We start from the raw sequence: 288,358 nt of genomic DNA on the forward strand, positions 1-288,358 counted from the left end.
TCACCCTGTCCACAGCACGCCCTCTTTTCTTTATTGACAGTGGCTCTGGACAAGAATATTTTTGGCACCTGGTGCGGAGAAAGACTAAGGCTAGGGCAGGGGGCTAACAATTATTCAGCAATTCATTTAGTGGCCAGTGCGCAGCAACTAACTCCGGCCAGGACTTACCTACCGAAAGACTCGGGTCAGACTGGAAAAGGCAAGTCGTGTGTGCACCGATAAGGCGGTAGCATTTCAATACTGCCTGTGCCACGCCACTTGCACGCCAACAACCAATGAAACCTGCTTCCTAATTCTGGCCTCTACGCCAGCCATGTCCTATCAACCTAATCAGACAGCAAAAACAAAGGCCAGATGTCAATAAGTACTGTTTTTTTTAAAACGTTTTATTGGAAAAAGGTCACATTTATAACAAGCTCAAAAGAGGCAGAAAAAATGTACAAAACATGAATGCTTTTTACCAGGGTAAAGACTACCGGCAGCTGCCAAATGAGTTTGAGGGCTGGACAGTGACGATGGATGGGTCAGCAAGCAAAACGGCTGGATCTCAGATCCAAAATGACTGAAGTGTTTTTAAAACATTTAATGTCTGTTCTTTTTAAAAGAAGTCCACATCTTCTGGGGCATCAAGGTCTCTGTATTCTACAATATGTCGGGGGTCACCTCTCAGCATCCTGTTAAGAAAACACAAGAGTAGGCATTAAAACAACTAGACTGTAAAATAAGCAGCCAGAATATGGATCACATTGGACTATCATCGTACCGCCTCAAATGTCTACTGTAACCCTGGCCCAACTCTCCGGAACAGGTGTCTGCAAGTGTGTAATGGTGTTCTCCAATAATTCAAATCAGTTTGTAGAAGATTAGGAATTTGTGTTGGGGGATTAAAGGGACTGCTGGGGCACTCATGGGCCTCAGTGAAATACAAAGCACTTCGGTCAAGTATACATAGGCGTAGACATGTACGCATGCATGGATGTATTCAGAAAAGGTCATATAGAAATGTAACAAAATGTAAAACAGAAACCTTAATGGAAGACAAGGCTCAACAGATCCCTTCAAACTCTGGTTAATACAGCAGACTTCACTTGGGCTCTGTACTGAATGAGTTATAGACCAAAAACTCTGGAAGAGATTATTTTGTGGGGGTCCCATCACGTGTAGCCACTTGGATCAACAGCTTTCAATCCATTGAGCAGCTCTTTAAGCAGAATGAAGCAGACCACCACTGTTAAAACACTAGGACATATTCTTGTGAGAAACTGGGTGAGCAATGTCTACACATGCTGCAATTGTAGTCAACAGCTCCCCAGAGTTAAAAGTGAGCACAAAAGAAAAAAAAAAAGGAAATACAAACCTGCTGCGGGGTTTGCCTGGGTAACCCTGACCCCGAAAATCATAGCTGCCTCTTCCAGCGTAAGGAGCAGGAGGAAAAGGGCCACCACCTGTTGAAAGAAAGCATTCGGCAACACATTAGAAGGAGTCTCCCACTTCTCTGGGTTCTGAAACACCCCACACCCCGAAAACTGAATAACTTGGCTGTTAACTTGTGATGGATGCCAATGTCCATAACCTTAAGCTTCTGGTTTTATAAATTTCAACGGGAAGGAGAGTGCTGCGCTTGTGACTGGATAAAACTATACCAAGGCAACCTGAGCAGGCTTTACTAGATGACAATCAAGGCAAAAGACGGGGCAGGTATTCAATCAGAGAAGAGTAGTGAGGGCCTGCTGGACACCAGCCGCCATCCCTGCCGCTTGCACGATATGGGTGGTTTCTGTGATTGACGAATACTAGAAGGATGCTACACCCTGCGACAGACTAAACTGGAGACAGGATCACCTCAAACCAGACATGACAAATTGTTTTAGGTCCAAATAGTGTTTATTTGAAGGAGATCAAGCAGCTGCCTCAACAATGTCAAGATGAGAGTTTATCCCCCAGAGAAAAGCAGATGCTGGTTACTGTGTTATGCAACAGAGGGCTACTATTACAAAGGAATATAAACCGATAATACTGTTGCACATCTCAATGGAAATAGCTGAAACCATGGAGTGACTCCTAATTAGAGCCACGATGAAACCCCAATGGAAACACTATCTGTCCAGAGAGAATGGGCACCTCAAGAGATTGTCCAAAAGCATTCCAGCTGGAAGACCCAGAAAAGATTTACAAAGTAAGAATATGATAAATAACCACAAAATGATCTTTACTTATAGGCTGTGACAGATGCTTACAAAACATACATCACCCTGGGGTTAAACACATGCATGAGAACTCTTGTTTAAAGTCTGTGAATCGCAGGGCACCCTGTGCTACATTGGCTTCCTCCCCACATGTCGTGGAATTAAGTACACGGAGATCAGCTGAGAATGCTTGAATATCACCAGCACTCCTGGTAGAATAGATAGCTACAAGGGAAATGGTTTGTTTTAAATGCAGGCGATTACTTAAACTATTTAAGAGTTTAAACTGGCTTTCATCAACACAAACATTGCGTTAAGCCTTTTCTAAGCAAATGATGCAAACATAGGGGGAAATAGAACTTTAGCCTTTCATATCTTGCTTAACATGCTTCTAAGCATACATTCATTTTTTTCTGTAAACAAATACCGCTCAGAACGGAACATCTAAGCTGTTCATTTTTAGGCCTACTATTGCCAGATGAAGACATTCACAGAGAATAATATGGTGCTAAATTACGAGAAACTGTGGAGTTTAGACAAACACTTTGGAAACAAATTCCATCTTCACCCACGCGTCGAATTAAAGGAACGCATTCTGGTAGCCAAAAATGAAATCCTCTCCAACTCTAGTCCTTAAGACACTAGCATTCAGTTAGGACCAGGATTTCAGAGAAAAAATGACCTCTACCTCCAAAAGTGCAACACTTACAATGTCGACATTTACTGGAAGTAAAACCCCTTTGAGACCGGTCAGAAGATCATGGGATTGTAGTAGCTGCATGCCAGTGACTGAGGTGCTGGAGTTAACCAGCAACCATAAAACCAACCCATAAAGCCATGGAATGTTGCCAGGATCACAGGTACGGGCGTGAAAAGCAATGACGGGTATATATTCCTGTTGTACTCAGAATAATGACAGAACTACTCTGAGCAGAATTCTGAATTACAAGGATCCGCTGTCTCTCAAGTAGTTAATCTCTAAAGAGGCGATATTTCATGTTTACCAGCCTTGTGGCTTAAACATATAAATGCTGTAAACCAGATACTGCATAGTAGGCTTTGAACAGAGAAAAAATAATATGGGAGTGTTCCCACAAGCACATCATTTTTGTACTACTAAAATGCTAGGTTGTTTATTCAGTGGTGAAGGTTTCTTACCTTTCCCTTGAAAAAAATCTGTCTGTCAAATAAGGTGTTATCGAAGATAAGTTACTTGTTCATCTAATAGACACTTCTAGCTGTAGATCCCTTACCTCAGAATAGATACTCAAGCAATACCTCTCCAGAGTTGGGTCTGCGGACCAATTCTAACAAAGAATTATTGCAGGACCGAACGGGCAAAGTGCCCATCCCTGCAGACCGGACTGTCCAGACAGTAACGTTTGGGGAACGTGAGTAGAGATACCCACATTGTTGCCTGGCAGATGTCCAGGATCATAACTCTGCGTGCTAACGCAGTGGTTGCAGCTTTAGTTCTGCTGGCATGAGCTCGCAAGCATGACCCATATAGAGATGGGTCGTTTCTGCACCACACAAACTTTTTTTGCACCGTTTTCGCACAAGACCATCCACAAGAGCAGAGCCGTGGGTATTTTGTACTGCACAGGAACAGCAATGCAAGTTTAAATGCCGGTAATCCAATACCAAATGGTACGAGCAGTCAGGCTTGGTCACAGTAAAAAGAGGGTTATTCATCGGTGACACACAAGTTTCAATCACACCTTGATATTCCAATTCTTCAAGTATTTCCGCGACAGAAGCCTTAGCTTCACATCGGATGGGATATTGAGGTTGAGGCTGTGGCATAGACCGCAAAGGAATCTCGTGGTGTGGAGAAAATTTATCCCAACCACACTGTGTACGGTACAGAGCCGGCGCAAGAGCCTTTGCCCACTCTTCTGCAAAATTCAGCGCATGCTCTTTCGAGACTGTGTGCGCGAAACTAGGGAGGATTACCCCCTCCCCTCCCGGAGCTGCCCGCATATAAGGTGGGGGCCAGTCAGCCTCCGTTAACAAAATGTCATAGGTAGTCGTAAGATTTTCCCAAAATACCCCTTTGATGGTGACGTACGCTGTATGTCACCTTCAATTAAAAGGACTATGTTATGAAGTCTATCAGGGTGAGCTACTCTAGTGTCAGCTGTCTCCACAACATATTGGTCAGTCACTGTCCCCTTCAGTAGCGGACGCAGGGCCTCTCGCACTATGGTAATCTCCGCCACGCTGTCCAGCAAGGTCAGAGCCCATGTCTAATTCCGAAGCTGCGTTCACTAGCTGTGGCATATCTCGCTGTTAAAGCGTCAACTTTCTTTTTCTGAAACTGAGATCTTTTCGGTGTCGAATCATCCTGCTTGCCTTTACTGTCTTTCGGGCGGGGCTGGTTGCGTCCCTGCTGGCCACCCCAACCTCTGCCGCCTCGTCCACCACAGGTCGATGAGGCCGATGAGTCCTGAAAAGATCGAGGAGAGCGTTGTTCAGAAACCTGAAAACAATCAGGTGATTTTATTGTCGCGCAAGTCATAAATACGTTCTGTAGGCGCAGGCACTGGAGATGCAGGACGAGACTCCTGTTTCTGCTGTTTACTCTGTTTTTTAGCCTTGGGCTGTTCGTCAGTGTCCGACTTCGCCCCTTGGGATTGCTTTTTCTCTTTAGTGGATAATGGCTTGACTCCCAAACTATTGCGGCCCACGGTCTTATAAGCCGCCACAATAATTCTCGGTAACTGTCTACGTTTATCGGCATCGGGTACAGCCTGCAAAGCATTAGACACCTGAAAGCTCACTGCATCTCCCTTGACCTTTTGCAAGTACGAGATCGGAAACTTCGTCACAACTGGCATACCTCTGGTCTTAGCAGAAATGGATCACATCATCTACTGCACCAACTCTCTGCATGTGAATATTCATCAAGTGTGTAGTTCATGCTCTGTGCAGTGCATTATTAATCGCGCCTAAAACCCAAAGTTGGCCACAGCTGCATATGTATTATGTCTAGACCGTGCGCTGATCAAACCGAACAACAAGCACTGTGTTGAAATAACCTTGAAGGCCTCGGCACTCACTGTACAGACAGCTTACCAAGCAAGGCTGATTTTATAAGCAAACATTATTCTCGTGTGAAGCAAAATATTCTACTAGGCGAAAAGCTTTAATAACAAAATGTGTTGTGTGCAGAGGCTGCAGAAAAGGACAATGGTGTTTAAACTTCTAATAAGCTCATGCTAACATAATAGTGCGAAGGCAAAACCAATCCACATGGCACCAGCATACCCCATGAAGAGTTGATCCTCCTCCTGGAACTCATGTGTGATCAAGGAAGAACGACCACGCTCTTTTTGGGTCCAAGCGGTGGAGTAGCTCCTCTTCTTTAGAGGGATGCGGAAGAGCATAGAGTGTAGGCATGGTGATTGGCCTACATTAAATGGGGTGACCCTTTTTGGCAGAAAGGAGGCCCATCTACGAAGCATCAGTTTGTCAGGACTGACAGAAAGGTAAGGCAGCGCAGACCGCCTGCAACTCACTCACTCAGCGGGCAGATGTAATTCAGACAAGGAAGGCTGTTTTCAATGTGAGAAGCCTGACACAGCAATTGTGGAGCGGCTCAAAAGGAGCACATATTAAAAATGTCAGAACCAAGTTAATGTCCCACCGAGGCATAATGAATGGAGACAGAGGGACGAGATGAACAAGACCTTTTACGAACCTATGAACAATAAGGGACTTGAACAAAGCGGTTTTGTCAGTCAGCCACAATAAGGAAGAATGACCACAGATGGCCCCGGAGAGTGCCCTGAGCAGAGCCCTGCTGGGCAAGGGAAAGAATGAAGAGCAAAACTTCAGAAAGTGGGGCAGAAAGGGGATCGACGTGTTTTTCTGTACACCACGCCACAAATTTCTTCCAATGGCAGACATATACCCGTTTGGTCAAGGGACACCTGGCTGGCAAGATAGCATGGCAGACTTTGGGAGGAAGGGTGAAAGTGGTCATCAGTCACCGCTCAAGCTCTGTGCAAAAAAGTGGACAGGTTTGGGTGGAGAACCCTACCCTGCTGCTGTGACAGTAGATCCCCCCGAAGGGTCACCCTGATCGGAGGATCGATTGGAATGCTCAAAAGCTCAGGATACCAGAATTTCTGTGCCCAATCCAGAGCCACAACGAGGATATGGACCCGGTCGTTTTTGATCTTCTTGAGAACTCTGGGCAGCAAAAGCGTACAGGAGGCCAGAGCTCCACACAAGACTAAATGCATCAACAAGCGAGCACACAAAACTGCTGACATTACAAGTTTGACAGAGGCAAACAGATCTAACCACGGCTCTCCTCATCGCTGAAAAAGACCTTGCGCCACCTCCAGCTGGAGACGCCTTTCGTGATCTGCTAGATATTGACAGCTGAGCTCGTCTGCTCTGCCGTTCAGAGAGCCCAGGGCGTTTAACCACTAGGGATAGGCCCTGCTGTTCCATCTATACCCAGAGGCACAGAGCTTCTTGACAAATAGTCCACTACCTCACTCCACCCTGTCAGTTACAGTACCACATATTGGTGGTATTGTCAGTGGACACCTGTACTAGCCATCCCTTGATGAAGGTTAGAAAGGCTTTCAATGCCAGTTGATCACTCGGAGCTCCAGCATGTTGTAGTAGAGTCATGATCCCACTAGAGACCTCTGAACTTCACCTTTCCCAGATGGTTGCCCCATCCCAGAAGTGACACATCTGCCACTAGTCAGAGCTGGTTGGGGAAGGGAGAGGAGTCAGCAGCTGACCAAATCAAAGTCTGTTAGCCACCAAGGCAGATCTTTGGCCTTTCCCTCTGAGATCGGGATCATGTCTGAGAGATTTCCCTGATGCTGCGCCCACTAGAGCTTAAGATTCCACTGCAGAGCCTGCATAGGTTAGTGGGCATGTGTCACTAGTGGGAGGCTATGAGGCCCAGCAGCCTCAGTCAGTCTCTCCGAAACACAGGATGCAGGCTGAAATATCGGTATCATAGCCTGAATATCCTGGACTCGCAGCTCGGTAGGATAAGTCCGAAACTACACTGCGTCCAGAACAGTTCTGGTGAAGGGGAGTGTGAGAGGGAGTCAGGTGTGACTTCATCATGTTGATAGTAAACCACAGCAAAGTGCAGGAGGTTTGCCGCTGTAGGAAGCAGGCTTTGTATAAACAATACCAAAGTAAGGTATAGTGTGCAGACCCCAGAGGCCTTACAGAGGCTAAAGTAGACCAATGGTGTATACCTTTTACTTTGTTACTTTAATTACTAGAAACAAAGACGCTTAGTACCAGGTAAGTATAGTTTTCAAACTGGCAATAATCTTCAATGCAGTAGATGAATACTTGGTGCAGGACTTCAGTTCAGCAAAATATATACAGTTTAGAAAAAACAAGACTTAGCAGGTAAAAGAAAACGTCACTTACTGCAATATCTCAATTGAGTAAATTGATCAATGTTATCCTATGGGAGGATAACAAGAATGCGATTTCACAGTAAGTACTTTACTCACAAACCCAGTCTTTGGGGTTTTGGGTCAACACAGGGCAAGGTTTAAGTGAGCACTAAGACTGCACCACCAGTGGCTCTGAGGTGGCCGGGTGCAGAGGTTAAATTCGAAGTCTGGTGCCCAATGTTAACCAATGGGGCAGGGGGGAGGGAGGAGGGGGGCATTCGAAGTTGTGCCATTCACAGGTAAGTAAAGCCGAGTTGGAGGCCAACCTATGGGTGTTAAGAGAAACACGGGGGCATGAGGCAGCACCAAACACACACACAGCGGCAGCAGGCTGCAGAATGCCAACACAGCATCAGGCACCCAATACAAATTAATGGAGGACAACAGTCTCAAACAAAGCCAGCAGGCTCGGTCCAGGAAACAGGACAAAGAAAACCAGTGCCTGGGGGTCACTTGGGCACCATCAGTCTGGCTACCCAAGGTCCGTGGGCTGTGTGTGCAGGGGGTGCGCCTTTTGAGGTCGGAAAACCCTTACCGGAGCTGCTCATGGATTTGGGGCTCCTTCGTGTTAAGGCTGCAGATGCCGTCATGGTGTCCAGGAGGGTCAGCCCAGGCTGGGCTCTGAATTGCTGGGACCGGTGGGCCACTTGGACTCTGGTTGGAGGCGTTGGATGCAGTGGTGGGTCTGGAAGCGAGGTTTTGCAGTTCTGCAGGTCACAGAGGCCTTTCTTGGAGAACAGGGCCACTGTTTTCAGGAATTCCTGTCTTATTTGAAGGCAGCCGTCCCTCCAGTAGCTTTTGGGAGCTCATGGTCTGTGGGAGGATCTCAGGCTACAGACAGGCAGGTATGGCTGGGGCCAAGTCAGTGATTGTCTTTAGTCTTCCTCTGCTGAACGGCTCCTGTTCGTCCTCTTCATTTGTAGGTTGTCAGGACTACGGATTAAGGTTAAGGGGTGCCCCTTAATACTCAATTTATGGGAGAAACAGGGGCCGGAAGGTAGTAGCCAATGAGCTACTTACCGTTAGGGTGACTACACCCATTGTAAGTCTGCTCCCTTTGGGGAGTCTGCGTACCCCTAATCCGATTGAAAATACTCTATATTGTTGGTGAGGATTTTAGCCAAAGAAGGGGGTCACTTCAGCTCAGGACACTGTAGGGGTGGTCCTGGGTGAGAGGGGGACCCACCTCTCCTGTTTTCTAATTTTCCTGCCGACCTTGCTGACAAAAGTGGGGCTTGATCAGGGGTCAGGCGTCTCCACTCGCTGGAGAGGCCCTGGCTAGCACAACAAAGGGCAATCAGAGCAGGCTTTGTTACTGACCCACAAGAGCACAAGGCTCCACTTAGGGGGCCAGAAACAGGTCTAGAAGTGGCAGACTGGTGCAGACCAGTCGGGCACACACTTTGGTAGGTTTTCAGGAGGCACCTGAGGGGCCCTCTGAGTAAATGTATTAATGAATCCAATGCAGGCTTCAATATGGTGTATTAACCCAAGAAGTTTGGTACCAAATATCTTTGGATTCAGTAAAGCCATCATGGAGCTGTGGAACTCTTATTGACAAGCTCCAAGCCCATGTACTCAATATGGCTTCACTATGCACTCATGTCTAAAAATGGACTTGCACACTAATGTGGCATATCTGCTCATGCAGTTATACCCTCTCAAGAGGTTAGTGCACCCTGTCTTAGGGCTGCCAGCCTCTTGGCTGGCAGGTCTCGCACACAGGGATGTGTGCCAGGTTGATATCACTTTTAGCTGCACCAAAATATGCAGGTTGCAGTGGCAGTGTGCATGTGTTTGGCGAAGGGTCTCTTAGGGTGGCATAATACATGCTGCAGCACTTAGAAACCCTCTCTGGTTTACCACTTTTACAAGGGACTTGTATGTGGGCCATAGGTGTTCAAATTGTGTAAAGAACACCGGCACTAGGCACCTGGTTAGCAGGAACATAGTGCACATTCAGTCAAAGTGCAAAAAGTGGGGGCTAACCATACAGAAAAGGGGCACTTTCCTACAACCGTAGTCTGGAGGTGAGAAATGACAGCCTGTAGAGAGCCGGCCTTCAGCAGCCAGTCGTCGAGATAGGTGAAGACTGGCAATCAAGATCTTCGCACGTGAGCTGCAACCACAGCCATCACCTTGGTGAACTCCCAAGAGGCGCTCGTAAGGCAAAAAGGGAGAATGGTGAACTGAAAAGGTTTGTGGCCTATTGTAATCTGCATATAGTGCCGATGGGAAGGTAGGACGGGAATGTGAAAATAGGCATCCTGCAAGTCCAACACTACCATCACGCCTCCTGGGTTCGGCGCAGCCAAGACCGGAGCCAACGTGAGCATTTTGAATTTATCCTTTTTGAGGAAGATGAGGGCTCGGAGGTACCAGAAAATTGCAGGAATAGCAACCACAAACAACTTCTAGCACAGGAACTCTCTAAGGTCAAAAGGCTCTCACCCTAGGTGGTCAGAACAGTGTCTCGGGTGCAGGTTGGCCGAGACCAGTCAGCAAGAACACCAGAGACTGGTAGGGTTTCAGAGGGCACCTCCAAGTTGCCTTCTGGGTGCATGTACTGGTAAATCCAACACTGGCATCAGTGTAGGTTTACCTATATGAGGTGTTTGATACCAAACAGGGCTATTTTCAGTGAAGTCATTATGTAGGTGGGGGAACTCATTTTCACCAGTGTCCAGCACATATCTTAAGATGGCTTCCCTGGTCACTTGTACTGGCAGTAATAGGACTGACCAGCACAGGGGAATATCTGCTCATGCAGATATGCCCTCACTTGTAATATTAAGTGACCTGCCTTAAGTATGTCAAGCCTGCTGCAGGGGTGACTTACAAATATTGCATGCAGTGGTAGGGGACACGGCACACATGGATATTCGACACATGCTTTCACTTTTGTCTGCTCCAAGACACGCAGCCTGCAATGGCAGTCATGTATGTGCTTGCTGACTGGTACTTTAATTCCTGCTACAGCCTTTAGGGACCCTCTTAAGTATATCAGGCCCTATGTACCTGGGGTACAATTTACTAGGGATTAACAGAGGGTGCTAAAGGTATTGCCAATTGGGGAGACAATTGTACATTTTTAGGGGAAGAACACTGTCACTGGGGACCTGGTTAGCAGGAACCCAGTACACTTCAGTCAAAGCTGCATCAACTACCAGGCAAAAAGTGGGGTGGCGGGACGGTGTTGCAACAACATCCCCGTTTCCTACACCATCGAAGGGCATGTACATAAGGGAAGCTTGGACATCCCCAGAAAAACCAGACGGCCTCAACCAGGAGTGGTGCTTCAGGGCCACCATCAAGGAAACTACTCTTCCCAGTGAGTAGGACTTGTCGAGTCAACATCGTAATGTGAACTTTGCTGCATCCCTCTCATCAGCCTGAGAGAGTACGGCCGGAACTCCTTCGGGACTCGTGGCAGCACTTGCGCTACTGAGTTCCACAGTGTGGTAATAACGGCCCAAAAGGCATACTGTGTTCAAAGACCGCAATACAATGCTGTCGAAAAAAATATATCTTCCTTAAATAGTCCAGCCTCTTGGATTCCCTATGAGGGGAGCGATAGGGAATGCACCATGGGATGCCAAGGCTTTGACCACCAAGCTCTCCGGTGTTGGGAGAGTATGTATGGTCCCCTGGAGAAGGGGCATTGGCAGTGGGCGATAGTCCTATTCACAGGAGCCCCTGTGTTGTGTTTGGATTAAGTCCCCAAAAGGATATCAGTGAGAGAGTCATTGAATGAGAGTATAAGTACGGATGAGGAAACTACCTGTCACAAAGACCTCAACCGCCATCTGCACCACCATTACATTGGAGGCTCACTTCTCCGTAGCCACTGACTGATGGCGCAGCAATAGGAGCACCACTTTGGGTCGTGGTCACGCCTCCGGACACCTCAGTCAGACAAGGAGCCGGCTCGTCACAGACATCGATTGATGACAGGCTTAGCAGGTCTTGAATCCTCTCTACCTAAATGACAACTTGATCACACCAGGAGGAAAAACCTCAAAAACACTTGACTAAGCCTTGAAAAAATCCAGTCAAAAAATGCTCTTCTCTGGATCAGCACTGGCTGGTGCTGACAGAAAGAACTGACGTCAGCGCACCGTGACGGTGCCTATAAAGGCCCCACATCGTCACATCTAGCGCGGACGGTGCAGGCGGAGCTGATCGATGCCACCTACTGGCACGCGGTGCTACTGCTCATGAAAAAGCTTCGGATACAGTCTGACACCTGGGGAAATACAGAGGTAAGGAATCTGTAGCTAAAAATTTCTATCAGAATAAAGTAGACAATTTGTTTGCTTCACACTACACTAAGTGTCTTAATTCTACCAAAATTAGCTCCTAAAGGACAGTATGTTTTGCCCTTTCGTTATAGCATTTATTAGCTTTTCCCTAAACCTAAAGTTATTTGCTATCCGGGCATACTCCGGGTTAATGCCTGCTAGAACTAAGTCTGTGGGGTCTCTTTTCTGTGGTCAAAGTTTTATTCTGCAAAAATAGGTTTACTGTGGTAATACTTTTTGAGGGGAATCACATGCCAAGCAATTGCTGGGATTCCTTCAAAATTAATTTGCTGGTCATGAAGATGGTTGGTACTCTAAAAGGGGTGTGGTGCATGGGGGTTGGTTTCTGCCATTAACTCAGTATTGGCTATCCCAGTCTCAACACCCCTTTATGGCCACCAGGGGATATAGCAGTTTCACAGTTACCATTCAGTAGTTTAGACACTTGAAAATGAATATTTTCCCACATTAAACCTATTGACATTGTAACCCTCTGAACACAAATTGTGTGTAGGTAAGTCTCTATTACTTGATTAATTAAAATCTTAGAAAGTCCATACAACTGTAAAAACACGTGTAACACAATTTCATATTTCCTTAAAAGCAGGGTTACTTTGTTCCAAAAACAAGAATTTAACTGGTTAAAAGTACATATAATAAATTTATAGTGAACTTCTTGATTCAGGCGAAATCCGTATATGAGCCCCGGGCTTGGGTCATCACCTGTGTCCATATATCTAAATGGTCAATTGTTAAGTTGTGGCCCGCTCGTTTCAGTGTCTATGCGTGGTGGGAATCATATGCAATCACCTGGCGGGGGACCATGGACATGGGTGGTTGTGCTCAGGTTTTTGCGCCTAGTTTTGCTTGTACTTCTTTCATAAAACGGACAAAACTGCAAACTAATCTAACATTGGCCCCCATCAAAGCACGCCTTCACTGCCTGTCTACAAGACCGGATCTGCATTTCATTTATATGTGGCTTTAGCAGCTCTCTCCTCTCCCGGTCTAGATTCTTGCAAATACACAGAAAATGCAACAAGTCTTCTTTAGTTTCTCCACATAATCTGCAGAGGGTGGTTGGAGATGAGCGTTTCCAGGGGGCCATGTGGGTTTTTACAGGTAAAATCCCCATCCTCATTGCCAAGAAGCTTTCCTTCAGCTTTCTGGAGGAGCTAAAGCCTAGGTACAGTTGTGGTGAGCATTTTGAATAACTTTGAATCACAAACCAGTTGTGGGTCCTCTTATTTAAGTCTGCTTGGTCTTTTTCAGTAGAGACGAGGTTTATCGACTTGTTAACCAGGTCTTTGACGTCGTTAAAAGGAAGTCCAGATTCCCAGATGTTCTGTAGGGCTAACATGCTAATCCCTGATTGAAGATAGGCCATGGCGGGGGGAGTTGTTTTTCCTTGATATTTCTTTCCATAGGAATGAGTTTAGAGATCAGGCTGCGGCGCTTTATTTTATACCAGCTTTTAACATAAGCGCCCTTACGGTGTACTGCCTGGTTTGGTAATCCAAATTCGAGCCCCAATTGCGCTGGGGAGGTATATTTTGGAAGCTTAAATAATATTCTAAGTGCTTTAGAGACAGTTTTGTCCAGGGTTGTTTCATCCTTCCCTCGCATGGCCTCACTGCCATAGGTTATTGTTGGTAAGAGCTTCGCTCGGAATACTTCGAGCAGCGGGAGCAGGTTTGGATCGGCTATTTTATTTTTAAGATTTTTTAACGTGATTGCTAGTAGAGTCCCTCGCCTTTGAATTGCCTCTTTTTGTTGGTCGTACGACCCCTTATTGTCAAAGATTATTCCTAGGTATTTATACTCTTTGATCACTTCGCGTTCACTCTCGCCCAGCTGCCATTTCGATCGTTTGTGCGCTACGCTGGTTTAGCACCATGATTTTCGACTTTTCTGAGTTTATTTCCAACCCATTGTTTGTGGTATTAAGTAAATGCTGTAAGCCTACTAGGGATTGGCTGATTAATAACAGGTCGTCGGCATACAATAAATTTGAAAGGGGGAGGCAACCCAGATTTGGAGCATGAGAATTACAGTTGTCTAGTTCAATTGAGAGGTCGGCCACATAAAGGTTAAATAGAGTTGGAGCAAGGACATAGCCCTGCTTTAGGCCTCTGGTCGTTGGAATCCTCCTGGACACTGTTGTGCCGCTCCCCAATTTTATTTGAACCCAGGTCTCAGTGTGTAATAGAATGAGTTGATTCAAAAGAGCCGAGGGGATTTCCCATCGAGCTAGTTTTTGACCATAATTTTCCTCTGTCGATGCTGTCAAAAGCAGCTTTGTAATCAATAAAGCAAACAAATAATGATTGTTTTCGTTGCTTTTGTGGAGTCTCAAGGAGCGAGAGGGCCAGAATATTTGTAGTAGTTCCCATGTTTTCCTGGAACCCTGTTTGGTTGATTGGGATTAATGTTTTTTCCCTGGCCCATTCCTGTAGGTCGGCAAATATAAGGCCTGCGTAATATTTGGCCTCAATGTCAAAGCTATAAGGCTATCATTTTTTGGGTCACTCTTACAGCCTTTTTTATAAATGGGGGAAATAGAGCCTTTCCACGATTCTGGGATTGTTCCTGTGTCGTTGATGTTGTCAAAGAGGGGGAGTGCACTGGACCAATATTTTGGGTCTTGTTTGTATAATATTGGTGGCAAGCCATTGGGCCCTGGGGGTCCCTCTTGATGGCTTTGCTTAATTCTACTCTCAATCCTTTTAGGAGAGAAGCTGAGTGGTAATTCATTCTCTTGTGGGGGGGATGAGGGGGGGGGGGGGGGGGCGCCTGATACTCAACTGATTTTTGTACATTGCTGTGTGGTTTTAAATTGAAATAGGTTTTTAAACGTTTTGCCCGAACATCCTCCGTTATATGTGAGTTAATCCCAGGTGCCAGTGGGTTCTCAATGCTCTTAACCGTTTGCCAGAATCTTGCGCGGTTATTCATTTTTGCATCATACAATAATTTTGCCTGGAGTGATTCCTCGTTGTCCTTTTTAGCGCACCAAATGATTGTTTTTCCTAGTCCGAAGCTTTTAGTTCCTAGTCCGAAGCTTTCTTAGTTCATCTGCGGTTCCGTCGATCGGGTTGCTTTGGCGGAGAACGCGGATTGCTCTGTTTATATTTTCCCTTCTTGGTCTTAGTTCGGCAGGCTGACTTGAGAGATTGATACGCTGGCTTTTTTCCACCCTATCGTTTTGTTTTTGCTGGTGCTCTCTTTTTGCTTGTTGTGAGGCTGCTGAAGAGGCGGATTGACCTAGAGCTTTAGTGAAGGTTTCCCAGGCGGGGACGATGTTTCCTTGGGAGGGGTTAATTTCCTCCTACAGGGTTTTTGCAGCGGCTGATCGCTTTCTGGGTCTCGTATTTTGCATCCGATTCTAATGTGTTATGGGGGTCCGGGTTTGCATGTGCCAAGGCGGTTCCCTGGATGCCAAGAGTGAGCTCTTGCGGTTGGTGGTCGCTGTGGTCTGACACCCCGATCCTCAAGTCCTTTGTTAAGCCAAAAAGTGGTAAAGCGAGGAAGGTGTAGTCAATTGCAGTGTTAACTAGTTTTCTATGGAAGGTTGGGGCTTGAGGTCTGTCCCCTGGCGTGCAGCCATTTAGCACTACCAGCGATAGGCTTTCCTGCTCCAAATCCTTCCAGGTCTTAGTTGGTTTGCCCACTTGCATTTATCCTGGGAGAAGATCCACCATGCTCGGTGTTTGTCGTCTTCTGGTCTGCCTTGGTCTGTACCCTCGGTGAGAAACATATTAAAGTCACCTGTTATTAGGTAGCTCGAATCTTCCTCCTCCGTTATTAACTTTGTCAGTTCGACTATTAACTGCTTCGGGCCGTTCCTCTTACTCTGAGTGTGAATATAAATATTTATCAAAATTAAATGCTATGGATTGCTTTGGCCCTGCATTTCGAGCACAAATTGTGTGTATTGCATCTTCACTTCTGCCAGTAAGTGGTTGCCCAAATTTGAGGGCTTCTCTGCAGCTTTCCAAAGGAGGTTGATTAAAAATCCATCTTTCATAGCCTGACATTTACAGTCACCGTCTCCTAAAGCTTAAGTCTACACTCTTAATCAACTGTTATTTGGTGATCTAGGCTTTCCTGTGACCACTTGCTGCATGTTCTAGATGAACTTTTTTATTTGGATGGAGGTAATGAACTACGTAGCTCTCAAACGGTCAGACTCATAATGCAAAGAAATAAAACAGAACAAAATTGCTCACTCTTGATTGACAAGCCACTAATTGTTCTTTATAATTAGCAACACTGTTGGCGAACAAGGTAAGCCCTCTGGAAGTGAAGTAACTAGTGAGGCTAGCCCCAGACATTAGTAGCATATATAAAGAGCAAGGGATGCCCTAAAGAACTGTTGAGTTTTAGTATGAAAATCAAATGTCTCTGGGCCTGGTTTCATGGGCTTTCCTACATGCAGAATTTACAGCAGGAGAAAGTGAGATTTTGTTAATAGGAACCCATGATTATCTTCAATCTTGCCTCCGAAACTGGTTCCAAGCTAGTCCAAAATTATTCTATAAAAGAGTTCTAGGTATCTACACTGGCGGTTTTCATTTTCTTGTCCTCTGCGATAAAGAGAAGTTTACTAACCTAGTCTAACATTCATATATATCAATGACGATCCCACAATGAAGAAGAAAGTGATTTACACGGGACACTGGTTTCCCATAACAGGTCTCACTACATAAAGAATCAACCCACCATTGTCCCACAGTGTCATCGGTAAAAATAAACATTGCTTTGAGGTCTCCTTTCTTTGGAATGTCAAAGTCCAACGAAGGATCAACCTCGTGTAATGTATGCTGGGACTATGGTGGCTCTTGGCGGTCTTAAAGAGAGCTTGCTCATTTTTCCTATAAGCAATATGCCCATGGGAACAGTTAATTCATTTTCCATTTTTTAAAAGGGGCGAAAAAGCAGACACTTGGGTAGCAATGAAGTAGCACATAAACCAAATGTTGCTTTTTAGTAACTTTCTAATAGGACAGTTTAATTTTGTTAAAAGATTAAAGAAATGGGACCTCTAAATAAGCCAATCTCTATGTTGAGGTGTTCAGGGATACCGTACTGGTAAAGGTTTTATTCTGTTGTCATAATATTAACGGAGATGACATTGCTGAAATACAAAATACCTACCACATGAAAAAATTAAACAATTTCACTTGCCGAGCCCAACAAATGGCGTGTAGAGCAACAGACTAGTACTTTTTGGGGACCTTAGAAGCAAAACAGCAGAGGGCCAATTATTGCTTGATACAGCACCTGCTTTACTTTCAAGTTTTCCCTTTGTATAATGCTCTCTACCTGCCCTCAATCAAACATGCCAGAAGAATTCACAACTCACCATATCCCAGAAGAGGCGGCCGTGGCTGGCCAAAAGCCATCATCGTCTGCTGCGGCGTCTGATGAGGGAACGGCATACCGGGAGCCAGACCAGTGACTAGAAAAGAAAGGAAACAAGCATTTACAATGCAATAGGTCTCTCAGCATTAAAGCTTGAGTTATTGGCATTGTATATGACAATGCCAATAGTTATAACTTTTGCAAATGTGACACCTATAGCATTTGTAATGCAATATGTGTTGTATTTACGTGACTTAGATGTATTGATATTACCAATAACAATGGCTTTTAATTTTTTTAATAATTAATACTTAAATAAAAGTTATTTTAATTGAGTCGGTGGAAGGGTGAAGTGGGTCGTGGCCCCAGAGTGACGTGGCGGTGCCCGCCCCAGAGTGACGTGCCGGTGCCCGCCCCAGAGTGACGTGCTGGTGCCCGCCCCAGAGTGACGTGGCGGTGCCCCAGAGTGAGGTGGTGGTGGTGCCCCAGAGTGAGGTGGTGGTGGTGCCCCAGAGTGAGGTGGTGGTGGTGCCCCAGAGTGAGGTGGTGCCCCAGAGTGAGGTGGTGGTGGTGCCCCAGAGTGAGGTGGTGGTGGTGCCCCAGAGTGAGGTGGTGGTGTGATGTTAGGTCGCTTATTGCAGAATACAACCAATACAAGCAGAGTCACTGTCAGGCTACCGTGAGGGTTTCTGTGGAAGGGTGGCTGGATCTTGAATCGCACAGTACAGGCAGCATTCTTTCAGGACAAATGTCATATGGGAGGATTGTTGCTGAGGATAGGAGCTGTGCACACAGCACGGCGAAGGTCGGATTGGCCTTGAGGACAGCCTGGCAGTGCCCGGAGGGCTTTTTTGGTAGTTCAGTGTGTGTGTCTGTGATTGGGTGTAGGCCTGTTTTTTCTTGGTGCGAGTGCGGATTTTACTGTTGGTTTCCTTGATATTACCACAAACCGTGCCTGCAGCAAGCACACAGAAGTGTTTTCAATACACAGGAACCTATTTGTTTTGTCGAGATATTCCTATTACATTAATGAGCTTTTCAGGCTGTCATTTAGCGGTTAGCTGGAGCTGTTCAGTCAGCACGCAGGAGAGCATGCAGGGGCGTAGCTATCACGGTTACCAATTTGAGCTAGACAAGCGCAAAAAACTTTTTATTTCGTAATGGGCAGTCTGTGTGTGCGTGGTGGGGGTAATATCGCAATATTGTTCAGAGGAAGTGCAGGGAATACCTCAGATCCTCACCGTGCCGGAGCCGTTGTGACAAAGCGGCACATGATTTGAAAACCGGCCCTGGCTAGGCGGTGGATATAGGCACGGAAGAGTACATCTAGAAAGTGCCACAGCATGTCTCGAGCCTGCAGGAAATTAGAGCAAACTGGGTAGGCCTTACGAGTTTCTCTTGCATGCCCATGAATGATTGTTACTATGCATAGAAGAGTTGTCAAAAGTGTAATAATGTGCCGCCCACCTCATGCCCTCAATTTTTGGCCCATAACTTCTCTCCTGTCAAAACTTCTTGAAATCTGCCCAGTTTAGTGGTTTTCTTAATTTTCGGATGCAGGGCCAGCCCTCGGCAGCGCACTGGCTCAATAACTAGAAACATCTCTACTAGTTCCTTGATAATAAAATATTCTTGCTTTGCCTGGACTCTGATTAAACAACCAGATACCGCTGCGTTTCGCGCTTAAATAAATCACTCTGTGGCTCTGTCGCCGGCAGCAGGCACGCCCTCCATGTGCAGCATTCACGCTGCGTCTACAGTATATTTTTAGCTGGATCACAAAGCTGAATGTCCCCGTGTTTAGTTTATTCCAAAGAAAGGATGAAATGAGGAGCTATCAATGGGAACTAACTGAGAGGTGAGATGGGATGTCAGAGGAAAACAAATCATTAGTTACAAGTCGAGGCATTATATACATTGAACCATTATATATAGTCAAGACTTTGATGCAAATTCAATATGTCATTTGCATGCACTTCATTTAATCAATCTCAGAGGATAATATGCTGCGTCCTGCCTGTCAGGCAGAGAAGTGTAACCTAAACATTACACAAAAATGTCAGTAAACGTACAGTCGTACCTTACAGCATGCATTCAGTAAATAAAAACAAAGGACAACATTCACCCTCTCACCTGCCTAAACACGAACCACTTTATAACAATAATAAGCGTTAAGTCTGAAATCTTTCACTCCGGTCTGTCAGTTTCAAGAAACACAGTTCTCTTCAAACCCACTGACAATATGTGGGTGAGGTAGCGGTCAATAATCTGCGGTAGTGGAAAACACTCTTACAACCTGGATGTATCCGTCGAAACTATTTTCAAGTGCATTAAACAGCAAACAGGACAGAGAACTTATGTCAGTAGAGAAATCGCAATGTGTAACATGCAGGCCGGTAAACAGGGCTTTAAGTGCTGGGTCCTGCCGATGCTCAGCACTGGCATTTCTAAAACCAGGATGCCAAACTTCCGAGGCGTGGAACGCAGGCGAGAGAGGCGGGCTCTACTTCGATAGGCAGGAGCCAGCGAAGTTCCGGCAGATTCCCTGCCTCTGTAGCAGGGTAGCGGTTACGTAGCTCGGCCGGAGCGCGGCACCTTGGAGGCAGAGGGAGCCCACAAGCAAGCAGGGATTCCGGGAGAAGAAAGCAGGGATTCCAGGAGTGATGCGGTTCTCGGTAGAGAGCAGAAAATGCATAACGGTGCGAGGAAGCAAGAAGAGCCCGGTGAGTGTGTGTGTGTGTGTGTGTGGGGGCGTGTGTGGGTGTAACTGTGTGTGCGTGTGTGTATATGTGTGTCTGTGTGCCCCGATGCATTGTGCCTGTGTAGGTGTATGTGTGTGTGCGCATGCATGAGTGTGGCTGTGTGTGATTGAGAGAGGCTGTGAATGTGAGACAGGAGATGTGCACGGCGCCGGGCTGGGCGTTCGCGCCCACGAGGAGAAATCTGAGAAATCTTCGCATGTGCCCATCTCCTGAATCAGATTCCCAGGAGATTAGCAACAACAGTACTCTAGCTCGACATAAAAAAAAAGGACATTAAATTTCTATTTTGGGATAAAAAAGGGGAACAGCCTCCTTATCCCTTAAATACCCATGCCAAGGGCCAGGTGCCCAACAGTTCATGACATTTGTAATTTCCCTGGAAGTTCACAATAAGCACACAAGATTTTTCTTCCCGCTGTGAAACTTGGAAGACTTTAAGATAATAAAAATATTAGGAGTATTAATAAGGTACTTTTGATGGGCTCGACAAAAGCTATCATAACACATGCTTCAATTTATCTGCAGTTTTCCACAGCTTTAAGACACAGCGGACGCAAGCAGTTTGGAAATCAGTGAAGGAAATGTGTGCTTCTCCCTTGTAGCCCTGGCCTCAGAGTAAATATTATAAAGGGCTGTAATAGAATATTGCCTCTGCCATCTTCAATAGTTGCAGGAAAAAAATAATCTGTGTGAGAAAGTGCCTCTTTTTGACATGCGTGAGCCCCACTTTTTGCCTGGACATCGATGTGGTTTTGATTGTAATGCACTGGGTCCCTGCCAATCAGGTCCCCTACGCCAGTGCTTCTTCCCTAAAAGGGACTCCTCATTTGGCCCTTCAGGCCCCTGTATCTCCCTAGCAATAGGTACCTGGGTACTAAGGGTATTTTTAGGACTAATGAGAGTCCCCCAGGGATCCCTCTCCTAGTCCATGTAGGCTGCCACTGCAGCATGCATGGCCTGGTGCAGACAAAACGACAAAGTCAACATGGCACTACAGGTAAGTCACCCTTCTAGCAGGCCTTACGAGCCCCAAGGTAGGGTACACTATATACCAGGTGTGAGCATATCTGCATGAGCAGACATGCCCCCACGCTATTGGGGTATATTCCTTAATGTTGTAAGTGCCAGGGAAGCCAGAGTATATGGGCTGGAAACTCGACAACTCTAGTTCCACAGCACTATGATGGCTACACTGAACACAGGAGTGTTTGGAACCAAACTATTCATGACAATAAACCTACACTGATACCAGTGTGAGATTAACTGTAATGTACTCAGAGGTGCCCACAGTAAACCTACAGACCCTGGTGTGGGCACTGACTGGCTTTAGGAAGCCTGCCACACACAAAGATGTTCCTGGACCACTGGGTGGAGAGCCACTGCTCTCTGGGACCAGAAACAATGCTTATTCAGGGCAGAGGTGTCAAACCTCCTCCCCAGGATGTGCCCAGTGCTCAAAGGGGAAGCTTGCATGCCACCTTTGTACTGAGAAGCCCAGCCTCTGCTGCTAGCACCAGATTGCAGCCCCAATTTTACATCCCCACTTTGTGTCATGGAAAATTAAAAAAGGCTAGGAGGTGTGCCCATATTTGTCAACTCCACCCCTCTGGTGGAGGAGGTAAAGCTAAGTCCCCTCCATCTTTAAGATTAGGTGACTCTTCCAATGAGGGTATAGGTCTGTGCCCTCTCCCACATAAGGGTGGCATATTAGCAGGTGTAGTCACCCTGGTAAGGCGCCCATTGGCCCCATCAGCGACTCCCCTAAAACGCCCCGTAAATTTAGCATTTAGGTGGCTCTCCGGACCTGGAAACTAGTCACCTGCAACCTAAGAAGGACGGAGAAGACGTCATGCAGCGAAGCCTGAAGGCGACATGGCCCTAGCATTACTGGCCTGTCTCCAGCTTCCAAGACCCTGCAAGTAGACAATGCCGGGTCCTGCAGCCAGCGACTTCCAGAAACCAGAGGAAGACTGCATGAACTTTGAAAAAGACCAGAACAGTTCCGTTTCCAAGAAGCCAACAAAAAGGACTCCATTGCTATCAGGATCCACAAGTCCTGCCCACTCTGCACAGGATGCCTTCGGGCCCGTGTCCAGGTGGACATCCAACCCAGTACAGGCTACCCAGCAATCCGGACCTCCTAGACTCCACGATGATGCCTGCAGCCTAAATCCAGAGGCTCCCTTGACTGGCAAGAAGACTACGATTTCAAAGGACACCCCTGCACCCGAAGCCCCTGGCCCTTGGTGAGATGAATTGAAGGTGGCCCTACAATCACCCTAACTCTGTTGCCGTTGGTCTTCTTCCTGCAACCTCCGGTTCAAGCAACCTGTTTATTGACAGAAAAGCCTCCAATGAAAAGCATTGGGCGCCAGACGCTGAATTTGCACCCAGCACCCAGACGCCCCAGTGCCGATGGTGGTTTATCTTTGATGCTGCTTTGTGGCCCTCCCCATGCTTGAAAAACCAGTACTAGAATCTGGTATTTACATGATCAGCTCTCAGGGAGAGCTATACATAAACGCTTTAGCAACACAAAAGGCTACAACAGAGACTATTAATGCACAAAAGGATGACATACTATGGAAACTGGTATCAAACAAGGGGAATAAAAGTGGACGATTTTTAGTGGGGTCCAATGTACTCGTCCTAAGAAGTAGTAAACAAAGATTGTACAGAGTTCCCCAGTGGGAGCCAATGGATTAGCTCAGGTTAGCTTTTCTCTCACTGATTATGAAAAGGTAAGTGCATGGTGTAGACCCTTTTTGGAATTTATTAAAAGAAAGTAAAGGGGTATTAAGGAGTGATGGACAATGGGACCAATCCTTATTCAACCCTTAGTGTGAATTCGGTCGACATGTTTCTTGCCATAAGGGCAAGCGTAGAGCTGGGGTCTGTACCAGCGTCCAGGAGGACAGAATGGATAGAAGGATTATTGCTGAAATTTTACTTGATAGACCCCTAACTCTGTACCACCAATGGCCCAAATTTGGACGATCCGGAATTGTTTAAATACCTAAATGTAGAATTAGCTACCTGGCAGTTTCCCTCATTTGTTTGTGGGGATATGAATATCAATTTATCTGCCAGTTTCAACTTAGCGGGTGATAAGTACATTGGTAGGAAGCTCAGAGTGTTTAAGGCACTTCAGGCCTTCAGTTCAAGGCCTTAGTTCAAGAACATGCGGTGACCGACCTCTGGTATCGACATAATAGTACGGACGATGGGTACACATTATGCCGCCCCCCACAATAAAATGGTCAGATTAGATTTTTTTTGTCTGACCAATTGGCAGAAGTAGCCTCTATTTTTATTCCTCCCAGAATCTTAATCGGACCATAATCCGTTGCTTGTGGAATGTCCTTGGTCTAGTCTGCGTAGAGCTTCCGGGTCTGGACATTCGAAAGAAAACATTTGATGGATGAGGCCTTTCAGGCACATATGAGAAAATGGTTAGCTGAATTCCTTGACATTAATAGGGGAACTGCATCAGAGTCTGGTTTGGGATGCATTAAAGGCTGCAGTCCGCGGCAAGACCAAGAGTTTTTTGTCTTTCCGGTGGAGGGCAGGACAAGAGCTGGTTAAGAGTCGTATTGAGGAGCTTAGGCTCGCGGAGTTAAGAGTTAATATCTAAAATTAAGAATGCTCTCCCCATAGAAGAATGCCAGCAGGAGGTTGCCATATTAAAATTTAAACATTTGGAGTCTTTTGGGCAGGACCTTGCTACTAAGTATCTCCAATATCGCACAATGATGTTAGAGTTTGGGGAGAATTATGGAGGGTACTTGCCAAGAGGCCCCAACAGAAAGGTCTGCAGAGTCATATTAACAAAATTCAGGACGAAAATGGGGTGGTACAGGACACTCAGGAGGGAGTGGCGGATGTTTTTCAAAAATATTATGAGGAGCTTTATACAGAGGGTACTGGGAGTATCCGGTGTGAAGTCTGAGACTGAGGACTTTCTCTCTGGGTTGGGAACTTCTAAGATTTTCTTAGAACAGAACGAACGGTTGTCGGCTCCTATTTCATTGGAGGAGGTTGAGCTCACAATAAAAACTTTAGCTACTGGGAAAGCCTCCGGTCCGGACACTTTGCCCCTGGAGTTTTAGAAGACCTTTATCAAGGAGATTCAACAGGATTTGTTGATGATTTTTAGATCAGCACAGAGAGGTATTGTTCCTGAATCATGGCACCAGACTAATAGTTTTGTTTAGAAAAAAAAAAGGGAAAGCCTGAGCAGAATTCTTCATCCTTTGACCCATTTCCCTCATAAATAGCGATAGTAAAATCTACTCTAAAATTTTAGCGTCTAGATTGGCAGAGGTAATAGCCCCATTGGTCTCCCTGCGTCAACACAGGTTTATCCCGGGCAGGGACACCGCAGAACATGTCCAGCCCCTTCGGACTGGGTCCAGGTCAAGGCCTCTCCCCTCAGGGTGATCGTGTTGGACGCCGAGAAGGCGTTCGACAGGGTCTCCAGGCGGTTCTTGTGGGCCGTGCTTCGGTGGAAGGGCTTTGGTAGTGAATTTATCCAGTCAATACGTACGGTTTATACCTCTCCTAAAGCTGCATTACGTATCTCTGGTCAGGAGTTAGGGTATTTTAATATTAGTAGAGGTACAAGGCAAGGGTCTCCTTGCTCACCCTTGCTCTTTGCCTTACATATCGATCCATTCCTTGGCAAGATTGAAAGTCATTTAGATATATCACCCATAAGGATCGAAGGCACAGAGTATTGTGCCTTGGCTTACACGGACGATATTGAGGTATTAACCTCAGATGTCTCTGCATTTGCGGCCCTTAAAGCATCTTCTAAACAGTTTGGTTCCGTTTCAGGATATAAATTAAACGTGGCAAAGACCCAGGTCGTTCAAACATCTAATATGCCTTCTTCCGATGCCCCTGTGGTTAGAGTAGCAACTTATTTAGGAGTTAAGATTTTGGCTGCAGTTGAAACCATTCCGGATCTGAATATTCTCCCGGTAGTGGATGCTATAAATACTAAGCTGGAACGATTGGATCATTTACACCTTTCTTTATATGGTTGTTACAGTGTTCTTAAAATGCTGGTACTTCTAAAGTTCTTACATCTTTTTAGGACAATTCCTTAACAAATTTCTCAGTGAAGTTTGTTGAAGGCTGATAGGTTTAGTTATGGGTTCCTTTGTGGGTACCACCGCTCTCATAGAGCTGCTAAATGGCTGTCTCCCCCAGGATTGTGGTGGTTGGGCTGTACCCAATTTATTAATATATTACTGGGCGGCTTTTGTTCAATCTTGGGGAGCACCACTTTTGGGTTCAAGTGCTGAGGTCCACCTATGTAATAGACCTACTATATTTAAGATTGGTCTTGGCACAGCAGCCAAGGGTGCACTGACACAAGTCTTGGAGACCAGCTATTTCCAGAAGACCAGGGTTATGGTCATTATTGCTATGTTCTATATTTGGCAGAAAATACGGCGGAAATTGGGCATCCCCAACGTTAATATTTACACTCCATTTAAAGCTGCTCGTCTCCTCCCTCCTATGTTCCAGGATTATACTATCTTTAGATGGCAGGCCTTAGGTATTCAGACCATTGGGGATTTAGTGTGATCTGGGCCAATGCTTTCTTCTTCGTTTAAGGATAAGTTTAAGCTGAATACTCATTATTTTTTAAAATACTTGCAGATCAGAAGTTTTATCCATAAACGTCTTAATGAAACCTCTTCAATGTTAGATAAGTTTGACATATTTCAATTAATACAAGTAAAAGCCAGAATAGGGATGTTGTACCAACATTTATTGGTTAGCTTCCCGGATGATCTAGAGGTGCAACATTTGAAGTGGGGGGTTAAATTTGGTACAACTGGGAGGCCTGCTCTGGAGCTAGCTATCGAGGTCTTGGTTTCTGGCAGTTTACGGACTCAAAGCTACATGGCTGCTTTTGATCTATATTATACGCCTGCAAAAATAGCGAAATGGGGTGGTAGGAAGGGGGATCATAGCGCTAGGTTGGGTTATATGCAGCGGATTCTATGCATATGTTCTATCAATGCCCGATCCTTCGTGACTTTATGCTTGATGTAGAGCGGTTTATTAATGGCACGCTTAATATCCCTTGCACTTTGTCTGCAGAGATGGTTATAATGGGCTCTGAAGGTTCATCACGGGCAAGCAATTCTCGGTATGCCACCGCTTTTTTGTTCATAGCCATGTCTGTGATCCGTTTGTGTATTACTTCATAATGGTTATCTCCTGATCCACCTATATTTAGAAATTGGAGAGCTAGGTTGCTTGCTTATAACTTTTCCGTGTTCACACTAAAGATTAGGAGGAAGCGGAAGCAGGCTTGTAAGATCTGGGCCTCCGTGGAGGAATGGTTAAAATAAGAACTGTGGGTCCATTATACATATATACGTTTTATTGTTAAGCCGCTGTTTTCCACGAATCATTTTTTTGTTGTTTTAAATTCCCTCGGCTCTATATCATTCTTTATTAATATTTTGATAGCTGCAGCTGTTTACCAAACTTGATTTATGTATGTTTTTGTTTGCCACAACTGCAATGTTTGATTTCAATAAAAAAACGTAAAAAAAAAAAAATGCAATGTACTAGGCACCCAGCTTACACGTACGCTCCCAATGACTGAATCTAGCCAGCAATTGTCAATTTAAAACACAATTTAAAAAAACAGTTAAAATAGGTGTGAGGGTACTAGAAAGAAAGCATATGACAGTATTCTAGGATACCATAAAAGGTAAACATGTTTTGACAGAGTCAGTGAATCGACCTGAAGGAGTTGGAAAGATTACACAGCCTCACATTAAAGAATAATGCCACCAAATCAATGATGGGGCAAAAACAACGCACAATTGATGATAATTTTACCTTTCGCTGTTTTCCCCGCCCCACTCTAAGATGAATGGATTATCCAGGGTGGACTACTCATTGTTCATTTGTGTTTGCCTCAACAATTAACGTATCAACTACAGCGTCTATAAATGTGTAAGCAAGAGTACTATCAGGTCTCATATGTTGGGATCAAGTATACTCTGCGCATGTGCTTTCTACACTCGCTACCCATCCAGAAAAGGGTCACCCATCCAGAAAAGGGTCAATCTGCCTCTTTCGCAACACGGTGACTCAGAGCATCTAATCTTTTCAGAATAAAGGTCAAACCTACCAGCCCAGCAGGACTCTTTGCAGAGAGAATGGATTAAAATATTAGCTCTCAAGATTGCAATAATTGAATACCTAAATCAGGAACAAATCGATGACAGGATATGTGGACATTGACCGGTTCAGTCATCTCTCAGTGTGGCAGGTTGTAATTACTGGGTAAAAAAAGTCTTTCTAGTTGGGGGGGGCTTTACTGTAGCCTATTCTGGGGTGATATGAAGCGCGAGAGCCATCATACAACCAATCCTCTTCATTCTTTTGCTCTACTAGGTGCTCTGTTGGGGTAAAGGCGCATCTCATGCATTATAGGTTCTCTTTTGCTTCCATTGTCTTATTGCCAAAACTGGAAGAGGCAACATAATCACAGATATTAGCCCCACCAAGCAAATTAAAACACTGAACGAGGAGCTGCGATCTTCTGTTTTGACATTATTATTAAAGATGATTGTTATCAAAAGGGGTTGTAAGGAACAGAAAATGGAAAATATTTACTAAAATTTAGGTAAAAAAGCAAAAACAAATTGTGAAGCACTACAATAATTGGGGGTTGCTGCTAAGGCGGTACCAATATTACTGCCTTAATCTTTTTTTCACTGACAGATCTAAATCCGCTTAAGGATGAAAACCATAACATAGTAAAGTAGAAACTGTTTCACTAGAAAAAGAAAAAGGCATCTTCCACTTCGACCTACGACCATACCTAAAGAATTTTCGCCTCGGATTTGAGGGAGTGGTTCTGCTGAGTTCCTTAAAACCTGTACAAACCATTCTGTGAAATTGGTATCAACAACCTGACAGATTTCCAAGCAGCAGTTCTGACTCCTAACAATTGCACGGGGAAGGAGAAATGTTACAGCCTCTGACTCACAACTGAACAGGACAGAGATAGCAATAATACTGGCTGTGTAAAATGTTGATGAGTTTAGGGCAGACTGCTTGCATACCCACACTAAAAGAAACAGGTCTATCCAAAGCACACCAAAACAATTTCCAGGGCAGCTGCAGGAACCGCAGTAGGATTGTGTGGATTATTTCAATAACTGTGCAAATTCAAGGTAAACATATTGTACATGGTTGACCAGATAAAGACTTCTCTATATGGAAGGGGTAAAGAATTTGATAAAATATTTCCTTGGCGAAAGGACGGAATACTTCATAAATCTACATTCCTTTTATTTAAAAAATCCACTCGTCCCATTTGATGCCAAGCACCTGCAACTTATGCACACTTTCTCATATTGGAGCTCTGATCGCGTTGTCTCATTATGCCAGGGTTCATGTTGGGTAAGGATTTCAGTTCTAGCATTTATGATTACAGCAAAAGGTGAACATACCCGTGCTCTGTCAAATATGTGACTATTAATAGACTGTTTATGAACTACTCTGTTAAGGGCGACTTTTTGTTCACATTAAGGCTCTGAATAGGACCGTGCTTTTGTTAAGTAAGAATTCTAATCATGAAAATGTTTGGGTTACAATATTGTTTTGACAGTACCATTTTTCTCCTTTTGTTCCAGAGGAAGCCTCTGTATAATACTCAGGCAAACCTTTAGGCAGTAACTTTAATTAACAAAACGTTACAGTAAATAAACAGATGATATCAATCAAATCATATCATTTGTAAAGCGCACTACTCACCCGTGAGGGTCTCAAGGCCCTGGGGTGGGGAATGCTGCTACTGCTCGAAAAGCCAGGTCTTTAAGGGGTTTTCTGAAGGTCAGCAGGTCTTGGGTCTGCTGTAGGTGGATGGGGAGGGTGTTCCAGGTCTTTGCGGCGAGGTGGGAGAACGATCTGCCGCCTGAGGTCGCTCTTCGGAAGCGGGTGACTATAGCGAGGACTAGGTCGGCAGAGCGGAGCTGGCGGGTGGGGGTGTAGAAGCTGAGAAGTCTGTTGAGGTACGTTGGTCCGGTGTTGTGGAGTGCCTTGTGTGCGTGGGTGAGGAGCTTGAAGGTTATCCTTTTGTTGACCGGGAGCCAGTGCAGGTCTCAGGTGGGGTGTGATGTGGCTGCGGCGAGGGATTTCGAGGATCAGGTGGGCAGAGGCGATCTGGATGCATTGGAGCCGTCTCATGAGTATGGCAGAGGCTCCTGCGTAGAGGTAGTTTCCATAGTCCAACCTACTGCTGACTAGGGCCTGGGTGACTGTTCTTCTCGTTTCAGTGGGGATCCACTTGTAGATCCTACGGAGCATGCGGAGGGTGTTGAAGCAGGACGAGGAGACTGCGTTGACCTGTTTAGTCATGGAGAGGGTGGGGTCGAGGATGACCCCTAGGTTGCGTGCGTGGTCGGTGGGTGTTGGAGCGGTTCCCAGTGCGGTTGGCCACCAGGAGACGTCCCAGGCCGAAGGGTTGGATCAGAGGATGAGGACCTCCGTCTTGTCCGAGTTCAGCTTCAGTCGGCTGTTCCTCATCCATTCAGCAACGACCTTCATGAAGGTTGGTTTTGGCGGTGTGGGGGTCCTTAGTGAGGGAGAGTATCAGCTGGGTGTCATCGGCGAGGGGGGGGGGCGGGTTTGAGGTCATGCCGATGGGCGACATGGGCGAGCGGTGCCATGTAGATGTTAAACAGAGTTGGGCTGAGGGAGGAGCCCTAGGGTACGCCGCAGATCTCGGTGGCTTCGGAGCGGAAGGGGGGAAGGCGGACGCTCTGTGTTCTGCCGGAGAGGAAGGAGGTGGTCCAGTCCAGGGCCTTCTCTTGGATCCCAGCATTGTGGAGGCGTGTTTGTAGTGTGTGGTGACAGACAGTGGTGAAGGCAGCTGAAAGGTCCAGGAGGATGAGGGCCGCCGTTTCTCCGTTGTTCAGCAGGGACTTGATGTCATCGGTAGCGGCGATGAGGGCAGTCTCGGTGCTGTGGTTGCTGTGGAACCCGGACTGGGAAGGGTCCAGGATGTTCTCCTAGAGGTAGCGGGTCAGTTGTTCGTTGACTGTCTTCTCGATGACCTTTGCCGGGAACGGGAGCCGGGAGATGGGTCGGACGTTCTTGAGGTCCTTGGGGTCTGCCTTGGGTTTCTTGAGTAAGGCGTTGATCTCTGTGTGCTCCCAGCTCTCCGGGAAGGTTGCTGTCTCAAAGGAGGTGTTGATGACTTTCTGGAGATGGGGTGCAATGGATGTGCTAGCTTTGTTGAAGATGTGGTGTGGGCATGGATATGACGGAGATCCGGAGTGGATGGTGTTCATGATTTTGATGGCGTCATCGTTGATGTTGGTCCAGTAGAGCAGGCGGTTGGTGCGGATGGTGGTCGTGGGGGCAGAGGTCTCAGTGGTTGTCGGGGCGGTCGTGGCGTTGAAACTGTCGGGGAGGTCTGTGATCTTGCGGTGGAAGAAGGTGGCCAGCGAATCGCACAGGTCTTGCGAGGATGGGGCGTCGGTGTTGGAGAGTTCCTTCACGATGTTGAAGAGCGCTTTGCTGTTGTGCGCGTTGTTGTCTAGGCGGTCTTTGAAGGAGGCCCTTTTGGCGGATCTGATGAGGTGATGGTGATCGGGGCAAGGGTGTTGGCGCAGTCGTTGATCCACTGTCTAAGGTTGCGGGCCGCGGTGTCTGGGTCAGTATGGTCGGTGGGTGGGCTCTGGGCGAGGGTGGTGGTTAGCTGGTCTTCTGTGACTTTGCTCCAGCAGCTGTGATTCATCTGTTGGGTGCGGTGGTGCGTGGTAGGTTTCTTGAAGGTGAAGTGGATGCAGCGGTGGTCGGTACAGTGGAGTTCGATGGTATGGTTGAAGGAGACGTGGGGGGCTTGCGGAGAAGAAGGGGTCAAGCGTGTGACCGGCGGAGTGGGTGGGTGTTGTGACGAGTTGTCTGAGTCAGAGGTTGGCTAGGTTGTCGATCAGGGTGGTGGAGTTGGTGTCGTCATTGTTCTCGAGGTGGGAGTTCAGGTCCCCGAGGAGGATATAGTCCTTGGAGGCGAGGGCGTGTGTGCTGACTAAGTCGGCGATGGAGTCGCTGAACTGTGGTCGGGGTCCGGGCGGTCTGTAGATGAGGGTTCCTCTGAGGGTGGTGTTGGGGTCAGTGTGGATCTGGAAGTGCAGGTGTTCGGCGGTGCTGAGGGTGTTGTCGGTGTTGGTCGAGACTCAGAGTGTTCCTGTGGACGATGGCGATTTCTCCTCCCGCTCTGTTGGTGCGGTCCTTGCGGGTGATCTTGTAGCCTTCCGGGGCGCCCCGGCTATGGCTATGTCGGGTGCTGAGGCGGGGTTCAGCCAGGTCTCCGTCAGGAAGGCAACGTCTGCGGAGATTGAGTCGAGTAGGTCCCAGAGTTCAACAGCATGTTTTCGGGCGGAGCGGGTGTTGGGAAGGATGCATCTGAGGTGGTTGGGTTCTTTTCTGGTCGGCAGCATGGTGGGGCGGATGCTTGTGAAGCTGCAGTTCCGGCAGGTGAAAGCTCTGTGGGTGCGCTTCGGGGCGGCCAGGAAGCAGGTATGTGATCGTCCGGTGTTGAGTGCGTGGAGGGTTCTGGCATCGTAGCGGTGTTGGGCGTCGTGGCGTTCGTGGTGTCCATGGGTCCTGGGCGCGGTCCAGGCATGGACGGGCACAGACTGGCTTGCCTTAGGTGCGCCAGCGGCGCTCCCGCTGAGCGCGGCCGCGTAGCGGCTTCCAAATGAGGGATGTGGGAGGGAGGAGCAGCTGGGAGTGGGGCGGCGAATGGGATTGCAGGTGGGCGTGGACGCAGCGGTGGGAAAAATGGGAGGGCCGCAGGAGAATTGGGCACAGGAAGGAAAAACAAGTTTAGGCAAGAAAACAAGTACAGGCACAGAGGAATAAAAACAAGTCTGGGCAAGAAAGCAAGTACCGGCACAGAGGAATAAAAACAAGTCTGGGCAAGAAAGCAAGTACAGGCACAGAGGAATAAAAACAAGTCTTGGCAAGAAAGCAAGTACAGGCACAGGGGAATAAAAACAAGTCTTGGCAAGAAAGCAAGTACAGGCACAGGGGTTCCAGTGCCTAGGTTGCCAACTGAGCACAACCATATAGCACACTGTAAACTGGCTGTCAAGGGTTTGCGTTTACCTGTCCATTAGAGGAAATAGTGAGGAAAACAGGCTTTCTGCTTCGCCCAATAGTATGACCAAGGTGTTGGGCGATAGGAATTCCACAGATCTGATAATGTGTCCCCAAGCCAAACAAAATATTTTACAAACAAGAAGCCGTCCATCTTTTAGCAACCACTAATTTTCAGGGGTTATGAGAAGAGAAGTCACTTATACATCTCAGGTTTCCCAAACATAGTTTTACTGAACATTGCACCCAGCTAATGCTGCTCTTGCCTGTTGGCACCCCAGTCACATAATAGCTACCTCATCTGTAAAGATAATCATCAGATAGCAACAAAAGAAAATTCTAAAACATTCAGCTACACAGAACAATGTCAATGTCCGTGCTGCAAGGCTTCAAAGGGAGCCAAATCCCACCGACTAGAGCCCTACTGACACGGTCCTTGAACTTGTATAATCACAAGCAATCGCCTGCAAGTACATTAAAAAACAGATGCCTTCAACAAGGGGAAATCTCCCTTACTCTCACTCTTGTCTCTTTTCATCCCACTCAATTAAAAAGAAAAGTCCAATCTCACCTCTGCTAAATCACAAATATCATGTATTTCTAAAATTATGTGGAAAGCGGCCAATGCTCCACTCCAATCCTAGCTCAAACCTGACAGCATACTGACTCCAGCCAATCTGGTTTCTGCCCTACTCACGAGACAAAAAAAGCCCTTATAAATGTCTGGGACAACATCTTGTAAATTACTGGCCAGAGAATCACTCTATATGTTGGACCTGCAGGCTGCTTTTGATACACTGGACCACGGCATTCTTCTGCATAAACATCAGGCCAATGTCCCAAACCAATCACCTGAATGGATCAAATCATTCCTCAAAGATAGATCACAACCTCCCTCTCCCTGCTCACTCCCCACTGCCAACAGTCATATAAAGGAAGTCTTTCATTCCCCCAACCAATTCAGTTTCCAGTGTCCTAAATGCAGTTGCATGCTGGGGGAATCAACACAGCCTTAAACACTGTCTGGAAATCCTGGTACTAGGTCTTTCCTATCTCCTGAAGTTAACTGACACAATCCATCTACCCCGATCCAGTATTCTTTGGAAAAAGTGTGGCCATCAAAAGTAAGGCTAAAAAAAACTAGGTACCTTCTAGGATGTGGACATAAGACTCAACTCACAAATCGGGTTAGTCAAAACCTCATGCAACCAACTAAAACTCCCCATCAAGAACATTACCATTCACACACACACACATAGAACACAATTCCTCTCGGTTGTCTGAGATCTAGTAAACTCTTCCTGCTGCAAACTCCCTATTTATTGGCCCATCTGCCTGTCAAATTAGCACACTTCATAACACTGTGCATAGGACTAAAGCCTGTGCAAAGCAAAGCCATCACCAGCATCGCAGAAACTTCCACTTGCTGAGGGTAAATAACAGGGTCACCTTGAAAACATTCCCTCGCGTTCAGAAAGCTCAGCACAACAATCCCTACAGAACAAATTTAAACCAATACACCTATTCCTGGCCATTCTCTTCTAACAAGGCCAACCTCCCAGTGGGTCCCCAATACAAACTGCAAAAAAAGGTATAGAGGAGACAGAAAGCTCAGTGGCTAACCCTCACAAATGAAACAGCCTACCTCAACACAACTCCAACTACTACCAGGCAATCAGAAAAGAACTGAAAACCATTTTATTATAACAACCTCTGCCCCACATGGCCCGATTTATCTAGTTATTGCGTACAAGCAATTTAGCCATACGATGTACACTCTGCATTATTTATAAATCAATGTAGGGAGGAGAACTATTCCAAGAGTGCAAGCATGTTTAACAATATTTATGACAGACTAATACAGTAGAAATCATACAAATGTTTAAAACTCTGTCTCCCCCCCACTGGGCAACAACTCATGAAGCTAATAGGATTTCTCTAAGGCATCACTGTTTTGTACTCCAATCGACTAGACTGAGGTAAAGGCATTTGCTGGAAGCATGACCGACTGTTGCGAGACTGGGCAGAGCTGACCGATACATGAGTGACTGAGGTTAATCAGAAGCTTGATCAATCTTCCCCTGAAGCTCTAAGGCACATCTCTAGCATGGGCAAGCTCAAAGGGTCACCGAAACAGATGAGACGAGCCGGTGAATGGCATCCTACCTAGTAGGGTGGTGACTAGAAAAAAGGCATATTAAAGAACACAACTTGGCTGGCCCATTATCAATTGTTCAGCCAACTTTTGCAGATCACAGCAGAGGACTCTCACTAGCCATAACTCCACTATTTCACCCGAATGAACAAGTTACAGGGCTCTTTCTGGTAGCCCTGCCCTACAGGGCTTCTTAGTTTGAGCCAATCCGCAGACCCACATCCTAATAGATACTGATGTGGTATTTATTCAAAAGGTGACTCGGACGTTAGAAGTGCCTACCAGAAGAAAAAGTTAACAGCAGATTCCCAGTTAACCACCCCATCCTCCCAGTTCTGTTATTTGGGCTGCACCCATTAATAAGATCCCAAGCTCAGGAATCTGCAAACTGGTCAAAGCCAAATTGCTGGGGCATGGACAGCCTGAAAAGCAATGACGGCGCGCAGGACTGGCTGGCGCCTTCATAGGCCCGGACGTACCAGCATGTAGAGGTATTGCTCAAACATTTCCGGGTACAGCCTGACACCTGGGGAATATTCAAATGGTGAGCAATTTGCAGTTGGAGGTCTCTATCAGAAAATAATAGTAAACGGGCAAGTAGAACATGAAAGCTGCCCCTAATCTGCATTGTGGGAGTGTTAAGCTAGCCATGCATGACATACGATAGGAGCCTGCATGCCACTTCTCTTAATAGTGAAGGTGATCATGCATAGGACATTATCAGGAAATGCCGCTCAAACGCTGCACCCATACGAGGTTATAAAAGACAGGGTAACTATTTTTTATAGAAATCACATAACTCATCTGAAAGGTTACATTCATCACACAAGAATTATCTTCAATAAAATTATCCCCGGTCTTATGATCATTAGTTACCAACATTGTGAAGCTTCTTAACAGTGGCTTTTGTTGCTTTTAATTTACCTCTAAAGGTAGAATTGCTTTGAACTCCTTCCCACTGGGCTATAACTGGACCACATATTTAATGCTGTACAGCATACTAGTTATGAACCCTTTTTGACCTGATGACCTTTGAACTTCATTGCCGCAATAGGTCGAAACATTAGAAAAGTAGACCCAAGAGCAGTCAATACTACTGAAGGGACTAAAACAAATAAAAACTACCAACAGAGACATCCCTTCATATTTTTTATTTTGTATAAACATAATCAGCCCAGGAGAGGGACATCTTCGCAATAACAGTGCATCAGTAAAATGGGTAGTAGAAAAAAAAGACAGTTCTCTGCAGTGCTTGGACAATGGCAGAAGTGCTACTAAAAAAAAAAAAACCAGATGTTGACTGAGTGCTAACAGATGCATTATTTGTTAACTTCTTTTCAAGGAATTAGATTTTGGAAACCGGGTGCAGGCCAAACTTATTCTTTAATAATGAAGTTAATACATTTAAGCTCACAATTGTGCATCACATTTAAAAGGGTGTCTTTGAGTGAGCATGTTCCTTGAATGCTAAGAGAGCTGGCAAGTTGCTATACTCGTTTCAGACTCCGTGAACGATTGCAAGAATGAGACTTTGCTACTCAATGCAATAAACAGTCCTTTATGACATAGAATCGTACAAGTTTCCAGGCACTCCAAGAAAACGTGGGCCTTGGGAGTGGCTCAATATTAAGGCTCATGTGAAGGATTAGATCGTAAGCTCTGTCTTTAAGGCTGCCTTTAAGCATAGTTTACCATTCAAAACACCACTAGCATGAACTCGCACACCAATTATAGGCTCCATTTGCTTCCACTACCCACAAAACAACTCATCTCCATTTGTAATTCTTACTCTGTGCCTGCATCAGGGGCTGGGCAGGCTTCAGTTCTGGCAGTGCTGGCCTCTTTGCATCCAGGAGGAAGTTGTTAAAAAATGCCACCTCTTTCTTCACCTCTTCTATCTTGTCGCTGTGCTTGTTGTAGATGTGCTTCCGCACAAACTCTGGTCCCTGGAAGAGAAGGCAGCACAGATGTAAATTGATGGGCAACTGGGAAACTCAAACCCATCAAAGGCAATGTTTGACAAACACCTACCACCTACATGGTATGATTGCTCATTATTACCGGATACTGGCGTGTTTCACCATTCAAAACCTCGTTAAGCGTTCAGACACTCATACGGCACAACTTCTAAACCTGTACAGCTATATTTAAGATGCTTTACAGGCAGAGGACAAAACGCCAGTAGGACAAACAAAAATTTTACACACCAGATGAAACTGAGGCGGTCTGCCAACAGTTTTCTGAAGAATATTATGTTTACACCAAACGCAAGACTTCATGCTAAACTTTCAAGCAGGGCTTTCATTAATGGCTTTTAGATTGGTAGCAATATTTACATTTCAGCAAATAAAAGTGAGTGATTCCAGATGTACAAACCATGCGCCAGCTCTCCTATTTACAGAACAAATCACTTTAGACCAATTTAGCTCAAAGCAAAGCAGATGCTTTGCAGCCTATGTAAAGGCAAGGTGCATAATTATTATTTTGGACAGTGCATGGAACCTGTACTTTGTGGGATTTTCAGGTTATCTAGCAGTGTGGCCCTTACTGTGAGCACTATAGCATCTATAAAAGTGTTCTCTTGAGAAAACCCAATACTATGTGGCACAGTGCAAGTCATTCTGGGATTTACACATTCTGTGGTGCAATGTGGATCAGAGTCATCCTAAAAACTAGAGATGATTTAGCACAGCATAGGTGATCTCAGGATCTACAGATTACCTGCCAAAGTGAATCCCATACTTCAATCCCCATTTAACCTGGAACGACGAGCTAGATGGTATCCGGTGATATTTGGATTAGACAAAAACACCCAATGTCTAGCCCTCGGTGCAATTTCCTATGTGCTTTAAGAGCAATGTAAAAAAAAACTCTGCCGCCAAACCATACTGGAAGAGATCAGCTCTTACCTTGAACTTCTTCCCACTGAGTGGGCACAGCCACTTGTCCTTGCCCAGCTCCTGTGTGTTTGCAGTGACAAACTTCTCCACCTCCTGGTCAGGGTCCTTCTTTCCCATCTTCTGGGCCTCCTCCTCTGAAAGGGTCTCCCTGACAGTGAAGAGTGGCACCAGCTTATCCTCAAAGGTCTTCTGCCATTCCATGACTGCAACAATTAAAGAGTGCATGTGTTTAGGGTTCACATTTTTCAACAAGAGATAAACTGGAGCACAAGCTTGCTCTAAATGTATGTAGTCTTACTACTTGTACTCTGTATACAGGCCAAGACTTGGTATTTATTATCTAAGTTAGTCAAAAGAAAACTATATATGGAACATTAAGACATGTGCAAGACTCAAGAGCAGAATTCTAAGAGGACAGTTACCGAGGGTTCGAGTTTATGCAGTCAGTTAGCATGAGATGGGACAGGGGAAGAAAAGGAAAATAAGTATGACCACATACCGTCCCGCACAGCAACTCTGCTGAGAGCCATCGTCGCACGCACATGTATCATTCCACACCGATTTGGCATTTCATCTTCGTTTGGGTACTCGCAGGTGTTGTAGTAGTCTAAGGAATGCACAATGCGCAAATACAGCAATAATTTGTCTAAAACCTATAATGGAGAAAAAAACAAGTTAAAATCAAGCAGAAAAAAACGCCTTGGATACAGAGAAGAAAAAGAGCACCTCAAAAACATGCAAACCAAAGTAATTTAGTTTCTCGAAAACAAATTTCCAAGAGACATATCTATGTGCTTCCTGCTCAGTACTTATTTGCAGTGACACATACAGAATTTGTAGTGCACAGATAAAGGTGAGTGGTGGTACAATGCACTTAGCTCATCAGCAATGGTGTATCACCTGAAAGGACAGGAAAACAGCTTCTAAAGGATTATGAAAGTTTGATCAAAGACCCCACAATTACCAAATACCAGTCTGAGCACCTGGAGAAATGTTTAATTTCTGTTTGATTCCAGTATCTAAACAAGCTAAAGATCTATCTGTAGCACCTTTCAAGAACATTAAGTGACAAAGCAAAGTAACTCGAGAAATGATTGCATATTATAAAGCTGCAACTAAAAGACCAATCAAAAATAAACTGCATGGCCCATATGTTGAAAAAAAAACTGTTCTATTGGAAGTTGTGGAACAGACAAACAGATTTTATGAAGAATTTGAAGAGTGCAAGAGGTGGAAGTTATGTACACAATTACATTTTTCCTTTGAATGTGTTACATGGTTAAAAAACACCAACATATCATTTATTTTCTTTAATATATAATTTCTTCATTCTACATTTAATATAACAGCTTCAATAAATTGTTTACAAGAAATTACAATGTAAACTCTAGCCATCCAACACAATTACAAGCCAACAGAAGGCATTAGAAGCCTTAGTATTCTATCAAATCATGAAACATCAACAAGTACCTAGTTCACTAGCCTGTGTCAATTTAGAATATCTCTAGCATGTGACAAAAAGACTTCAGGGTGAGGCCTAACTCTGGAGAACTGCTGTGAGAAAGTGCCATCTTTCTTGCATTGGTATGCCCCCACTTTTTTCGGAACTGCTGATGTGCTTTGACTGAGTGTGCCCTGGGTTCCTGCCAACCAGGTGCCCAGGGCCTGTGTTCCTTCCCTAAAACTGCGTTGAAACTAAAACCCAATTGGCACCGCTGGCCACCCGTCAGCCCCTAGCAAATGGTACCCAGGGCATGGTGACCAGAGAAGACCCCTGAGGGCTGCAGCACTGATTGTGCCACCATCAGGGAGCCCTGTACCTTGGCACCCACACACTGCCTTTGGAGGCTGAGTGCCTAAGTACAGAACTAAAAAAAAAAAAAAAAGAGTTGACATGGCACACATGCCTGTGTGCCATGCCCACAGAACCCACTGCCCTGGCATACTTCAGTCACCCCTCTAGCTGGGTGCCCTATGCCAGAGGTGAGGGCACATGTGCATAAGCCCTGTGCCCCTACAGTACCCAGGGCCATTCCTGGGCACTTTTCAAGTTCAGTAATTTGTATAGCGCACTACTCACCCAGAGGGTCTCATAGAACTTGGGGGAGGGGGTGCATTATTTATCGAATAGCCAGGTTTTAAGTTCCTTTCTGAAGGAAATGTGGTTCTGTGTAAGGCGGAGGTGAGAGGGGAGAGAATTCCAGGTCTTGGCCGCCAAGTAGGAGAAGGATCTTCCTCCCATGGTAGATCTGTGGATGCGTGGAACTGCGGCGAGGGCTTGATTGGAGGATCTTAGTTGGCGGGTGGGTGTGTAGAAGGACGGTCGTGTGTTGAGGCATTCGGGTCCTAGTTTGTAGAGGGCCTTGTGTGCGTGGGTGAGGAGACGGAACGTTATTCTCTTGTTGGCGGGAAGCCAGTGGAGGTCTTTCAGGTGACCGGTAATGTGATCTTGGCGAGGGATGTCCAATATGAGTCTGGCTGATGCGTTGGAGTTTTTTCTGTAATTTGGCTGTGATTCCGGCGTAGAGGGTGTTTCCATAGTCCAGTCGGCTAGTGACCAGTGCGTGGGTGACAGTCTTTCTTGTTTCAGAGGATCCAACAGAATTTTTTTTTTGAGCATACGGAGTACGTTGAAGCGAGAGGATGAGACGGCGTGGACTTGTCTGGTCATCGAGAGGGAGGAGTCTAGGATGAAGCCTAGGTAACGTGCGTCGTCTGTGGGTATGGGTGCTGTGCCCAGGGCCGATGGCCACCATGAGTCGTCCCAGGCAGAGGGGGATGATCCTAGGATGAGGACTTCAGTTTTGTCTGAGTTAAGTTTTAGGCGGCTGTTATTCATCCATTCTGCTACTTCTTTCATGCCTTCGTGAAGATTGGTTTTGGCGGTATTAGGGTCTTTGGTGAGGGAAAGGATCAGCTGGGTGTCGTCAGCGTAAGAGATGTTAAGGTTGTGTTGTCTCGCGATGGATGCGAGTGGACTCATGTAAATGTTGAAGAGGGTGGGACTGAGTGATGATCCTTGTGGTACTCCGCAGATGACTTCGGTGGCCTCTGATTTGAATGGGGGAAGTCGGACTCTCTGGGTTCTTCCGGCGAGGAACGAGATGATCCAGTCAAAGGCTTTTCCTTGTATGCCGATGTTGCCGAGTCGTTGTCTGAGGGTGCTATGACAGACTGTGTCGAAGGCGGCGGAGAGGTCGAGTAGGATGAGGGCAACTGTTTCTCCGTTGTCCAGTAGTGTTCGGATGTAGTCTGTCGCTGCAATGAGGGCCGTTTCGGTGCTGCGTTTGGCTCGAAAGCCGGACAGTGAGGTGTCGAGGGAGCTGTTGGATTCAAGGAAGGCGGCAAGCTGGCTATTGACGGCTTTCTCAATGACTTTGGCGGGGAATGGGAGGAGGGAGATGGGGTGGTAGTTCTTAAGTTCAGAGGGGTCTGCTGTGGGTTTCTTCAGGAGGGCGCCGAGTTCGGCGTGTTTCCAGCTTTCTGGGAAGGTTGCGGAGTTGAAGGAGCAGTTGATGACATCACGGAGATGGGGTGCGATGATGGAGTCTGCTTTGTTGAAGATGTGGTGGGGACAGGGGTCGGTTGGCGAACCTGAATGGATGGAGTTCATTAGGCGGATGGTGTCTTCAGTGGTGATTAGGTTCCAGGCACAAAGGTTGTTAGATGGTGGTTTAGGTTCGGAGGTGGGTGGAGTGGACTGTTCTTTGGAAATGTTCTCAAAGCTGTTATGTATGTCGGCGATTTTGTTGTAGAAGAAGGAGGATAACGAATCGCAGAGGTCTTGGGAGGGAGTAATGTCGTTTGAGGCTGCGGTGGGGTTGGTAAATTCTTTGACGATGTTGAATAGTTCCTTGCTGTTATGGGCATTGTCGAGTCGATCCTTGAATGCTGATTCCTTGGTGGATCGGATCAATTGGTGGTGTTTGCCGGTGGCTGTCTTGAAGGTAGTCAGGTTGTCAGTGGTTGGGTTTTTTCTCCATGTTTTCTCGAGAGTATGGCATAGTTTCTTGGATTTCTTAAGGTCATCGTTGAACCAGGGGACCTTTTTGCTACCCAGTTTGGTTTGGTGGTTTTTCAAGGGTGCTAATTCTTCAACGCTGTGGGTGATCCATTGTTTGAGTTTGGTAAGTGCAGTGATGCCATTTAAGAGTTTATGGTGCTGGGAGGTGTCATTACGAACTCTACAGCACCACAATGGCTAAACTGAAGACTGACAAGTTTGGTATCAAACTTCTCAGCACATTAAACCCGCACTGATGCCAGTGTGGAATTTAATGTAACATGCACAAGAGGGCACCTTAAGAGATGCACCCCAAAACCCGAACCTACAATCCACGTCTGGGCTGAGTGGCTGCAGAGGCTGCCACACCGCAGACATGTTGCTGGACCACTGGGTGGAGAGCCCCCAGCTCTCCTGGTTCTGCAACAAAGCACATCCTGGGCGAGGAGCTATGTCTCCTCCCCGAGGATGGACATGGGGAAGCTTCCAAGGCATACCGCCTCTGAGAGCTTCTCCAGACCATTTGCTGCACCCAGCAACTAGCCCCCTACCCGTTGTACCCCCACTCTGGCGGGAAAAACTACGTCAGGAAGGAGGGTGTGCCAACCTATGCCAACTCCACCCCTCAGGTGGATGAGGCGAGGTGAAGCATGACCCCGGGCTCCGGCCATCTTGTGGATGGAGAGCCCTGCCCAATCCCAGCTAGGCTCCTGCCCCACTCCCACAGGAGAGGAGTAGGCTAGGGGGTGTCCTCACCCCAGGACAGGGACCGATTGGTCCCTGTCCTTGCCCTACCTGTAACTCACCTAAATTTTGTATTTAGGGGCTCCCTGAACCTTCCTTCCTAAGATCCCGATACGAAAACAAGAAGAAAGATCAAGAAGACCCGCCGCGCAGCTGCTAACAGGACGACAACAACAACTGACTTGGCCCCAGCCCTACCGGCCTGTTGATCCTGGAACCTGCTCCTGCCTAATCCCGGCGACCTCCACGGACAGCAACCTTGGAACGCCCAGAGGACCTGCCTGCCTTGACCCTCTCGAAGATTGGGACTCCCTACGGCAGAGGCTCTGCTGCAACAACCCACCTGGTGCCAGCCAGGAATCTCCGGACCAGCCCACTCTGCACCAGCCGAGCCCGGGCGGGGCCAACCCGAACCAAGACCACGAGGACGTCCCCCCCGGCGACTGGGACACGAAGTCCAGTGCCCAAAGACCCCCCTCTAAGAACCAGCAGACACCTGCAGACTCAGAACCAGGGGCCACCCCAACCGCGACCAGCTGAGGGTACGTTTTTCCAACACCCAAAAGACACCCCTGCACCCCCCTGTGCCTCCCTTTGGGGTACCTACCTGTGCTCCAGCATCCCCAACTTACCTCTCGAAGTGCTGGTCACCCCTGGAGAGTCTCCGTCCCCGAACCTGCAGCCTTTGTTCCCTTTTCAAGATCCTCATTGGATAACACTGAGCGCCCGGCGGCTCAAAAGTACCCTGCACCCAGCCACCCGAGTGCCGCTGGCTGTGACCTCTTTGTCCTATCCTACTTCCCCCCCCCCTTGCCCTGAGCAAGTGACCAGGAGCCCAGCTCCCAGAGCTGCGTGGCCTGCTACCCAGCAGCCACCAACCGAAGGTCCCCTTTTCCTCATTGGCTATCATTGGGCCTACCTCTGCACCCTGCCGCCCCTGTGCCGCTGGGGTTGAACTGACTGTACTTACCTGACGCTGGGGGACCCCATAGTCTATGCCCAGAACCTCAACTTCACCAACCAAGTACTCACCTGGAAACCGGTAATTCACTTACCTGCCATTGGATAACATTGACCAATTTTGACTCGAAAATTTTGTGTGTGAAGTTTTGAAAACTGAAAATATTCCTATAAAATCAGCCAACGTCCGAATTCCGAAATACTCACCTGTGATCAGGGGAGAAGCCAGTACTGTACCTTTCAGCCCAGTACTGAACCGCACAAGTAATCCCTAGCGGGTTTACTAGTAATCTGTATTTTCTCCATAGGAACCCTTTGTCTGCTTTTCTATGAAATTTCTTTTGTCTACTTTCGAAAACTGCAAATATTCTTTAAAAATTGTTCGAAATACTGAAACGCAATTACCTACCTGTTTTAAGTTAAGCCCCCAGTGCTGGCCCTAGGAGACTAGTGCTGGGTTACAAAAGTAACGCAATCGTACTTTACCTGCAACCTGAATTTCCTCCCATTGAATAACATTGTCAGATTTACCTTGAAAAGTTTCTAAGTGTGAACTTTTAAAACTGCTTTATATTCCTGAAAATCCCTCAGAGTAACGAAAACGTTTTTCCTAAATTGGTTTCAGCTTAGATCCCAGGACTGATTCTTAGATCTAGTCCTGGAACGACCAAAGTAATCCAGAGTAATCAATTGTCCTTATCGATGAACAACCCATTGAACTCAATGCTAGACCGTGTTTCAGAACTGTGTTGCTTACTGTTTATACTGTAACTATTGTGTGCCCAACCTTTATTGCTTCCTTGCAAAGTAACTACATGAGAATACTTAAATCGAGAAAAAGCTATTTTTATAACTGTTGGTTCTAAAAATAAAACTATATCTTTGGATATACAAACAAATGGCCTGGGGTTCAGTCCTTGAGTTTGTGAAACCTTTTGCGGACTGAGTGTGTACAACAAATGCTTTACAGTGTCCTCTGGTACGGCCTTACTGCTCGACCAAGCTACCACTTTGGAGAGTAAGGTCAGTTCTGACTTTAACCTCGGTTATACCGCTGGGGTTGGTGGACTCCATACACACTGTACTTGCTTCTAGTCCAGTATATATAGAGCCACTTTCTCAACTGCAAACAGACAAAGCAAGCCTAACAAAAACAGGGTCAGGTTTCCTTTATGGAAATCTCCAGAATCCCAGTCATACAGATTGCACAGCAGAGTCATTAAGCTGCAAGCTGCTCTCCATAGACAAATAGGTCTGCAGGTCCATCCACTTCAATCAAACATGTCCCATAGCCAAGAGTATCCGTGCTGGGCAGTCAAGGCCTCATTCTTTTTGGTCTTAAGAACCCCAGATGATCCTTAATAGACAGGGAAATTGCACCACACTTCACATGTCCAAAGCAAAGAAAAACTGAAGATAAGCAGAAAAACAGCCTAGCACTCAAAGAAATATTAGGAACAGGAGAGGTAGAAACTGCTTTAAAAACTTAAAAGGATTTGATGAAATTTAGCAAAATCGATGTGACTACAAGAAGTTTGGGAGAAGCTGGAATCGGGACTTATCAGAAGTAATGGTTGGATTTTCTGCTTTAAATTATTGTATTAAATGTGAATTCAATATTGCTGTGCACAATATTATACCAGGGACACTTATGCCGAAGATTAGGAATAATTCATAATAAAAATCATCACCTCAACGAGGAGGCTCACCTAGGTCAAAACTGGTCTAGGGTTGCTGGAGTGTCCATGTAGAGAGGACTTCACCTGGCAGTCCTGAATAGAACTAGACAGATTTGCGCATGGTTGGTCTATGTGCGGTGGTGCATTAGGTAAAAACGAATGGAAAGCAGCCACAAGCATTACTAGTTGATGAGACTGATTCAAGCATTCCATCCATCACTGTTTTTTGGAGGTAAATAGTTCAAAGGAAGTAACTACGAACAATCTAATGGAAAAGAAGAAAAAGTCCAAGCTTAAACTGCTGGTGACCAGCACTGGCATCTTTCATAGATTCACATGCAAAGTTGGTCAAGTCAACACCAGCTCATGCCATTTCATATCTAGTATTCTACTCAGTTCCTCAGTACAAGCTTTTAGATTGGACTTCACGAGTGAGACTTACTGCAGCGTTATGGAGGAAAGGAACATGCAACTGCCAGTAGGCAAGCTTGTTCTGGCTCAACAATGAGGGTCGAATTATTTTCAAACCATAAACCATGGTGTCTAAATGCACTGGCAGCCACTGTTACCCAACCGAAAAAGTTACATCCCACCATTAAGAAATGTATTGTCACTCAAAAAGGGATTCCTTCACCCATATGGCTATTCTTAGATACATATACCTCCCTTAGTAAACTCACTCATTTCAAAACAGTTCTCTGAACACGTTTTCTTAAGTCCTCCCAAGCTGGTCCAATTACATGAAGCCACAGCACCATAAAAGGGTGCTATGTAAGAGTCATTATCATCACCAACCAACAGACTGCAAAGCTGCACAATACAATAGTGTTTTAGCCGGACTAGGAGGCAGAATTCAAAACATATGAAATTATGAAAGATATCATTCTGGAAAAAAGGGTCAACTATAGCCCTACTGCAGAAGCTGGAACTATCAGAGAAACATAAATCAACTACTCACAGCAATACTCTAAATTTTACTTAACAAGCTTTAGGCTTACGTATGTGATCTGGGGCTGTATTAGTTATAAGTTGCAATATCCTGTTCTATGCCACACCTTTACATGGGCATTTCAGGTGCAGCCCTGGTCATTGAACCACACTGCAGATAACGTGCTGCCACAAGGGCAGCTGCAAATTTGTTCCTTCCTTTTGGGCAGTAGATTGGTGAATGGTGGACTAGCTGTTTGAAGCAGCTGGTCTTTCCATCTTTTGGAGGTGGGAAAGCAAACTGCTGTACAAGGAGGGGTCAAGATCCCACTTGGAGGTAGATGCAATGAGTGACTGCAGCCACCTGCAGGGGAATGCCTGGGAGGGGTGGGTAAAGGGTCCATTGGAAGCCCTTCCAAGGGTCACCCTCGGAACCACACTGGCTGTGAACCACCTCTTTGAGGCATACAGTGAGTAGGCCCCCTTAGAGACCAAGTACAACCCCATCCAAATGAGGTAATGTATGCTTGAGAACACACAAGTGCACATGTAGTACCAAAGCAATCTGCATTACAGAAGGCCCTACACGTGTCAGCAGCTTATCTTTAATACTAAAGTGCCCCAGAGAGTGGGGCAATGCCTGTTGCACCCTCTGGACCCTTTTTGGAGGTGGCCCCTGGTTTCACAGACCACTCAAATGACACCAGGGGCACAATGGCACTAATTAAGACATGAACTGAAAGCCCAAGATGTCTAAATGGGAAATGTCCTGCGCCAAATGTAACACTCTGGATTGTTTTCACTCTGAGGTGCATATCAGAGGAAGAACAGAGAGAAAATATTAAAATACCACTCCAAGTGCTGCCTAAAACCCGCATGCAATCACCGGGAAGTGTTCTCCGCTCAATGGGAAATCAGTAGAGATTGGTGACATGTGCAGTATACAGTACGTGACAGGACACTGGAGAGTAGACATTTTTCATAGATTTACAAATGCTTTTTAGAATTATTTCCCAGAATGAAGTCAGAATTCCTGGCGTGATGGGTAGAAGAAAAAATGCAGCACTCAAACAAGGCATGATGACCTGATTGGAGCCCTGCCCTTCCATTGTGGTTACCTTGATGAGCTTGTCATCTCTCTCGATGGGGATTTCTCCTGGCGCACCGTCCTTAGGGAGATCATCAGCCACATCAGTCCTCTTGCCCAGTAGCTCATCCTCTTCTGCGCTTACCTCCTCGATGAGATAATCAGTGATGTTCTTCAGGATCGGGTTCTGGGACGGTAGCTTCTGTGTAAAAAGGAAGGAGGGGCAGAAAGAAAAGGAGTAATTAAGGCCACAAAAACTTTAGAAAAATCAAAACATTTTCTGTGGTCAACAATAAAATCCTTTTGTTAATAGCTCAAGCAGCACAATGTTGGAAGAGCGAGGCCATCCATGGTGCACCTCCTGCTAGCTCACAAATCTGCTTGCTCACCGGCCACAGTTGCTTAGACATTTCTTTAGACCCTTGAAGACAAGTATAATGTCTCTTAAACAACCTTCTTAATCCCTTTGCTGCATCGAACGTTCAGCACCCAGTGCTGAACGTTCGAATAACGAGCGCTGGCCCGTCGGCCAACAGTCGTGCGCAGCACTGGCAAGGTTGTGCTCGCGACGACCGTTGGCAGACGGCAGCGTTAAGGGGTTAAACACTCCCCCTCCACAAAGGATATTCTCCCTAACCCTCTTGATTTAGAATGTCAATGACTTAAATTCTCCAAGCTTGTGGAGGGGTATTTAATATTCTTAAAGACAAGGAGCCTACACTCTTCAAGAGCCAGATTACTAAAATGGAGAAGAGGGCAAAGAAAGGGGAAAAGAACAAAGAAAAAGAATACTGCTCTACTATAGAAAAATGGAATAGATTGAGGAGCATGGGATACTAATTGTGTGTGTGGGATACTGTTGTAGGAGCAAGACTTAGGTTATCAGTATAAAGAGAAGCTTGAAAGAGTGGACTATAAACAAAAAGTTGGGCAAGATGACTTTCAGAAATACATTTCTATCTACAGAATTTCTATATTTTGTGAAAGGGACCTTAAAAATGGAGAAGACTAAAAATTATATGATGTGACATGATACCTAAAATTCATGAGAGAGGGCCTACTGGACAGGACCTACAGAAAAGCTTGGAAACCCTGAGCTCCCTCTCAGTGACAGGAATATAATTAATAACTAGCAAGTTAGGCACCAAGCTTTCAAGACATTGACTTTATTCAACACCTCAAGCCATTTTCACATGCATCTAGAATATAAAATGCAAGGTGGATTAAAGGGTGACAGGCTTAATGAGGACTTCTAGGTAACAAGTTCAAAACCTGACAACATCTACAGAGCCCTTCATCCCTTGCAGGTCAATAAACTGAATACAGTGGGCAACATCAACACTTGTTATTTGCAGCATTTAGAAAGGTGAAAGCAATTTTAAGTACAATCCAAAGAATACGTTCTATTCATGAAAGGCATTTTGGAAAATTCATTGTTGAAAGCAGAGCAGGTGCAATACAGTTTTCATACTGCACAAGTGTGTCGAGTATGTGACTGCCAACAGATGCTGCGAGACCCAGTGGTAATAGAGGAATATAAAAAGTCAGTCACTTTTGTATGCTAAAATATCACAGAACTAAAAGGCAATTATCATTTGGGTAACAAAGCAAAACTGGAAGAGGAACTGAAATGAGCATAAAGGTCATATGGGTGCTCAGACCAGTTACATAGCCAGAAATATCACACAGAGACCGATTGGCAACAGGCACCCCACAAAGTTGCACTTCTCATAGGCTTCCAGCCACATTATCGGAGGAGGACTACATTCATGAAAGCATACTTCTTGATGTTCGGGTAGCACACATCTGTCAGAAGTATAGCTTGGTAGCAATGTGGAGCTTTGTGTATAGATTTCAACACTTGTTTTGAGGTTTGGGCCTGAGCTTCAATAGTCATTGGATTGTGTTTTAGGTACTGTGATCTGGTCCATCCCCAACACTCAGTTTGTCCATTCTTCAATGTAAGGTAGAGCTATGGATTCAGTTGTGGGAGGACAGTAATGGTCATCTTTTGACTGCTGTTTTATTGTAGCTGTGAGTGCAGGATTTGAATGTGGCTGGAAGTCTAATTTCTCAGACTTGGCCACCAAAATGGTACCTGTACTGGAGCATTAGGCAGTACTTGTTTTCCCATTATCTGGAGACTGACGGGCGGCCCAGAGCTGCATTGTCACCGGTCTTGGCCATGACAAACCTCTCCAAACTACCATGCACACAAAAGGTGCCTCTGTCCCCATCCCAGCTCCCACGCCCTGGGAAGTAGCTGCCTTCATAAACCTGGTGTGGGTTTGTGCCAACTAGCTGAAGGGGATGGGGGAAGTGTGTGCCAATTCCTGACAGTCCAAGCCACCGTTTTGAGACTAGAAAGGGGTGAGAAGGGAATTGCAGTGGGTGAGGCTATTTAGGGGCAAATAACCTTCAAATTCTCCCCGTATTTCAGTTAAGGATCACAAAACACACAAGATGGACGGAATGTTGCACAATGGCAAAACATTCACCCCCAGTCACAGATCTGAGTTTAATCCATTGTTATTTTGCTCACCAAGCCACCCCAGTTCAGACATGGCAATATGCAAATCAGTCTTGACCCTGTGCCTCATGGGAACAGTCCAGCCCGAACTGCCAAGCCAGGTCTTCCCTGGAACGGAATCAAGCATCCTAGGACCGGTTTCTGGCTGAAGACGGCTGATAGCCAGAAACAGGTCCTAGGATGCTTGATTCCGGTCCCCAGGGAAGACATGGCTTGGCAGTTCGGGCTGGACTGTTCCCATGAGGCACAGGGTCAAGACTGATTTGCATATGGCCATGTCTGAACTGGGGTGGCTTGGTGAGCAAAAGAACGATGGATTAAACCCAGATCGGTGAATGTTTTGCCATTGTGCAACATTCCGTCCATCACCTTGTTTGTTTTGCAGTTAAGGATCACACACGAAATACTGTGCTGACAATACCAGGTTTACAATAAAATGTGAGATGGTACTTTTTAAAGGGATAATTGAACAGAACTTATTTTGGAATAGTTAACTATATTCAGGGCTGCCACATGGCACAGTGTTTTGTGAAACACATTCTGCCAGAACATTGGGAATTAAGCAACAGTGCACTAAGAGTTTTGGAATTGTAGTTTCATGTAAAACACCAACGACGGGATCAAGAATTCGAGCATGCAAAGTGCTTTTGGCTACAAAGTCAGACATTGGCTGGAGCGGGCACACATTACATGGAGCCGGGAGAATGTGAAAGTGTGGCATAATAAAAGGCAAGACTGTACATCAACTCTGTCAAAATGGATGGGGTACGGCATTGAGAAGTTTAAAGACCAGTGATCTGTGATCACACTGCCCCCCAGTGGTACGTCTCATAGCTTTCAAAGTAACTGCAGAAAATGAGACAGAATTCATTCTAGCAAGACTGGAGTGACCTTCCACCTGTATTACATAGATGTCCCATCGCCTCTCTCGTTTCTTAATGATCCTATAAAGTTAGCAGTCACAACTTAGGCAGAGATGGCGGGGCTAATTATACAATTCCTGGCAAGTCAACTTCCCCTCCAGCACTGCCCAACTCTCTAAGCTCGCAATGTTAGAATCCACATAGCAAACTGAAGGGACTGTGTTGTGGCCAAGGTGCAGGCGTGTTCAGAGGAGTATCACGAAGGGCCACTTTATGAATCAGAAAGTCATACATTGAAAGGAAAATGCTACTTAAAGTACGCATCTCTTATTGGCATTTAGAGCTGCAGAGATTCGTACTTGTGCATAGATCACCATCTGGTGTAGGGCTCGGATGCTTGCACCTTGTTGTTGTCTTGGAAGAAATCTTTTGTAGTCACAAGATAGGCAACTCCTCCCTTGGACGATAGTGTGCATGGGCATCGACTCCATCCTTAGATTGTTTTTCGCCATGGTTGGAAATGGAGTTTGTAAAAAACAGAAAAGATGTCCATGTGAATGCATCTAAGTAAGATGACACTGGAACAGATACAGGTTCCGGGGAGGCGGATGAATCTCTTCAGCTCTACATGCCAAGAACAGCTGCATATGGCTAGTAGCATTTTCTGTTCGAGGCATATGAGCTGCAGAATTCATACTTGTGCATAAACTATGCAGCAGTTTCTCCCCTAGCGGTGGTCACCTGTATGTCTAGCAGTGGTTTTGAAAAAGTGTCTAAGAACAGCCTGGCCTACAGAAGCTTGTTGCTTTGCCTGCACATCTACACAATAGTGTTTGGTGAAGGTGTGTGTAGTAGACCATGTGGCTGCCTTACATATATCTTCTAGGGGAATGTTCCCTAAGAATGCCATGGAAGCCCCTAGTTTGCGTGTTGAATGCACACTAGGGGGAATTGTTAATGTGCGTTTGGCTTTGTGGTAGCATATTTGAATGCATTTGACTATCCACCTGGCAATTCCAGTTTTTGAGATGGGGTTGCCTTTATGAGGTGGAGAGAAAGCCACAAAGAGTGGTTTTGTTTTTCTAAAGCTTTAGTCCTGTCTATGTAATAAAGTAAAGCGCTTTTGACGTCAAGCGTGTGAAGAGCTCTCTCCGCTACCAAATCAGGGTTTTGGGAGAAAACTGGTAATTCTACTGATTAAGATGGAAAGTAGAAATTACTTTGGGAAGGAATTTTAGATTTTTTCTGAGAACCACTTTGTTAGGATGTATTTGTAAGAATGGTTCTTGTATGGTTAAAGCCTGGATCTCACTCTCCTGAGAGAGGTGATTGCGATAAGGAAAGCTACCTTCCATGTAAGGAACTGTAATTCGCATTTGTGTAAAGGCTCAAATGGGGGACCCATGAGTCTAGTAAGAACAATGTTTACATTCCAACCCGGAGAGGGTGGTAGTGTGGGTGGAATTATCCTTTTAAGGCCTTCCATAAAGGCTTTGATAGCCGGTACTCTAAATAATGACAAATGCTGTTTGTTTTGTAGGTAGGCAGCAAGGGCAGCCAGATGTAGTCTTATAGATGAGTATGCCAGATTGCATCTTTGTAGATGCAGCAAATAGCAAATTATGTTCTGAATTTAATCTAGCGGGTCATTTTTGTTGTTATTGCAGTAAATGACAAATCTTTTCCATTTAGCTGCATAGCAAGCTCTAGTAGTGGGGCGTCTGGCTTCTTTAATCATGTTCATACAGTCGGATGAGAGGTTGAGGCAACAAAACTCTAGGATTTCAGGAGCCAGATCGCTAGATTTAGTTGTGATGGATCTGGATGCCCTATGTCTCCGTGGTTCTGCGTCATCAGTTTTGGGGAGAGTTGTAGTTTTTGGTGTAGAACTACTGAGAGTTCGAGGAGTGTTGTGAACCATGGTTGCTATGCCCATGTGGGAGCAACCAGGATAATCTTGAGAGACTGCTGTTTGAGCTTGTGTACTACTAGCGGGATGAGTGGGAGTGGTGGAAAAGCGTACGCAAATCTGCCTGACCAGTTCATCCATATCGCATTGCCTTTGGACAACGGGTGTAGGAACCTGGCGGCGAAGGTTGGGCATTTTGCGTTTGCGTGTGTGGCGAACAGATCTATGTCTGGGTGGCCCCACATGTGGAAAAAGGGTGGAAGAACTTGCGGATGAAGTTCCCATTCATGTATCTGCAGAGTCTGACGACTAAACAGATCCGCAATCTGCTTGTTCACTCATGGAAGATGTTCTGCCAGAAGATATATGTTTTGTGGAATGGCCCATCTCCATAGGCTGTGCCCCAGTTGAGACAGCTGCAAAAAATGTGTTCCTCCTTGTTTCTGTATGTAATACATTGCTGTCATATTTTCGGTGCGGACTAGGACCGTTTTGTGTAGGAGATGTGCTCAGAATGACTTGAACGCTGGAAATATTGCTAGTAATTCTAGGTGAATGATGTGGAGCATTTTTTGTTGAGTGGTCCACCTGCCCTGAATTGTGTGGTTTAGGACACGGGCTCCCTCAGCCGATGAGTGATGCGTCCGCTGTTAGCACTATTTGCGGAACCGGCTCTAGGAACGGCCGCCCTCTGGAAGGGTTTTGTGTGTTCCACCACTGCAGAGAGCGATGTGTGCGGCTGTCCACCAACATCAGATCTTTAAGTGGACCTTGAGCCTGGTTCCACTGACATGCTAAGCATTCCTGTAAAAGGCGCATCTGAAGTCTTGCGTAAGTTACAATGAACCTGCAAGAGGCCATCATTCCCATGAACCGAATTAACACTCTGGCTGGAAGAGAGTGTTGCGGTTGAAATTTGGTGACGAGGGTTTGCATACTGGCTATCCTGGCTGGACTGTGGTATGCTGGAGCTTTGGAAATGTCTATTGTGGCTCCTAGATCCAGATGTAGGTAGGAGGGCTGAAGGTGTGACTTGGTGTAGTTCACTGTGAACCCAAAGTTGTGTAGCAGCTGGATCGTTTGTGGTGAACACACTGGTGGTATGACTTGGCTTTTATGAGCCAGTCGTCCAGGTATGGAAATACATGGATATGCTGCCTTCCCAAGTGTGCTGCTACTACCGTAAGACACTTTGTGAACACAGCACCCAAGGTATTCACCCCGAATTGTAGGACTTTGAACTGATCGTGTTGGCCATACACTATGAACCATAGCTGTTTCCCGTGCGCAGAGTGTATAGGAATATGGAAGTAGGTGTCCTTGAGATCTAGTGTGGCAAGTAAGTCACCTTGTTGAAGCAGTGTAAAGACTTGTTGAAGAGTGGTCATGTGAAAATCCGTTTGTATGTAGAAATTGAAAGGTCCGAGGTCTAGTATTGGTCTTAGAGTACCGTCCTTTTTGGGAATTAGGAAATACTGGGAGTAAACTCCTGTTCCTTTATGCTCTATGGGGACAAGTTCAATTGCATGTTTTTAAAGCAGTGCGAGAACTTCCTGTTTGAAAAGCGTCAGATGTTCCGTGGACATTGGACGTTGTTTTGGTGGTATGTTGGGGGGGGGGGGGGGGGGGGGGGGGGGTTGTAATAAGTTCCAGGCAGTAACCATACTGGATAATTTGTCTTACCCACTTGTCTGTTCTGATGGAATCCCAGACAGGCAGGAACCGTGAAAGGCGTCCCCCGACAGGAGTGGGATGATCAGGGGAAGCGCAGGGAAGTCACTGTTTGGTATTAGGAGAGTTGCAGGTGTTATTACCCCTGCTTCTGCCGTTGTTGTTTTCCCAATAACCTCCTCTATTGTATCCTCTGGAAAAGAAGCCCTGATTGAGACTTTTGTAGGATGAGGAAGGATGTTCTGATGTATTTTTGTTTTGGAGCCGGAAGGCCGAAAGGAGCCTCTGCTAGAAGGTAACTGTAAAGCTCCCATAGAATTGGCAGTCTGTGTCCTTTTTTATTTTTTCTAAAGATGTGCCCACTGCAGGGCCAAAGAGGTGCTCCTGGTCAAAAGGTTGATTAAGGATGGTATTTTGTACCTCTTGTTTAAAACCAGATACCCTGAGGCAGGCATGTCTGCGTAGCAAGACACTGGTATTTATTGCGCGGGACGCGGTGTCTGCTGCGTCGAGCGCGCATTTTTTATGGATGTGTTAGTAATTAGTTTGCCTTCTTGTTAAAGGTCATTGGCTTTGTCCACATATTGTTGAGGTAGATGTTGGATGAGGTTTTCTAGCCCATCATAGTGAGCCCTGTCGTATCTTGCCAGAAGGGCTTGTGTGTCTGCTAGTTTCTAGGAGTTTGTGGCTTGAGATGCTGTAAGTTTGCCTGTTGCGTCTAATAATTTAGATTCTTTATCAGGAGGTGGTGTGTCACCTGACCCCCAAGAGTTTGCTCTTTTGTGTGCATTGGCTACAACCAAAGAATCTAAAGGAAGTTGACCCTTGATATATATGGGGTTAGTGGGAGCCGCCTTGCATTTTTCCTATTCTGGGGATAAGGACCCTAGCTCTAACAGGGTCTTTGAACACCCCCTGGGCCTGTCTAAGAAGCCCTTTGGAGCAATGGCAAGACAGGAGGGATGTGTCGTTACAACGCATGCTTTTTCTACGCATGCCTTTACAACGGAGGTTTTTGTTAAGACACATCGGAGCCCCGTAGAGGAGACAAACGATCAAGGAACCGCAAGACCCAGAAGCACACCCGCCCAGAACTACACTTCCCAGAAGGCATAGCGCGGTGAACACACGCGGAGGGTGTCACCATAAAAACTACCAGGAAGCCAGCAGTCGGCGTCGGATATTCAGAATCATAGAGGCGAGTCCGCTTTGCTGAAGCTTCAAGGAAGCTGAGCTCTGTATTGCGTGTGCGAGTTGTGGTAGCGCAAGATGCTAGTGCTGGAAGGCGTCAAGACAAACAGGACCCTGCATTTCACGGGGGTTTGTGACCCGCCCACTAACTTTGCCTGTCCCCGCTCGAGGGTTATCGAGCGCTTGGGAAAAAGTCCACTAGCGGAACGTTGCCAGTCCCCGCTCTAGGGTAATCGAGCGTGTGTGACTCAGTCCCCTCCTAGTACCTTGCCAGTCCCCGCTCGAGGGTTATCGAGCGAGTGGTACTCAGTCCCTTCACAGACCTTTGCCTGTCCCCGCTCAAGGGTTATCAAGCGCTTGGGAAAAAGTCCACTAGCGGAACGTTGCCAGTCCCCGCTCGAGGGTAATCGAGCGTGTGTGACTCAGTCCCCTCCTAGTACCTTGCCAGTCCCCGCTCGAGGGTTATCGAGTGCGAGGAACTATACTGGAATTCAGTTCGTTTTTGTATTTGTTTGCCCTCCGTTGGAGCGAGTCAGGACTGACACGAGTGCGGAGGACGACTTTATAGCACTAACCAGCTTACTATTTAATAGAGTGGCATTGTCGGCCATTACTTTGCACGGTGTCCTCTGTTGGTGGATGCTAGGAATGGCATTCGTAAAGAGGATGGTTGGAACATCTACCGTAGCCCTACAATATATAAAGTATAGTATAGGGTTTCATCGGGTAGGAGCAAGCAGTAATAAAGAGCTTGTTTTATCATCAAGACACGTCTGTTCTCTCTTTTTGATGTACAAACAGGGGTGTTCTAGGGTGGTGTTAGAGTTACCCGATCCCGAGGAATCCAGGATTACAGTTTTACAACGCAAGTCGTTACAACGACTTGCGTTGGGGGGCGCTGGATAGTGAATAGTTTAATTTATTATTCTAACTCCAGTCCCCGTGGATAGTAGGGAAGGTTTTGGATAGTAAATTAAACTACTCCCTAGCCTACTGCGCAAGTCGTAACGACTTGCGTTGTAAAGGTACTGCGTGGAAAAAGTTTCGTTGTAAAGGATGTTTCCCAGAAAGGAGTAGTGTAGTTTGACTTTATGGTATGTTGCAGCCCTATTAATTAATTGGGCAAAACCTACACTGTCATATGGTGGAGATGGTTTTGAGGGATAGAAGTCCGGATCATTATTTAGATCAGGATCCGTACTATAGTCATGCCATGTGTCTGGTTCCTGTGGTGGATCATCGGGATCAGGGTCTAATGGCACTATATCTTCATCTTCATCTTCTTGCCCATCCTCATGTGTATCATCACTATCCTGTGGTTGTGGAGAATGTGGTGGAGAAATTAGCTAATTAGGGTTATTTGGTGAAGGTGGTGGTGAAGTGTTAGTAGCCATATGTATTTTCTTTAGAGGAACTGGTGCCTGTGGTAAATGTTCTGGTTTCCTCTTTGTAGGTGGCTTGATAAGTATCTGACCAGTCTTTGGATGGATTAAGATGGTGGTTTGCATTGGATAAGGGAGAAAAAGTTATTTGGCATCAACAGTTTTCTTTAGTGTGGAAGATTTGTCCTTAATACAGGTCTTGGCTGTTTAGTGACAGTGTCTGGTATGGAAGCTTTTCCTGGGGCGCCAAGACCTTCGGAGCGGGTTGTTTCAGCTCCAGAGGTATTTGTTTAGGAGGCTTAGTTACGGTAAGCTTGTCTTTTAATGTTTTCGGCTCAGAGGTCTTTGGTGCCGAGGTTTTATCCGGCTACTTCGGTGCGGAGGACTTATCCGGCTGCTTTGGTGCCGAGAGCTTTCCTGTCTGCTTCGGTGCCGAGAGCTTTCCTGTCTGCTTCGGTGCCGAGAGCTTTCCTGTCTGCTTCGGTGCCGAGAGCTTTCCCGGCTGCTTTGGTGCGGAGGTCTTCTCCGGCTGCTTTGGTGCGGAGGTCTTCTCCGGCTGCTTTGGTGCGGAGGTCTTCTCCGGCTGCTTTGGTGCGGAGGTCTTCTCCGGCTGCTTTGGTGCGGAGGTCTTCTCCGGCTGCTTCGGTGCCGAAGATGGCTATTCGGGACCGGGTGGCTGGCTAGAGCCGGAAGGCTTTTGTTTGTCCTTCGGCACTGGGCCGGATGGCGGGGCACTCAAAGTTTTTGCATGGTGTAGACCTGAGCCCGAAGGAGTCACCGGAGCCATTGTTATGGGCATTGGTAGGGCAGAGGTCTCAGTACTCACGTCCCTTTGAGCCGGGGTAATATAATCTTCGGCGTCTAAATCTGGGACCTATTCTGGTTCCGGAAGGCTTTCGGGGCATGTATGGAAGATGTCCGGAATGGAGCCTGTGCCTCGCGACATCTCGTGGCATTGAGCCAGACAATCCCGGATGGTTTTCTTGAACTTGAAGGATAAACAAGCCTCACAGTTGCCCTCTTAGTGTTCTGGAGAGAGGCACAAGTTACAAAACGGATGGAGGTCCAAGTGTGGGAATTTAGCACCTCACTGAGGACATTTCTTAAAGGGAGTCCTTTCCATCGACGTCCTTCTTTACTGGCGTGGGTAGGCCCAACGGTCTGCATCGAAGTTCGCAGGCACCAATGTTTTTCCACAGCTGTGGTTGGCGAAAGACAAGCGATCGAGACAATACCGTCGGTTAACGGGGATTGCGCGCCGAAAGTGGGTTCGATAACCACACTCATCGGGAGTGCAGCAAGTCACATCCGAACCGGATGGCGGAAAAAAACAATCTAAGGGTGGAATCGATGCCCATGTGCACTATCGTCCCAAGGAGGAGTCACCTATCTCGTGACTACAAAAGACTTCGTCCCAGACAACAACAAGGTGCAAGCATCCGAGCCCAACACCAGATGGCGATCTATTCTGCAGCTCATATGCCTCGAACATTCAAAACCAGAAATCTAAAATGCAAATGGCTTGGGAAGGATGCCCTGCCTCTGCTCATATGGAATATGAAAGGCGCAAAACACCAGAAACCGAAACAGACAAGTGAACAAAAGAACCTCTTGAGACTTGCTAAGTGCCAACATCCATCAGAGACAAAATCTGGTCTATTTTAGATCAAGAGAAACATAAGTGAAATAACAAGCTTCATGTAAAAATTAGAGATCATTTAGCAAGAAATGTTTTTGGAACACCAAGGACTCCAAAAAAACAGGCCTAGAGCAAACAGAACAAAAAATAGCAGTCTATAGATCAAAAGGGAGTGAGTAATGGACGATCTTTTGAGGGTCAACGGAAAGGATTAAATAAACTGCAGTATGAATATTTGAAACTAAGAATAAAGTCCATGCATCCAACCATGAAACGTATCATGCTTTAAAACCCTGTGACTCACTACAATCAGACATGCTTTAGCAATGAAAGGGCAGGGGCAGTGAGTGCCTCTGTTACACACATTTCTTACTTGTCTGAATCTTACACTAGTGCTATACAAGCCTGACACTAGTGCTATACAAGCCACAAAATTCATAAAAAGATCAAATATGGCTAGGTGGGGTAATGCAGATTGAACATGTGCTTTTTGGAGGAAACTTTTGATTCTTGAGGAATAGAAGAACCTGCAAACAGTCAACATCCTTGTGCTAATGTGCATAGCTCTCCTGAATCAGGTGATTCAGAGCAGCATCTTTTTTATCGGTCTTGCTGTGCCAGACACCTACCGTGGTGCTGATGCCCATCGAAGCATCAAGAAGCATGGGGGTATCGACACCCACAGAAGTGCTGTTTCCAGTCGCGGAGTCGTTGGCTTCCGGCTTCTCCTCCCGGTTCCACAGCGAGGTGCGGTCATCCAACATGTGGATGAGTTTGGCTGCCAACTTGATATCATTGCGCACGATTGGCTTGTGCTGCGTGATGCCATTGACTGTGCGTACTCGATTGGTCAGGTCACGATTAACCAGGGGACTCAGCTCACATTCACGAAGCTGGATTGGAGAAAAATAGAGAATTGAAATAATGCTTCAGTCTTACAGGAAGGTTAGTATGTGGTGTCATTAATGAAACAATATAAATAAACAAGACATACATAGCAGAGGGTTACTGGTCAGAAGGCTGCTCATTTGTGGTGAATGGCAAAACATGAGAAGAGTCATGCCCACTCATGCAGATCACATCTGTGAGACAAGGCTAAAGGTAACCACACGAGTATCTCCCCATGGCCAAAACGTACCCGAATATTTTGAAGGTTCCAACAAATTTCTTTGATGTTGACGCTGCGATCAAATTTAACCCAGCCTCTGCGATAGAACCTAGGAAATAAGGTGAGGGAGAAGTGGGAAACAGATGGTAGAGAGAAGAGAAGAAAACCATGTTTAAACAAACTCAAAAAGGCTAAAAACAGCAGGCTTCAGAAGTCATACAATACATTTTTAGTTTTATTCAAGTAGTGGGACATGACAGCCTAGCTGCCTTTATCCCAGGGATGGTAAAAGTTGGCACGCAAAGGTGTAAGCAAACAATGGAATTACCTAGAACTGAACCACCATATCTGGTCATAACTACAACAGAAATACAAACTGCGAAGCCGTAACACCCATACAATGGAATTATGAACAGCTGCGATACCACAGCAGGCCATACAATAGAATTACATGATTATAACTCCACTGTAAGCTAAAATTACCATGGGAAATAGACCCAGCCTAACTACCATGGCTGAGGAACCATGGAAAAGACACTGATGAAACCCCACTGCAGTCACAATCAAAATGGATACAGCTGAACCACCCCAATTGACAGGAGACTGGAGGTGTACTGCTTTGACTAGCCACATCGTAGGATTATATAGAACTAAACCAGAAAACCTACCAAGGACCTATACAGAAGAACCATCACATCTCGCCATTCCACATAATGGAAATACGCATTACCACCACACCTATTTCCACATATTGGAATTACACAGACCCCCCCCCCCCCAAATCCACCACCACACCTGGCTATTCCATAATGCAATTACAATGATTAAGCACCACACCCAATTCCACATAATGGAATTACACAGATTAACCACAACATCTGGCCATTCCACATTATGGAATTACACAGGTGACCATCATAGCTGTTCATACCATGCATTAGATCAATAATCCAACTGCTTGCAGCAGCGGCAGGAAGTACACAAAGAGCTGTAGCCTGCGGTAAAATGCAGGAAAGGGGTTATTGTTCTCCACGTTAAACATTACCGATATAGGTAAAGAATAGGCTGCATCGTCAAGCTGGATATGCTTAAATGGAACAGTTTTACCGATATAGGTAAAGAATAGGCTGCATCGTCTAGCTGGATATGCTTAAATGGAACAGTTCAACAGTAATCAGTAGGCAGTCATAAAAAGGTTGGTTCCAATAGTTAATTCCAGACCAGAGACAGATAAAAGAATCAGATGCTGGTGTTCAACCAAGGTATGACAGATCCAAAATGTAATGTTATCTGAGGACCAAACAGAACTTCGGGCATCATCCAGCGTTTAAAATAGCCTTATATACAGATGGTTATACTGTTTTCAATCTTTTTTCATTGCAAATGGAAAAAACAATGCACACTGGACTGGTGAGAACAGTCACTGTTTGAGAAAGGCAGGCTGAGAAACGAAGAAGTACCTTCGCTCGGGGTGAGGCTCAGACAACGCCACTCTAATGAAGCCAGGAAACCGCTTGCAAAGCTAAGAAAGTGGGGAAGAAATGGAAAATAAGCAAGTTATTTTCAAACTCTAGATAGGGCAAATTCAGCACTTAATATTAGAATCAGACACAAGGGCTAATATTTAATTAAGTATAACCAAAAAACAGAAGCATTATCACCACATGTGCAGAAATAACATCTATCAATTTTACTTCTGCTCCAATCCATTAATTTCAATATTCTCAAAGAACCAATAGCAAATACTTTAGTGCCCCAGATTAAGGTGTGTAATATGTACTTAATGAGATATTCACAAGTGCAAGATGTGAGGCTCTGCTATAAGACGAATAAGCAGAGCTAGTCACGCAAAATCAGTTAGAAAAGGATATTTTTTTTAAATCACGTTTAACAAGCCAGAGCCAGTAACAGCACCACCCGCACATAAAGATTGTCATATAAACTCATAGTTGCAGACAATTCTGCCTAGAAAAAACCCTAGCAGCCAAAGGTTTGACATGAACTATGCAATAGAATAAAATTGTTAGTTTGGCCGGATATGAATTAGACACTGGATTTAAAAAGCATTTAACTCTATAGAAATCCTCCTAACACGTTAGAAACCAAGTCCCTTTCCCTGAACTAACACCATATGCTAAGTTTCTTTGCAAGTTACATTACTTTGTGCGATATTGGACAGTTTGCTTCTTACTATGGCCTAAAGGTAGTTTGGGCTTGCTGATTGGTGCAGCCATACCTCTCCTGCGCATGCACACTAAAAGTGTTGCACTCTTCATATGGATATGTGGCCAAAAAGCAAACTACGAACTTAGGAGTCTTCCAGCATTCAGAGGTACCACCCTCTCAAGGTGTAGATATTTGTTGCTAGAAAATGAGCGACATCTGTGCCTAGACTCTGAATTCACAAACCGTAGCTCCTGAATAAAGGACAATCCAAGGACCCATTCCTTTAGCTACTAAAACGTCAAAGGTTGTCGTAAAAGATTCCGCAGCCTTGACTATTCTGACTATCATCAAGCACCTAATCGGACTGGTCTGCACATAAGGACTAACTTTGAAGGGTGGAAAGGCAACCAATCAGATTGGCACCAGGATGCAGCCGTTCTAAGTGGCAGAATGGGAGATTACACACATTCCTGGACTCTGTTACCATACAGTAAAATATGGGTTTGTCCCGTGCTGAGTGGGCATAGCATGGCCAACCAGAAGCATTCCTTGTCCCACTATGGGTCTCTGCTAGCTACCGCCCACAATTTTCCCATCAGCAGACATCTGAGGGAATGACATCTGTCCAGAGATTGAGCACACACAAAGTTGGCTTCGCCTGTCCTAAATGACCATGCAATGCCTTTAGACAAGAAGGAAACATATGCAAGAGTCAGGGCAGCTCCCTTCTACAAGCAGAGGGCATTTAAAAATTCAGGAAAATGACAAGAAAACTAGAAAAATAATTACGCCTGAATTTTCTTCGGTCAAGTTAAGCGGGAACACAGGTGAAGCCCTTGAGTGCTGTTGTGTGAAAGCGTGACAAGACAGTTTTCAAATCTACACAAAAACGAGGAATGGCACATCCATTCGCCCATCATTTAAGGGCATGTTTCAACCTACGTTTAAAACCATAAAAAAGCCCAGAGACCAGCCAGGACGCTGAATACAGGGAAATACCTTGCTTCTGCTCATGTGAACAAAACCAGAATGAGAGAAATAATTCTAAATCTTTTACATTGAGTTAACTAAAATAAAACAATGTAAAAAATGCTGCAAACTGCCAGAGGAGGAGAGAACAGAAAACTGTAGGACAGTGTCGTATTACTGCACAAAGAAACAGAGCGTTGGATACCATAACACAAAGGCATTGTTCCTTAACTGTGCAATGCAATCCAGCTGCACGGCTAGACCCTGCACCTCCCAAGCCCAAAAGCCAAACAAATGCTCCATTTAGATTCAACTTGAGTAAGTAAGTAAGTAACTTTAGCTTTATTCGATTTAAATATAAAATCATAAAAGCACATTGCAAAATATATACACAATTACAAATCAGATTAATTCAGTTCATTTCAAATCATGTCACATAAAATAAAAAACTTTTTTTGTTTTTTAAAAAGTCAGGTAGCGAATCAATGGAGTGACCAGAGAGGGTCTGTATATTAAAAGCCCTTCACCTCGGAGGTGTATTGGCCCAACCAAAAGTTAATCTCGGCGATGATCTTGTATGAGGGTGTAGTGCTTCTCTAGGATAAAAATCGGATAAACCCCAGGTGTGTATAGGTCCGTCTCCTATCTGTGGTTTCCAAGATTGGAGGTAAGGGACAACATTGTTATTAATGAACTTTATTAGCACCAGATCACCAGATCTCTCTTTTCGGAGCGGGCCTAACCATCCCACCCTTCTAACACATTTTATTCTACCATCAATGTATGGGGGTAGGGGTCTATTTTTTGTTAGCCAAAATAGTGTCTTATTTCTCAGCTCCTGTTCGCTTTCAGATTTACCCTTTGGGAGTTCCGGCACCCCAGACAGGACACCCACGAACGGAGCAGCCTCCGGTGGTAGATGGATGTGGTTAGTTTTCCTTTGCATGTTCCGTATCATGGGGGGTGGCGTTTTCGGTGGAATTTTAGCATTATTCAGCCTCGTTGTAGAGGAACAGCTAGGTATTGTTTTTGTTTTGATGGGGGCTTTCCTGCTAGATTTAGTTGGCGTACCTGCGCTTGTCCGTTGGGGTTGGGATACTCTATTTTTTGAAGTTGTTGAAGGCTTAACAGTATTACGTGGAGACTGATAGATTGGGGTCTGCCACGTTATTTTGGGGGAGAGAGTTTGTCTGGATCTTTTCCTCCATTGCCGTGATCCGGACCCCGAGGTCCTTTATTTTTTCGATTAGCGGGTGTATTGCGGCATTGATCATAGTCTGTATCTGGGCCAAGAGTGTTGGTGTGATTGAGTGGGCAAACGATATCTCCTTAGCATGAGTGCCTATATGTTTGTCCGCAGCATGATTCCTTTCACCGGAGGGGTCCTGGAAAGACATTATTGGGTTCATGTTACTTAATTCTGGTGGGCCGAGAGGAGTATCCAAGCGGTTTCCATAGGGTGAGCATAAAGGACTGAGGTGGGGGCTTGAAATGGCTGTAGGACAAAAGGAGGCGTTGGTGTGCTCTGATGTCGACTTAACGGCCGCATATTTGGTATGGCATAAGCTGTTAAGTTCCCCCAAGAAGGATAAGTTTGGAGAGGCGACGATAGACTGAGGCTGAGGGGGAGTAATGTCATTATTGGGACGGTCGATAAACAATTGATCTTGTGCTAATCTTACTGGTTGTTGAACAGTGGACGGTGCAGTATGTATTAGGTATTGTACCATTGACCCCTTGGCCCGATCACTAAACCCAGTATGCAGTTTCTTGGCCCCTTTACAAGACATGTTGACAGTAGCAGCAGGCACCTAAAGGGATTTGAAAGACTTAGCACAAGAAGTCTTACCTATTTCAAAGGAACGGCCAGGGGGGATGGCCCGTCCCGGCCTCCTCTGGCCTATGATGGCCTTAGATGGTCCCGCCTTAACCCGGCCGCTCCCGCGCGCGACTCGCGGTGCGAGAGGTTCTCCTGCTTTTCTCCCGCGCCTCCGGGCGCTCCGCTGACGTCACCCGACTTCCGGGGCACCTGGGGGATGTAGTCCCTTGCCCTCGCGGCGGTCGGGTTGCTGGCACAAAGTTCGTTCTTTCCTGCCGTTCCCCTCACGGCACCTGGGTCTCAATGCAGACCTCCCCAGAGCGTTTTGCCTCCCTGGGCGTCTGGCTTCCCGGTGGCTGCTTCCCCCGCTGCGATTCAACTTGAGTTGCAAAGGATCCCAAATGGGTCAGCAATACCTCCTTCCAAGAGGACATGCTGGCCGCAGAGGGCAAATACTCAATGAAATGTATCGGCCCTTATAGAGGCCCAGCAGACGCGTCAAAATGTTTAGGTTCTGGTTATTTCAATTGTACTTATCAGGCAATTCCAAAAAAGTAATACACCAGCACTGATCAGGACCACTGGAATTGGGTGATTGCGCAGCTGCAGCGATTTTCACATGATTATAGATTTGCGACATAATCCATGATCCACTGGATAATCTGCAGATTTTACCTCCGCAAACTAATTGAGTTTCTAGTTCAAACTGTCCAAAAGTTATTAAATACTCTGCAACATGTTTTGCTGCGCAGTCAAAGTCCCTTTGCAAAGGTTGACTGGTCCCCTTTCTGTTGCTTATGGCTATATTTGGGTGTTAAACTGGTACTAGGGAGGTGCACCCAATTCCCAGGCAGTGTTAAGTGTAAAAAGTACAAAATAATGAAGCAATCTCATCAGAAAATGTGCTGAATTACGTTGCTATTTTACCTTTTCTTGACGCCTTATTTACACAACCATGCCGCATAATTGGCCCTCTCCTGCTGCCCAATTCCAGTGGCTCTGCACTGGATTACAGTTAAAAGAACGGGACAGGGCAGTGTTAAGAGACCATTTCCTGATGGAAGACAGTAAACTAATTTCAAAACGGGGTGGATTCGCTACTAAAGCGAATCACCTATTCAATATTTAAGAAATCGTGAATAGAGGTTTTCAAGGTGGATGGCTGAATATATTTAAACCACAAATCTATAAACTTCATCCCATTCAAGAGAGAAAATAATTACCTGCTGTGTGGCTTTCATGCAGAGGACTTTTTTTCTCCCTTAGCTAGGTTTGCTAAATTCACATAACGTTCGAGCAAGCCCATGAAATTTAACATTCCGTCAATCCTGGCTTTACGTACAAAATTTTAAAATCGTAAGCAAAATTAAATAATGTTTTAAATAGATTACTGGCTAAAAAGCCAGAGTCAGAATATGTCAAGCATGGCACAGGAACCTCATCAATGGTGGACAGGAAACCTGGTTAGCAGGCAAGACCACTGATCAACACTATTTCTCAGACAGTGGGAAAGTGTTTGAGGCCACAAAGGAGGGAGGGGAGGGGCTTTCAATGGCGCTTTAAGGGCAGGACCACCCACAAAGAGAAAAAGCTTACTTGCCTACTCTCTTAAGCAGACCGTGAGTGACTCAGTCCTGACTGAACTCAGTGGACATGACCTCATGGTTTCAGAGGTGTGGAACAATTGTGGGAGGCTGGGAAAGTCTTGGGAAGAGATGTGAAAGAGGGGATTGAAGTGAAAAAAATCTTCACTTATATCCTTTTTTTCCTAATGGAGCAGAATAATGGCAGACATAATTAAGCATTGCAAACAAAAACCAGATTGAAAACAGGTGCTCTAGATATGGAGTATGGGGAAGCCAAGCATGTTTCTGTGAATCAACATTTAGAAAATTGGACTTGTGGGGACACACTAAACTGCTTTTGTAACCATAGCGGGAGTCATTTGGAATACAAAACTCAGAAGGTTGAAAAGGTGGCTAGCCTGATGATGGTAAAAGAGGCATCACCAAAAAATGGAATGGTGACCAGACTGTTTATGTCCGCAGGAGGACTGATATAAAAAAAAAGAAGCATTACGCATGCGTACACGGGCCAGGGAGGGTTGTCACAGATCTGCATAGGTTTACAGTAAATGGAGGTTTACCGGAGACAAGTCAGTGCTTGACCTATGGAATAGGACTGATAAGGACAACTGAGGACAGAAGTTTGTCACTGAATACTGTCCAGCAGACACAAGACTGCCTTTTCGGAGTGTAAATGATAGACTGCGGAAAGACAAGAGCACTGTTTGAACCATTGGGCCACCAAAGACAAAAAGGACACAGAATGACTAAAATAACTAAAGGGAGATAATCCGCATTTAGACATGCCAAAGTATCAGGTGAGGAAGAAGACTCTAAAAAGGCAGCAGCTCTGGGAAAAACAAGCAGCTGCATGTCCTACCCCTCCATCCCAGAAGCTTTCATTCTGCCCTAACAAGAGAAGCTGGCTTACCGCAACAATCTCTGCCCTAGATATGTTCGGAGCAATGTTCCTCATGAAGAGCGAGCAGGTTCGGTGCAAGGGCCGGGGCTTGACCTCATCCTCCTTCTCCTTCTCCTTCTCTTTCTCTTTCTCGACCGGCTTCTCATCCGTTTCTTTCTTTTCTTTCTCTTTGTCAGAGTCCTCTTTGCCATTCTCTTTTTTCTCAGCCTCCTTCTCTTTTTCTGGTTCTTCTTTGGGCTTCGGTTTCTCTTCCTCCTTGATCTCTTTCACCTCTTCTAAATTACGAAATAGAAGCAAAGTAATTGGGTAAAATGCCTAAGAGGAAACAGAGGCGCTGCGCTGCCTAGCAGAGCCATCCAGCGCAGGAATACTTTACATGGAAGAGTGACCAATCACTATAAAGCAAACAGTATATAAACCAACAGCAAAGTCAAACCGTAATCTAAAGCAAGTGCAGCAAATGAGCCTGAAATGAGTCGCTCTTTAGCACAATGTGTGACCTTATGTAAATAAGCTTTTCCTGCTTGCATTATGTCTGAGCTTTTGTTCCTCGACATTCTTAGACACCAACAAGTTAGTTTCCAGGAAAATAACTACAGGTGTATCGAATAGCACTTGCCAGTATTCCAGAGGAATGTTTATTTAGATCAGGGGTCTCCAAACCGGTCCTGGAGGGCCGGATCCATGCCAGATTTTTAAAATTACTACATGTATCTCAATGGGGATATCCAAAAAATCTGGCATGGATCCGGCCCTCCAGGACCGGTTTGGAGACCCCTGATTTAGATGCTTAAATAGAATTGAAGGCACTCAAATTCAGGATCACCATGCAAGGTGCTCAATGGTCAGACATGGTGTAAAGCTGGAACATCTACCAGCACGGTGGCACGCAACAGGTCACGCGGGACAACCATTTTTTACTAGAGGGCTCTTTTACAAACCCCTGGCATCTTACTCCATAGATCAACTGTTCTTAAGTGAACGTCCTGGATTAGAAATCCTGGGAACCAGGTGGAGTGTGGACATCGATTAACCAAAACAGGTGGAGTGTGAAGATTCAATAACCTAACCAGGACCCTCAGTCACATGTCTCCAACATGCATGTGAATTTTGTGAGCAAGACTCCGTGAAGCCCACCAAATAACAGACCCACTCTCACCTTTCACCACCACCTTCTCCTCCACTCGCCCTCCCTCCGATTCGGAATCAGACTCTGAAGCGCTGCAGTCATCTTCATCGCTGTCATCTCCACTGCGTTTCCTCTTCCTTTTCTTTGATTTCTTGACCTTCTTTGGCGTGGTCTTTGTGTGGAAAAAGGCGAGAGGGATTAGTAAAGGAAACATGCAGACAACTCTCAGACCAGCATCTCTGAAAGAGATTTTAGACCTAAATCCACACAAACCCATGAGAGTATCAAGATTTTCAACAGAAGAAATAAAGTCATCTGAACTTTGTGATGAAGGTCCCAAGTTTGAATCCCCAACCTTAGATACACGTGCAACACTTTCCCTCACTGTATCTCAAATGGGATTTGCAAATGGTAGACTATGTGGATTGACTTTGGGGAAATGTGAGGAGGCACTGGTGATTGGTCTGATATGAAGGGGTACCTTATAGTCACAGGCTCCTGAAGGATCACCGCCAAGCAGATTAGCTGTCACAAGGTCAAGAACACCATCTGTGGTGTAATTAGGGCCTAATCCTGTATCACCCTAACTAGATAAAGTTAGAGTATAGAATGGATCACATAATAGTCTGCACACAACAAAATCTGGTGGATCATTTAGGCACAATCTTATTAAACCGGTGGGAACAAAGTTTACAAATTAACAAGAGGAAATTTGAACTGAATTTTGTACTGCTAACATTAGTCCAGCCCAATTGTGCCATGTGCAATGCTATGATGCCAGTTAATCATGCATCAAAATATTAAAATTTTGTACTACATAAGACTAAAATTGTGATACAGCTTTATTTATTCTATCATGAGAATTCGGACTCTGTATCGTTTTTGCCCTGGAACTAAATATATAATTTGATGGTTTATACTGATACGACATGCTCCAAGAAGTCTTCTCAGCTCCAAACTGTTCCTTTACGAATCAGGGGCCTTTGACATATTAAAAGCTAATTAATTAGACTATCATCGTGCTCCCATGAACATCACTACTAATAATAATATCACTGGCAGAGGTCGACATCAAGAGCCATCCCTGGCATACTTTATGTCCAACGCCTTGGCCTTCTTTGAACAGAAGATGTCAAATGCAGCACAGGGAGAGACAATATTGGGGATTCTGGAGCTTAACCTTCCTATGCCACTATTGCAAAAGAGAATCAAAAACCAGTGTCATCGTAACTATTTTGGGGCCTACTGCGCAGAACAATTTTGAATTTTATTACACATTTCAAGCCCAACTGATTCCACGCAATGCTAAATGATATTACATTTTAACACAATTATACAAAAACTGTTTAAATAGGTCTTGCCTGGTTCACCAAAAATCATTAAGATGACACTGATTTTGGGAGACACAGTTGAAGGTAATAGTAGGCAGAGGGAGAGAGTTTGTGATAGAGAAATGGAATAGATAGAAATCAAGTAGACAGAAGGTTGTTACCCAGGGAACCTCTTGGAATGTGGGCCCTTGGGCAATTTCCTACGACTTAAAATATCAGTCAAAAACATTGAGTTTTGAAAACTGCACTTCCAAATATGGGGACAGCATTTCTGGCTGCTTTCAGAATTAGGCACCAGTCTTCCAGCTGAGGGTCACTGAAACCATTCACTTAGAGAACAGATGACCAGCTGCTGCAAAGAGAAAAATATTCAATGCTCGGCCCCATACACAATTCCCTGAAATGGTCTATTGCTTACTAAAATAGAGAGGCAAGGCGCCAGACAGAAACTAGCCTACAGCAGAGAACTAATGTGGGAGATCAAATATGCAGTAAAAAATAAAAAGGGGTGGCAGACCACTACAAAGAGAAAGTGCCTCGAATTTACTTAGAGGCGTGGCATGGAGCTCTTTCACAGCAAGATGTTAAGTGGTGCCAAGTCAATGGCTGAGCATTAATTATACGCCTACTGAGTCAGCTCTCACACGGCCGACCCTTGAATTTCCAAAGTAACCTCCCTTTCATGCCCAAAAAACATCACACCAAACAAACTCACTCCTCACTTATTTCCATCAATTGAGTCACCATCAAGCTTTCTAACTTCTCAACCTCCATCATCCAACTTTCTCAGAACTATTTCATAAGTCCTTTACCCACAGACAAACAAATTACCTTCTTCGGCTCCTTATCCACCTCTTCCTTTATCACTGGTTTCTCTTCCTCCGCATCAGACGATTTTTTGACTTTCTCCTCAGTTGCAGGCGTCTCGCTGTTTTCTCCCTTCAGATTGGAGAGAATATTCAAGGATGAAGTAAAGACTGCTTGCAAAAGCTAGAAGCAGATTCACGCTTAAAGGTTTTTTTTGTCTCGCAAAGAACCATTTTTTAAGAGTTTGCTCTAAATGTTTCTTTCCCACTAAAGTGTTAATTATGTGGGATGGAGCAAGTTCTGAGCTTTCCTTCACCCCTGGAAGGTATAAGTGTTCCCCAGGCAAGGCCAGCAAGGCTAACATGCATCGAAACGTGGGTGTCCTGTAAAGCCTTAAAAATCATTCTGTGTTGCCAGTACTACAGGTTTGTCCTTTGCGATTAGCATTTTAGGCCTGTAGAGAATCTCCACAATGAAAGCGCCTGGGAGAATTTGGGCCTCCTTGAACCCCTCAACTGCAATGTTCTGGTATATTCATTACTGAACAGGTGCCTGTGTGTAGCATTGCACTGTACATAAAAAAAACTAACAGCTGTAATGATTACATAGACACAAATAGGCAACATGATTATTTCTGTTGAAGTGTAGATATAAAGACAGCCTAGTTAAGTTAGCATCACATTCACAGGGTAAACACAGATTGCTACATACATTATAGAAAAATAAAAAAATATTTGGAGAAGCAGTGAAACAGGTGGTATCTGGAGTGCAGGGTCATGCTATTTCCAAGATGAGCAGCTGGACTGAGACTGTGCTGAAACTTTTTGAGAGTGACTCAGTAATCATAGTAGCGCCATTCTAGAAGGACTAAGTAGTTCAAAAGGTCAAAAACTTTAAGGAGAGGAACGTTAAACTACAGGCATCATGGTTGGACACAGTGTGTAGTGAGTGGGAGACATATGGTGGGATAGAGCAGTTCCATCTGAGGACTACATTTTTAGGTCTCGCCTGTCGATGCGCATCGAGCAAGCGAGACTATGGTGGCTTATCCACTCTTTATCCAACTTGCAAGGAATCGTGGCGATTCCTTGCAGTGCCCGTGACTTTTAAGCTCAATGCGCATGCGCATTGAGCTTAAAAGCGCGTGCACATGCCCCTAGCCGCCTGCCTTGCCTACTCTCCCGCCCCCTCACTTCTTGATTGCACGGCCGCTAGGCCGTGCCTCCCCTACTCGCCTCCTCCTACTCTCCTCCCCTCACCGTCTGTTCCCGCACTCCTCCCACACCCCCGCTCCGCCCCCTCCCCTGCCTGCCATGTCGCGTCGCATTTCTCCTCCCCCCTGCCCACAGCTCCCCTACTCTCCTCCTATTCTCTGGCTTCAGATCCCTGCAATCCAAAAAGGCAGCGGTGAGTGTCAATGCACTGTCAATTACACGCATTAAATAAGGTCTGGACCAAGACTGCCAGAGTGAGACCTGCTCAAACATGCATCTTTGACCCTGTGGTGGCACAGCTACTCACCTGCTCTGGCTCGCCCACCACCACCACCCGCAGCTTACACCTGAATAGAGTCTCAACCGAGAAGCAACAGAGTCCAAAGTGAAGCTCCCTTGCAAACCCCCAAATCAGTGGCTCCATTCAACTTCAGTAAATTCTCATTATCAACCTCGCAAGCCACAGACACGGCCAATGAACGAGCACAAATGAATAACAGATAGTTACATGATCAGTGCACATATCACAATTGTCCAAAGCAATAGCGTCACAATATGACGTAGTTAATCATTAACTGCTGTCACAACTGTTAACGTTTTACAGCTAAAATTTCAATACATTGAGAAAATCATTTTGAGGCACTATAATACACGTGTGTCGCACGTGTCGCGTGAGGCACATGTGAACTTCGAACAGATTCAATGCAGCAAAAGGAGTCTTTTATGCGAGATTCAACCTAACAAACTTTAAGGTGAATGAAGTTACAATAAACTTTGGACATATAAACAATCCACAATTAATCAGTATTGTAATAGTATTATTATAATGATGTCAAACTACATTTGTGCTCAATCAGCCACTACATCAAACGTTTTGTGTTTACTTTCAGATTTCTGAAAACACATTTTTATTCCCGCTCTTATGACAAAACCATGATTTGAAACCACTCGCTTGCGGTTTGGTACATGCCCTCTGTGAACGCAGCTTCACTGAACCTGCACTGCCTTAAAGATGCATTTGCTGGGGCGAAGTTGTGAAAAGACTTTGAAACAGCTCTAACGTTCCTTTATTTTCGTCTTTCTTTATTTTTCTTTCAATTTCGTTAGACTGAAGTCCGAACTCCATTTGAAAGAGACGCAGCTTTTCCTTCTGGGTGTGATAAGGGAGACAGTTACTGGGTGAGGATGGAGTTCATAATAGATATTAATGTTTTTAAAGTTTGTGAAGTGGTTTTGGGTAAGATTGCGTTTTTATCTATTTATCTGTATTTCGTAATGTACTGCATTTATATTGCGTTTGGAAAGTTTCTTATTGTTATTAGTAAATGCCCATCCAGGCTTACCACAGTTTGCTTTGCTGTGCTTTAAAATAATATAATAACCTAAACTACCATATGGGGCTAACTTCAGAATCAAGGTTGAGTGAGGGCCACCCTCACTCACCCTCAACCCCTCAGCCACACTCACCCTCAACCCCTCAGCCACACTCACCCTCACTCACCCTCAACCCCTCACCCTCACCCACCCTCAAACCCTCACCCTCCCTCACCCTCAACCCCTCCCCCTCAACCCCTCCCCCTCACTCAGCCTCACTCACCCTCAACACCTCACCCTCACTCACACTCAACACCTCACCCTCAACTATTGGCATTGTAAATAACAAAGCTATTAATTCGCTATTTTCAAAACAAGCACATAAATAAAAAATGTGTCCTTTACAATACCAATAGCTCAAACTTTCCTAATGCAAGACCTATTGCATTGCTGTGCTTCCCTCCCCTGCTGCACTCTCCTGCTCTCTAGAGATGTGGCCTAACGACAAGAGCTGCCATCTAAGTCACGTAAATACAAAACATGTTGCATTCCAAATGCTATAGGTGTCACATTCGCAAAAGTTATAACTATTGGCATTGTAAATGACAAAGCCATCAATTTAGCAATTTTAAAAACCAACAAATAAATAACATATGTCATTTACAATACCAATAACTCCAACTTTTCTAATGCGAGACCTATTGCATTTCCAATGCTGGTTTAAGGTAGCTTTTAGGTCTGCAGTTTATTTTGGTTCAGACTGTTGTCCACATGATTTTCCTCTTGCAAAATCCTTACATTTAGAAGCACAGTTTAATCTAGGTACGTTTGGATGACCAGTTTCATTTGCATTTCCTGTTTTTCAACTCTGTGGTGAAGAGGACGCCTAGAAATGTAATGCCTAGTCTGGGGTTAATTAAGGAAAAATCAGAGGTTCATGATCGTAAATTAAGTTAATGATGATGTTAAAATTGGCTAATGACCATGTGAGGATTTGGATTTCCTCACTAATGAAAAGCAGCCTGTTTGTGTCCAACCATTGCCTGAAAGGTGGCAGATGTTTATTTCAGATAAAAAATTATTTTGAAGTGGGGAAAAAAAACACAAATATATTCAAGTAGGTGTATAAGCAGCTGTTGAGTTCGCGAGTAGCCTATGAATTGGGTTCAGTGAACTGTTGTAGTTTGCTCAAAATGGTATGTCCCAACCACCCCCGTCTCACCCTCCCCTTTGATATCACCTGTGAGAGCTCACCTTAGAACGTTGAGAGTGAAGCAGTTGTTGGAGACGAGGATGGTTAATAAAGTCGCATCAAAAGACTCCTGCCTCGTCATCCTTGAATTTTAACACTGGCGACGTATACTGCATAGGGGGGCAGTTGTGACGATCTCCCCTTTGAATATTTCTCCAAACCAGTTGATGCAGGATTCATCAGGTGGTTATGATCCTGAGACTTTGTGGGACCCTCATCTATCGTTGAATGAGTGATGCTTTGGCGGCAGTGGAAGAATAAATAACGGAGCACCGTGAGGGAAGGTACGCCGCACTCCTGTCCCCGAGCGCGACTGACCTGGATCCCCTCGCCAGATCCTGGCAGCTTGGAGGTTTGTCAGAGGTATTACCAGCAAATCTGTGCTAATCTGGTGACCGGTGGTTCGTTCTTAGACTCCAAGTGTCACAGTGTTCTGAGGTGTACGCTGTCCACAATTCCTGTCCGCTATACAGGAATCTCCTGTCAGTAAAGAAGGTTCATCAGTTTCTCCTTCCAGTGCAAAGACTGGGTGCAGTACCAATGTTCACCAGATAGTGGGGGTGTCGCCCTTCGTTGGTTTCTGTTCCCACACGGACTGCTTACTTGGAAGACCTCGGCAATTTCCTCTCATCACACAGTCATCAGAGCGGATACAAGGGCGAATAGAACTTATTTTTACTGTTCGTTCTGCAGTAGCTTTTAAATATAGTGTATAGCCTTGTTTCAGCGTATTAAGACCAACCAGAGAGTCCAACGGCAACTGTCCCTTGATATACGTAGGGTCCACAGGTGCTGGTTTGTATTTTTTTTTCAATTCTGGGGTTTACTACCCGTGCCCTTGTGGTCTCCTTAAAGATGTCTCCAGCATGTTTCAGGACACCTTTTAGCATGGGTAGAGTCTTGACAGTTCTGAGGTTGAGAAGGTGTCAAACAAAAAGTCCTCTTCAATAGGGTCAGCATGGAGCTGGACATCATGATTTTTTGCTGCCCTCTCAATAAGTGCATTAAACGCAGCCGTGTCTTCTGTAGGAGAGGTTTTAATAGCATAGACAGGACTGTCCGGGGCAGTTTGAGGATCCCCTGGGTCGACAGCGTCTGTCCAGGATTCAGTGGGATCTTCTGGATCAGTGTCTACAGGATAACTGTAATCCTCATGGTCACCATCCCCGACATCCACATCTGAATGTGTGGGTGAAATAGGAGCAGAGTCTTGTCCATGTGGTTGTATAGGTTCAAAAAGAAGAGGTGACGTAGCAGAATCCCTCTTCAATGGAATTTTATATGACTCCATAGGCTGTTCTGGGGCGATCTTTCGCTTGAAAATGGAAAGTCTACCAGTCTCAGTGTCGATGAATTGCCTCGACTGATCTTCCTGCAGAGTCTGTTGATGCTTGGTGTCCCCTTCCATAGTTGTAGGCTTTGGCCCCATGGACACCTTTTTGGCCGCTCAGACGCCCGTCTTAGGGGCGAACGCCTTGGGTACCACTGTCGGCGAAAGTGTGAACATAATCTGTGCCGACGACTTTGGAGGTTTACTGACTGGCTTCGGGGGTGGAGTGGCCTTCGGTTCGACAGCAATAGCCTTCTCTTTAATGCGTTGCAGCGAGTCTGACACCTGCTTCGAAAAAGAGGCGGATGGCTGTGTTGACTCGCCGGGGTCTTTAGAGCCACTGCTAGTCGTGGACTCGAGGTCTTTACTGCCCTTAGCCTTGTCGAGTCGACATTTAGGATCGAGAACGTTCTGGGTTTCGAGCTCCTTGTTTGTGTCTATGGCCTTCGGCGCCGACTTCTTCGGGTCGATGTCCTTGACCATTTTCTTCGGTACCCCGGCCTTCGGCTCGACACCTTTTAACGACCTCCCCGGGTCAATAACACTCTTCTGTTTCGTCGGTGCCGATGGTTCAGAAGTTTTCGATCCGACCAAAGTAATGCGTACTTTCGGCTTCGATTTAGTTTCCGGTGCTTTCGGTTTTATAGACGCTGATGGTTTTGGTTTCGATTTCGATCGTTCAACCGATGGCTCGTTGGAAATGTCCGTAGCCAGGCCGTGAGGCGAGGCTGTAGAACTATGCGTTTGATCTCGGGTAAGGCCAAGTGGCGATCCCTCGGCCTCATTCTTATAGAGTGTTTTAGCCTCGGCCCCGTCCCAACGGTTGGGCCTAGCTCCTCGCTCGAGCTATCTTCCACGGCCCCCAAGGCCTCATCGTCGTCTCCTACCTAGTCGACGACATCTTCATTATCGACCATTTCCACATCTGTGTCGTAACTGGAGTCTCTCCGATGCAGGATCAGACAGGTTCTCTTGAACTTCCTGCTAAACTCCCTCATCTTCCTCGGCATCGAAGATGTTCACCGGGTCAGGTGCCGTCTGCTGGGCCTCCTTTCGCGCTGCGCGTCGAAGGCGAATCGTCTTCTTGGAGTTGAACCGAGAACAAGCCATACAGCTGGCTTCATCGTGATCCGGAGACAGGCACTTGTTGCACACCGCGTGGACATCGATGTGAGGATACTTGGAGTTGCAAACGGGACATCTCTTGAACGGGCTCCGTTCCATAATGGATCTTCGATAAGGCCTCTGGCGTCGACCGGGCCTTTAGTGCTGAAAAGCCATGCGGCTCTTCTTGACGTCCGGCTCGAGGATAGAGCTGGAACAAGTACTGGGCACCGATCGCAAAGACAATACCGACGATAACTAAAAGGCCTTTTGGCCAAATATAAAGTTTATCGATTCCGAACTGGAGTTAAATATACATCCGAACCCAATAGCGGAAAAAAACAATCTGAGGATGGAGAGGATGCCCATGCGCACTGTAGTCCAGGGGAGGAGCCACCTATCTTGTGATACTTCGAAGACTCTTCCAAGACAACAATGTGCAATCATCCGGACCCAACACTAGGCGGCGATCTATGCACAGATATGAATTCAGCAGCCCACATGCCTCGAACGGAATGGTTAGAGTTATTTCAATCGTACATTATAGCAGGTATTGATTACAGGGGTGTTCTGGAACCAAACATGGGAGTCTAAATTCAACATGGGAAGCCTAAATTCAATTTGCCACTCACAAGGAAAATAATGATGTATATGTTGGGACAAAAATATCAACGATAAATCCTTCTACTTTGAGCATATGGAAGCTTTAGCCAAACTAACGAGCATTTGCAATGCAACAGGTCTTGCATTAGTTAGAGTTAGAGATTTTGGCATTGTTTATATTTTGCTGGATGTTTGCTGTTTTGTGTACTGAATGTGTTAGCTAAAGATAGTTTTGTATGCATCTGTGGAGCAAGTCTGTGTATCATACCATAGTCTTTAGTGTTAGTGGCAATAAGTTTATGTAGCAGTAGTATGCAGGGTGAGTTTCGAATTGAATATTAGCCTGTGCAATATTATATGTAGCATCAGCTAGGGTAGGAAAAATGTATTTGTTGTTGTGTTGTAGTATCATTTGTAGCTAGTGTGTAGTAAAATTGGTATGAGTTTGTGTAAATTAGGTATAGTGTAGTATATGTTTTAGTGTTGTAAGCATGAGGCTTGCATAAATATGTCCAGCACAAATGTGGCAGACGGCAAACAAAGTGATGGGTGGGATGTCTGTATCCTGTGGAAGTATGTACGTTGGAATACGTAAACGAGCTGTGCGTAAGGTGTCTACTTTGTTGCATAGAAAGGTACAAAAGGTACAGTACCACCCGAGGGACATTAAAATAATAAAATTCCTTGTATATACAAACGAGTACTGTTCTGTATGTTCTCTGTAGCGCTACGATGCCTCAGGGTAGAAGTGCGCTTTACAAAACCCAATTTCATTTCATTTCTGTGTGGCAGCTCGCAAAGGCCCTGTTGTCATGTACGTTTAAATGCAGGTTACCTTAAAAACACACAAATGTGCATTCAAATCATCACAGATGGTCAACATTCACCAATGGTTTCTACTCCGACTGTTCATAAGAGGCGGGGACCAAACTATACGGACAAATACAGGCAGTGTCAAATTGTGCGCACATAGTTAGTTCTGTGCACTGAAAGGGGGCTCTTTTTAATAAATGTAGGTGTGTTAACGGAGCAGGATCTTTACTGCCCTATGGAGAACACGTGGTGAGCACACAGTGTACATACATGCACACACGCGTGCACACCTTTTAAAAAAAATCAATAGATTAAAAACACGCAAATGTGCATTAAATCTCAGACTGTCAAGATTCACCTATGGTTACTGCTCCGACTGTTTAGAAGGGGCGTTACGCATGTCCCGACAAAGCAAGGGTTTCTGCAGGATAACATAAGGCAGGCAAACCATGTAATATAGAGTGCAAGTACAGCAAAGTGATGGTTATCACTAAAAAGAAGCATTTAGCCACAGAACGCCGAGATACGGTACCAAAAATGCATATAACGAACGCTAAGAATGCTTCCTGAAAGGCGCGAGCAATGTGGGCGGGGCCTAATAAAGAGGGCGGACACCAACAAACGCCTAGAATGCTTCATGAAAAGCCCGAGCAAGGCAAGCAAAATATGCAGTCAGGGTGGGCGGGGCCTAATGGCGACAGGGCACTAACCCCGCTTCCAGATTAGCCGGACACAAAAGCAACAACAATAGTTCTCGCCAAGGCGAAGCAGCGCATGCGCTGGAACGCAGGCGAGACCTATAAAGGTGGTACCAATACTGCACAAATTAAAACAGCAATCAATGAAAAAGTGTTAAGGTACAAAATTGTGAGTAATCAGGAACGAGATAAAGAAAATAACTGTTTCACTGCCAACTCTGTTTCCTAGAAATGTCTGGTACTTTTAGAAACCTTAACATCATTAATAATCACAGCAAAAGGCACAATGTTAAATTAGGGCAGCAAACACAGGCTTCATCAATACCAAGTAGAGATAATTATTTATTTTTATGAAGCTTCAACGATGAACGCCCAAAGGAGTCAGAGTGCCATATCCCTCAGCTGGGGTGATTAGAGGGATATTGCTGGTTCAATGCGACATTCGAATGATGGAACACAGACATCAAGCTACAGAGAATAGAGAGGCCATGGCCATCTTCATGAAGTAGCCACAGTCGGTTCAGACAGACCGCTGACTGCGCTTACCTTTTTAGTCTCCTTCTCCTCTTCTTTGTCAGACGCCTTCTTGTCATTCTCCACAGGCTTTGCCTCCTCCAAGGCCCGTTTGGCTTTCTGCTTTTCCTCCTCTTCCTCGATCTCCAGGATTTTGAGATCATGATCTGTTCCTCCTTCCATTTTGATCACAGCTGGGAAAAAGAAAATATCAAATTATACCAGCATGAATATTTTAACAGCAGCAGCTCATGAGGCAGAGAAAATGCAGGCCTGGAGAGCAGAAACTCTTCCGCACAGCTTTTAATCCCAAAGGCAGCAAAGAGCTTTTTGGTCTCCACTCTCCTTTCTTGTGGGGGTGCCACAATATTTTAAGCTGCCTGTAACTGTTTGGGTATTCTTAAAACCAAGCAGGTTTATCTGGTCCAGAACAGTAAATAGGGTGCGCATTTGGTTAGTCCCCCCCCAGACCTGGTCCAGTTGCCTTTTAGAAGGAGAATGTGGCTTATGCTATAACTATTGGTTGATAAGCTTGTGGTGATTTACAAGCTCTGCGTACTCCTGCCATCTAGTAGGAGCATGAATGTTTGCAAGTTTTTTCTTCCTATGAAGGTTTTGGTCTTGAATTAACTTGTGAATCCTCTGTGCACCAAGACAGACTGCATATCAAATTGTGTTTTTCACAGTAAATGCGTATAGATGCATTATGAATGGATGCATTAATTAAGAAAACATCCAACACATACGTTTGCATTGGGGAGGCAAGATGGTGTCTGTAAATCTACTGCACTAAAATCTGAAAACCGATAATGACACAGTAGATACATTTTCCATTTGTCGCACGTTCTGCTGTAGATCACATACTATGCAACAACTGTATAAAGCAGTGCACTCCCCATTAAGAAGTGGCTAGCGAGCAGATTAAGCAGATGTTTGAAAAAAAGAGCCAAGTACTGTTTGCCCCCTCCTCACCTTCTTGGCAGGCTTGGATATCAAACCCAGTCTTAAAGTGCGTGGAGTTGACCATGTAGCAGGCATATCTGCTTTAGGTATGTTACTTTGGAAAGTTACTATGGGCTTCATTTTGCATAGCTGAATTTGCAAAAGCAAGACCAACATGGATGCATTTGACTAGCCAGTACTCAAGACCCGACTTTGAAACAGGATTTCCCAAGCGGGGTCTTGCGAAAGTAAAAAGGTTTGCTTTGTCTTGCAAATCCATTTTGTTCCATCTAAATAAATTGGTGCTCACAACTTCCAATGTGTGCAATGGTCTCTTGCCACGGTTTCAAGGTGCATTAAAAAAGTGGTACCTCAATGGTTTGGTAAGAAGTGGGGATTTGTAATTAGTACAACTCTATCCTAATGTACCTGTATGAAAGGCACCTCTCCTGTTAAGGCCTTCAACTCACCTTACCCTTGGTAAGGAAGTGATTGCCACAAAGAAATGTATTGTATCTGACAAGAGTGCAGTGGCTCAAAAAGGTGTTCCATCAATTTAGGGTGGAATGCATTAGGGTTGCACGTAGGAACCACTGCTTTTCTTGGAGGAATTACTCTTCAGACCCTCCATAAAGTCTAAATGACTGGGATTACAAATGATGATTCATGTGGTCTGTTCCGCATATAAGCAGCTACTTATTGGTAAATGTGACCATATGCATGCATATGCCAAGCATGCCTTTAAAAAGTGTAGTAAATAAAAAATATCTTGCATCAATGCCTTCAAAGGTTCTGTCTATTTACACAGTAAGGCACAAAGTGGTTGCACTTTGCCTCGTAACAGGCTCTTGTGGTTGGTTTGTGGGTTTATTGCAGGATATATGGAGCATTCTGGTAGTTTAAGGTCTCTAAATTCAAGGACCTCAAGACGTCAAATGTTTAGGTTAATTTCTCTGAGGTATGGATGTCTCAGGTGACCATGCTGGGCTAGCAGATCCTCTCTGATAAAGTTTCTCAAATGGTGAAAAAGATATTTTTAGAAGTACTAAGTATCATGGTTGTGGGGAAATGGGGAATATCATATAGTGTAGTTGAGCGACCCACAGTGTAATCCACTTACCAATCCCTTAAGAAGCCCTGGGTTTAGTAATCAAACCCTCAGCTCAACCCTGGGTTACTGAGGCTCTGAGCAGCAAGGCTTACACAAAAGAACACGTGTTAAGCATTTAAATAGCACCAAAACAATTTAAGAAATGTACTGGACACTCACAAAATAGGACAGCAATGAATACAAAGAATTTGGACACTAAACAAAAAAGATCCACCGGAGTGTTCAGGAGATATAGATTCTACAAGTGTAGGAAGCTGGCTCTGTATATGGTACACCACTAAGTTGTTATATTGTGCACAGAAGTTCAGAGATTCCCCCAGAAGTGTAAACCCAATTTGTTCTATTTTTGGGGGGGTGGGCCAGCAGCCTTAGGCTTAACACAGAGTGCAAGCCATTTGTTATGCAGACATTGATTAATAAATGACAACTAAAAAAGGAGATCCACACCAATTTTTGAAAAATAAGCTTCTTTCAAGATTTATTTTAAAGACCAAAATTTTCACAAAAAGGTAAGTACGTTTTTAAGGAAAAATACTTTATACTTTCAAAAGTGAACAGTGCAATTTACAAGCTTTGCTATGTTAACCTATCGGAGGAAAACAAGAATGCAGTTTCACAGCTAAGTACACAATTTACAAATTCAGTTAGCAGGTTTAAGGTCAGCACCGGGCGAGGATCAAGTTGAGACCAGAGGTTCACCATCAGTGGCACAGGGGCAGCAGGATGCAGAGGTCACAGTCGAGGTTGAACACAAAAGTTAACCAATGGAGACTGGGGGCAGGGATTTAAGATGCGCTACTCACAGGTGCAGTTCCTAGGGTTTATCTCCTGGATTTAAGGTAAGCAGGGGAAGAGCAAGGGGAGGGTGGTGGATATCCACTATGCAGCACCAAACTTACACCCACACCAGCACAAGGGTGGCCGGGTGCGGAGTGCCAACACAGCGCTGTGCGAATAATGCTCTTAAATGGAGGAGATTGGTTTCAAACAAAGGCTGTAGGTTCAGGGCAGGAGGCTGGACGAAGTAAACCCACTGCTGCCCAGGTAAGTAAGGACGCTAGGGGACGTAGAGATACCAATGGTTGAGGGCCCAGAGGCTTTGGGTGCAGGGGTGCCCTTAGGCATCAGAAATCTCTTATCGAGCAGGTCGTGGTTAGGGAAAAGACTTCAAGTTGAGGCTGCAGGAGTCGAGGTGGAGTCCAGCAGGAGTCAGCCCATGGTGAACTCTGGCTCAGAAGCGCTGGGGAACCTTCGCAGGATGGGTGGGCCGCTTGGACACGGGCAGTGGATGTCGAGTGCAGAGGTGGATCCGGAGGGGAGGTTGCAGTGCATCAGAGCAGAGTTCTTTTTCTTTGCAGACGGTTTCTTCTGGACAGGTTCCCTGTCCACAGGAGATTTAGAGTCTTAATTGAAGGCAGGCAGTCCTCCCAGGGTTTTGGAGGTCGCTGGGACTGCAGGACGAGTCATCTTTTTGTAGCAGAGACGAAAGGTAGCAGACAGGCCTAGTCCTTTTCTCGTGCTGGTGTGGTTTTGATGTCCCGGCACTGGGTCCCTGCCAAACAGGACCCTTGTGCCAGGGTTTTTCCCTAAAAAAAAAAGATTCCACAATTGGCCATTCAGGCCCCTTGTAAGTCCCTAGTAAATAGTACCAGGGTGGCTAGGGCACTGGGACTGACAAGAGTCCCCTCCCGACCCCTCACCTAGGCCATGCAGACTGCCACAGCAGCATACATGGCCTGGTGCATACAAAAACAATGTCAACATAGCACACTGCCTGTGTCCATGCCATCTAGCACTGTCTAAAGTATAGGTAAGTCACCACTCTAGCAGGTCTTCCAGCCCTACGACAGGGAGCACTATACCACAGGTGTCAACATATCTGATATGCCCCTTAAATATTTAAGGCCATTCAGAGAGATTTTAAATGCCAAGGAAGCCATAGAAAGTACATAGGCTGGAAACGCGACAAATCGAGTTCCACAGCACCACAATGACTTCCCTGAACCCAGGATTGTTTGGTTCCAAACTACTCCTTCCAATAAACCCACACTGATACCAGTGTGGGATTTATTGTAACATTTATTCATAGGGCACCTTAGCAGTGCCCCCGGATAACCATCTCACCTTTGTGTGGTCACAGACTGGCTGTAAGCAGCCTGCCACCACCAGACATGTTTCTGGACCCCTGGGTCGAGAGCCTCTGCTCTTTGGGACCAGAAACTATGAAAATCCTGGGCAGAGGTGTCTCCCCTCCTCCCCCAGGATGGGCACAATGCTCGAGAGAGAAGCTTCAAACGCCTGCTGCCTTTGTAATGCAACCCCCCAGCCTTTGCTGCTCCCAGCAGGAGGCAGCCCACAGTTTACACCCCACTTTGGGCAGGAAAACTGGAAATACTTGAGAATAGGAGGTGTACCTACCTCTGACAACTCCACCCCTTAGGTGGGGGAGGCGAGGTGAAGTACCTCTTTCAGTCCATGCCTTAAACATGGGGAGACGTCTACAATCAGGTCTAGGTCTATGCCCCCTTCCCCAGGAGGGTGGCATACTTGAGGGTGCACTCAACCCAGATAAGGTGCCCACTTTCATTGCCTGCTAATATACCAAAACGCCCCTAAATTTAGTATTTAGGCAGCTACCCCATACCTGGAAACTAGTTCCTCTTGTGCAAAAGACTGAAGACGCGTACTGACTTTCCCCCAAAACCCACCGACCTGTCTGCAGCACTTGAAAATCCTGCAAATAAACACATGTCTAGCTGACTCCACAAACCCTGGGAGGGTTGTCTGACTCTGGACTCCACTACGACGCATGCAGCCTGAATCTAGACGCACTCCCTGGCCACGACAGGCTACGGTAAGAAGAATCTGATGTCTAAAGCCACCCCCACACCCAAATCTCCTGGGCCTTGGTGTGCTGGCTCGACAGTGCCCCTACATCTCATCTTACCACTGCTGTTGCTGGTCTCCTTCCTGTAACCTCCAGTGCGACGCCTGCAGCCTGTTTGTCAGAAGCAAGTTTTCCACTGAAAAGCATTGAGAGCCAGGCGCTGTATTTTCACCCTGCCGCCCCTGTGCCGCTGATGGTTTATGTTTGGAGCTGCTTTGTAGCCCCCTTGTGCTTGCTCTAACCCCTCAATGCTTGACGCTTTAACCAATTTACCTACTTGCAAGCAGTGTGGCTTCGAGCATCCATAGTCTCCATTCAAACGCATCAGGCCAAACTCCAATTTTGACCTCTGCACCCTGCCGCCCCTGTGCCACTGGTGGTGCAGTTTTTGTACTCACCTAACCAATGCCCCTTGCTGACCTTTGCTCCAGAAGACTGAACTGTAAGTTGTGTACTTACCTGTATAACTGCATTATTGTTGTTCCTGCATAGGAAAACCTTAAACTCTTTGAAAATTGCACTGTCGATTTTTGAAAGTCTTAAGTTTCCTGCAAATCGTACTTACCTTATTGCGAAGATCTTGGTCTTAAAATAAAACTTGAACAAAGATTATTTTTTATAAAACTGGTGTGGATCTCCTTTTTGGGTTGAGAGTCCCTTATAGGTCAATGTTGTGCAATAAATGTCTTACACACCTCTTTGTTAGGCCTAAGGCTGCTCGCCCACACTACCACTAATAGAGCGCTATGGGTTTACATTGAGCCCTACACTTCTGAGGGAATCGCTGACTTATGTGCATGGTATAACCACCTAGTGGCATACCATATACAGAGCCAGCTTTCAACACTCATGCAACAACGTACTTATGTAAAGACGTTTGCTTTTCGGTAGTCTACATGTAAACAAAGGATGCATATTCGGTTTAAATCCAATCACTGGAACTTCAAATTGCACTTATAGCAGAACTGGAAGGGAGTACCCCTCGCTACCTACAACTTTTTTAGCTATTTAATTATAAACAATGTGCGTGCAGAACTGGGAACTCGATACTTGAAATAAGAAGTGCACACACCACGTTCAAGAAAATGAACAACCTCCGCACATAATATCTGGAGCGGCCTATAATCACGAACACACATTTCGCAGAGCAATTAAAATCTGACAATCGGACATGACAAAGCAAACATTGTGAAGGCTGCCTTCAAACAAAAAAGGTTTATTGAAAAACTCTGCTAACTTAAACAAATATGTCATGTCTGTTTGAATGGAAGGAACAGACAATAAAAAGAGTTATTGTGGGCCTTGCAGCAAAGCACTCACAAATATCATAAAAAATAAATTCATATAACCCTGGAGATTACAAGGTTAAAGTAAAGCCTGCTTCAATAATAGTCATTGCAACTCACATTTAAGGCAGAACGATTTAAAAAAAATTACAGGGAGAGTCAAGGCTTTATGATGTAGCAGATGATTCAACAAGTAGGTCTGTAACAAAAGGGTTGTCAAAAAAAAAAAAAAAAAAAATAGATGTCATGGTTGCCCCTAAGTGTTTGCCCATGGGTAGTATTTTCTAAGCAGATAACTTAGAAAGGCTTAAAGAAAGTAAAGGAGATAATCGAGAAATACATTGAGCCCATGGAAATAAGATTAAGTAGGGTGGATTGACTCTTCCATTGTGAACAATGTGGAGGGAGTCACAAAGGGATCGGTCAACTCGGGCAGACGAATCAGCTAAGAATAATAGTAAGATTATGAGCAAAAGGCACATTTTTCTTCAATAAAGAGAGAGGACCACAGTTTAACACTACACGAGTAAGAGTGAGCAGTGTATCCCAGAATTGATACAAAGCACCTTTGTGGCAAAGGGTGAGGAAGAACTAAATAGGTCAGGTAGGTATTGCTGGAGGGATGCTGGTCTTTGGTGAGACAGCCACCGGTGTAATGAAAATCGAACCCTCAAAAATTAATATGTAATCTCTGAATCAAGAGGAGCCAAAACACTTCCAGGAAACCGCCCCATCTAACCACCTACGATGGTGGTGCAATAATCTTAAAATAATGCTGTACTTGCTCCTACTGCAATGACCCAGGCTTTTACTGTGAGGAACAAGTGATTGATACCTACCAGCATCCAGCACCTTTATGATGGCAGTGGCCTTATCATGGTCAAGCATGATGTTATCAAACCAGTTGTTCTCTATCAGGTACATGAAGACATTGAGGCGATTGCGGAGGCCACTGGCAGCCTCCTGCTTTCTTTTGCCAACCTCATCTGGGTGATACTTGGAACGAAACCTTTGCACCAGAAACGGAAAGGAGGGACACGTCAAAACACAGGAATAGGTAGCAAAAAGACAAGACAGTCTTGTCAAGACAGAAGAGACAAGAAACACAGCAATAACCAAACTTTATTTTTATGCGATTAGGTGATTTTTTGTAGAGCCAAGCTAAGACCATTTGCTACCACTCTCAGGCTGCTGGGCTCACATCACACGGTTTGTATAAAAGCAGCAAGCTACAGAAACCAGATACCTTAGACAAAAGTTTGCCTTTAATAATGGTCACATCAAGGGCCACCCACTCACATCCATGATCTTAAAAAGGCACATTAGTTTATGTTAGCCCTCAAAACTGCATATCTTGCAACACCCCCGCCCCAAACTGGACCACTTTCCCCATCCAGGATAAAATAGTATTTTCATGAGGTCCCAACACAAGTTAGACTCTGCTCTTGCCATGATACCCAGATGCTAAAGATCTAAGATGTGGCTTTATTTAATGCGGAGTGCATCCTTTCCACTGAGCAAAAGATGGCGGAGGATCATTCAACACTTTGGTGAAAGTATCCAATTAAATAGGAAGAGATGACCAAAGGCTAGATATGCATTTAAAATAATCAATCCCAGACTGGATGCAGACCTGCATAAAGCTAGATAAGATGCATTGTTTCTGTCACCTAAGCTAAGTATAACAGTCTGGAGTATAGAACACTATTTCCTGTTGGTGACCTCTACTGAAGGAGACTTAATGCCAACTATAACCAGCTCAGGGAGGAGAAAACAAAGGGTTCAGAAGCTACAAGAGACTCTGGGCAGGATAACACAGAGAAATCTGTCAGGGAAAATGTAGGGATCTACACAGTGATTCTAGAAAGGCGCTGTGAGAGTGAATATGAAAAGAGACAGCAATTGAAATGGGGAAATGTAGACAAGAAAGGCAAGAATAAGTATGTTTGTCTAAGGTAGAGAAATGAAAAGAACAGCTGTACTCATGGCCGTTCATCACACCTTTTAATTGTGGGTTGTAGGGAGGACAGGGGGTCAGAAACAAATCATGACATTTTAAAAACAGAGGTATAGGGGAGAAACCAAACAAGGAGATGCTGAAATAAGGCTGTGTGCTCGGTTATCTCTCACACTGTTACTTCTATGGGGATCTACAAAATCCTGCCTCAAACAATGTCCCTTTAATGCAGAATTAGCATGCTGTTCCCCAGGATGGCCAGCTTTCATTGTGGAACAGATGCATTTAAACAAACTCTGCTATGCTTTGTGTTTGGTGATCTGGGAGAGCTACAACAGACAAACCAACATTCCCTGGGTCAGAGGCACATCTGGCTCAGTGTTACAAGAGTCGAGATACAGTGTTGGGACCTCATGCAGACACAACGAACCTAGTTAAGTTTTCCCTGTAGTCAAATCGGATGTGAAACATCTGTCCTGAGCCCACCCAGTAATCCCATTGGTCCATCAAAACAGCCCACACCAATCACACCAATGTATGCCAGATAATAAAAGCATTAAACACAACTTTAAAGTCATTGCAAGTAAACAAACAGTAAAATGAAAAAAACCTCTTACTCCATCTTTACCTTCGGTATTGTGCGGATTTAGAGGCGAGGTCAGACAAATAATAAGTTACATGTTTTTCATACTTAAGGACCTCCGACTGGCTGGTTTCAAGCGCAACACGGTCTCTCTTCAGATATTTGGGGGTTAAAAAATGTTTTGCCGTCTCCGAGCTTCCTATCTAATTCCTCAACACTTATTTTGTCTAAACACTGCATTGTGCGCAGTGCATACCCTATCTAGCTAAAAAAAAAATTGGAAATCAAAAAAAATTGGACAGCAAAGATGGCACAACTGCTTCAGGATGCGGGCGGCAAAATCTGCTCCTGTTTTCTGGCTTTTGAGGGGAAAAAAGTGGTCATTAAACATCAACATCATCAAAGACAACATAAAAGTAGGAGAGAAATCTGTAGGTGAAGAGGGGTTGAATTGGGAAAACATTGATTAGGGGGGGGGGGTCAAAAAACAGGGGTGGGTGGATCACAAATGTTATAAAGGTCAGGTGGATTGCACAAATCTAGGGGCTTTGGATTGGTGTGCATATGCAAAATAATACGACCCCTACAATAATTTTGGTACAACATTTCAACCCCCTCCCAGGAGGTAATTAACATCTCAAGTTTCAACATGTTTTCTGTGCCTTTCATCGAAGAAGTTCCACCTTTGAACTGATCTCCTAGGTATGAAACTACAAAAACTTTGCACACCCATCAGGATGTCGCAATGTTATACATGTGCAAACTGTACACACCAGCTCAAACACTGGTAAGCCATTAGTTCTTTACATCTGCTTCCTAACTCCATTTTTACGGAGGTCACTTTTCCAAATGACATGCTAAAGTTAGTAACGGAGAGTTGCTTTCAGAGGAATATCTGGATAATACAGTCCTACTTGTCTTGAACATTTCTTCTTGCTGGAAACCACAACACAGTAGTGCTACAAAGTAGTTCACAGTAGATTAATCATGGTTCAAGACCACGTTCAAAGCAGAAATCCACGAAGTTTGAGCAATTTGTTGCAGCTCCCTAAAGTAATGTTTCCCTATTGCCCCCTAATATTTTATCCCTTCCAGCAACATTAGAGTCCCACTTCAGTTGGGAAAATTCTCATCCTTTTGAGGTGTAGATCGAACACATTACTTTCCCGCTGTTCTCTCGTACTTCCATTCAGTGTTTCGCTCAACTCCACCCATGCTTTTCCTTCTCCAACTGATCCATTTTGTCCTTGGTCCTAATCTGCCTACTTCAATCATCCTGATAACTACCCACGGTCCTTTTTACATTATATGCACCAATCGGGCACCTCTACAGCCTCCAACTTTAACCCCTTCGATGCTGATGACGGCCCCCAGCCGTCATGCATTACGGTGAGCGTGTGCTGATGACGGCTGGGGGCCGTCATGAACCCGCCCACTACGGAAAACGCCGCACAGGCGTAGAATCGCAGCCGCGCCCAAGGGGTTAACTTCTCCCCTAGTCACACTCACTCCTTTCCCTATTTTAAATCCCTTCTCCCTATCTCACCCAGTTTTTTGTCCCAATCATTCAACTTTCCCCTCCTTAGCTGTTTTTTTTCCTGGTTACATGCCACTACTCCCTCCATCACAACTAGTTTACCTTTACCACTCAAATATTCCATGCCCTATCAATCCACTTTACGCTCAATCTTCTTTGCTCTCCGAGCCATACTCCTCCTCTCAAATGACATCATTATCTCAACCCTGAAATGTCACTTATCCCACCTGCTTCCAACTTGGGTCACATCATGAAACCCCTGGAAAGAGTAAGACTCCTTGAGCTCTACAGATTAGCACCACTGCACATTTTGCAGTTAAAGAAAACTGTCAGTCCCTACCCAGGCATCATTATAGTGAACATATTGTACAATTTACAGCCATGAGGTTACAAAAACTAAAAAGAAACACTGAGCAAGCACCTGCCATGACACCCAATGTGAAGCTGTGTAGCCCAAGACCTCACCAGGGTCAAGGGTCAGTGTAAGAGGAAGCTGCATGCCCAGATCTGAAGCCTTAGTGTTTTTCAAACCTTACCAGTGCTACGGAGACTTCAACAAAGTGGGCCGGATAAGAAGGGAGAATGCTTGGTGTCTAAACATAAATTAATAGCAAATTTGGGGTTTGCTTTTTTGAATTCATACTCACGCTGGCAGTGTACTAGTTTAATATGAAATATTCCTGCAGTCCCTCTTTGGAGAGACAAGTGAGGAGCAACAATATCCATACACCAGCAACTAGGTGACTCAAAACCAAAAAAGCAGTAATGCAAACAAATGTTAAGTTTAGACATCTTTTCACAACAACATTAACATGGCAATTATTGTAGTTCTTTTAAAGCACTGGCGTGGAACTACATTCCCTCTGGCACATTTAGGGCTGTTGGCACTGGATGTCTATACAGAACGAGTCCCGTTCCCATGAGACAATGTTGCTTGGAGAGATCCCTTATTTTTCAACTCACAGACACTAATATGGAGGTTTTAGCTACTTTTCTTTTCCAGTTGTTCATTGATACATATACGCTAGAGGTGGGTTTTTATGTCTGGAAAGGGCATGCAGCCAGCACACTGTAGGAATAGGGATCGAATATTAGCCCATACACACTGTAGAAAGCAGATGAAGGCTTGAGAGGAAGATTGCTGGACACAAAGGGCAGCAGATTTGGATAAAGCTTTCTGCCAGATTTGCCAGAACACACTATGCCACACCAGTGTTCCTCCTTTCCACTAACATTTGCTGAGGGCACCAGGCGCAAAGAGCCTGTTTTACTATCCCACTTCCACTGCGACACATCCCTAAGAGAACTAAACCCGAAGCCATTAAGCAGTATTTTTTCACAACCATCTGCTAAATAAGGTAGACAACACTTTAATCCTAATTCAAGCGGATCAAAAGTTATTCAGCACAGCAGCGGAATGTTGCATCAAACACTAAGTGGCCACCTTTGGTTACCGATTACTACTGTCAGTCATTTTAAGAGGAGCTATTGATGCTACTATAGTGTTAACATCCCCAGTTGGACTAGGTTTGTGTAACTACAACAGGTAACTAAAACCTTAAATACTTATATGCATGACAAAGGAGGCCTTTCGGTGCGGCATAATTTAACCAAGCCTGTCTCAATTTGTTCCTACACCACAGAATACTTCTAGTGACCCTTCTGAACTCCATCACACGACGGCTGAGTTGAAGTTTTATTCAGTACAGACATCCTTGCGAGAACTCCAACATAACTTTACTTCCTGCACCCCCCTTCCTGTTGTGGATTTTGAACCATTCTAATTACAAAGACTGCTAGGATGCAGGGGTGTCTTAGAAACAGCACATGGAGAAAAAAAATACAATTCTGATTACAGGCATGCAAACATTTTGTGTGACTGGGAGGATGTATAAGGGAAAGTAAGGATAGAAGGAGATGTGGACAACAGCACAGAGATTCAGGTGGGTCTTACCATTCTTCATCCTTGTGTGCAAGGAAAAAATCCTGCATCTGTTGGCGGCGAAAGTCCAGCTTGTAGTCATTGTAGCGTTTGACGGCCTCAGTCTCATCCACAGAGTCATCCAAGGACAGAAGAAACTCCTTGAAGCTTTTCATGACCGGCGCAGGAGGCCCGATGTCCATTTCTGCAAGATTTCCCAATCTGGCATAACAAAGGGAAGAGGGATTAGTTTGACAGAATAATGTGTTGCCTTTTGTCATGTTAGAAGTATTAGACAGAGCTTGGTTTCTTGGTTTCAATAAGACATTCCATCAGCTGTTATTTTGTTTTTTGAGAAGTCCAAACTCCTTTGACAAGCTCTGCAGACTACGCTAGAACCAAACACCTGAAAGTATGGGTGAAAACAGTTCCAAAGATGAAAACTGGGTGTTGATGCTGAAAACATGGGGACAGAAAATACAGTAGAACACGTGAATAATTATGAAATCAATTTACAACAACCAACCTTTACTCAAAGCTAAATGTTTGAGTGGCAGAAGAGTCTACTACACTAGCAGACCATGGTTAACCTATAACCAAATGAATAGTTTGAATAAGCTGTGTGAAATCACTCAGGTCTGATAAGTGGCAAACAGAACATAAGTTCAATCCATGTCCCAGTTTTTATAATTATTACCTAGTTCAGTAAGTCCACCTAACTCTGGTTACACATTTTACTGGATACTATTCTCACATTGGCAAGTTTGCTCTATAGCACTCCATAAAGAAAAACAGAAGAGAAATAAAAAAATTCCACCCAGAAGTTGAGAAGTGAGAAGCACACAAACAGGAGTAGCACAAGCCTAATTATTCTGGTTTTGAACATGGTGTGTCAATTTATGCCCAAGTCTGCGTAATGCCAGAGTAAGAATGGGACTTTGATAACGTCAAAGATCATTCACAGCTACATTAGACTTCTATGACTGTGGAAGTACACTACATCCCCTCCACTGAGTGTCATGAGGCTGCAATCTGAATACAAAGTACATTCATTATCTGTCCACAAAGAACAGACCGATTCAACATTACAGGTTACAAAAATCCTGGAGTATTTAAAAAGATCGACTTTAAGGATTAAAGAACTAGAAGGAAGGATAAAAAAAAAAACAGAAAAAAGGGGGCAGATTTAAACCATTATCAGCGGAAAGTGTTTTTTGTTTTTGCCAGTTTGTCTGCATCTTCTAGAATTCAATAGAAAGCAAGTTACTAGGCCTTGTTTTGTGCTCGTCAACTGAGTCGGGGGTCATGACCACAGCCTGACTTGGAGGAGTTCTCATTTCTCCCATTCGATGGGAAGCAAGTTCAACTGCCAAACAGCAACTGCAGTAATTCTACAGAATCTCTCTGATGATGTAATGCTATGTGGGTGCCTCAGACCCAAATGTTACCAAATAACTAAAAAAAGTAAATGCAAGCCAAGGCAGTATCTCAGCTGCAAGACCTATGATTCTCAGATGGTGGCCATAAAAGATTTGCTGGTAGGAAGATATCCCCGCACAAGGATACACACTTGCTACAAGCAGTTTGTAGATAAATGTTACAGAGTAGTGAGACAGCTGATGAATCCTTGGGAGAAGGAATGGTTAGCTAAACTTAAAGTCTGCAGGTGAGATCAGTCATATTGAAGTTGACACTTGCCCAGTCATTCGCCAATTTTTTTTTTCTCCCACAAGTGTGGCTCTTCCTGCTGGTGGTTCGAGAATTATGTTATAACAGGGCATTTAAAGGTAAATTATTTTATGCATCAAGACGGGGACCCCTCAATATTGAGTATGGAGAAAGTTCAAATTAATTATTGATTAAGTAACATTCGTTTTCATAGTATCTCATAAATACATATTGTAGGTCCCAACCCCTGCAGCTTTACCCAAACCCTTTATGCGGGGTCCGCTCACCGACCGAAAGTTTACGATTAGGTTTGCAACTAGAGGTGAACTGGGATTAGACGGGTATCCTGGGATCAATGTTGCCATGAGGCCCCAAAATAACAAATGATTGCCCAGTCAAGTGTGAAGGCAACTGCAGACCATTGAATATTTCACATTCCATACTGAATAATGAACCCTAAACAGAAAATAAATATATGGGCAACTCAGACTTTGTGCACCGACATTACAGCTCTGCGAGTGGAAGTTCCCTTTGAACACAAGTGATCAAGATAACATTTCAGCCCGTTTCACATTTTCAACAGCAATTATTTTTCTCAAAAATTCTTTTCATGCAAAGTCATCTGTGCACTACACTGCCCACCCTCCTTCCCAGTCATTGCACCAGAGAGGAGAGGTGAAATGTGGAGAAATTAAGGATAATAAACTACAACTTTTTTGAAGGATCAGCTACAGACAGCATGGTTAATGCTTTGGTTTCTCAAACAAAAATCTGAAATCTCTAATCTTTTTATAAGTCACCCCCCTTTTGGGCTGGAATTGAATGCAACTTCGAGAAAATGCATTGGGTTCCTGCTAACCAGGTCCTCCCGGGCCAAAGTTTTCCCCATAACAAGTTCACTGATCAATTGATCCCCAATTGAACAGCCCTATACCACCTCTGCAAGTCCCTTGTTATGTTATGTGTTTTTATTAGGCGCACAGATGCTCCAGCCAAGGAGCGTCCTGGCGCCTGACAAGGCAGCTGCACAACACAACGAAACAATAAATCAGACAAATTTAACTAAGGGAATAAAAAAAGTTTTCACCGCACGGCGAAAGGAGAGCAGATCCCTAAGAGCACGGATAGCCGGGGGAAGGGAGTTCCAGAGAACCGCCGCACAAACTTGAAAAGAGCGCCCACCGGCCCTGCTCCGCTTAAAGCGTGGGACAATAGCCAGTTCTAAATCTGCAGATCTTAAAGCTCGGGCTGGAATGTAATGGGCCAGAAGTGTAGCAAGAATCATGGCTGGGGACCCCTTCAGAATCTTGTAAGCGACACAGAGGACCTTAAACTGGATCCGCTGCGCCACCGGGAGCCAGTGCAATGAACGCAAAGTACTAGAAGTGGGGCACGATCTAGGTAATCCTACCACCGATCTTGCTGCGGCATTCTGGATCCGTTGTAAACGCCCAATCTCTGCCTGGTTCAGACCTACCAATAGGGAACTCGCATAATCCAGCCTAGAGATTTAAGTGGAACGTCTGGTAACTAGGGCATAGGTACTAAAGAGGGTCCCCAAAGAGCTGCAGCCTATATTGTGCCACTCTAAAGGACCCGGCACCAACTCCTTCAGACTGCCACTGCAGGCTGTGTTGACAAGGTGCTCTTAAAAATTGAAAGATGACAAGGCACACACCCTGTTTGCCATCTCCCCTAACACTGCATGTAATAGTTGTAAGCAGGATCAAGAGTCCTAAGGCAGGGTGCCTTATATTACATGTGAGGACCTATCTGCATGTGGTAAGAGGGCGCTGTATGTTGGAATGGTATAATTAATTATTCCAACTTCAGTATGTGCAATAGTAGGGCAGGTGTTGGATTTTAAATCCAACACCTTCTGCCCCTCTGCAAGTAGTTGTTACAACTTGGAGAGTAATGGTATTGTTGTTACAACGCGGTCATTGTAACAACAGAGTTGAAATTCCATGTGGGGAAAAGTATTCGTGGTAAACAAGGTTTACCACTGGGCACTGGTCAGAACGAGTTTCCTAGCTACAGAATTGCTTCACTGAAACCTAGTGTGTTTGATATCAAACACCTTGTATTAATAAAGTGTTGGATTAATACATGCACCCAGAAGGTACTTTAGAGGCACTCCCTGAAAACCTACCACTCTCTAATGTGTTGACAGACTGGCTCTGACAAGCCTGCCACTACAGACGTATTTCTGATCCCTTGGAGGTGAAAGGCCATGATCTTGGGAGGTCGGAAACAAAGCCTGCTATGGTAGGAGGACTACTTATCTGCATATCAAGGCAGGAGGCATCAAAGACCTCCGCCCCCTGTGATACGGAGCACTGGCTTCCATCAGACAGGAGAAAAACCACCCTCTGCACTGGGCCCATTTGGCATCAGCACAGAAGGGAAAATTATCTGGTCAGAAGACATGTTCACCCTCAGGCTAGTACCACCCCCAAGGTGGGCTTCGTGAAGTGAACATTGCTAGGCAAATTCCACCATTTTGGTTTTTGGTGGAATTTGGTCCTCTGGGTCAGAGTTATGCCCACTTCCCACAGGAAATGGTCATATAGGAGGTTGCAGTCACACTAAAAGCAGGTAGTCCATTGGCTAATAACCGACACTCCCTGCAATGCCCTAAAATACATTATTTAGATGGCACCCGAGGACAATACTTCACATTTCGAAGGGCAAAAAAGAAGGATTTGACAAAGAAGACTGCTGACCCGCAAACAGAGCAGCAGGACTGCCTTAGCACCAACCTTGCCAGCCTGGCTGCTGCACCAGATACTCGTGGAGCAACCAACTTGTCATGCCACTGTGCATACTCCAAGAATCCGGGAGGGTTATCAGTGCACGCCAACCACACAACAAACTCCCTTGGAGTATAGGAGCTACTCCCCTGCAGCCGCAGGCACTTAAGAAGCAAGGTCCGGTTTACTGTCCTGCCTGCCGCCTACGGGAACTACAGACACTGCAGCCACCTAGGAGAAGGTCAGTGCTCCTACAGGTCAGATTCATCCCCCCTCCAAGTGTGAGGATGCCAGGACCAACCAAAGCTACGTAGTACCAATACCTGGGGTACCAGAGCCCTTGCAGCAACCAATGCTAGTTTTGTCTAGTCCGGACACTAACGTCAAGGAAGACAGACCTGCACATCGAGGGACTTCAGAAACAGCAAGATCCACATTGATAGTGGCCCAGCTGTCATGTTTGTCCCTTTTCTGCAGACCAAAGAAGTGAGCCATCAACTGCCACCACCCAACGCCTTAATGTACCTCTGCATCCACACTCCACAGCCAGAGTCCAAGGGAGGTGACTATGCCAACGAGGTCCCCAGACCCACAAGAGCTAAGCTAACCCTTATGTTTACTCAGACTGGACTTCCATTCACTGCCTGCCGCCTCTCTCTACCCTCAAACCACGAGTGACTCCAGCACATGAGCTAGACGCCAAAAAGACACCAATGCAGTAGAGCCCTACAGCCTGCGAAGTGGATCAAAGGAGTCTGTGTGCCCGAGCCTCTCAAGGGTAGGGCCCCCCATTGCCTTTCCCCGGACTGCCCCTCCCAACCCCCAGATTGCAGCCTCTTTCTAACAGGACTGCTCCTCACTAAAGTGAATGGGACCCCCAACACAGTAACACCTCTACACTCAGATGCTCCAGAGCCTCTCGTGGTGACCTTGATGGTATGGCCATGGATCTTTCCCCAAACTCACTTTATTCCAGGAGAAGGGTCTTGTAAATCCCTGACAAGTGCACAAATGCAATATGTGTTTAACCCCATAGGATAACATTACAGCTCAAGAAATCGCAGCGGAACGTATAAAAATTCATAACTCAAAAAGTACTTACCCGATTCCAATGATCTTAGTATTTAAAATAGATATAAAAGAGAAGGTTTATTTTTACAAATTGGTGTTGGATTTCTTTGGAGTGTGTTTCTCACATACTGCCTGTGTGTGCAATAAATGCTTAGTACTACCCTCTGATATGCCTAAATGCTCAGTCAATCAATCAGTATTTGTAAAGCGCATCACTGTCACCCCTAAGGGTATCTGGGCGCAGAGTCTTTGTCGAAGTATCAGGGTGCTGAGGGTGCTGTGTCGGTCGAAGAGCCACATCTTGAGTTGCTTTCTGAAGTGTGCTAGGGAGGGTGCTGCTCGGAGATGGAGGGGCAGGTTGTTCCAGGTCTTGGGGGCAATATAGGATAAGGAGCACCCCCTGCTGCAGCGGAGGTGTGTAAGGGCAAGTGAGGTGAAGTGCAGTTGTCTTGCAGGCATGTGGAAGTTCGGGCAATCTATGTAGGAAGGTCCTTGGTTGTGTAGGCATCTCTTCTGAATGGGAAGCCAGTGGAGGGTCCGTTTTTTTGAGGTCCAGAATGAGTCTGGCTGCAGAGTTCTGTATGGTCTGAGTTTGTTAGAAAGGTGTAGAGAGCATTGCCGTAGCCGAGGCGGCTGGTGACGAGGGCCTGTATTACTGTCTTTCTGGTGTTGATTGGGATCCATCTGAAGATTCTGCAGAGCAGCCGCCGGGTGTGGAAACATGAGGAGGCGACTGCTTGTACTTGACATTTCATAGTTAGTTGGCTGTCTAGGATGATGCCATGGTTGCATGCATGGTCTGTCGGTGTGCGGGTTGGTCCAAGATCTGCTGGCCACAAGCTGTGGTCCCATGCGGAGGTGTCTTTTCCAAAGATCAGTATTTCTGTTTTGTTGAGTTTGAGACAATTGTCTCATCTATATGGCTCAGTCGGTCACTGCAATGCAAAAGTTGGTTTGGCGTTGGTGGGGTGGTCGGTAAGAGAGAGAGAGGATGAGTAGGGTGTCATCAGCGTAGGAGATTATGTTGAGTCCGTGGGATCTGAGAACATCTACCAGGGAGGGGGGGGGGGGGGGGGGGGGGGCATTTAGATGTTGAATAGGGTGGGGCTGAGCTATGATGCTTAGGACATGCCGCATATGATGTCCTTAGGAGCGAGATGAACAGAGGTAGGTGGATGCTCTGTGTGTCCTGAGAGGAATGAGGCAATCCACTTGAGGGCATGTTGCTGTATGCCGTCGATGAGGATGTGGTGAGAAACTGTGCTGAATGCTGCAGAGAGGCAGGAGGAGGATCAGGGCTGCAGTATCTCCCAGGTCAAGGTGGCTTCTGATGGCATCTGTGGCAGCGATAAGAACGGTCCCAGTGCTGTGGTTGGCCTGGAGTCCCGATTGTCAGGTGTTGAATAGGTGGTTTCATTCCAGGTAGTAGGCGAGTTGGTTGATGGCTTTCAGTACTTTAACTGGGTATGCGGGCAGGGAGATCAGACAGTAATTTTTGAGGTCGCTGTGGTCAGCAGAGGGCTTCTTTGAGAGCGGTCTGACCTCTGCTTGTTTCCATCTATCTGGGAAAGTTGCTGCGGAGATGTAGGCTGCTGGTGAGCTCTGGCAGACTGTTGGCTCAGAGGCTAAAGAGATGGTGAAGAGGGAGGGGTCACAGAGTGCTCCGGAGTGGGCAGATGACAAGATGTTAGTGGTGGTCTGGGTGTCAAGTGAGACCAAGTTGTTATCGTTTGGCTGGTGTTTGTAGGTTGGTTGAGATTGTTGAGGCCTAGAGTGGTGGGTGAAGGGGAGGGGTCGAAGTTGTAGATGAAAGTAGTCTGAGAGGGTAGATGGTGGCAATCTTGCTGTGGAAGTAGTCTGAGAGGGTATCGCAGAGTTGTTGGGATTGGTGCATGGTGTTCTCTGTGGCTGCCGTGTTAGAGATTTTGAAGAGGTCCTGCGTGCTGTTCGCCGCGATGTTGATGCTGTTAGTGATGGCTATTCATTTGGCCATCTAGTTGGGCAGGTGGTAGTCGCTGAGAGCTTCTTTGAGTGCGGCTCTGTCAAAGGGTTCCTTGGGGATGCGCAAATCGCTTCTCAAGTTGGTAACAATTTCGCTTGGTGGTCCTGAGCTCGGAGGTATACTAGGGGACATGTTTTGTTGGTTTTTGCTGCATTCAGCAGGGCCACTCGGTTGGTGCGTTTGTTGATCCAGGCGGAGAAGTTGTGAACGGCCTAGATGAGATCTGTTGATCTTTCGGGTGGGTTACCATTCTCCAGCAATGGTGGGTGGCGCTGTGGTGCTTGGTGATGCTGTGTTGGGCACCGGAGTTAGTAAAGTAGAATGATGGCGTGGTCGGTTCCAGGTGAGCGCTGCGACGTGTGTGAATCGGATTCGGCCGCTGGAAAGAAAGACGGCGTGGTGTGTGTCCGGATTTGTGCGTGGGTTCGACGACTAGTTGGATGAGTCCCATGTTGTTGAAGTTCTCCAGGTGGGAGGTTGAGTTGGCCTGCTTGGGGTCGTCGATGTGAAAATGGGGTTCACGAGCAGGATGTAGTGGAGGGATTCAATGGCGAGGGGGCGATGAGGATTGGGATGGCGCTGCAGAAGGGTGGTCGGGGTCCCCTGGGGTCTGTAAACGAGGTTGCCTCTTATTGTGGTTTTGGTGTCCATTTAAAAGTTCCAGGAGGGGCGTTGGGTTGTCGTTTCAGGCGGTGCATCTGATGGTTTCCTTTTAGATTATGGATACTCCCCCACCATGTTTGTTGAGGCGGCCTCGTTGTATCATCTTGTAGCTGTTGGGTGTTGCGGTGGCAATGTAGGGATCTGCGGTGGGGTTGAGCTACATCTCTGTGATTAACGCCAGGACGAGGGTAGTGATGGTGTCCCAGATTTCTGTAGTGTGTTTGATGATGGATCGAGTGTTTAGCAGGATGCACTGGAGTGGGTCAGAGTGGATTGTGGTCTTCTGAGCAGTCGCCGCTTGGTCCAGTGTGGGTAGGAGGTAGTGTGTAGCAGGAGAAGTGGCAGTGGTAGGAGGTTAAGGGTCCTTTGGTCAAGTCAAGTCAAGTTATAAAATTTATATAGCGCACTACATACCCAGAGGGTTTCAAGGCGCTTGGGGAGGGGAGGGGGATTATTTGTCAAATATCCACGTTTTAAGTTGTTTTCTGAACTCTAGGTGATTCTGGGTGAGGCGAAGGTAAGCGGGGAGTGAGTTCCATGTTTTGGCAGCCAGGTATGAGAAGGATCTGCCTCCCATGGTGGTTTTGTTGATGCGAGGGACAGTGGCGAATGCTTGGCTGGAAGAGCGAAGTTGGCGGGAGGGGGTGTAGAAGGACAGTCGAGAGTTGAGGCAATCTGGTCCGATGTCGTAGAGTGATTTGTGTGCGTGGGTAAGCAGTCGGAAAGTAATCCTCTTGACGGGTAGCCAGTGGAGGTCTTTAAGGTGGCCAGAGATGTGTTCGTTGCGTGGGATGTCTAATATGAGCCTGGCTGAGGCGTTTTGGATTCGTTGTAGTTTCTTCTGGAGTTTGGCGGTGGTACCTGCGTAGAGGGTGTTTCCGTAGTCCAGTCGGCTCGTGACTAGAGCGTGGGTGACTGTTTTCCTTGTTTCGGAGGGGATCCAGCGAAATGTTTTTCTGAGCATGCGAAGGATGTTGAAGCAGGAAGAGGATACGGCGCTGACTTGTCTGTTCATTGAAAGTGAAGAATCTAGGATGACGCCAAGGTTCCGTGCGTGGTCTGTCGGGATGGGTGCGTTTCCGAGGGCTTCCGGCCACCAGGAGTCGTCCCATGCAGAGGGGGATTTACCTAAGATGAGGACTTCTGTTTTGTCTGAGTTCAGTTTCAGACGGCTTTGTTTCATCCATTCGGCGACTTCTTTCATTCCTTCGTGTAGGTTAGTTTTGGCGGTGCTGGGGTCCTTGGTGAGAGAAAGGATCAGTTGAGTGTCATTCGCGTAAGAGATGATGTTGAGGTTGTGTTGGCGGGCGATGGTCGCGAGGGGGCTCATGTATACGTTGAAGAGGGTGGGGCTGAGTGATGATCCTTGTGGTACGCCGCAGATGATTTCAGAGGCCTCGGACTTGAATGGTGGGAGGCGGACTCTCTGGGTTCTTCCGGAGAGGAACGAGGTGATCCATTCCAGTGCCTTTCCTTGGATTCCGATGTTTCTGAGGCGCTGTAAAAGGGTGCTGTGGCAGACTGTGTCGAAGGCTGCAGAGAGGTCGAGGAGGATGAGGGCGACTGTGTCTCCATTGTCCAGTAGAGTTCGAATGTCGTCTGTTGCTGCGATGAGGGCGGTCTCTGTGCTGTGTTTTGCTCGGAAGCCAGATTGTGAGGAGTCGAGGGATTTGTTGGCTTCGAGGAAGGCGGCGAGCTGGATGTTGACAGCTTTCTCGATGACTTTGGCCGGGAATGGAAGAAGCGAGATGGGGCGGTAGTTTTTGAGTTCGGTGGGGTCTGCTGTTGGTTTTTTCAGAAGGGCGGTGAGTTCAGCGTGTTTCCAGTCTTCTGGGAAGGTAGCGGAGGTGAAGGAGCAGTTGATGACGTCTCGGAGGTGCGGAGCTATGACGGAGTCTGCTTTGTTGAAGATGTGGTGAGGGCATGGGTCTGTGGGGGATCCAGAGTGGATGGAATTCATCAGGCGGATGGTGTCCTCAGTGGTGATTGGGTTCCAGGCGTTAAGGGTGTTCACGGGGGGAAGATATTCAGCTGATGGTAGGGTGGGTTGGCTTCCGGGTTGGTTGTCAAAGCTGTTGTGGATGTCAGCAATCTTGTTGTGGAAAAAAGAGGCTAGGGAGTCGCAGAGGGTTTGAGATGGGGTGATGTCGTTGGAGTTGGCCGAGGGGTTGGAAAATTCCTTGACGATGTTGAAAAGTTCCTTGCTGTTGTGGGCGTTGTCGTCGAGTCGATCCTTGAATGCTGTTTTCTTGGCTTTTCGGATCAGTTGGTGGTGAGTGCGGATGGCGTTTTTGAAGGCGTCCTTGGTGCTGGTGGTCGGGTCTTTTTTCCAGGCCTTTTCAAGAGAGCGGCAGAGTTTCTTAGAGGACGTGAAGCAATAGGCGTTGCGGTTTCCGAGGTTCAGGGCCAGGAACTCCTTGGAGGTTTTGCCTTTCGTGTGCCAGTGGTGCAGTTGCCTTTATTTGTATTCCTGGGAGGGTCTAGGCTGGAGGGCAGGGAGCAAGAAGGACGGGAGCAGGAAAAGGCGGTAGTGGGAGGGGGGAGTAACTGCAGCGCGTCACCCGGTATAAAATAAAGGGCACAAAATAAAGAAAATAAAATAAAACAAATAAGGAAAAATAAAGTAGATATAGGCACAATGGAGGGGGAGGTCCAGGAACGTCAAGCTAGTAGCATTCATCCGAGACCGAACCAGCGTCTTCTGGCGAAGTGCAGACAAACAAGGCTGGTGGCAGGAGTGGCTGGAGAGCTGTGCACTGAACCATGTCTAGGGATGCTCAATGGGGCCACACAGTGGCCTCCATTTGTAGTTCTAGAAGGTGGGAGGGGCTAGCCGTGTGGTGGGGAACAAGAAGGGTGGGAGCAGGAAACGGCAGTAGTGGGAGGGGGTGGTGACTGCAGCAAGTCACCCGGCGTAGCAGCAGAAACACTAAGGCACAAAACAGAGAAGAGATCAAAGCAAATAAGGCAAAATAAAGCAGATATGGGCACAATGGAGGGTGAGGTTAGGGGACGTCTAGCTGGCAGCGGTCACCTGGGACCGAACAGGCATCTTCTGGCTTAGTGTGGACTGACAAAGATGAAAGCAAGAGTGTCTAGAGAAGGGCACTGGACCAGGACACTACAACAAAAGAGCATTTGGGGTGTCAGTTGTGCCTCTGTAATTCCTTTGGGGTTTGCCTGGAGTCTTTACACAGTGTACCTCTTTTTGGTCGACTATATAAAGAGCCAACTTCCTACAGGAAGCAAATTCATTCTAGGGGCAATAAATAGCACTTACTAAAGGGCTTGCCTGTCATTTCCACCAGATAACTGTACAGTAATAAACAATGGCTAGGGAAATTTGAGCAGCCGCTAAATGGCCTATACAGGACTAAGAACATAGAAAGATCTTGGTTTTATTCTGACAAAATATTTTTAGTACCACCTTTGAAAAAAACATACTGATCCTTTAGAGCATGGGTACTCACAAACTTTCTCTCAGGGGCCAAATTTACTGTGTGGTTTGTGTCCGAGGGCCGCACCGGTGGGGGCGGGGTCAGTGGGGAAGGGGGCGGGGCTAGAAGACCATAAAACTGACCATGAGGTTGAACACAGGTCCCTGCAGCAGACTCCTTCGTCCACTAGGCCACCAGACCCGGTATATATATTTTATATATATATTTTATATATGTATCTGCCTCCCTCCATCCCTCTCCCTCCCTGTATTCCTCTGTCTCACTCACTCTCCCCTTACCTTCGCCCTCTCACCCTCTCCTTCCTTCTCCCTCCCTTTCCCTCCTTCCTTCCCCCTCCCTCTCCTTCCTTCTCCCTCCCTTTCCCTCCCTCTCCTTCCCTCTGCTTCCCCCTCCAAAAATGCCACCACTCAATAGTTGTCACATAGTCAGAGTAGGCATAGCACACTCACCTGGCTTGAATTGGAAGCCCATGGTGCTGAAGCACGTGCATGTCACCGTGAGGCCATTGCGGAGGGGGTCCATATGCAGGACCACCTGCTGTACCACCAAAAGGTACCTCATAGCCAGGGTGGTAGGGGTCAGCAATATGGTCATCCCTACAGAGGAAACAAACCAGCATGCAAGTTATTGCAACACAGAACCTTCCCGAAACAGTTGAGATGCCAACCATCTGTGAGGACACAACCTAGAGGTTGAGGATACAAAACTAAGAGTGGTGCTCTGCATTCTGCTGAAGCATTCTTGGCAAGTAAGGATAGGACCCGACAGGAAATGTATGTCCAGCATAAACCTGATACACACATGAGACTCCAGCCCAAAGCACTTTACCATGTACCTAAACACTTGTTGCACTTTAAATTAACACAAGGTATATGTTGAAGATACCCATCTACATACCTAAAACATCAAAAACCATCGTAGCAGAGGGCAAAATCCTGCCAAAAAGTATACAAGTCAGCATGCTGGGCTAGTGCCAATATAAACACAAACACCATTAACTCTTGCAAACAAGTCACACGAACTCTAGTCAGGGAATGTAAAGCTAACTTACCAGTCTCGTCTCATGCGTTTCTGTACAGGACTCATCTCGCGGCGGGGAGGAGAGAAACGATCCCGCCGGCTCCGGTCATAATCGCGATACTCTCCCCGGCTCCGTCTCTCACGACCCCGGTCCCACTCCCTTATAGTGCAGGAAATAAAAGCATGGAAAGAGATTAGAAGTAACAGGATCATAGTGATAACATTTTCCAACTGCATAAAAGGAAGGCCTAGGTTCCTAACAGTAACTCCATTGAATCCATGGAGTACTCAAAAACTTTAATAAAACGTTATTAACAAATGCAACAATTATTTCATTGAGCTCAAAAGGACAAACAGGCTTGATTGCCCCACTAGGATTCAGTCAAGCCATGTGAAAGTTACAGATCTCTGTAAACAGCCACAACACAAAGTGACCTTCATCTACTCTATGCACCCCAATGAGATTCCAGGTACAGATGACTTCACTTAAGAACCCACAGGACACAGGTGTGCCAAACCTTCCCACAGAATTTGTACAAAGAAACGCTCCATAGTGCTTGATGCTTGTTGCCCTTTTTCCCCAGAACGGATTCATCCCTTTTTTTTTATTTCAGTACGTCTTTAAAAAGGTTTTTAGCAGGGGTGGATGAACAAACAAGGAAGAAAAGTTCCAATACCGTTGGAGATAATTTGAAGCTGCCATTAGAAAATATTATAAGTTGCAAAATGATATCAAATTCAAGTGCTTGACAAATTCTGCACACATGCACGAACTGAAAAAGTTCACATAAGCATTAAATAAAACAGGAATGCCTTCAATAACCCGCAGCACCATGGTACAAAAAGAATTAAAGTAAGAACTGTCAGACACTGTCCTCATTACTGAAGTAAACAGTGAGAATGAGACCAACTGCAAAATAATAGATGGCATATGCCTGCCAATTTTTCTTTGACACACAATGACTGAAGAAACAGATAAAAGTCAATATGATGGAACGCTTAATGTACTCAAGAGACAACAGCCCCAAGTTACAATCCTACATCCTGGAAGGAGTAGCCTCTTGCCAATTCTCTTCCTAAAGGAGTCAATTGTGTCTGCATGAATTGCTAGCAATGTGGGATTGCAACACGGGTCTGTTCCCTGCAGCTAAAATGAAATGTTTGAGAAGCACAATACAGAAGTGCAACTGAAAACAACAAGGCCCCTTTGAGATACGATGTGGTTCTGTAACAGATAAATTGTGCCCAGAACAGACTCCTTGCACGATGGCCCCAAAAGCAACAAGACCTGTGGATAGACATTACAATTCTCAGTTAGCATCAGAGGAGGAGATGCAGCCGCTGAAGTAGTGTCGGCTTTTGAAGGCTCCTACCCTATGTTTCCCAAACCTGCTGCCCATGGCGATGTCCAGTGAGCTACAACGGCCAGTGGTTGAACGGAATTAGTGCTGTATGGGAGCTTTGTTCCAGACTGGCTCCCAAATCCCTTGCTGTGACTTGGCTGGATTGACATGTACTGCAAAGCTGCATGTGCAAGTCGAAAAGTAAAGGTTCTGCCTGCCACCTCCTCACTGCTCCCCTACTTCCTTGCTTGGAGGGGGCAGGGTGCTACTTAGTAGTGGAGCCAGGACCAGTTGTTGCAAGGAACTTATTGTCTGGGGTGCTTAAGAACATGTTTCATCTGACTATGTTGAGTTGTGGCCACCTTTGCCGCCTTGTGGTCATTTCCTTCTGTTGTGAACTCGTGGCTAGTGCAGGGATGATGCCAGGATGCTAGGCCCTCTACTATGGTTTCCACGGCTCTGGGCTTTAGGTCCATATAATTTTAACCATTTAGTCACTTATTAAAAGCCTGCCTCGTGTCTCCTTTAATCATGCTGATTTTCCTCTCATCTGTTTATTCTGGAATGTCTTCTGGTCTTTCTCCTGCTACTGTGGTTCAACTTATAATCGTTTCATTAATGCTTTGTGCCACATACACGTTGGTAAAGGGCTTTTGTGAAAAGCGCTACAGAAAGGGATAACTATAACCACATGCAAAAAGACTATATATAATCATGATACATTTCACTAACAGCTTAACAATAAAAAATACATTTAAAAACACGTAGGCGTGATTTATATGCTTCTGAATGGCCTCTCAGAGAAGACGTGCCTGTCTGTCTCGCTCGCTACATAACCCTTCTGCTTGTTTTCCGCCTTACTGTGCCTGTTTTTCTTGCTCTTAATCTCAATAAAACAAATTTGAAATTAAAAAACACGTGCTGGACACTATGTAATGAAGCCAGTAAATACTCAAAATGTCCAAACGCAAGTCCAGTGAAGACTTACTGAGTCACAAAAACGATGCACGCTTTTCTTATTATTATCCAAAACTACAGACTAAATAGATCTCCACCAAGTTCAGGACAGACTGTGACACTGAGTGGTGTGAACACCTCTCAGCCAGACTACAGATGCTAGGCGAGCAGAGAACACAACCCCCGGTGTGTAACTAAGGGCATCACGGAATAACCCATTGTTTGAGAACAGCCACATCACAAGGTGACCTCACAGAGAAGACATTCTGACAACCAGATCCAGCAAGGGAAGGAGATGAAAAAACATGAAGATAACTAACACTGGCTGCTAAGACTAATGAATCCAAGTAGGAAGTTGACAAAATTCACAGAGAACAGACGTGCATCACCAACACAGATTTATAGGGTATGGTTCATGGTAAATATCAGAAAGACAAGCTCAATTGTAAATTGCTCTATAGACAAGGATGCTAGCTGTAGCTTTAAATCGATTCAGTATTGTAGTGTGTACAAATATTAGTACTTCAATTGTTAGTAATACATCTTTAAGGAATGCTATTTAGTTAATGGTCTTATGTGACCATAGTGATTCCAGAATGTGTTCTGTATGGTGCATTTCTACTCTAGAAGGCATTGCTGTTAGTTGGGGGTCACTTTCCTTGAGAATAAACTACTCGATTTTTACTCTTCATTTGCCTGTCTTCATTTTTGGATTTATTGACTTCTTGGAAGAACTTACTACAAGTTTCACTAAGGAACCAGGAGCACTCCGTAATCATGGCAATGTTTTAACTGCAAAAGTGCCTTAGACAACTCTGCACAGCCTATTCAGCGGCAAATGGCATTTTCTCTGAACCTGTATTGCGAACAAATAAATTGCATGTTATTCTGTTTACAGTACACCGACCGACGGCTCACCTGTCATTCCAGTCATCTCTGCGCCGATCTTCTCGCTCCCTGGACCGGTCATAGTCGCTGCGCTCTCGACGGAACTTGTCCCTGCGCCGACGGTCATACTCATCATCGCTGTCTGCCATCTCACCGCGAGTTTCCAAAGAACCTTTGTGGAGAGAAAATAAAGTTCAACAATCAGAAAATAACCCTAAGGCAATTAAATATTTTGAACTCTACCAATGAAGTAGAGCTACAGAAATCTACTTGACTGGTAACGAGAAAGTAAACCTAGGTATGGGGTCACTGATGGACTACTGATGAAACAATGACTACAGCACTGCATGCTATTTAAACTACTTGTTATATTTAGCTTGGGTGACTTTCCTGCTGCTCAACTGGTGTGGGTCGTGGAATGCCTGATTTCATCATAGAATCTTGGGTGCCTGGCTGGTGTGTGGAGTGGCAGTTGATGGCAGGCAGGCTGAGTGGCAGGGAGGCCACTCCTGGTGGGGTTATTCTAATCTTAACTCTTTTACTTGAAACTGGAACTTGGGACTAAGCTTTATTAAATCCAGCTTGTTATATACCCGACTCAAGAACTTCTTTATGTACAACACTACTCAAGAGGGCTTCGGGCACACACAGCTAGTGAGCTTTTTGCACACTGGACAACAGTCTAATGTGAGTGGATATAGTAGGAGAGAAAGTTAGTTGGAAAGACTTGAAAAACGCAAGGTTAAAAAGTGCGGTCTTGTGTCTTTGAGTGGCCCGTGGAATGCAGATGTGGCTAACAGTGAAGGAATGTGAAAAGCGAGGAAGAGAGAAAGTGTGAAGGCAATTGGTACGCTTTTATAAAAGGCTGCCCAGCATTGCACTCTGTTACCTGTAATTGTATGTAGAGAATAAATAACCTCACATCTGCATCTCAGCAGTCTCGCTACCAGACTAGTCCACAACAAGGCTATTCTACAGACCACCTTTCTGGGCCGAATTTTTGCCTTGAAACCAAGTTAATTTGTTGCTCTCTGGTTTGACAAAATAGGTTTGGATTGCAAGGCAGGTGAGCAGCAGGAGTTTCTTATATGCAGACCTATGCAGTCCAATGCACTTGGCACAAAGATACAGGGCCACACTTAAAAACTGCAGTTTGCAGCGCATTACGTAGCACTATAGTAGTATTAAATCACATATTATTACAAAAGGCAATTGACAAGCCTATGGCCTGAGACCCCTGCCTTGAATACCGTTTCTATGCGCAGGTTTTCACATGGGCAGAGATCCCGCACATATTGGTATATGTTTTCATTGTAAACTTGAGAGACACGGGAGTGGCTGGAAAAAAATAGTTATCAAGCACCATTTGGCCAACCACCAGGATGCTAACACACTTTCAAAGAAGTCAACGAAGGAAGTGAATTTTTTAGGGGTGTTTCAAATATGCACTATTGCGTGAAAATTTAAATCTAGCGTTATTTTTTTTACCGCAAAACACTCCCTCACGTCTCTTACATGTGAGGATGCATTTTGTGGCAATAGCGCTAAATGCACAAATGGCAATAACAGTTGCTCGTATTTTTCCTTTGCCATAATTCTATCGCAGACACACCGTAATTACAGGAGGCACAATGGCGTACTTTTGCAGAAAAATAGTGAAACAAAATATGGCAGGGTAGTTGAAAATCCACCTAGGCTTATTTAAAATGACACCCAATAGGAACTAATGTGAAATTAAAATAGCTCAATGTTTATTACATTTATATTTTAAATAACTTAACACGGTCTACCAAAACTAAAAATAAATGTACATCCAGGATAATAAATAATTGAAATCTCCATGGCAGAGAACTTTGTGCCAGTGGCAGACTGTTGTAAAGCGGTCAGCAGTAGCTTTACTGTTGTAAACATTATAGGAGGAAAAAATTCTATATTTAAGGGAGACATGTACATTTACACCTAGGTGAAAATCTTCACTCTAAAATGGGGAATGGCGGAAGAGTTGGAGAGGTGTTGCAGCAAATGTACCCAGGGAATGTGTGTAGATTTACCTTTGTGAACCGGACTCAAGGTGAACTGCAAAGTGAACTAGTGACGAGGGCAAAGCCTTCCGAAGTGGACTGAAACGTACCACTTCTCTGACTGTCTCCTGGTATTCCTACATGAAGGCTCGCTTTCTGGGAGCTCTTTTTAAAAATCGAGCTTAAGCCAGCACATGCACAGTCACTCCTGAGACATGTTTACTTACAATGGGCAAATAGCCAGCCCAAGTCTTACAATTGGTTTGTTTCATTGCAATTTTAAATTGTTTTATTAGGTCTCGGCTTAGACAGTGCATGCACGGTCTCGTTAAGACATGCTGCCTATACTTTGTGGGCTTCAGCCCGCACATCGGCTTTCCATTTGCTGGCTCCATCTTTGCTCTCCTATACTTTCCCCCCAATTGCCTATGGCATGCATGCAACATGCCTCTTTGTGTTTAGCCCTTCCCAAGAGCAGGGGCCAATTACAACTTTCCATTCACTGCTCCCATTTTAGTACTCTTTAAGGAGCAAGCCGGGCTGAAGACGGCCAGAATGCCAGAAACCGGTCCTCGGAAGCTTGTTTCCGGTCCAGGGAAGACATGGCTTGGCAGTTCGGGCTGCACTGTTCCCATGAGGCACAGGGTCAGACTGATTTGCATATAGCCATGTCTGAACTGGGATTGGCAGAGTGGGCTAAAGAACGGTGATGGATTAAACCCAGATCTTTTGACTGGGTGTGAGTGTTTGATTGATTCAGATGCTCCGCCCATCACCACCCCCTTTTGTACCGATAATTAAATGATGGCATTGTTTAAAGTAGTCAAAGACTGCAGAAACTCATTCTTACAACTTGCCATCTCATACTCTGGGCCACTAGAATTACGCAATTGTGCTTGTGCTGCTGCGTGTTTTTTTACATAATTATGTATTTGCAGCATTTGCCACAATCTGCTGTATAATCTGCAGATTGTAACAAAATGATTTGTTTCCAACTCAAACATTACTAAAAAAGCAACAACACATGTTCCAGCACGTTGAAATACCCATGGCAAAGGTTGACTGGTCTCCTTTTTTAGGTCAAGCCTAGTGCAGCGCGCATGCGCTACACTAGGAGAGGACCTTTTGGAATCGGTCTGCACTTTTAAGAAACTCGTGCAAGCAACGGCATCCACCGTGCGGGAGCGAGTAGCGGCCATCTGTTTGTAATTAGGGTGCCGTGCTTGTTTACATCTGCGTTACCCGTCTTAAATGCTCACAAGATTTTCCTTCATATTAAGCTACAGGCTTCCGCAAGAAGCGGCGTGCAGGGGCCATGTGGCTGTAATAAGCGTGGCCGCTCTTGTTTATATTTATTCGCCTTGCCGGTCTTAAATTCTTACAATATGTTCCTGCATCTTAAGTTACAGGCTCCCGGCAGAATCATACCCCGAGGGCACCTGTTTTTTTTTTTTTTTTTTTTTTTTTTTTTTTTTAAATCGGAAGCATTTTTATTGACAGTACTTTTGGTAATGGAGTCAATTCTTTTAAATTTAAGTGCAACTGTAAGCCTCACAACAGGGCAATGTTTCAGGCCAGAAAATAATAATTCAGGATTGAGAGATTACATTTTTTTAGCCGCTCTTCTTCTTGGATTGACTTGAATCAGGGACTACAAGGTTGTGTTTTTTTACTTTCTTCCCAGAAATATGAAATTTAAGACAGTAAACTATTTGTATGCTACAGTTGAAAGGCGCCACAAGAAGCTTGTGTGTTATATTGCCGATGAGAAACAGCGTTTGATCTAGCGCAAGGTCACATCACGGTTTAGTGAAGCTGGCGTGGCCTTACACAGGCTGCGTAGAATTCGAAAATCCTGCATCCAGAGCACAGTGCTGGACTCTAGATTCAGTCCAACCACGGATTCAAGCCGCTTGTGTTTAGTGGATGGACACACGCTTCACCCTCTCGAGACCAGCAACGATGAGTGTAAGTTCCACAAAATCATCTGCATTCGCATAATTGCTTTAATTTATGCGCAGTTTCCATCGCTAACACTAGAAACGAGGTGTGTCTGTGCACTTCATAAAAAGAAAAACAAGCATTGGCATAGCCAACAGGTCACGACTTTGCTCCTTATAAATGTTTAGCAATGCAACAGTTGATGTTGTTACACCAAGGATTTTGTGCTGCATAACTAAATACTTATAAGGTCTCAGAGGCGAGACATATTGGCTATGCCAATGCTTGTTGTTTCTGCAGGGGTTCTGTGCAATCAAGTCACAATCCACTCTAGACAGATTCTCACCACTGGAGGAGCAGGATTCTATTAATCTCCTGGCCTCCATCCGATCGGGATCACCAAATGACCCATGCCCAGTGTCTGTGATCAAAGTACCAGTGCTTATTGGTACAGAACTCACCCCACTGTTTAACGCCATGTTTGAGTCTGGTCTGTATCCCACAAGATGAAAAATAGCATCCATTCTTAAGCTGTTTAAAAAACAAAATCTTATTCCTAACAACCCTAACATCGAAAGACCAATCTCTTGTCTCTCCCAACCGGCTAAAAGGATCGAAAAGTAATGAATACTCAACTCCTCAGGTTCCTCCAATTTACTAGACCAGACACAATATAGATTCAGAGCACAGCACAGAGCTGGCCTTGATAAAATCCACAGAGGCAATAAGAAGTACTGGACCAAGGAGGTAACGCAGCATTGATTATGTTGGATCTCTCTGCGGCCTTCGACATGGTCCATCATGATGGTTTGATGAACCATTTATCAGAAGGCGTAGTACAAGGTAACGCCTGAAACCTCCTGAAATCTTTCCTTACAGAAAGAATACAAACGGTGGACTTAGATAAAGTCCACTCCAAACCTTTCTCCCTTCCGTGTGGAGTACCACGGGGCTCGTCCCTTAGTCCCACACTTTTTAATGTCTATGTGACACCCCTGGCAGCCTTGATAAGATCTCTTGTGTTCCAGCTGACATCTTACGCAGATGATACGCAAATAGTGCGGTCACTTCGGCCTGGGCAAGAGGCAGAGACAGGATGAAGATTTCACGATTGCATGAAAGCGGTCAGGTTGTGGATGTCTACAAACTGCTTGAAGCTCAACCCAAGCAAAACGGAGGTAATTATTTTTGGCAACAATACAAGCTTCTGGACGCCAGACTGGTGGCCGGAAGAATTGGAGACCAACCTCCAAACCAACTAAGAAAGCAAAGAATCCTGGGGTCATAGTTTACAACAAACTCTCATTCGGGGACCAGGTAAATGCGGTTGTCTCAGCTAGCTTTCATCTTTCCAGAATGATAAGGAAGATAAAGTCATTTTCACCAGCAGATAGTCACAGAACAGTGGTTACTTCACTTAAGCCGCGGTTGGACTATTGCAACAGTCTATATCTAAATATCCAAAGAAAGCACATAAATAGGCCCCAAATCGTGCAAAATGCGGCAGCCAAATTACTGACTGGGACACCCACGTTTGTCTCTGTTAAAAAATAACTAGAAACATTTCATCTTTTACGCATGTAAGCTCTATTCTTTTTGTATTGTACTTGCTTATTTATTTCTTTTGTCTACAAAATACTTCAATAAAATCATTTTGAACTAAAAAAAAATAATTAGAACAGTTGCATTAGCTCCCAGTCAAACAACGGATTCAATTCAAAGCCCTCTGCACGGTTTTTAAGGACCTCCAGGGAGCTGGACCAGACCATGTGAAACAGCGTTTTCAATGGTACGTTCCCAGCAGGGCATGGGAGCAAAAGGAGGGATCGTACCCCCAGCCAAAAAACTTAACTGGGGTGGTAGAGGTTTTATCACAGGTCCCGCAAGGGCCTAGAATGAACTTCAATTCCATCTTAGGAACCTCACCAAGCACATTACTTTCAGGAAAGGTCTGAAACTTAGCTTTTTACCCTATAGGCACCATACACCTCAGCAATCAATAAAGTTATCAGCCCAACACCCTAGGGTAACCGTTGCGCTTAAGAAATTAAATTAACATAACTTCCTACTACATCTGGGTGTTTAATTGGTACTGAGGTGCAACCTAAGCCCAGACAGTGTCAGCAAGTGTAAAAATGACAAAACAGTGAAGTAATACGCAAAAGGTGCCGCATAATTTACTTACCACTGCAACACAATGTGGCCCTCCTTGTTTGCATAATTCCAGTCGCCCACTGACAAATGTACCAATATCAACCACAAGCTCTGTTATACTGCACAAAGCGGGCCACAGCATGTATTTTGTGAGCCCTCACAATAACTTGAGTACTGGTGTTTCTGAATTCTACTGTAGACCTGTATCTGAGTCACACTGTGATTAGCAGATTTGCTGCAATACAACGAGTCTAAAAGACATTGACAATGCCAATAGATCGGGAATTGCCGAGACCTTTTGGCTTTGCCTTTTGTTTGTTTTAGTTAGTCAGCCAATCCACCCGCCATCTCTCCCTTTCTTCATCTTCGGTTCATCACTCCCTGGAACAAAGCCAAAGTGCCAGTCTCTTCTTGCACAAGCTACTTTTCTCAGCTCCACTGACATTTGTTTATAAAAAGTCTTAGCCTCTCTAGCATTCTTTGTGTGACTATATTTCATTACCAGATTTCTGCGTATACTTTAGACTCTCTGCTACAGAAAATGGTTAATAAATTCAAATCTCGGCAGCATAATTTAAATACTTTGTTCAACTGCTTTTATTTAATTTGTATTTACATTCCCAAGTACAAGTTAAACGCTCCATGTGAGTATGTCATGAACAGGTGCATATCCTGGAGGCATACTTAAAATAATTTAATTTTTTTTAACAAAGATAAATTACTCAAAATGTAAACACAACAAAACTAATAAATAGGACACAGAGGCTAAAGTTATTTTTGCAAACACAAAGTTTGACCGCAACCTCAGAGAAAAGAATTACATATTTAACTACAGAATAATTTCAAGTGACAACCAGACAAAAATAGGTTGTGTGACTTGCGTACATGCTAGAACGTTTACATATTGCTGGTTATTAGCATTTAGAGATATTGAGAAGAAATACATTCCAATCTAATGTGTTCTCGGTTTAAAGGATAAGTATGTGCACTTAAAATCCATCTCATAGCAAGAAATATAGCAGATATACAATGTCAGAAACAAAGATTTGGGTTGTGTGCTGCTGTCCCCAATTATGACTCACCAAACATACTCGCTTATTTGATGCCGATTCCACACCATATTTTTCAAAAACGTAATGTTAGACATGGTTGCATTTACTTTTTTTTTTAAGTTTGCTATTTTAGAATTTCAGAGGTGGTTTTATTCAGTATTACAGTATTCTATAGAAAAAACATCTGGTGGCCAGAGTTCACTCTAAGTGTCTCGTTGGGGTCACTCATGACAAGAGCATGAGAAGAATGTAAATTGTAAATGTAAATTGATACTTGTATAGCGCACTACTCACCCGCAAGGGTCTCAAGGCGCTTGTACGAATACCGCTGTGGAACCCATCCTGGCTTTCCCTGTGAGGCGTCCACTCTTGGGCACCCCCAAGGTGGAGGCCAGGCATCCTTAGCGTTGTGGGGGCCGTTGTGGAGATTAAGCAAGCTATTGCCCAGAGTTGCAGAGTGGGACTCCATGATTGGAATAGGCACCGAGGCGAGAATTATCAGGTCCGTGGAATTTTGAGCCCAAGATCCGCCGAAGCAGGGAATTGAACCCTGGTCCCGGGCTAGACCTCTGCATCAGGGACTGCCGCTCTAATCATTGAGCCACACTTCATCCAGAATGTGATCACAATGCATTTGGATCACATTTCCACACCCACTCCCTTGACACATTTATTCCTTCTTTGAATCTCTCATTCGGAACATTATCCCAGCAGGTCAAACTAACAATTTATAACACATACAACCATATTATGCCTTTAATCTTTCTCAAGCCAATTATCTGGCTTCCTTGAACACGAAACATACCAGCATTTCTTGTGACAGGCCATAAACCCCATGGAGAACTTTTAACCTCATAGATGCTATTAAACATTCCTCCCCAGTGCTGCGCTGTCCATTGGAACTAGTGCTGAATGGACGTCCAATGGTCGTGCGCAGCACTGGGGAGGTAGTGCTGCCGTCGGCCAATGCACCGAGGCAGCACTTAAGGGGTTAAACCAAACTCTTTGTACTATGTCTTTCCTACCTGCCGGTTCTCACCCTCACTTTATCTTTCTTTTTCACACTAACCCCAGTTTGGAACCTTCCACCACTTGCAATTAAAGTGTCACATTTTACACGTAAATGTGACAGCATCCAATATCGGGGCTTAAAAACAGATACTGCTAACCAATAGCATCAAAAAGAAAGGAGTATGCTGGTATCTGCATAATCTGTGACAACATCTTTGTTTGCGACGCTGCAGGTTTGATATTAACTTGCCAATTTCCCATTTTTTTACAAAAATGCCAGCTCGGGACGCAACTCAACATCTTCTCCCTCAATGGATGGCTCTTACGCCCACATACTTCTTAGCTCACTTGCTCTAAAAAAACAAAACAAATTACAAATACAAGCATTTACAATGTAATAGATCTCGCATTGTTGCAAGTTTGAGCTATTGGCGTTGCATTATTATTTTCAACGCCAATCACTCAAACTTTTAGTAATACAAGACCTATTGCATTGCAAATGTGCATGGGGTGAGAAAGGAGAGAAGGAAGTTGGGCAGCCCCACCAAAGAAAAGAAGGGCATGGCCGCCATTATTAAAGTTGTAAGAAAAAAACAGTTTAGTGAGGGCACCCAAAAAAAAAAAAAAGGGGGGGGCGGCTCACCAAATTATTTTTTCAATATTCTAAGTTTTCAGCATGTACTGCGTCAATTACTAAATTCATATAATATTGAAACAAAATACTTGAGCAAGCCGCTCCCAAGAAAAGACAGGTGCGGCTCGCTAAACTCTATTTTCAAAATTGTACGTTTTTCGTAAGTGGTGCAGCATGCAGACTGTGCTGCTTTGTAAAAGCTTCAATTTTTTTTTTTAATTGTTTGGCGAGCCTCACCCTAGAAAACAAAGGCGCAGATGCCATTGTTAAGGAGATTAAGGTGTGCCTTGCGGCTTAGAAAGCGGGAAAGCTTATTGTGCCTGCAACAGCAGCTAGGAGAAAGGCAGACATACAATAGTGCTCACAGATTGTATATGGAACACACAGAGTAACAACATATGTAAGAGGACCAGTCCGCATGGAAGGTTACAGGAGGAGATAAGGCAGTACTAAGGAGGGACTACTAAGCCTATTCACGTATCAAATGCAACCATTTAGAAAGGACAGTAACATGAGCCAATTGAAAAGAGGGGCGGAGCATCAAGCCCATACCTGAATACAGCTGCCTAGGGCCGGCCTAAAAAAGACTTTCCCTTATACCATATAACAATGGATCAAATTCAAGAAAATCCTGGCACCAGGACCGAATACTTGTCTGTGTCCGCCCACAGCAGACTATTAGCTGTTTTTGTAGTCACTAATTTGTAATCTTGCTTTAGCAGCTCCCATAGGCTTCCCATTGTTTCTTATGTTAGCGCCTCCATTGACCAAGTATGTGGTATTCCTTGTCTTTTCACAACAAACTATTTATTTTAATAAGCATTTTGGGGTTGTCTGGACATACAATGTACATTCCTACTTTTAACACAGGCATACAAGCCACTCAACTTAATGTCACTCCACTACTTTTTAGTCATGCACAACAGCAGGAAGACATTGGCGAAGCCAGTAACTCACATAACCGAGACCTAGTCCCATTGCTTGTTTTCTTTAATGGTTTTTTTTTTGGGGGGGGGGGGGGGGGGGTGAATCCAAGTAGAGAATGAAGCAGCACAAGTGTTACCGAGAGGCATGAGCAAGATATTCCCACCAGAACCAAGCAATCAAACTTAGCTTCCTGCCCCCATCTCTACCGGATCGTCAGGAGGATTCCGCAAGTCGGTGGAAGTTCAGAGTCACACGGCAGAAAAAGTGTGTTTACAGTTCCACAGGCAAAACTTCCTTAGACCACTGTTTTCATATATTCAGAGACATTGGTTTACTGAACTTCAGTCAACTGAAGCAATGTTTCCACTGACATCAGAAAAGTCAGCCATTCAGGAGGTGGCTGAATCGTTAACACTTTCCAAATGTTTGACAACGCATTCAAGAACACCACTGATATTAAACAAAAATGCCAGTTGCGTGGTGGAGGGAATACTACTGGACTCTGCCATGCAAAGCCTGATGGTCCTTGATGGAGATTCACTGGTCTTCAAAATGCAGGAGACAACTGTTGTTTTTTGTGCTGCTCTGCATTTTAAATCTTAAGTTCAGCTTCACCATGTCTACGTGTGCTTTGACAACACACTGACAGTGGCCTCGATAAATCAAATGGAAATGTGTTCCATCCTTGCACACAGTGGCAATTGTACCGGTGTCTGCAAAGGTCTTCCATACAAGCTAGCCCGAATTCTCAGACCCATTTTGGAATCTTACAATTCGCATCAGATTTCATTTGATAAGTACAATGCAGCTCATTCCATCTCTTCTCTCAATTGCGCTCTTCCTTGTATTCTACAACTCCTTTGGCATGGGTTTCAATGTTATCTTGGTCTATCCACTCTAAAATTTCACTGGGCTGTTGTCAAAGCTTCTTGTGAATCCTGCGGACATTTGAGGTAGAGTGCTGTGTAAATCAAGATATTAAGATTTCTTTTTCCTCCAACCAGGCCTGTAGCTTATTCCACATCTCCAACATGGGGATTTTTCTTAAGGGTTTCAGTCTATCCAGATCCATCTATTGAAGCTTTGTGTTATCTGGAATTGTAGTTTTGACCTTTATTGTACGCTTTTCAGTTGTCATTACATGGACTCAGAGTTAGGAAACTATTTGCTAGGTTATTCTGTCCTTTGAGATTTTATGAAGATTGGGGTTAGTTAAAGCCTGGTACAGCTGTTTATGCTGAAGATAAATTTTCCTTTTCATACCTTGAGAAGTGGTTTATTTCTACATCTTTCCTCTGAAGAGAACGAAGTACTGTATTTGTTGGATGACAAAGCTATTATGAATTATCTTGGCAGGTGTAGCTCCTTCAGAAAGCCTGACCACTGGTTTACTTTTGGTTTGTGCGATCAAGGTAAGACAGCATAATCCACAATCATAAGCGGACGCCTCGTACCAGGCAGAGGTGCGTATGGCCAAATAAGCACAGGCAACCCAAACTGTATAGCTTTTACAGAGTACTGTACTTTCATGCCAGTAGCTTTACAAGGTTCCCTACCACACCCAATAAGGTACAGTACATGAAGCTGCATAAGAGCAACTTGCCCATTAACATCTTTGAGTTCTTATCTTGAACTTCCATGAAGTGTATAAATTTAGGGAAACATCCTAAACAACGACGTTTTTACAACGAGTTACCTGAACAACGAATTCTAAACAACGACAATTTCTAAACCACGACTACCATAAACCACGACTTCTAAAACAACGACTTACCCAAACCACAATTCTCTACTCGGCACCAGGAGAGGTGAGAAGCAGAGTCTCTCTCTCCTCCACCCCCACACACTCCCCCTCCCCACCCCAAGGACTAGACACGCCCATGGCCCCCTATTACTCAATCTGCAAAAGGAAAGCGGAAACTGGAAATGCATAAGAATAAAAGGTCTGCAGTGAGTCACTGTTAATAAACAACCCCATAAAATTAAAAAGAACAAACTGTGCCATTAACTCTTTCGAACCTATGCAGGCATTCAATAACTCTTACATCCCTCGTGGTAAAAAGAGAATTTCTTGCATACTACAATTCTTAATATCAGCCACAAGAAAAAGCTGTCTATTTAAAGATCCAAAAAAACACCCAAACTTATTCACTACTATCTTTATGTAACTTTAACGTGTTGGTTTCTACGCAACCTGTGTGGAACTGGCATGAACAGCTATGATTATTGAGATGCAACACTACCATCTTGTGGCCAAAATGTTTTATTGGAAAATACGTTAATTTAAGGGTTAATCACTACAAATTGTTTATAACATTTTTTATGTAATATTAAATTTTTTAAATGTCGTATGGTGTGTATTTTAAAGAACATAGTGACGAAAAATGGAAATAAGCAATTTATAGATTTTTCGTGGTTAAGGAAATCGTTGTTAAATATTTAGTGGTTTGGGATTCCTCGTTGTTTCGCTTTCGTGGTTAAGGAAGTTGTTGTTAAGACAGTCGTTGTTTAATCATACATCCATAAATTTACTGCAAGGCTAACCGGAAAAAATCATTCTTTGCTTCAACTTTGCAGTGCATATGTCAGGTCGATCTTTATCCAGGACTAAAGGACTCATTTGAAATATCATGCCAAGTTATTGATGCTTCATCTGGAGTATTGCTGCTACTTTTAACAAGCACTGGTAAAGCTAATAGGTCTCGCCTATGTGAGAGCTATTGGCTTCAGCAATTTGTTTCAGGCATGTTGTACACCAGTGTGGTTACTGTTCAGCATGGCTACAAGTGTGTGGGGTACAGAGGAGAATAGTTAATGGTGTGGAGTAGAGGGGCATAGAGTAGAGGGAGGTAGATTAGAGTGTCTTGGAGTGGGATGTAATAGAGTGGAGAGCAGTGGCGGAAAGTGAAGAAGCATAGAGTGATGTGATGAAGTGTGGAGTATGCATGGTGTAGTAGTGCACTGTAAAAACAGACAACACGTTTTCAACTGAAATGACTATTGCATTTGCACAGACACAGTTTCCTGGGCATACACTATACATGGGAAGGAAATTTGATATTCAAATATTTGCTTCCACCACACTTCAGAATTACAAAAAAATGGCTTAATTTGAAATCTCCTAATTCTGAAAGTTCATTTTTGTTGTGTGGTAGAAAAAAAAGGCACTTGTTTCAAAGCAAGAATGTCACAAATTCTCTCACTTTGAAGTCAGAGAAATAAAAGTAAACACCAAGCTCCCTCGGAAGACAGAGCCAGACAGTTGACCTCGGTCTTTGAATGTACAGCAAATGATAAGATTTAAAGGCCCGTTTACAGAAAGCGAGTCCACGGAAGGATACAGTAAATATGTTAAGCTTCACTGAAGGACAAACTCAAGCTGGACTGCCTAAAACAAAAAGCCAGTACATAGGAAGCAAGCAACGGTGAGCTACAAACTACAAAGCCAAATGGTAAGCAACGGGCGGAATGCATTCCCAAGGAAACATTCAGAATGCCCACAAGAAGTTAGTAAAACAGACAGTTTGCGGTTTGGTAGGCTTCGACCTAATAACCACATTTGGTATTTGTTTCACGCAATAGTGGAGAGGTAACATGAGGTATTGAGACAAGTGTCTGAGAACTAATGCCTGTGGACCCAGCTGGAGTGTAGTATCCTGTTTTTGATGCCTGAACTGGTGGCATTACTGCTACTTACAGAGGCTTCTTCTTGCACATACAGAGGCTACTTCTTGCACATTGAAAAGACTGTAAACACATTACTGGAGTTGTTGTTTCTAAACAGTAAATCTAGCCATCTAAATTTTTCCAAACAGAATGTCATAATCGAACAGAGGGAAGTACAGAGCAGGGCAATTTGTTAAAAATGTTTTTAATAGAAACATGGAACAAGGAAGCGGAGGGCAAATTGTGTGGTGAATACTAGACACAAGCATGAATGTGTAATTTACTGTATTATTAGAAGTGGGTAAATTTGGGAGAGGGCCGTTGAGGCGAGAGTGGGAAGGTTTTAAGACAAGTGTTGCAGCTGGGACCGCAACACGGTGTAGCTGGCATCATTCAGCAGCATCGACAGCACGCACAGATATCAAGTGTGGAAAGGAAACTGCTCAATGAGTTTGGCAGAGCCTCCCAACCAAACATGTACTGCATCAAGTTAGCCTTGGCATGCAACTTATGAATGGGTAAAGAGGGTCTCATATCCAGCGGTGGAAATGGATGAAAATGTGCCATGGGGTACCCATCAAAGAAGAGCGGGTATACAATGGGTAGAACTAAGGTGGTTCACTGCCAGAGTCAGCTAATAAACTGCAGAGGCAAAGTAAGCTTCGGCAAACCATTATGTCACCTTCGCTGCAGTACTGTTGCATCCCAAATTGTTTGCATGATTAAAATGTTATGTTGCCAACACTTTGCAGCAGGGATGCTCCATGCTAAGATAAGACTACACAACACAAGCTTTTGTTTGTAAGGTTGGTACTGCTAGCCAATAGCACAATCTCAAATAGCGCATCCATCAATTCCACCCGCCATCTGCATGAACTCTTGTACCCCCACTAATTATCACATATAACTCCCATTCATTCAATCGACCAGAAAAATCTAGAGTAAATACAGGATTGGTTTCCGTGACAGAACAAGACTAATCCCAGTGACCAACAATAACCACTAACATTAGTTCCAGAGCAGCATTCTGCAAGCATAAAGCATTTTAACACCTCACCAGCGTAGTAAGCACTATTCAAATTTAACTACAATACAGGGGTGGGGAATTCCTATCTCCCGACGCCCGAGACATCTAGATTTCTTAGGAGGGCAAGAGGTTTTAATTTGTATTTTGTCCAAAGGACAAGTAGACAGTTTTATGGTAATCCGATACACAGCTGTTCAACCCTGTAGGTCACAGCTAGTTAATAAGATGCTCTGAGAAGTTTATTGGCAGTGAAAGGGTAAATGCAAAAGCTGGGGCCTGCACTTTAATTTCCCCAGAACAGAACAACAAAATGATAAAGCAGAGCTCGAAGTTGGAAATAGCTCGTGCTCATGTAGCTTCCAGGCCCCATGTAAGAGGCTGCCTTATCTGCCTCTTGGCCCCTTGCTCTGACTTGAACTGTATGACCCCTGCCTTGTATTCTCTGCTCCACTCCTGGGCCTCATATTTAACTCACTTTGCTTTCCCTTCTCATGCACCCCCTCCTTTGCACTTTGCCTTTCCTGTACACCTTATGTTACACCCGGTGCCTGAACCTGCTCACCCCCCTTAGCCGCCCTCTCTGACATCTCTGACCCGCTCCCCATGGCCTCTCATATCTTACACATCGAGGGCTTACATTAAAGCTCATTAGTTTCCCCATGGGCTTTCATGCAGGCCTAAGGCCACCCCCAATTCTGTCCTTGCACTAGGCCTCTCATGTCACTTTGTGCCTGCACCAGGTGCATTGTGAACACACTGCTGTAGAAACTACAGCAGCTGTGAACTTTTTGATGGGCCTCTTCAGTCTGCTGGTCTGCAGACAAAGGCCCATAATGGACTTGAAAGGGTGGGTGGGTGAGTGATAGGGTGGATGAATAGATGCATGTATGAATGAGTGAAAGGGTGGATATACAGATGCATGGATGAATACGTGCAAGAGTGGATGATAGATGCATAAATTAATGAGTGAAAGGGTGAATGGATAGATGCATGTATGAATAACTGAAAGGGTGGATGTATAAATGCATGGATGAATACGTACAAAAGTGGATGATAGATGCATACATTAATGTGTGAATGGGTGAATGGATAGATGCATGGATGAATGAGTGAAAGGGTGGATATACAGATGCATGGATGAATACGTGCAAGAGTGGATGATAGATGCATACATTAATGAGTGAATGGGTGAATGGATAGATGCATGGATGAATGAGTGAAAGGCTGGATGGATGGATGAATGAGTGGAGCGTAAGGGTGCATTTTTAAATCCATAAATGGATGAATGAGTGAAAGGGTGGATGGATAGGTGCATGGATGAATGAGTGGATGGATAGGTGCATGGATGAATACGTGAAAGGGTAGATGTATAGATGCATGGATGAATACGTGCAAGAGTGGATGATAGATGCATACATTAATGAGTGAAAGGGTGAATTGATGGATGAATGAGTGAAAGGCTGGATGGATAGATGGATGAATGAGTGGAGTGAAAGGGTGAATGGATAGATGGATGAATGAGTGGATGGATGTAAGGATGGATGTGTGAGAATGGGAGCAAAAGAGCAAGGGTGAATGAAGGGATGGGTGAGTGGATGGATAGGTTGAAAGTGGATTGATGAGTGAAAGGATGGACGACTTACTGAAAGGGTGGATTCATGGGTGAGAGACTAGATGAATAGATAGCCGACTGGGTGAGGGATGGATGGGTGGGTGGCTGGGTGGACAGGTTGACGGATGGCTTGGGGGGTGGAGAGTTGAGTGTAAAGGTGGATGGAGGGATTAGTGAAAGGGTGAATGGATGGGTGAGAGGGTGGATGGATGAGCGAAAGCATAAATGGATGAAGTGAAAGGGTAGGTGGATAGATGAGTGAAAAGGAGGATGGATGGTGTGGATGGATGGATGGAGGGATGAGTGAAAGGATGGATGAATATGAGTGAAAAGGAGGATGTGTGGGGTGAAAGGATGGATGGATGAGCAAAAGGATGGATGAGTGAAAGGAAGGCGGGATGGATCAGTTGGATCGATAGGTTTGGAGATGGCAGGATAGGCGTTAGCAGCTACAGTAGAGGTGGTGGAGCTCTTGATGGGCCTCTTCTGTCTGCAGCTCGGCAGACAAAGACTTGTAATTAATTTGAAAGGATGAATGGATGTGTGGGTGAAAGGATGAGTGAGTAGAAGTGTGGCTGGCTAGATGGATGGATGGATGGATGGATGAATGAGTGACCGGGATGGTGGATGGACAAAGGATGTTATAATGAAGGAAAGGGTGAATGAGTGGATGGGTTACAGGGTGTAAGGATTAGAGAGCGAAAAGATGGATGAATGTAAAGGATAAATGGATGGATTGATGGATGGGTCGAAGGGTGGGTGGAAGGATGAGTGAAAGGGAGGGTGGATATATGAAGTGAATGGAAGGGTATATAGATGGGAGTGAAAGGGAGGGTGTATGGATGAGCGAAAGGATGGATGGATGGTTGAAATGGATAGGTTTGGAGATGAATGGGTAGGTTTGGATATGGATGAGTGGATCGAGAGACAGATGAACAGATGGATGAACAGATTAGTGAAAGGTAATGGATTAAAGAATGAATGGGTGCCAATGTAAAGGTGAAATGCTAGATACCAGTGGGTGAAAGGATGAATGGATAGATTCTTAGATGGAAGAGACAAGAGAGCTATTGTGGAGATGATTCCAATTACTTTTTTTCGCTTGCTTGGTGTCATAAGAACTTTGAATCAATGTGGGGGGTATTTAAATGTTCTGGTTACTCACTTGGCCTACATTGTGCTATTTTCTCTACCTTGGGATTATCAGGTAGGCGTGGTGCTGTTTGCCAGCGAGTTCTTACTAGACAGCTAGTATTTGGTCTCATAAAGGCCACATTGCCATAGAAATTCCCGGCACTGAACAAAACTACTTTGTAAAAGAGCAGAATGCTGTCACACACAATGAAGCCAGCTCACAGATAGGAAGAGATAGCATTTCAATAAAAACAAAAGGTCTTGGTTAACTCAAATTTCATTAGGGGCTCAAATGTTAAAGTCACGAAAGGGCACCAATGATATATGTCCTTGTATTAAAGGAGATTTACGTTTTTCATGAATTCCCATGAATTTCTTAAGTAGGCCAGAAAACCGTAGTCCTAGAAAATATTTGTGATTTGCATCTTAGCATGAGCAAATATGAATATGCCCCAGCGGAAATCTGTTGAGTGTTTACAAGTTCACTTTTTCTCCAACCACATTTTTCCCAGCCCTGGAAGAAACTTTACTTCTGCCGTTGTCAGGGGTAAATTTCCGACCTTTCTCAGTATGGGAAAAGATTAGAGAAGAGCTGGTGAAAACCTCCAAAATTCAAATCCTTCTATAGTATTAGCCTGACATAACCAGAGAGGCTATTATCAGAGCTCTTCTACAAAGAGATTGCAGCCATTATTTGACGGTGCACTACATGGCACCAAAGGGACAAGTGGATTTTGTTACAGGACAAGTAGATTTATGAAGCTACTTGTCCCATGGACAAGTACATATTTCGATAAATTCCACACCCCTGCAATAAAATATATACTAAAATATGTAGCACAAGCACTTGTGCAAGGGGTTGCAATGGTAAACTACGGCAGGGCAGGCATACATTTAATCTGATAAAACCGACACTTTGTACCAGCAAACTATATTTACAATAGGGCAATTGCACAACTTCTCTGCAAAAAGTAAATGCTAATTGGGCTACTGAGGCAGTTCTGTGGAAGGTGGTGGAGAACCAGTACACTTCTGCAGTAACCAGCTTCTCAATGATTAAACACAGCACCCACTTCAACAATCCAATAACCACTAAATTTACAACTCAAAGAGTGTAAAAGGTCATAGATCAATATTCGGGGCAGAAAATGGCAGCAAGACTCAAAAACACTGAAACCCCCAGTCTCGTCACTTTTGTATTACAGCACACGTTTTGCCCACCTCGAACGACCAGCTACCACAGTCATACATTGAATACAGTGTAGACATAAATTATAGTGCGATACTTCAATGTTCTTGTGAACGTAGAAAGATTCTTTATTACTTAAATTCCTTTGACAAGTAGGCACAGCCAACGCGTTTCACCCTAGAAAGGGCTTCTTCAGGACAATGTATTTTAGTAAGCACTATCCAAGTAGTCCTGGTGGGAGACGCCAGCATGCAACTGTGCTTGTAAGTAAGTAATAAAGAATCTTTCTATGTACACACGAAACCAGTGAAAGAACTATTATTGAACAATTAACTATCTCCGTATAATTTGTATCGGCTCATCTTTCTGTCCAAAAGGTCAGCACATTCTTCAAAAAATATATATATATTTTTTCTTCTTCAATAAAATAACAAAGGTTACATGGACGTTATAGTTGGGTTCTACTATAGAAATTTAGCAGTTATTGTTAAAGTTCTCAGTAATTATATCTAGCTCCCTCACCATTCACTGTTAATTACGCTACATATTACATCAATTATGACATCATTTATAATATCACTGCAACATTTGAAATAAGATTATTTATGAGAAAACTATGTATGGCGGGGGAACAAATTATAGGTAGCTTAGGGCACGAGTTCTAGTTACTGGAGCTAACTAACTGGTGAACGTCTATGGTTTTGGGTCTATACATTCGCCACACAAATATAACGTCCCTGCAACGTTTGTTTTTTTGTTGTAGTTAAATTTCTAAAGTTTTTTTTTCCCCCTGTAACCTTTGGGCTTAGCAATGAATGAAAGATAGATCTAAATATACAAATACATACATACTAAACTAATAATGATGGAAAGACTAAGAGTGAAAGGTATAAACTAGGTGTAGGGAGCGGGATAGGGGCAGCAAAGCTGTAGGTACCTGGGGAGGATGAGGGCTGCAGGGAGGGAAGCTGAAGGAGCAGCCGAAGGGGTGGCAAGGACAAGAGCTGATAGGGTTGAGAGGATGGATGCACCGGCGAACAGGAGGTTACAGTAGGTGAAGGACAGGCGGCAGAGACTGGAGAGCAGCAATGCAGCGGGGCTTAAAATGAAGCAAGGGGACTGGAAGAGATGAGAGTGGCGGAGGGGGGCTGTGGGAGCGCTGGACCGAAGGACTGCAGCAGAGGAGGGTGGAGTAAGGCTGGCGAGAGAGCGGTGATGCGGGAGCAGGAATGGAAGAAAGGAGCAGCGTGTGAGCCCCGCGAAGCACCAAGCCTGGGCGTCCAGCCGGTGTTCATCCAGCCGCCTTACCTCTCTGGCGCCTTCAGCCGCCACAAAAAGGAACCAGGGCTTCCGGCCGTCGCACGGTGCGCACAGCAGACCTGGGCACTGACTCAAGACAAGACCCGGATGTAGGACACCGGAAGCGGTCTCTGCATTATAAGTCATGGACGCGGTCTAACTCAGCGGATGACGAAGCGGCAGCCATGTTGGAATAGGTCGAATCCCCGAAAAAAAAGAATTTGTCCTAGAAAACATGAAATATTAAAATACATTTCCTCCGCTGGGGTGAAGTCAGTTACCTCGAGCCAACATTGATAAATAAGCCCTAATTTTCAGGAACCTAGTGTTAACCATATTTGTTCTGTAATTGATAGTAGTATGTTTAAAAGTAATAAATATATGATCTGGAAAAAAAGAAACTAAAACAATTTCTAAAAAATGTTGACACCGATAGTTTTATAATTTGCATTCAGAGGTAGCCGTCTCTTTCACACAACGTTCTTCTTTCGGTTAAATTGACATCCCTTCCATTATGGCAGCCGCGCTACTTACGATTTTATTTTCACGAAGGTGTAGGATGAATGAAAGACATTGTGCAGAACCATTTCTTGCACCCCTGGACAAACAATTAATGTACGAAACACACCATTTTCCAATTAATCCAGGACTGGATAGTAAATGGCCGTATCCTGGAATATATGGAAGGCGGGAAATTATCATTTACATGTAGGACACTGGAATTATGTGATTGTGCGGCCGCGACGATTTTCGCATGATTATAGATTCGCCGCATTTGCCACATAATTCATCACCTTCGCCATAATCTGCAGAATTTTTAACAAAAAAAATGTTACTTTTAGTTCAAATCGTTCAAATATTTCTAAAAATGCACCAACACGTGCCATGCGGTGGAAGGCCCTTTGCAAAATTGAACTGGCCGCTTTTCTATTACTTTTTGCTAAATGTGGGTATTAAAGTGGTACTAATGGGGTGCAACCAATGCCCAGGCTACTAAATTTGAAAATAATGAAGTAAAACTATTATAAAATGTGCCACGTTATGCTGTATCGTTTGCATTTATTGCCGCATAATTCACGCAACCCTGCCACATAATTTGACCCTCTCCTGCTGCATAATTCCAGTGGCCCTGGCTATAGTGTGGGACAGCAAACTGCAAAGTTTAAAACAAAATGTTCTGCAGGGAAAGATCAGATAAGATAGAACTAGCATCTATCGCCATCTTGTGGCACTGGACAAGTTAGCGGGCTTGTTATTTACAGGCAAGATTTGCTCCAACATCTGTACAAGGCACAAGCAAGCTCTCAAAAGGTGTGGACCTGGAGAACACGCAAAGGCAAATCTAATAGGCATTGCCTATGCAAGAGCCATTTGCTTTGCCAATATGTTTTAGTAATGTTGTACACCAGAGTGGCGGCTGTTCAGCATGGCTGAAAGTTAGTAGGATAAAGGAGAGTGGAGTGGAGGGGAGTATCGTAGAGTGGAGTGTTTTGGAGTGGCATAGAGTTCAGTGGCATGGAGAGGAATGAAGTGGACCATAGTGTCTTGGAATAGCGTACAGTGTGGTGGAATGTTGTGGAGGGAGTAAAGTGTCGTAGAATAGAAGGTCATAGAGTTGAGTCACATAGAGTGGAGTAGAGTTGAATAGAGTGTTGTAGAATGGAGTGGCTGTAAGGTATAGTCTTTCTTCCATTTCATTGTGTTCATGATGTCATTCTGATGTAATGACATTCTGCATGTTCACACGTTCCACTTCTTGCATCCTCAAGGAGAGTGTATCTTCAAACATGTTTATGTTTGAAGATGCGTCTCTCGAGGATGTTCTTGCAGTTTAAGCTACAGCTGTTATTTGATTGATTGAGCTGTTGGTATTCTGAAGAGCCGGTTGCACTCCCGTTTTGATGCTGGAATAAATCTAATTTTGGATTTCACCCGGACCTGTGTATTCTCATTTCTGCATAACCACCTCTACGTTACATTTGGCGACGGGATTTTGGTTTCTGGCATCTTCACTAATTTCTCAGAAGGCTACGCTGCTTCGTAACCACCGACTTCTGGAAATATATTTGTTGCACTGTGCTGATTTTGAAGTGAATCGTGAGCTTTTCACCTTCCTGCTACTTCGGATCTCATACGAGGAGCTTTCAGCAGGATACACATTTAAAAGTTAATCCGTAATTTCAGACGGAACCAAGCAGCCTTTAAATAACGTGAGAGGAGTACGCGGTGACGTCATCGTAAAACGGAGGAAGTAATTTTCTAATGCAAATTTTATGAGTTTAACGCGATGCGCACAACTTATTTAAGGAGAAGTAAATACTTCAGTTGAAAGTCGTTGTGTTTGCACTCAATTGATAGGGGGGTCGTTTAAAGATTCCAGAAGAAACTTATGAATGCCACGTGCAAGTTTTCATTTACATTTATCGAGTGATGTTCATTCATGGTAAGCTGTTTGACAGTATTTCTTGGCACATTTTAAAGACTGTGGAGATTTGAAAGAGTTAAACCGAAATCTTTTAAGAGCTTCAGTTCTTTGATAGATCTTCACAATGGTATGTGCAAGTTTGTAGTTGTCATTTCACGAGTGATTTTGGAGTATTGTTTTCAACATTTAAAAAAAAACTTTGGAGTTATAAAAGACTGCTTTTATTTAAATTTTAAGAAACATCTCTTTAAAGACATTTGACAGAAACGTCTTCTGGGGCATTTTAAAGGCATTCAGCATTTTAAAGACGTTTAACATTTTAAAGACATTCAGCATTTTAAAGACATTCAGCATTTTAAAGACATTTAACATTTTTAAAGACTACAAAACTTAGTCAAAAGCTAAAAGAAAGGAAGAGTACAAAAGTTGCATATTTACAAACTATATTATTTTCAGGGGAATTTATTTATCTAAAAAAATGGCTAATAATCAACAGGTGATTATTCTGAACAAATTCTTACCTGTTAATGGAAAACCTGTGGAACCGTGGAAAACCTGGTTTAGAAGCTTCGAGAATTATTTAGTGGCAATTGATGCAGAGGAATATGCTCCTAAAAGGAAGCTTGCTATTCTTTAAAGTCACTTGGGAAGAGCTGGTAGAGAAGTTTACGATAACTTACCCCTTTCAATTCCACCTTCAGGAAGAGGCGAAGGCTGGAATGTTTACAGAGATGCAGTTCAAAGACTTAATAGGAAATATTTGGAACTTCCGAATGTCATTCTGGAGCGTTTTAATTTTAGAAAGAGAAAGCAAAACTTGGAGGAAAGCGTAGAAGATTTCATTTCAGTTTTGAGGAACATGTCAGCTGATTGCAACTTTGGGGCTGATTTAGACATTTACATCAGGGATCAATTTGTTTATGGTTGTTGCCATAAAAAAATTCAAGAACGAATCTTAAGTTGCAGGGATCCAACATTGGCTGAGGTGGTTGATATGGCTAAAAGTATCGAAAGGAGCATTGTTTCTTCAAAAAGTATTATGCTTGAAAATGTTTGTCCTGATAATTTTGTGCAGAATGATGTTTCTGTTAATGCAGTGTCATTTAAGAATAGTTTTAGTAAACCTCAGCAGAGAGTTAATAACACATTTTGTTTCAGATGTGGATCAAGAACACATCTTAGTAACAGTCCCATGTGTAATGCTCTAGGGAAGAAGTGCACGAACTGTCTGAAGTTTGGTCATTTTAATAGTGTGTGCAGGGCCAGGCCTGTACACATTAGTTCTGTGTCAACACGTGAGAATGTTGATCAACATGATCAACATGATGTTTTTTCAGGGTTTGATGTGGTTCCCTTAGAACCTGATATGCAACATGTTAATATTAACACCTTAGAATTACCTTCAGTTTCAAATGAGTCTCTTCAGGGAGAAATTGTTCAGCTATAGAAACTTTAGTTTCTTTGGGGGCGTTTGAGAAACCTAAGGGTTTAAGTTGGAGCATACACTTTGTCTTATTGGGTTTCCACAAAATGTATGTAAAGGTTTGGCTAGAACTTTTCATTGTAAGTAATATTTTGATGAATGGAGATTAAGGGATCCCACCTTTTTCTTTCCATATAGCATCTGTGGGATGGGTGCATGAAGTTTACTTGGGCTTTGGTAGGCTTTAAGTGCATCATTTTCTTTTTTTTTTCTGATTCTCTTCAGATTTTTTTTTTTTTAATGAAGGACTATGTAGACTTCAAAATGTCCAGTTTTTATTGAAAAGAAGGGGTGGTGGTGTAAAAGGGTTTTTCATGGTTATAGCTAAAATAATTCTTTGTTATTAATCTGATTCTCCCCATGATGTATGTCCACATTTTTCTTTCGTAACACTCTCTGTTTATCTTTAGTCTTTTCTTCTGTGTTTCTCCTTTCATCACGCCTTCTGCTATGTTGCAGTATAGTGAAATGTATGAATTTATTAGGTCACATTGGAAAAGTTCTATGCTCACAAAGTTTAAGGATTTTTATATGTCTTGCTTTATTTTATTGTTTAAAGTTTTGTTTCTACAGGAAGGGAGATGATGTAAGGTATGGTCTTTCTTCCATTTCATTGTGTTCATGATGTCATTCTGATGTAATGACATTCTGTATGTTCACACGTTCCACTTCTTGCATCATCGAGGAGAGTGTATCTTCAAACATGTTTATGTTTGAAGATGCGTCTCTCGAGGATGTTCTTGCAGTTTAAGCTACAGCTGTTATTTGATTGATTGAGCTGTTGGTATTTTGAAGAGCTGGTTGCACTCCCGTGTTGATGCTGGAATAAATCTAATTTTGGATTTCACCCGGACCTGTGTATTCTCATTTCTGCATAACCACCTCTACGTTACAGTGGCATAGACTGTCATGGAGAGTGCAGAGCACAGTGGAGTACAGGATGATGCATAAAGTGTTGTAGATTAGAGTGGCGTACAGTGGAGTAGATTAGGATAGAGTGGGGTAGTGTGTCATAGAATAGAGTGGAGTAAAGTGTTATGGAGTGGCACAGAGGGAGTTGTGTAGATCGTCGTATAGTAGTGTTGTGGAATGTCTTAGAGTAGAGTTGAGTGATATAGAGTGGAGTGACAGAGAGTGCAATAGGGTGGCAGTGGAGCAGAGTTTAATGGAGTAGAGCATCATATAGTGGAGAATCGTGGAGTGGAGTAGAGTGGCCTAGAGCGAAGTGGCATAAAGTACAGTGGTGCAGAGTACATTGGCTTTGAGTAAAGTGGCGTAGAGTACATTGGTGTAGAGTGCAGTGACATAGATTAATGTAGAGTGCTGTGGCATAGAGTATAGAGGTGCAGAGTAGATTACAGTAACGTAGAGCGCTATGTGTAGAGTAGAGTGGCGTAGAGTATAATGACATAGAGTGGGGCGATGCTGGGTAGAGTGCAGTGGTGTAGAGTGCAGTGGTGTAGAGTACAGTGGTATAGCGTGCAGTAAAGTGGCAGTGAGTTGAGTAGTACAGAGTAGAGTGCAGTGGCATAGAGAGCAGTCATGCAGAGTAGAGTATCAGAGTGAGGATCATAGAGTGGTGCAGAGTAGAGTGGTGCAGAGAGCAGTACGTAGAGTACAGTGGTGCAGAGTAGAATAGAGTGGTGTAAAGTGCAGTGTTGTAGAGTGACGCAGCGTACAGTTGTGTTGAGTGAAGTGGCATAGAGTAGAATGTTGTAGAGCATAGTGGTGTAAAGTGCAGTGGGGCAAAGTAGTTGGCATAGATGCAATGGCATAGGGTGCATTGGTTTTGAGTAAAGTGGTGTAGAGTACATTGGCAGAGAATGTAGAGGTTTAGAGTAAAGAAGCGGCATAAACTGCAGTGGCATAGAGTGTAGTGGCATAGAGTGCAGAGGCATATAGTAGATTGTTTCAGAATAGAGTGGAGTGGTGCAGGGTAGAGTATAGTAGTGCTGGGTAGAGCACAGTGGCATAGAGTAGAGTGGTGTAGAGTAGAGTGTCACAGCATTGATTGCAGTGGTGTGGAGTGGCACAGAGTGCAGTGGTGTGCAGTAAATTCTTTCAGAGTAGAGTGAAGTGGTGTAGAATGGAGTGGTGCAGGGTAGAGTGGAGTAGTATAGAGTAGTGGTGTAGAGTGCAGTGTTGCAGAATGGAGTGGTATGGAGTGGAGTGGCCTACTGGAGTGGCGTAGAGTGCTGTGTCAAATAGTGCAGTGGTGCAAAGTAGATTAGAGTGGCGTAGAGTGCATTGGTGTAGAGGAGAGTGCAGTGGCATAGAGTAAAGTGGTGCAGAGTAGAGTGGCATATAATTCAGTGGTAGAGAGTACACTGCTGCAGAGTAGAGTGTCTTAGAGTGCAGTAGTATAGAGTAGAGTGGTGTTGAGTGTGTTGGGGTGCAATGGTGTGGAGTGGCCTAGAGTGCAGTGTTGTAGTGTAGGGTGAAGTGGAGTACAGTTCAGTGGTGCCGAGTAGATTGGTATAGAGTGCAGTGGCATAGAGTGTATTGGTTTTGAGTAAAGATCTGTAAAGAGAATTGGTGGAGAGTAGCGTAGTGTGAATGGCATAGTTTGGATTAGCGCAGCATGCAATAGAGTTGCGTAGAATGCAGTGGCAGGCAGTAGATTGTTTCAGAGTAGAGTGAAGTGTCGTAGAGTGCTGATGGTATAGAGTAGAGTGTCGTAGACTGCAGTGGTGCAGAGTAGATTAGAGTGGATTGGCATAGAGTACAGTGGCATAGAGAGAGATTAGACTGGAGATTAGAGTGGAGTAATGCAGAGTAGAGTGGTGGAGAGTGAATTGGCGTGGAGTTCAGTGATTTAGAGTAGAGTGGCACAGCGTAGAGTGCAGTGGCATAGAGTGGAGTGGCATAGAGTGCAATGGCATAGAGTGGATTGTTTCAGATTAGAGTGAAGTGGTGCAGGATAGAGTATAGTGGTGCAAGGTAGACTGCAGTGGAAGAGTAGTGGCATAGAGTTCAGTGGCACAGGGTAGAGTGGAGTAGAGTGGTGCAGCATTGATAGCAGAAGTATAGAGTGGAGTGGGGCAGTGTGAAGTAGAGTGGCATAAAGTGCGGTGGCATAGAGTGCAGTGGTGTAGAGTAGATTGTTTCAGATTAGATTATAGTGGCACAGGGTGGAGTGGGGCAGGGTAAAGTGGAGTGGTGTAGAGTAGCGCGTACAGTGCATTGGTGTAGCATGCAGTGTTGCAGAGTGGAGTAGTGTGGACTGGAGTGCCGTGGTGAAGAGTGCAATGGTGCATAGTAGAGTGGGGTAGAGTGCACTAGCATAGAGTAGAGTGGTGAAGAGTAGAGTAGAGAGGCGTAGGGTGCAGTGCCAGAGTGCAGTGGTGTACAGTAGATCAGAGTGGCGAAGAGTGACAGAGTGGAGCAGAGTAGAGTGCATTGACAAAGAGTAAAGTGGTGCAGAGTGGAATGGTATGAAATAGAGTTCAGCGGCGTAGAGTTCAGCGGCAGAGAGTTCAACGGCAGAGAGTGCAACCCTGGAGAGTATATTGTAATAGAGTGCAGTGATGTAGATTGACGTAGAGTGCATTGGTGTTGAGTACAATGGCATACACTGGTGCAGAGTAAAGTGCTGCTACTTGCTTGCCTTATTCATTGTACATTCTATGTTCCAGCCAAAGAGTACCTTCTACGGACTTGACCCATGTGTAAACTTATGCTGTATTTTCCTTACTGAAGGGAAATATTAGTACGTCTACTTGTCTCATATATTTTACGCACCTGTCACATGTAAACGGGATTGTACACAGGCACAACATACTAACCCATGCTTGCAAACCAACAGTTCTATTCCATTTCCATTGCAATTGCATAGATCCTATCGTATACTGCCAGTTTTTACATCTAGGGCTATTATTGGTGCATGTAGGACCTATCGTTTGACACAAAATGAAGTTATAATTTTTATTTTATTTTAATTTCTACCGTCACAGGTAGGAACGTATTATTTATGGTCTCCACCTAACACTTCCTTTGACACTTCGACCGTCATACCTGAATACGGTCTTATGGGTAAGGTAGTTCCTCTTTATTACTATTAGATATAAAGATGTTTAATTGTTCACCTCACTATTATATTTCTTATTTTATATAGGTAGGAAGCATACTCCGGTCCCACCTTATCTATCAGACACAGTACATCCTAGCCCATCTCTTTTTACAGGGTCTTTAGGTAAGAGACCCCGTGCTAATTTGGAATCAGTGGCCTTCTACAGACTTTGTATATTCAATGTTATGACTAGTAATTTTTTCTTATGATTTTACTATACAGCTACCAACTCACATATCGTCGGTAAAACCAAGGGTTTGAGACCGGACAACTTCTTCTGTTTTACCCAAATTCATGTAATTTTAATAAGGTGAAGATATTTTCTCGATTTTTACGCTATGCCCTCTCTCCTGCCTTCCTCTTAAACTTATGAAATGGAGATGGTTACTCATGTTGTACTATTGCAACTTTTCTGTCCAAGATAAGACTCCTTGATAGGCATTCTTTTTGGCAACAGGTTTTCCCAAATGTTACAGATAATTTTTACCTGTCACCAAACATTCACTTTTCTTTTTTGATAAGATATGTCTTATTTTCTTCTTTCTAAACACTGACAACATGTATCTGTCTCCAGGCAGATATGTTTCTTTTAGATCTCTTGCAATATGGATATGGACTCACCCTGAGCTGCAGAACCTGACAAGTATAGGCTCTCGGGTTTAAAGACCACACGTAAGTCATATTTTATATGTCCTTGAACCATTCACTGTAGAACTGAAATTGACTATATAAAGATATGGTTTGGTTACTCTTTTCAGATGATACTTGTTTCACACTGGGGCACAAGGGGCAAGCCAGGGGTTGCAGGTGTGACCCATGATGACCGCCGAAAGATGTCCATGTGCAAAGTGTGGATGGAGCAAAAACAAAGAATAACCCAATAGATAGAGACCAATTTTATTCTTAAGCTTTACAATTCCGTACATCTTCCAGCACAGTTTAGTTACTCTTCACTTATAGATTCCTACAGATGCATATTTTATGTACAGTGAATTTTCAATGTATCCTTCAGGCCAAGCAGACTAAATCTCACTTCATTTTGACTTTCTCTGGGAGAGGATGTAGCCTTACGGCTAGGGCGGTCGACTTCGAATCTGGCGAAGTGGGTTCGAGTCTCGGCAACGACGCTCAATATCCTGTCATTCTGGGCAAATCACTTAATCTCCCTGTGCCTAACAAAATTGAATCTGTTCATCTTTAACAAAACTGGTGCTCATGTAAAGCGCTCTAATACCTGATATCCTCGGGTCTAGTTCTCTCTATATAGTCTTTAGCCACGTTATCAAGCTTGGAGGACGCTGTCTTTTCAGATTACGACTGATAGGGTGTAGGTGCTAAAGAGCATCCCAAGGAGCTGCAGCTTATCTTGTGCCGCTCTAAGAAACCCAGCACCAAAATTATACAGAAATTCCACCATCTTGTGTGCGGTGGAATTAGGAACTCTGAAATGGAAGTGGTTATCTAGGGGTTGTAGTGAGCCCAGGGGGTAAGTAAAGTAGTCCATTGGATAATTTAGGGGTAATGTTTGACGCGGATCTCCAAATGACCTCTCAGACCAATAAAACTATCAGTGTCTGCTTTAGATTGCTTATAGCGCTCAGACAGACAATGCCCCTTCTGCCTGATGAGTCTAGACCGCTAGTGGTTAGGAGTGTGATCCTGGCCAGACTGGACTACTGTAACTCCCTATATCTAGGGGCCCCCTTATACATCTTACAGGGGCTCCAGAGAGTCCAGTCCATAGCGGCCAAGCTGGCACTTAAAAGACCTCGCCGCTCTTCCACTACGCTGGTGCTCAGAGATCTACACTGGCTGCCAATCGGGAGTAGAGTCGCTTTTAAGTCCCTACGTATTGTGTATAGAGCCCTGCACAACACGGATCCTATTCCTTTACAGGAAAGGCTCAGCTGGTATAAGCCTACCAGGTCCCTGCGTTCCTCTAGCCTGGGTTTGGCAGCCACCACCAGGATCAGGAGATCGAGGATGGGAGGCAGAGCCTTCTGCACATCCGCATCTAGGATGTGGAACGAGCTTCCCCAGAACATCAGGCAAATTGACACCCTGCTTGGATTTAGAAAGAGTCTGAAAACATGGCTGTTTGCCAAAGTTTAATCCCCTTGACTCCATTTAATAGAACTGGCGGCTGTTTTACATGTCATGACAGCCAGTGTATTGTTGTTCCATCTGACTACTTCCTGTTTGGGCGCCAGGATACCCGTAGGGTGACAGTTGCGCGATACAAATAATAAATACAATACAATACAATACAATACTTCCCCTCACTCCCCTTAACGCTCCTAAATTGAGTACTATTTAAGGGACTGTAGGAAGCTGGATTTCTGTTGCAGTAACCCCCCCCACCTTTTTGCCAGACTACTGATGTACTTTGACTTGATATGCCCAGGGTCCCTGCCAATCAGTTTCCAAGGGCCTGTGTTCTTGGAACCTCTCTGGCCACATGTCAGCCTCTAAAAGGTATCATGGGTACCAAGGGCACTGTGGCCAGCGAAGGCCTCGAAGGGCTACAGCACTTATTGTGCCACCCTTAGTGGCACTGTACCTTTACACACACACACTGCCATTGCAAGCTGCCTGTTTTGGTGCCGAACAAAGTGAAAAGTCGACATGGCACACATGTGTGCCATGCCTACAACCCACTGCCCTGGCATAGGTCAGCCACCCCTTTAGCTGGGTACACTATACCAGTGGTTAGGGTACAGATGCATATGCCCTGTACCCCTACAGTGTCAATACCAATTCTTAGACATTGTAAGAGCAGTAATGCCATTAAGAGTATATGGTGGTGGGAGTTTGTCATTACGAACTCCACAGCACCATAATGGCTTTACTGAAAACTTGGAAGTTTGGTATCAAACTTCTCAGCACATTAAACCCACACCAATGCCAGTGTAGGATTTAATGAAAAATGCACTCAGGGGGCATCTTAGAGATGCCCCCTGAAAAACGACCAGCCTTTGGTGGGATCCCTGACTGGTAAACACCAGCCTGGCACCACAAGACATGTTTCTGAACCCCTGGGGTGGGAGCCTTTGCTCCCTGAGCCCAGAAACAAAGCCTTTCCTGGGCAGAGGTGGTCACACCTCTGCCAGGCCAGGAAGAGCCATCTGTGGCAGGGGAACTTCAAAGGCCTTGCCACCTTTGTAACGCGACCCCCCAGCCTCTCCTGCTATCAGGAGCAGGCCCCTTCCTGTCTCCCATCCTTTTTGGCGGGAAGACAGGTGGGAAAAATTAGCCCAGACGGTGTGCTCACCTCTGCCAACCCCCCCCCTCAAGTGGGGCAGGAGAGGTGAAGCCCACTATTCAGTGCTCGCCATCTTGCAGATGGCAGGCAATCTCCAATCAGGATTATGGATTGGGCCCACTCCCACACGTGGGGTGAGAACACCAAGGGTGTAGTCACCCTAAGGTCAGTAGCCCATTGGCTACTGAACTCGAGACCCCTGAAACACCCCCAAAATACAGTATTTAGGGGGCAACCCTAAACTAAGAAGGCAGATTCCCGCAACCTACGAAGAAGGATGAAAGAAGACGCCCAGCAGAGGAGACTGCAGAGAAGAACTGACTTGGCCCCAGCCCTACCGGCCAGTCTGCAGTTTCCAGAGATCCTGCACCAAAATTTTGCATTGTACTACAGCCAGCGACCTCCAGAACCTTGGGAGGAATTACTTCCTTCAACAAGGACTGGATCTTCTGTGAACAGCAGCTCTGTTCAAATAAACTCCCAGGACAGACTCTGAGCCAGCTGAGGACAAAGAAACCAGATGCCTACGGCCCAAAACCGGGTGGCTCACCAGTCCTAGTGAGGTCCCCCAGCTCTCCAGAGTCCGAGTCCACCATGGGTTGACCCCTCCAGGACTCCCCGACTCGCCTGCAGCCTCTGCACGGAGATCCCCCCAACCGCGAGTGGCCCGGTAAGGTGAAATCTGACCTCAAAAGGCACCGCTGCATCCAGCCGCCCTGCGACCTGGAGAAGAGAACCCAAGGTGCCAATATGTCCCCGAGCCCTCCAACTTACATGCGCAGCTGTTGGTTCCTCCCGGAAGTCTTCCTGGACCAAGCCTGCAGCCAAAATCCAAAACCGGCAACTCCCATTGAAAACAACAGGGCACCCGACGTCAAAACAGCACACTGCACCCAGCCGCCCCTGTGCCACTGCGGGTGCACCTTGTGTGCTAGCTCGGATCCCCCTTTCCCCTGAACTTAAATCCATGAGCTTTGCTCCCACAAACTTGTGGCCTGCTTGTGAGCAGCCACCAACTGGAGGATAACATTGGGCCTCAGCACTCTGCACCCGGCCATCCTAGTGCCACTGAGGGTGCTTTGCGAGTGCATCCTCAACCCTGGGGGAACCCTGGTTCTAACCCCAGAATACCAAAACCCACAAACAAGTACTTACCTGTAAACCGATAACCTCATGTCCTCCCATAGAATTGCATTGACTGCTTTTCTTTAAAAATTCTTCTGTGTGGAGTTTGTTTGAAAAACAGTAAATGTACCAAAAGTGAATTAATTACCCTTTGTCTAAGAAATGTCTCAGTGTGACATCTAAGCATATCACACTGATTAGCAAAAGTAATTTAAAAAGAAACCCAATAAATAACATGCACAGTAATCTGTAAAATAACTAAAAAGTAATTTTAAAATATTGACTAACTTGTAATTCAACCAACTGCATTTGAACCTGCATTCAACTGTAAAACATTGCATAAGATTTTGCAAAGTATTATTTCCCTAATCCGCACCAGGCTTGGCTTGGTTCTAGAAATAAAATAACTTAATAATATTTTTGATACAAACAAATTGGTCTGAGTTCAGTCTTTGAGTGTGTGACTTCATTTGCTGCCTGAGTGTGTACAACAAATGCTTAACACTTCCCGCTGATAAAGCCTTACTGCTCGCCAACAGTACCACAAATAGAGAGTAAGGTGCTATCCACTTTTACCTCTGCCTATCTTTGGGGTTCCACTGGACTCTGTGCACCCTACATCTCATTTTGGTGTAGTATATACAGAGCCAGCTTACTACAGGGACCCCCTGAAAGCAGGACTTCCATTTTTTTCCAATGGACACAAAAGGAGGAGTGGACAAATAAGACTGCTGACCTAAGAACCGAGGAACAAAACTGACGTGGCGCCAACTCTGCCAACCTGTCTGTGGCACCCTACCCTCATGGAGTAACTGAGTTGCCCAGCCACTGGGAAGAGTCCAAGAAACCCAGAGGGCTGTCACTGCTTCGCCAATCACCAGAGAAGCTCCCTTGGAGTAGAGGAGCTACTTACATGCAGCTGCAGGCATTAAATGAGCAAACTCTGTTACACTGACCTGCTACTCACTGGGACTACTGATGTAGCCGCGGTCGAGGAAGAGTAGCTGTGCTCCTTCAGGTCAGCTCCTTCCTCTCTCCACATTTGGGGACACCTAGACCAACCGGAGCTGCACAACACTGGACCCCTTGCAGCAACCAAGGCTTGATGAGTCCAGTCCGAACACCAATGCTGAGGTAAACCGACCTGCACATCGAAGAACTTCAGGGACAGTGAGACCCACATTGTGAGTGGCCCAGCTGTCCTGTTTGCCCCCCACCAGACGAAATCAAGATAAAGAGAGAGTTTCTGACTGCGGACACCACAAAGGGCCACTGCACCTGTGCCACACGCCACGAGTCCGCGTAAGGTGATGGTGTCAACGGGGTCCTGAGACCCACAAAGGCTAAGCCGACTCTTTGGCTTGCTAAGACTGGACTTCCAGTTACTGCCTGCAGCCTCTTTCTGCAGGCCCCCTCCGACTTCGAGTGACTCCAGCACAGAACCTGACGCCAAACGACAACATTGCACTGGAGCCTCACAGCCGAAGAGAAGTGGACCAATGGTGTTGCTACGAGCCCCAGGACCTCAAGGGTCGAGCCCCCTGTGCGATCCCCAGACTGGTCCCCAGCCCCAGCTTGCAGCCTCTTTCTGCAGGCCCCCTCCGACTTCGAGTGACTCCAGCACAGAACCTGACGCCAAACGACAACATTGCACCGGAGCCTCACAGCCGAAGAGAAGTGGACCAATGGTGTTGCTACGAGCCCCAGGACCTCAAGGGTCGAGCCGCCTGTGCGATCCCCAGACTGGTCCCCAGCCCCAGCTTGCAGCCTCTTTCCGAGCTGACCATTCTTCATTGAAGTGAATTTGACACCCGCTGCCATGACACACCTCTGCACCTGGACCCCCAGAGCCTCCTGAGGTGACCTGTTGGTGTGGCCGTGATTCCGATGATCTTGGTCTCTAAATTCATATAAAGGTATCTGTTATTTTAATACTTTTTTGTCAGATTTCTTTATAGTGTGCGTCTCACACTTACTGCCTTTGTGTGTGCAATAAAGGCTTCACACTACCCTCTGATATGCCTAACTGCTCACCTACACTACCTCAAAGGAAAGCATTTGTGGTGTAGTTTATGCCTCAGTAATTCCTTCAGGGGGTTTCCAGGACTCCTTAGACATTGTACCTCTTTTTGGACCACTATATAAGGAGCCAACTTCCTACAGTGTTCATTCTAACAATGTGTTTTATGTAAATGTATTACTAAGAAGCAACTTAAGAGTCAAAGCAGTAGACCGTGAGAGAGATAAAAAATGTTTGGGACTCTTCTAAATTCCAAATGCTCTCTTGAAATATCGTCTGCCTTGCCAACAGTGGTGGTAGCATGAATTTGCATAATTTCTAAAACAAATTATATATTTATGACAAATAATTATTTTAAACCCCATTTGAATTACATTTTAAATATGAAGAGATTCTGTTCCCTGCTGCAGACAAAATTAATTTCCTGAGTCCATCAACTGTATAACCATGTGGGCACAATTTTCACCTTTTTAATACCTGGTTATGTTATAAGTTTTCGTATAGCTCTGCGCTCAACAATCTCTTGGCGTCTTGAGATTTTTGATCTGTAGGCGAACTGGAGGCCCTTTCTTGGGGTACCAGGAGATTCCGTTTACTGGGCACCAAGTGTAATAATGAACATCTTGCAGCAAGTGTTTCCTGGGACTGTAACTGGATAACCAAGTGCTTATGTTTAGCCCAGGACTCTCGCATAGTAGCGGGGGCAACAGCCATGGCTTACTCAAGGACACAGTGATAAGTTAGACACTCAATGAGTTTACACATCATGTAAAAAGTAATAATTTCAGTGTCCAGACAGTGCTTAACTTTAGGAAGTATCAATTTTGAGGACTAGTATGTGAGAATTAACTGGGAAGACATTATATGTATGCCTGATGAAGGTGGCTTTATTAGAAGGTCAGCCGAAACGCGTCGATGCAAAAGAGAAAGGAGGATTGTGTTCTATACTAATTGAAGACAATTCTGACGCTTTGCTGAATTGATTTTCTGTTTGGTACCTCCTTTTTACAAATAGGAATTTGAGTGTTTCCTTATTTTAATGGTCTGTCCCCCCTTTTAAATTATTTTGTAATATATTGTAATATGAATAAACTGTTCAGTATATTCTCATAATTTTGTCTGTTTTTACATTCTGCTTCGCTAGTACAGTATTACGTTAGTATTGTTGTTCTTGTTAATGTGTCCTGAGAATATATGTTCCAACAGTAAGGTGTCCCAAAGGGAATATTTGTTTGACGAAAATGCAGGAATTAAGTCAGGAGTGACACTATTTATTCAAATAACTAAATAATAAATGTCAAAGACACATGTTATGTTATTAACATTTATATAACGCATGGCTACTCAAGAGTGTCCTGGCGTGGAAGCCTATTGAAAACGATGGGGAGCTGAAAGCAACTGCAAATTAGATAAACAGCAGGGTTTTTAGCAGTTTGCTGAACAGCCTAGGGTCTTGAGTGTTATGCAGCTCATATGGAAGGGAATTCCAAGATTCTGCTGCCTTAAAGGATAAGGAGCTGCCCCCCATTCTTGTAAGATGGAAGCAGGGATCACTGCAAGACTGAACGCAGTTGTCTTCGTGGCGCGTAAAAGCTAAAACGTTTCCTAAGATAGAGCACGCCAGATCCATGGAGGGCTGCATGGGCCAGAGTAAGGGCTTTGAAGTTGACTCGTTGAGCCAGGCGGAGCCAATGCAAATCATGCAAATGTTGTTTTATGCTTGACCTTCCCAGGATGTTAAGCAAAGCTCTGGCCACAGTATCATTAATCAAAAATAACAAAATTCAATCTAGCAGGTAACAAGCGTCAAAGACACATCTAAGAAGTTTAAAATTGCGGCAATGCAAAGAGGGAGAGAGAGTGAGGTTGAATATCACAGTACAATGAAGCAATATAACCTTAATAAAAAATGCTAAATATCGGTTAACTGGGAGCACCTCGGTCATGAAAAAAGACACTGTGAGAGGTGGTCAACGAGTAAGTTAGTGATTAGCCCTTTTATACACTTTTAATGAGGAACGTTGACCTCAAAGTCTAACTTTAGCAGGTGTTTGACCGCAGAAAATAACAAAAGCTGAACATTTTGTTAAAAACAATTTGCGTCACTTCTCGGAATCTTTAAGGCAGAATCTCCTTATATGGCCATTGTTTATTTTAAGCCATGTTGCTACCTTAGTTTCCAAAGCTAGCAAAACATCAGGTGAGAAGCTGTGGAAAGTCTCAGTTGGCCCTGACTCCTACTCTTAGCCCAGTTTGTTCTTCTAGATGCAGACTGTTATGTCTACATCTTCTTGATGTTCAGAAAGATGTACAGGCAGAGGACAGGGGCTCGGAGACTTGTTCATCAGAAAGACAGTGATCTGGGGTTATTGGCCTTCATAAGAGAGATACATCTGGGGTTATAGGAGGGCATGTGGCCTACTGCCTCTGTAGACGCTCAATGCAGTGTGGGCAATTTTAGCACAACCCTGTCTATGGGCTGGCAGGGACATTTGAGACTCTCATGCTCCAGATGTGCACAGAGTGGGCCTGGGGCACTATATGGTATAACTAGATCCTGCTTCAATAGGTCCTTTCACCAGCTGAGTTGTCAAGCAAGTCACTGCTCCTGACAACAGCTCTTCAGTTTCCAGAGTTGCACCAATGTAGTTCCTCAGATGCTTTCAGGCTTTAGCCCAGTGTCCATGGGTACTAGCGACAGTGGCAGTAAGTGGGGGCAACTTTCAAATGTTCAGGGCACCGCCAGTTCTGGAGAGCTGTGGCAAGGTAATATCCAGGCCATGAAGCTCTGCAGACGCTCAGGGACCTCCTTGAGCTGGCTTAGGCAGTTTGTAGAATGGATGCAGACAGGAGGCGATTTTTGAAGTAATACATATGTCCAGCAGCAAGAGTGGCCATGAAGTTTCACTGTTGCATGGATAATGCAGCTCTAATAAGTACTCTAACCTGCAGGTCTCAGTATATACAAAGGCCAATGCCAGCCTCACACAAAAACAACCATCCTCTTGAGCTGGTCAAGCAAGTGGAGTCCACTGGACTCCATCATTCACCCATCCAGGCATACATGTGAAACTACAATGATTATCTGCAGGAAGCACTGACATGTTTGAACAGAGGGACTGCATGTACCAGAATGCCTGGGAGCCATCTAGTAGCTAGGGTGATTTACTAAAGAAAAGTGCTGCTGGAAACTATAAAGCACAAATGTAAATCCACACACATGCATGCGCTGAGAAGACTTTCATGAGTGTCTGACACATCATGAGGTCATGTGGCTGCACAGACTTCACTTCGGGAAGAGCCAGCAGGCTGCCTTCCCACCTCCAACCTGGGTAGTTAGAAGAAGAAAAAAACCTGCTCATGATAATACATGCGGTCACCACTGAGTGCGTTGGAGAGCAAACACACGGATACCCCCCAAAAAGTTGAAGAATATGGCAACAAGGCGTTACAAAGCCCGGCTCAAGACATTCATACCAATGGGCACAATTGCAGACCAGGGGTTTCATGCACAAAGCATTTTTGCATTTATGATTTGGTAAATCAGAGGATTTGAGAATGCTAAAACCCTGTTTTGAAAAGTACTACACCCATTTCATCATTCAGAAAAGGTTTTCCAAATCGTTAAATGGGTTTCGGAAACCATATGGAATCCGTATTTGGAAGGGATGTATTAGAGGACCTACTCCAAATACAGATCCTTTTCCTATGTTTTAATGTTTTGTGACTCATATCTGGTCACAAAGCATTAATATTTTACCTCCACCTCAAAGGATGTGGTAACTCATTCGCAAACAGGAAGGAGTTCCCAGGGGTCCCCTCGCCCTTTGTAAATGTGGACAAATATATTTTTAGAAGCAGGAAGGACCATGGGACTATTTCCTGCTCCCAAAAATATTTGTAAAAGTTTTAATTTTGTTTTTTGAATGCATCCCATTTATATATCCGGAAAACAGGCTTCATTAAAAAAAATGCATTAAATAGAAAGTGCTTTTACTTTGGGGGGGCGGGAGTGCTTTATTTAAAAGCCTGTTTCTGTTCACGTAATGTTTCGTACATACAAGTCTGATTGTCATTTGGAGTGATACCAGTTGAGATATTGTCTCTTTGTTCTATTATACCTACCCTAATCTAAACGTGGTTTATGGCTCATACTCCTATAGTTAAATATACTATTTAAAAGCCATCACAGACATGCTGGTTTGCTGATCCCCACAGGCTACCAGCCCTGTCATTTTGCAACTTACATGGTTAACATTCCTGAGGTAGGTCATATTGCGACCCACAAGATTTGATCATTTGTAAACCGACCTATTAGTACAAAGGTCGGTTCACAAAATATAAATGCATTTGACAAATTGCGACAACTTTTACTGAATCCATTGTTAGTACACGGGGCCCCATGTTCCGCAGCTGTGGTTTAAAACAATAAAAGGGCTCTTTGGAGGAGGTTTGTCTAACAGCCTTCCCTAAGTGGGGAAAATCCTCTGCAGTATGAGGGACTCCATACAGTAGTGCCCACAAGGGGTGCGGATGTGAATATACATCTCGCGACCTTTCAACTTAATGTAACTTTGACCATCGTACCGTAGACAGCCTTCGACGCCTTATATATACCTGCAGAGCACAACATTCCAAGGTACTGGGTGATCATGGCAAAATGTGTCGAATTCTTTTGTACCCCATTCACATCTTTTTGGTAACGTAAAATGCGTAAACCTACAAACTATGCAGCAGATGGGAACTTATGTGTCAAACGGGACAAATCTACATTTACCCAGAACATTCTGAATAACTACAGTTCTAATGCCTTGCTCATAGCAAAGCTTGGCAGTCCTTCTCTCAATCTCAATTGCGGGCGAAAGTGACTTTAAAAAGAAATTTGTTCCCTCGACCCAACACTTATCTCTTTTTACAAGAACTCACTTAGCTTGAAGTGCTAAGAAACGTCTGAAGACAAAGATTATAAAAATAGACACATCTATGGAATTTATAAGCAAGCAAGACGTTCTACGTGTGCTACGTAGTCTTGTGTAGTGTAAAGTATTGTTTGGGATACTTGAAGCCACTACTTTCAAACATGAACAGTTCATGCTGGAACTTAGCTAGAGAGGTGGCTTTGATATCAGACAACCACCCAGCAGCGTGGAGGGTTGTATACTTCTTGTGCCAGTCCGAACTCCAGGAAAACTCGATTCATCTGCGCCTTAGGACAGAAATGGTAATCTGGATACTTAGGGCCATATGAATCAAAAAGTCATTTTGCGATGCTCAAATAGCGATTTTTTGCGAATCGCTATTTGATAGAGGCCCATAGGAATGGCTGGGAAGACTCTCAATTTGCGATTAGCTAATCGCAAATTGAGAATGCAATTTCAAGGGTGCAGGGGTGTCAAAAGGACACCCTGTTGCACCCCTGAAATAAGCATGGGTGCACATGTGGCGCACATACATGCCCTGAGGGCATGTATGTGCTTCACATTGCACTTTGAAAAATGCAAAAAAGTGCATTTTTCAAAGAAATCGCAAATTACCACCAACTCGAAGTTGGTGGTAATTTGTGATTCCTTAAGGCCAAATTGCACGTTTTTGGTGCTTACATTGCATTTAAGGAATCGCAAAATTTGTGATTCCTTTATGCAATCACAAAATAAGGAATAGCAAATTTTGCGATTCCTTATTTTGCCTTAATACATACCATTTGGCATAATTGCATTCGTAAACTCCGAAATTCGCAGAATTTCGGAGTTTGCTAATGCCATTTTGCTCGATACATATGGCCCTTACATCATTCTATGCTTTACTCCTGTGGTGCCAATGCTGGACAGAAAGTCTTCAGTTCTCAAATTCATAGAATTGAAAAAGAACAACAACTTTGGAAAAAACTTTGTGTAACCCACTACTCTGTTATTTTATATCCCAATATATGCTGTTATGTATTTGTACATGTAGTAAGTTGTAGAGCACGCAGGAGGTAATATTTTCATGAAGATATATTGAGGTTCTTTCACGACCACGAGGCTACATACCTCATATTACAACATTTCCTCCCTCAACAAACATAAGGAAAATACAAACCAAAGAAAATAACAATAATCTGGTTATTCTAATATAGTCTTTAAACCTTCAAAACTAACTCCTGAAAATAATATGGTTATTCTATTAAATGGTCTTTAAACCTGCAAGGCAACCTCCTAGGACGACCATTACCCCTGTTTTCTGATACCTTACCAGAGAGTCCTAGGAACCGAAGAAACCTCTGTCAACTTTCTTTCGCCTTCAGGAGTGGCGATTCCCTTGATTGAACTGGAGGTCCTAAAATCTTGCAGCCAATTATATCACTCACACTGGTCTGCGTTGAGGCCAGAACATTTCTTAATGATGTCCACTTGTGAACTGGTAAGGTTCACCAAACTCATTTTGTTCTACCAGGTCTTATTTTTCAAAAGTGCTAAACCTTTATTCACCTGTTGTAGGTGAAGAGAACCCATGTGTTTCTTTCATCACTCTTTTGGGGATTTTAATTAAAACCCAATCTTCTACTTTCAAAGGCTCATTATCAAAATGCTTGCCAGCATCAAAGTGAGCTTTCATGGCCTTTTGTTTCAAATCAACCTGAGACTTCGTAATATCCCAAGATTTGAGTTCCTGACCACTCTTACCAGACAGCAAATTAGGACACAAATTGGTGTGAACCTTCCTACCTCTAACTAACGTGAAAGGTGCCCCACAGTGGTACCGTGAGTGGTAACATTATAGGACTGTATCTTGTTTCTTACAAATTCTTGGACATCTAAACCTGGGGACACTGCTGTCTGGACCCCCTCCTTGACTATTCTGTTTCCCCTCTCAACTAATCAGTTGGGGGAGGGATAATGGAGAGCCACTTTAAGATGTTGAATAGCATTGTGCTCAAGAAACGTACACGTTCGTTCTGACAAAAAATGAGTATCATTGCCAGTGACAATTATTTTTTGTGGTCCTTCTAACTTGAATACGTGCTATGGAAATTTGAAGGCATGGTCATCAAAAAACCAAGAAACTATCCATTTTGAATAGTAATCCACCATTAAAATTAAAAACCTGTTTTCAATGGGCAATACCTCAGAGGGACCAGAGAAGTTAAGACAATCCTTGTAGCAGGGACCTTGGGGACGTGGCACCGGCTGAAGGGGTGTTTTTCCAATATTTGTCAGATAGCAAGCATTCCGCACAACCCTCAATGATGGTCCTAACATGAGATGCAAGAGAAGGCCACCAGTAATATTGTTTACGTCTTTTAAAAGTCTTGTTAATCCCTATGTGGCCTTAATGTGCTGTCTGAATAATTTCCTTGCGCAAACTCTCTGGAGGGACAACAATGTCATGACGCATCTCCATCTCATAAACTACTGAGAGTTCAGTAGCCCCAAGTGCAAAATCTTTAATTTAATTGGAGAGGGGTCTACTCTCTGGCCAGCCCTTGCTTACTCTTTGACTTGTGTGAGATTGCTATATTTGGAATATGCCTCTCGCCAATTCCCTTCAGAAATAGGTGCACACTCGAGAACAGCGTGCAAGGCTGTCACAAAACATTCCGTATCCTCCACTTCGTCCTGCTCACCATCAAGAGACATTCGCGACAAGCAATCTGCTCTAAAGTTCTTCCCTCGTGGTAAATGTTTGATGATAAAATGGTACTCTTGTAACGTGTACAATAAATATACTAACCTAGCTGAGGTCTTGCCTGTTCCCTTGACACAAAGGATATGCATAAGTGGTTTGTGGTTGGTATACACCTCTAGCTCCCGTCCCCAAATATATTATCTGAATTTGTGTATTGCCCAGACACATGTAAGCACTTCACGCTCTATGATGCTGTATCGCGTCTCAGAAGGCTGTAGTGTCCTGGAATAGATAGCAATGGTATGTGCTTTACCACCAATCCATTGTCTAAGAACAGCACCAAGGCCAGACAAGCTAGCATCCGCAAAGCATATGCGACCTTACTGAAAAGGTTGCAAAGCTGGTGTCTCCACAATTAGATGTTTAACTTTGTCAAAATTGCTGTGTAAATCATTGGTCCAGGTGAACTTGGAGCCCTTTTTTAAAAAAATCTCTCAGTGGCTCTGTCTGTGTATAACAATATACGAATCAAGCAAAGTATTATACCAAGCCAAAGAATGAAAGTAAGGCATCCTTATCATTGGGCGGGGCAGGGTCGCGTATGGCTCCGATTAAAGATAATGTCGGCTTGATACCTTCTGAGGACAAGGAATGTCCTAAATAATCAAGCTCCTGAAATCTAAACTTACATTTCTCACGCCTAATGGTCAAACCAGCACTGCACAGTTTGTAAAGAACCTTGTAGAAGATGTCATTATGGGACTCTCGACTGCTAGTATTGTATTGTATTTATTGCTTATTAAGTGCAACTGTCACCCCCAAGGGTATCCTGGCGCTGAGACCGAACCGTGCATCTATTAAAGCAGCTACATTACTCTGGGAAACAGATACGTTTTGAGGCTCTTTTTGAAGGTGAGCAGATCAGGGCAGCTCCTTAATGCCAGGGGGAGGGTGTTCCACATCGTGGCAGCCGCAAAACTGAAAGCACGACCACCCATTCTCGTTCTGTTAATTTTAGGGACTTTTACCAAGAACGCCGAAGACGAAGTGAACACAAGAATGTCATCCTGGTAAGCTTGGACCCCAGGTATATCTTTCAAGAGGGTGTCTATAAGGATCTGGAACACGCTAACAGTGGAGGTCAAACCAAAAGGCAGCCTGAGGTACTTAAATGTGCCAAATTGGGTTGCAAATGTTGTAAGTTCCTGAGATTCAGCAGTGAGGGGAATTTGGGGGTAGGCTGACCGCAGATCTAATATGGGAAAGAACGTGGAATCTCCCCCCCCCCCCCCCCCCCAGGCTATTCAAGACATATTGTAATTTGGGAAGGGGATGATAATCTATGAGGATGTTGCAGTTGATAGCGCAAGTCAATGCAAAGTCTACCCTCATCAGTATTTTTTACGAACAACTACAATGAGAGACACCCATGAAGAGGAATCACATGGCACAATTATCCCCTCAGAACAAACATTCTTCAATACCCTTTTCAATCGATCCCTCCCTGTAACTGCAACATAAACCTTGGTAAGTGTGTGACGTCCCAAGCACTCCACCTTTGAATGAAAATACCCAGCATTTCGATCGGTCTCCCCCAATGTTTTGGCATTAACATCTCTTTGCGAAAGCACCACAGAAGTTTTCAATTTTTCCAGAAATTAGTCATCAGATAAGATCCAAATTGGTGACCCAGAGTCAGCCATAACTTGAAGTGGTACATCTCCAATAATTGCATCACAACATGGACCCTTTACATTGCGTACTCAACATGCAGTGTTATATTCAATAATCAGTAGTAACTTACTGGTTTCTCAGTACAGCTGTGCCTATCTTCAGACACTTCAATGCTGTTGACCCCGGTCAATTTCTTGGAACCTTTGCAGAATGCATAAAAATGGCCCACCTTCTCGCACGACATACATCTCTCGCCAATAGCAGCACAATTGGGAAAATTACCTGTGAGTTTTTGACCCACGCCTGAAACATTCTAGGTTTCTTAGGTGGTTGTTTTCCTGTTATGGCCAGTGTTTACCAGACCAACTGTACCCTCATTTCACACATTAATAAGCTAACCGACTGACCTTCATGGACAGCTCTAGTGAAAATAATTGATGGTTCTATTCCTTTTGCTAGGTCAATGGTTTCTGATAAGTTAGGATTTCTGCAGCTGAGGAGTCTTTCTTGGATCTTTTGGGAATAGCATGAAAACACAAACTGATTGCGTATAGATATATCCACCCTTGCGCCAAATTCACAAGCTGAAGGTAGAATTCTAAGCACTGCCACATACTCCTCAACAGTTTTATCTGCGCTCTGCTTTCTTTTCAAAAAGTTGTGACGTTCAGGCGTGATACTGGGTTTCTCATCATACTCTTTCCCTATACTTGCCAATACTTCCTTGTACAGATCCCAGTCATCTTCTGAATCCCCTTGTGGAACAACCTGCGGCAAATTGTCAAAAACTTGCTGCGCTGCTAATCAAATACCGCTATACAATACAGCTGCTTTACGTACTGGTGAGAACTTCACAGCATCATTTGCCACCAAGTAATTCTCAAAGATTCTTACCCAATTGGGCCACTTAAAATTGGGTTTGCCAGGAATTTGTAAGAAAGGTGATGCCAGAGTAATCTGTTGCCTGCCAAAAGTAAAATTTACAATTTGAACTTGCCAAAACAATGCAGAGCTACAAAAATGGCGAGTGAAACGCTTCTGACCAGCAAATAAAACAACTGAAGCAAAATATTTTTTAACAAGGGAGCCAGACATAAACCGCAGAAAAATAAGAAAAAAAATAATAATATATAAAATACCTGCTTCCCCCTGGCTGCCTGCACTGGAAGGCAGTATTGATGATTTGCAGCCCAAACACAGTAGAAAATAAGCGTATGACTTGATCAGGCTGGTGAGATCTTGATGCCTGTACAGCAAGGCAGAACTGAACACACACTGAAATGTGTGCGTATGACAGAGCACGCCGATGGGGCAATCACATCCATGAGAGCGTGCACACAATAGCAGCTGTGTAGTGCACAACTGCCGCAATGATGTCGAGTTGCTGAAAATCCTCACTGCAGGAATGCATGAGTATGACAGAGCACGCAGATGAGGCAGGCACGCTGCACGATCACAAGTTGTATCGCGCATGCCTGCCGCAGGATAATGTGAAGTTGCCAAAAATCCACGCTGCACCAATGCAAGTGAAAACCAACTCTGGTAAGCTCCATAGCACAACTTCCGCTCCACCTCAGACAGACAACATCGCTCCCATCTTCGTAAGAGATCTCAAGACCTGGCTCTTCAATGGACCCCCTCTTTGACGGACCGCAACCTGCACCCCCCCCCACCCCAGCGCCTTGAGACCCTTACAGGTAAGTAGTTACGCTTAACAAACGTCCGATTGATTGACTCTGATGAGCTGTTGTGAAGACAGAGCTCCAATGAACAGCATCATTCTGATAGCAAGGTCCGGAGTGATGATGAGAATACAAAATAAAATATATCCAAGTTGAGTCGATTCGTGTGAAGGTGCTCTGATCGTCCCCAATATGTAGCAAGTTAAAGCCCACTCAGGAGGCAAGATTTTCAATAAGATTTATTGAGGTTCTTTCACACCCATGACCGGGAGCATCCGACGTCCACAAGTCTCTCCTACCACCGACAAGTGTTGCCGGAGACAAGCAGACGCCATTCCATCTCCAGAGCATGGAACACAAATTAAATCACATTGAAACAATAGAGAGTTGGCCTCGAGAGCCTGACAATAACATAGTCTTCATACTGCAACAGTACATTTATAATGCATACATATTTTGTCACTTTGCATTTCACGCACAAAAGCCAATGTGTTTGGAACTCTGTTCTGTCTCAGTGTTTACAGTTCATCCTTATTTGTGAATAATTTCTGAAATTTCCGATTCATATTGCTCAAGTGCAACGCAAACAAATGATGAACGGAATGCTGAATAAATAATACATTCACACCAAGTCAAGAGATCTGCGTGAAATCCATCGTTCTTTTGCTCACCATGCCACCCCTGTTTAGACCCAGCCACCTTGACCCTGTGCCTCATGGGAACAGTCCAGACCGAACTGCCAGGCCAGGTCCTCCCTGGACCAGAAACAAGCATCCCGGGAACGGTTTCTAGGTATAACCCTCATCAGCCAGGCTAGCTTGAATCCGGTGGCACAGTGAGCAAGGGACCAACGTCTGGGCATACCCGGCGCACTTAGGGTGAAAAGTGCAACGCAAACAAAAGATGGACGGAATTGCTCTAGTGAACACCTGCAAAATTGTTTACTGCTACCACCATTTTAGGACCCCATTCTCAAGGACTGAAAATAGACCAGTGGCCCTCTAGAGGAGGTTCACTCACTGACTATCGGCACCAAAGCGGATTACGCCACGCCACCACTTGTTGCCACATTCCTAAAATAATTGCTTCATTGACCTGCTAGGATATACAGACACATGGGGAACAAATATGAAGCTGTGCGCCTGAGCGCAGCAGTGTGCAGTAGAGCTTCTTTCCTACCAGTGATTTCACAAAGCTTAGTTCTGCTAGAAAGTAAAAGCTACTATACTTGTACACCTAAGACATAAGCTCACAGATAGTAAAGGAAAACATGAAAGAAGCAACAATTGACCTTGTGTGGTTTACCAACAAAGAAAATCAGAGAGCGTAAGAAACGCAGGGGAATCAATGTGTCAGTGAGGCTTGGTCACCAACTATGAACGCAAGGGACATAGATTGTAATTCTGGCTTTCCCATTTGATCATACGGTGTCACCAAGGGAAACATCACTTCCTTCTGTGCCTTCGTTTCCTCAGCCTCCAAAAATAGGAGCACCCATAACAAGCCACAAACAGGTATTGAATCTTACAGGCATAAAGGAACTTCTGAAATGAAACAACCACCAATAAGGGGTGGCGCTCGTAGACCAAGTGTGATCATTTGTTAGGAATAACCCAATGACCAGGCCAATGTTTGCAGAATTTAGCTTAGAAGGCAAGCAAGGCATGTCAAACTCCAGTGAAAAGCAAGCTCCACCAACACGTCAAAGAATGCTGCTCAGACATTATTAAACACTCATCAGCAAATTTTATTTAAAGCAATTTTAATTTCATTGCACTCCAACAATTGAGCTCACAATTTAATTATAAAATATTATAAAAGTGGCAATTTGACGCAGGAGGAAAAGCATACAGAAATAAAGAGGTAGCAATTTTGTTTGGGGAAAGATGATTAAAAAACAGACAGGCGTCCTGGATAATCAAGCCACCCTTTTAGAAAGGTCCAAGTCAAAAATAGAGGGGACAAACATTTGAGACTTTGGACAACAGAACACATTTCTCATTGAGAGAAATTGTCAATACTATGAAGTTTCTGTAGGTTTTGTTTTTGCTCATGTAGGTTTCGACTTAAAATAATTGCAAGACAGGTCGCCAAAGCAGCAGAGGAAGTGGGCGGGAGGGGCTTCCTCAGTAAAACTTAAAAAAGAAACTCTTTCCCATTGGTAACATCAGATGATACATTTGGCCCCACATCAAACATTTGTCTCTTGAATGGCAGTCTACGGAGATGGTCTTTAGTTTCGCCAACAAAGGAGGCTAGTAATGCGCCCATCCCAGTTTGTGCTGCAGCGTTTAAATGGGAAAGCATGGCTATAAGTCATGGCAGAAGGGGTTAACAGTTCTTCGCTGCATTGAGGTTTCTTTCATCATTGGTTTATTCCAAGACTTTGGGCAGGGTATCCTTGGAAAGGGGCAGGATACATCTCAGAATTCCTTGTTTTCGACTGCCAGCAGATGGGACAGAGGATGAATCAAACAGGGGACAACGGAACACCTCAACCTCCCATTCGGATGCTCTGGATCAGCTGAAATATTGCTGCAAAGGTAGAAACAAGGAAACCATTAGATGGGGCAAACACTGATATCTCAGCTCCTGGCTAGACAAACCTTCAACACTGTGCCAGAGGAAATTAGATACACCACAGTCACAAAAACACAATACCAGCAATTAGTGTAAACCTTTAAGATAAAGCTGGATCTAAAATGGGAGCTTTCTACTCTAGCCTCAGGTACACAATACTGGCTAAGTGCCTTTTTGAGCACAAGTATTTATGCTTCCGACCATAAAAGTACCTAGAATTCCCAGCTAAACAAGACAAGTCACTCAGTTCCATTTGAAAGATAAGGCACATGTGGGCACTTTGAAATTGCTCGGTTAGCACTGAGACTGGTAGGGGTAAATGCATATAGGGTTACCAGAACAGTGCCATCATTTAAGGAGCTTGGTAAGAATTCGAATATTGACAAAGAATGAAATTCTGATGCAAGTTCTTATAGTTTCACATCTGAGAATACATGTCTTCTTTACAGACTTATCTGGTGTCTTGTACAGACACCAGATAAGTTTTGTAATTTGCAGCGCTTTCCACACTACTGCTGTATCTCTAGGTTTTGGTATATATCTGCTCTGATTTCCTCCCTTTCCCCCCATTTTTGAGTGTGTCCATTGACTACGGATGTCATTCATTTAGCAATTTAATTACTGGCATATCACGGCCTGTATATATCAGAGGACCTCACCTGTCAAACTGAAAAAGACAGATTTTTCCAGTTCTTCTCTTACTGTGACTAATACACACAAACATAGTCCTCTTTTCATTTTTTCCATGAAAGTCTTTCCACCATTTCTCACTGCCTTCAGATTGTTTCCTACTTTGCAGATACACATTCATGTGTGCTGCACACTTGATGACTAGTTTAGGACCCCTCATATTTAACACCTAATGGATTCTCAGAGGACTGATTTCACATCAAATACAATATCTGGTGGCTGTTCAACAGCAAATCAGTAAATTCAACCTACAGTTGCCCTCCTCTTCCTTATTACCTTTTCTTTACATACCAACTAAACTATATTTATCTTACTTTCCATAGCATACTGTCTCTGGATTAATTTACATATGTCCTGATGAAGACCCTCTAATGACCGAAAAAAACCATCAACCGTTTCTAGCCGTTCTAACTAGGCAACCAATTAGGGTAGTTTTGAAGGTTGGTGCCCAGCCAGCAACTTCATGCACAATCTATACTCTGGTTTGACCATTGTTTTGTAATGGGATACAAATGCTAATTTAGTCATTTATTGCGCACTGTGAAATCACTCCTCACTGAGCACTTATGATTGATAAAAAGTGATTTTAATTGCTTATGTTGTACAATGTGGCCTACTTTTGAGTTGAAACATATTGTATGTGATCTAGTGCCGAGATTTGCCAAGGCCAGATGGAGGAGGGGGGAGGGAGAAGGCCTTTTCCACTCTGGCCCCGAAACTCTGGAATGCCCTTCCGCCTGACTTGGTCGGACAACCCTCTCTGACACTTTTTCGTAAGGAGCTAAAAACCTTGCTTTTCCGTGAGGCTTATTCCTAAAGACATGTTCCCGGGAACTCTGAGACGTGTGACTCTAATTTCGGCTTTGTCGGGCGCCTTGATGCCCTTGGGCTAAGTTGTGCGTTATAAATTGTTTTACATTCATTCATCTATTTATTTCCAGAGCGTGCTGCCTGGTATTTTTGTTTGCTTGTTGAAAATACGTTATTTGGACTGTGGGATATTTCACAATTTCCCCCCAAAATGTTTCTCCTTAAGCTACTTTATCCATATACATTACCTCACTGAAACACTGTTTGCCAAGTCCTGAACTATGAAATCAGGCATTTCGTCCACACAGGTGGCTGAACTAAAATGGTCAACACATGAAGTACTGATAAACATCTACATTTTGATATGTAATAACCATATTATTGGACAAAAAGCTCTGAAGGGTACCTAATCACACTTCACCAATGAACCTAGTTCAGACAGCCAGGGTGACAATGAAAGAGTAGACACTGAACTGTGCAGTAACTGGTTAAACTTGTTAGATGAACCATAAATGTGTCACAGGTCTGTAGATTCAACTTCAAGTTTGACTTGAGATACAGTGCTGAATATATTTCTATATCTGGCAACCGCCAGTAGGTAATTAATAAAAAATATAAATAACAACGCCACCTGTGGCTGCTTTTTAGAACTTTAATTGTCGGCCACCATTGTACGCGTTTCGCCAGCACAGAAGACTTGCTCACTAAGTGAGCAGGCGAAACGTGTACAATGGTGGCCGACAATTAAAATTTCTAAAAAGCATCCACACGTGATGTCGTCATCCTTTGTGAAAGGAGTTTGGTGATTTATAACGGACCCTCTCTCGTGGGGTTCTGAAAGACGACACGTCCTTTGGTCAGGAGAGCAGCGGGCTTTCAACAAGAGAAATGCGGAGGAACACACACACACACATATATATATATATATATATATATATATATATATTATATAAGACATGAATAGAGGGCAATATTCTAGACTAAGCAGGACAGGTAACATCTTCTGGGAAACACCTCCACAAACATTGTCTATTAGTGACTTCTTCCATGCCCCCAAAGAGACCTACCTGAGCCACAAACCACAAACACAAACAGGGCGATCAGCCAAGGACCAACAGGGGCTTTTTCCTCAGGCAGCGGTTTCTGAAAGAAAGAAAAAAAATCTGTTCATACAAAATAATAAATGAACTATTGCTCCTGTACCAGCACTCCACACCACACTCCCACCTCCCCATGCAAATATCCCTAGCTTCATATTTTCATACGAAATCTTGCTTTTACACGTTTGTTGGCCAACCATAACCAAACGTGTGCAACATCTGTAGGAAGCACTGGTGAGAAGGACTCTGTACATTAGAACCTTCTCTAGTTTGATCTAACTGGAAGACACAATCAGAACAACTTCTTTTTATCCAAAAGGAAACCATAATACAATAAGACAAACAACCAAAAACATGAAAACAGTCCTTTGTCTTAAAGTTTCTTCCTATTTTATATTGCCTCTCCACCCCCCGCCCACCAAAAAACACAAAGTGCACATGGGGAAATTAAGGAACAACACTTCCTACCCAGAAATTGCATGATCCACTCACTATGTTTAAATGCAATCAATTACTCTCCTTGGCTTGTAGTGAACAAGTGCTTACGTGGTACCTTAGGTGGAGAGTAGCTGCTTTGGGAAGTATTGTTTCTGCTGTGATCTGCTGCGGACTGATGATGCCCAGAAAATGTATTTTTCTATTTTATGAGTGCAAAACTAGGATTGAGTGTTGCAGACTCAGTGGATCCTATTCTCACGTCAATCCTCTATTTAAGAACCTGATTGTACGGAACCGCTCCTTGACAGGTATATATGAATGTACAGTGCACTGCACAAATGGCATTGTTCTGCTGTGTGCACACTCACTTCCAAACTGGTTGTGAGTTCAGGCATCACCACTGCTAAAATCCTGAGGTTCAAGGAAAGATTTTTATCAAAAAGGATCCCCAGATTTCATATTTGTTCGACAGGGGCCGAACAATGTCCTAATCCTATTGCCATAAATCCAGTGACCAAAGACTGGTTTGGTTGCCCAATACTAGTACATCCATCTATGAAGTTTAATTTGGGTCAATCATCTATGCATCATACATATGTAACAAGTAACATATGAAATGTATAAAGCATGAACCTAGACAGAGGAAGAGAAGAGTTGAACAGGTTTAGAGGAAAGAATACAGAGAGCAGTTCCAGTGGGTGAAGAGTATGGGCGCCAAGTTGTTAGAGGAGAACAGGACATTACATCGAGATGTAGTGTCCTTTGAAGAGGTGCGTCTTCTGCCCTTCTCTAGATTGAAGGAGAGTTGGGGTGGTCCTGATGGATGCTAACCATCATGCCAGATCCTGGGTACAAAGATGAGAAAGGTGTAGCACCGGAGAGTGCCAGAGAGAAAGGTGTAGCACCGGAGAGTGCCAGAGATGAAGGGTGCTGTTTGAGATAGCTTAGTAGACAACAGACAGTGAAGTTAGTCTTGAAGATGGTGGGGCTTCTAAGGTGGGGTGATGTGGTTTAACTTTTTCAGGGCCTCGGAGTGGTATGCTGTGCTCAGGAGGCCCTTCAGAGGGGCCAGTGTGGCGTTAGGGAAGGCTGAGGATGGTGATGCCACTTCTAAGATGCAAGAGCACAAGCGATGCGACATCCGTTCAGAAGTTGAAGATGCCAGGGCCCAAGTGATTTAACATCCGTTCAGAAGTTGAAGATTCTAGAGCACAAGCGCCTTGACATCTGTTCAGAAGTTGAAGATGCCAGTGCCCAAGCGCTTCAACAGCTGCTTAGAAGGTGAAGATGCTAGAGCACAAGCGCTTCGACATCTGTTCGGAAGTTGAAGATGCTAGTGCCCAAGCGCTTCAACAGCTGTTCAGAAGGTGATTTTCAGGAGAAACAGTTTCACTACTGAGCGGGTCATACAGATCCCCATAAACCACCAGGTGAAGATCATCTTTGTGGTTGTATATTGTTGGAGTAAATTACAATTTTATTGGGATCATGTTCATAAAGCATTACTGTGTTCAGTCAATCTTGAGGATTTTGGGGCCAATTTATATTTAGGCACACAGCCCACCGTTCCACCATACGGCAGAGGGGCCGCCGGTCTAATTAATAAATGACCTCCAAGCAGCGATCTTTCATAAAAGTATTGGCAGGAGCCACTGCCACAGCGGTTCCTGTCAATACATTTTACCCTTAGCTACAGGGCCGCGTCAGAGGGACGCTGCCCTGTAACAAAAAGTTTTATCTATATTTATTTCCAAAAAGAAAAACCCTGAAACAGGATGTTCTTTTTCTAAATAAAATAAGTATTGCTCCACTCACAATCTCCTTTGGCGGGGAAGCATTATTTTTTTTTTAATTGTCCCTCACCATCAAGGTTTTGCCTGGAGGTGACAGACAGTAAAAAATCCTAATTGAGTGGGTGGACATGTAGTAATTTCTCCGACAGCCCTTACTCCACAGGGCGGTTGGAGAAGTTTGGCCATAGTGGAGACGGAGTAGTCTTTGCTGCGGCCAAACAGAAGAGCTGCCCAGAAGAGCTGCCCACATATAGATGTGGTGAGCGACCCACCATGTTGGTGGGGAGGGAACTCTGTTGCGACAGAGTTCCCTTCATATCAACATATAAATCAGGCCCCAAGTCCAATGTTTGTAGATGGTGAGCACATTAAAGCCAATGAGAGAAAACATTTTTTTTTTCAACATAGTTTATTTGTCAAATTGCATAGTTATCGCAGTGCTCGGCACACCAGAGGCACCTGCAGAATCAAGCCAGATGGGACCAAAATAAAAGCAATCGACTTTCATATATAGCATAACAAATGCAAATCAACTAGTACAACCCCCCCCTACCAACTCCCTCCCTGCCTCGCCCCTCCCACCAAGGTCGCACGACGTCCGCATAGTCCTGTCCACAGCCTGCATATGGTAAAAGCAATTCCAGCAAGAGAGCACACACACACACACACACACACACACACGGTCCCCCTCCCCACCCCAGCATCTCCCCAGACCCCCATGCACATTAAGTAATCCCAATGCTGGCACCTCCACTTCTGCTGGGGGCTCCAGCCACAAGCCCCTGTAATCCGCCAATCTTTTCCATATTCTGTAGGGTTTGCGTGGGCATCCCCTGGCAACAAAAATAGGCTGTTCCAGCCCCATACAAAAGTCCAGGCCATTCTTCCATGCCGCTACTGAGGGGGCCCGCGGCGCCTTTCACTCCCTAGCAATATCTTGCTTCACTAACGTGAATCCCAGCTGCATGAGATGTCGCTTGTATATATTGCCCCCTAATCCCTCCATCACATTAAGCAGGGCTAGTTGCGGCGTACGGAGGAGCTCCCACCCCAGAACCTCCGTGAGGCAGGAAAAAAACGCTCTCCAAAAGCGTTCAAGGGAAAGGCACTGCCAGACAGTGTGCATGAACGTGCCCTCCTCCCGCCCACACAGAATGCACTCCAGGGAGGCTATCAACCGCAAACATTATTTTAGAGGATAAAAAAATTTGGTGGGTGGGAGACCCCAATGAAGTCCAGATTTGTTGACAATTTCCAAAAGATGATTACTTGAACCATATGCATAACATTTTCACATCGAATAAATACATGCCCTTATCTGTTAGAGTAAATCAACATGCCAGATTTGCCTCTTCAGTCCAGTTTTTAGGTCTCGCCTACGCAGCGCGCATGCGTTGCATAGGAGACTTTAGCCGTCGTACAGCTCTTTTTCAAAGCATATACTTGTGCTTGTGTCGACATACAGCTTGCAGGAGTGCGCCGTGGCGCGCCACAAGCACGAGTATGTGTTTTGAAAAAGAGCTCTCCCCAGCGCGCGCGCACCACTCGTGGGTGCACCCCTCCGCCTCTCTCTCTAGCTTGCACGCCTTTTTTTTTTTTTCAACCTTCAGCGCCAGGCGTGCGCACCTGTGTTCTTTGGATTCTCTAGCCGCTTTTCTCATTACACTGACCCAGTTTTCGTGGCGTTGCCTTTGTTGCATATTTCTTTTCCTATCCTCTTTTCTCTATCCGGCTTTTCATAGAAGTCCGTCAGTTATGTTGAATTTGCATAGCAGCTGATCAACAAATTGCCTGTAATAAAGCAGTAATCACCGTCCTCGTGCTTGCATGTTGTTTGCAGTCCACTCTCACATGGTGACAGAAGCCCCATTTCTTTCTCGCAGGCCTTCCTCTTGCCTTTTGAGCTGTGCTCTCACATTATTACCGTTTGCTTTTGTATCCTCCAGTATCTCAGATGTTCTCCCTGAGCTGCTGTCATTTGGAAGATGACTGGCTGAAAGCCATCATCGATGCGTACATAGAAGTGTTTTTTAGGTCTCGCACCTGGCGACGCAGCGAGAAGCGCTGTCGCCAGCGAGACTTATTGTCGCCGACTCTGCTTTCAAGGGCCCTGAAAGGGAGACAGGAGATGGGCACGCACAGCCTGCATGCCAGATCGGATCGGGACACGCGCTCCATTGTGACTGTGAACTGTTGCCTTTCAGCTTCGTTGTTAATCATGTCCAGCTGGCCTGTACTTTCAAGGAAGTGGTGCCTCGCTGAATTTGTGCATCACACAAATGCAGTTTACTCATTCATACATTATTAAACACTCTAATATTACCACCTTCAGTGCCTAGTTAACACTCTAATATTACCACCTTCAGTGCCTAGTATCATCGCGTACAGCACCATATTGCTCGTAATTGGACGCACCACAATAAAACACATCGCTAAAGGGGAAAACAGTAACCGTTAAAAAATAAAGCAAAGAAACTTTAGTCACGTCTTGTAGCCGTTAACACCATATTGTCCACGCGCTTGCTTCTTGCCATGCGTATTTTTAACAATACCCTACCCCCAAAAATACACATAAAAAAACACAACCTCAACTGACTACCTTTAGTGGCCAGGCCGGGTATTATTGTAGTGTTTTAATATTGCTGCATGATCACAGCCACCCGTGCCTCATTGAGGTGCCATGTGAAGAGAAGGCACTGCGCATGCATTCTTTCCTCCCCTCTAAGATGCATTGGGGGCCGAAAAGATGGTTAGCGTGTCAGACAGCAGACAGAGGCAGAGTCCTTATATAACGGTGCAGCTGTTTGGGTGTTCGAGGCGAGTCTGGGGATAAATTGAGATTCTGCCCGACTGAGCCAGGCTCAGACACAGGTAAGGAGGTTCCTGAGAGATCATGGGGCGGGGTACCTAGGCCGCTCTGATGAAGGAGCAACCCCATAGATGCAGCGCTGCCCCCAACTCCTCTCCCTTGCAGTGACCAGATCACTCCAATGCCTTCGCAATATCGTAGCTGACTCACAAGCCTGGGCGGGTCTCTCAATACAGCAGCCCCCACCTCCCACCGATTTAAGCGACCTAGATGTAGACCCCAGACCCCGCTTCCGGTGTGCCAGATTTTTAGTGTGTGACTAAGATTTCTGTTAACAGAACGGGTGCTTTGTACTTTTTTTGTCCTGATCTTTATTTAACAGCAGTCATTACGACTAATCACTGACTCAGCAGAGTCGATTTTAAACCCATAACAATATCCCTATTAGGCAGCAGCTAAAAGTTATTTTCTACTAGGACAATAAACGTAACTCCTAAAACTCGCTGGCAGATTCGGGCACAAATAATCCTGTCATATACCCAGCAGACATTCGTCCTGGTCCAAAACATTCTTAACGCTATTTCAAGGGCTTAATTTGAGCCGGTGGTTGCAGGTGGAGTCCACTGGCTCTCGTTTTTGGGGGTCGGCACCAATTTGTCCTCAGCTGTTTATAACCCAGAGCAACTTTTAAGAAAAAATGTATGCAACGCATTGTCATTTACAATGCCAATAACTCAAACTTTAATACTGCGAGACCTATTGCATTGTAAATGCTTGTTATTATAGAACGGCAGACTCTGGGCCTCGCCATGTTGAGTGCTTCAGCCAGTGAAGCCTTTGTGTTGCCACTGGTATTGACCTGTGTGCTTGACTTTGCAGACGCTTGCAGTCCAGGAGGGTGCTTTGGCTGTAGAAGCAGGTGAGCCGAAGTATGGAGCATTTTCAGAAGTAGGCAGACTTCCAGTCTGTGGTATGTACAGGAGGAGTGGTGGGTTACAGAGACTAGGCTGGATGTTTCTAAAATGGAGTTGATTTGTGCTGGCTTCTTGGGATGTGTGTACAACTATCACTTCTTATGCGTTTGTTGTCAAATTCGCACAGTTTGCTTTTGGGGTTTGGTCTTTTATTATTCTACAGTAATTTGCATTTTTGTATTTTAGAATGAGATAATTTGCAGACAATAAGAATTCATTGTTGGTATGCAAATAACCTAAAATGTTAATGTGGGAGATGTACTTTATGTGTGGACTCGATTGAGGACTGCTTGTGCATCGTGCAGATCTGCGGCTCATACCTTGGCAGGGTTTCTGTTACCGGGTTGCACTCTACCCACAGGCCCAAATGCTTAAGTGCAGCATAGATCACCATGTAATTTGCGAGCTCTCTGGCTTGATTTGCCTGCAGCCTTTGAACACGGCCCAGCTTTTCTCAGAAGGGGCAGGCGTTCCACAGTACCAATGTGGTGTCATCATTAGTCTTAGCCTCACTGCCAGATCCTAAAGGTATGTGAACAGGATCTTTTGTATCTTTGAGACTGAACCTCTTTGTTGCACGGATTCTGGTATGTGGCTCCTCCTGGCCCTTCTGTTCCTGTCAACTCTTTGCTGCACTTGAGGTGAGGGGGTGAAAGCATAGAGATGCAGTGCTACTGGGACAATTTTTAGAGTGTGGGTAATGCCATTAATGTTATATTACTGAAGTCGGAGAGATTGTGAAAAAACCAAGTGTCACACATCAAATAAACAGTGTAGCAAATGTGCCACGCCCATTCAACAGGAAAGTTTAAAGTAAGGATGTGGTATGTAGCTGGTGGTGCATTTTGGAGCACTAGTGCACTGACATTTACCAACACATTTTCTGTTCAAATGGCCACTAAATTTGCATTGACATGCATTTTTACTGGTAAAACAATATATTGCGCAAAAACAATGTGTGGAAAATTGTTTTTTCAGTGAATATTTATCATTTGCGCATCACCAAGAAAAGTATCTTAATCTGATATGAACCTAATAAAATCATTGTTACCCCCACATGTCAGAATGACAAAAAAAAGTGCTTTATTTGGGCTTTCCTAATTGCTGAAATTATTTGTAATATGTGTATAGTTAACTTCCCGATTATTTAAGTATTTTGTGCCCGAAAAAAAACCTGAGATAATCCAGCTGTTCCTTTGGTTTTGTTTACGCCAGCAGGATTATCACATAGACTTTTACAAAATACTCTTACTTTACAGTCAGAGAAATAAAATGACACCCCAGTTTCCAAATAAGCAGCAATTTGTCAAATTCTAGCCTGAGATTTGACCTTTGTATTTAAATGGGCAGCAAATGTGACAGGGTAAACACAACATTTAAAGGCATCTTTACTGCTCATTCGCCTTCTGAACTCCAGCATGATTATTTTTGCAATGCAATAGGTCTCGCATTTACGAGAGTTTAAGCTATTGGCATTGTAAATGACAATGCCTATCATTTATATGATTTGCAAATTAACACATAAATAAAAAGGTATTTTCATGTACAATGTCAATAGCTCATACTCTTGTAAATGCACGACGTATGCAAAGAAGCGGCTGCCATTGTCCCGGGCTGCTTAGAAAGTAAAAGCTCACGCGGTGTGCTGAATGTTGCAGGTTAGCATGTCGTTCCTGCAGTAGGAGAACCTACTTAATGAAAAGTGCTTACAGACTAAACTAGACGCAAAACGAGATTAAATTAGGGCAATAAAGAAAAAAACACCTACTCTTTGTAATGAATGATGTTGGAATGGCAGATACCTGGCTTTACACTTTACCGCCTCGTTGTAACCTGGTTCCAGAAATGTTTATAACACAGACCATTGTGTGTACATCAAGAGGGGGTGGGGGAGATCAAAGAGATAAACATAGATTAAAGCAAATAAAGAGCCCAAAGATAAAAGCAACAAGCATTGGTATAGCCAATAGGTCTCGCCTTTGACACCTTATAAGTGTTTAGTTATCCAGCACAATATCCTTGGTGCAACACATCAAGTGTTGCATGGTGAAACACTTATAAGGACCCAAAGGCGAGACCTATTGGCTATGCCAATGCTTGTTTTCAAATGTAGTCCCGGCATCCCCGCTGGTTTCACCAAAGGAAATAAATGCCCCAGTTTTGCATGAGATAGTTAGACAAGCGTGTGCACTGAAATTAAATTCTGTGTTCATGTTTTTATCTACATGGAATCCTCTTGTGATTTTGGCAATGGCATGAATTGGAGGAAGGAATGGTTCAGCTCCTCACCCTGCTCAGGGTAGAAAAGCCAACAGTTGAGATTATGGTGTGACACGTCAAACAGAAAGTCAAAACTTTGTGGTAGGTACTATTTAGATAACTATTTCATTTTAAAAACAGTTGTAGCCATCTTTGGCATTAACTGAAAAACAGGACTGGAAGGAATCAGTAGGTTACATGACAACACCAACTAAATAAAACAATTTATTTAATTTAGGATTTGGTATAGCACTAATACCCACCCTAAGGGTGCCTGAGTGCTTTACCTTACAATATGGTACAGTACATTTATGAAAAGTAGCACCACAGTACTTTAAATAAACAAAAAATATAAAATAGGAGAGCACGTTGTTAAAGCAGGTTAGGGACAGAATGAGGAGAGTGACGCAACACTGCTGGCTGGGGAGAAGCAACACAGAAATATGGGGAAAAGAGAAATACATGGGGAAAAGAGAGAAATACATGGGGAAGAGAGAAATACATGGGTGAAAGAGAGAAATACATGGGTGAAAGAGAGAAATACATGGGTGAAAGAGAGCAACAAAAGTATAGGTGGTAGATAACGTGCATGAGAGAGCAACACATAGGGACGCACACAAGCAAGACAGCTGGAAAACCTAGTCAGCCAATCAAAGAGATGGGAAAACAGGCTATGCTCCATGGGAGGGACAACCACAAGATAGAAAGCAAGCAAATAAGAGTTACAGTAAAGCCAACCAATAATATGCAATGGGCAGGCTGAAAACCCACATGTTCTTCGTAAACCCACAATGTCTTTCACTACCAATCATCTTGCACTGTCTGGTAGGCTCAACATAAAGATGGCCGCACAGTACGCCCACACGTCATCACACTTTTTATTACAATGTGGCATAGCATTGCAAAAGCATATTTTGATTTTCTTTTTGTCAAAACTAAACCACTTTGGCTAACCCAATAAGTGCTCGTTATAAACCAAACGGCGAGACCCTTGGGCGTTGCAAAGGTTGTTGGTTTGGAAAATCTGGTGACCTGATCATCTGCATGTATCCTGGGAATTTTCAAAGCACATATGGCTGCCAGTTTACTCTCTCTACTCTACACTCAAGGTGCCCACGTTCTGTACCCTGACACCTGTTCTGCCCCCACGTACGCCGGTGAGGGCAGGGCCCCCACCCCTCATTTACTTGTACCCTCAGTCAGCTTCCAGATTAATTCCTCAGACCACAGTTCATTAATTCCTCAGCCCCTCCTCACCCCAGTTCATTAATTGCAGCCCCCACCCCCTCACCCCAGTTCAGTATCTCGCAATTCGTCCCACCCGTGGACACATTCCTCGCTTCCCTAGCTCGGCCTCGACACACATCTCTTTCCAGGAGTGTTAACCGCCCCCGTGGATCCGCAGCTCGGTACAAACAACCCCCTATTCACTCTCACTCACCGCCTGTGGCCTGGGTCCAGCTCCCCTCTGAGTGATGTTCTTGCTGTGCTTCTCGTTCGCCACCTTCATGCGCTGCACCCCGGACATGGTTGCACTCCGTCCCCTCTCGTGCCCTACTCAGCCCTCCTACCACTGCCACTGCCCCGACACTGACACCTCATCTCCTCCCCCTCCCGAGCCTGGCAACGAAGTCCACGCAACCAGTCCGCGTGGCAGCGCCGCCGCCATCTTAGAAGAGGTTTAGCATATCGGTATTTACAGTTGTGTCACTGGAGTGATCCCCCTACTAAACACTAAAATCATATTATTTTGTTGTGAAACAATAAAATATGTTTTTATTCTTTCTAGAAAGTTATTCTACTACGTTTATTAAAAAAGGTATTTACCTCTATTTATAAATACTTTCATGAATACTGACATCAGTAACAATTCATAAATTACTTGTTGTTTATCGCTAAACGTAATGCCCTGGATGTACAAATGATCAGAAAACATACGCTCAACACATCACTACTGCTTGACACCTGTTATGGCACAATAGTATTTCGCAATATTTTAGTTTTTCTGATAGGCTAGCTCCGGGTGACGTCCCCTCTCGCTCTATTCCCCATCTCCAAGGAGCACCGCGTCACTCGTTCTTTCTCATCCTTTTCCAGCAGCGTTGGCTTGCTTGTTAAGGGAGAATGCAGTGGAATGCTTAGAAAGATCTAAAGGTCACAAATATTTTAGCAGCTTAAGTTTAAAAAAACATAAGTATTTCATTGTCTGAGATCAGTACTGGGCTGCTCTGTAAAAAAACAAGGCGCAATTTTTTCCAATATGCTATGTAATTACATAATGCTTGTGTTATTAATCATCATATAAATAAATGTGCCTACGAGAATTGATTTATTGTTAACTATGTAAAAAAAGGTACTGTATAAACTACTCCTGTCTGTCATGCTTAGATGGCCGCTAGGTTTGCTGTACTGTCCGTTTTTAGTTTCCATTCACTCCTATTACAATGCTAGACAGTGCGCACGCGCTGCTGCCGCCATCTTCCCTTACTTAATGACACGTCGGCGTGTAGCATAATGTTACCAGTCGTCGCCCACGTCATCGGTGACGGCACGTGGTCGTTTGGGGGAGAAATGTACAACGAGACTAACATTTTCTAGGTGGTCCTTGTTCGCTTGTGTTTGTGAAGTGCGAGCAACACTACTCGAGGTCACAGGCCGCCCTCGCGGGGCAGCATCTGCAGCTTGTGCTGCACTTGTTATTTTTTTTCTTTCTGAATGCTTGTTGACACTTTCAACTGTTGCTGCTCTTATTGTTTGGTAAATAACACTTTTTGCAGATTTTCAAAGTAGTGTTATTCTTAGCTCATTAGCACTGAAAATGCTCGCAATTACATCTGAAAGATAACCTCTCAAACGCTTGGCAATTTTAAATGTGATTGTTCACAAGAGAAACAAGCATTGGCAAAGTCAATTGGTCTGGCTTAAACCGCAAGAGCTTTTAGCATTGATAATGTGTTTAACATTGTTGTACACCAGTGTGACTGCTATTCAGCATTGCTAAAAGTGGCAGTGAGGAGAGTGTTGTGGAGTGTCATAGAGTGGAATGGCGAAGAGTGGAGTAGTGTGTCGTAGATTGGAGCGGCATGTGTATAGTAGAGTCGACTGGTGTAGAGTACATTGGCGACGACTGTTGCAGAGTAAAGTGGCTTAGGGTGAATCAGCATAGAATTTAGCGGTGTGCAATACAGCGTCATAGAATGCAGTAGTGTAGATTAGTGTGCTGCATAGCAGAGCGCAGTGGTGCAGAGTGCAATGGTTCAGAGTAGAGCGGAGTACCATAGAGTGCAGTGGCGTAGAGTGGTGCAGAGTAGAATGGCATAGATTATTGCAGAGTAAAGTATAGTTGATGTTAATGGTAAAGATGATTTGTAAAGCGCACATACACCGATTGGTTTCATGGCGCTGTGTTAGGACTTGGCCGTTACCATTGGAGAAGTTAGTTGTGTGCCTGTACAAATAACCAGGTTTTTAAGGTACTTCCTGAAGCTTAGAAGATAAGTGCATGACTGAATCTCCAGGGGGAAAGAATTCCACACTCTCGCGGCAAGAGAGGCAAATCTACAGCCTCCTTGAGGTTTTCCGCTTGAGCGTGGGGGTGGACAGAAGCATAAGGTGAGCTGATCGTAGATTGTGTGATGGGATGTACCTTAGTATCAGATTGTTTATGAATTTGGGGCTACGACCGTGCAGAGATTTAAAAATCAAGCAGCCAGTTTTAAAGACGCAGCGTTGAGGGATGGGGAGCCAGTGCAGTTACCTCAGTAGAGGGGAGGCCGGTTGCCACCTGGGTTGCCGAAGGATCAGTCTGGCTGCCTGGTTTTGGACCATCTGCAGCCGCTTGGTAAGAAAGAGTTGCATGCCCAGGTATACTGAGTTTACATAGTCCAAGTGTGACAGCACAGTGGCTATTACGACCTGTGTCAGGGCTCCCTGTGTGAGTAATCAGCAGATCTTCCTGATCTTTCGCAGCTGAAAGAAGCATTTTGAGATCACCAATCCGACTTGCATTTTTAGTGAGAGATCACTGTTTAAAGCAACACCAAGAGTTTAGAACGAGGGGGAGAGGATGGGGGAGGATCCCAGCTCTGCTGGCCAATAGTGCGGGCCCCGCAACTTTTGGATGTCCCCTGTTAGGACTAGCTCTGTCTTGCCAGGATTTTGCTTTAGGTGGTTGTGGTCCATCTAATGTTGGATGTGCAGCATGGTGGCCTGAAATTCTGTGACAGAGTTAGGTGAGTTGTCAACAGTGAATACCAGTTAGATTTTTACTTTCTGGGTTTGAAAACACCACTTTTAGAAAGTAGGTATTTTCTTGCATAACCATCGTGTGTGCCTCTGTTAGGGTTGTTTATTGACTGTCTGGGTTTGGAGTGGCAGGGCCTGGGGATGTGCATTCTGTTCAGACAGCCACTTAAGTGTTGAGGTGTGTCCCGCCTTTCCAGGGTGAATAGACCTGGGCTGCATTCAGAGTTGGGGGAGGAGATTTCTTTCAGCTGAGTGGGCCTAGTCTGCCAAGGACAATGCTGTCTCCACCTCCTGCCAGGAAGCTGTACCAGCGAGAACCACAATGGTTTTCTGCCACAGAGAACAAATGATTTTGGATTATAAAAAGAGGGGCCAAGACCCCAGACTTTTAGACTACTTCTGGAAATGAGGAGGAACCTCTGCCAAGGAGAAGAGCTGGAAGAAACTGGAAGAAACTGGAGGAGGAGTACTGCCCCTTTGCTGTGTGCTGTCTGGGGTTGGCATGCAGTGACTGTTTCTGCGAAGGAGAGGAACAGTGTCTGTATCCTGCTTGAAAAGGGTCTCCAAGGGCTTGAAGTGGATCTTGCCCCTGTTCAAGAGGTCTCAGGACCAGCTAAGACCTCAGCAACCTTCTGGGCACCATCTCTGGAACTGCTGGTTGCTGTCGCAGCAGAAGAAAAGGGCAACCGACTCTGTCATCGAATCCGTCGCAGGATTCCGTGTCCTGAAGGCCCTGCGGAAGGCACCGCCGCACTTCGCACCGTGTCCTTCGTCTCACCAATGCCATCTTGACGATTGTCACCGAACAGGGGTTCTCACCGCATCCTGTGGACACCGCATTCAGCTCCACCGTGCCTGGACGTCACTGACACCGTCGCTGCCCGACCGGTATATTAACTGGCTCCGTCGTCTGTACCGTAGTCTTCCAGCACCTCATCGAGCACCGCTTCACCCTGCACCGTAAGCCTTGGCCTCACCGACGGCGTCTGGATGTTCGTCACCGAGTCGCTGCTTGCACAGCACCGAGAGAGCACAGCATCCTGCACCGATTTCATTTTGCAACACAACCGCAACGGTTTCCCGGACTGGCTCATACCGTCGTGTTGGCCGCAACGAGAATGTACAGTTTTTGAGTCTGTCTTGGCTTTAGCTGACCCCACACCAATGCAGCCAGCTGGAATTGTTAGACTCTGTCATTTTCAGCATTGCTGTAGCCTCAGATAGAGCTACTGACTCAGAGGAACTGTGTTCTTCAGCTATTTCTGCAATTTAAAGGTTATCTTGCAAAGTAACTTTTTTACAATACTGTATGTTGTATTCTTTTTGTTGTTTTTGGTCTTGTATGGTTTAGATAAAGTTGTACTTATTTTTCTAAATTGGTGTGGTGTCCATTTGTAGTGTTTTCAGTGTATTACTGTATGTGTGCACACATGCTTTATACACTGCCTCTGATATAAGCCTGTCTGCTCGTGTCAAGCTACCAAGGGGGTAAGAGGGTTATTTTAGAAGTGTATCCCCCTTACCCTATTTAGAAAGAAGGGTTCCAACTTGGACAAAGGTGCATACCATTGCCAGCTAGAGACCTCTATTTCTGACAGTGCTCCTTAGCAATTTTCCCTTTTCATACCAAGATATAAAAGAACCTTTTTGTATACAAAAAATGTACAAATGGCAGTTGGGGTGGAGAGAAAAATAAAATAAAATCACAAACTGCAATTCAGTTATACCACTGCCAAGTGGCCTCATGTCACGTGTGAGAACAGTCCTGACTTTTCAGCCAACAGAATTTGTGACCTGGAGCTTGCTGTTTTTTAGGGCTCGGCCTAGCGTACACTGCGCAGCAGTGTCGCGCAGGCCAAGATCTTATGTTTTTCAGTACTGGGGTTGAACCCGCCTCTCTCTTCCATTGGCTAGCTCCATAAATGGAGGCTAGCCATTGGCAGAGAATGATGTCAATCAGTCTTGGAGCAGATTCGTGGGCGTTTCTGTCTTTTTTTTTTAAGCCCCGCCCCCTTTGTTTCATCATTCAGAGGTGGGCCATTGTGGGTGTTTACTTTTTTTTAATTTTTTTTACAGGGATGTTTTTCGCCATTGCTAGCGTCTCTGTTGCCGGGATGGACGTAGCAATTTCTGTTGCCGGGGATCTCACACACGCCGGGCAGCCCGGGATGTTTTCCTTCTCCGCGGCCGGGCTGCACCCCTCCCTCCCTCCCTCCCTCCCTCTCCAGCGGCCATGCTGCCTCAGCTCAACACACACACAATGAAGGCATGCAGCTGGCAGGCAGCGAGTTACCTGTCTTTCCCACGGCACTCTGCCCCAGCACCACCAGGCGCACGGTGCAAGCAGCTAGCGGGGGCCAGGCTGACAGAGCGCCGCAGACAGAAGGGCGAGCTCATGGTGCCCGGGCTCAGTCAGCTGCTCCGTTCTCAGTGCCCTAACATCTCCGCTGCTCCCTGGACCCCGCTCCCTCGGTCTCTCCTCAGACTCCGATGCGGCGAGCACGCTGGCTCTGGCGCAGCTCCATGTCCCCAGCCTCAGCGCCTGCACCCTTCTTCTGCCCGGATCTCTGCTCTTGGTGTGGCAGTGGGCATCTTTTCCTGCCTGCCGGCCTGGGAGGGGCGGCCACAACGTTTTGGAAAGGCGCCGGAGCGCCATAAAAATCACTCAGGCGTCCCGCAGCGGGGAGCCACTTTTGCCAGCCCTAGTCTTTTTCCTCCCCACATCTGATCCCCAGAGGCTGGCTTTCTCTTTGTATTACATATTTGGATGCAATGACGGAAACAGCAAAATACAAGTCAGGTGCCACACTTTGTATTTATGATGTGACTTGTATCACATATTTGGATGCAATGACGGAAACAGCAAAATACAAGTCGGGCGCCACACTTTGTATTTATGATGTGACTTGTATCACATATTTGGATGCAATGACGGAAACAGCAAAATACAAGTCGGGCGGCACACTTTGTATTTATGATGTGTATCACATATTTGGATGCAATGACGGAAACAGCAAAATACAAGTCGGGCGCCACACTTTGTATTTATGATGTGTATCACATATTTGGATGCAATGACGGAAACAGCAAAATACAAGTCGGGCGGCACACGGATGTGTGACGATACATCACAAACCGTAACAACGCATGGTATTACAACATAGTTTTAACATCGGAAAAACAATTACATAGCACGCGATTACATCGCATGCCGTTACCACGCGATTGCTGTGTCCCAGATGGTTAGTGGCATTACAACGCAGTAGATGATATCGCCTCCCGTTACTACGCTTTTTGTTTGTCAGAGTCTAATAACTCCGCCAAACGTGATGGCTTGGAAGGCCCAATTCTAATCTATGATGGTCGGCGATGTAACAGTTTTGGCTCATGGTCCCAGGTGGCATTCTGACTCCGACGAGCACAAAGCTTTTTCAATATTATATACAAGCCATAGTTGCTGTTTATTTATCTTGTGCAACTAAGAACCACTGACAAAGCCAATAGTCCTGACTTGTACTTATGATGTGACTTGTATCACATATTTGGATGCAATGACGGAAACAGCAAAATACAAGTCGGGTGCCACACTTTGTACTTATGATGTGTATCACATATTTAGATGTAATGACAGAAACAGCAAAATACAAGTCGGGCGGCACACTTTGTACTTATGATGTGACTTGTATCACATATTTGGATGCAATGACGGAAACAGCAAAATACAAGTCGGGCGGCACACTTTGTATTTATGATTGGCTGTGAGTTTGCAGACCAGACCATTGAAATATGAGTGACGATTGTAGCCCGTTGCCTCCCCCTGACTCAGTCACAGTCCGAGACAACGACGGACAGGTAGGATTGCAGCTCTTAAGTCTATCCACAATGTCTAGAGCAAGGCTGTTCTCCAGCTTACTTCTTGTCATCCAATTCTAGACTAGTCATAACTAACATGGCTACATTTGTAGCTCATAGCTAACGATATAACGGATAGGAGGTTTGAAGTAGGAACTAGTTGGTATATGTCAGTTAACTCTACGTTCAGAAGACCTTGTGACCTCGTAGATGGTGTATTGTCAGAGCAGATCAACACTTGATCCCTCTGCTCACTGTAATCACGAAGTCGGTTTCTGTCCTTGTAGAGCGGGGTCTCACATATCCTGAGCCAGGTCCAGGAAGAGGTGAGGTCCACTCCCCGGACACACTGGGTGAGTAATGAAGTTGTAAATATTCTTGAAATGATGTTTTTCCCTGTACAGACCAGGGTAGCTGAATGTGATTCACTTGTACGTTTGTCCCCCACAGATAGTACTAAGACACCAGGTGCCGAAGAGGAGTTCGTACAGACGAAGGAACAATATATCCTTTACTGCTATACTTCACTTGTGTGTTTTTTCATATAGTTTTTCACACTTTATTCATCACTCAAAAGCAGTAGCATTAGCAAAGAACAGAGACCCTGACGAAAGCCTGGGGAACCTCCCTCTGAGGCTGAAACATGTTGGTCTCTCCGCAGCTATTTGTGTGTACTGCGATGATTATGCTAAACTGTTCTTGTTTTTAAACAGGAAGGGGCTAACGTTCATTAAAATAGGTTTTTGTTAAGTTCCCTATCCCTTTTTAATCACCACATATATTATTTTTGCACTGCACATTCCCATCATGTCCACATCATGTGGTATATCCGAGTGATTGTGGGTTGCTACCCCGAACTGGCTATCAGGGTATGCAAGTGGTCTCAATGATCAAGAGACACAATACCCGATAAGAATTACCAGATGAGAATATTGATCCATACAAGACTTTGATGGGAATCCTCAACCAGGGGTGACTCACGGTTACCGGTGCCTCACATTTTGGCGATATGGTTTGTTATCTCCACCTATAATTTTTGGTTCCTACGCACACTAGTTGGCTTAGGTACAGCATTAGAGAATCACTATTGGATTCCGATTTAGACCCCTAAGTTTGTTGTTTACAAGCCAATATATGGAGCCAGCCACAAGGCAGCCAAGACATGGAGCGAGCCGCAAGGCAGCCAAGACATGGAGCCAGCCACAAGTCAGCACCGATATGGAGCCAGCCACAAGGCAGCCAAGATATGGAGCCAGCCACAAGGCAGCCAAGATATGGAGCCAGCCACAAGGCAGCCAAGACATGGAGCTAGCCACAAGGCAGCCAATATATGGAAACAGCCTCAAGGCAGCTAAGATATGGAGCCAGCCACAAGGCAGCCAAGACACAGAGCCAACCACAAGGCAGCCAAGATATGGAGCCAGCCACAAGGCAGCCAAGACACGGAGCTAGCCACTAGGCAGCCAAGACATGGAGCCAGCCACTAGACAGCCAAGATATGGAGCCAGCCACAAGGAAGCCAAGATATGGTGCCAGCCACAAGGCAGCCAAGACATGGAGGCAGCCATGATATGGAGCCAGCCACAAGGCCGCCAAGATATGGAGCCAGCCACAAGGCCGCCAAGATATGGAACCAGCCACAAGGCAGCCAAGATATGGAGCCAGCCACAAGGCAGCCAAGATATGGAGCCAGAGAGAAATTACAAGAGTTTCTCAGGCAGTAGCCTGAGGAGGGAACAAGAGGCAGTAGGGTGCTGGAAGACGTTCAGCCTCCAATCAAATCTGATATACACAATAGAGACCGTTCCCAGGATAAGACCTAAGTCATAAAGGGTGAGTTGCCCACTAGTTATTGGGCATCTCACAAAAAGTGATAGACTGGCATCACACTCCACCCGGAGTCATGCTTCATCATCTGCCAGTCCTCGCCCTCCAAAAACCGCGTTTGATGGAGGACGGGCATGCACCTGGAGACAGGGATGCACTTCTAAGTGAGTGGGGGCCCAGAGTGAGAAGTGATTTAAAAAGCCATCACAGTGCACCCATACATCCTTTATTCAACGGGAGACTGTGTGGATTTAAAACAAGTCATGCGGTGAATAAGGACACTATTATCCCATCACCGCTGTGAGGTTTTTTAAGAAGTGGTCAACATGTTTCTGCCAATTTGTCCTTATGGGTACATGGCATTCGTCAGTACCAAATACAACAGGGGCTCCAATCTTACCAAACGTTTTGGCAGTGCCACTCCGTGGGTATGATCAGTATCATTTTTCCACTAGATGGGTCCATGGACCTATATATGATATATAAAAGAGAGAGAAGTGCATATTATGACTAATCACAATTTGTGAATAAGGTCTGTAGCTATTGTCATCCATATACTAAATTATGGAATAGTGAATGTACCAGTACTCAAAACAATGCTGAGAACTGTGTAGGTAGCAAAAATGTATGTCTTACCCTTAAAGAGGGTTGACTTGCCCCATGGGAGGGGGAAGCGATGTCCTCAGGAAGTGCCTGCGACTACACTATATTGAGGAGAAAGAAGAAACAAACAACTGGCATAAGCTAGTGAAAATGATTCAAAGTGCCACATTAATGCGGTCTAAGGGATCGTTGCTGGTTTAAAAGGGCATGGGCTCACCATAAGTTAGTGTAGCTCTCGTAGGTTCACCTACAGCGTGCGCCTCACCTCCTCCCCGTTGATAAAATGGCTCTGTGGACCTCCGTTTATATAGTAGCGTTCTGGGCAAGGCCACAGAGCCATTAATCAGGAACGAGCTGCACCTGTGTACGGGCGCACGTCTCTGACGTGGGATTTCCTGTGTCTGGAAAGTGAAGCCGGTCGGAGAATAGCCGATCCGCTATCATGCCTGACCCCGGGTATGTGCGTTAGAGCCCGTTGTTAGTGCTCCGTCGTCATATTATGACGTTTCCGGCATCCGGAGTCACAGCCGCGGGTGCCTGTCGTACGTGATGACGCACACCGTGGCTGTGATAGGTCAGTTGGTCCCGCATGATAATACTCATGCCTATTTGTTTATACATGGTAGCTAGGAAACCCAATGCCTTAATGTAATAGGCTAAGAATGGTTTTAGGGTGTGTCAGATTAGAGAGACACACAACACGGACTGCATTTTGTCAGCATAGTCACACCCGTGATATTCTTCCCAAGTAGAATTTAAAGGAAGTTTAAAGTGGATCTCTTACCGGCAGGTGTTTATGCTGTATTTAAATTTATATCCGTGTACCTCTTGCTCGAAAAAGGTGTATTTATTTATTGTGTTGGCACCCAATAAAACAGCGTTACCGGTCATATTTATATTCGGAACGCATCTGACATTTTGAGAGATTCACAATGGTGGTTTTTTAGTCTTCCATGTTGCTGATGAGGACACATAGAGTGTTCCTTTACGGAAAATGGGTTTATCAACAACCAGATTGTAGTCCCAATGGACCACGCGGTACTAGACCCAGGGTGTAGATATTATAAGTTGATGTACATATAAATCGATGTACATATTTTCATAATGGTACCCATGCACATTATAGGAACTCAATTTGACTCTCAAAAGGAGAGACCTTGAAGAACTGCAGGTGATTTATATGTAATTATCTCAATTCATTTGAAGCCAGGGAATGTCATCGTTAAGGCCGGTTTTTGCAGTATTTAGTCTGTACACCCACCGTTGCTCTCTTATATGTAGAGCATGAACTTGATTAGTCTCTTTCTTGTTTAGCACCTCCAGAACTGTCCATTTCAAGTCACACTCAGTGTGTGCTTTCTCCAAGAAGTGTCTAGTGAGCTTAGTATTATCTTTCTTACACCTTAATGTACTGCGGTGTTCATTGATTCTGATCCTTATTTTTCTTGTGGTCACGCCTACGTACATTTTCTTGCATGGGCAGGTTAAAAGGTAAATAACATTGTCAGTGTTACAATTACTGAAGTTATTCAGTACCCATGGTCTGTTGGTACAAATGTCGACTTCTTTCGTCGCACTCGTGAACTGGCACGCAATACAATCACCGCATGGATAGTGGCCTACAGGTCGTTGATGTCCCCAGAGTGTTAGTTGGGTTTCTCTTTCCTGCGTTATGTTCTTGGTATGAACGATTGCGTCCTTGATATTACGACTCCTTTTGAACGCAAAAAGTGGTTGTGTCCATTTTTTCTGGCCTGTGTTCAAGATGTGCCATTTCTTCTTGATGATGTTTTGAACTGTATTCGAGGCCGGAGTGAATGTAGTCACACACACAAGTCTGTCTGTTTTTTCTTTCTGTGTGTTCTCCAAGAGAGATTCACGACTGTTATTTCTGGCACGTTTCTTCGCTTTGGAGACTAACTTCTTAGGATAGTGTCTGGCCACAAGTTTGGTCTCTAGATCCATTGCTTGTCTGTTGTAGTCTGTGAGTTCTGAGCAATTTCTCCGTATTCTTAGGAATTGTCCTACTGGTACGTTCTGTCTTAGGGCCTTCGGGTGGTAACTTTCAAACAGAAGTAGACTGTTTTTATCCGTTGGTTTGTTATGTACCGAGGTTCTTATACCCTCACTGGTTAGGGAAATGTCCAGATCCAAAAAGATTGCACAGTTAGCATCTATTGTATGTGTGAATTTCAAATGGGGATCAATTGTGTTGACCCATTCCACAAATAGAAGTGCTTCCGAAGTTGTACCATTCCACACTATGAGGACATCGTCTATGAATCTCTTCCAAGTTTTCACTTTCGTGAGAAATGGATTATTGATTGCAAAGATATTATCTACCTCGAATTGGTGAACGTACAGGCACGCCAAACTAGGGGCAAATGTACTTCCCATCGACGTGCCTTGTATCTGATGGTAAATCACGTCATTGAATTCGAAGTAGTTCTCTGTCAGTGCTATTTCTGCGCACTCCATCACAAAATGTCGTGGTGTTATAAAGTTCCACTCCTGGTCAAGTAGAATTTGTTCAATAACCTCCAGAGTACGTTGTTGAGGAATACTTGTATAAAGTGCCTCAATGTCCATCGTGATGAGGATATCTTCTCCATGGGTGATTTCCATGTCTCGGAGATGACAGAGGACGTCTTTAGTATCCCGAAGGTAGGACCTGGATGTTTGAACTATTGGCCTGAGAAACCAGTCACAAAACTGAGACAAAGGTTCTAGTACAGAATCAATCCCAGACACAATTGGTCTGCCTGGGGGTGGGAACTTCTTTTTGTGGATTTTTGGTAAAGTGTAAAACCTGGGCATCCCAGGATCATTGTTCACAAGAAATTCAGCTTCATGTTTAGTGATCCAATCATTTGTCACTGCTTCTTGGACCATCATCTTGATTCTGTTTAGAAGACTCGGGGTTGGGTCTCTCTGGTAAACCTCATAGCTGGTAACGTCTCCCAATAGTCTCAGACATTCATCCTGATACATGTTGGTATCCAGTATCACCGTAGCACCACCCTTATGTGCCGGCTTGATTACGATTTCTTTGTTCTGTTTCAAATCCTGTAGGGCTGATCTCTCTTCCTTGGTTAGATTCGGGAATCCTTTCATGTCCTGGAAGTTGATTTTCTCAACTTCGGTCAGGACTGCTTGTTCAAATGTGAGGACATTACATGGGATATTCTGTGTTGGTGGGGTAAAGGAAGACTTTTTCTTCAAGTTTGTATGTCCATTATCCTGTACTCTCTCAGCATCCCCGAAATAGGCCCTAAGTTTGATTTTGCGAAAGAATTGGGCCAACTCCGCATGTAGAGTGAATGGGTCATTCTTAGGAGTCGGGACAAAACCCAATCCTTTCTGTAGGATAGATTCTTCACCCACCGAAAGTTCATGTTGGCTCAGATTCACGATATTGGTCACGTCCGGCTCGTTGATGGGGTGTTGCCCTTGCCCCTGCTCCTTGTTACAGCTCCCTGGACTTCTTCCATGGGATCTTCCCAGTGTACCCTGGGTCCTCTTCTTTGTTTTTGTTTTCCTCTGCCCCTCCCCCTGCCCCTGGATAAAAAAGGCGGGGGACCCTGTGGAAAGCCATATCCCATTGGATAGAATGGTTGTTGCCAGTAGCCGAAAGGGTTAATCGGTGGTGCATACATTTGTTGTCCTTGGTATCGTCTGGATTGCTGCCCCTGGTATGGTCCCGCTCCTTCGCCTTCGTCGCTGCTGCCTGTGGAACTTCTGTCATCACCGGAGCTGAATGACCAATTCTGGGGTGTTGGTCTGGGATTAGGTTGTCTCTTCGTTGCCTGTGGTTCAGGTGCTTTGTCATAATACTCATCAGTGGTGTATGGGTAGACCAGTTGACGCGGAATTCTCTGTTATTTAGGAAGAGTCTTGGTTCATTGGTCACTATCAGGCCCCTCGGTGCCGTGTTCTTCCGGAGATACTCAGTCATGAATGCCCCGTGGAGGGCTGTACGTATCTGTTCCATCTTTTTGGACGCTAACTGGTCTGGAATTGCATGGAAATGCACCAAGGACTGGCTGGTCCTAATCATTAACACCGCGAGGAAGTTGGCGGATGCACTACTAATTGAGATACAACAAAGTGAGAATGCTTTGAAAACAAGCATTGATATCAAGGTCTTCAAGAAAAAGCTGCAAGACATTAATAAGGACCACGCAGAGTATGGGGAATTTCTAACACAATCTAAAATCACTAAACTGAAGAAAGATGTTCAGAAATTCAATAGAGACACAGTCTACCCATACACCACTGATGAGTATTATGACAAAGCACCTGAACCACAGGCAACGAAGGGAAGTACATTTGCCCCTAGTTTGGCGTGCCTGTACGTTCACCAATTCGAGGTAGATAATATCTTTGCAATCAATAATCCATTTCTCACGAAAGTGAAAACTTGGAAGAGATTCATAGACGATGTCCTCATAGTGTGGAATGGTACAACTTCGGAAGCACTTCTATTTGTGGAATGGGTCAACACAATTGATCCCCATTTGAAATTCACACATACAATAGATGCAATCTTTTTGGATCTGGACATTTCCCTAACCAGTGAGGGTATAAGAACCTCGGTACATAACAAACCAACGGATAAAAACAGTCTACTTCTGTTTGAAAGTTACCACCCGAAGGCCCTAAGACAGAACTTACCAGTAGGACAATTCCTAAGAATACGGAGAAATTGCTCAGAACTCACAGACTACAACAGACAAGCAATGGATCAAGAGACCAAACTTGTGGCCAGACACTATCCTAAGAAGTTAGTCTCCAAAGCGAAGAAACGTGCCAGAAATAACAGTCGTGAATCTCTCTTGGAGAACACACAGAAAGAAAAAACAGACAGACTTGTGTGTGTGACTACATTCACTCCGGCCTCGAATACAGTTCAAAACATCATCAAGAAGAAATGGCACATCTTGAACACAGGCCAGAAAAAATGGACACAACCACTTTTTGCGTTCAAAAGGAGTCGTAATATCAAGGACGCAATCGTTCATACCAAGAACATAACGCAGGAAAGAGAAACCCAACTAACACTCTGGGGACATCAACGACCTGTAGGCCACTATCCATGCGGTGATTGTATTGCGTGCCAGTTCACGAGTGCGACGAAAGAAGTCGACATTTGTACCAACAGACCATGGGTACTGAATAACTTCAGTAATTGTAACACTGACAATGTTATTTACCTTTTAACCTGCCCATGCAAGAAAATGTACGTAGGCATGACCACAAGAAAAATAAGGATCAGAATCAATGAACACCGCAGTACATTCAGGTGTAAGAAAGATAATACTAAGCTCACTAGACACTTCTTGGAGAAAGCACACACTGAGTGTGACCTGAAATGGACAGTTCTGGAGGTGCTAAACAAGAAAGAGACTAATCAAGTTCATGCTCTACATATAAGAGAGCAACGGTGGGTGTACAGACTAAATACTGCAAAAACCGGCCTTAACGATGACATTCCCTGGCTTCAAATGAATTGAGATAATTACATATAAATCACCTGCAGTTCTTCAAGGTCTCTCCTTTTGAGAGTCAAATTGAGTTCCTATAATGTGCATGGGTACCATTATGAAAATATGTACATCGATTTATATGTACATCAACTTATAATATCTACACCCTGGGTCTAGTACCGCGTGGTCCATTGGGACTACAATCTGGTTGTTGATAAACCCATTTTCCGTAAACGAACACTCTATGTGTCCTCATCAGCAACATGGAAGACTAAAAAACCACCATTGTGAATCTCTCAAAATGTCAGATGCGTTCCGAATATAAATATGACCGGTAACGCTGTTTTATTGGGTGCCAACACAATAAATAAAAACACCTTTTTCGAGCAAGAGGTACACGGATATAAATTTAAATACAGCATAAACACCTGCCGGTAAGAGATCCACTTTAAACTTCCTTTAAATTCTACTTGGGAAGAATATCACGGGTGTGACTATGCTGACAAAATGCAGTCCGTGTTGTGTGTCTCTCTAATCTGACACACCCTAAAACCATTCTTAGCCTATTACATTAAGGCATTGGGTTTCCTAGCTACCATGTATAAACAAATAGGCATGAGTATTATCATGCGGGACCAACTGACCTATCACAGCCACGGTGTGCGTCATCACGTACGACAGGCACCCGCGGCTGTGACTCCGGATGCCGGAAACGTCATAATATGACGACGGAGCACTAACAACGGGCTCTAACGCACATACCCGGGGTCAGGCATGATAGCGGATCGGCTATTGTCCGACCGGCTTCACTTTCCAGACACAGGAAATCCCACATCAGAGACGTACGCCCGTACACAGGTGCAGCTCGTTCCTGATTAATGGCTCTGTGGCCTTGCCCAGAACGCTACTATATAAACGGAGGTCCACAGAGCCATTTTATCAACGGGGAGGAGGTGAGGCGCACGCTGTAGGTGAACCTACGAGAGCTACACTAACTTATGGTGAGCCCATGCCCTTTTAAACCAGCAACGATCCCTTAGACCGCATTAATGTGGCACTTTGAATCATTTTCACTAGCTTATGCCAGTTGTTTGTTTCTTCTTTCTCCTCAATATAGTGTAGTCACAGGCACTTCCTGAGGACATCGCTTCCCCCTCCCATGGGGCAAGTCAACCCTCTTTAAGGGTAAGACATACATTTTTGCTACCTACACAGTTCTCAACATTGTTTTGAGTACTGGTACATTCACTATTCCATAATTTAGTATATGGATGACAATAGCTACAGACCTTATTCACAAATTGTGATTAGTCATTATAATATGCACTTCTCTCTCTTTTATATATCATATATAGGTCCATGGACCCATCTAGTGGAAAAATGATACTGATCATACCCACGGAGTGGCACTGCCAAAACGTTTGGTAAGATTGGAGCCCCTGTTGTATTTGGTCCTGACGAATGCCATGTACCCATAAGGACAAATTGGCAGAAACATGTTGACCACTTCTTAAAAAACCTCACAGCGGTGATGGGATAATAGTGTCCTTATTCACAGCATGACTTGTTTTAAATCCACACAGTCTCCCGTTGAATAAAGGATGTATGGGTGCACTGTGATGGCTTTTTAAATCACTTCTCACTCTGGGCCCCCACTCACTTAGAAGTGCATCCCTGTCTCCAGGCGCATGCCCGTCCTCCATCAAACGCGGTTTTTGGAGGGCGAGGACTGGCAGATGATGAAGCATGACTCCGGGTGGAGTGTGATGCCAGTCTATCACTTTTTGTGAGATGCCCAATAACTAGTGGGCAACTCACCCTTTATGACTTAGGTCTTATCCTGGGAACGGTCTCTATTGTGTATATAAGATATGGAGCCAGCCACAAGGCAGCCAAGATATGGAGCCAGCCACAAGGCAGCCAAGATATGGAGCCAGCCACAAGGCAGCCAAGATATGGAGCCAGCCACTAGGCAGCCAAGATATGGAACCAGCCACAAGGCAGACATAATGTGAAGACACTCACTACCAGCTAAGATATGGAGCCAGCCACAAGGCAGCCAAGATATGGAGCCAGCCACAAGGCAGCCAATATATGGAGCCAGCCACTAGGCAGCCAAGATATGGAGACAGCCACTAGACAGCTACGATTACTTGAACCAGACCAGCCACCTTCTAAAGAAGTACACAGAATGTTGACACACACATGCTAACATCTTCTAAAAGGTTTTTGAATGTGCACGCTCTGCAGGATCTCTGCCTTGGTGTTGCACCAGCTCAAATTGTGGAGAAGCACCAATAACACTGCATGCTTTTCTGTGCCTATACCTGCCAGAGGAATTAGCTGGGTAAGCAACAAAGGGAAAAATAGCCAATTCCTCTAAAATTAGTGTAGGAAAGTGCCTCTTTTGACCTGGTTATCCCCAATTTTTGTCTCTTGTAACTTCGAACTCTAAGTGAATTGTACAAAGCATATTTCTGAATTGAAGTCTTGCTTCTCCAAACATACATAAAGATTGTCTTATTTTTAAACCACATTGGTCTCAGATTTAGTCTTGAGTGTGTGTCTAATGTATTGCCTCTGTGAGTACAACAAATGCTTAACACTGTCCTCTGATAAGCCAAACTGCTCGCCCACACTACCACAGAAATAGAATTAGTATTATCTACTTACTGCCTCTATCTTCTTCTGGGGATATCTCGCACTCTCTACATAGTGTACTTCATTTTACTGCACTGTACAAAGAGACAGTATCTTACAATGAGGCATACGATAGGACTGTAACGTAATTTCTTTTGACTTAATTTCCTATGTTGTCACTCCTCGTGACATAATTGCACCTTACCTCTGTTAATTAGTTTGCCCACTAATTGTTTTAGGACTTGTGCTGTGACTTGAAGTTACAGCTGGAGTTGGAGCCTGAGTAAAGAAAGAGTATAACAGTGAACAAAGACGAAGCAGAATGAGTCAGGGGACAAAATAAAAAAAAACCTAGACAAACCACAAAAGTAGAAATATAGTTGGCATCGACTATGGTACAGTGCCAGTGCTTACCAAGGGTAATAAAATGGAGGTCCCATGACATAATCAGTCAATCTCAAAATCTCCCACTTGACCTATATTTCTTTTCTGCAAGGCTGAACCAGCTCGTTTGGGCTACTTACATTGGAGACATGATGCACAAACAAGTTAGCACGGTGAAAAGAGTTGTTCCCGCAACCACAACAGAGGCGGTTTGGAGAGTCAGACAATTACGTATATACCTACAATCCATATCATGGACCCATCAAACTAAACATGATCCAACATCATATCACATTGTAGAAGGATGATATAAAGTTCCTGGTGAGGCACTACCCTACCTGTTGGGGGCTCCATAAAAACAATTAAATATCAAACTAGTTCAGAGGGAGACAGACGCAGTGTGACATCACTTATATCAGTGCAGAATAAAGACTTGCAAATTTTCCCTGGGAGAGAGGCCCAAAATAATGCTGATGTCATTTCACCATACTGAGCGATTCATCTCATAGTGGTTCAGCAACAAACTTTTTTACCTAGATGATATACCCCAACCACCTGCCTAAAATTGTGTAACATTGGTGGTCCTGAAGAAGGTGGTCACAATTTGACAAATACCACCGAAACGTGCGTTGACCTGTCTGTGTAACACCCAGCCCACAACACAGTCACGAAGACTGAAACATCTTTGTCCTTTGTATGACCATTAGGTGTATGTGTCCTTGGGTGGGTATGATAATCTGTGTGACATGAGTGAGTATGTATGTGTTTGCGAGATGCTAGTATGTGTGTATGGTGTATGTTTAGGGGTTATATAAAAGATTTTTCACTTGAATTAAATTGTTCATAAAGATTGTTTCTCTTTATTAATGAAATGAACAACATGTATATAAAAAAGGAAAAATAAAAAAATGATGAAAATAATGCATATCTTTTATCTTTTTTGAGACTGATAATGAAACAAATGGCTTTATTGAAAAAATAAAAACATTGTTTTGATAAAATAGCAACTTGTTTGTGCATCATGTCTCCAATGTAAGTAGCCCAAATGAGCTGGTTCGGTCTTTGCAAAAAACATATATAGGTCAAGTGGGAGGTTTTGAAATTGATGTTGGTTATTTGTTGCCCCTCTTTTCTCCCAGACCTACAATTGAAAAGTTAGAGGGAATTCCCTTATCAACGAGGTCCCATAACATAATTACATACATGTCACTTTCAAATCTAACCGTGATGCCCCTTTCACAGGACAGACGTGGAAAATGAGCTGCAGGTTTTGTATCCATTTTGAGTTTGCATTTTGTTTGGTGCAGACCCATGGCAGTGATTTGTTGATGGATGACTGGTAAAGGCTGTGAACCTGAGCCGTGGTGATATGCTGAGGCTCTCATGATCTGACCCAGGGTGTGCAGACTTCTAGTCGGTTATGCAATGGTTATGTCTCTTAGCACCTATAGCAGGTTGGGAGGCAGTCATAGCCTCATACCTTTTATCACAGCTTTCACTGAAGGGTGCATCATTGGTCCTAGAGCAGAATAGCAGGATTTCCCCAGGTCAAGTTGTGTAAATGCAGGTAACTTGTTATTGGCTGGGTATCCGTCTATGCTACGCTCAACGCTTCTCTGCTTCTGTTCTCTACTTAATCTATTGTGCTGTTTGACATAGCTTTTCTATATATATTTGTATGGTTGTGTTATAATATTGTATTTTTTTCCTATGTGTTGAGTGTTTTTCTTACTTTTTTTCCACTCGTAGTTGGTGCGGTACATCACAACCCAGCTTTTACAACGCAAGTCGTTATCACTACTTGCTCTGTAGGGTGCTGGACTTAGGAATAGTATGATTTACTATTCCAACTCCAGCCTATGTACAGTAGGGAAGGTGTTGGAATAGTAAATCTACTATTCCTTAGTCTTGAGCGCCCTCCATTGCAAGTCGTGGTAAATCTGCGTTGTGATGGCACTGCGGTGTTTTGACCGCGTTGTAAAGGTTGTTTACCGTTTTGTTTATCCTTTTCAGTAATTTTATGGAAATTGTTTTTGTTTGACACTTTTTTCCTGTCTCCCTTTGCAGACAGTCGTTGTTTCAGGGAGTTAACTCATTTATATCCGAAATGGAATTCCTTGTCATCCTTCCCTTTTTTGGGAGCGGTAGGTAAGGGCTTACCTAAGGCCGCCACTTAACACCTGAGTGATGGAGAGAGAAAGCAGCTTCTCTGATAGTAAAGCGATGGGAGCCTTTGTAGCCTGCCAGTAGACAATGTCACAAGAGAGGGTCTGATGGAAGAGTGACTCAAACTAGATATTAAGGGGCAGATTTTCAAGCTCCTTGCGCCACTTTTGCATCACTTTTCCCATGTTAAAAGTGATGCCAAAGTGGCGCAAGGGGCTTGTAAATCTGCCCCTAAGTGTATTGTTCATGCCTACCCGACCGTGAAAATCAAAACTGGTCCTTATTTTTATGGAAGTTACTGTGGGACATCTGGTTACCCTAAGAATAGTGGGTGACCGGACTATGTCATTCTCGCCTTTTCTTTCATTGCTCTCTCCCCCTCCCCTGCGCTGCATATTTATTTCCCATGCTGTATTTTTTCTTTGGTTTACTTCCTTACTGCCGGCCTACTATGTAATGTAATGTCCTTCTGCTGTTTACTGTTTGTATGTAAAGCGCTCTAATACCTACAGGTCAAGCTAGCGCTATATAAAACTTTTAAAATAAATAAAAAATAAAAATAAAATAAAATAAATCTTAAACAAAAAGAAAGAAGCAGAACCCTCCGGGGGGAGGGAGGATGCGGCGGGGAGAGTTCCATGAAAAGTAACATTTGAAGTGGGGATGACAGATCTCCCAGAGAATAGTTATAGTTTAGTGTTTTCATTTTCAGACTTTGCCAGTTGTGTTTCTCTTTTGCTGCAATTGTGGTCTTTGCCCATCAGATTGCGCTAATGATGCTACAGCTAATAGGATATGTGCGTAGGAGAACCAAGTAGACAACATCCTATACACAAACCTTCTCTGCCAAAGATAAGCTGCATGTGCTGGGGAGGAAACTGTCTCTGTATTGTTTTTCTTATCTTTTCCCTTTAATCTCAGAAGTAAACCACTAGTTGTTGGTGATATGAATCTGCCTAGCATGTTGCCTTCTCCAGCACAGCCCCTGTTGAAGCATCTCTACTTCCTGGACTTCCAACATACAATGTTTGCCTTATAATCCGCCCTGGCCTTTCAAGATTGCCATAAGCTAAAGATTTCATCTGAAACGTCCTCATGTGGTTTAAAAAGTCAACAACAAGAATCATATTGATTCATATTCTAGGGGTAAAACACTTTTCTAACTGGTGAAAGTAGAGATTCACCAAAAAGCTTTGGACTGGCAGATGTGATACCTATAGTTTAGCACTGGCAAAATATGTTGTCACATTAGTAATGAAACCCCAGAGTGAATAAGAGCTGAAAGGTTCTGCATCCGCCACCAGGGAGTCACACAGATACACTTTGAGTAATCTGCTACCACCGGGCTGCATCATCATGGACCTCAAAGGCAGCACTTCAATTCAAACTAATATATTCCTGAGCCCAAATCTTTGTTCAGAGGCTGGTGCTATTGAAAGTAGGGTGACCAACTTGCATGGGTGCAAATTCAGGCCAGTGAATGCAAACATTCAGGACAAAGGGTCAAAATTCAGGACAAAAATTCAGGACAGAAGGTCAGAATTCAGGACACAAATTCGGGACAAAAGGTACGTTTTGCATACACATCAGAGGAAGTCGCGCAGTAGTGCATAAGTAAATAGACAACCAACACACGCGCAAGTCAAAATACGTTTATTTTAGATTGCTAGAACCTTGTACTCACTGCATCTGTTGTGTGTGCAAGTAAAACACACCTGCTTTTGCATATTAAAAAAAAAAAATCAAAGCTGAAGGCTTCTCAGATGTTACATGCCCCCTTCTCCCCCATTGAAAAAAAAGACACCCGATCCGAAATTGCGGTCATTGGGCAGAGAGGCCCATTATTACTCTTTATGTGATAATTAGGCCAACATACAGAATGATAATGGGCCTGATAGCAGCCTGTGCCAGGTTTGGGAGGGGCTGCCACAGGCCACAGATCACAGCAGGAGCGTGAGCTGGCCCCTGCAGTGAGAGTTACAGGCTGCTTGCAGGGGGCAGCTCACGCCAATGTCTGAAATTACGGACAAAAGGCGTCCGTGGAAGAAACCCTTACGGACAACGGACAAGAGGCCCAAATTACGGGCAGCCCGGTTGGTCACCCTAATTGAAAGCTGGGGGTGCCGAATGCAAAGGCTGTGTAGTCTTGATTACTCCCTCGTCCGTCTTCCTCGGCACAGTCCTTACCTAGTGAGCATTTACTCCCTCCCACAGAAGTTTCCACGAGTCAAAAAATACAGGGTTCCTACCCCCAATATGTCTTCTTTCCTGCCACACCTCCTATCATGCCCCACAAAAAGTAAGCAAACCCTCCCCATGTCCTGCCTTCTTTAAACTTTGGAAGAAAAAGCCACGAGCCAAAGGTTGTGACTATATGTTTTAATTTACTTTCTGGTATTTGGTTAGTGCAGCCTGCTTAAGCGGTACTGCTTTATTAGGAAGGTGTATGCAAAGCAGGTCCTGTTTGAGCGACGTCACAGGCGGAAGGCACGAGGCGAGCTCCTGCTAAAGAGGTGTGCGCGCGCCGCTTGTGAGCGCGTTTCGACCCCGTTTATCCAGGAGAGGGGTCGGTAACACAGGCATAATTAGGGCAAGCTTCAAAGAGGCGCATTCATAGGACAGCAGTCTCAAGATTCAGCATGGATGCGTGACGCCTAGCTTGCTCCCTGCTACTCCTGGCATTTCTTTTGCAACCCCTCCCCCCAGAGGAGGCACAATCAGTCCCAAGAAAGAAGGTAAACAGCCTCCTGATGAGCACTGTTTACCTCATGCTGCTTCAACTGGGATCCACATTTTTTACAACATGTGTACTCAGCAGAGAAATACCTCTCTTCTGAAAAAACAAAAAAAGGGAAATAAACACACTGTTGAAAAACTTGTGTTTCTTTATTATGAATGGATAAAAAAATTATATTAGAACCAAACCTTCACCTTTGTGCTTACTAAGAATGATCATAAATAAAAACATGTAAACAGGCCTTGGAACACAGCAAGCCTATACATTTTTTTTGTTTTCTAGCACAATATTCTCCAGCAAACAAAAAGAAATGTGCGCTGTTTCTGTTGCATATGTTCTCAGCATCCTAATACAGCTGTGTATATTAAATAGGCATATATTTGTAACTTCTGTGTTGTATTAACTGTGCACTTACTATGGGGCTCTTAACGTCAGGAGCAAAGTTCCTATGATGTCACTTCCTATGATGTCACGGAGGTCAAAGGATGTGCAATGTCATTTCCGCTATCCCTAGGATTTTGGTGAATCAACGTCCGTCCATGTTAGCCTCAGGGACGGGGAGTAAAAAATTAGCTAGCTATCGCGCCAAGAATTTTCAATTCTATTAAGGACACGGAGGCGAGGATTATGCTTTCTCTTTCATTTATTGCTACTCACAGCAGCCAATGAAACTTTAGTATTAGGTAAAGAAAACTACATTTCCCATGATGCACATGTAACACATCACATCCTGTCCGACCCCATAAGAGCCACCATGACCGGAAATCCTCCTCTTTCTTTGCTTCGAACAGAAACAGTCCATCAAACATAACTAAAGTCCAATAATAGCATCCTCCAACGTGGAAGAATAATCCCACTGGAAGTAACATCTTCTTAACAGGAAGCATATTTAATCCATCTTCTCAGAACCTGTAAGAATGAGAGATAGGAAACCTGTAATAGTTGCTTAAACAGACTACAAACATTCAGGTGGGTAAAACATTACATTACAGTAATACAACCGGGTGGGATAATCCTCGCCTCCGTGTCCTTAATAGAATTAAAAATTCTTGGCGTGATAGCTAGCTAATTTTTTATTCTATTACAGGACCGGAGGCTTTGTATTATGCTAGTTTAACGCTGATGAAACACTACAGAGGAGAGATCACCCACCGGTTTATAATAAAACTGCTTAAAGGTAGATTCAGAAGACCAGTCTGCAGAATTCATAATGTCCTGAACATTAGAGCCTAACATAAAACTTTGAGCGGCCATGGCGCCACAAACAGAATGCGCCCCAAACACCTGGGTATCAACACCCGCCTCTTGCATGACAAATTTCAACCATCTGGCTATTGTAGCCGCAGTAACAGGTTTGTAAGGTTTCTGCAAAGCAATTAAAAATTGCACCACACCAGCAGGCTGAATGAACCTGGTGCATTCCTCGTAGGCCTTGAGACATTGAACTACACCAAGTTTAGCGTTGCTGGGAAAAGCATGATAATCCACACTCCGGACACTGTCTTAGTTCCGAAAGTAATGACAAAAGAAACTCCTTCAGGAGTAAATACTCTACCTGTAATGTCCAAAGCATTAACATCAGAAGACCGTCTACATGCTGCGAGACATAAAAGCATGGCTAATTTGGACGAATGTTGTTTCCTGTTTAACATATCAATTTGTGGCCATTGATTAAATAAGGAAAGAACTAGAGAGACGTCCCATAAGGAAGTATACTTGGGTCTGGGCAGATTTGTGACTCTAATACCCTTTAAAAGTTTACATATTAATGGATGCATACCTACTGGTTTGCCCTCAATATGGGAATGACCTGCCGAAATGGCAGAACGGAAATTATTAATGGAACGATAGGCCAATCCCTCAGAAGCCTTCTGAGAAAGAAAGTTTACAACGCAGGGTAAGTCTGCCCCCACGGGATCCACATGTTGTTCCACGCACCAACGAACCCAGCCCTTTCAGGCTGAAGAGTATCTCTTCCTGGTTGAAGGGGCCCAAGCCTGGTTGATAAATGCTGAAGCTTGTTCCGAAAAGCCAGGCATTTTCCAACGTTGCCGGAAAGTCTCCAGGCCATCAGGGACAACTGCCCCGACATCTCCAACGGGCACATCTCCTGTGAGGGCCCTGGAGCACCGTCAGCGACACGGGAATTCTCCTGGTAGAGTCGCAGCTCGACTCCAATAGAATTGGGAACCAAGGTTGCGACTTCCACAGGGGAGTCACTAGGATCACTTCCGCCGTCTGTCGCATTATCTGCGTGAACACCCGGGGAATCAATATAAACGTGGGAAAGGCATAATTCAGAGACTGGGACCAGTACTGAGTGAAGGCATCTGTCGCCAGACCTAACGGATCCGGTCTCCAGCTGAAGAACCTAGTCATTTAACAATTCAATCTGGACGCAAACAGGTCAACCTGGCATGTCCCCTAGATCGCCTGCAGCCAATGTTCTACACGGGGGGGAGCTGCCAATCGCTGTAGTCCATGAGATGTCGAGAATTACAATCCACCACTTCGTTCGACTAGCCCGGAATATATTCGGCTATGATCGATATCTGGTGACTCAGGCAACAGTGCCAAAAGTCCTCCGCTATTTCTACCAACATGGAGGACCTCCTGCCTCACAGTTTGTTGATGTAGCGAACTGCTGATATGTTGTCCATCCGCAAAAGGATGCAACACAATACTTTTTTGGGTGACAGAGTCCGGATCGCAAACGATCCTGTGAGAAATTCTAGACAATTGATGTGGAGGTCTAGTTCGCGAAGGGACCAATGCCCTCCTGTGGAAATATTTCCGCAGCGAGACCCCCAGCCCCAGCAGCTGGCGTCGGACTCTATGACGACCTCTGGAAGGGAGCCGAAGATGGCTCTGCTGTTCCACGCCTCCACGTGGGCTAGCCACCACTGAATCTTCTCCCGGACCTCCGACGACATAGGGACTAGGTCCGTGTAGGAGAAACCCTTCTGCAGATGCTGAATCTTTAACCTTTGAAGGGCTCGATAATGAAGAGGCCCTAGAAAAATCGCTTGAATAGATGACGCCAGCACGCCCACTATCCTGGCAATTACTCTCAGTGAGACTGTCTGTTTGGATAACAGAGAGCGTAGCTCCTTTTAGACATCCCGAAGGTTGGAGCGAGGAAGACTCAACTGAGCCATGTGAGAGTTTATGACAAAGCCTAGGAAGTCTATTTTTTGGGAAGGACACAGTACTGACTTGGCTTCGTTGACCACGAAACCTAGATTTTGCAACATAGCAATGGTCCTGCGTCAGTGCTGAACCGCCAGGGTTGGAGATTGTGCCATGATCAGTATATCGTCCAAGTACACTATCATGCGAACCCCTTGTTCTCCGAGGTAAGCAATCACTGGCTTCAGCACCTTGGTGAAACACCATGGTGCTGGGGAGAGTCCGAAAGGAAGGACCAAATATTCTAACCATCGGTCCCGCCATTGAATCTGCAGGAACCGGCGATCGGAAACATTGGGATGGACAAGTAGGTGTCCTTCAGGTCCAGACAGACCAACCAGTCCCCTTGTTTCAGGAGATCCGCCAACAGATGGATACCTTCCATCCTGAAATGCTTGTAAGTCATGTAATGATTGAAATCTTTCAAATTGAGTACCAACCTGTTACCACCACCTTTCTTCTGCACCAGAAAAATATTTCTGCAGAAACTGTGAGGGCCCTCCTCGCAATGCGCTATCGTGTGTTTCTGCAGCAATTCTTCGATTTCTGAATCTATAAAAGCGCACTCTGCTTGGGAAAAAGTAAGCTGCCTGGGGTGTCTGTCCTGACAGGGAGCCTGAAAGAAGTCTAGATGAAAACCCTGAACTGTTCGTAATATCCAAGCATCCTGAGACAGTTGAACCCAATTGTGATAGAAAAATTGGGTACGACCTCCCAAGGGAAGAGAGAAGATGTCTGGAGCACTCACCTGATGATTCTGGGGCTTGAAAACCTCAACGATATGCTCCTCTGTTGAAGCGCCTCTTTTTGAAGCGCTGCCTGGTGGGATAGAACGTGCCCCCTTGGGTGGAGTCCGACTCACCCCTGCCTTGACCGAAGTCTCCTCTGTGAGGACCTTGGGAGAACTGACGGCCAAACAAGCGTCCTCCGCCTCGTCTGGCCCTGTTGAAAACACCAGCCTGAAAAACTCTCTTGATACCCGACTGTGCCTTGTCTAGAGTCGTGAAGGTGCCTACATACTTGGCCACGTCCTTGACGAACCGTTCCCCAAAGAGGTTACCGTCCGCCAAAGGACCCGGTTTTGCTGCCGCCAACTCCGTGAGGTTGGAATCCATCCGCATAAGAAGGGACTTGCCGCGCTCCGTGGAGATAGCGCAGTTAGTGTTACCCAAGAGGCATATGGCCTTCTGAGTCCATCCGGCCAGGACATGAGGATCGACCACAATACCAGATTCCTGCACCCCTAAAGCCATCTCCAAGATTTTAGCTAAGGGTCCCACTACATCCAGGAGCTTGTCCTGGCACCCCTGCCTGGCGCAATCAATGCCCTTCTTTGGGTCCTTGGCAAACTTTTTAAGGAAAGTTAGGAGGCTGAAGTCTATGTCCGGGGTTTCCGTGACTTTATCAAAGATATCTGGCCTGGGGCACTCTGAGCGGAGACTGTTCCTCACCTCCTTGTCAAAACTCCTGCGCAAGTTGTCGTGTAGAGAAGCAGCAACCTCGGGGGCTGGCAGCTAGTCAGAAGACCTTGGGTGAACTATATTGGCCGAATTAAAATTAAAGGGAGTGGACAGAGGCTGTGAAGGTTCAACATGTTTGGATTTCTTGCCCTTTTCTTAGAAGGAGTCTCATCCGGGGTGTCCGTGGATGTGGTGTCCGCATCAGTGTCAGTCTCGGGAGCCGTGGATCTGCCAGCGTCAGGGGCAGGCAATGCTGACAAGTAGAAGAGTGCGGCAAGGACCCGGATTTGGGTTCAGAAGCTGGGGCACCTTTGTGAGTACCTGCAGGGGCAGTGAAACCATGGCTTTTAGCAAATTTCTCCAATTGTTTGGTTATAGGTTTCAGGGCAGAAGCCAGTGCCTACTGTACACTTCCCGGAACTGCTTTCTACAGGACCTTGTTGACCGACTCCTGGACGGAAGTGTCCAGGGCCTCAACAATGTTGTCTTCCAAGGAAGGATTCGCCACTTCCTCCTCATATAAGGTATCATCCTCCTCATAGTTGACCCAATCCTCCATAATTGAGCAAAATTTGTAGATATATTTGCTCATGGGGCAAAAGATCTGGGAGGAGCAAAAGGTGGAGTCAACCCACAGCCCAAGTAGAATAATAAAGGTACCTAGCTCCTCAGCATAAGCTGTATCACAGTTCTTGCAGCCCTCTGGGCGTAAGTGGAGCAAATGAGCAGTATAGATATCCAGGAGGTGTGCTCCCTCCAGGCCAAAACGATTTTTACAGCCTGCCAAGCGTAGATGTTGCTCAGGGGAGAATTAGGAATGAACTGGGGAAAAAACGAGTGAAAAAACGGGCAGTAGAGGTGTGCGTAGCCCAATCCTACCAAATATAGCCCAATTGGGCTACACATATCGAAACACTAGGGAAACCGAAACTGAAGTCTCCTTGCACTTCCGGCTGATGAGGGGAGCCTCTGCGCATCGAAAATCACATGAAATAACATCCGCAGTTGGCGGAGTGGTACCGGTAAGGTCTTTAATTAAATTAAGTAAGTAGACAGTGAAAGCGGCCACAGCGGCAAGATCAGCCCGCCCGAGCGGGAAATGTAAAAGTGCAATGCTGCTCTGTGAGAGTCCAACCAGCAGCGCGCACTCCCCGACAGCAGCGGGAGTGGCGCGGGAACACTGAAATCAAGCGCGATGCTCGCGCTGACAATTAAGGGGCATAAACAGGTTAAACCAAACAAAACTTGCAGCAAAGGCAAAGTTAAACAGAAAACAAAGCACGATAAATGTGCACAGTCAAAATAACACAGCGCCACAGCGCGCGTCAAATCAGGCAACACATTTGCATATCATTATTATCATAAGGCAGTTTGCACTTAACTCTGCGTGAGCAGCAAAGAAAGAGGAGGATTTCCGGTCATGGTGGCCCTTATGGGGTCTGACAGGATGTGATGTGTTACATGTGCATCATTGGAAATGTAGTTTTATTTACATAATACTAAATTTTCATTGGCTGCTGTGAGTAGCAATAAATGAAAGAGAAAGCATAATAGGAAGCCTCCAGTCCTGTAAAAGAATAGCCCTCGAGCGGATTTAAAAAGACAACACTGTATTTCTGTGATGTTAAAAGAAGTTGCTACTTTTGCAGGATCTCAGTGGCAAATATTTTTCGGTGAACAACACAGAAGTAACGGAGCAGAAAGAGTGCTGAGAAAAAATCACAGTTTGGACCTAGAGGACCCTGAGTTTATGCAAGGGGAGAAATTTGGTAATCCTGTACCAATCTTTGGGACATACAATGCATGATAGAGCATATAAGGCAAGAGAGGGACAGTCATCCCCCGGATCGAGCTCAGGAGGACCAGGAGGAGGAAGAGGTCAAGGGCAGGTCTGTCCAGGAATCAGAGATAAAAGAAGTCCTGCAATATTTAACCCCTTCGCTGCTGATGACGAGCTCAGCTCGTCATCAGCCACGGTGGTCGTGTGCGGATGACGAGCTGAGCTCGTCATGTAACGCGGCTTTTTGTAAATTGCCGCACAGCGGAAAAATAACCGCCGTAGCGATGCGGTTAAGGGACAATTTGGCATTCCCCAAGGCCCTAGTTAAGGTTCATGAAGAAGCCTTCTTCGGCCAGAATCAAACACAAAAATCTCCTTATGCATATGTCATCCACAGGAGTGAAGCTCTTTGGTTCAAAGTTAGTCGCAAATCTGTGGAGGATAGGAAAAAGATGACACCTGCGAAACTGCCAGCAAAGGGGCAGGTGCTACCACTCATACCCCTGCCAGGAACAGTATTTTTAACAATGATGCCATTTCAGATGCCATTAGGATGTTATCAGTGCAGTCACTGAACATGTCATGAGCGATATATTATGTGAGGGTAGAAGTGCATGGCGAGGGCGTGAGTTATAGTTACTTTAGGGCACACATTATTAGTCACACCCGGCATGACTCGCGGCTGGAGAGGGGTGGGGAGTCGCGCGGGGGTTTAATAAAAAAATAAATTACTTACCTTCGTGACCCGGTCCGGTCTGGTCGTGCGTCATCATGCGTGTCTCTGCTCCACACAGGAAGCAAGTAGCCTCCCTACCCTAAGCAAATCACAACGCTGCAATGGCAGCGTTGTGATTGGCTCGGACGCCGTCTGCACTGCCGTCTATGGGGAGGCCGTTTTCTCCATGCAGGCTGCATGCAGCCTACATGGAGAAAAGGGCAGAGTGCATATGACTAGTTTGGTTGGTCCTGGGGCTGACCAAACAGTCAGCACCCACAACAGTGGGCAAACCTCTCCTCCCCTGCCCTCCAGCAGGACCGCCCACCCGCCCGCTCCCAAACAAACCCTGCTGCTTTCTCGCAGTGCGAGAAGCAGAAACGTAAAATGGTACTGATAATACCATTTTATGTTTCTGCTTCTCGCACTGCGAGAAAGCAGTGGGGCGGCGCTCCTCCACCCATGTGGAGGAACCACCCCTGCAAGTTATGGTCACTTGAGATAACTATAACTGGGGAATTTCAGTGGTTTTGTTATTTTAAAACATTCTACAGGCATTTTCACCTAACTCTAACATCCCTATAACCTTATTTTTTTTTGTGTGAATATCTAAGGTTTTTAACGTAAAGTAAGGCAAACCTACTGGCTTTGTGAAAGAGTGAGCACACCAAAATATAAATGGAAGGTCTATCGGTAATAGCAAGAGGTCAGCACATCAACCTATATAAAGAAGACCTATTGGCGTTGTCAAAAAGTCACCACAATAACCATATTCCAAGATAATCCTTATAAATACAGACATGGCAATGCATAATAATTATTTTCACAAATAATAAAATAAAGTAACTTTATTCTAAACACCTATGAAACTGTGTTTGACTCTTCAGGCCACAAAATGCAACCATGGAACCTACCTCAAGGGATCCCTGAACCCCAGCATAGGAATATCCAGTACAGATCCGAGTGTTAAAAAAAGGTAAGCTCTCCTGGCTTCATGTGCATTATATTATCTAAGAGACTTACTCTTTTTTTAAAATCTTTTCCTGGAGGCTGCTGTGCTTCTGGCAGCAACTCAAACACTTTTTTAAATTGTGGGTGGCGCCCCTTCTTGGGGCACCATGACAACCACATTTTGTATTTAAAAAGCCCATGCAGGGCATAATGGGGTGCTCTCGGGAGGGAGCAATGAATATTTCATTAGCGGCCTTGCCGCTTCATATATTTATCCCGCTCTCATCCAGGCCACCCACAGTGTACCTTTTTTTATGGCAGCACAGGGAGCCCACTCCTGTGCTGCCTATGTGTTTTTATCATATTTTTGGTGTAAGTGGGTGCCCTGGTCCCACCCAGGAAACACAACATATGTAAACATTGCGGCCCGTGGCCCTACAGCTCCCTGCCAGCTTACATTATATATTAAAGTCTAAATAGCTTATTAAAATATTTTCTAATAAATATTTACTATTTATATATATGTTTTACAATGAACTTATATTTATTTATAGTTTAACTATTTAAAATGTTTTAATTTCATTGACTGTTATTTTTTGAAAGGTTTTATTTAACGAATACATTGTTTTCGATGTGCGGTGTTACAGTACTAGTGGTGGTCCATGCGCAGTGCTGACCCTTTTTTTTTTTTTTTTTAGTAACTTACACTCAGAGTTTGTGAAAAAGTCGTAAACTTACTCAAACGTGTAAACTTACTCAAAAGTTTAAGTTGCCTTTGTGAATGAGGCACAATGTTCTCAAGAACATTTTCAAGGATTGCAGCTGCTGGCACTGAATCTATGACGTATTCCGCTGGCTTTTACAACAAAGTGAATCACGACGCGGTCGTTACAACGACCCCGTTGTGATTCCGCATACCATTACTCTGCAAGTCGGAACAACGACTTGCGGAGGGGGGTGCTGGATGTTGGAATAGTATAATTTACTATTCCAACTCCAGTCTGTGTGGACACTAGGGAAGGTGTTGGATGTTAAATCCAACACCCCCCCCCCCTCCACAAGTCGTTGTTCTGGCTTCTGGAGTAATGGTATGCGGAATCACAATGTGGTCGTTGTAACAACCGCTTTGTGATTCGCTGCTTGTAAAAGTTTCGGGGTAAATGTTGTTTACCGCTGCCACTGAGTGTATACATTGGGGCAGACCTATTGCGACAGCATCTAGAGCAGACGATAAATAAGCAATAACTGTCTTTTGATCAATATGATCATGCGTTATCAGTGCAAGGGAAAAGCCCCCCTTTTCTAAGCAAAGAAGCGTAAAAAGATGTAAATAATTTATCAGATCTAAGGCAAGAGCTGAACACAATGTCTTCTTCAAAGAGACAAAAACATTTTCTGTTTCTGCGGACCAAGGTAAAGGATCTAGAGTGTCTTTCTTGGTGAGATCCTGAAGGACTTTTTGGATCCTGAAGGGGATGGACTACGTTAGCATATCCTAAAATCAATTGATGACAGTAGCCCTCATACCTCAAAGGGTGCCCATTTGATTTTGTATACAGTGACATGGAATATTACTTCTTGATAGCCGCAATGCAGTTGGTAGACATTCACCTTTCTCTGTGTTTTATCTATCCCGAGAACTTTGCTGGGGCCCAAAGCTTACCAGAGATTACACGTGTCCATATCCATGTCCATGTCCATGTGCTCTCAGGTACCCCATGTTGCGCCGGTGCCCCGCCCTGTGGTAGCTCCTGCTCGACTCTGGAACGGGCGGGACATGCATCTCAGGACCAGTGGGGACACCAGGCTGGCACATTTTCTTTGGGGCACACTTGCCTTACTGCAGCTGGCCCACCGTACCATCTCGTACGCAGGTATTCTTCTCCCTGGGGGAGGTGGCTGGGAGTGCAATGTTAGCATCATGCTGCTTTCGGTTCTTCCCTCCAGAATTCCCAGAAGCCCAATCCAAGATGGTGGCTCCTCATGTCTTTAGTTTACTATTCCAATCCATCATGGCGAATTGCTCTGTCCTATGGGAAACGTCCTGTTCCAACTGCATAAAAGGCCACTTTTTCTCTTGCTCCTTGTGCCACAACACTCCTTTGTTTGTTTGTGTGTGTTTCCTCACTCCTGTGTCCTCCATTCTTCCTGCATTGTGGTTACACTTATTTCCTGTGTCTCCTATTCATCTCTCCCTGGCTGTGTCATCCTCTGGTTCCGTCTGCCCGTGGTCTACTGCCACCAGGAGGGTGTTTGCCTCAGGACTTTTTCCTCCTTTTGGACTTCTTCTGGAAGGCACCATCTGCTTCGGTGACTCCAAGCGTTGGTGTAATTGTGGCTACTGGAAGGGGTCACCCTTACCTTGAGCAGACCAAGACTGTAAAACCCTGACTTCTCAAGCAACTCCCAGTCGGAGGTTGCTTACTGAACGACCATCAGAATGCTGTCTGAGGTTCCCAATGTATAATTAAGTGGAGTGTTGAATATGCCTCCTCACAATGCATTCCCTTTCGCAGCAGGCTGTTACAACACAGTCATTATGACTGCGTTGTAACAACGCATACCATTACCCGACAAGTTTTAACAACGACTTGCACTAGGGGGGGTGCTGGATTTTGGAATAGTATACATTATTATTCCAACTCCAACTTCAGAAAGCCAAAAATGACTGCAAAGACTCATGGGATTGGGAGGCAACTGGCACTCTTTTCTGCCTCCTTTTCATCTGAACAGAATGCTAGCTTGACTCCGCAAAATGGCAGCAAGCAGATGTTTACTTTTAGCCATTGTTCTCTTTACTTGAAACTAGAATATAACATTTCTCAACTGTATAATGATTTAGTGAGAACGTTGCAGACTTTTTACGATTGTTAGTTTGATGTATAGGTTAAGGTGTATCAAGTAATCATTTCTACATTAATTTAAATCTTAAATGACATATTCATTTAATTTCTTGCCCCAATTTGTATAGCCTGGCATCTGACTGCAGGCTCGTCTTCATTTGTTTACTTCCACATGAGATTGCAAAAAGCAGCTGACCTAGCGGGTGCATAGGAGTGGGACAGAAAGCAGAATATGAATCAGCGGCAGTGAATAGGTTGTTGTGGGTGCATTGCAAGACAATATGGTAGCAGGGTTTGGAACACAGGGCAATGCAATAGAACTTGACAATACAATACAATGCATAGCTCAGAGTTCTTGCACAACATGCAAGGACTCTGTACCAGGCTTTATGGTTGACAGAATAGGAGTGTTGCAAGTGGTAAGAATGGGAACTAACCCATCTTGTTCTAACAAAGCAATAATAACAGCACAGATTCCCTCCTCAACCTAAGGCCAGACGGTATATTGTGGTCTGCAAGAAAACTTCTTCATACGATTAAAGTGAATTTTGATAGGATTCTAAGTTCAAATGCACCCTTCAAGATTATTCCATTAGGAACACAGGGAAGAGCGGACCCATTTTAAAGCATCAGATATATCTAAGAAGGGGACCTTGGCTTCAGGAAGGGCAATAGAACATTCGCTTAACACAGCTAAGACAACATTTTCATTGGGAATGTTCAATAGGACATCATGGTTAGTGCTATACAAAGAACAGTTCCTTTTACACAGAAGGGTCATGCCCAACAAGTTAGCTGGGGTGGGGGTGGGGGGTGCTGTTCCAGAAAAATATGTGCTGATCTGTAACTGTAACTGGAACTGGTGAGTCAGACACAAGACTAGTTTAAGGATGTGGAACACACTTATACATTATACTAATTGTATCAGCTGTTTTGCCTGAGAGATGAAGTGAGTGGAAAACTGGAAGATTTCGTGGCAGCCGTATTAGCATCAGTGTCACTGAGGTAAGAAGTGGCCTTTCCATTAATAGAAAACAATAAGAGAGTTTCCCTGGTAAACCCGAAAGGACCGGGACTGAAACATGTAACAACAAAGATACTTTCCTTTCGATGTTCTTCTATCTATACGTGTCAACTGTCCTCAAATTTGTACTAAACCCTAGAGAGTCTATTTAGCTAATCTAGCAACAAGAAAATTAATAACAATCATTTATTATTCATTTGGTGGCAACAGTATTAAAAACATATAGAACATTTTTTATATAAAATAATGACGATTAAAACCACATGATTACAAATTATTAGAAATTAATACAAATCTATACAAATCAGTTCAAGCTTTTTGAAGTAGATTACAATCCCAGAAATGTTTTTCTAATAAGGGATTTTTTTACACTCATAGAAAAAATCTTGAGCTATACACAATTTGTACACAAACCATTACATCATTCATTTAAAAACAATACATTATGTGTTTATTTCCTTATATCATATCCTTATGTCAACGTGTTTCAGTGTATCCGGTAATTTGAAAACACCTTCCTCAGGACAAATACATTAAGACCAAATTCTTGACTGTGCCAGCCAACATATCTAAAAATAAATACATACCACTAAACATTTGTTATACTTGTGCTAGATTACCAATTTTACTCCCTGGTTCAATATATACAGCTATGTTCTTGTATTCATCTATGGTCAATAGTACAATTCTGACCTTCCCTTTAAGCAATATGTTCATCATTAGTCATCTATAAGATTACACTGATTTCATTACATTCTTTGTTAAATAACTGTCTTTAACAAATCTAAAAAGGATCGGGATTTTCTCCTTTTGAAAGGACACACATTTTGCGGACTGGGTATCTATTCTTATTTTTAAACCCACACAGTCCTGTCCCAAACCCTTTCGTTATAGTGGTTTTTGGCTATATCACCTTTCATAATTACCTTTTTATATAATATCTAGCTCTAAAAGTAGTAAACAGTTTGCCATGATGCTTAACCTATTCCACTGTCTGGCAAGTTCCACCATTCAATCTTTCTTTGTGGGGATTTATGTAGTGATTCCTCCTTTCTCAAAACCCTCAATTCTTTAATCTGTTAAGAGTGTAAATAAAGAAGATGTAGCTACACTTGCCATCTTGTACTAAATAAAGTATAGCCATAGTGGTCTATTTTTTTATACTCACATCAAGTGGGCTTAAAAACTCCCCACTCATTGCAGAAAATGATTCTTTATTCATTCTCGCCCCTTCAGTTCTAGCAGCTAGTGTTGGTTCTCATATCCCACCTAAAGCACACATATGCATATGTTAATTGCTTGCACATTGCATCTAGTTCTCTAGGATTTACTTTTTCCTAGACAGAAGGCACTCACCATTTACGTTGGGGTTCTGTCCTATGCCGCATGGGGTTGAATATTATTGTTAAAACCTGGGAGCCTGTCCGGTATCCCACTTGGTCCAAAGTATCCACTGCCTCTTTAATATAGCGTGACACTTGTTCCTATTCGGGGAGATAAAGGACCCATAATCTTCTGAGCATTTGTTCTCCACCATACTACACTCAAACAACCTTTACCAAAGATGGTGTGCCCATAGCATACTCCTTTATTATCAAACTGTGCGGTACTATTTCAATTTACAATTCCTTTCCGCATCCGTTTGAATACGAGTCGTATTATTGTTGCATCAACGAGCCTAAACGCCCTATTGCTTTTAATTTAGATCATCACTCATTATGAAAGGTGATATAGCCACAAACCACCATAACGAAAGAGTTTGGGACAGGACTGTGAGGGTTTAAAAATAAGAATAGATACCCAGTCCTCAAAATGTGTGTCATTTCAAAAGGAGAAAATCCTGATACCCAATGTGTTGTTTAAAACTTTTTTGAAAACTTTTTAGATTTGTTAAAGACAGTTATTTAACAAAGAATGTAATGAAATCAGTGTAATCTTAAAGATGACTAATGAACATATTGCTTAAAGGGAAGGTCAGAATTGTACTATTGACCGTAGATGAATACAAGAACATAGCTGTATACATTGAACCAGGGAGTAGAATTAAAAAGTGTAAATCTAGCACAAGTATAACAAATGTTTAATTGTATGTATTTATTTTTAGATATGTTGGCTGGCACAGTCAAGAATTTGGTCTTAATGTATTTTCTCCTGAGGAAGGTGTTTTCAAATTACCGGATACACTGAAACGCGTCGACATAAGGATTTGATGTAAGGATTGTAATCTACTTCAAAAACCTTGAACTGATTTGTATTGATTTCTATTAATTTGTAATCATTTGGTTTTATTCGTCATTATTCTATATAAAAAAATGTCTATATGTTTTTAATACTGTTGCCACCAAATGAATAATAAATGATTGTTATTAATTTTCTTGTTGCTAGATTAGCTAAATAGACTCTCTAGGGTTTAGTACAAATTTGAGGACAGTTGTCACGTATAGATAGAAGAATATCGAAAGGAAAGTATTTTTGTTGTTACTTTCCATTAATAGCACATTGAACATATATTCATTTTTAGGTCTCGCTGAGGCCACGATTGAGCTGTCTCTTTGAGACATGTTATATCGGCTGTATGGGCTTTCGCCACGCCCCTCGCTTTTCGTTAGTGCCTTTGTGTGTTTTTTAAAATACGGTGCTTTTGAGTGGTGAATCCATCCCATTTGGTCTGCCTTTTGTGTTTTCGTTCCGCCCATTGCAGCTGGCCCATTCACATATATTCTTTCTCCTATGTGAATGTATCTTTGCGTTTGCGCACTCTTCATCTTGTTGCAAAGGACCCGCATTTTCTGAAGGTTTCATTTTTGATATGTTGTTTTGTTAAAGCTTGTGCGCGACGGTTTGTAAGCTTTGATTTTTATAATATGCTATATTTGTTTAGCAAGTCTTTACCATATGCACCTAGTTTTTGTAATTTATGTTCTTGTTTAGGTTCTTGTTTAATCTCAATGTAATTAATTTGTTTAGTGAAGTGGTGCCATAGTCAGAGAGATTTGTTTTTGTATATGTCGTGTTGTTAAAGCTTGTTGGGGATGCTTTTGGATTGTCTTTTTTTCAATGTGCTTTATTTGTTTTGAAACGCTTTTTTGTGTTCACGTTTTTTGTGCTTTTCTGTTTATGACGCTTCTCTGTGTGGATGGTGTTTTAAGTTGGTTTTGCTGTTCTGAATGATGTTATGTTAAGTAGTTTTATAAAGCGCTCGAGTACCAATAAGGTGTCTTGGCACTAGCTGAGTGACCAACCAAGGCAAACTGTAGTGACTAGAGATTTATTTATAGTAAAAAACCGCATCTTAACCCCTTGGGTGCGGCCGCGATTCTGCGCCTGTGCAGCGCTTTTAATGAGTGGGCGGGTTCATGACGGCCCCCAGCCGTCATCAGCACACGAGCACCGTGATGCATGACGGCTGGGGGCCGTCATCAGCACCGAAGGGGTTAACAGTCTGAGATTTGATTGCAAGAGGCCTTAGCTGCACGCAATATAAAACCGCGACCACCCCATTTGTCTCGTCTTAAACAGGGAACTGATAGAAGCCTATCTGAAGCTGATCTTAGCGGTTTTGGTGGAAGATAGTTGGAAATGAAATAAAAATGAAATTTATATAGCGCATGGCTACCGAGGAGCATCCCAGCGCTGAGTAGTACTAAAGGAAACAGAACCTTAAGGGAAGAACAAGGTCTAAAGCTGTTTTCGGAAGGCAAGATGGTTAGATTCCCTACGAAGATAAAGCGGTAGAGTGTTCCAGAGCTTGGCAGCATTATACAAAAAAAGCAAACCCCCACTTCTGGCTTTCTTGATCTTGGGGACCCCAACTAAATGAAGCTCATCCGAACACTATTTCCTGTTAGCCCTGTAGGGGCGGATCATGGCTGAATTTATCTGTGACCCTTTCCCTAACAGGGATTTATGGAAAAGGCCAATCTCAAAAAGGCCAGGACTTGACCATGTAGGGCTGTATAGACTATACAAAGTGATTAAAAAATTATTCTGGCTCTAATGCTAATGATGGTGCATGCATCTATTTGAAGACAAAACACCACATAATGCAGATATGCTGCTGCCTGCATACAGCACACAGTGTAAGAGGTGTGGCGCAGCGGCCAGGGTGCCTGACTCCGGACCACGGGGTTCACTGTTCGATCCCCTTCGCCGGCGGCTGGTTAGCCCAGCACCATGTGACTCTGGACAATAGCTCGCTTAATCTTCCCGACGGCCCCCAGCGCCGGGACACCTCTCCGGAGGTAGCTGTGCGCTTTACAAATGCTGGTATTTCATATTACAGCCTCTAGCCGCTAAATATACAGAGATCACAAGCGCCACACAGTGCAAGTAGTGTTTTCCAAACCAGCGTCTGGGGGACTTCAAATGTAACTTGCAGATCTTGCCTTTTCTCGGTTGTCTGATAACCTGCCGCGAAAAAGGTCACATGAAGCTGGAACATCCCCGAGTTGGCCAGGTCACTGTGCACCAGAACATCTGGTGCTTGGAGGCTTGTTGTGAAGCTGACGGCTTTAATTCATGTTCTTATCTCGTGTTTTGTCCCTACCCCAATCACCCTCCTCTTGCTGAACCAGCTTGTGTGTGCACGTGTGTTTAATTTATCATTAGGTAAAAAAGCAAAGATAAACTAATTTCAGTTTCATCCGTGTTCTGCCACAACATTGAAATATGCATTAGAGAAAACTGTGTTTACAACTTTCCCAGTGGAAAGTTTTAAGTATCACAACCTTTAACGTCTAAGCAGCAGGTCCTGCTAAGGTTGATAAAAGGAGTACCACTGAATGGACTGATAGTAAATCTTATGTTTGCAGCTCCGTTCAACATGTGCTATACCCAAGTTGACACGTAGCAGGAAGAGCTGCCAACTTGTCATCAGCAAGACCCCAGCCGGGCTGCGTGCCACCCCCCCTTAGTTACTGATTAATCTCTGTAACCATTCTTTTGTTTACTTTGGAATGTCAACTTCACCTCTGGCTGATTTTATCAATTTTTACTATGTGCGTCTCATAGATTTAAAGTGACAGTGTCCCTTATTTATACACCCAAGACTTCAAGACTGCATAAGTCTGGCACCCTTTTAAGCGGGTGAGGAGGGCATTTTACAAAATATTTAGACAAAAAACACCAAAACACAGAACTGACTTTTAAATAAAGGTGTATTAATATTAGCCATGGCAGTCGAGCTCATGTTATCTACTTCGGGATGATGAAGAGTGCATTTATCCCCCCCACTGCTCTCCAAGCCCACTCACCCCTGCAGGCCCTCTACTAAACATTCAGAGGACTCTCTCTCTCTTTCTCTCTTTCTCACTCTCAAACACACAACCAAACACATGCATGGACGCACAAACCGAACACACATGGATGTAACCCACATCTCACTGGAATCCAGTTCAACACTTTCCATCAAGTTATACACACTCCTCTAGTCGCACCCCCCCACATTGCTCAGGTTACACAAATTCCTGCACCCTCTACCACACTGCCTTCAGGAGCTAATCATACTTTTCTATACACTCTCACTGCTCTGAGGAGCTACACGCATCCCTGCAGCTTCAACCCGCCTCCGCTGTGCACAAGTCACATACAATCCTTCAGTCCCTCGCATACCACCCTGCTGTCAGAAGTTATACACACTCCTATAGCCTCTCCCTCTCTGGCTCTCGGGGACATATTAGCAACGGCCATATCGCTGCTTTAGCGGGACCTTTCCCCACTAAAGCGGCGATATTTTTATCGCCCTATTAGCAAGCTGTCACTAACAGCAGTTAGCAACAGCTTGTAGGCGATAGCTACAGGTTTGGGGCCCGCTTTGCACTTCAGCAATATTTATCGCTAATAACATGCAAAGTGGGTGCACCCAAACTGTTAGCGACTGAAAACAGTCGCTAACACAGCTATTGCCTATTAGCAAGCCAGGCGATGTGATAAAAATTATTGCACTAAGCGCGATTATCGCTAGAATCTATTACCTGCTAAAAAGTTGACTTCCCTGTAAGTCAATGGGGGTGGATTATCACATTAAGCCCCCATTGGCGTTAATGCGAGAATATCACTGGATTTCCATCGATATTCTCGCATATCGCCGCTATCGCCGGATATTTTATCGCATTGGAGATAAATGTTGCTAATAGCACGTTATCTCTGCGATAATATCCGGCGATAGGCAGCGATAAAAAAAAGTGTGCTAAGCGCATTTAGCGATAAATATCGCTACTCCTTACTAATATGCCCCTCGGGTTTTAGACGTCCCTTCCCCACCCTGGTCTCAGAAGATACACACATTCAAGAAGTCTAGTGTTTCTCAAACTTCGTGACCCGAGTCGCGAAAGTCCAAACAATAAAGATACCTTTAAAGTCGGTATTGATCTTGTTACTTTGCACGTTTTCTGGCGTAGCCATTTCGAAGTTGCAGTCAATGGCCGTGGGTGGAAAAACAGTAGATCAGTGGGTTTTAGAGGTTTCAACGCAAACGAGCACAGACCAGAATTGACCTGAGCATTTTCTACTCCGAGCACGGGGTTCTGGTCAAGACCGCCATCTAACTGGTCATTTGTTGGACTTTTTACTAGAAATACTTCCACTACTTGTTTGTAGTCACTTTCAGAGCTCTGTCATTTATTTTTGATGTTATTGCCTAACTATTGAACTCTTCTACTTAGACAGCACTTTCTCAGTAATGTCATTTCAGTGCATTCAGTACTGGTTCCCCGGCAGAAGAACATTGCTCACGCAAGGTCTTGTTTATGGTTGTGTGTCTTCTTGTTCCTCTTTGTCTTTTTGTCTCTCCTGTGCCCTCCAATCATGTGGCAGAGAGCGGGCTGTAATCAACACTTCTGTCCCAACAATAGTTGTAGGCAGTGACACCTTGCTTTGCTTATTAAGATGCAAGCTGTGATATGATAGTGAGCTGGAGAACTGCTGTGTCTGTGCCACCAGGTAATGCGTGTGCATCCCCGTGGCGTAGCAGGGGTCCACCCCAGCCTGCACGAGTTTTGGGGGTGGCAGCTGGTGGCCACCCCGTTCTTACCTGCAGTCGTCGCAGGACAGCAGCCGCAGGATTCGCCAGCCCCCCCGCTCTTAGATTCGTCCGCCGCGGGCGGGAAACGCAGTGGTCGCCGCGGGCGGCCTAAGGCCTAGCTATGCCACTGGTGCTTCCCAAATGCATGGTTGTCGCCTCAGTGTCGCAAAGAAGAATTAAACATATTGCTGTTTGTTATTCATTTGAGTCAACAACATTTACACACACGGTCCCCTGCCTATTGCCTTTCTGTGCAGCAGAGTTCTAAATTACAAATGCTGTGTGCGTTTAATTGCTACAGAAGTTAACATAATGTAGCAGAAATAAATGCATTTCTATCCTTGGGGTCACAAAACTCATCTTTTGAAAATGCAGGGTAGTGCAGTAAATACTATAGCTGAAATTACCACATAGTAGAGTAACGCAGTATCTCTGGAAGCGGCAAAAGGTAAACATCCTTCAAACACCCAACTCCCTCCATTGGTCCACCCATGCACTGTCCTTCCGACAAACATCTACATCCATCCGTCCTTTTACCCACCCACTGTCTTTCCGACACCCTCCTCCATCTGTCCATCTATTTCCCATACAGGTGTTTAATATGCAAATACAGATATGTACCTAATGGATATTCAAAATAGATAACATGCATACACTATATGTGCTTCATAAAATACATTTAAATACACATATCAATAAGTAACTCAACACACTCATACACAATTAGCACACACACATGCGCTGATGCCCAATAGTGTTCAGTGCATTCTGGAGCCAGCAATGCAACCTTTTTAGCCTTTGGCATCAGCATATTCTGATGTTGCTGTATGCTGAAGTCAACCTATCTTGATGGTGCCCTATCTTAACATCGGCATATTTTGACCCCGCCTATCTTGATATCGGCATATCTTAAAACTGGTGTATCTTCACATCACCATAGCTTCACATCAGTATATATTGGTGCCTACACATCTAAAAATCTATGTTGTACAGCTCTCATCCCTATCTTTCTACCATGCCACATTATTACACTACACAAATCTACTCCACATCACACAATTCCACCACACGCAATTCCTCAACTAACACTTCCAATACAACCCACATAATTCCACTAAATACCACATACATCCACTGTACTCAAAACCAAAACACATGGGTAAAAGACATTGCCATTTACAACGCCAATAGCTCTAATTCTTGCAAATGTGAGACCTATTGGCATTGACACTGCTTGTTGATTTTCTGATCTGCAAGGATTAATGGGCGTATCAAGCAATCATCTCCTCTTTGGGAGTCCTAAAATGGAAAGTGCCAGTGTTGAGGAGAGGGGGGAGGAGGATAAATGAGGCTGTTTGTGTAGGACATGAGGATCCTGAGGCGTCAGGCCGCCCAGGGGCGGCTCTAGCCTCATGGCGGCCCTGGGCAGGGAGCGTAGATAGGGGGCCCCGGAAGAGGGGGTCTGGGCGGAGCGGAGCCCCCCGGAGCTCAGGAAGGTGTTTTAATAAAACATTGAAGTGGAACAGAGCCAGAGGCCGCCAAATCCCTGCCTGGGGCCGCCACGCAAATATGTCTCCATCCTCAGAGGATTATTATATTAAGGATATATATTGATGTGGTGGCCCCTGGGGTTTGGCGGCCCTGTGCAGGTGCACGGCTTGCACATGCCTAAGGCCGCCCCTGGGAGCCTCCTTACCAATGTCATAAATCCCCACAGGTAAAACAGGAAGTGCTCCCAGGTGGGTCACATTCTCCCATTCCCCACCCCTGGGCCCTCCTGACTCGGTCACCCATGTCCCTTCTTCACACCCTTTGATGGAAACATTGCATTTGACTAGCTAATACTTTTGTTTCGGTGGATGCTTTTTTCTTTCCAATCAGGCCACATATTGATTAGCCTCTGAAATCAATGCTGACAGGTTGCTAGTCTGTCATTCCAGACAGATATTCCACAGCTGTATGCTGAAGTCGACATATCTTGCATCTACATCAATGGCTCTAGATCGAAAGCCATCCAGGCATTTTCAGCTGCATTTACAATACCAGAATAACAATAAAAGCTTCTTCAATCCAGGAGATAGCAGATGCTGTGCCCATATTCTGCTTACAGTCATTCACTGTTGTTCAGTCAGTTTGGCTCCTTCTGAGCTAGCTGCAGCCCATGTGTCTTCATCTTAAGGGCCAGATGTGTCCAGCTGACTCATGACGTCCGCCTATCGCCAACAAAGTGGATCAACCGCGGGCCCAGTTGAGAGTGTAGAGTTCAGGCATTGTCTGCAGCTCCTCCCTAAACATCTGGGGGGGGGGGTTCAGGCTTGGGGATTTATCACCAACTCAGCGATGCAGCGTACAAAAGATAAATAGTTTTATTTATTTAATTACTTACCTTACTCCTGTCCATCGTATGTCGGACTCCACTACCCCCCACCCTGCCCCTCCCCCACACTGCCTCACCGGCCCACAGCACTCCCTCGGTGAGCCGCCACTGGTTGCAGGACGGTATCTAATTACAGCAGCGTGATATCTTTGATAAGTGATAGGCTTCACAAGATGGCCGCTGTTAGGAGCTCCTGCCCTGGAGCTCCCGGGCTATGGATCGCCTTATGGTGTAATCCTGGGAATAAACCCCCTCATCTTCATACCCGACTGTCGAGTTTCACAGGAATCAATATTGGGACCCCATATGCTGTTGTGACGCACTGAAGAACGCGGGTCCGTGCCGAAACCAGCAACAAGTAAAGAACCCAGGAAGATTCCCCGGACCATGGATCGCCGTCGGAACAAATCCCCCCGGAAACCTACAGGGTCCCACCAATGCGGCCTCCTTGGCACTCCTCGTCTGCAGCCGGTGGTGCAAGCTCACGAGTTGGTCAAAATTGTTAGGACTTGCTGCCTCTCCCAGAACTCCTTCGCCCCTGCCTCCAGTCGGACCGGGGAAGGAGAGGATGTGATAATAATGGGGAGGTACGGAGAGCTCTCCTGCCACCCGTCCCTTGTGCTGCCCGGTGCCAGCATACGGCTGCCAGCACCGCTGCCCATGCTTACCCCGGAGGAGGAGGGAATTCTAGCCAGTGTTACTGTGGGGGTACATGGACACTGTCTCCCCATTCTCTGAGATGGTGAGAGGAGTTGGCCTAACGGCTAGGGCGGTCCACCTCGAATCTGCGGAACTGCGTTCGAGTCTCGGCAATGACGCTGATCATCCTGTGATTCTGGGCAAATCACTTAGGACCAAATGTAGGTCGCCTATTACCGGTTGGTAACGGCCGATTTCGGCCGTTACCGACCGGTAATTGGTTTTTGACATGTAGGGGCCATTATTTTACAGAATCAGTAAATTTACCGAATTGGTAAATTTACTGATTCTGTAAAATACCGAATAAGTAATTTTACCGATTCGGTAAATCCCAGATGTGAGGTAGCACTGTTTACAGTGATACAGGCGTTCTGAATTTGGTATTTTAACACCCAATACAATTGGGTGGTAAAATACCGAATTCAGGTGTACATGCACATTTGTGCATGTACACCTGTGCCATGTAACACACAGACATGCCCTTATGGCATGTATGTGTGCCACATGGCACACAAGCCTGGAATTAGGGTGCTAGAGGGTGTCAAAGTGACACCCCCTGCACCCTTGCAGGATTCAGTATTTACTGATTCGGTAAATACCGAATCGGTATTTCCCATTGATTCCTATGGGCTTCAAGGCCCATAGGAATCAATGGGAAATACCGATTCGGTAATTACCGAATCGGTAATTACCGAATCTTACCGATTCTGTATTTTTACCGAATTTTTTACCTACATTGCAATTACCGAATAGTAAATACCGAATCGGTAGAATTCGGTATTTACCATTCGGTAATTTGCTATTACCTACATCTAGGCCCATATCTCCTTGTGCCTAACAAAAATGAATGTGTCCTCATGTAATGCAACTGGTGCTATGTAAAGCGCTCTGATACCAGATTCGGGTCAAGTTCGCAACATATAAAACTCTGTAAAAAAAAAAAAAAAAAAAACCCTTATAGAATGGCGGGATAGAAAGATTGAGGTGGCCATGTTGAGGCTGATCGAGTTCAAAGGGCTCCAGTGCATGGGGTCAGCATCCAGCATTGAAACAGCAGGGGCATGATAACAAACAGGACAATGCAGTGAACAATCATGACACAGGAACCGTTAACCGGTACTCTGGTTTTTGATTATAGTATTGTCAGTATCATAATGATATACTATATAATTTCATTATGCTATTTCTATATTCTTAGCGCTCAGTTCCTGCCTATATTAGCAGATTATATCTACACTGTTAGTTTAAATTGCACATCTCTTGTACACACCATGGTAATGTTTTCTTTTTGTGTTTAGACGGATGTATCTGTTTTGTATGTGTTATGTAATTCCTGTACTCTGAAGTCCTTATGTAATGCATTGCAACTGGTTCTATTGTAAAGTGCTCTGACACCTTCGGATAAATATAAAAATGCAAAATAAATAAATACATATGTTGTGTTGCTGACAGACCTAGTATCCATAAGCAGACGCAAGTGGTTTGGGTGTTAGCCGCGGGCCTGTGGTGATCTCGGGCCCGCTGTTCATGACAGGGAGTGGTGAATAAGAAGGGTGAGGTTTGTTCGGATGATGGAACAGCGCAGTGCTGTGGAGAAGTGTGGCTCAATGATTAGAGCGGCAGACCCTGATGCAGAGGTCTAGCCCGGGAACAGGGTTCAATTCCCGCCTCGGCGGGTCTTGGGCTCAAAATTCCACGGACCTGATAATTCTCGCCTCAGTGCCTATTCCAATCATGGAGTCCCACTCTGCAACTCTGGGCAATAGCTTGATTGGTCCCCACAACGCTAAGGATGCCTGGCCTCCACCTTGGGGGAGCCCACGAATGGACGCCTCACAGGGAAAGCCAGGATGGGTTCCACAGCGGTATTCGTACAAGCGCCTTGAGACCCTAGCGGGTGAGTAGTGCGCTATACAAGTATCAATTTACAATTTTTTTTACTTGTGCCCTAGTACTACCAGGCGACTGCACCTCTTTGTCTAAATCTCTGCATCACAACTGCCATCTCTCTAGGTGCGGATCAAACAGTGCAGTTGGACGCCTTACTGGATTAAAGTAAATTGAAAGAGATGAATTGAATTTCTTGGGAATTGGTATTGGAAGTATAGAGTCTGTGGAATTGCTTTGAAGTTTGGTGATAAGAAGCAAGTGTCTACAGGAGTCGTCATCCTTTGTGCAACTCTGAGTCCTGAGGATGGCCTAGCGGACCCAATTGGCCATAAAAGACCGAAACGTCGACAGCACACTCTTATTTCCTTTGATTACCATGATTTACATTTTTTTTCCGACTTATGTAAACATCTGAAGTTTGGATTGTATGGGCTGTCAAATATGCTGTCCATATCATTTCTGCTAAAAGGGTGTTTGCACGTCCATCAATCCCTTGACGAAATTGAGAGAGATGAAGGGATTATTTTGGTAGTGTCAGTGTTGCTATTTGTATATACTGGTTGTATCTAAAATTGTGGATGTTTTGTATAATGAATTGAGTATAATATAAATGAAGTAAAAACATTTGTATTTGAATACATCCGTGAATGTAACTCTCCTTTCTTTGCGATTAACCAATTGGATCACATATGGGACCGTGAATAAGTGTTAAACGTATTTTGGATATAAATAATTCCTCAAGGGATATTTTGCATATAGAAAACTTTCTCTCCAAAGTCTTCCCAAGTCTGGCCAACAATTACTTTCTAAAAACTCGCACCATACTTCAGCCTGTCCAGGAATTTCTGGACTTTTCGTAACCTCAGTTTTTCATTTCTGTTTACGTCTCTTCCTCTCATCCCAACTGTTTGTCAGCTGCACGGATCCTCCTTAACTTTTCATCTTCCCTTCACACAGCACCTCTCCCCTTTCATATCTCTGCATTGCCCTGGACTGGCTCTCCCGCTCTCACACCGGCCACTCCTCTGTCCATGGTTACCTCGAGTCCCCGGCTGGACAGTTCATCTGTGTCACACGTGACATAAAAGCCTGGCCCAAGGCGGACGGGCGTCGGGTCCCCAACACATTGGCTCCTCTGACCGTGGCCAGCGGCCCATTTTCCATTGTCCTGTCTTGTCAGCTCGGACAGGGGGCACAGGACGCTCCCACCCAATGCATCCTGTCTCTCTGCAGGCCCCATTTCCTACAGTCACTCACCTCAGCAGGCAATAGGCATTCTTTTCGCTTTTGCGATAACTTTGGAGTCAAAATAAAGGCTGCCAAGAACTGTTTGAATTGTGCAGAAGGGAGCAGATTCATAAAGAAGCCAGCTTCAAGCTGTAAGATCCAACTAGCTGGAAGGAGCTCGCGACTGGTCCCGAAATGCGCGTTTTGATATTTCTGAAACATAACCATTGGCAAGATGTACCCCACATGGCCATAGAGAAATTCACCCAAAGATCTAACATTTGGCTAAAGACAGACTCTGAGGAAGCAAACTGATCCTGACCATGTACTATAACTACCAGGTTTGGTCGGCCTAGCACAGTGGACTAGCTGGTTGGGGTGTGGACGGGTCCGCCCTCGGCGGCACTCTTTTTGGGTGCGGTGGAGGTGAGCAAGTCATGTCTGTCAACTACCACCATCCACTCACCCCCCCCAAGAACAAGTCGTCCATTGGCTGCCAACCCCCCAGAGAGAACAAGGCATCCGTAGGCTGCCAACCTCCTTCTCCCCCCGGAACAAGTTGTCCATCAGACACCACCACCACCCCCGTTCTTACCTCTTACCTGCACTGGGCGCCAAACTTAGGGCCACCATGGGTGGCAGTAAGTCTAGCTACGCCACTGGCCAAGCACTTGCAAGAATGGGCAACACTTAGGAAGTGCTCCTCTCACAATGTAAACATTTTTTTAAATTGTCCCTCTTACATGAGGTTGAAACCGATGGGATTTACTTCCAGACTACGCAGGAGCAGAGTGATTTTCTCCCGATATGTCACTCAGCAGATTTTTTTTTGTAGTATTTGCTCCTTTGTGGGTGTAAGCTACATTTTCATTACCTATCCTTGCCTCCCCCTCCTCTTCTAGGATGCATATGTAAATTGTTTGATTTTGCATTTTCTAACACGTTCTACTTCCTATTTTTGCACTCTGCTTGCACTTTACACCTGCAAAAGTGAGGCATGCAGAGTAATTTACTCTATGTGGCTAAATTACACACATGCTGATTGAGTTATGAACACCAATTGTAATTTACTCCCAACAAGGCCAGTGGATGCTGCCGCCCTCTCGCCTTCAGCAGCTTCTGCGACAGCAAGCACCCAGACGAGGAAGGTTCGTGCTCCAGGGCTGGCCTTCGGCATGTGCAAGCTGTGCACCTGCACAGGGCCTCCAAACCCCAGGGGCCGCCACGCCAATATATATCCTTAATATAATAATCCTCTGAGGATGGATACATATTTATGTGGCGGCCCCAGTGGCAGGGATTTGGCGGCCTCCGGCCTTGTTCCACTTCCAAACACCCTGACCCCGTTCCTGAGCTCTGGGGGGCTCTGCCCCGCCCAGACCCCCTCTACCGGGGCCCCCTACCTACACTCCCTGCCCAGGGCTGCCATGAGCCTAGAGCCGCCCCTGCGTGCTTGTTGACCCGCTCCGACTCAACCGAGTGGCCCTGTCCACCACCCGCAACGGATGGAAGGAGGCGACGGGCAGGCACCTCTCAGACAGGGTTTGGTACCCGGGAGATTTGTTCGGCCTGGCTATGTTGCCCGCAACAGTGGCAGTCACGGGAACTGCCTGAGATGTGACCAGAGGGACCTGTGACGGGAGGTCCCACACCGGAGAGGTCCTTGGAGCGGCGCTTACTTGCAGTGAAATAACCTGTGGAGCGACCTGCGCAGCCCGATGCCCCTGCCTGCGGCTGGACAGCGGGCCGTGACGCAGAGAAACGAGCGGGTGAGTGTGCTTTGCTGGGGTTGTTCGGTACTAACCAGTGAATGCCTCCCTGCTCGCCTCGGGCTCCAGTCCAGAGTTGCTCCTCCGCTGGCTCGCCGCTGAAGCAGCGCTACTGACCCTCGGGTTGGTGCAATAGTGGATGCTGGCCAGCATCTACTGCAAACCCTTCGTGATCGTGACTTTGGCCCCGCCCAATTCAATGCAACTGTGCTGCCCGTATCGGCAGTGTGGACTGATACTGCTTACTCTCTAACAGCCTCATTACGGACAACGGATAATCATAAGTACTTAGCCATTACACCTGTCCTACCTTTGTCCACCCTATGGCTTTTTAGAGATCCGTCATAAGCCCCCTCCTCAGTCCTACACACCCCTTGGTGGTTCCCTCTTTCGTTAAGCAATGGACACAAAATTGGAACCCACAGGTCTCAATGCCTTCACCATAAAATACCCCCAATCTCTCCAAAAAGCAACAAAAAGGCTTAAACACCAGTTACTCCAAATGTACCCTCAAACACTTATCTCAGACCCGTACTTCTGCTCTAGAAAGGAAACACTAAGCAATGACCTCATTTTTTACACAAAAATGCAAGTCCAATGGAGGAATATATTCTCCACGCTGCCAATTATGTACACCAGGAAAACACCCCATGGTCTTAGACTATCTATCTCTCCTTTGCCCTTCTGTAGGGCAAATGTCACCACCCTCCAGGTTCTAACGACTCTTTCACTGCTCACCTCTTGGAAATCATCACAACTAAGATTTCCTCCAATACCACATAGATTTTCCTGGGTGATTTCAACCTGCACTGGAATGACACCAAAAATCCCTACGTCAATGCCATCAAAGACCTCCTAACTGACCAAGCCCTGACTCAAGCCTGCTCTCTACCAACCCACTCTAACGGGGCCATCCTCGACTGGATCATTTCTAAGGAATCCTCAGTCAAGCTTATCTCCATAGACCCATGTGACTGGTCGGACCATCACTTCACCTCTTTCACTTTAACCGGGACCCACAAGACAAAGACGCCACAACTGGTAATTCCCAAATGCTGGACCAGAGACACCAAGAACCTTGACCGTAAGAAACTAGAGGCTTGCTGCAAATTGGACCACCCCTCGCACATTTCCTCGATCAGCGACCTCAATGAGCATTACGTGTCATCCATCTCAAACATTCTGGATGACCTTGCCCCTCTAAAACTAAAAAGAACACAAATCAAAGACAGAAACCCCTGGTTCACTAGTTCCCTCAACATGGAGAGGAGATCCCTACGGCAATCGGAAAGAATCTGGAGACAACACCCCTCGGCAACGCATCTAAAACTTCTCCGCCAGGCGAGAAACCCCTACAACAAGCACATCCTCAATTCCAATAAAGAATACTTCACATCAGAATTTGGGAACATCAAGAATAGACCTCGAAAGCTCTTTGAACTGGTCAAACTTCAATCTAATAAACTGGCTAAAACACCAAAATAATTCCCAAAATCCCTAATATCGTTAGAGGAATTCTCTTTCTTCGCTGATAAAACCACGGCATTATGAATTGTACCGCCACTTACTCTCATCCCCCTGCTGACCTGCCCCCTTTTTCTGCACCACCCTCTCTGGCCCCACCTAAAAACCAAGCACGCTGGACTGACTTCGAATTCTATAATGAAGATTCCATCTCCAAAATCCTTTCTACCTTAAACCCAAATAACCACTTTAATGACCCGCTACCCTCAAACTTCTTCACTGCCGCTTCTCCATCCATTGTTCCCTGTTGGACTGCAATAATCAATGCCTCTCTCCAGCAGGGGCCGACTCCGAACTCTTTGAAAGCCGACCAAGTCCTCCCTATTCTGAAAAAAACATCACTGGATCCAGCCTCCCCTGACAATTTCAGACCTGTCTCCAATATCCCGCTACTAGCCAAAGTATTGGAGAAGTGTGTACAACAGCAACAAAGCCAGCACATTAACAACTTCCACCCACTCGATGACTTCCAATCTGGATTCAGACGGGACACAGCACTGAAACCACTATGCTCCACATCATGGACGAAGCCCTCCAAGCCCTAGACCAAGGCAAAACCTGCCTTCTAATCCTCCTTGATCTAGCCTCCGCCTTCGATACGGTCAACCATGAAAAACTACTTGAATGTCTCAAACTCAGGATGGGTCTGGATGGCGTGGTCCTAAAATGGTTCAGGTCCTTCCTCCACAACTGCTCTCAGAGATTCCTGATCAACGGCAACCTATCTGCACCCTCCCAGGTCACGGTTGGCGTCCCCCAAGGTTCAACCCTGTCCCCCACCCTCTTTAATCTTTACCTAGAGCCACTCACCAAAGTTCTTTGTACCGCCAACATCTCCTACCAAATACACATCAATATCACTCGCTCGAGGAGATCCTCTCCCTGAACGAGACCCTGAAACTAACTGTCCAATGGCTAGCCAATAACCAACTCAAAACTTAACGCAAAGAAAACTGAATCTCTCCTAATCTCCCCATCAAAAGCCGACCCGGAGATTCAGATGTGGATCAAGGCCATCACAGCCCTGAACTGCCCACTGACCATTGTGGACTCAGCCAAATCCCTGGGCATAATCCTCAACTGTAACCTAAAAATGCGAGATCACATTAACAAGATGGCTAAAGCTGCCAGATTCCACCTGAGCTACCTTTGGAAGCTGAAACCTTTCATCAACGCACCGGACTTAAAAATGGCCGTTCAAGCACTAGTCATCTCTAGACTGGAATATGGTTGTTCCACCCTTACCGTTCTACCTAAGATCTCCTTAGCACCTCTAAGAGCCTGTCTCAACGCGGCTGCAAGACAACGCACAGGCACCAGGAAATTTGACCACTTCTCCCCGCACATGAAATCGCTGAACCGGCTTCCTTTAGAGGCCAGAATCCAGCTGAAAGTGGCATGTATTACACACAAGGCTCTTTACACAAATTCCCCTGCTTATCTAGCAGAGAAACTAGTGGTATCTAGAGGAAGCAGGAACTCCCGATCCGCTAGCAACTTTTTACTCCAACCTGCCTTCTTTCAGTAAAAACGAACCTACAATAGGGCCTTCCCCGGGGCAGCACCAAGAATCTGGAACTCCTTTCCACCCGCTATCAAAAGAATCCCTTCTCTAGCACGTTTCAAAGAGGCCAAAACCTTCCTCATGGGTAAATTCCTCATCGAAGGCCTGCCCTCATCCACCACTTTGTGCCAGATGAATCTAAGACTATCGCCTCTTCCCCAGATTACCAATTCTCCCCGCCGAGAATACGTGGGACTTTTGTTTTTACTGACTCTAACGGTGATTTGAACCATTCAACTGTATCCCCCTCTCTCCCTTTGTTCTTAGCACCACGCCCCTAGGCATCCTATCTGTTGATTATGTATTTTTCTTCACTTTAAACTTTGTTTTTGTGAACCACTGTACCTTACAAAGCGCTCCGATACCCTCACGGGTCAAGTTCGCGCTCTATAAAACAAAAAAAGAAAGAAATCTGTGTATAACAATGGGTACATTCTAATACAATCCTCGAACGACAGGCTGACATTAGTGGGCAAGATCTTCCCTACCCTCAAGAAGATGGTCAACAATAAGATCCATCTTCCCTCCCAAAACCACCTTAGCGACCTCGATGAAGCACTCTCACCCCCTTCATCGCCCATATCTACTTCTACCTCACTCAGCCCACCTCCAGTTGCCTGGGACTTCCCCACCTTCTCTGCTACTAGACCCATTCCAAAGTTCTCTTCTCTGACAGGGCCTTAGAATAACTCCAAGACTGGCGAAAACATCGCTTCGGCTCCCCCCACCTCTACTAGTGCAAGCACAGATTCCCCCAACACTAGACCCTTTCCCTCACATGAGCTTTCTCTTTCGTTTCCCTGCGGCCTCCAGTGAAGCACCCCCAGGTACTCCCCTCTATACCTGGAAGACCAATTTATCAAAACCTATATTACCTCACTTATCTTAGCTGAGGGCCCGAGGCCCCTGACCACTCCTTAATCAGCCCTACTACGCCCCATCCCCCAGCACCCATTGATACTCAGCCAGGCCTTCAACAAAACTGCCCTGACTCGCAGTTACCCCAGGCTTCCATCAATAGCCTACCCCCTCAAATAGGACTCTCAAATGGTCTCTCCCCTCGCCTGGATCCCGCATCTGGCCTCCCCCCCCCACTTGCATCAAGCCTTTCAACCTACAACTACCTGTAAACATACTTATTGGGAGATGCGCTTTAATTAGATCTCTCATAGCTTGCTCCACCTCAAGGAAGCTCTACATAGACTCACATCCATCACGTCAGAGCTATGGCTCACTCAGAAACCCAATAGTGCCTTGATGACTCGGACCAACCCCCAAACAGGTACGCTACTGTCCCATGTCTCTCACAATCCCTATCTTGATTCATAAACAATACCCTTACCCAACGCCTCTTCCTCACCTAAGAGACTGAGTAAAGATCTATTTGACAATGATATCCATTACCTCCTCCTCACTTGTAATGTAATGTAAGAGACACTTCTATAGCGCTACTTTCACTCCAAGGAGTATCTTGGCGCTCACCCAACCCAGATGGAAGAGTTGGAGGAAAAAGGATGACTTACACTCTGCACCACAAATTACACCAACGCACTACATGCCGCATCAGACAAAGAGAAGACCCAGGTTTTTTAGTGCCTTCCTGAAAGAGGTTTCTTGGGACAGTGATCGTAGAAGGGGCACCCCCCACCCCAAGAAATAAGGCTGGCCTGGATCAAATCCAAACCATCCAGGCTAACCCTTTCAGAGAAACTAGTTACAAGCAGAGATGTAAACAAGAATAATCTCACGCACATTAACATATCCCGGGAAGCCTCGTCACACCCCAATAGCCAACTGAAATGTATGCTCTTCAATTGCAGATCGACAAATCAATATGCTGCCGATACTTATGACCTCATTCACCCACATACATTTGATATTGCTATCCTCACGGAAACTTGGTTAAACAGCTCATCTCACCCTATTATCGACTATTAGTCCCCTCTAGTCATAGTATCATTCAACGAGAGAGACCCAAGAAATCGGGTGGGGGAATATCCTGCATATATCGCAACACCCTCTTTGTGTCTCCGGCAGAAACAACCATCCTGCTTGAATGTGGATGTCTGTGCCTCAACATCACTAGCAATAACAAACTCAGTTGTAAGCTACACACCTTCTATCACCCTCCTGGTGATAATTTGCTGTTCATTGAACAAATCATGGAGGTCATCACAACCAATGATAACTCTCAAGCATCCCAGATTTTCCTTGGAGACTTTAACCTCCACTGTAATGACCCGAATGACCAGGCAGTGAACGGCCTGAAGTCTTTTATATCAGACCATGTGTTGACCCAAACCTATGACAGTCCGACTCACAACAAGGACGAGAGTTTGGATCTTATCATTTCAAAGATGGACAACATCATGTTGGAATCCATTAGCCCCTGTGACTGGAATGACCAATACTGCATCAGCTTCCTCATCAATTCAAGGGTGACCCCGAAGAGAGCGCAACCAAATAAAACAAAACAATGGAAAATACATTTTTGAGATATAAACTTCAACAATTTATCCAACTACTGTAACAACACCTTGACCCCTCATACTGAAATGGATGATGTCCATGACCTCAAAGGCTTTTACAATACTTCCGTAGTGGAAGTCCTTGACTCGTTCGCCCCTCTTAAACAAAAGAATATATACACTAAAGTCTTGAAGCCCTGGTTCAATGACAACTGGAACTCTGAAAGACGCATTCTAAGATCAGCTGAAAGAGCTTGGAGATCTTCTCCTTCCTTGGAACTCCTAAAATGCTTAAGATCAGTGTGAAACCCATACAACAAAAGGATCAGAAACTCAAAAGCTAACTTTTTTAGAACTCAGCTTGACCATGCCAGAAATTGACCCAAAAAACGATTCGAAATCATCAAGCAACAATCCCGCAACGTATCAAACACGCTTGACACTGGAGCCATCACTCTCCCAAACTGAAGAGTTGGCTTCCTTCTTCCTGGAAAAATCTACAAATATTGAGAACGAACTTCAATCAGTGTAGGATCTTCTCCAGGCTGCCTCATGCACCTTTCCACACTCTCCCCGGCCTGGTGAATGGAGTGATCCACGCAGGCAGCTACCCAAAGGCAACGCTTCCTGACACACTTTCAAATCAATCAATGATAGTGATATCTACAACATCCTTTCATCCTTAAACCCATCTAATCACTTCATTGACCCTCTACCTACGACTATAATCTAAGAGATGAAAACCATTATTCTCCGCTTATGGACTAGGATTGTAAATGCCTCACTAGGTCAAGGCACCAGTCCTGACTGTCTAAAAGTCGGACAGGTAACCCCCACTTTAAAAAAACCTAACTCAGATTGCTCAGATCCTAACAACTACCGACCTATCTCCAACATCCCCAATCTGGCGAAACTCCTGGAAAAATGTGTGCAGATCCAACTCTGTAATCACATAGACAATGTCCTACTCCTCCACCAACACAGTCCGGCTTCCATCATGGTTACAGCACTGAATCAGCACTCACTCACGTGGTGGATGACATATTAAAAATATTAGATTCAAATTAATCATGCCTTTTGATACTACTTGACTTATCTTCTGCCTTTGACAATGTTAAACACAACAGTCTGTTGACCCTATTTGAAGGAAGGAGGGGCTTATCAGAGGTCGTATTGCAATGGTTTACTTTATTTCTCCACAACAGATCGCAATGAGTCAAGATAAATCGATCTCTGTCGAAGCCTTCTGCGGTCACTCTGAGTGTTCCACAGGGATCTGGCCTTTCACCCACTCTCTTCAATCTATTCTTGAAACAGCTGTCAGATTCTTTAAGATGTATACAGATGACACGCAATTGTATCTCAACATCTCTTCCCCTGATTACATCATATTCCTCAACTCCACTCTACAAAACACTCATCTTTGGCTCACCGACAATCATCTCAAGCTCAACGCTGCCAAAACGGAACTCTCTGCTACCGGATGACTGCCTAATTATATCTACCGCTTCCTTCAAAAGAGAAGCAAAATAATTTCTGATGAACACATTTTTACCGTAAGCTTTCACCTCTGTGTTTAGTGATTGTAAACATACTAAGCTATCACCTCTGTGTATATTGATTGTAACCATACCTGTGACTCGTTTTATGACGCCTGTAGGGCCGGACTGGGAACCAAAACCGGCCCTGGCAAAGTGCTCGGCAGGCCACATCCACTCGCCCGGGAAGGGTTGGGGGTGCCGCCGAGCTCTTTGCCAGGGCCGGTTTTCGGAAGATTTTGTTACATTGGCGATTTTGCAGCTATGTTGCAAAAACGGCCCTGTAACAAAAACAGCCCCCTTGGGGCCCAAAACCGGCCCCCACCTGTGCGGCGCACCAGGGGATTGCCCGGTGCCCGCTACAGCCAGTCCGGCCCTGGAAGCCTGACCTTTTTTTGATGACTACCTTTGAGAACAAGAGAGTTATTTGTGTATTCTCAAGGTTCTTTAGATTAGATTAGATTAGAATACATGTAAAGCACATGGCTGCCTCGACAAATAGGCGTCCCAGCGCTGATGCAAGGCAAAGTGAGGGACAGGGAGGGTTTAGAGTTGAGAGTATAACCAAGTCTTCACAAGGTGTCTGAAGACCTGGTGATCAGCGATGCAGCGGATCTGTAGAGGAAGGGAATTCCATAAAATAGGGGCCAGTCGCCTAAAGGAGCGGCCCCCAGATCTGGTCCTTTGAAAGCATGGGATTCGATGAGGATAAGATTAGCCGAGCCCAGCGCACGCTGCGGGTGATAGAGGGAGCACATATCGCTCAGAATGTGTGGGCCAATGCCGGTCAGGATCTTGTGCACGGTGCAGAGCGCTTTGAAGTGTACACGGCGCACAAGGGGCCGCCAACGGAGGCGGAAAAGGAGGTTAGAGACATGGCTGTACTTGGAAAGGGGAAAAATGGCGCGTGCTGCAGTGTTCTGGACCCGTTGCAGTTGATTTAGCACAGATTTATTAGACCCAAGGAGAAGCACATTACAGTAATCCAAACGGGCCAGTATGGAGGCTTGGATGATCAGCTGCCACGTGTGGCCATAAATAGACCAAGTATCGGTTTGAGGCTGCGAAGCAGCCCAAAGCATTTCCGTGCCACAGATTTGGCGTGTGTCTCGAAGGTAAGATCTTTGTCCAGCATAATGCCCAGGTTTTTCACTGCGGGTTTGGGGGCCAGAGGGGCTCCAAGAACTGGAGGCCACCATTCTCAGATTTTGCCGAGTTCAGTTGCAAGAAGTTAGCCGTCATCCACTCTGCAATGGCCAGTATGTCTTCTCTGAATTTTTCTCTGTCCTGGCTGGGATTGTTAGACAGGGTGATCACCAGTTGGGTGTCGTCAGCGTATGATTCCAGGGAGATTCCCCTTGCTTTGGCCAGCCATGGCGAGGACTCATATATATATTAAAGAGCGTGGGGCTTAACGCGGAGCCCTGAGGGACCCCACATTGCAGAGGATGGACACGGGAGGCGAAGGGAGGGGCTATAACTTGAAAGGTCCGGTCGGTCAAGATATTCTTATATGTGATCATGTTAGTTACTTCAATTATACCCTACCTTCCCTTCATGTAAAGTGCTTTGATAACCACTCGGGTCTTGTTCGTGCTATTCAAAACTTTATAAATAGATAAAAAAATTTTTTTTAAAAGGCTGTACTTTTATTTTCCTTGAGACACGCTTTGATGGGTGGGTTCTACTCTATTGATAGTTATGTGGAAACTATTCCTTCCGGCTCATACGTCAACCAAGCAGAATTTGCCATTTCCATGAAGTTCTGAAAATGGTATGTTCTGATGGACGCCTGCTGCTCACCCGGTAAAACCCCCCCAACTCCCGGCTGAGCATGACTTACCAGATAAGTAAAGACTGCTTTGACCCTTTTTGGCTAGATTTGCAGTATACAAATACCACATACATACAAGGCTTCCTGTTGTAAACCCGGATGCTTTCGATGCTGTGGTCGAGGTCTCGCTAGGGCCAGATGTACCATGGACTACATGTCGTGCTGCGCGAGATGATTTAGCCCAGTACGCGGCTGGTAAGATCTTGTTATCCGTCAGCAGCCATGTTAGCAGAAAATATGGCCACTCCCCCTTTTATAACTTTCGATGAACTTCTTATAAGCAGCTACAAGCGCAAATTCTGGAATGCCACAAAATTACAGTTTTGAAACAGGCAGCCTGGAGCAATAGGGAAGGGGAATGCAATGCTGCTGGGCCCCTCAGGGCTTACCTTAGGCAGCTAGCGTGCTCATATGGAAGAAGACGTGGCGCAGTGGCTGACTAGGGAGCTAGGGATCCGGGTACAAGTTTTGGCATCGGCTCAACATCCTCTTAGTTATATTATACACACCCTGCAACATGGCTAGGTAAAAAACATTGTCATTAATAATGCCAATAACTCCAACTCCAAATCCAACAAATGTGAGACCTGAAATGCAATAGGTCTCGCATTTGTTAAAGTTTGAGCTTTTGGCATTGAAAATGACAATGTTTTTTACTTTTTTATACCATTGGCAATAGTGCTATCAAATATAATAACTCCACTGCAAATAAAGAAACAAAAGTAAAAAAACATTATTATTTTAAACGCCAACACCTCTTTTTCTAAGGCATGTTCAGAATGAGATTACGTGACCCTCCTAGAATCACAGCCTGTCGAGCCTACACCGTGCCTCGCACCTGGTTCCTCAGACTCAAAGTATGCAGTTCTGGCTGTTAGGCCTCATCTAATCTCTCTACTGGGCGTTATTATATTCGTGTAACCTGATGTAGTCTTTGTGTAATGATGCCGTGGCGCAAAAATCATATGTGCATATATATGGTATCTGTTGTTAAGGTTGCACTCACCCTCCTGGGGCACTAGGTGGCACAATTACATCACTTTTGTGAGCTGCATACAGAAATCAGTTTACGAACAGAAATTCAGAAGTATCCTCTCTGCATCCCACGTCTAATTTTTGCGGATGTTCATGTTTGTCAAAGACACCAGTAGGAAATCTATGAAATAGCACAAGCCCTGTGTAACTGCCCGCTGCCTGAGCTCCACTATTAAAATACATGTGTACATATCTTTGTATTTTCATTTTGCTCTTTGTACATTATTTATCACGCATTTTATTTCAGCATTTGTTCTGCCACACACGCTTTGCTATCTGCATACTCTGGGGTAGATTTACAAGCCCCTTGCGCCACTTTTGCGTCACGTTTAACATGGGAAAAGTGACGCAAAAGTGGCGCAAGGAGCTTGTAAATCTGCCCCTCTGTAAGCTACAATGTTGCAAGCGCTATTATGAACTTAGGTTTCAATGCCAGGATCGACGAAAAGTATTATCGCACATGCCTTTAGCGCTCCCTGCGCCACAATGTTGCAAGCGCTACTACGGGTCCTTGGTTCCTTTCTGAGAACGATACAGTGCATGAGGGCAAGTGCACTCAACCTCTCTTTCCTCTCTCCCCATACATGCGGATCTCCTCAGCCCGACTCTTTGCCCTTTATAAGTTTCATTAAGGCAAAAAAACGGTATGAAAAGAACTCTGGGCCTCATTTATGAGAAGCGATGCGCTGCTGCGACAAAGCAGCGATGCAACACTTCTCAGTGCGCCATCCATGCGGCACCATGGATGCGCCATATTTACAGTACAGCGCATCATGTCGCAAGAAGTTACAGATACGCCTGTATTCCTGATGTATCTCTATGCGTAAAAAGTGGCGCATTGCGGGAGTGTGTCTGAAAACAGACGCAACTCCAGCAATTTCTCCTTTCACATGGGGCAAGCCTCATGGGAAAGGGCCTACGTAACCCTTACGCCTCCCATGAGGCAGCCGCAAGGTTTTGACGCAATGGCGTCTCGTTCCTGTCGGAACTTCGTCAGGGCTTAGAAATCTCTTTATCAAACTCGTACGGCAGTCAGGTGACCGATGCGGAGAGTATCCACTGTATGTCAGGATCGCGTTCTTAGGTCATGAGTATTGAAAGAAGACAGGCAGCAGCCGGTTCGTACTGAGGCGCTTATTCTGCGGGCTCAGGAGGGACAAATGTAGACGGGTGGACACAGGTATCCATGCCGCGTGGGGTTATATATGTCCCACTCCTGAAATTTCTGAGTAGCCAAATGACTGCCGCCCTGAACTTTAACTTTTCTCTACTTGAAAAGAGGGTTATCTAAGTCCTCTGGCACGTTGATTTTGGAAAGTACCGATCTTCTATTTTATATGGTTGAAACCTATACTGAGTCTGGGGATATCAGGTTGCCCTACAAGCTGCCACCTGTTTTCTTTCAATACTCATGACCTAAGAACGCGATCCTGACATACAGTGGATACTCTCCGCATCGGTCACCTGACTGCCGTACGAGTTTGATAAAGAGATTTCTAAGCCCTGACGAAGTTCCCACAGGGACGAAACGCGTTGGCTGAGGCCTTTTAAAGCTGGAATTAATAAAGGATTGATTTGCTACAATGTCACGACGCTTTGGACTTTTTACCTTTGGTGCACCCTCCTTGTTTTCAAAAGTTGAGATCCGTCTCTACAGTGGAGCGTTTGTGTGGCCAGCTCTGGATGTGTTGTGCACAAAACCAATACTCATGGATGTATTCTGAAACCGAAGTGCTTAACCTTGGTCACACACTACCCGTTTTCTATAATATGTTTGTATTTAAACTATGTCTTCAGGTTACTGTAATACAAAGCTAATAGTTCCTTTACTTTGCATAAATAAAAAAACATAATTTCCTGCGGCGTGCATGAAAACCAAAAAGGATATTTATCCCTTTTCTAAGCACTTCTACCCGCTAGGAGGCACCCACTCTGGTCAAATTATATGCAAGGGTTATTTAAAAAAAAATATTAATTCAATCCTATGACTGCCACTTTTAGGTGGCAGCACGTTTTCATTATGTGGCATATGTTTGCAATTAAAAGTAAACAAAAAATCAACCTTTGCACCAGTTTGCCAATGCCAGCCCTGTTGGCTTAGTTATTCTAATGTTTTTTTCAGAAGTTCAATGAAGGTTATTCCTTCCTTAAACTTAAAGAAATGTTTCTGGTGATGCTTTTATTTTTAAGAAAGAAGATTTTTCAGCTTTCTTCCTCTAAACAATCACAAAGAGATTGTGAGTTCAATTGGGAAGGAAAGTAGCCCTTGTAGTGGACAGTAAAATTGATCCCCCTACCCCCAGCAGCCATTTATACACCCCCAGCCCCCGCGCGACCCCTTATAGGTGGACTCGACCCCAGAATCAAGCCCTAAGCATGCTGCTGTCTATTTTCATTTAGGGCCGCCCACTTTCATGGATTTCTTACTCAAGGTCAGAATAATGTTATAGTCTAAAGTCAGTGTCACTTTAAATGTGATATCAACCGCACAAGCAAGGCAACACCCAAAGATGTTTAACAATCACAGACATATTTAGCCCACTTTTGAATGCTTGTTTTCTGCTGCTTGTTCTATTTGAAAAGCCTCTATGGAAAAGTGACGCTGTAGGGAAACATTCCAGGACAGATTTGCAAGCCACAAGCAGCCACCTTTGCGTCATTTTTAACACGGGACAAATGACGCAAAAGTGGTGCAAGGGGCTTGTAAATCTGCCCCTCCGTATTCAGCTTCTGTAGGGCCTGGGATGCGCCTGAGTTGTGGTGGGAGGGGGGGACAGTGAGGTGTCAGGGTTAGGGGTGTCCTGATTTCCCAGTGAAAGGTGCTCAGGGTGACACAGACCGTATACTCATGACCTCTGCTGGGAGCGGGGGCTGCACAGAGAGCCCCAGTTCTCCCAGGAGAGGAGCAGGTCACACCTTTCCTGGCTTCTTCTGTGTGCATTCTGGGACTTGTAGTATCCTCTACTGTACAGATGCCGCACCGGAAGTGGTAGCATGTTGAGGAAGCGTGTAGGTATGGAATATGGAGCAGGCAGTACCAAGATTCCATAATATTGTATCAAACATACCGAAGCCCAAAACTCCCAACAGAAAGTATGTATCTATAGATTTTTCTACCCCAACTTTGACGATGTATGTACCGGCAAGGTACGTCGACGTCGAGTTAAGAACTATAAACCTGTACTTCCATCTACAAACGCATCTCTTCAATATGCCGGTTCCTCATATTTTGGCCACGACATTCAGGAATCTCGACTTTTGCTTCTTCAGTGTTTCAGGCCTCGCGCTTACCAGAGCTGAACAAAGTCCGCAGCACTGGAAAAAAAACCTTGAAACAATGGCTTCTTGTATAAAAGATCTATAGAAGTTCAAGAGCTCAATATGTGATAATTCACAGAACGTTTGAGGTATAAATCAGTCCCCCCTGCATGTCAACGCCAACTCTCCATAGGAGGCAACTTCGGTGAGGCGTGAGGAGACAGCTCAGTGCCTCTGGGGGCTAGGAGGCCTGGGGTAGAGTCAGTCACAAGTTAGAAGACAGGGTGGTGCCTCTCAAAGGCCAGGAAAGAGACAGTGTCCTGTCAGGAGACAGGCCATAGTGCCTGGAAGCTAGCAGACTAGAACAGAGCCAGTCATATCAAGAGACAGACCAGCGTCTCTGGAAGCTAGCAGGCTACAACAGGGTCAGTCACATGTCAGGAGACAGGCCAGCGTCTCTGGAAGCTAGCAGGCTAGAACAGGGTCAGTCACATGTCAGGAGACAGTCCGGTGCCTCTCAAAGGCCAGGAAAGAGACAGTGTCCTGTCAGGAGACAGGCCATGGTGTCTGTAAGCTAGTAGACTAGAACAGGGCGAGTCACGTGCCAGGAGACGAATCAGTGTCTCTGGAAGCCAGCAGGCTAGAACAGACTCAGTCACGTCAAGAGACAGGCCAGCGTCTTTGGAAGCTAGCAGACTGGAACAGAGCCCGTCACATGTCAGGAGACAGGCCATAGTGTCTGGAAGCTAGCACACTAGAAGAGAGCCGGTCACATGCCAGGAGACAGGCCAGCGTCTCTGGAAGCTAGCAGGCTGGAATAGAATCAGTCTCGCCAAGAGACAGGCCAGCGTCTCTGGAAGCTAGCAGGCTGGAATAGAATCAGTCTCGCCAAGAGACAGGCCAGCGTCTCTGGAAGCTAGCAGGCTACAACAGGGTCCGTCATATGTCAGGAGACAGGCCAACATCTTTGAAAGCTAGAGGACTAGAAGAGAGCCGGTCACATGTCAGGAGACAGGCCAGCGTCTCTGGAAGCTAGCAGGCTGGAATAGAATCAGTCTCGCCAAGAGACAGGCCAGCGTCTCTGGAAGCTAGCAGGCTACAACAGGGTCCGTCATATGTCAGGAGACAGGCCAACATCTTTGAAAGCTAGAGGACTAGAAGAGAGCCGGTCACATGTCAGGAGACAGGCCAGCGTCTCTGGAAGCTAGCAGGCTACAACAGGGTCCGTCATATGTCAGGAGACAGGCCAACATCTTTGAAAGCTAGCAGACTAGAACAGAGCTGATCACATATCCAGAGACAGGCCAGCGTCTCTGGAAGCTAGCAGGCTACAACAGGGTCAGTCATATGTCAGGAGACAGGCCAGCGTCTCTGGAAGCTAGCAGGCTACAACAGGGTCAGTCATATGTCAGGAGACAGGCCAGCGTCTCTGGAAGCTAGCAGGCTACAACAGGGTCAGTCATATGTCAGGAGACAGGCCAACATCTTTGGAGGATAGCAGACTAGAACAGAGCCGGTCACAAATACAAAGACAGAGCAGCGTCTTTGGAAGCTAGAAGACTAGAACAGGGTCAGTCACATGTCAGGAGACAGGCCAGCATCTTTGGAGGATAGCAGGCTAGAACAGAGCCGGTCACATGTCAGGAGACAGGCAAGCGTCTCTGGAAGCTAGGAGGCTAGAACAGGGTCAGTCACATGTCAGGAGACAGGCCAGCGTCTCTGGAAGCTAGAGAGCCGCAGGTCCCATCTCATGTCAGTTGACCGTCCAGGGCTCTGTCACCCAGGAGGTATTGGGCCTGATCACATCTCAAGAGACGGGCCAGTAGTTGTTGAATTGAGGAGGCTTATAGCAGAGTAAAAGTGGCATGGATGTCAGCCCCGTCAAGAGTCTGCGTCTGTAGGACTGGAGGCCGGGACCAGGGTCAGTCACTCGCCAGGAGACAGGCCATGAAAAGACAGGTGTTTGGGTCCAGTCAGTCACATGTCAGGAGACAGGCCGGTACATCTGATAGGCCAGGAGCTCGGAGAAAGTTACTCACATATCAGGAGGCAGACATGTGCCTTTGGAAGCTAGAAGGCCTGGAACAGAGTCAGTTACCAATCATGTGACAGGGCGGTGCCTTTGGAAGACAGGAGATCTGGTAGAGAGCCTGGAACGTCAGGAGACAGACCCCTAAAAGATCAGGCGCCACTGTGCGTGGACTGGCCTTCGACCCTCAGGCTCCAGTGACCGTGCCCTCTCAGGGGTGCCCCATGGACCGTGCCCTGTCAGGGGTGCCCCATGAACCGTTCCCTGTCAGGGGTGCCCCACAGACCGTACCCTGTCATGGGTGCCCCATGGACCGTGCCCTGTCAGGGGTGCCCCACAGACCGTGCCCTGTCAGGGGTGCCCCATGGACCGTGCCCTGTCAGGGGTGCCCCACAGACCGTGCCCTGTCAGTGGTGCCCCATTGACTGTACCCTGTCAGGGGTGCCCCATGGACCGTGCCCTGTCAGGGGTGCCCCATGAACCGTGCCCTGTCAGGGGTGCCCCACAGACCGTGCCCTGTCAGGGGTGCCCCATTGACTGTACCCTGTCAGGGGTGCCCCATGGACCGTGCCCTGTCAGGGGTGCCCCATGGACCGTGCTCTGTCAGGGGTGCCCCATGTTCTGTGCCCTGTCAGGGGTGCCCCATGAACCGTGCCCTGTCAGGGGTGCCCCATGGACCGTGCCCTGTCAGGGGTGCCCCATGAACCGTGCCCTGTCAGGGGTGCCCCATGGACCGTGCCCTGTCAGGGGTGCCCCATGGACCGTGCCCTGTCATGGGTGCCCCATGAACCGTGCCCTGTCAGGGGTGCCCCATAGACCGTGCCCTGTCAGGGGTGCCCCATGGACCGTGCCCTGTCAGGGGTGCCCCATGGACCGTGCCCTGTCAGGGGTGCCCCACAGACTGTGCCCTGTCAGGGGTGCCCCATGGACCGTGCCCTGTCATGGGTGCCCCATGAACCGTGCCCTGTCAGGGGTGCCCCATAGACCGTGCCCTGTCAGGGGTGCCCCATGGACCGTGCCCTGTCAGGGGTGCCCCATGGACCGTGCCCTGTCAGGGGTGCCCCACAGACCGTGCCCTGTCAGGGGTGCCCCATGGACCGTGCCCTGTCATGGGTGCCCCATGGACCGTGCCCTGTCAGGGGTGCCCCACAGACCGTGCCCTGTCAGGGGTGCCCCATGGACCGTGCCCTGTCATGGGTGCCCCATGAACCGTGCCCTGTCAGGGGTGCCCCATGGACCGTGCCCTGTCAGGGGTGCCCCATGGACCGTGTCCTGTCAGGGGTGCCCCATGGACCGTGCCCTGTCAGGGGTGCCCCACAGACCGTGCCCTGTCAGGGGTGCCCCATGGACCGTGCCCTGTCAGGGGTGCCCCATGGACCGTGCCCTGTCAGGGGTGCCCCATGGACCGTGCCCTGCCAGGGGTGCCCCATGGACCGTGCCCTGTCAGGGGTGCCCCATGAACCGTGCCCTGTCAGGGGTGCCCCATAGACCGTGTCCTGTCAGGGGTGCCCCATGGACCGTGCCCTGACAGGGGTGCCCCATGAACCGTGCCCTGTCAGGGGTGCCCCATGGACCGTGCCCTGTCAGGGGTGCCCCATGAACCGTGCCCTGTCAGGGGTGCCCCACAGACCGTGCCCTGTCAGGGGTGCCCCATGGACTGTGCCCTGTCAGGGGTGCCCCATGAACCGTGCCCTGTCAGGGGTGCCCCATGGACCGTGCCCTGTCAGGGGTGCCCCATGAACCGTGCCCTGTCAGGGGTGCCCCACAGACCGTGCCCTGTCAGGGGTGCCCCATGGACCGTGCCCTGTCAGGGGTGCCCCATGAACCGTGCCCTGTCAGGGGTGCCCCATGGACCGTGCCCTGTCAGGGGTGCCCCATGAACCGTGCCCTGTCAGGGGTGCCCAATAGACCGTGTCCTGTCAGGGGTGCCCCATGGACCGTGCCCTGACAGGGGTGCCCCATGAACCGTGCCCTGTCAGGGGTGCCCCACAGACCGTGCCCTGTCAGGGGTGCCCCATGAACCGTGCCCTGTCAGGGGTGCCCCATGGACCGTGCCCTGTCAGGGGTGCCCCATGAACCGTGCCCTGTCAGGGGTGCCCCATAGACCGTGTCCTGTCAGGGGTGCCCCATGGACCGTGCCCTGACAGGGGTGCCCCATGAACCGTGCCCTGTCAGGGGTGCCCCATTGACTGTACCCTGTCAGGGGAACCCCACGGACCGTGCCCTGTCAGGGGTGCCCCATGGACCGTGTCCTGTCAGGGGTGCCCCATGAACCGTGCCCTGTCAGGGGTGCCCCATAGACCGTGCCCTGTCAGGGGTGCCTCATTGACTGTACCCTGTCAGGGGTGTCCCATGGACCGTGTCCTGTCAGGGGTGCCCCATGGACCGTGCCCTGTCAGGGGTGCCCCATGGACCGTGCCCATTCAGGGGTGCCCCATGGACCGTGCCCTGTCAGGGGTGCCACATAGACCGTGTCCTGTCAGGGATGCCCCATGAACCGTGCCCTGTCAGGGGTGCCCCATAGACCGTGCCCTTTCAGGGGTGCCTCATTGACTGTACCCTGTCAGGGGTGTCCCATGGACCGTGCCCTGTCAGGGGTGCCCCATGAACCGTGCCCTGTCAGGGGTGCCCCATGGACCGTGCCCTGTCAGGGGTGCCCCATGGACCGTGCCCTGTCAGTGGTGTCCCATGGACCGTGTCCTGTCAGGGGTGCCCCATGGACCGTGCCCTGTCAGGGGTGCCCCATGGACCGTGCCCTGTCAGTGGTGTCCCATGGACCGTGTCCTGTCAGGGGTGCCCCATGGACCGTGTCCTGTCAGGGGTGCCCCATGAACCGTGCCCGGTCAGGGATGCCCCATGGACCGTGCCCTGTCAGGGGTGCCCATGGACCGTGCCCTGTCAGGGGTGCCCCATGGACCGTGCCCTGTCAGTGGTGTCCCATGGACCGTGTCCTGTCAGGGATGCCCCATGGACCGTGCCCTGTCAGGGGTGCCCCATTGACTGTACCCTGTCAGGGGCGCCCCATGAACCGTGCCCTGTCAGGGGTGCCCCATGGCCGTCCCCTGTCAGGGGTGCCCCACAGACCGTGCCCTGTCAGGGGTGCCCCATGGACCGTGCCCTGTCATGGGTGCCCCATGAACCGTGTCCTGTCAGGGGTGCCCCATGGACCGTGCCCTGTCAGGGGTGCCCTATGGATTGTGTCCTGTCAGGGGTGCCCCATGGACCGTGCCCTGTCAGGGGTGCCCCATGGACCGTGCCCTGTCATGGGTGCCCCATGAACCGTGTCCTGTCAGGGGTGCCCCATGGACCGTGCCCTGTCAGGGGTGCCCCATGGCCGTCCCCTGTCAGGGGTGCCCCACAGACCGTGCCCTGTCAGGGGTGCCCCATGGACCGTGCCCTGTCATGGGTGCCCCATGAACCGTGTCCTGTCAGGGGTGCCCCATGGACCGTGCCCTGTCAGGGGTGCCCCATGGATTGTGTCCTGTCAGGGGTGCCCCATTGACTGTACCCTGTCAGGGGCGCCCCATGAACCGTGACCTGTCAGGGGTGCCCCATGGCCGTCCCCTGTCAGGGGTGCCCCACAGACCGTGCCCTGTCAGGGGTGCCCCATGGACCGTGCCCTGTCATGGGTGCCCCATGAACCGTGCCCTGTCAGGGGTGCCCCATGGCCGTCCCCTGTCAGGGGTGCCCCGTTTCCCCACAGGCCGCCAGTGGCCGCCGTTGGCGCGTGAATGGGTTCACGCCGCCCTGCGCCTCTCTTCCTGTGGAAATCCTGCCCGTTCCCTGCAGCCGGCGCTCGCAGCGGCGCCCTGAGAGGGGCAGCGCGCAGGTCGTCATTGTTTATTCACTCAATAAATACGCACTCGCCCAGTCCAACAAAAAGCCGGGCTCTAGTGAGTGCAGACGTGGCAGCGGCGAGAGAAGCCTTGGAAGAATGTGAAATGCAAGCACTATGCAGGCGCTGTGGATGCGCTAGACAGACACGGTGGTTGCGCCGTGGATGCGGTGTGGATGCGCTGTACAGGCGCTGTGCGGACGCTGTGGTTGCGCTGTGCATGCACTGGGCCGACGCTGTGGATGCGCTGTGCAGGCGCTGTGGATGCGCTGTGCAGGCGCTGTGGATACGCTGTGCAGGCGCTGTGGATACCCTGTGCAGGCCCTGTGGTTGCGCTGGGCAGACGCTGTGGATGCGCTGTGCAGGCGCTGTGGATACGCTGTGCAGGCGCTGTGGATGCGCTGTGCAGGCGCTGTGGATACGCTGTGCAGGCGCTGTGGATACCCTGTGCAGGCCCTGTGGTTGCGCTGGGCAGACGCTGTGGATGCGCTGTGCAGGCGCTGTGGATACGCTGTGCAGGCGCTGTGGTTGCGCTGTGCAGGCGCTGTGGATGCGCTAGACAGACACGGTGGTTGCGCCGTGGATGCGGTGTGGATGCGCTGTACAGGCGCTGTGCGGACGCTGTGGTTGCGCTGTAGATGCGGTGTGGATGCGCTGTACAGGCGCTGTGCGGGCGCTGTGGTTGCACTGTGAGGGCACTTTGAGGCTGTGCAGGCCCTATGCAGGCCCTGTGCGGGCGCTGTGGATGCGCTGTGCAGGCGCTGTGGATGCGCTGTGCAGGCGCTGTGGATGCGCTGTGCAGGCGCTGTGCAGGCGCTGTGGATGCGCTGTGCAGGCCCTGTGGAGGTGCTGTGAATGCACTGTGCAGGCGCTGTGGATGCGCTGTCCATGCGCTGTGGATGGGCTGTGCAGGCGCTGTGGATGCGCTGTGCAGGCCCTGTGGAGGTGCTGTGAATGCACTGTGCAGGCGCTGTGGATGCGCTGTCCATGCGCTGTGGATGGGCTGTGCGGGCACTGTGGATGCGCTGTGGATGCGCTGTGCAGGCCCTGTGGAGGCGCTGTGGATGCGCTGTGCAGGCGCTGTGGATGGGCTCTACGGGCGCTGTGGAGGCGCTGTGGATGCGCTGTGCAGGTGGTGTGGATGCGCTGGGCAGACGCTGTGGATGGGCTGTGCAGGCGCTGTGGATGGGCTGTGCAGGCGCTGTGGATGGGCTGTGCAGGCGGTGTGGATGGGCTGTGCAGGCGCTGTGGATGCGCTGGGCAGACGCTGTGGATGGGCTGTGCAGGCGCTGTGGATGGGCTGTGCAGGCGCTGTGGATGGGCTGTGCAGGCGCTGTGGATGCGCTGTCCATGCGCTGTGGATGGGCTGTGCAGGCGCTGTGGATGCGCTGTGCAGGCGCTGTGGATGCGCTGTCCATGCGTTGTGGATGGGCTGTGCGGGCACTGTGGATGCGCTGTGGATGCGCTGTGCAGGCCCTGTGGAGGCGCTGTGGATGCGCTGTGCAGGCGCTGTGGATGGGCTCTGCGGGCGCTGTGGATGCGCTGTGCAGGCCATGTGGAGGCGCTGTGGATGCGCTGTGCAGGCCATGTGGAGGCGCTGTGGATGCGCTGTGCAGGCGCTGTGGATGGGCTGTGCAGGCGCTGTGGATGGGCTGTGCAGGCGCTGTGGATGGGCTGTGCAGGCGCTGAGGATGGGCTGTGCAGGCGCTGAGGATGGGCTGTGCAGGCGGTGTGGATAGTGCCCATATCGGCCCGCACATCAGCCCCCCCAGCAACAATCATAGTCTGAAATAAATAGACCAGACAAATTGTTGATGGGAAAACGTTCTGCAATATTCTTTTGCCTAAAGCCGGTAGGTCGTTCCCTCCAAGGTGAATTACTAGCGCGTCTGGAGGAAAGGAGGTCCTATCCAATTCCTGCTGCAGGGTTCCCAACAACCCATTCCAAGGCATGCCTGGGACTCCCAGCCAAAGGATCTCGGCTTTGCAAAACCCATGTTTCCATGTCCTGCTTTCGCCCATTGCGCTAATCTGGCGACACCCGAGTGGCCCATCACCCAGACTTTCTTTCCGGGTAAATACAGAGATGTGTTTGTATCAATCTTGTTTCTGTGCAGGCGGTGTGGATGCGCTGGGCTGACGCTGTGGTTGCGCAGTGGATGGGGTGTGGTTGTGCTGTGCGGACGCTGTGGATGCGTTGTGCAGGCCCTGTGCAGGCGCTGTGTGGAGGCTCCGTGGATGCGTTGTGCGGAGGATACACCACGCAGTACCCCACGTTGCGGTGCAAACAGATTCACCAGCAGACTGCGGGCGGTCTGACTAGGAATCAGAATCATTCCGTCGATCCCCCATACTTGAGACGTGATTACGACGGCTCTCAAAAACGGTGGCAGTATTTTTATACGCACATCTTTATTAGTCTGAAGATACTTCTTGAAGTTGGTTGAATAATAGAAGCGGTTGACTATATGCAACGTTCTCTTGACAACTATCAAGATATTGTGTTTAAGTGGGATACTATTATTTTACTCCTGATGAAGGTTTTTGGCTTTGAATATGTATTTGCCATAACCGAAACGCGTCAATGCTTTTTATGGTGGAGAAGCACCAAGGGATAGAGATAAAAAAACTCCATTAATTGTGGAAATTGAATATACAACCTCGGAGTAATCTTAACAAGACTTGGAAATTTGTGTCCTCATTCTTCCCCTTTTAAATTGGAACTATTTTCCTTATGTACTGTCCCATTTTTATGTAATGATGTACTGTTTTTTAAACTGTTTTTAATTTACCTCAATAAAATGTACAATGTTTCTGTATGACTGATCCATGTTTATCATTTACTGCTCCTTATTGTGTTTAAGTGGATGAATCTTCTGTATGTTTAGTATAAAATTGTGGTTTACTTTGAAGTTCACCCAAAGGGGAAAACTTTATTGACAGTTTGTCTTCTGGTTCCCAACCCCTTTGGTCTTCTGGGTCCCTCTCTTTTGTTAGAGAGACTGTGCAGGCGCTGTGGTTGCGCTGATCGGGCGCTTTGGATGCGCTGTACATGTGCTTTTGTTGCGCTGTGCGGGCACCGTGCAGGCGCTGTGGTTGCTCTGGGCGGGCGCTGTGGTTGCGCTGTGCTGGCGCTGTGGTTACGCTCTGGATGCGCTGTGCAGGCGGTGGCAGCTGCAGATGTGTTAAGGTGGAGTCCGCGAGGCGCTCGAGGTGACGTCAGAGAGACTGTTAGTGCCTGGTGGACCTTAAGGGTGGACCATGAGGGCGTCTGTAACTTTGTGGTGACTAAGAGGCTCCGGTAGTGGTGAACTGCGGGGGAGTTTCTGTTAGTGGTGAACTACGAAGGGATCCGTTATTGATTGAGTTTGAAAGGCTCTGTTAGTGGTGAACTGCGAGGGATCTGCCAATGGTGAATTTGAGCGGTTCTGTTAGATGTGAAGTTTGAGGGGCTCTGTTATTGGTCAGTTTGAGGGTGTGTCTCAGATGTGAAGTTTAAAGTGCTCTGAAGTGGTAAAGTTTGAAGTGTTCTGCCTCTGTCAGTCGGATGCACCAGAGGTCCTGTTAGAGATGCTCTTCGAGGCGCTCTGATAATGGTGGTCCTAGAAGGGGAGCTCTGTTAGTGGTGACGTGTGATCGTCTGCACTAGTGCTGACGTATAAGCGCTCGCAGTGGGTACCCGAAGCCTCCATGAGTCAGGGGGGGGGGCTGTGCGGGGAGGTGGGGGAGGGAGCATGCATACACACGGCACGGGCGGGCTGGGAGCGTGCCCCGGCTGCAGAGTTGATGGGGGTCTCTGACCCCTGTGCTGCTCCCGGCTCCTGATTACACAGCCGAACAGAGGGTCCGGCGACCCCGGGGCCTCCCAGGGCAGCCCCCTGCCTGAGGTCAGCAGCGGCCGGAGCTGGAAGCTGCTCCGCCGAGGAAGAGACGAGGAGATGTACTAATGCTCCCCCTGGGGTACTTTGACCTTTCACCTTCAGGGAGGGGAGGTGGTCTAGTGGTTAAAAATCTAAGTGGTAGAGGAGGGTTCGAGTTCCCTCGCCCGCTGGGCCACGTTATGCAATCACGAGACAGTCCTTTTATCTCCTCCGGCCTCCGTTCCTTATACTGACATGAAATGAGAAACAGGCGGTCCTCGGTATTAACAAGCATTGGCAAAGACAATCACTCTCACCTTTGGGATCTACTGCCTTTGACAATGGTGTTTAGCCATGCTGTGCAACTGGGGTTGTCATCTGGCCGGGTTTTAATGTCCCGGCCGGTACAAAAATAGCAAAATCTCCTCAAGCAGGTACCATCAGTCCTCATCGGTACCAACTTCAAGCAGCAAATATACAGGGCCGGCTCTAGGCTCATGGTGGCCCTGGGCAGGGAGCATAGGGAGGGGGCCCGGATGAGGGGGTTCGGGCGGGGCGGAGCGCGCAGGCCAGTAAAGAGGGGAGAGGGTCAGGGAGTTTAGAAGTGGAACAGAGCCAGAGGCCACCAAATCCCTGCCAGGGGCCACCACGCAAATATGTATCCATCCTCAGAGGATTAATATATTAAGGATATCTATTGGCGTGGTGGCCCCTGGGGTTTGGTGGCCCTGTGCAGGTGCACAGCTTGCACATGCCTAGAGCCGGCCCTGAAATATAAATAGAAAGCTCTTTTAACCCCTTTGCTGCTAGGCCTCTCCTCCCTGCGCTAAGGCTTTTTTTGGCTATTTGGGGTAGTTTGTGCTTAGGCCCCTGTATCTTTTTGACCATTTAAGGGGCCTCATTTATGAGGCTGTGCGTCACTTTTACGCCGCTGGTGCGTCACTTTTTGTGGCGCACCAGTGGTGTAAAAAATGCACCTTGTTGCGCCATATTTACAAAGTGACGCATTTAGGTAGATGCGCCACTTTGTAAACCCCTGCGCCACATTATACCTGCTATAGACACTCACTAGGAAATAGGCGCCGTATGTTAAATCAGCTCGTCGGGCGCCTACACAAACCGTGCACTGTGCCGTAACATCGCAATCCTCTTTAATTTCACTGGATAATTGCTCCACACGCTCGCCTGGCACTTACGGCATTAAACGCCACGATCTTCCGATCACTCAAGCCGTTTTCACTTCATTTTACTTCACAGGACCCCTTTGACACCACGCAGGCCCAGCAATTAGCATGTCACTCGTTCCCAAATTTATGCACCGTCCCCCATTGTCCCCCCACTGCGCCGAAAATCGCATGCATGTTCACTTGAATAGAATTGGCAACTGTTGCAAACAGATCAACAGATGAAAATGCACACATGAAAACGTAATTTTGTCACGATTGGTCAGATGTGTTACATGCCTAGCCCTTGTTACTGACTTACTTTTATTCTTTTTTCCTTTTTTCTATTCCTTTGTTTATTTCCCCAATATAATTGTATGTATTATATGTGTAGGCCACACAAACTGTTAAAAACTTTCAAGACAAGCATATTAACTCTCTGTCCTGAAGATGATGCCATTTATCTCTGAATAGGCATCGAAACGTCGTAGACATAATAGCGTCATATGTATAATGAAAATAGAAATTGTATACAATGATGCTTTGAAATGTATTTTTGTCTGTCCACTGAACTACTAGTACAGACTGCCCTTGTTCGCGTTAACCTTACCCCCCTGTTTTGTCTGGTCCCCTGTGGGTTACTGGATGTACCCACTCTGTAAAAAATTCCTTTTTATGTTTTCAATTCTCTTTAATTAAAAATCCTGTCCGGCTGGACAAAGGTCATACTTACTATTGAGCGTATGTCTATTACTTTGCTAAAATCCCTAAACTACTAGGGACCACTGTCTTTTGAAATATATATATATAAACCACATTATACCTGCGCCAGGAATAATGTATGCAAGGGGGGAGTATTGACGCAAGTAAGGGTCGTAGAAGTGACGCAGGGAAATCTATGAGATTTCACTGCGTCACTTTTAGGACTTGCGCCTGCCTCATAGGCGTAAGACTGACGCAGGCCCTTTCACATGGGGCTTTACCCATGTGAAAGGACGCATTGCTGGAGTTGCGTCACTTTTGTGACACGCTCCAGCAATGCGTCACTTTTGCGCTTACAGATACGTCAGAAATACTGACGTATCTGTAACTCCTTGTGACATGATGCGTCATACAGTAAATATGACGCATCAGGAATGTCGCAAGGAGTGCGCACTGAGAAGTGACGCATCGCTGCTTTAACGCAGCGATGCGTCATTTCTCATAAATGAGGACCCAGGTATCCACACCAAATTTGCGTCCTTTTCTTCCAACATCATGGGGATTCTACAGGTACCCAGGGTTTGTGGATTGCCCTGGAGGGGACCCAAAAATGAGGCAAAATACTGCTAAATGTTTTACTGTTTTGGAAAAATGGGAAAAACGTACTACAAATGAAAGCGTCTGTTTTTTCCCTGCAAATGGTATAAAAAAAGGGCTTGTGGGGCTGAAATCACAATTTGGCCAGCCTTTAGGGACTGCTAGACTTTTGTCAGAAAACCAACATTGCCCCTTTTGTTGAAGTGGAACTGGCAAACCTAGATCAGATTGGAGTGATTAAAATGTATCTGGCTCCTCAGCCAGAGGTGGTCACCAGCAAGTCGAAACACCCTGACGCAATCAGACTGTGCATCGAAATGTGACTCATACGTAAGGCGGGATTGCATCTCACATCCACCATCGTCAACCTGATCAGTGATTTAAACAGCTTTTGTTGGTTTGCCAAGCTTGACCTCAGTGTGGCTGTCATCAGGTTATAGAGAAGCTTAATTCCTGGCCCGTGTGGGTCTGCTGCAATACAAACGCCCTTAGTTCGGCAACTTGTCAGAGGCAAAAATATTCCGAAATGTGTTAAAAGAAACCCTGAGGCTAGATGTGTGATCAGTGTCAGCGATGATATGCTTAAAGATGCCTACAGCATCCCTGAGCACCGCAGGTGCCTTAGAGCAACACTCCAACACTTAACAGATGTTGGGCTAACCCTGAACAAACACGAGTACAATCTCCTAAATGTAAATGTAAATTGATACTTGTATAGCACACTACTCACCCGCAAGGGTCTCAAGGCGCTTGTACGAATACCGCTGTGGAACCCATCCTGGCTTTCCCTGTGAGGCGTCCACTCGTGGGCATCCCCAAGGTGGAGGCCAGGCATCCTTAGCGTTGTGGGGGCCGTTGTGGAGGAGATTAAGCAAGCTATTGCCCAGAGTTGCAGTGTGGGACTCCAGGATTGGAATAGGCACTGAGGCGAGAATTATCAGGTACGAGGAAATTGAGCCCAAGACCCACTGAGGCAGGGAATTGAACCCTGGTCCCGGACTAGACCTCTGCATCAGGGTCTGCGGCTCTAATCATTGAGCCACACTTTTCTATTGACAGAAGTACAATTCTACAATGATAGCTTCTCAGGCCCCAGGATTAGAGCGGACCCTCAGAAGGTGGCCACGTCACCCCAGTCAGCAGCAGAAGTACTTAGGTTCTTATGACTAGGAACCTACTGCTGTAGGTTTATTCCAAATCTAGCATATCTAGCAGATGTATTTGGATAAGATATCAAATAAAAAATATCGAGATGCAGAAATATAGAGTTTTTAATATCGTGATCCACAAATATTGTGATGCAGGCATATCGTTGACAACAATATTGATTTTCAAAGGTAATTAATATCGATGACAAAAATATCTATGTGTTAATATTGATGTTAAAAATATCTATGCTGTTAATATCGATTATAAAAATATTGTTAATATTGTTTTGTAATAATTTTTATGTGTTTTAGTTGTAAATGTTATACATTGTTTGTATAATTGTTGTTAATGTTTTTTAATATAGTTTGCACATTTTTAGTTGTTTTTCAGTTTTATTTCATTGTTTATTGTAATTTTTAGTGTTGTAGTGGGTTGTGGGTTTTGTAGGGGTATAGGGTGGGAAGTAGTTTATCTATAATTAATTAATAATCAACTTGAAATTATTAATTATTTAATTAATAATCAATAATGCAAATTGTGTAATTAATTAATTTTTTAAGTTATGTTTTAAGTGCAGGTTATGGGGTTTAGAGGGGTACAGGATGGGAAGTAAATTAATTAAGATTATTAATAACTGGTTTAAAGTAATATTAATGATGTAATTAATAATAAATTATGTAAATTGTGTAAATAACATATTTATTTAATTTATGTCAGGTGCATTTTGTTGTATTTTTAGGGTTACAAGGATGGAAGTTAATTAAGAAGAATGTATTGATAATTATTGAATTGATAATTATGTTAATTTTGAACTTATATTTGGTAAGTTATATTTTAAGTATGTGTTGTGTAGTTTGTAGAGGAATGGTGGAAGTTATTTAATTAATCATCAATTTAAAAAAAAATCATTTATTTAAAAAGTTTTTTATTATTTAATATCTTAATTGTGTAGTACATTGTTTAATTCTAATACATTTTAATTGTTGACTGTTATGTCTTTGGGAATATAGTGTGGTGTTTTAATTATATTCATATTTGCGAAATTGATAATAATTATTAAAAATTGTAATATTTATGTTAATTTTTTAAAAATTTTTTAAATTAAGACATTTAATTTTTATATTTAGAATTTTATATTTGTGGTTATTTCATAGAGTTGTTAAAATATGTTATTTGTTTGAAGTGAAGTACTCTATCTATTTTATCACTACTGAGTCCAACGCTTACCCTCCTGTTGCAGTGGGAATAGTACATTTAACCAATCCTGAGACTTAACGTTCACCCTTCTGTTGCACACACTGGAGTGGTAATAGTACATTTTATCCCTCCTGAGTCCAACTCTTACCCTACTGTTGCATCGACTGTTGTGGGAATAGTAAATTCAACCCCTCCTGAGTCTAACACTTTCCCTACTGTTGCACTAACTGGAGTAGTAATAGTTAATGTAACCCTGCCTCAGTTCAACGCTTTCACTACTGTTGCACACACTGGAGTGGGAATAGTAAATTGTACAACTCCTGAGCCCAACGCTTTCCCTACTGTTGCACCTACTGGAGTAGGAACAATAAAGTTTACCTCTCTGAAGTCCAACACTTTCCCAACTGTTGTACAGACTGAATTTGGAATAGTACATTTTACCCCTCCTGAGTTCAACGCTTTCCCTTATTGTTGCACCTACAGTAGTGGGAATAGTACATTTAACACCTCCTGGGTCCAATGCTCTCCCTACTTTTGCAAACACTGCAGTGGTAATAGTACATTTTACACCTTTAATGAGTACAACACTTTCCCTAGCGTTGCACTCACTGGAGTGGGAATAGTACATTTTACACCTCCTTAGTCCTACACTTTCTCTACTGTTGCTCACACTGGAGTGGGAATAGTACATTTTAACCCTTTGGTGTCCAATGCCTTCCCTACTGTTCCATATACTGGAGTGGGAATAGTATATTTAATATTCTTGGAGTTTAAATGTTTTTTTTAGTATTGATTGCATATTTATTATTAATATTATGTGCCAGTCTTCCTGTTAGCCCACTACAGCCGCACTGACAGGTGGACCGCCAAGCCCGTCATGCGCCGGCCTGCAGGATTACGAATTTAATCCATGGCGGGTGAGCGGTGCTGCGGCAGTCTCACTACGGCAACTGTTTAAGGATCATAGGAGAGTGTATAAATGTTATATTTATATGTATATATAAATTTATGTAATTTGTAACATTTTTAGTAAAACTGGTTTTATATATTGTTTACTGTTTTATGGATAATTATTTTAAAAATATTTGACTTTTTTGCAGGAAATGTGTTACATTTATTAATTATCTTCATCTATCTATCTATCTATCTATCTATCTATCTATCTATCTATCTATCTATATATATATATACCTATATATATATATATATATTTATATATATAATATATATAATATATATATATATATATATATAATATATATATATATATATTACCTACTGGCGGTCGCCAGTAGGTATATATAGTTAGGATTTTTTCCCTATGGCATTTCTGAAAATTCTATGTCTAATAACTTTGGCGTTTGTGGACGGAATCGGCTGAAATTTTCAGGAAAATGGCACATTTTGTTTCTGAGCAGCTCCTGGAAATTTGGGGGGGGTTCGTCAAGGGGGGCCGAGAAAAAAGGGGGGTCCCAAAACGCGTTTTTCCCATGTTAATTTCCATAGGGCGGTTGGACTCACTTTTAGCCCGAACGGCTGAATGGATTTCCACGAAACTTGGCAAAATTGTAGGGACTGTTAGCCCGATGTGCCTTTGCTAGGTCTCAATATATGTGCTTCAGTGGATTTTGAGAAATTAACGTTTAAATCAAGATATATATCTGTAACAGCGCTCCGGGCAGCGATCCGGTTAGCGAACTTTTCGCGTATCGGAACTTTGCGATGCGAAGCTGATTGGCCCTCCGGTGTCTGTCAACATTCTAAACAGTCCGGAGCGGGCGCCATCTTGTCTCTCGGTAGGATCGAGAGACAAGAGGAGGCCAAAACAAAGGGGGAAATGAAGGAAAGGGGGCAAGGTAGACCCCTTCTGACCCCCTAGGATTGATGAGGGGGATATTATAGAGCCACGCGGGGCCCCCAAAAAAAAAAAAAAAATCCGATTTTGTGGCCGTAGAGACGCGTCTTGGTAAGCGAACCGGGCAGCTAACCGGGCAGCTAACCGGGAAGCTAACCGGCAGTGTAACGGGAGTCTGAGGAGCAGCTGATTGGCTGTCAACATTGTAAACAGTCCGGAGCGGCCGCCATCTTGTCTCTCGGTAGGATCAAGAGACAAGAGGAGACCAAAACAAAGGGGGAAATGAAGGAAAGAGGGCAAGGTAGACCCCTTCTGACCCCATAGGATTGATGAGGGGGATATTATAAAACCACGCGGGGCCCAAAAAAAAAAAAAAAAAAATCCTGAGGAGTAGCTGATTGGCTGTCAACATTGTAAACAGTCCAGAGCGGCCGCCATCTTGTCTCTCGGTAGGATCGAGAGACAAGAGGTGAAAAAAAAAAAGGTGTAAATGAATGAAAGGGGTAAGGCAGACCCCTCCTGAACCCCTAGGATTGATGAGGGGGCAATTAAAGTTCCCTGCGGGGCAAAAGAAAAAATAAATTGCGATTTTTCGCGGTAAAGGTGCTTCCTGGTACGTTAACCGGGCAGCTAACCGGCAGCGTAACGGGAGTCCGACATATTGTGTTTTTTGAACGTTTGTGATATGTGCACGTGTGGATTTTGTCTAATTAAGGTTAAAAAAATATATATATATCTTTAAGCGTGTTCTGGCGCGCTTACGTTTTGGGTTTGGTTTGCGCTGCAGAGACGATACGTCACGGTTATGCGATGCATCATGAGGCGTCTCACGGGCTACGTGATACGTCACTTAATAAAGAATATATTTTACAGCTATAGATATTAGCTTTTAAAAAACCAATGAAATTCACAGAAAAAACCATAGGTTATAGACCATATATAGTTAGGAATTTGCATTTACAAAACCTTGAAAATTCACTGAAAAAACCATAGGTTATAGACCATATATAGTTAGGGATTAGCATTTAAAAAACCTTATTTTATTTGCACAAAACCATTGAAATTCCATATATAGTTAGTTGCACTAACTATATATCGCGGACCCGCAATCCACTGCTAATGATGTCACATATTACATCATTCATGACATGGTCAGTGACATCACTGATGACATCACTGATGACATCTCAAATGACATCACTGATGACATCACTGATGACAACACCCAGTGACTGTATGTTTCTGTAAAGTTAAAATATGTCTTACATATTGAAGAATGAGTGGATGTATAAGTGCCTGGATGAAGGATTTAGTAGGTGCATGACTGACTGTATGAGAGATTGATTAAATGTGTCTCACTGAGTGTATGGGTTAGTGATTAAAGTGTCTTAATTTGGCAATCATTATTTATGTTGTTCTGTAAACTGCTGCATGTTTAAATCAGTAGCTATATCAGTAACTATATGGGTTATTGAATGGTTGCCCAAGTATTTGTATGGGAGACTGAGTATGTGTGTGGGTGGCTGGGAGGTGTATAACTCTGTGCATAGATGTGTGAGCAGTTGATTCCCTAGGTGTATGGGTTCAAAAGTGCATGTAGAAACAGCTGTATGGACAGTTGACTGTGTGCATGAGTATATTGGTGAGTGAATGGATATCTCAGTGCTACATGTCAAAGTAAGTACATATGTAAAACACACTCCATGTGAGAGTTGACATATATAAATAACTGAACATAAGAGCCAGTGAATGTGTGAGTGGCTGTATGAATCATTGTGAACTTGTATCAAGGATTGTATAAGAGAGTAAATATGTTTTACTATACGTTTGAATAAGTAAGGTGTGTATAACTGTATAGTTGAGGAAATGGAGATGTGATTGATTCTTTGCATGACTGACTAGGTGTGTGAGTAACTCCATGGATGTGTGACAGTCTGTGAGTGCCTGTTTACACTGAGTGTATCTAAGGTTATATTAGAGTCTGAAGATGTATTATCACATAAATGATATCATCAGTGATGTAATCAGTAATGTCAAATGAGATGTCAGTGATGTCATCAGTGATGTCATTTGAGATGTCATCAGTGATGTCATCAGTGATGTCATTTGAGATGTCATCAGTGATGTCATCAGTGATGTCACTGACCATGTCATGAATGATGTAATATGTGACATCATTAGCAGTGGATTGCGGGTCCGCGATATATAGTTAGTGCAACTAACTATATATGGAATTTCAATGGTTTTGTGCAAATAAAATAAGGTTTTTTAAATGCTAATCCCTAACTATATATGGTCTATAACCTATGGTTTTTTATATATATGTACATATATATATATATATATATATATATATATATATATATATATATATATATATATATATATGTATATTATATTATATTATATATATTATATATATAAATATATATATCCAACACAGAGCTGCTCCTGCTGCAACGCGGTGACCCGTGGACAAGTGGCGTACACTCCGGCGAAGCAACCGGAAATAGATATCCATGAACGAAGATGCAGTAAAGTACGCTCTCAGGAATCAAAACTCAGTCCAGAAGTACAGTGAAACCTTGGTTTTAATCACACAACGCGTTACGGCGACCTGCCTTGACACGTGATCAAAGCAGGTCGCCGTAACGCGTTGTGTGATTAAAACCAAGGTTTCACTGTACTTCTGGACTGAGTTTTGATTCCTGAGAGCGTACTTTACTGCATCTTCGTTCATGGATATATATATATATATATATATATATGAAGAAAACAGTCCAGGTTCCGAATAGATCTCGGAACCAGCGGTCAGGACCTCCAAGTACCTCGTAACCAGCAGTAAACTCGAGCCAGAACACAGTAAATCCACCAGTGGAAAACAGGGAAGACGTAGTTTATTAAGGATGACGCGTTTCACTCTACAAGAGAGCTTGTTCACACAGCGCGCCAGAAACAGAAAAGTGCTTAAATAATAAACAGAAACAAAGGGCTACAATACACACCACTAATGATACACGCCTTCTCCAGGTAATGAACACAAAGGAAGGACTAAAACGAAACATAATATGGAAACAAAGTAACAAAGAATGAAACATATTGAATACTGAAACGCTTATGGTCACAAATGATTACATGAAGTTAAACGCACTAAATGTATCAAGTATTAATACTATTTACACAGGATAATTCATAAAGGGGGGCAGTGTATTTACAAAGGATAGTGACGGCAAGTGCCTGTAAAATCCTATTAAGGCTATGCTGTTAGTACATACATAGACAAGAAAAATGATGACATAGTGCCAAAAATAACATTGCCATGCTGAACTTGAAATAAGCAGCTAAGAATAGCGTCCTGTGCTGTGCATAACTCACAAATTGTATGAGTGAACATGGGACCAAAGCAAAGTACTTGGGAGAATAAAAAATTAATTAACCGAAATAAAACAAATAAATGAGAGAAAGCAAGAAAAAATGGACAAAAGGAAATGGTGATGGGGTAGGTAAAAAAGAATAATAAAAACAGTCACAACTAAGGAAGAATATGCCTGACAGAACAAAGCATGATAATGTAGCAAGAAACTTTGTAAATAGGTGTCAAACTTCACAAAATAAGTATTTCAATATAATTAGAAAGAAACACCTAAACAAAGTATATACAATTGCAGGCTAGCCAGCTGGCCAACCACTCTGCGAAAATCTACGTTACATCAGAAAACACGAAACATGATACAGGAAGAATTTACATTGTGACCTGTCACTCTACAGTTTATAGAAAATTGCTCAGATCTTCGGTCAAGTTTAAACCGTTCGGTGCCTTGGTGTCTAAGGCAAGAATTAAATGAGATTCTCTCTGCCGAAGAAGTTTCATCCTATCACCTCCCCGTCCGGGTTGAGGTACTGAGCACAAAACTGTATATTCGAGATCCCTCAGTTTTTTATCATGGACAGCTCAAAAATGTCTCGCGACAGGGTAGTTATTGTCGCTATTGACAATTGCACGGATGTGCTGCAATATCCGTTGGTGTACCGGAAGTTTAGTACTTCCGATGTACTCCAGGTTGCATGTGCATTTGAGTTTGTATACAACAAATTCTGATCTACATGTGAGGTGTTCACGAATAGGGACAGGTGTGGAGCAAAATGTGGTAACATAGTGGGTACTATTCTTGGCAAAGGTGCAGGCTCGGCACGAAGTGCACCGGAAGAACCCAGTCTTAGTGATTAAACTCTTTTTAGGTGGATCTTCGGGCATGGGTCTGTCGAGAGCGTCTCGCATGCTAGGAGATCTTCTGAATGTGATATTGGGACTTGTAGATAGTAAAGGTCCAAGAATGACATCCGTGAGGATAATGGGCCATTCAGAAGTGATGATGCCCCTGATTTTATGCTCCTGTGTGCTGTAGTTGGTAATAAGGTGCAAATTGCTTTCATCAGTTGGGATGTTAGTAGTTTTGGGCATCAGTATATATATATATATATATATACATATATATATATTACCTACTGGCGGTCGCCAGTAGGTAGATATAGTTAGGACCTAGTTACCATAGGAAATACCGAACATTCTATTGAGAATAACTTGGGCGCCGATTGAGGGATCTGCCTGTTGTTTTCCTTAAATTTGCTCTGCACCTTCCCTGAAAGTTTCGGGGGGATTCGTCAAGCGGGGGCCGAGAAAAAAGGGGGGTCCCAAAACGTGTTTTCCCCATGTTAATTTCCATAGGGACATTCTGACAAGGCTACAGCTCGAACGGCTGAACGGAATTACACCAGATTTGGCAAAATGGTAGGGACTGGTATGCAGCAGTGCCTTTTGAATGTTTGGTGTAAATCCCTCCAGTACTTCTTGAGAAAATTGAATTTGAAATTTTTCAAATGGCATTTTCTATGGGACCTTTAGACACGGCTACAGCCCGAACGGCTGAACGGAATTACACCAAACTTGGCAAAATGGTAGGAACAGGTATGCAGTAGTGCCTTTTCTATATTTGGTGAAAATCCCTCCAGTAGTTGTTGAGAAAATTGATTTGAGCAAATTATATATCTATATGCGCTCAACATTCTATTGGGAATAACTTTGGCGCTGATTGAGGAATCTGTGTGTAATTTTCCAGAATTTTGGCCAGCTCCACTCCGCTCCTTCCCTGAAAGGTTCGGGGGGATTCGTCAAGCGGGTGCTGAAAGGGGGGTTCCAAAACGTTTTTTCCCCATGTTAATTTCCATAGGGACCTTTAGACACGGCTACAGCCCGAACGGCTGAATGGAATTACACCAAACTTGGCAAAATGGTAGGGCCTGGTATGCAGATGAGCCTTTGCTATGTTTGTTGAAAATCCCTCCAGTAGTTCTTGAGAAAATTGAATTTGAAAATTTTCAAATGGCATTTTCTATGGGACCTTTAGAGATGGCTACAGCCCGAACGGCTGAACGGAATTACACCAAACTTGGCAAAATGGTAGGGACAGGTATGCAGTAGTGCCTTTTCTATATTTGGTGAAAATCCCTCCAGTAGTTGTTGAGAAAATTGAATCTGAGCAAATTATATATCTATATGCGCTCACCGTACGCGCACCGTACGTGTACGGTACGCGTACCGTACGCGTACATGCGCGTACCCTTACATGCGCGAGCCAGTTTCTGATTGGCTGGCAGTCGACTGTCAACATTCCAAACTGTCCAAACCAGGAAGTGTTGGCCACCATCTTGTTTTTCAGGAGAACTGAGGCACAAGAGAGCCCAAAACAAGAGTGGAAAGCACGAAAAGGGGGCAGGGTAGAGACCCCCCAACCCTCTAGCCCTTCTCAGGGGGTCCCAAAAGGACCCCCAAGGGCAAAAAAATTCTAAAAAATCGCGGGGTACGCGCACCGTACGCGTACGATGTGCGTACAGTGCGCGTACTCCGCGATTAAAAAAAAATGTTTTTGCACTTGATGGTCCTTCTGGGACCCCCTGAGAAGGGCTAGGGGGTCAGGGGGTCTCAACCCTGCCCCCTTTTCGCGTTTTCCACTCTTGTTTTGTGCTCTCTTGTGCCTCACTTCTCCTGAGAAACAAGATGGCTGCTCAGGTGGTCCCAGAAGGATAATAATATATATAAACGTTATCCGCTAATAGAATTAGCATTTACAAAACCTTTGAAATTTATTGAAAAAAATATAGGTTTCACGTCTGATATAGTTAGGAATTAGCATTTAAAAAACCTTGCAAATTCACTGAAAAAACCATAGGTTTCATGCCTTATATAGTTAGGAATTAGCATTTAAAAAACCTTGCAAATTCACTTAAAAAACCATAGGTTTCAGGCCTTATATAGTTAGGAATTAGCATTTAAAAAAACCTTGCAAATTCACTTAAAATAACATAGGTTTTAGGCCTTATATAGTTAGGAACTAGCAGCCCGTCCCGACCTTGTCCGGGAGCAATCAGGCTTCCCGGACCCCCGCCCGCCCCGACATTGTGCAGCAGCAGCCCGGCCCACCGCCCGCCCCGACATTGTCAAGCAGCCCGGGCCCCCGCCCGCCCCGTCCCCCGCCTGCCCCGACATTGTCAGGCAGCCTGGGCCCCCGCCCGCCCCGTCCCGTCAGCCTGCCCCCCCCCCGCCTGCCCCGCCCCCGCCTGCCCAAACCCCTGCCTGCCCGGAGCCTTACTTCAGCCGCCGCTCCTCCCCCGCGCTCCTCATTTCACCGCTCCGCCGCTCCTCGCCGCTTACCGCTCCTCCCGCCTGCCCGCCGGTTCTCACCGCCATTCCGCCATTCGTCACCGCTCCTCCCCGCGCCATGTCCGCCGCTTCTCCTCGCGTTTCTGGACGCCGCTCATTCCCGCGCTCCTGACGTCAGCATGCAGGTCGCGGCCGGCGCTACTTTGAAGCGACTACTTTTTTTTAATATTAATTTTTTAAATAACGTATATTTTCATACTTTATATAGCCTATGTCCATCTGCACACCCTGACAATTACAATGATGTATCAGGTGTGTGGATTGGCACTGTGGTTCCCGAGTTTACCCGCCTCAAAGGTGCAAAGTTCTCCCTTTATAATAGTAGTATAGATTAGCATTTTAAAAACCTTGCAAATTCACTTAAAAAACCATAGGTTTCAGGCCTTATATAGTTAGGAATTAGCATTTAAAAAACCTTTGAAATTGCTCCTATATAGTTAGTTGTACTAACTATATTTCGCGCACCCGCAATCCACTGCTGATGATGTCACATATTACATCATTCATGACATGGTCAGTGACATCACTGACGACATCACTGATGACATCTCATTTGACATCACTGATCACATCACTGATGATATCATTCATATGATAATATGATGCACCTCCTCACACTCTAATATAACCTTTGATACACCCACTGTTAAATACAGACTACCATTCACTACCATTCTTGAAACCATTGACACACCAATACCAGTTACTACATACACACTCACTGATTCCTAGGTCTACACACACATTCACTCATTCACCCATAGAATCACTCAAACATACAGTCCCTCATCAATACAACACTATCATATGCACTCATACAACTATGCAGACACTCACACACTGCCACTTATCCATGGAGTTACTCACACACCTAGTTAGTCATGCAAAGAATCAATCACACTTCCATTTCCTCAACTATACAGTTATACACACAACACCTTACTTATTCAAACATATACTAACACATACTTACTCTCTTATACAATCACTGATACAAGTACACAATGAGCCATACAGCCACTCGCACGTTCACTGGCTCTCATGTATAGTCATTTATATATGCCAACTCTCACATGCACTGTGTTTTACATATGTACTTACTAGGACATGTAGCACTGAGATATCCATCCACTCACCAACACACCCATGCACACAGTCAACCGCCCATATAGCTGTTTCCACATGCACTCTTGAACTCATACACCTAGGGAATCAACTGCTCACACATTTATGCACAGAGTCACACACCTCCCAGCCACCCACACACACTCTCAGTCTCCCATTCAAATACTTGGGCAACCAATCAACCCATATAGCCACTCATATAGCTACTGATCAACACATGCAGCAGCTTACACAACAACAGACATACTGATGCACACATTCAGAAAGTTTAGTCACTAACCCATGCATTTAGTAAGACACATTTAATCACTCACTCATACAGTCAGTCAAGCACCTACTAAATCCTTCATTCAGACAATTATACATCCACTCATTCTTCAATATGTAAAACATATTTAAACTTTACAGAAACACACAGTCACTGGATGATGTCATCAGTGATGTCATCAGTGATGTGAAATGAGATGTCATCAGTGATGTCATTTGAGATGTCATCAGTGATGTCATCAGTGATGTCACTGACCATGTCATGAATGATGTAATATGTGACATCATCAGCAGTGGATTGCGGGTGCGTGAAATATAGTTAATACAACTAACCATATAGGAGCAATTTCAAAGGTTTTTTAAATGCTAATTCCTAACTATATAAGACCTGAAACCTATGTTTTTTTAAGTGAATATATATACACGCTATGTGTATCTGAGTATGGGTACATGTGCCCACATGGGCTAAATTTTGCGAATTAGTGACTTGGTATATAGTGTAAATGCTTATGGGCACCTACATGTAACAAATCTAATCTAATTGTTACAAGAATTAATTTCATTTGTCCGCAAATGTTTTGTTTACACATGATGTATACTATTCCTGTGGTTAATTACACATTTAAATATGGCCGCCACACAGAGGTAGAGCAAACACTGGTGTGAGGACGAGTAGTCCTACGTTTATGTTTATATGTTGATTTACTTTAAAAATGTTAATGCGAGTAAACACCGTTACCCGGGACCAAGGTGCGGCTGCATCGAAACGCGTCGGGTGTTGATTGACATTCTGTGTAAATAAATAACTGCACGCTAAAAGGATCTGGGCTCGAGTCAACTTTTTGATGGTAAAGTTGTTTTTGAAAAAAAAAAAAAAATATATATATATATATATATATATATATATATATATATATATATATATATATATATATATATCTCCAAGCTCCAAGGTTGCCCTCATGTAGGAATCACTCAAAAATCACTCAAAACGCCGTTCATAGGTGCCACACCTTTAATGGTACGAGTGGAAAGCAGGTACAGAAAGCATTTAGCAGTTCAGAGCGTCTATGGTGCCTGACGCGTTTCGAAGTCATAAACCTTCTTCCTCAGAGGCTAAGACGCTTGAGAGAGGAGGGCAAGCACGGAGGCCCATCCAGGGGCTTGAAACGGCAGCAGTCACATGGTGTATATTGTTGTGGACTACAAGACCCAGCATCACTCGCTCACTGGGAGCGGCCCATCCAGGGCGGGTCTTCCATGTACTAATTAGAGCCCACAGCATGCACATTTTCACAGCGTCTTAGCCTCTGAGGAAGAAGGTTTATGACTTCGAAACGCGTCAGGCACCATAGACGCTCTGAACTGCTAAATGCTTTCTGTACCTGCTTTCCACTCGTACCATTAAAGGTGTGGCACCTATGAACGGCATTTTGAGTGATTCCTACATGAGGGCAACCTTAGAGCTTGGAGATATAGATATATATATATATATATATATATATATATATATATATATATATATATATATATATATATATATATATATATATATATATATATATATATATATATATATATATATATATATATATATATATATATATATATATATATATATTTTCCAAGTATCATCAGCTTGATACTTTCCCAGGGCCCATGAGAGGTGGAGCATTGTGCCGGACGAGCCCACTGGCATATATAAAAGCAGAAATCCAACACGATGAAGGAAGGAAAATGCTCACTCAGACTGTTGTTGCTGTAAAAGATTACTTCTGAACATAACACGTTTCGGCCACAGCTGTGACCTTGATCACATGTACAAGGTTAGCAAATCACAGTGCTTAAATACAAAGTGAAAAATCATTCAAAGTAAAAAATGAAAAACAGACTACTGAAAAACAGACTACTCATGAAGATGCAATTGATACGTGGTCCGTGCTTTTTTCTATAGGATAAATATAGATAAAAGAAATTGTTTAGATGTATGAAAACCACCCCCAAATTAAAAATTGATTATGGGCAATTTCATATGATATTTACCAACATAAAAAGAATAATTGTGCGTTATATAAAGACTGTGCTATGCGGTTTAGTACCACAGCGTGGATTAAAATGATACCCTGCTTGGGGCAATTAATACAAACAATGTATTTTTTAAAATACATGCCGTATGGCCTGATGTGCAATAGTAGTGCTACAGTGACAAGTATGGTCAACAAAATAATTGTAAATAAACAATATATATTCACAGAAAAAAACATAGGTTTCAGGGGCATTACAGTTAGTTGGACATTTCACTCGTACAAAACCAGTGAAATTCCCCTGTTATAGTTAGTTCAGCTAACTATAACTCGCGCGCCCGCAATGCACTGCTGATGACGTCACATATTACATGACTCATGACATCACTGATCACATCTCAATTGACATCACTGATGACATCGCTCATGACATCATCCAGTGAATGTGTGTTTTTCTGAAAATTAAATATGTTTTATATATGTATATCTCAAGGTCGATGGAAGAATAAATGGGTATATAAGTGTCTAAATGGATGATTTGTTTTGTAAAATTGATTGTATAACTGACTGATTAAGTGTATCTTAGTGAATACATGGGTTAGTGAGTAATGTTTAAATATGTAAATATCTGTATCAGTCTCTCACTTTGTGTATAAGTGGCTGCATGGGTTGGTGAGTAGCTACATGAGTGTCTATATAGGTTATTAGTTGTTTTTTTGAGTATCAGTATGAGTGTCTGAGTGTCGGTGGGGGTATTACGTAGTGCATAGATGCATGAATGAGTGACACACTGTTTGTATGTGTTGAAGACAGCATGTGTGCAGGACTGTATGGGTAGTAGTGTGTGTATGGGAGTGTTAGTGAGTGAAAGAATGTCTCAATAGTGTCTTTATAAGTAACTACATATGTTTTAAACTAGTATGTTTGAGCATTGGTGTATATAAGTGAGTATATGTGAGAGTAAGAGATTGGAAGAGTTCCTGTATAAATTAGTATGTTTTTCTATAAGTGATTGCTTAAGAGAGTAAGTATGTGTAAGTTTTTGAAGAAGTAAGTGTGGTGGTGTGTGTATAACTGTATATGCAAGTAAATGGATGTTTGATGCTTTGTTTGGATGTGTGACTATGTATGTGAGTAACTCTATGGATGTCGGTGTGTAGGATGTATAGGTGTATGAGTACATATGATGAGTGAGTACATGTATGAGTGATTGTATAGGACGGTTGGTGAATGAGTGGATGTGTGATTGGATCTTGGAATTACTGAACAGGGTGTTGTAAGTGGTATTGGTATGTCCATTGTATTGAAAATGTTAGTTTCTATTTTTGAGTGTGTGTATCAAATGATGATGATAAAAATGTATAATGCGCAAAACAATAACCCGCAGGTATCAAGGCGCCAAAGGTTATATTAGGGTGAGTGGAGGTCTGCCACTCTATCACAAGGATGATGTCATCAGTGATGTCATTTGAGATGTCATCAGTGATGTCATGAGTGATGTCACTGACCATGTCATGAGTGATGCAATATGTGACATCATCAGCAGTGCATTGCAGGTGCCCAAGTTATAGTTAGCTGAACTAAACAACTGTTGTTGTGCTCATTTAGAATTAGACAAACAGCGCCTTCATGTGGTGGACTGTAACAAGTGCCATTGTTGACAATTAAGGTCCCAGGTCAGAGTACTGAAAACCACCAGCCCAAACTAATCACTGTTTATACATTAGAAAATGTGTATTCAGCTTTCATTAAATGCTCCAATGTCTATGGATGTTTAATCCTAACCTTTCAAAGGGCGGCCCTGTGGGACTACAAACCTGAGAATTCACTAATGTGGGAAATGAAAGCCTAGAAGTAGAGCCGAGTTGTCTTCTTGAAACGAGCCATAGTGGAGGAGAGACAGGTTTCAAAAGAGAAAATGATAATTATATGCTTGGAAAAGAGGTTGTAACTAGGAAAACTCTCAGTTGTTCACTTGCTAACTTCTGTTCTTTTGACTTCTGCTGTGTGGTGAGCCTCCCATTGGAGTATCACACACTGTAAGCTATTATGAGATGCAATATGTAGCACTTGCTTTTTATTATAACTTTAGCAGTCAGTGAAAAGGCATGAGGACTGCATAGTTATATATATATATATATATATATATATATATATATATTATATTATATATATATTATATATATATATATATATATATATATAGAGAGAGAGAGAGAGAGAGAGAGAGAGAGAGAGAGAGAGGGAGAGAGAGAGAGAGAGAGAGAGAGACAGAGAGAGAGAGAGATGGAGAGAGAGAGAAAAGAGAGAGAGAGAGAGAGAGAGAGAGAGAGGGGGGAGAGAGAGAAGAGAGAGAGAGAGAAAGAGAGAGAGAGAAGAGAGAGAGAGAAAGAGAGAGAGAGATGGACAGAGAGAGAAAAGAGCGAGAGAGATGGATAGAGAGAGAAAAGAGATAGAGAGAGAGAGAGAGAGAGAGAGGGGGGAGAGAGAGAAGAGAGAGAGAGAGAAAGAGAGAGAGAGAGAAGAGAGAGAGAGAAAGAGAGAGAGAGATGGACAGAGAGAGAAAAGAGCGAGAGAGATGGATAGAGAGAGAAAAGAGATAGAGAGAGAGATGTAGAGAGAGACAGAGAGACAGAGAGAGAGCGACAGAGAGAAGAGAGAGAGAGAGAAGAGAGAGAGAGAGAGAGAGAGAGAGAGAGAGAGAAAAGAGAGAGAGAGAGAGACAGAGAGAGAGATGGAGAGAGAGAAAAGAGAGAGAGACAGAGAGAAAGAGAGAGAGAGAGAGAGAGAGAGAGACCAAGTTTGGTTGCGTACTGGCCAAGACACGAGATACCCATTGAACCGCTGACATGCTGCACGAGCTAGCGGTCCGATTTTGAGAGGACCTCTGAGACACGGTGTCAATAAGCATCAGTACGCCGTCATCAGATGAAGGGACAAGCACAATTAAATCATCCCTCGCAACCGATTGAACAAGAATTTTACGGCATACTAGAGAAAAATCCCAGAGTGATCCCTCCTTGTGGGCGACACCACCTTGTAAGAGATAAGGAGGACACCTCGTTAATTGACCAAGAAAAAGAATAAATACACTAGAATCACCCCCGCCGTCAGGGGTCCTCCACAAACTTAAGGTTGCCTGTTTTTAGTCCTGATGAAGACTCGCATGGCCCAGGCTTAATTCACCGTCAGGCCCTAAGTCGAGTCGAAACGTCGACGCCTTCTTGATTTTTGATCTGGACCTATATATTCCAACCTTTCTCTGCAGTATAATTTACCAAATATATAGGTTTCCAAATGTATTAATACTATGGATGGATTGATTTATGGCCAGGTCTTATAACATGGATGATTGTTGATCCTTTTTGTAATATAAAAACAGTGTCTTTTTTATGTCACCAATCTCTTCCTTTCCTCTCTTCATCACCCAACACTATCTGATTCACATCTTCCTATTTTGCACGCTCCCCTTGGGGCAACCAATATGACCCGTATGTACTGTTAGTCTTTTACATTTTTCAATAGTGGCGATAAATGAATAAATTGCCTTTGACTATATGTTTTGCTGTTGCGTTTTGTGATATTGTTGCATTTATTGATTCAGAGTAGATTCTAATACTCATGAAAGTTAAATTATGAAGTATTGACTAATTGTGATATTGGAAAGTAATAGTCTTTGGACCATTGTTTTGTAATACTGTTTGATACCCAGGTCCCAGACCTTTTTGGGTTACCCCATTTGATTAATGGGTTTTAATATGGGGTGACAAGAGTACAGTGACCCCAGGAAGGCAGTGTGAAGGGGCTTTATTTGTCACCCTTTGAGGTCCAGTAACCTGTGGATGTCCTTAGGCCTCCTAAAAGGTTCTCAAATGTTATGACCCCGCCCCCACCCGCTGACTGAAGCCCCCACCCACTGACTGAAGCCCCCGACACTGACTGAAGCCCCCTTCCCCCACTGACTGAAGCCCAGGGGCAGCCCTTGCTATTCTGCTCATCTGACCTACAATGCTTCATAAGCAAGTTATTTCAAGAGTGGAAATTGAAATTGTCTTCCCAATGTCCCACATAAGTATTGAGGTTTTTAAAGATACTCTTGTTGACCCACTCAAGTTCAAGTTATTTACTATGCTTTGGAACTCTGAAGAGTTCCACATAAAGTCAAAAAGATATATATATATACATCTAAAGTCATCACAACCCACACATAAAAGAAAATGTTCTTAGTGTTTACAATATAAAATTTATCGTTTCATATAAAAACAGAGGAGGTGCATGTATACAAAAACCGTTCCAAGGACCTTTTAAGTGCCAAGTGTGCAGGACCATAACACATCAGATGACCACCCTGGGATTCTTAGAACTTCAGCTAGACTTTTATGGTAAATACAGAAATATATATATATATATACACAATACTACAATTAGAGATTGAGAATTAAAAACGTATAGTGAAAGCGGGGTTTACGATACAAGATACAGTACACAATAGCCAACAGCATAGGAAGAGTGCATGGGAATAATGACTCGTCATAAAAACAGGGTTTATCGATTGAGAATACAATACTCGGTGACTAGCAGCATAGTGAGTAGCAAAAAAAGTGCAAGTGTTCGAATTAATTCTAAATAAATCAACACTGTTCTAGAATATATTTAAGAAGTGTTTAAAAAAGCTAAATGTTTTAGATAAAATATTTCAGAGGGGGGGGGGGTGGGGGGGCAGCAGACAATTACGGGCTTCATCTCCTGTGACAATGTTATACTTTGAGAAAAAAATTCTTAAGTATCTACGGCGTAAGGGTTGTAATATGGGACATACGAATAGAACATGATTTAAGTGTTGTACACCGGAATCACATAAGTGGCAGAGCCTTTCATGTCTAGCAAGGCCCCTCCAAGCTCCTGTTACAATTCTTAAGGGGAGTACATTTATTTCTGTATACTATGTTCAACATACAGCCAGTGTTTGGAAAGGGACATTGGGCGAGACGAAAGGACATGACACAAAGTAGTTTATTGGCTTGACCAGAGAGTCAGTCATTGCCAAACAAAACACAGGGAGCACATTTAACCCGTTTACCGCGGCGTTCTATTGCGCGGGTGGTGTCGCGTCAGCCTATGGACGTGCGCAGCACTACCGAGGTAGTGCTCACAATGGCCATTGGCCGACGGCCGCACTTAAGGGGTTAATGATGGGACTGTTCCAGTGGACCACTACTGTGGAAGATACCATGTTGTTAAACAGTCTTTTTGGGGGTGCACACCTCCTTTGTATTAGTCCCTTGTGTAGTAATTTAGCCCCACCATAATGTGGTACACTAAAACCACTGCTTTACCTTGGCTAATGGACGCACCCGCCCTGTGTACGAGAACACCTAGCAGCCATTGTTGCTATTCCTAGCAGTCCTTAACAGGTGGGCTTAGATTTTGCCCCTTTCTTGTCCTCGGCCAGTCTCGGCTTTGCACTCAGAAAGTGGGGAGGTAAGTCTCCTGAACTCCTAAGGGCATGCGCTTGTAAACTTGGTGATGGGTGGGTTTGGCACTCTTCTTTGTCAGCCAGTCTCTATTTCGGGTATGTGCACACTCCCTGTACTCAGAGTATTACCCCTGGTGTCTTCCTCTGGATAGTTGTTACAGAAGTCTACCTGTGGATGGTGCATCACTTCAGGTGTCTCTGTTGTAACATAAGTAGTCCAGGTAAGTTTCCATGTAGATTTATTGTAGGTAAGATGTTTCCAGGATGAGAGTCCCATCAGGAGCAGCCTCACTGCTATAACAGTCTCCCTCTTCATGGTCTAGGATTATGTTATCCCATTACTCTATACAACTTTCCCCTTGTGCATGATGTCTTATTCAAGGTGTCTCTCTTTACTGGGTTTTATGGTTCAAGGTATTCCGCTGGTCTATTATTCTCGGTGTCTGGCTGTACACTGTGTATTGCTCCAAATGTTTAGCTGTACATCACTTATTGCCCAGGTGTTTCCCTGTACCTGGTTTGTTGTTCCAGGTTTCTTTCTGCACATGAATTACTACACCAGGTATGTCTGTCTGCATGGCCTATTGCTCCAGGTCTCAAACTATACATGGTGTATTAACCCACCAAGAGGTGATTACCATGTGCAGTAAATACCCCTATTCAGAGTTTTTAATAGGAAACCGGCGCATAACATTCTAAATTCTATGTAGTCTACCTATGGTCTGGGCTTTTTCTCTTGATTATTTTTGGCAGGTTTGACCTGCCTGAATATATTGGGAAAACTGTGAGGGTGTGACAATGATGGCACAAGTCATCATTCACATCCTCGTGCAAACACTTGCTTGCACAGGGATCAGAACATAGATCTGGGTTTTCCTATGCACGGGGGATTCCTCCTCGTAGCTGTACGTCCTTCTGTGTAGCCTGTAGTTCCATGTGTCTCCCTATGCATGAGGTATTCCTCTTAGTAGTTAGTTGTAGGTCTCTCTATGTAGCCTGTTGTTCTGTGTGTCTCCCTGTGCATGGGCTATCCCTCCTTGTAGTAGTATGCCCCTCTATGTAGCCTGTTGTTCTGTGTGTCTCCCTAAGAATGGGGGATTGCTCCATGTAGCTGGACTTCCCTCTATGTAGCTTGTAGGTCCATGTCTCTCCCTATGCATGTGATATCCCTCCTTGTAGTTGTAAGTCCCCCTATGTAGCTTGTAGTTCTGTGTGTCTCCCTATGCATGGGGGATTCCTCCTTGTAGTTGTACGTCCCTCTGTGTGGCCTGTTGTTCCATGTGTCTCTCTATGCATGGGTTATCCCTCTTTGTAGTTGTAAGTCCCTACTATGTGGCCTGTTGTTCCACCTGTCTCCCTGTGCATGGGGTATCCCTCTTTGTAGTTGTAAGTCCCTCTATGTGGCCTGTTGTTCCACCTGTCTCCCTGTGCATGGGGTATCCCTCCTTATAGTTGTAAGTCCCTCTAAGCACCCTGTTGTTCCACTTGTCTGCCTGTGCATGGAGTATTCCTCCATGTAAGTGTAAGTCCCTCTATATGCCATGTTGTTCCATGTGTCTCCCTGTGCATGGGGTATCCCTCTTTGTAGTTGTAAGTCCCTCTATGTGCCCTGTTGTTCCACTTGTCTGCCTGTGCATGGAGTATCCCTCCTTGTAAGTGTAAGTCCCTCTATATGCCATGTTGTTCCATGTGTCTCCCTGTGCATGGAGTATCCCTCCTTGTAGTTGTAAGTTCCTCTGTGGGGCCTGTTGTTCCATGTGTCTCCCTGTGCATGGAGTATCCCTCCTTGTAGTTGTAAGTAGGCCTGGGTGGTGAACTTTGCTCCGTAAGCGGAGTTTGCAGAGTTTTCTGCACTCCGCGGAGCTCACGGAGTGCAGAAAACTCTGCTTCGCGAAGTGCAGCAGAGTTTTTTCCCTGCTCGCGAGCGGTAAGTTTGCAATCCGTTATCGAGAGCGAGCTGCAGCTTGGGTAGAAATTCTTCCAGAGCGGCAGGAATAACAGCACAAAGTCCCTCTATGTGCCCTGTTGTTCCATGTGTCTCCCTGTGCATGGAGTATCCCTCGTTGTAGTTGTAAGTCCCTCTATGTGGCCTGTAGTTCCATGTGCCTCCCTGTGCATGGAGTATCCCTCGTTGTAGTTGTAAGTCCCTCTATGTTGCCTGTTGTTCCATGTGTCTCCCTGTGCATGGAGTATCCCTCCTTGTAGTTGTAAGTCCCTGTATGCTTCCTGTTGTTCCATGTGTCTCCCTGTGCATGGAGTATCCCTCCTTGTAGTGTTAAGTCCCTCTATGTGGCCTTTATCTCTATGTGTCTCACTGTGCATAGGGTATCCCTCCATGTATTTGTATGTCCCTCTAAGCGCCCTGTTGTGCCATATGTCTCCCTATGTATGGGATGGTCTTCCCTGTTTGTAAGTCCCTCAATGTGGCCTGTTGTTCCATGTATCTCCCTGTGCATGGAGTATCCCTCCTTGTAGTTGTAAGTCCCACTATGCTGCCTGTTGTCCATGTGTCTCCCTGTGCATGGGGTATCCCTCCTTGTCGTTGTAAGTCCCTCTAAGCACCCTGTTATGCTATGTGTCTCCCTATGCATGGGATATTCCTCCCTGTTTGTAAGTCCCTCTATGTGGCCTGTTGTTCCAAGTGTCTCCCTGTGAATGGAGCATCCCTCCTTGTAGTTGTAAGTCCCTCTATGCTGCCTATTGTTCCATGTGTCTTCCTGTGCATGGGGTATCCCTCCCTGTTGTTGTAAGTCCCTGTATGCGGTCTGTTGTTCCATGTGTATCCCTGTTCATGAAGTATCCCTCCTTTTCGTTGTAAGTCCCTCTAAGTGCCCTGTTATGCCATGTGTCTCTCTATGCATGGGATATTCCTCCCTGTTGGTAAGTACCTCTATGGGGCCTATTGTTCCATGTGTCTCCCTGTGCATGGGGTATCCCTCCTTGTTGTTGTGAGTCCCTCTATGCTGCCTGTTGTTCAACGTGTCTCTCTATGCATGGGTATCCCTCCTTGTTTTTGTGAGTCCTCCTATGTGGCCTGTTGTTCCATGTGTCTCCCTGTGCATGGGGTATTCCTCCTTGTAGTTGTAAGTCCCTCTATGCGGCCTGTTGTTCCATGTGTCTCCCTGTGCATGGAGTATACCTCCTTGTAGTTCTAAGTCCCTGTATGCTGCCTGTTTTTCCATATGTCTCCTTGTGCATGGGGTATCCCTCCTTGTAGTTGTAAGTTCCTGTATGACGCCTGTTTTTCCATGTATTTCCTTGTGCATAGAGTATCCCTCCTTGAACTTGTAAGTCCCTCCATGTGGCCTGTAGTGCCATGTTTCTCCCTGTGCATGGGGTATCCCTTCTTGTAGTTGTATGTCCCTCTAAGCGCCCAGTTGTGCCATGTGTCTCCCTATGCTTGGGATATTCCTCCCTGTTTGTAAGTCCCTCTATGTGGCCTGTTGTTCCATGTGTCTCCCTGTGCATGGAGTATCCCTCCTTGTAGTTGTAAGTCCCCCTATATGTCCCTCTATGCTGCCTGTTGTTCCATGTGTCTCCCTGTGCATGGGGTATCCCTCCTTGTTGTTGTAAGTCCATGTATGCGATCTGTTGTTCCATGTGTCTCCCTGTGCATGGGTTATCCCTCCTTGTCGTTGTAAGTCCCTCTAAGTGCCCTGTTATGCCATGGTCTCCCTATGCATGGGATATTCCTCCCTGTTTGTAAGCCCCTCTAAGTGGCCTGTTGTTCCATGTGTCTCCCTGTGCATGAGGTATCCCTACTTGTTGTTGTGAGTCCCTCTCTGTGGCCTGTTGTTCCATGTGTCTCCCTGTGCATGGAGTATCCCTCCTTGTAGTTGTAAGTCCCCCTATATGTCCCTCTATGCTGCCTGTTGTTCCATGTGTCTCCCTGTGCATGGGGTATCCCTCCTTGTTGTTGTAAGTCCATGTATGCGATCTGTTGTTCCATGTGTCTCCCTGTGCATGGGTTATCCCTACTTGTTGTTGTGAGTCCCTCTAAGTGCCCTGTTGTGCCATGTGTCTCCCTATGCATGGATAGTCCTCCCTGTTTGTAAGTCCCTCTATGTGGCCTGTTGTTCTATTTGTCTCCCTGTGCATGGAGTATCCCTCCTTGTAGTTGTAAGTTACTCTATGCTGCCTGTTGTTTCATGTGTCTCCCTGTGCATGGAGTATCCCTCCTTGTAGTTGTAAATCCCTCTAAGCGCCCTGTTGTTCCATATGTCTCCCTGTGCTTGGTGTATCCCTCCTTGTTGCTGTGACTACTTCTATGTGGCTTGTTGCTCCATGTGTCTCCCTATGTATGGGGTATCCCTCCTTGTAGTTGTAAGTCCCTCTATGTGGTCTGTTGTTCCCTGTGTCTCCCTGTGCATGGGGTATCCCTCCTTGTAGTTGTAAGTCCCTCTAAGCGCCCTGTTGTTCGATGTGTCTCCCTGTACATGGAGTATCCCTCCTTGTATTTGTAAGTCCATCTATATGCCCTATTGTTCCATGTGTCTCCCTGTGCATGGTGTATCACTCCTTGTAGTAGTTGTAAGTCCCTCTATGCGGCCTGTTGTTCCATGTGTCTCCCTGTGCATGGAGTATCCCTCCTTGTAGTTGTAAGTCCCACTATGCTGCCTGTTGTCCATGTGTCTCCCTGTGCATGGGGTATCCCTCCTTGTCGTTGTAAGTCCCTCTAAGCACCCTGTTATGCTATGTGTCTCCCTATGCATGGGATATTCCTCCCTGTTTGTTTAGGCCTGGGTGGTGAACTTTGCTCTGTTCACAGAGTTTGTAGAGTTTTCTGCACTCCGCCTAGCTCACGGAGTGCAGAAAACTCCGCTTCGCGAAGTGCAGCAGAGTTATTTCCCTGCTCGCGAACGGTAAGTTTGCGATCCGTTCGCGAGCGCGAGTTACCGTTCGCGAGCATGAGCTACAGCTTGGGTAGAATTTATACCCGAACGGCAGGAATACCAGCACAAAGTCCCTCTATGTGCCCTTTTGTTCCATGTGTCTCCCTGTGAATGGAGTATCCCTCCTTGTAGTTGTACGTCCCTCTAAGCACCCTGTTGTGTCAAGAGTCTTCCTGTGCATGGGATATTGCTCCCTGTTTGTAAGTCCCTCTATGTGGCCTGTGGTTCCATGTATCTGCCTGTGCATGGGGTACTCCTCCCTGTAGTTGTAAGTCCCTCTAAGCACCCTGTTGTTCCATGTGTCTCCCTGTGCATGTACAGGGAGACACCTGCAGCAATGCACCATGTACAGGGAGACACCTGCAGCAATGCACCATGTACACAGAGACACCTGGAGCAATGCCCTATGTACAGGGGGACATCTGGAGCAATGTACCATGTACACGGAGACACCTGGAGCAATGCCCTATGTACAGGGATTAGAAAGGTAAAAGTGCCTTCAAGGGACTTTATTTAGTTAATATTTGTTTGTTCAAATTATTTTAGAAAGGACCAATCGATCGTCCTTAAAGTGAGTTAATGATTAACTCACTTTAAGGACGATCGATTGGTCCTTTCTAAAATAATTTGAACAAACAAATATTAACTAAATAAAGTCCCTTGAAGGCACTTTTACCTTTCTAATTTCATTACCCAAGCCCTCAAGGGTATTTCGGGTCGCTCACTTTCTCTATGTACAGGGAGACACCTGCAGCGATGCACCCTGTAAAGGGAGTCACCTGCATCAATGCACCCTGTACAGGGAGACACCTGGAGCAATGCACCCTGTACCGGAAGACACCTGCAGCGATGCACCCTGTAAAGGGAGTCACCTGCATCAATGCACCCTGTACAGGGAGACACCTGGAGCAATGCACCCTGTACCGGAAGACACCTGCAGCGATGCACCCTGTAAAGGGAGTCACCTGCATCAATGCACCCTGTACAGGGAGACACCTGGAGCAATGCACCCTGTACCGGAAGACACCTGCAGCGATGCACCCTGTAAAGGGAGTCACCTGCATCAATGCACCCTGTACAGGGAGACACCTGGAGCAATGCACCCTGTACCGGAAGACACCTGCAGCGATGCACCCTGTAAAGGGAGTCACCTGCATCAATGCACCCTGTACAGGGAGACACCTGGAGCAATGCACCCTGTACCGGAAGACACCTGCAGCGATGCACCCTGTAAAGGGAGTCACCTGCATCAATGCACCCTGTACAGGGAGACACCTGGAGCAATGCACCCTGTACCGGAAGACACCTGCAGCGATGCACCCTGTAAAGGGAGTCACCTGCAGCAATGCACCATGTACAGGGAGACACCTGCAGCAATGCACCATGTACAGGGAGATACCTGCAGCAATGCACCATGTACAGGAAGATACCCGCATCAATGCACCATGTACAGGAAGACACCTGCAGCAATGCACCATGTACAGGAAGACACCTGCAGCAATGCACCATGTACAGGGAGACACCTGCAGCAATGCACCATGTACAGGGAGATACCTGCAGCAATGCACCATGTACAGGAAGATACCCGCATCAATGCACCTTTTACAGGAAGACACCTGCAGCAATGCACCATGTACAGGAAGACACCTGCAGCAATGCACCCTGTACAGGGAGACACCTGCAGCAATGCACCATGCACAGGGAGACACCTGCAGCAATGTACCATGTACAGGGAGACACCTGCAGCAATGCACAATGTACAGGGAGACACCTGCAGCAATGCACCATGCACAGGGAGACACCTGCAGCAATGCAGCATGTACAGGGAGACACCTGCAGCAATGCACCATGTACAGGGAGACACCCGCAGCAATGCACCATGTACAGGGAAACACCTGCAGCAATGCACCATGCACAGGGAGACACCTGCAGCAATGCAGCATGTACAGGGAGACACCTGCAGCAATGCACCCTGTACAGGGAGACACCCGCAGCAATGCACCATGTACAGGGAAACACCTGCAGCAATGCACCATGCACAGGGAGACACCTGCAGCAATGCAGCATGTACAGGGAGACACCTGCAGCAATGCACCCTGTACAGGGAGACACCTGCAGCAATGCACCATGCACAGGGAGACACCTGCAGCAATGCAGCATGTACCGGAAGACACCTGCAGCAATGCGCCATGTACAGGGAGACACCTGCAGCAATGCACCATGTACAGGGAGGCACCTGGCATCAATGCACCCTGTACAGGGTGACACCTGGAGAAATGCAACCCGTACTGGGAGACACTGCAGCAATGCACCATGTACAGGGAGACACTGCAGCAATGCACCATGTACAGGGAGACACCTGCAGCAATGCACCATGTACAGGGAGACACTGCAGCAATGCACCATGTACAGGGAGACACCTGCAGCAATGCACCATGTACAGGGAGACACCTGCAGCAATGCACCATGTACAGGGAGACACCTGCAGCAATGCACCATGTACAGGAAGATACCCGCATCAATGCACCATGTAAAGGGAGACACCTGCAGCAATGCACCATGTACAGGAAGACACCTGCAGCAATGCACCCTGTACAGGGAGACACCTGCAGCAATGCACCATGTACAGGGAGACACCTGCAGCAATGCCCCATGCACAGGGAGACACCTGCAGCAATGTACCATGTACAGGGAGACACCTGCAGCAATGCACCATGTACAGGGAGACACCCGCAGCAATGCACCATGTACAGGAAGACACCCGCAGCAATGCACCATGTACAGGGAGACACCTGCAGCAATACACCATGTACAGGGAAACACCTGCAGCAATGCACCATGTACAGGGAGACACCTGCAGCAAAGCACCATGTACAGGAAGACACCCGCAGCAATGCACCATGTATAGGGAGACACCTGCAGCAATGCACCATGTACAGGGAGATACCTGCAGCAATGCACCATGTACAGGAAGATACCCGCATCAATGCACCATGTAAAGGGAGACACCTGCAGCAATGCACCATGTACAGGAAGACACCCGCAGCAATGCACCATGTACAGGGAGACACCTGCAGCAATGCACCATGTACAGGGAGACACCTGCAGCAATGCACCCTGTACAGGGTGACACCTGGAGAAATGCAACCCGTACTGGGAGACACTGCAGCAATGCACCATGTACAGGGAGATACCTGCAGCAATGCACCATGTACAGGGAGGCACCTGCAGCAATGCACCATGTACAGGGAGACACCCGCAGCAATGCACCATGTACAGGAAGACACTCGCAGCAATGCACCATGTACAGGGAGACACCTGCAGCAATGCACCTTGTACAGGGAGACACCTGCAGCAATGCACCATGTACAGGAAGACACCCGCAGCAATGCCCAATGTACAGGGAGACACCAGCAGCAATGCACCATGTACAGGAAGACACCCGCAGCAATGCGCCATGTACAGGGAGACACCTGCAGCAATGCACCATGGACAGGGAGACACCTGCCGCAATGCACCATATACAGGAAGACACCCGCAGCAATGCACCATGTACAGGGAGACACCTGCAGCAATGCGCCATGTTCAGGAAGACACCCGCAGCAATGCACCATGTACAGGAAGACACCCGCAGCAATGCACCGTGTACAGGAAGACACCTGCTGCAATGCGCCACGTACAGGGAGACACCCGCAGCAATGCACCGTGTACCGGGAGACCCCTGCAACAATGCACCATGTACAGGGAGACACCTGCAGCAATGCACCATGTACAGGGAGACACCTGCAGCAATGCACCATGTAGCCATGTATAGTGAGATACTGCAGCAATGCACCATGTACATGGAGACACCTGTAGCAATGCACCATGTACAGGGAGACCCCTGAAGCAATGCACCATGTACCGGGAGACACCTGCAGCAATGCACCATGTACCGGAAGACACCTGCAGCAATGCACCATGTACAGGGAGACACCCGCAGCAATGCACCTTGTACAGGAAGATACCTGCAGCAATGCGCCATGTACAGGGAGACACATGCAGCAATGCACCATGTACAGGGAGACACCTGCAGCAATGCACCATGTACAGGAAGATACCCGCATCAATGCACCATGTACAGGGAGACACCCGCAGCAATGCACCATGTACAGGGAGACACCCGCAGCAATGCACCTTGTACAGGAAGATACCTGCAGCAATGTGCCATGTACAGGGAGACACATGCAGCAATGCACCATGTACAGGGAGACACCTGCAGCAATGCACCATGTACAGGAAGACACCCGCAGCAATGCACCATGTACCGGGAGACACCTGCAGCAATGCACCATGTACAATGAGGCACCCGCAGCAATGCACCATGTACAGGAAGACACCTGCAGCAATGCACCATGTACAGGAAGACACCCGCAGCAATGCACCGTGTACCGGGAGACACCTGCAGCAATGCACCATCTACAGGAAGACACCAGCAGCAATGCACCATGTACAGGAGACACCTGCAGCAATGCACCATGTACAATGAGGCACCCGCAGCAATGCACCATATACAGGGAGACACCTGCAGCAATGCACCATGTACAGGAAGATACCCGCAGCAATGCACCATGTACAGGGAGACACGTGTAAAGGGAAAGACTTGGGATATGTTGGGTAAAGGGAAGCAGTAGAGACTTTGCAGTGTATACAAGTAGACACAACACCTGGAATAATGCACCTTGTACTGAAAAACACTTAGGACTTAATGTTTAGAGGGGGACACCAGGTACACATCACTGCTTAATTTATAAATAAGTTCCAGGGCACCGCAGCTTGCATCACCCAATGCCCCAACCAGCAGGCCAGTGGCAGTGCCAACACAACCACTAATCCTCACACACATACAAGCATGACATTTTACACTATTCCAGGCCCTCAAAAATATATATTACTTGCTTAAGTTGCAGGTATAGGTCATTTGTAGTGTATATTGATTTAATAAACAACAGTTGTGCTGATCTCTAAAATAGACAAACAGCTCCACCATGTGGCAGACTGTCATAAGTTTGGATGCTGACAATTAGGTCCTAGTGCCGAGTACTGGAAACCACCCGCTCAAATTAAGCACTGGGTGCCCTTCACTGTATACACAGAGACACCTAGAGAAATACACCACAGACCTGGAGACAACTGGAGATAAACACCCTGAACCACAAGACAATTGGAGAAATACACCAAGTACAGGAAAACACCTGGGGCATTGAGCCATGTAGATGGAGACACCGAGGGGCATATTATCAAGGCCAACATCACCACTTTAACGCCCGTTTTTGCCCAAAAAGCGGCGATTGAATTACCACAATATTAGCACGACACGCTAATAGGCATCAGCGCGTGTTTCCTTATGTCAGCCGCCGTTTCACTAACGCCCGCATCGCATCTCTAATGAGATGCAAAGAAGGCGTTCCCTCAGAAAACAACAGTGAAAATGTCGCGAACTGCACATCGCAGTATTTACAAGCCGGACCCTGACACCCATAGCGATATACAAAGCTGCACTAGCCGTAAGCTAACGTCTGCTAAATTTCAGACTTAGCTATATGTATAAAGGGAGGTGGATTGTCAGGCTACGACCACTATGGCGTATCAACAATGAATTCCCCATTGCTGCAGTCTTACCTCTGGATTTCCAGCGATAATCCCTCATTTCGCCGCTATCTCTACATTAATTATCACCTTGGAGAGAAGGGTTGATAATAACGCAATATCTCGGCGAGGAAATGCAGCGATAGCCGGCATAATTGGAAACAGCGCTAAGCGTGCTTTGCGATAATTATCGCAGCTCCTTGTTAATATGCCCCCTAGGATATCATTCCATTATGCCTTGTACATAGGACAACTAGAGCTACACAACATGCGCAGGGAGACACCTGGAACAATCCACCCTGTACACGGAAATACCTGGAGCAATACACTGATTAAAGGCAAACAATGTTAAACAGACGCAATGGGCAGAGAGAGAGACCTGATACTTTGCTGCGGGTAAACATCGTTTACCACGAACCTGGAAAAACTCATGCCATAACAACACGATCATTACAACGAACGCGTTGTAACAACGCATGCCATTACAACGCAAGTCGGAACAACAACTTGCTCTGGGTGTCAGAAGGTGTTGGATTTAAAATTCAACACCTTCCCTGCTGTTGCACAGACTGGAGTTGGTATAGTAAATTATAATATTCCAACATCCAGCACCCCCTAGAGCAAGTTGTTGTTCCGACTTGCATTGTAATTAGGCATGGGCGGAAAATCCGTTCCGCTCGCGGATTTTGCGGATTTTCGGGAAATCCGCAATCCGCGAGATTCGCGAATCTCCCGCAGAATCCGCAAATCCGCGAGCAGCGGATTTTGCTCGCACTGCTCGCACTGTTCGCGTGAGTTCGCGCCCCGCGAATAAGTGCAAAATTGCAGAAATACGATCTTAGCAAAACTGAAAGTAACTACTTACCAGGTTCAAAAGTTCAGGCTCATCATTAGTAGCCATTTCCTGTAGTGCTTCCTGAGGGGCCCCTCCAGAGTTCAGTTGCCAGTTGAAACTATTATGTGACCCTGCTCTGAACCTCAGAATAGTTACACATATGCCACAAAGGTCCTGAATTACAGCTAAGGGAGACAAGCAGGAGCCAGGCTGGAAGTTAAAATCCATTAATCAGCCCCTAATTCATTATTGTCAGTTGGGGCAGGGCAGGTGTTGTAACTAATTTTGCAACAATGAAAGCACTTAGCAAGTGCAAAAGATCACTAATCAGGGCGCACTAAGGAAGCAGGTGCCAGCTAAAAAAATATTCTGTGACACATTAATCAGCCCCAAATTAATTCAGGTCACTTGAGGCAGGGAAGGTGTGCTTTGCTTTGCCGAAAATAATGTACACTGGACAACCAGAGGGTGTGGTGATGAAACAGAGGGTGGCATGGGTGGGCCAGAGGGTGGCATGAGTAGTCAGAGAGTGGCAGTGGTGACAGAGAGTGGCAGTGATGAAGAAGAGTGTCCCAAACAGGCTGGACACGTAGAAACAACAAGTTCGCAAAACTTGCGACCTGACAGGTAAGTTCGCAAATTGCGAAATTGTAAAAACCCTCGCGAACTGGCAGAAACACGGGCGAACACAAAAAAAAAAAAATCCGCAAATTCGCGGGAATTCGCGGATTTTGCGGATTGCGAATCCGCAAATCCGCAAAATTCGCGAACGCGAGATCCGCAAAATTCGCTCATGCTTAATTGTAATGGCATATGTTGTTACAACGCAGTCGGTGTAATGACCGCGTTGTAATGGCATGCGTGAAAAAAGCATGCGAGGTAACTTTGCATATTCATTGCTGCGTGTACCAGAATGTTTTTCAGCCCCCTCCCTTCTCCCTCACCCACCCCCCACCCGTGTCTGGAGGCTGGTACTTCATTGGTCCCTGGTTTTCCTACCAGGAGATGTTAGTGTCACTGGCAAAAGAATCGCCAGTCTCGAGTGGGTATCTCCATGGTGCAGGGGCCCTGCTTTGGAATGGCTACCTTAAAGTTCAGGCACCCCTTGTGCGTGGTGCGGTACCTCCCTTCCTGGGCAGACCCTCTTCTAGTGCAGGGTAGCTGTCGTACGGGGGGTCTATTTTCTGGAGCTAGATACCTCTCTGATCTTTTATGGAGTTGGGGACCACCTTGGCCAGAAGCCTTACTTAAGAAGATGGACATTCCCTTACCAAGGAGCCCCTTTTCTGGACCCGAGTATCTCCATGGTCCACTAGTCTCTTTTCCAGAGCTGGGGACCACTGTGGACAGAAAACTGTCTCTGGAGCTTGGCAACCCCCTCATCAGGTGTCCATATTCTCATGCTGGTCTTGCCTGGCTGTGGCACCGCCCTCCCTGGAGCTCGGCACTATCATGGGCAGAACCTTTCAAGCTGCTTTCCCTACTGACACATGAGAGCCCCTTCTGGAGCTGGGCCTGGTGTCTCCAAGTACAGCACTTTTCCACATTGGCACAGATGCCTCTTGTCTGGTGCAGTGTCCTTAAAGGCCCTGGAACATGTTTTAACGTGGGGTAGCTCCATAAAGATAGCAGGTACTTCACTGCTGAGAGGTCCCGTTCTGGAGTGGAAACCACCCCTGTCCCAGGTACACTTGGTCTTTGGCAAGCTTCCTGAGTGGTAAAGCATCCCCTTGTTGAAGCAGGGTACGTCACCTCACAGGTACCATTGGCACCAATCTGAACCGTAGTATCCTGGTGACTCAGGTGTCTCCTCTCTGGTGCAGGAAAGTCAATGGCCAGAAGCTCCACGTCCCGAGTGGAAACCTTCCTGGCCCAGCAGCTCAGATCAAGAGCCGGCTCGACTCTTGGCCAAGGTGCATCTGGTCACGTGCAGGCATCTCAGCTGCCGGGTAACCACAGGTCCACGAATGGGACTTTCATCACTTCAGTATGAGAGGTCAGCCTGTGAGAGAAGAGATGCCCAACAAGCATGATGGGCATGATTCACAATTCACAAACTATGGGGCTGATTATGATGGAGGATTTTCAGCATCCTCCAGGCCGGCGGAAGCCACCGCCAGCCCGGAGGATGCGGAAAATCCTCTGTGGACCCACCAAAGACCCACCGCCAACTTAGGATGGCTGGTGGGTCCTGGTTTCAGTCCGCCGCTTTTCCGCCGCGATTGACTTACAACCGCGGCGGAAAAGCTGTAACATGGCTGGCAGTGTCTATCAGACACCGCCAGCCACATTAGGATGGTGTAAAAGAGATAAATTTCCACAGCGGCTTTTCTGCCGTAGAAAAGCATGTGTAACTTCACTGCTGGGCACGTTGCGGGCCCCCTGGGTGAAGGGGGGGTGGGGGGTGCACATGGGGGGTACCTATGGTACCCCCCTGCATTTGTATGCAGAAATCGGCAGGCACCGCACGGTGCCTGCCGCTTTCTGCATACAAATGCAATGTATGCATTTTTACCATTGCGGCGGGTGCAGCTTGAAGCCGCACCCGCAGCAATGGTAAAAATAGAGGATGTGACCGCCAGGGTGGCGGTCACATCCTAATTTGACAGGAGGAAACTCCGCAGGCCATGCGGAGGTTCCCTCCTCCTCTATGGTCGCGGACGGACTCAAGTCCGTCCGCGATCCTAATGAGCCCCTATGTTTTAAGATACATTCAGCAGTATGACAGTTTCAGCATCTTTTAGATAAATGTGTACATCTTATGGAGAATTTGGGTCTTTTAATTAACATAGGTAAAACGTACGTTATGAAAGCTGGTCGAAAGTTAACCAAGGGGCGCAATATTTCAATAGGAAATAAGATTTTACCTCAATGAACAACTTTCTCGTATTTAGGAATTTTATTAGATAGCAATGGTAACTGGAAAAATGCAGTAAAATCGAGAAGAATGCAGTTTCTTAGATCAATTGCGGGTATGAGTAACTTTTCTAGGAAGTTGGGACGCAAATTTCCCAGGGATATGTTGAGCATTTATAACGCCAAATGCCGGTCAGTAGCGATGTACGGTCCTGAGTTGTGGGGACGCGTAGATGTTGATTCCTTACAGCTGGTAGAAAATGGGTTTCTTAAAAACCTTTTAGGGTTTCCAAAAAGCTGTTCTAACTTTGTGTGTCATGCGGAATCGGGTGTAACCTATTTGGAAGACTTGATAAGGGTGCCGCCAGTCCTTTGTTGGCACAAGCTATGGACATCGGATCATAGGGGCTTTAACCCCTTCGAAGCTGATGACGAGCTCAGCTCGTCATCAGCGACGGGCTGCGTGTGCGGATGATGAGCTGAGCTCGTCATCTAACGCAGCTTTTAGAAAAAAGCAGAGTAGCGCGAAAATAACCGCCGCAGCGATGCGGTTAACAGAGCCATTGTACAGGACTGCTGCGGTGCTGATCATGCACTGAAAATACCATGGCTGAAGTACATAAAAAATTTCATGCATATTTGTCACTCTGAATATTACAACAATCCTGAATCATTGTTGCATATATCAAGAGTATCATTAAAGAGAGTATTGAACAATTTAGAGGAAAAGAGATTAACACTGGAACTTGTGAAGCCCACCGTACAACATCAATAGTCTTGCTGGTCCCCATCTCTCCAAAATATTTAACCAGATGATAGAACAGGGATCTGTCCCCACTATATGGAAGAAGGCTTGTATCCTGGCTCTTTGAAAAAAAAGCAATTTAGACGCAATGGACACTGTCAACTACCGACCGATTTCGAGAATTCCCCTTCCAGCCAAGATAATGGAGGAGTGCATGAATGCCGAACTGGCAAGTTTTATTGCGGCTAATCAAGTTTTAGATCATAGCCAGTTTGGTTTTAGAGCGAGTCATAGTACTGAGTCGGCTCTGATTAAGACCACAGAGGAAATGCGAGTATCATTGGACAGCGGGAGTTCAGCAGCCTGGGTGCTGCTGGACCTATCCGCTGCATTTGATACGGTGGATCACTCTCTTTTGGTTCAGCGTTTAAAAGAGATTGGAATTGGAGGTAAAGCCCTTGCCCTGCTGACATCTTTCTTATCTGAGAGAACTCAATCATTTTAGGTCGGCACCTTTCTCTCTCCCATGCGGGGTCCCACAGGGCTCTTCATTAAGCCACACGCTTTTTAATATTTATGTAGCAGAGCTTACGCCTCGGATTAGAAGCTTTAACCTTACTCCAACGTCATATGCTGATGACACTCAGCTGGTGATTTCCACATTGGATAAGGACACTAATCACTCGCTTAATCTTCACAATTGTATATTGTCTTTTAGACACTGGATGAGTACTCGCTGCTTGAAGCTGAACTCGAGTAAAACAGAGGTGATAATGTTTGCAAATCTCTCTCCTTCTTGGTCCCCTGCCTGGTGGCCGGACAGTCTTGGACCTCCCTCTACACCCGACAAAGCAAGAAATCCTAGGGTCATCATAGATGGAAAGCTGAATTTTAAGACTCAAGTCTCTAAGGTAGTGTCGTCTTCATTCTATATGATTAAGATTATTAGGAAAGTTCTGCCGTTCATTCCTAAAGCCTGCAGGAAATCATTAGTAAAACTGCCTTAGTCTTGTCCAAACTTGACTATTGTAACAGTTTGTAAATCAAGGTTCAGTCCGTCCTCCTTAGGAAGTTGCAGGCAGTACAAGACTGATCCTGGATATTCCAAAATTTCAATCTATCAGAGCTGAATTGAGAAAACTCCACTGGCTGCCAGCGGATAAAATTGAAAACTCTCTGCATTGCTCATAAGGCACTACATAGAGAAGGACCGAAATTCTTAGAGGACCTGTTTAAATGGTACTCCCCAAACAGAGTGCAGGATCTATAAGAAGTACTGGGGTGGGAAGAGTTTCGCTTTTAATACCTTCAAAGAATGGAACTCTCTCCCGATATATCGCAGGGAGACACCTGGAACAATCCACCATGTACACGGAAGTACCTGGAGTAATGCACTGATTAAAGGCAAACAATGTTAAGAAGACGCCATGTGTAGCGAGAGACCTGATACTTTGCTGCAGGTAAACATCGTTTACGATGAACCCGGAACAACGCATGCCATTACAACACGGTCATTACAACGAACGCGTTGTAACAACGCACGCCATAACAAAAAACAAGTCGGAACAACGGCTTGCTCTAAGGGTAAGAAGGTGTTGGATCTAAAATCCAACACCTTCTCTGCTGTTGCACAGACTGGAGTTGGAATAGTAAATTATACTATTCCAACATCCAGCACCCCCTAGAGCAAGTTGTAATGACCGCGTTGTAATGGCATGTGTGAAAAAAGCATGCGAGGTAACTGCATATTCATTGCTGCGTGTACCAGAATGTTTTTCAGCCCCCTCCCTTCTCCCTCACCTGCCCCCCACCCGTGCCTGGAGCCTGGTACTTCATTGGTCCCTGGTTTTCCTACCAGGAGATGTTAGTGTCACTGGCAAAAGAATCACCAGTCTGGAGTGGGTATCTCCATGGTGCAGGGGCCCTTCTTTGGAATGGCTACCTTAAAGTTCAAGCACCCCTTGTCCGCGGTGCGGTACCTCCCTTCCTGGGCAGACCCTCTTCTAGTGCAGGGTAGCTGTCGTAGGGGGGGTCTGTTTTCTGGAGCTGGATACCTCTTTGATCTTTTATGGAGTTGGGTACCACCTCGGCCAGAAGCCTTACTTAAGAAGATGGGCATTCCCTTACCAAGGAGCCCCTTTTCTGGACCCGAGTATCTCCATGGTCCACTAGTCTCTTTTCCAGAGCTGAGGACCACTGAGGAGAGAAAACTGTCTCTGGAGCTTGGCAACTCCCTCATCAGGTGTCCACATTCTCATGCTGGTCTTGCCTGGCCGTGGCACCGCCCTCCCTGGAGCTCGGTGCTATCATGGGCAGAACCTTTCAAGCGGCTTTCCCTACTGACACATGAGAGCCCCTTCTGGAGCTGGGCCTGGTTTCTCCAAGTGCAACACTTTTCCACATTGGCACAGATGCCTCTTGTCTGGTGCAGTGTCCTTAAAGGCCCAGGAGGCATGTTTTAACGTGGGGTATCTCCATAAAGGTAGCAGGTACTTCACTGCTGAGAGGTCCCGTTCTGGAGTGGAAACCACCCCTGTTCCAGGTACACTTGGTCTTTGGCAAGCTTCCTGAGTGGTAAAGCATCACCTTATTGAAGCAGGATACGTCACGTCACAGGTACCATTGGCACCAATCTGAACCGCAGTATCCTAGTGACTCAGGTGTCTCCTCTCTGGGGCAGGAAAGTCAATGGCCAGAAGCGCCATGTCCCGAGCGTAAACCTTCCTGGCCCAGCAGCCCAGATCAAGAGCTGGCTCGAATCTTAGCCAAGGTGCATCTGGTCACGTGCAGGCATCTCAGCTGCCAGGTAACCACAGGTCCAAGAATGGGACTTTCATCACTTCAGTATGAGAGGTCAGCCTGTGAGAGAAGAGATGCCCAACAAGCATGATGGGCCGGATTCACAATTCACAAACTATGGGGTTGATTATGATGGAGGATTTTCAGCATCCTCCGGGCCGGCGGAAGCCACCGCCATCCCGGAGGATGCGGAAAAACCGCAGCGGACCCACCAAAGACCCACCGCCACATTAGGATGGCTGGTGGGTCCTGGTTTCAGTCCGCCGCTTTTCCGACGCGGTTGACTTACAACCGCGGCAGAAAAGCTGTAACATGGCCGGCAGTGTCTATCAGACACCGCCAGCCACATTAGGATGGTGTAAAAGAGATGCCCTTCCACAGCGGCTTTTCCGCCGTAGAAAAGCATGTGTAACTTCACTGCGGGGGCCCGTTGCGGGCCTCCTGGGTGAAGGGGGGTGGGGGGTGCACATGGGGGGTACCTTTGGTACCCCCCTGCATTTGTATGCAGAAATCGGCAGGCACCGCACGGTGTCTGCCGCTTTCTGTATACAAATGCAATGTATGCATTTTTACCATTCAGCAATGGTAAAAATAGAGGATGTGACCTCCAGGGTGGTGGTCACATCCTAATTTGACAGGAGGGAACTCCGCAGGCCATGCGGTGGTTCCCTCCTCCTCTATGGTGGCGGACGGACTCAAGTCCGTCCGCGATCATAATGAGCCCCTATGTTTTAAGATACATTAAGCAGTATGACAGTTTCAGCATCTTTTAGATAATTGTGTACATCTTATGGAGAATTTGGGTCTTTTAATTAACATAGGTAAAACGTACGTTATGAAAGCTGGTCGAAAGTTAGCCAAGGGGCGCAATATTTCAATAGGAAATTAGATTTTACCTCAAACATCAACTTTCTCGTATTTAGGAATTTTATTCGATAGCAATGGTAACTGGAAAAATGCAGTAAAACCAAGAAGAATGCAGTTTCTTAGATCAATTGCGGCTATGAGTAACTTTTCTAGGAAATTGGGATGCAAATTTCCCAGGGATATGTTGAGCATTTATAATGCCAAATGCCGGTCAATAGCGGTGTACGGTCCTGAGTTGTGGGGACACGTAGATGGTGATTCCTTACAGCTGGTATGTTAGACGGGGACCTGGAGGGTCGGCCGAGGACAAGGGGAGAGGCCTCCGGTGAGGGCCGTCTCCAGCGATCGTACAGACAAGTAACTTCCCCCCCACAGATGGACACCACACAAAGATAAGGTTAACGCTCTTTATAGGCAGTTCTTGAAGTAAGGTAGTACGGTACAATGAGATCAGGACACGAGGATCCTCTCAATTCTAGTCTCTGGAAGGGAAAGGGGGTAGCGGGACAGTCTTGTTACCAATCTGGTATTGAGATGAGACGATGGGTAGCTCACAATCCTCGAGCTCGGCGTTCGGGAAGGTCGGGCCGCGGCAGCGCCAGCAGGTCCCGAGGAGGTCGTAGGTAGCAACGGGCCGCGGCAGCGCCAGCAGGTCCCGACGAAGATGATGGTTGCAAGAGGCCGCGGCAGCGCCAGCAGGTCCCCACGAGGACGAAGGTTGTGACGGGCCGCGGCAGCAGGTCCCACGAGGATGAAGGTTGCAGAAGGCCGCGGCAGCGCCAGCAGGCAGGACGACAGTTCACAAGGCAGGGCTGCGGCAGCGCCAGCAGTCCGTCAAGGATGAGTTCTTCACGGTGTCTCTCGACTCCAGGATACAACTGCCTTCCTGCTCTGGAGCTGCCTCAGTTATAGGTCTGGCGCCCTTTGATGTCCGGACCCTCGCACTTGGAGGTCGGGAGGTCCGGGATGAGGTAGTCCAGACACCCAGCAGGGGGGTGGAGCCAGCGCCCGGGGAGGCTGGGGGCGATTGGCACCTGGCGGGGGAGAGCCATCGACACTTCTTTCTCCCATTGACCTGCCAAGTGGTCCGTTCACCTCCTGGGTGGATGGTGGTGCCGGGATGTCGGGGCCTGGCCAGGCCCAGGGTTGGGGTCGAGCTGAGGCCACGCGGCCTCGTGGTGCAGTGTCCAAGATGACGGCTGGGCCGGGCAATGGTGCTGACGGTGGCCCGGGCCAGTGATACAGAGATATCCGGGAGCAGGCGTCCCGTAGGGGACGGGTTGCGGGTTGCTTCTGTGGGTAGCACCTGGAGAGCCGGTGTCCGGGCCCTGTCATGCGGGGAGGGAGCGAGCCCTTCATGGGGCCTGTCCAACATGCGTCCCCCCCAGCTGAAGGCGGGGAGAGTCACCCATCCTCTTGGGGACTCTCCTCGTCGAGGCGGAAAAAGCGGGACAGGCCATCCGCGTTGGTGTGGTCTTGGCCAGGGCGATGCTCCACAGTGAAGTCCATCCCCTGCAGGGAGATGGACCATCGCAATAGTTTGGGATTCTCCCCCCGCATCTGCATTAACCATTGCAGGGGGCGATGATCTGTTTGCACCCGGAAGTGGGTACCGAAGAGGTAGGGCCGGAGCTTCTTAAGGGCCCATACTACTGCAAAGGCCTCCCGCTCGATGGTGCTCCAGCGCTGTTCTCGGGCCAGCAGGTGTCTGCTGATGAAGGCCACTGGTTGGTCGACTCCCTCGGGGTTCAGTTGGGAGAGGACGGCCCCAATGCCATGGTCTGAGGCATCAGTCTGGACGATGAACTCACGGCTGTAGTCGGGGGCCTGGAGCACAGGGGCGGTGCACAATAGCGGCCTTCAGCTTCTCGAAGGCCGCTTGACAGTCGGGAGTCCAGTTGACTGTTTTTGGGTGGTTCTTGGATGTGAGTTCCGTGAGGGGCCCCACAATGCTGCCATAGTTCTTCACAAACCGCCGGTAGTATCCGGTGAGCCCCAAGAAGGCTCGGACCTCGGTTTGGGTTACGGGGGGCTGCCAGGACTGGATGGCAGCGATCTTGAGCTGGAGGGGGGCCACCAGACCGCTTCCCACTTGGTGTCCGAGGTAGGTCACGGACCCCTGGCCAATTTGGCACTTGCTGGCCTTGATTGTGAGGCCGGCCTGTTGGAGGGCCTGCAGGACCTCTCGGAGGTGGCGGAGGTGGTCTGATCAGTGGCGGCTGTATACCGCGATATCGTCCAGGTAGGCGGCGCTGAACTCTTCGAGGCCCGCCAATACCTGGTTCACAAGTCGTTGAAAAGTGGCTGGAGCGTTTTTCATGCCGAATGGCATCACTTTGAAATGGTAGTGTCCATCCGGGGTGGAGAAAGCGGATCGTTCTTGGGCCCTGGGGGTGAGGCCGATCTGCCAGTAGCCTGCTGTCAGGTCGAAGATGCTTAGGTAGCGGGTAGCCCCCATGCGGTCGACCAGTTCATCTGCTCGGGGGATGGGGTGAGCGTCGGTTCGGGTGACAGCGTTCAGACCCCGATAGTCGACGCAGAATCGGAGCTCGGGGGGGTGCCCGGGGCAGCAGCTTTGGGGACCAGTACGACTGGGCTGGCCCAGGGGCTGTCCGAGGGTTCGATGACTCCGAGTGCGAGCATCTTGGAGACTTCTTCTTGGATGCAGGCGCGCACCCGATCTGGTACTCGGTACGCCCGGTGTCGGATAGGGGGACTGTCCCCAGTGTCCACGTCGAGCAGGCACCAGGGGGTGACCCCGGGGGTGAGGGAAAATAGGTTTGCAAATTGCAGCAGGAGGGCCCGACAGTCTTGGCGCTGCTCCGGGGTCAGGGCATCGGAGAGTCGGACCCCGTCCACCGAACCATCTTTTTCACGGGTCCTCAGTAGGTCAGGGAGGGGCTCGGAGTCCTCTTCCACTCCACTGTCTGTAGCCATCAGCAGGCTGAGCTCCGAGCGCACTAAGTGTGGTTTGAGTCTGTTGGCGTGGAGGACCCGGAGGGGGTTACGGGGGGATTCCATGTCGATGAGATAGGTGACGGGGCTCTTGCGCTCGACCACCTTGAAGGGCCCCGTCCATTTGTCCTGCAATGCACAAGGTTCGATGGGGGACATCACCCATACCTGCTGACCAGGCTCGAACTCAATGGAGGAGGCATGTTGATCGTAGCATTTCTTCATGTCCTCCTGACTGGCCTCAAGATTGGCTTTGGCGATCTCTCTGAATCGCCTGGTCTGATTGCGGAGGGTCAGGAGGTACTTGTAGACGTCTGGAGGGGTCTTCAGGGGGGCCATTTCCCATTCTTCTTTAACTAGGCTGAGGGGCCCTCGAACGGGGTGTCCGTACAGTAGTTCGAAGGGGCTGAAGCCGAGGGACTTCTGGGGGACTTCTCGGTAGGCGAAGAGGAGGCATGGGAGTAGCACGTCCCACTGGCGGCGTAGGGGTTCTTCCAGCCCCATGATCATCCCCTTGAGAGTGCGGTTGAACCGCTCGACCAGTCCGTTTCCTTGCGGGTGATAGGGGGTTGTGAATTGGTAGGTGACTCCGCACTGCTGCCAGAGGGATTTCATATACTTTGAAATAAAGTTTGTGCCCCTGCCGCTGACGACCTCCCGGGGGAAGCCCACTCGAGAGAAGATCCCCATTAAGGCTCGGCCTACTACTGGTGCTGTTACAGTTCGAAGGGGAACGGCCTCGGGATAGCGGGTGGCGTGGTCCACCAGGACCAGGATGAATCGATGCCCTTGTGCTGTTCGGGGGTCCAGGGGCCCCACAATGTCTATTCCCACCCTTTCAAACGGGGTGGTAACAACGGGGAATGGTTGCAGGGGTGCCTTGAGTTTGCGGCCGTTCTTCCCGCTGGCCTGGCAGGTGGGGCAGGACCGGCAGTGGTTGGAGACGTCATTTCTCATTTTTGGCCAGTAAAAGTGGGTAACCAGGCGGTTGTATGTTTTGTCTTGCCCCAAGTGTCCAGCCAGGGGGACATCATGTGCCAAGTTCAAAAGGAAGTCTCTGAAGCGGAGGGGCACCACCAGCACTCGACTGGCCCCCAACTCCGCGATTCTTTGTTCGCTGTACAGCAGGTCATTGTCCCAATAGATCCAGTGGGCCCCTGCGGTGTCTCCCGCGCTCTGGGCGAGTGCTTGCTGTCGCAGTCCCTCGAGGGAGGGACAGGTCTTTTGCTCTTGCCGGAATTGCTCCTGGGTGGGTCCCCCTTCTTGACGCCACTGAGCCAGGTCTGGAAGGTCTTGGGGCTGAGCGGGCCCTTCTTGGGTTTGTTCAGGGGGGTCGGTATGGACGGTGTCTTCCTCTGGAGCGATCGGGGGAGGAGGTGCTGGCCATTCGGGCTCTTCAGGTCTGGGGATGGTGCGGGCAGCCATGGACTGGGTTGTTACGCACGCCCAGTCCGGGAGGCCCAACATCCCCAGGTGCTCTCTTCTTTCAACGGCCGCCCACGGGGAACTCTCGAGATCGTTTCCCAGGAGGCAGTCCACGGGGGCATCATCGCGGACAGTCACTTTTAGCATACCGGACACTCCTCCCCATTCGAAGGGGACGCAGGCCATCCGACACAGGCTCTCAGAATTGTCGGCCGATCGGACGGGGCTAAGAACGTTTGGCAGGATTTGTTCTGGGGTCACCAGGTGACAGCGGACGGCCGTCACACTGGGCCCCGTGTCACGCAGGGCTTCGGCCTTGCGCCCATTTATGTTCACCCACTGGCTGTATTTCCTGGTGTTGGCGGGTAGGGGAGCCCGCGGGATCATGTCTCTTCCCCCTAGGCAAGCCAGGACCATGGTGGCAGGTTCCCACTCGGGCTGCTCCTGCTCGTACTCTTCATGCTCTTCGGAGATTTGCTCTTCTCCTAGGGCGGCGGCAGCTACCTGGCGGGGCCCGGGAGTCTGGTTCTTTGGGCAGTTCGGGTCACTGGCATAGTCGCCGACTCGCAGGCATCGGTGATAAGTAACATTGGCTCGGAACCCCGGGCGCATCGGGGGGTTGCCCCGGCCGGCCGGGGGCGGGGTGTTGTTAGCGGGAGTGGCCGGGACGGCGTCTCTGCCCCGGCCCTGGCCTCCTCCTCCTCCTCGGGGACGATGATGACCTTGGTTGGTTCTGTTCTGCTCGTTTGGCCCACTCCGGGCCACTCGGGTGCTTTCCCATCGGTCAGCCTCAGTGGCGAGCTGCCGTGGTTCAGTCAATTTACTGTCGAGAAGGTGCTGCCTGAGCTCGACGAAGCAGTTGTTGGAGAGGTGCTCCCACACAATGAGGTTGAAGAGCTGCTCGTAGGTTGTTACGTGGCTACCCTTGATCCATCCCTCGAAGGCTCGGCTGAAATAGTTCACATATTCTACCCAAGTTGCACCCAGGATCCGGGTGCAGTCGCGGAACCTCTGGCGGTACATTTCGGGCGTAAGCCCATATCGAGTGAGGAGGGCGGCCTTCATGTGGTCATAGGACGTCATTTGATGGTCCGGGAGCTGTAGCAGGGCATCGCGGCCTTCATTGACGAACCTCCCCCATAGACCGGCTCCCCAGTCACTTCGATCGATCCGGTGGGAGGTCATGGCGATCTCGTAGGCCTTGAACCACTGCTGTATGTCGTTGTTCCGATAATATTCACGGACCACATCTTTGGGGATGTCGACCTTTTGTTCGGTAGCGCCTGGGGTGCGCGGTTGCTCGGGCACCCCTAGGTCTTTGTTCTGTTTCCTCATTTTTATATCTGCTAGCTTGCGCTCATGTTCGTATGCCAGTCTTTTTTCTTCGAGTTCTCTCTGTCTTTGCTTTTCTTCCCGCTCTTCTCGGAGCCGTAAGTGTTCTAAGTTTATTTTTTGTTCCGCCAGTTTCAGCTCTCCGTCCAACTTGAGCCGTGCCAACTCTAATTCGTGTAGTCTGCTTTTTTCTCTTTCTTGGATCTCTTCCCGGGAGAGACCCGCTCTCCTTTCTTCCGTCAGAGTGGCGTTTGTCTCTGGTGCTTTGATGTTTTGGTCCCGGGGTCCGGCGGCATTTGTTTCTGCCCAGGATTCTAGGGCGTGTTTGAAGTCATCTTTCGTGCTCAGACCGGTGGTAGCAATGCCTAGTTCTATACAAAATTGTTTTAGCTCTCGGTGGCTGTACTCTTCTATTTTTTCCATCTGGAATTTCTCTGTATATCCGCTCTCTTTGGTCGTCATTGTGGTTTAGTCGTGGGGTGAGTTACTCTCTGTACGATTACGCGTTGGTTCGGATCCCGCCGCTGCCACCAATGTTAGACGGGGACCTGGAGGGTCGGCCGAGGACAAGGGGAGAGGCCTCCGGTGAGGGCCGTCTCCAGCGATCGTACAGACAAGTAACTTCCCCCCCACAGATGGACACCACACAAAGATAAGGTTAACGCTCTTTATAGGCAGTTCTTGAAGTAAGGTAGTACGGTACAATGAGATCAGGACACGAGGATCCTCTCAATTCTAGTCTCTGGAAGGGAAAGGGGGTAGCGGGACAGTCTTGTTACCAATCTGGTATTGAGATGAGACGATGGGTAGCTCACAATCCTCGAGCTCGGCGTTCGGGAAGGTCGGGCCGCGGCAGCGCCAGCAGGTCCCGAGGAGGTCGTAGGTAGCAACGGGCCGCGGCAGCGCCAGCAGGTCCCGACGAAGATGATGGTTGCAAGAGGCCGCGGCAGCGCCAGCAGGTCCCCACGAGGACGAAGGTTGCGACGGGCCGCGGCAGCGCCAGCAGGTCCCACGAGGATGAAGGTTGCAGAAGGCCGCGGCAGCGCCAGCAGGCAGGACGACAGTTCACAAGGCAGGGCTGCAGCAGCGCCAGCAGTCCGTTAAGGATGAGTTCTTCACGGTGTCTCTCGACTCCAGGATACAACTGCCTTCCTGCTCTGGAGCTGCCTCAGTTATAGGTCTGGCGCCCTTTGATGTCCGGACCCTCGCACTTGGAGGTCGGGAGGTCCGGGATGAGGTAGTCCAGACACCCAGCAGGGGGGTGGAGCCAGCGCCCTGGGAGGCTGGGGGCGATCGGCACCTGGCGGGGGAGAGCCATCGACACTTCTTTCTCCCATTGACCTGCCAAGTGGTCCGTTCACCTCCTGGGTGGATGGTGGTGCCGGGATGTCGGGGCCTGGCCAGGCCCAGGGTTGGGGTCGAGCTGAGGCCACGCGGCCTCGTGGTGCAGTGTCCAAGATGGCGGCTGGGCCGGGCAATGGTGCTGATGGTGGCCCAGGCCAGTGATACAGAGATATCCGGGAGCAGGCGTCCCGTAGGGGACGGGTTGCGGGTTGCTTCTGTGGGTAGCACCTGGAGAGCCGGTGTCCGGGCCCTGTCATGCGGGGAGGGAGCGAGCCCTTTATGAGGCCTGTCCAACATGGTAGAAAATGGGTTTCTTAAAAACCTGTAAGGGCTTCCAAAAAGCTATTCTAACTTTGTGTGTCATGCGGAATTGGGTGTAACCTATTTGGAAGACTTGATAAGGGTGCAGCCAGTCCTTCTTTGGCACAAGCTATGGACATCGGATCATACGGGCTTTAACTGAGCCATTGTACAGGACTGCTGCGGTGCTGATCATGCAGTGAAAATACCATGGCTGAAGTACATAAAAAATGTCATGCATATTTGTCACTCTGAATATTACGAAAATCCTGAATCGTTGTTGTATATATCAAGAGTATCATTAAAGAGAGTATGCTTGAACAACTTAGAGGAAAAGAGATTAACACTGGAACTTGTGAAGCCTACCGTACAACATCAATAATCTTGCTGGTCCCCATCTCTCCAAAATATTTAACCAGATGATAGAACAGGGATCTTTCCCCACTATATGGAAGAAGGCTTGTATCCTGGCTCTTTTAAAAAAAAGCAATTTAGACGCAATGGACACTGCCAACTATCGACCGATTTCGAGAATTCCCCTTCCAGCCAAGACAATGGAGGAGTGCATGAATGCCGAACTGGCAAGTTTTATTACGGCTAATCAAGTTTTAGATCATAGCCAGTTTGGTTTTAGAGCGAGTCATAGTACTGAGTCGGCTCTGATTAAGACCACAGAGGAAATGCGCGTATCATTGGACAGCGGGGATTCAGCAGCCTTGGTGCTGCTGGACCTATCCACTGCTTTTGATACGGTGTACCACTCTCTTTTGGTTCAGCGTTTAAAAGAGATTGGAATTGGAGGTAAAGCCCTTGCCCTGCTGACATCTTTCTTATCTGAGAGAACTCAATCATTTTAGGTCGGCACCTTTCTCTCTCCCATGCGGGGTCCCACAGGGCTCTTCATTAAGCCCCACGCTTTTTAATATTTATGTAGCAGAGCTAGCGCCTCGGATTAGAAGCTTTGATCTTACTTCAACGTCATATGCTGATGACACTCAGCTGGTGCTTTCCACAGTGGATAAGGACACTAATCACTCTCTTAATCTTCACAATTGCATGTTGTCTCCTAGCCACTGGATGAGCACTCACTGCTTGAAGCTGAACTCGAGTAAAACAGAGGTGATAATGTTTGGAAATCTCTCTCCTTTTTGGTCCCCTGCCTGGTGGCCAGACAGTCTTGGACCTCCCTCTACACCCGACAAAGCAAGAAATCTTGGGGTCATCATAGATGGAAAGCTGAATTTTAAGACTCAAG

At 45.7% G+C, this 288,358-nt stretch overlaps 2 protein-coding genes across 4 annotated transcripts; both read right to left on the reverse strand.

Annotated features, from left to right (window-relative positions):
* Positions 1 to 365: 365 nt before the first annotated feature.
* Positions 366 to 126,339, reverse strand: SRRT (serrate, RNA effector molecule). 3 transcript variants are annotated; one of them, XM_086946135.1, is made up of 20 exons: positions 126,234 to 126,339; positions 106,588 to 106,729; positions 103,401 to 103,529; positions 102,799 to 102,945; positions 90,768 to 90,956; positions 85,576 to 85,745; positions 78,544 to 78,704; positions 69,694 to 69,801; positions 67,562 to 67,703; positions 66,412 to 66,677; positions 60,422 to 60,483; positions 58,992 to 59,070; positions 58,483 to 58,746; positions 46,700 to 46,867; positions 37,768 to 37,921; positions 37,278 to 37,471; positions 36,158 to 36,314; positions 17,303 to 17,398; positions 1,358 to 1,445; positions 366 to 674 (listed from the first exon to the last, which is right to left on the reverse strand). In XM_086946135.1, exons 2-20 carry the CDS (start codon positions 106,704 to 106,706, stop codon positions 599 to 601), a joined length of 2,769 nt encoding a protein of 922 aa, XP_086802261.1. In that variant the 5' UTR covers positions 106,707 to 106,729; positions 126,234 to 126,339; the 3' UTR covers positions 366 to 598. The 3 variants fall into 3 exon arrangements, with proteins under 3 accessions (XP_086802261.1, XP_086802259.1, XP_086802260.1); XM_086946133.1 differs by having other exon boundaries at positions 46,700 to 46,870; XM_086946134.1 differs by lacking the exon at positions 126,234 to 126,339 and adding an exon at positions 125,975 to 125,993 and having other exon boundaries at positions 46,700 to 46,870.
* Positions 126,340 to 153,292: 26,953 nt separating this feature from the next.
* LOC147678679 (stress-associated endoplasmic reticulum protein 1-like) lies at positions 153,293 to 166,728 on the reverse strand. Its single transcript, XM_086946136.1, has 3 exons — positions 166,464 to 166,728; positions 156,717 to 156,792; positions 153,293 to 154,104 (listed from the first exon to the last, which is right to left on the reverse strand). Exons 1-3 carry the CDS (start codon positions 166,548 to 166,550, stop codon positions 154,064 to 154,066), a joined length of 204 nt encoding a protein of 67 aa, XP_086802262.1. The 5' UTR covers positions 166,551 to 166,728; the 3' UTR covers positions 153,293 to 154,063.
* Between the last annotated feature and the right edge of the window lie 121,630 nt (positions 166,729 to 288,358).

The sequence above is a fragment of the Lissotriton vulgaris genome, chromosome 12 (assembly GCF_964263255.1).
Source record: "Lissotriton vulgaris chromosome 12, aLisVul1.2, whole genome shotgun sequence".
Classification (NCBI taxonomy): Eukaryota; Metazoa; Chordata; class Amphibia; order Caudata; family Salamandridae; genus Lissotriton; species Lissotriton vulgaris.

Coding starts and splice junctions, on each gene's coding strand:
- SRRT (XM_086946133.1), bottom strand. CDS start 106,706: ATGGCAGACAGCGATGATGAGTATGACCGTCGGCGCAGGGACAAGTTC. Junction 78,705..85,575: donor CATAAAGGTGCTGGATGCTG/GTAGGTATCAAT, acceptor TCTTTTTCCCAG/CTGTGATCAAAATGGAAGGA. Junction 59,071..60,421: donor GAGCCTCACCCCGAGCGAAG/GTACTTCTTCGT, acceptor CTTATTTCCTAG/GTTCTATCGCAGAGGCTGGG.
- LOC147678679 (XM_086946136.1), bottom strand. CDS start 166,550: ATGTCCGGGGTGCAGCGCATGAAGGTGGCGAACGAGAAGCACAGCAAG. Junction 156,793..166,463: donor CTGGACCCAGGCCACAGGCG/GTGAGTGAGAGT, acceptor TCTTTCTTTCAG/AAACCGCTGCCTGAGGAAAA. Junction 154,105..156,716: donor GTTTGTGGTTTGTGGCTCAG/GTAGGTCTCTTT, acceptor CTACCTTTGCAG/CAATATTTCAGCTGATCCAG.